The sequence below is a fragment of the Lepidochelys kempii genome, chromosome 19 (assembly GCF_965140265.1).
Source record: "Lepidochelys kempii isolate rLepKem1 chromosome 19, rLepKem1.hap2, whole genome shotgun sequence".
NCBI classification, from domain to species: domain Eukaryota; kingdom Metazoa; phylum Chordata; order Testudines; family Cheloniidae; genus Lepidochelys; species Lepidochelys kempii.
The window spans coordinates 15,486,905-15,762,196 of NC_133274.1; the positions used below are offsets into that span (position 1 = coordinate 15,486,905).

General features: G+C 50.6%; 1 protein-coding gene across 1 annotated transcript; it reads right to left on the reverse strand.

Moving 5' to 3' along the window:
- Window positions 1–21,877: 21,877 nt before the first annotated feature.
- NKAIN1 (sodium/potassium transporting ATPase interacting 1) lies at window positions 21,878–227,631 on the reverse strand. The gene is made up of 7 exons (XM_073317792.1): window positions 227,444–227,631; window positions 85,195–85,332; window positions 81,138–81,218; window positions 72,179–72,376; window positions 68,344–68,404; window positions 56,405–56,486; window positions 21,878–22,987 (listed from the first exon to the last, which is right to left on the reverse strand). Exons 1-7 carry the CDS (start codon window positions 227,507–227,509, stop codon window positions 22,978–22,980), a joined length of 636 nt encoding a protein of 211 aa, XP_073173893.1. The 5' UTR covers window positions 227,510–227,631; the 3' UTR covers window positions 21,878–22,977.
- Window positions 227,632–275,292: the final 47,661 nt, after the last annotated feature.

The window sequence follows — 275,292 nt, forward strand, 5'->3', positions numbered from 1 at the left end:
AAAGGAAATATATTTTACACACGATGCATAATTAGTCTGTGGAACTCACCACCACAGGAAAATGTTCAGGCCAGGAATTTAGCAAGATTCCAAAAGGGACTGGATATTGAAATGGATGCCAAAAATATCCAGAGTATTAATTAATAACAAAAGTGTTGGAAGAGAGATTAAATCTCGTGTTTCAAGGTTTAAGAAGATCTCTCACTGTTAGAGACCAGGATGAAACCGGAGTGTGTGTGTTTGTGTGTCTGTGTGTGTGTAGGGGGCAGATTATTTCACACCTGTTTATTGCAGAGTTCTTACACCTTCCTCTGAAGCAGCTGGTGCTGGCCACTGTCAGAGACAGGACACTGTGTTGGATGGTCAGTGGATCTGATCTAGTTGAGTAATTCCTCTGTCCCTAACACGCAACACTGCCGAAACATCAGCAGGAGGTGGATTCTGCCCAGAGCAGAGTCAGCACAAAATACTCAGCTCTGAGGCTGCTCATTACATGCAAGCCCATCACACCCAGGGTGGAAGATGGTTGGGGGTTAACATGGGTTAGAATCATGCTGTTAGTAGCACTGATTATATAATTCACAACTCCATCAGGCATGGTACCCATGTTCCTGATGACTGAGCCATCAATTACTTCTGCTAATTAGGGGAGATGGCTCCTCCCTTCTAACTGATGGCCCAGATTATGGGAGAGCAGGCTCTGGGCTGGTTATGCATGGAGTTAATGGATAATAATTCTGCGTCTGCTAGATTATTTGTCACTTTCAAAAGCAACTCTGAAATAATTCTGTGTTAGCTCAAAGGAGGGCCAGGATCACTATCTGCCTCGTATAGCTGCAGAAACTGAGGCACAGAGAGAAGCAGTGACTTGACAAGGTCACACAGTAAATCAGTGGCAGAGCTAGATACACAGTTCAGATCTCTAGAGTCCCAGCTTGGTGCTCTTCGCACTGGACCATGTTGCCTTCCTAGGGCATTTATAGTTACAAAATGTAAACACACAAAATGAAGAGTCTGGGCAAGTTCAAAGCCATCAAATGGTCACCAGTAATTTGTGTCTGCCTGGGATCTCTTGCTCACCTCTGTATTACACACCACAACCACTTAGGCCTTCACAATGGCCTTGGGGATGGAACTTGGGACTTTCTGCTCCAACTGAAGGAGAGTCTACCTCCCGCCATCAGAGGGCACTAGTAACCCATACACACTGCCTAGTTCGTTACGATTAGCAAAGGTAAAGCTATAAGGAGTCTCCCGTATTTTTACTTGAACATTTGTAACTGCGCCTATGCAGAAGTATGGAAGAAAACTCTATGGTCAACTTTGCTTGGGTAAATAGTACTGGTTTTGAGGGTTTACTCCCAAAATTACCTTTAAAATATGCTAATATACAATTTTTATGTAACTGTGGGTCTATGAGCATTTCTAGAGCTGGCTAGAAAATCGTTGTATATTTGCCATGAAAAAATTTCAAATTGTTTGCCGTTTCCCGCCTATTAAACAAAAATAAAAAAGTTTACTTTTTATTAGGGCTGTCAAGCGATTAAAATATTAATCATGACTAACTGCACGATTAAAAAAATTAATTGCGATTAATTGTGCAATTAATTGTGCTGTTAAAATAATAGAATATCATTTATTTAAACATGTTTGGATGTTTTCTACATTTTCAAATACACTGATTTCAATTACAACACAGAATACAAAGTGTACAGTGCTCACATTTATTTTTGATTACAAATATTTTCGCTATAAAAAACAAAAGAAATAGTAAAGGAGTTTCAATTCACCACATACAAGTACTGTAGTGCAATCTCTTTATCATGAAAGTGTAACTTACAAAAAGAAAAGGAGGACTTGTGGCACCTTAGAGACGAACCAATTTATTTGAGCATGAGCTTTCGTGAGCTACAGCTCACTTCATCGGATGCATACTGTGGAAAATAGAGTGGGGAGATTTATATACATGGAGAACATGAAACAATGGGTGTTACCATACACACTGTAACGAGAGTGATCACTTAAGGTGACAGAGTAACAGCCGTGTTAGTCTGTATTCGCAAAAAGAAAAGGAGGACTTGTGGCACCTTAGAGACTAACCCATTTATTTGAGCATGAGCTTTCGTGAGCTACAGCTCACTTCATCGGATGCATCCGTAGCTCACGAAAGCTTATGCTCAAATAAATTGGTTAGTCTCTAAGGTGCCACAAGTCCTCCTTTTCTTTTCACTTAAGGTGAGCTATTACCACCAGGAGAGCGGGGGTGGGGGGGCCTTTTGCAGTGATAATCAAGGTGGGCCATTCCCAGCAGTTGACAAGAATTTCTGAGGAACAGTGGGGGGTGGGGAAATAAACAAGGGGAAATAGTTTTACTTTGTGTAATGACCCATCCACTCCCAGTCTCTACCCCAGGAATTTTTTTGTTGAAGAATTGCAACTTTTAGGTCTGTAATCGTGATATCTGCCATCATGTGCCAGCAATGCCAGCAATGATTTAGTTGGGGATTGGTCCTGCTTTGAGCAGGGGGTTGGACTAGATGACCTCCTGAGGTCCCTTCCAACCCTGATATTCTATGATTCTATGATTCTGTGATTCTATGAATGCCCCTCTGCCATGTACATTGGCCAAACTGGACAGTCTCTATGTAAAAGAATAAATGGACACAAATCAGACGTCAAGAATTATAACATTCAAAAACCAGTTAGAGAACACTTCAATCTCTTTGGTCACTCGATTCTTCAACAAAAAGACTTCAAAAACAGACTCCAACGAGAGACTGCTGAATTGGAATTAATTTGCAAACTGGATACAATTAACTTAGGCTTGAATAGAGACTGGGAGTGGATGGGTCATTACACAAAGTAAAACTATTTCCCCATGTTTATTTCCCCACCCCCCACCCCCCACTGTTCCTCAGATGTTCTTGTCAACTGCTGGAAATGGCCCACCTTGATTATCACTACAAAAGGTTCCCCACCCCCCGCTCTCCTGTTTCCCCTATGCATGTGAGCTTCTTGCCCTGAAGACAGGCTGCTCACAGAGAGGAGACTTCACCAGAGTCCTGACTGGCTTTGTAGGGAGCGGAAGGTGGTGGTCAATGGGGAGACATTCCTGGGGTGGTGAGATCCTGGGACAGGGAGAACAGTTGTCAGGCCCCTGGTGGTGCAGCCTCAGATGCTGAGGGGCTGTGTGACCTGGGTGAAGGTCCTAGGGATGGAACCATTCACCCTGCCTATGGCCCAGATCCCTGTGCAGACCCAGGAGGGGTCGGGCTGGCTGGTCGTTGGGGTTTTCCAGAATATCAGCTGTGAGACCCTATTGAGGGCGACGGTGTCTCTTTGAGACAGGATCCAGGCCCTGCTCCTGTAATGGCCAAGGGTTTGAATTTGAATCCAGGGAACCAATCGGCAGAGAGGGAAATGGTCAGTGAAAATGCAGATGACCTGGCTGGCAGAGGGAGGAACTGCTAGCCTCAGAATACCTGCCTGCTTGTAACCAGACCCCTGGGGCTGGGTGGGACAAAGAGACTTTCCCTGCCCCCCTGCACACTGGAGAGGGGGCTCCTGCTGGCTCTGATGCTGTAACGAGAGCAGAGAGCTTGCTGCCTGCCCCCACTGGGACAGCAAGAACAGTGCTGAGCAAGGAGGGAGATAAAACCTCAGCTGAGTGGAGGAACCCACAGGCAGGGCAGGTTGGCTGCCAACCAGGTTTGCCTGCTCCAGAGGCGCTGCTGGGAAGTGATCCCATGGCAGGGAGGGAGAGACCTGGGACAGAGCTCAGGGGGCTGTGACCCCAGGCCCAGCCAGCAAGGGGGAACAGGTCCCCATCCCTGCCCCAGCAGCTGAATTCCAGACCTAGCTGCAGAAGGATCCCTCCTTGGAGGAGCTGAGGGAACTTGCTGGCCACAGCGCTGCAAACCCCCTTAGGGAAGGCTGCAGGGACAGATTCCCGTGGGAAAAGGGATTCCTGTAGTGGGAACGGGTTCCCCCAGGGGAAGTAGAACCGTGGGGGATCAGGAGGCAGTTGGTGGTGACCCAGAAGTGTTGCCGCTGGCTATTGTATCTGGCCCATGATGTCCCTCTCTCGGGACACCAGGGGATCTAGCGCCCGAGGCTGCTGCAGAACCGTGACTGGCCCGGAGTCTGGGACGTGGCCCAGCAGCACTGCAGGTCCTGCGACCCCAGCGAGAGGGGGGGAAGGCCTGGGACAAGGGTGAAGCCCCCTTGAGACCCCACCCATCATAGAGGAACCTTTCCAGAAGGTGGCTATGGATATAGTGGGGCCCCTCAATAAGGCGACCCTTGCAGGGAAGAAATATGTCCTGGTGGTGATGGATTTCACCACCTGCTACCCAGGGGCGGTGGCTCCGTCCTCCACCGAGGCAGACACGAAGGCAGATGTGCTGCTGACCATCTTCAGCAGAGGGGGGTGTCCCCAGCAAGGATCTTACAGACCAGGGGTCCAATGTCATGTTAGCTTGGCTCCGGGGCTGGTGGGAGAAATGTGGGGTCTGGCCCACCTGGGCCTCTGGAGGTCACCCTCCGTCCAACGGGCTGGTGGAGAGAGTTTATGTGACCCTGAGGATGATGCTGAGGAGTTTTATGAATCAGCATCCGCAGGACTGGGACAAGCATCTGCCCTACCTGTGGTACGGGGACGTGCCCCAGGAATCCACAGGGTTCTTCCCTTTCAGGCTGCTATATGGGAGGAGAGTGAGTGGACCCCCGGACCTGGTAAGGGACAGTTGGGAAGACAACTGGGAAGACCCCCTGGTCGATCTCTTCCCTGAGATGGGAGCCAATCCTCCCATCAGGTATCCCCCGTTCAGAATCAATGGGAAAACAGCCCAGAACCTGGAGAGGGAGGTCAAGGACATGCTGGCTTTAGAGGTGATCCTGCCGTTCAACAGCCCATGGGCCTCACCCGTGGGGCTGGTCCCCAAGAAAGACGGGTCGATCTGGTTCTGTGGGGACTATCAGAAGCTTAAAGCCATCACCATGTCTGATGCCTACCCCAGGCCTAGGCCTGGTGAGATTCTAGACAAGCTGAGGGGGGTGGAGAACTTGGCCCTGACGTACATTGAGGATATCTGGGTCTTCAGCCAGACCTGGGAGGAACACGTGTCACAGGTGAAGAGGGTGCTGGGCTGCCTCAAGGAGGCAGGACTGACAGTAAAAGCAGGAAGGTGTAAGGTGGGGATGGCAGAGGTGTCATACCTGGGCCACAAGGTGGGGAGCGGCTGCCCAAGCCCAGAGCTGGCCAAGGTCAAGATGGGGGCTCTTAACAAAGAGAGACCAAATAGCAGCCCTCCAGACTGGAGTGCTGGGAGAAGACCCGATCCCAGTTTGAACCCCAGGGGTTTTGGAGTGGAAATAGGGCACTGGCCGCATAAACCTTCCCAAATGCGGCCTGCGAGTGCCATCGAGCACACCCGACCTAAGGGAGGGCATGAAACAGGAAGGGCATAAAACTGGAAGGGCCTGGTGTAACTCCCACCAAGGAATGGGAGAGATGATGGGGCATCCATGGGAGCGCTGGTGGGTTCGAACTTCTGCAGGTCACCGGCTAAAGTGACCTCGCTCAGTTTGGTCTCGAAGGTGGGAGAGATGTGACAAAGTGGGACTGTTCTTAATGTTTCCTCTGAAGACTGTAGGGGTGCCTCAGTTTCCCCTATGCATTTCTTATGCATTTCTTAAGTCTCTAGGTGGTGGGATAAGGGGATGTAATTGTTGCAGAGCAAAGAGCCAGTGTACATAAATGGCCGACACTCTGTCTCCTGGCAACTGATGGCCTGGGCCCTTCTCCCCTGCAAGGTGATTGCTAAAAGGTTGGAGAACAAAAGAATCCAGGGACCTCCTGGCCCGGGAAAGGGACAAAGCCCAGAGGAGGAGAGGTTGGAGAGTGAGTCAGTTTGGGCTGGCTGGGGACGAGGAGTGAAGTGCAGACAGGGTTGTCTGGCTCACTGCCCCCCAAAATGGACCCGGCTGAGGGGTCCTGTTCTCTGTACCTACAAGCTCTGTTTTGGACCGTGTTCCTGTCATTTAATAAACTTCTGTTTTACTGGCTGGCTAAGAGTCACGTCTGACTGCAAAGTTGGGGTGCAGGAACCTCTGGCTTCCCCAGGACCCCGCCTGGGCGGACTGGCTGTGGGAAGCGCACGGAGGGGCAGAGGATGCTGAATGCTCCGAGGTCAGACGCAGGAAGGTGGAAGCCATGTGAGCTGTGTGTCCTGCAGACAGGCTGCTCACAGAGAGGAGGCTTCCCCAGAGTCCTGCTTGGCTTCATAGGGAGCAGTTCCAGAGCATTGCCCGGGGACTCCATGACAGTACCTTCTTTGCGTTTTGTCACATTTGCAGTGAAAGTGTTCTCAAAATGAACAACATGTGCTGGGTCATCATACGAGACTGCTAGAACATGAAATATATGGCAGAATGTGGTTAAAACAGGGCAGGAGACATACAATTCTCCCCCAAGGAGAACTCACAAATTTAATTAACGCATAATTTTTTTAATGAGCATCATCAGCATGGAGGCATGTCCTCTGGAATGATGGACAAAGCATGAGGAGGCATATGAATGTTTAGCGCATCTGGCATGTAAATATCTTGCGATGCCAGATACAACAGTGCCATGCAAACGCCTGTTCTCACTTTCAGGTGACATTGTAAACAAGAAGTGGGCAGCATTATCTCCCATAAATGTAAACAAACTTGTTTCTTTTAGCAATTGGCTGAACAAGAAGTAGGACTGAGTGGACTTGTAGGCTCTGAAGTTTTACATTGTTTTGTTTTTGCGTGCAGTTACGTAACAAAAAAAATGACATTTGTAAGTTGCACTTTCATGATAAAGAGATTGCACTCCAGTACTTATATGTGGTGAACTGAAAAATACTATTTCTTTTGTTTTTTACAGTGCAAATATTTGTAGTCAAAAATAGATATAAAGTAAGCACTGTACACTTTGTCTTCTGTGTTGTAATTGAAATCAGTGTATTTGAAAATGTAGAAAAACTTCCAAAAATATTTAATACATTTCAGTTGGCATTCTATTGTTTTACAGTGCGATTAATTGCAATTAATTTTTAATGGCAATTCGTCTTTTTAAATTAATTGCGTGAGTTGACTGCGATTAATCGACAGCCCTGCTTTTTATTTTTTCCATTGCTTTTCCTTTTAAACAGTGTCCTTTCAAGTGGGAAAGGAAGATGAAAGGGAGGGAAATAATAACAAGCCCCCCCAAAATATTGCGGGGGAGGGGTTGGCAAAAAAATTGAAAATCTCATCCACAACAAATGAAGCATATTTTTTGTCCAAAAAAAAAGTTTAAATGAAAACCCTGGTAACCAGCTGTGTCGGTGCCTATCATTTGCTTCAAATCTTGTATTTTAAAATATAATAATAGCTACATCAACAATGAAGTTACAAACTCTCAGGCAAAAAAAGACTGATTTTTCTTCTAAATGTGTTGAGGATGGGAGCAAGGTTTATAATGGAACCATTTGATCTCTTCCTCTGCTGTGAGAGCCATAGTATAATTAAGAATATTTTTCCTTTAAATATCATGTTTCAGTTAAGGATCTCAGATCACTTTATGAACATTTATTACAACAATCCAGGGAAGTAGGCACTAAGATCTCCATTTTAAAGATGGGGAAACTGAGGCACAAATTGAGCCTGATTCTGGTATCACACTACTTTTATACTAAATCTGTTGACTTTGGTGGCTCCTGATTGTGTAAATGAGAGGAGAATGATCAAGTTTGAAAAAATTTGCCTGGTATTGTGGTGTGTTGAGAACTGTGTTAAAATTGCAAACTGTCACTTTAAATTACAGGGGTCTTTTCTGCTTCCAGGCTAGGGGGCTCTGTAGGGAAGCGTGCAATCTAGGACTAGCAGCAGTCAGCCTAGAGAAAGGTTGGGGGAGTTGTGCCTGTCTGTTTTAGAGAGCAGCCTGCTTTGTCTCTCTCTGTTTTGGGTTAGTGTGCTATCGTTCTGAATTCTAAGAAATAAAGTCAAGTTACATTGCAACCTTCTGAAAGGAATGTGTGTGTTTTTATCTAACTTCTCTGTGTGTGTGACATGAATATAGCAAGGGGCACACAGCAGGAATAGAATCCAGGGGTCTGGCCCGACAATCCTCTGATGTGACCAGTAGGGCTTCATGTAAATATAAAACCACATCATTAGGCAATACATCCTTGTAAATTTCCATATGTGTTAATTGTGCTTATTTCCTTTGTTATGTCCCCACAGCATGGTCTGGTGCCGTACTTAGCCTCTGGAAATGGAATCCGGAACTTTGGAGGTAAGTGACAAATGAACAAAGAGCAAGACTGCCAGACATCCTCTCTCCTCTCAATCGGTTTTGAGTGTATTGCAGGCAATTTGTGAGCTACTGCTGAGTGACTGATGGCAGCTGGTTTTTCAATAGCAACAGTCAGCATGCCTCTACAGTCTGGCCTTGCAACTGAAGTCCTTTGCAAACAACAATTAATTAAACCGCAGAGTCCCACTGAAGGGTTTTGAACACACCCAGGACCCCGTGCAGTAGGACAGGAAGTGAAGAATACCGTATTCCAAAGCAACTGCAGTGGGAATGCAGGGAGGCAGAATATCATTCCTGAAGCTGGAATTTGCCAGGACAGTTCTGCAACAAGCCCCGGTAAGCAGGACCTTTATTTTGTATCGCATCGGGAAGAGCTGCACCTCTCCTTGCTCTATACAGGGACATTGGTTCATTACTGACTCAGAGGAGGAAAAGTAACCCACACTGAAGTGTCAGCTGCACATAGTGTGCCTGTGTGGTCTTCCACCCAGGGGTTTACAGAGCCCTATGCTGCTCAGGTGATGAGAGCATGCTAACATAGAGCGCAACTAGGTTATAGCTCTTCGGGTGCTAGTTTCATCTCTGCTGTGCATGGCAGGGTTGTTATTACAGTACAGCGAAGACCTTCTGATCAAAGGATCTAGGTCATTTTGTGATAGGCACTGTACAAACACACAGGAAGACACGTCACCATCTCGATTAATTTCATATCCTGCTTTAATTCCATGAATGAGGCTTCCCCTGAAGTTTGAAACTACAGGAGATTTCAAATAATATTCCCCAGTGTGACTAAGCTATTTTGTTAGAGAGAGGGACACTGTCAAAATAAAATTCCTGCACACAACACCTGGTGAAGAGTTAAAATTGAAAACACAGACCAGATACTTTTGAAAACCCCTTTTCATTTTGCCTGTGGAATATTAATTCTGGTTGGTTTTTTTTTTACTTCAAATAATTTCTTAATTAAAACTGAATACTTAACCTGGGACTTAATCGTTTAAACGTAACCCGGAATTTAGAATGTAATAGTTGTCAAGCATTTGGGTTTTCTTTCTATAATGATGATGTTCTAACAAGGATTTAGTCCTAATATATAAGCACATAAGAGTGGCCACACTGGGTCAGACAAAACGTCCATCTAGCCCAGTATCCTGTCTTCCGACAGTGGCAATGCCAGGTGGAAATGAACAGAACAGGTAATCAACAAGTGATCCATTCCCTGTTGCTCATTCCCAGCTTCTGGCAAACAGAGGCTAGGGACACCATCCCTGCCCATCCTGGCTCATAGCCATTGATGGACCTATCTTCCATGAACTTATCTAGTTCTTTTTTGAACCCTGTTATAGTCTTGGCCTTCACAACATTCTCTGGCAAAGAGTTCCACAGGTTGACTGTGCGTTGTGTGAAGAAATATTTCCTTTTGTTTGTTTTAAACCTGTTGCCTATTAATTTCATTTGGTGACCCCTAGTTCTTGAGTTATGAGGAGTAAATAACACTTCCTTATTTACTTTCTCCACACCAGTCATGATTTTCTAGACCTCTATCATATCCCCCCCTTAATTGTCTCTTTTCCAAGCTGAAAAGTCCCAGTCTTATTAATCTCTCCTCATACGGAAGCCGTTCCATACCCCTAATAATTTTTGTCGCCCTCTTCTAAACCTTTTCCAAGTCCAACATATCTTTTTTGAGATGGGGCGACCACATCTGCACACAGCATTCAAGATGTGGGCGTACCATGGATTTATATAGAGGCAATATGATATTATCTGTCTTCTTATCTATCCCTTTCTTAATGATTCCCAACATTCTGTTTGTTTTTTGACGGCTGCTGCACATTGAGGTGGATATAGATATGGCTTTGCAATCTTAACTCTTGTGAGAAAGTTTTTTGTCTGTGAATTTCCTTAGTTCCCCTCCTCCCCATTCCAAAACAGTGTTTGTACAGCACTTACTACAATAGCATCCTAATCCCAGATCCTCAAAGCTATTTAGGTTCCTAATTTCCATTGACATTTATGTAACCCTTCTACCAGTCAGAGCTGGCAGCAACAAGGACCGGGTTCAATATCTAGTGATTCCTTTTCAACAATAAAATGCAAAACCGGCTCGAACTCCCAAAACCGGGCTTGAACCAACCTGGGACAATTACATACCACTCCCGGGTGCCTCTGAGAGGCAATACTTGCCCTCTCGCAAGCACAGAGTCTGAGTGTAGCAAAAGCTTTTAATAAAAGGAGGGGAGTAACTCAGTTCTTAAGTCCAGCAACCCAGAAGTCCCTTTAACGTGTCCATCCCTTCTCTGCACCCCATTCATAGTTGCTGTCCTTGGTCAGTGAAGCCCCAGAGTCCAGAGGTTCATCTGCAGAGTTCACCTCCCACCCTGGTTGGAGGGGGGGAACAAGGAGGCACCTTACATGCTCTGCTGCTCGGGGACTCACTCACTGCCCTGCTGTCCGCTTGCCACACCTTTCTGTGGGGCTGCTCTGGCCCTCTCTGCCAGCCACCCAGCTGGCCACTTGCCATGCCTCTCCACCAGCCACCCACTCACCAAGATGTCTTCAGGGCCCACCACTTAACACAGCTCTCAGTGATTTCAGCTGTTGGGGGGGCACCTCACTGATGGTGCACACTGGGCAGTCTCTTGGACCAGAGGCACTGTCTCAGAGTAGATCTAATACTTAGACCTAAATATCAGTGACTTCAGCTCCGCAGCATATAACAAAACTCTCAGTTGAGTCTAAATTAGCTCTTTTATTATACCATGGAAAGAGGAAGGGTTAAAAATTCTCTAGGACAAGAACTTCCCCCAATACCTATCCCCATCCTCTTTCTACTCACTGGGCTTTGGAACCCATGTCCCCTGCCTAGGGAGTGCCATTCAGTTGAGGGTGAGTCCCTCTATCGGGGTATGCCAGGTACAGTTCTGCTGCCCTCTGTTCACACAACAAGGATAACAACCCTTTATTACTCCTGCCCCAATAACAAGGAGACTGGGGATCCAGCATCAGCCACAAGTGATCATTTGGATAAGCAATCCCATCATGAGATTACTGGTTCTGTGGATGAAGGGAAAGCAGTGGATGTATTGTTTCTTGACTTTAGCAAAGCTTTTGACACGGTCTCCCATAGTATTCTTGTCAGCAAGTTAAAGAAGTATGGGCTGGATGAATGCACTATAAGGTGGGTAGAAAGCTGGCTAGATTGTCGGGCTCAACGGGTAGTGATCAATGGCTCCATGTCTAGTTGGCAGCCGGTGTCAAGTGGAGTGCCCCAGGGGTCGGTCCTGGGGCTGGTTTTGTTCAATATCTTCCTAAATGATCTGGAGGATGGTGTGGATTGCACTCTCAGCAAATTTGCAGATGATACTAAACTGGGAGGAGTGGTAGATACGCTGGAGGGGAGGGATAGGATACAGAAGGACCTAGACCAATTGGAAGATTGGGCCAAAAGGAATCTGATGAGGTTCAATAAGGATAAGTGCAGGGTCCTGCACTTAGGACGGAAGAACCCAATGCACAGCTACAGACTAGGGACCGAATGGCTAGGCAGCAGTTCTGCGGAAAAGGACCTAGGGGTGACAGTGGACGAGAAGCTGGATATGAGTCAGCAGTGTGCCCTTGTTGCCAAGAAGGCCAATGGCATTTTGGGATGTATAAGTTGGGGCATAGCGAGCAGATCGAGGGACGTGATCGTTCCCCTCTATTCGACATTGGTGAGGCCTCATCTGGAGTACTGTGTCCAGTTTTGGGCCCCACACTTCAAGAAGGATGTGGATAAATTGGAGAGAGTCCAGCGAAGGGCAACAAAAATGATTAGGGGACTGGAACACATGAGTTATGAGGAGAGGCTGAGGGAGCTGGGATTGTTTAGCCTGCAGAAGAGAAGAATGAGGGGGGATTTGATAGCTGCTTTCAACTACCTGAAAGGGGGTTCCAAAGAGGATGGCTCTAGACTGTTCTCAATGGTAGCAGATGACAGAACGAGGAGTAATGGTCTCAAGTTGCAGTGGGGGAGGTTTAGATTGGATATTAGGAAAAACTTTTTCACTAAGAGGGTGGTGAAACACTGGAATGCGTTACCTAGGGAGGTGGTAGAATCTCCTTCCTTAGAGGTTTTTAAGGTCAGGCTTGACAAAGCCCTGGCTGGGATGATTTAACTGGGAATTGGTCCTGCTTTGAGCAGGGGGTTGGACTAGATGACCTTCTGGGGTCCCTTCCAACCCTGATATTCTATGATTCTATGATCATGCTGAGTACCTAGGTAGGGTGGGTGTGCACATGCAAATGAGATCAACTCCTGAAGTCCTTTTCCACAGCTCACCACTAGATGTCAGGGGAGAGCTCATTCAGACTCTGCTTACATTTATTATTAATATTATATTATTATTATTATTATTATTAATGAGTCACTACAATTTGTAGAAAAGAGATAGAGAAAAGGCAAGGTCAAACTCCCTGCAATTAGTGTAAACTCTCCAGGAATTTATGTGTTTGTTCATGAAGCTTTCAGATGTAGACATCCTACGTCCTGGTTAGAGCTGGGTGAATAAATGATTTTTTGGATCATTGACGACTCTGAAAAGTTGGGGAAAAAATTGTTTCATAGAATCATAGAATATCAGGGTTGGAAGGGACCTCAGGAGGTCATCTAGTCAATCCCCAACTTCAGATCAGACTGAAAACAATTTTAAAAAAATATTTAGCCAATCAAAAAGTTTTTTAAAAACTGTTTAAATTTTGAGCATTTTAAAATATTTTTGAATTTTTAAAAAAATGACATTTAAGGAAATTTCAAAACAAAGTCATTTTGAACCAAAACACCCAAACATTTTGTTACGAAAATGTTAAAATGAAATGTTTTGACTTTTTTCTCCTGAAATGAACAATTCACAAAATGTTTTGGCATTGCCAAATCTTCATTTTTCACCAAAAAGAAAAAGTTTCTATTGAAAAATATCTCCCAGATCTAATCCTGAGTCAGATAGATACTTGCATAGCCAAGCCTTGATCCAGCAAAGCATTCAAGCATGTGACTTTATGGGGCTAGTTTTAACACTGATTTTCATGGGGCTATTCAATGTGCTGAAAGCTAAGCATGCGTGCACGTGATTTGCAGATCGGGGCCATGTCCTTAGAGCTCTTTAAGTTATCATTTCTCAAATGTGTTGTGAATGCAGCTCTGGGAGTTGCCAGCTCTGATTTCTGGAGAAGCTGCTTTTTGTTTCGCGAGGGGGAATTATTCAAATGTGAATTGTACAGGGAGAAAATTATCTTCGCTGGCACTTGAGGAGGAAAGGCTATAGATTGGCTAGGGCAGCTCAGCATTCCAGGCTGTGATTACCAGCCTCTTTGTGGTCATTTTAAAAAGAAGTACTCAGTTACATGGGACAAAAAGATGGATTAGTCCTTGGTTAAAAGCCCATGTCTATTCTACAGCTACTACAGCTATGGAACGGCAGTTAGGGTTTGTCCATTGTTGTAGCTAATCCACCTTTCTGAGCAGCGGTAGCTAGGTGGATGGACAAATTCTTCCTTTAACCTCGCCGCGTGCCGCTCGGGGTTTGACATTTTTCACAGCCCTCAGCAACATAGTTAAACCAATCTAATTTTTACGTGTTGATCAGATCTTAGACCCAGCAGTGCAAGAATGCAGCATTTTCTTAAAGGAAAAAAAAGGCAAAAAACCCACCACTTTTTAATCAATTCAACTGCACAAAAAATGAAAATACACAAAACCAAAACACCCATTGGATGAAACTTCTCCGACTTTTATAATTACAGAATAGAAAACAAATCCCTGTTTCACATTACAAATATGGTCTTATAAAAACAAACCAACTCAAAAAGATCTCAAAGCACCAGTGCCTATATCCTTCAAGTTTAAAAAGAGGGGGGGAGGGCAGAAAGGGGGGGGGGATTAGGAAGTGGAATTTCTTTCTACCAAATTTTAAATAACAGGTTTTTTCTTTCTTGAATAAATACCCACGCCGGTGACAATCCAGTAGAAAGATGCGTGCTTTTCTTTTACAGGTCTACACTGAAACCTGGAATTATATTTCATCCAGGCTTTAGTTTGTTTCTTAAGCAGGGAATAGAACTGCAGATCTTGTCCATGCAGTTTACCCAAGTCTACAGGGCTTTTTGTGTTAGATCTGGATGCAATCTTTATCTTCTGTCAGCAACTCCACCGTGTGAGATAACTAGTTTGCATCCCCTTCTGCAGTGGATGGTCCAGCCAGTCCTCAAAGGAGCTTCCATCTGGGGGAGAACAGAAGGGGCGCACTCCCTATCTCAGGCCCAGATTGGTAGCAGCAGCTATGCAAAACTTTAAACTAAAGCTGCACTTTAGTTTCCACACTGACATCTCTGGGGCGTAAGAGTAGCATGCACCTAAGACCACAACTCAGCATGTGTTTAACTCTCATGATGTGCTTCAGTGGGATGTGTGGGAAGTGAAGTGTGTATTTAGCACTGTCTGCCCTGATTAGGGATGCTTCCCTCAATGGAACATATGTGCCAGACCATCAAAGGTATTTAGGTGCCTGTCTCCCATTGAAATCAATGGGAGTTAGGCACTTAAAGACTTCTGAGGAGCTTGGCCTAAGTGTTCTTGACAGGTAACTCAGAATAGGGTAGGGAGCAGGTAGAAATTAATAAATCAAAAGCACCACAGAAAGGCCAGTGGGCTGAGATGTGGCCACTGCTGTCCCTGCTGGGTCGGTGGGAGGCTCGTCCAGTGGCGTCCCGCTGCGTTCTGAGCATGGCTGGCTTGGCTGACTTGCCCAGGCTCAGCGGGGAGGTGGGATCTCACCACAGAGCCAGTCACTACTTCTTTTCTTTTCTTTTTTCTTTAGAAAACAGCTATTTTGTCTCAAAATTGTTGCCTGAAAGGTTTCAAACTTCCCTGGGTAGGAGCAGCCGGTTCCCTGCCTTGTCAGGGAAGGGGGAGCGGGAAGCAGTGAAGGCCCATGGAGGGGCCCTGTGGCTTGTGACACAGTCCAGGGGAGACCCTGTGCGGTGACACGTGGCAGCACAGGCTGGGAACCAGAGCAAACCGCAGGGTCTGGCTGTGTCCAGCAGCCGCAGTGTCTGTTACAGCCAAGGCCCCTTTTTCTCCAGCAAGATATTGTCCCAGCCAGGCTTCCTGCTTCCGCTAAGCCCCGGCACTGCCATGCCCACTCCCCATGCCTCTGCATTAAGCACCCTGGCCCAGATCCTCCAAGGTTGATGGATGTTAGGAAGTAGCTCCTCCCTCCCCATCTAGCTTCAGGCACCCACCCCATCCTCTGCAGCGCAATAACCCTGACCCAGTGATCAGCGCCCGCTGGAGGGGACGGACGGGACACTAGGGGAACCATGTCATGCCTTTGCTGAGAGCCTGGAACAAGACGGCTCAGAGGGACATTTCACTCCGCCTGCCCTGGGGGAGGGTCAAGAGATGAGCTGCAGCAGGACCCAGAGTGGTTTGCCAGGCAATTTGGGTCAGCTGCAGTTTTTAATAGGAGCCAGTTTTGCTCCAGAGCAAGGAGCAGATCCAGGCAGACACCTGTGTCTCCCAGCGTCTGGCACGGGTAGGATTCCGACCTGTGTGACTCGTGCGCTGAGCAACCCTTCTGTGCTGGGAGCTGCTGGCCACCTCCCTTGAAGCTCCAGACATTTCACCCCACCTGCGTAGCTCCAACCCCTCTCCTTGCTGCCTGCACCCCATGGCGGGTTAGAGCCCATGTGGCTGAGCGGCAGGCAGAAGGCCCTGGCTGGTGTGCTGTTTGCAAGAGCTGTCACAGTTCCATGACTGCTGGGGCTTTCTAGGAGTGACAATCCTTTGATTTCAAAATGGAAAATATTTCAAACAAGCTGGGTTTTTCCGGACAGATTCCTCCTGAAATGGAAAGGGATCAAAGGGAAGGAGATGGGAGTGCAAGGGGGCTGCCGGGGCCATTTCCGGAGGGATAATGACAGGCAAACGTCCATGTGTCCCTCCTTCCTGTGGCCTCTTTGTTCCCAGGCAGCTTACAAATAGCTAATGTCTCTGCTGGATCCACATCCAGATCTGGGCCTGTGAAAGGCTCCTGGGTCACAGGATGCAAACACCTGCAGGTATTTTCCACACAGCAGCTGTAGATTGCTCTTCACCAGCTCCTCTTTAGAGCAACATTCAGAGCAGCCTAGCGCTGTTTTTAATGGTTTGTTTCCGAAGAGTTTCTTCCTTGTTCTCTGTTGCTGAGAAACATGGCTCCCAGGTTGGGACCTGACCCAGCGGGGGCTCCAGGCCAAGTGGCAGGAAGAGGCCCCTTGCCAGGTGGGAAGCCCTGATTTTCTTTCAGGGTTTTCACTGGCTCTTAAATTAACGTGGAAACTCTTTGTGTCAGCTACTTCCCTGTTAAACTGTGCGTTGGCCTGCTCTGCTGATATGGGGCCCAATCCCGCTGAACAGCACTGATTGCTGACCAGAGCTCTGACTACCACAAGGGCTACTCACGTGTGTGTGGGGGGGCGGGGGGTACCTTGCAAGCTGCCTCCTTACACCGCTGCCTGGGCTTCCTGCATCACCGGCACAGAGACAGCAGTGGGTGTGAGGCCGCTACGCCCCTTCCCATGCAGGTGAGCAGAGACTGGACTGGCAAGGGTGGGGAGTGGACAGAGCTGACCCTGCCCTTTGCAAGGCACTGGCCAAGAGCAGCACAGCTGGCATGGAGGGGGGGAGTCCGCTGTGCCAGCTAAAGGACTGGCACAGATTACTTTACCCCTGCAGTAAGCAGGGAGCAAACAGAGACTATCTGAGTCACAATTCAGCCCCTGCCCTGGGCCTGGGCCAGTGTAACTACACCCTAGCCCTTCCGCAGTGTTTGTGGGAAGTCCCCAATATAGCCCGTAGCAAGCACTATGCTCAGTAGCAGGATCAGACTTTGCCTTTGTTAGCTGCCTTGCACATTGCTGGCTGCACTGCAGCGGCAGAGTAAATATTGTAGGTCCTGTATAAACAATGATGATCATTTTTTGTTGTAACTCCCCAGTGACTTGGTGAACAATTGCATCCCCTCCCCCCCCCGCCCCCGGTTCCCTGCGGCAATTTTGAATGCAGAGCTTTTTCCCTACTGGATTTAAGGCAGGTCGAATTTCAGGCCTAAACTACTTGACGGGGTCCCTTTAAGCTGGTGATGCATGATCCGCTCAAACATTTGCAGCGTTCACAGCAGCCCATATTGTTACAACAGTGCCTCCACGTGGGCCGGAGGACGTAAGGTTCTGTCAGCTTTTCCTTTCTAAACCCTTGGGTCGGATGGTTTGCTGCGGTAGTAGAAAGTCGTGGTCCCAGGGGAACGTAGTGCCAAAGGGTCTCAGTCCCAGAGAAAGAGGATATTAAAACCGAAGCACACGCCACTTTCTGGCCACCCGCCCCGACAGCACCGGCGGTGTGTAGCGGTAGCATGCAAGGGAGCCATGGGAACCCAGGTTGCGGCTGCTGGGTCTAAAGGCTGACAAGGCAGACTTGGTGCTCGCACATGGCACTGAGAGCAAAAGGCTCTTTGCCTGGAAAACAGGGGAGGCAGAGGAGCTGGGCAGGGCATGGGGCAGGGGGTTGTGGGGCGGGAGGAGGCATGTTGGTATGGATTGATGCTGTAGGTCAGGGCCTATGGAAGGGGCAGTTTCATAGATTCCAAGGCTGGAAGAGCCCTTTGTGATCATCTGGTCTGACCTCCTGTAAGGCATAGGCCAGGGACCTGCCCCAGAATAATTCCTAGGGCAGATCTCGTCGAAAAACCTCCCATCTTGATATAACAATGGCCAGCAATGGAGAATTCTAGAAAGGGGCGTGCGAGCCTGTAGTAAAAATGCCTGGAATTCGGGGTGGAATTCCAGCTCCCCAGTTTGCTAGAGCACACACAGCCGTAGTGATGAGGATCTGGCCATGGTTCAAGAGGCACCAGGAGACTCTTCACTCTTTCCTCCCTTAGGCAACAGCGAGATGAAGACAGGGAGGACGTCGTCTTCTGGAGAGAGCAGCCTCAGAAGCTCTCCTGGAAATGTCCCTTTAAATCAGCTCTGATCTCTTCAGAAAGTCCCTGTTGCCGGGGCCCAGCCCCTGTCTATGCTGCAGGGAGAAATTCTGCACTGAGTACGCTGGGCTCGGTGCTGTGGCCTTATGGCCTCTGGCTTTGTGAAGCCACTTAACTCCCCTGACATGAGTCCAGCTGTTCCAAGCACATCATCAGGATTTCATTTCCCAGTACCATTGCTCTGGTGCTTTCCAAAGCCCCTTATTGAGGCAGGTGAGTATTACCTTACCCCTTGTACAGACAGGGCTGCTCAGGCAGCGAGAGAGGAAGCAGCCCCACCAGGAAAACAACCCAGGTCTCCTGTCTCCAACCAATGAGGAATGTGGTTTCTAGGCTTGCACTGCGTCATGCTTTCCAGTTCTCCTTCTTCCCCAGTCTCCTACACCCTTTTGCTTGCCCATTCCACCAGCGATGGGCTAGAATGTCCCCAGGGGGTTCTGAACTTGCTCTGAGTTTGCGGTTCTTGGGATCTAGGATTTCAGTAAGACAGCAATGTGCTTCCTGATGCTGCAGGCACGAGCCAAGGAAGAGGGCTGGCCTGTCCCATGTTGACAGTGGATTTGATGCTCGCTGGCTAAACTCCTGAAGCCCTAAGTAGCAAATGCCTGCAAGGCTCAAAGTGGCAGCAGTGTCCCCTGAAGTCACTGGGAGACCGGGTGTTCAGCACCTCTGCCAATCAGACCCCAGTTCATCAGTGCCTTTTGTACATGGTGCAGGAGTTAGGAGCCAGACAATCAATTAAAGGCCTGGAAACTTAGGCCCAGCTCTTCCAAGGGAGTCAGCTGTCTCCACACCTTTGAGGATCTGGCCCTTAGAGATCAGACTCTGTCTCAGCAATAGCAAAACTGCATCTGCAGCCCACCATGGGGCACAAAGTCACGCGCCCATCCTCATCTCACCCTCACTGGGACTGCAGTGGACGGGCCTAGCGGCAGCTCCATCTGGACAAATGTCACATCAGAGACATCGCCACTGCAGCTCGCACTAAGGGCGTGACTATAGATGGAGTTATTCCTGATTAGCTCCGTGTGTAGCCACTCTATTCCAGATCAAGCATCCTGTCTCCACTGCTGCTACTGCCAGGGGGAATTCCGGCTCCCAGGTTTGCTATTGCAGATGCAGCCTTGGAGATGAGGATGTAGCAAGGCTTCAGAAGGCTTCAGAAGACTGTCCAAGCTCTTTCCTCCCTTGTGCAACAGTGAGTGTGCCTTGATTCTGGCTTACCCCTTTCGTGGAGTGAATCAGGAACACTTCATTAGGAGCAACTCCATGTGTAGACAAGCCCACTTGTTTGCTATCTCAGCGGAGGGCCAGCCATGCCTTTTCCCCACGAGAGGGTGCTCATGCTTATCAGCAGTGGGGATGCATGGGCTGGGGAAGAGGGAAAGAAACACCGTCCATGTTGACCCAGGATATATAGGGCGACTTCATGATTGCCCATCCAGCACCATTCTTAAGCACCAAAAGTCTCTCTCACACACCCCTACCGTAGGAAAGGCCCAGCAGTGTCACCTAAAGACACAACATTGGCCTCGGTTGCCTTGACTTTCTGATATGTAATGTAATATCATAGGCAGGGTTGGGGGTTTTCGCTTTGTTTGGCATTTCCTTGGTCTTTGAAAAACAATGTTGTCCTTGTATGGAGAGACTGAACTGGGTCACTTTAGATTCAGGCACTTATACAATAACATTCATTATCGTATTTAAATCATATCTACATAGCTGGAGAGGAAGCAGGGTCAGTGTTACCAAGCTCAAGGATTTACAAAGCAAGAGGCAGGCCCCCAAGATCATGAGACTGGCTTACAAATCACGAGATTTAAAAATACTCAGTAATACACTTGTGGTTCTGTTTCTTTGTCACCTGGTTTTAGAGCCTTTGGGATAAACTCCCTTCGTGTTTTCAGTAGGGCTGTCAATTAATCGCAGTTAACTCACGCGATTAACTAAAAAAATGTAATCACGGTAAAAAATTAGTCGTGATTAATCGCAGTTTTAATCACACCGTTAAACAATAGAATACCAATTGAAATGTAGTAAATATTTGTGGATGTTTTTCTACATTTTCAAATATATTGATTTTAATTGCAACACAGAATACAAAGTGTACAGTGCACGCTTTATGTTATCATTTTTATTACAAATATTTGCACTGTAAAAATGACAAATAAAAGAAGTAGGATTTTTCAATTCATCTCAGACAAGTACTGTAGGGCAATCTCTGTCATGAAAGTGCAACTTACAAATGTAGATTTTTTTTGTTACATAACTGCACTCAAAAGCAAAAGAATGTAAAACTTCAGAACCTACAAGTGCGCTCAGTCCTACTTCTTGTTCAGCCAATCGCTAAAACAAACAAGTTTGTTTACATTTACAGGAGATAATGCTGCCCGCTTTTTATTTACAGTGTCACCTGACAGTGAGAATAGGCGGTCGCATGGCACTTTTCTACCTGGCATTGCAAGGTATTCACATGCCAGATGTGCTAAAGATTCATATGCCCCTTCATGCTTTGGCCACCATTCCAGAGGACATGCTTCTATGCTGATGATGCTCATTAAAAAAAAAATGCATTAATTAAATTTGTGACTGAACTCCTCAGAGGGAGAATTGTATGTCCTCTGCTCTGTTTTACCACATTCTGCCATATGCTTCATGCTATAGCAGTGTCAGATGATGACCCAGTACATATTGTTCGTTTTAAGAACTCGTTCACTGCAGATTTGACAAAACGCAACAAAGGTACCGATGTGAGATTTCTAAAGATAGCTACAGCACTTGACCCAAGGTTTAAGAATCTGAAGTGCCTTCCAAAATCTGAGAGGGGAGAGGTGTGGAGCATGCTTTCAGAAGTCTTAAAAGAGCAACACTCTGATGCAGAAACTACAGAACCCGAACCATCAAAAAAGAAAATCAACCTGCTGCTGGTGGCATCTGATTCAGATGATGAAAATGAACATGTGTTGGTCCGCTCTGCTTTGGATTGTTATCGAGCAGAACCCATCATCAGCATGGACATAGTCCTCTGAAATGGTGGTCGAAGCATGAAGGTACATATGAATCTTTACTGCATCTGGCACATAAATATCTTGCCATGCGAACACCTGTTCTCACTTTCAGGTGAAACACGAAGCGGGCAGTATTATCCCTGCAAATGTAAACAAACTTATTTGTCTTAGCGATTGGCTGAACAAGAAGTAGGACTGAGTGGACTTGTAGGCTGTAAAGTTTTACATTGTTTTATTTTTGAGTGCAGTTTTTTTGTACATAATTCTACATTTGTAAGTTCAACTTTCATGATAAAGAAATTGCACTACAGTACTTTTATTAGATGAATTAAAAATACGTATTTTGGTTTTTATAGTGCAAATATTAGTAATCAAAAATAAATATAGTGAGCACTGTACACTTTGTATTCTGTGTTGTAATTGAAATCAATATATTTCAAAATGTAGAAAACATCCAAAATATTGAAATAAATGGTATTCTCTTATTGTTAACAGCATGATGAATCATGCGATTAATCATAATTCATTTTTTTAATCACGTGATTAATCACAATCAATTTTTTTAATTGCTTGACAGCCCTAGTTTTTAGGCTTTTCTCTGAAATCAGCAGAGCTAGACACTTCCCTTTTTAGGCATGAAAGCTGAGATTTTCCTGCAGTCTCTTGATTCTAGAAGCTGGAGCTTTAAGGAACTAACCAGCTGTTGTGAGATTTGTGATAAAACCGCAAGAGCTGGCAACACTGCAGCTTCTTGCTGCGCCTCAGGGGTCAGTGGGGTGCTGTGGCTGTTTGCCAGAGGCAAGAAGCACCCAGCTCTCACTGCCAGCCAGCTGACAGAGTGTATTCCTCCCACCACCACGGAATTCATTAAGTGCAGAATATTCCCCCCTCCCCCACCCCATGAAATGTCCTTTCGGATTGGCACTTATCTATGCTGAAAAGGGACACACTAATTCAAATAAAGATGTGGATAAAATTAAAAAAGAAAATAGTCAATTGAGATCCTACCTACCCTCCTCTGGTCAGTTTCACCCTGCCTTAAACACAGATACCTGATGCATTGCTAGCTACTCAATCCACCATCCGTATTGCCAAGTCATGGCACCAGGGGTTCAGAATAGAACAGCTGACATCACTTCATGGATGGACGGCAGGAGTCCAGTCAGGGTGTTGCTGAATAAAGCTGTTCCTTAGAATGAATCTTCTCCCCATCCTCCATGAAAATACTTGTTTTCCACTATGGTCCTTGCTCTTGTTGGGAGTTACACCTACTGGTGAGATTTGAACATTAGCCAGTAGGTGGAGCCATTGCACCTCTTTTGGGCCCTCAGTCTGGGCAGAAAAGTAAGTGTGTGTGTGTGTGTTTTTTCCTCTGGTGTTGCAGCAAGTCTCTGAAAACTGTGAAACTGCCCAGAAGGAAAATAAAATGAAACCAAGATGAACCCAGGGCGTTGGCTCCATGCCATCCTCGCCTTTGGCGTGTTTTGTTGTTGCTTTTGGGACAGTTCGCAATCGTTCGGCGCATCCCGCCACCTCACATTCCCACGAAGATCCAGGAGGGGGCGGATTCCAGGGCGCAAGGGAGTTACCCAGATCTAAGGGAACAAACCAAAGGCACAGAGTTAGGAAGACGTCTGGGACTGGCACTGAGCCACCTAGCACTAGAGACAAAGAGATTCGTTATCTAGGTAGGGCCCCAGATGGGTTCTGTGCTTGCCAGACAGGAGACAATGTTCCTAATCAGAGCAGCTTAAGAGCTCAGTGGGCATGCAGCTTTGCCCTCCTCTCCCTCACTCGGCATGGGATACTTCCCCCCACCAGTTATTTGTACTTGAAGGCCCTGATGGATGTCGGGGTCCCATGGTGCTGGGTGCTACACAGATACAGCGTAAGAGACAGTCCCTGCCCCAGAACACTCCCAGACTGAACAGACCCAGCAGACAAAGGCCGGAGGGGAGGGACGATGATCATCCACGCTTGACAGAGGGGGAATTGAGGCGGAGAGATTCAGGATCACACAGGAGTCCTTGACAGAGGTGGCCATTGAACCCAGCTCACTGCTCTCACCGCAAGGTGTCCCCCGTTCCTGGGGTGCTGGCACCCTCGCAATGTAAGAGAGACTCTCAGTTTTCATCACCAATCCATTTCCAGCCCTTCTCCTTGGAGGCCTGGCGGGGGAATGGGGAGAGCCGGAGTCTGTGACTGGGCACTGCCTCTCCGTGCTGCCTATCCTTGCAGCTGCTGGGACACACATGGCTCCCCATCCCCTGATCACAGTGTGGGGGAGGCCAGCGCTGTTGGGGCCAGGGCTGCTACAAACTCCCTCCCTTCCTGGTGGCTGCCTGCTGCTGAGCCGACCCCTCTGCTAAACAGCCAATGCAGCCCGAGAGCCAAAGCTCTGCAAGGGAGAGGCAGCTCCCTGCAGCAGACTGGGGCCTGCCCTGCACTGAACAGCTGGGCTGGCGTAGCTCTGCCAGTGAGGAGCATGACAAAATCACACTGGCCAAAGCTGCGCCCATGCCGCCAAACCCCCATACAACCGGCCTTGTGCTGGGGGAGTTTCTTTTGTGTGGTATGAGCTCTGGGGCGAATGCACTCTGGTGACTGTATGAGCTGCATCCCCAAAGGGAGGGTTTGCCAGCCTAGCCCTGTGTCGGGATTGCTATACACCAAACCCTTTGCAGCATAGGAGCCGACTTCCCCTCTTTTCCGTGGGTGCTCGACCCCCCCCCCTGCCTCCGGCCCCACTCCCACTCCACCCCTTCCATGAGGCCGCGCCCCGCCTCGCCTCTTCCCAACCCTGCCCCGTCCCCATTCCAACCCCTTCCTCAAAGTCCCTGCCACAACTCTGCCGCCTCCCTGCCCCTATTCCAGCTCCTTCCCCAAATCCCCACCCCGGCCCCGCCTCTTCCCCGTCTCCTCCCCCGAGCACACCATGTTCCCACTCCTCCTCCTACCTCCTGGAGTGTGCTAACGCTGCCAAACAGCTGTTTGGCGGCGGCCACGTTGGAAGCACTGGGAGGTAGGTGGAGGAGTGGGGGCGTGGCATGCGCAGGGGAGGAGGAGGACATGGGGTGGGGGCGAGGGTAACGTGGCTGCAGAGCACCCATTAATTTTTCCCCGTGGGTGCTCCAGCCCCGGAGCACCCACGGAGTCGGCACCTATGCTTTGCTGTGTCAACAAAATCCAAAAAGCTCCTGACTCAGAACCAGGAAACTGACCCTTTCTGGGAGCTTAGGCAAGTCACTTCCCACGCCTGTTTCCGCCACCTGATGGTAAAAGACGGTTACTTAGCTGTATCATAATGGTTGTTCTTTGAGATGTGGGTGCAGCCATGTCCCATGCCTGGGGCACCAAAGATGGAGACTTGCCTAGCAGTACCCACAGGGGCAGCTCTCACTCCCCTCCCTGCAGTCCCTCCCAGGGCTCCATAAGGGTGGTGGTGCCCCGACTCCCTCAGTTCCTTCACACCGAAATCGCCGGCTGAAGACTCCGATGCAGAGGGGCACAGGGTGGGTCGGGAATCACATGTCTGCACCCACATCTCGGAGAACAACCATTATGACACAGACACATAACTGTCTTTTCTCCTTTGAGTGGTTGCAGACGTGTGTTCCACTCAGGCAGTTCCAGCAGGGGTGGGCTCAGAGTCTATCGATGGAGTGAGTTCAGAACTGCCTTCCAAAGTTTGCATCCGATCTCGAGGCCGTGTTGACAGCATCATGTCTAGCAAATATATGCAGAGAAGACCATATTTCAGCCCTGCAGATATCGCTAAGAAATGCAGCCGATGTCACCTGAGTGCTCACTGAATGAACGTCGAGCTACTTCATAAGCGGAGGTAATGAGCAGTTACCCATTGGAAATGCTCTGCATGGAGACTGGCTGTCCCTTCATCTGCAGCGTAGGACAGTGGCTCTCAACTTTTACAGACGACTGCACCCCTTTCAGGGGTCTGATTTGTCTGGCCTGCCCCCAAATGTCACCTCGCCTAAAAGCTACTTGCTAACAAAATCAGACATAAAAATACAGAAGTGTCACAGCACGCTGTTACTGAAAAACTGCGGACTTCCCCATTTTTACCCGGTAATTATAAAATAAATCAACTTCAATATAAACATTGTACTTCCATTGCAGTGTACAGTAGATAGAGCAGTACAAACAAGTCATTGGCTGTATGAAATTTCAGTTTGTACTGACTTCTCTGGTGCTTTTTATGTAGCCTGTTGTAAAGCTAGGCAAATCTCTAGATGAGTTGCTGTACCCCCGGAAGGCGTCTGTGTACCCCCGGGGATACATGTACCCCTGGTTGAGAACCACTGGCACAGGAGCTAGAAAGGTGAGGTGATGAATGAAACTACTTAGTCCTTGCTAAATAAAATGCCAAGCACCGCCTGACGTCTAAGCTATGTAGACACTGCTCCTCTGCACTGGAATGTGGTGCGGGGAAAAACAGAGGTAAGTAAATAACCTGATTACGGTGAAACAAAGATACGATTTTGGATTAAAATTTTGGGTGTGGTCTTAAAGCCACCTTGTCCTTGAAGAATTGAATGTGTGGAGGATCTGCCATTAAGGCCTGCAACTCACTAACTCATCCTGCGGACGTTGTAGCCACAAGGAAGGCCGTCTTCTGAGAGAGGAGCACCCATAAACAAGTTGCTATTAGCTGGACCAGCAGACCCACCAGCGCCGCCAGGACCGTGTTAAGGTCCCGCAATGGCACCGTTTCTTTCATCAGTGGAAAAAGAGTGAGGTCATGTCTTTTACTGGACCAGCTTCTGTTGGTGAGAGAGACAAGCTTTCAAATTTACGCACAGATCTTCTTCAGGTCACTCTGTGTAAACTCAAAAGCTTGTCTCTCTCACCAACAGAAGTTAGTCCAACAAAAGATATTTTTTTACTCACCTTGTCTCTCTAATATCCTGGGACCAACACAGCTACATCAACACTGCATACAGCCAGTGGAAAAAGACAGATAATACCTTTAAAACATGCTTCCCATCATAGGGTTTGAGAATTCCTTCCATGGGAGGATGGAAAGCCGAGAGCACCTCCAAGTGAAACTTCAGGAATCTCAGAGTGAGGCCTGAAGATTTCAAATGCAGCACCTACTCCAAAATGTCCTGAATCTGCAGTAACATAGGCTGGATTTGCTTGGAGAAATGAGACCGCCTGCCCGCAAATAGCTGGGGCATAGATATGACAGTGACAACAGACTGCCTAAACGTAGGCACAGAAGGTTTCCTCCATGATTTGTGCCTGCCTCGCGGTGCAGGATGGCTGACAGAAATATTGCTCAGGATAACATTGCTGCTGCTCGTGCTGTTGGTTCCCAGAATGCCATCTCTTTGCAGCCTGGATATAAATTCCCGATGAACACAGGGTGACCTGGGAGCCTTTGAAAGCGTGTAATGGCTCATCAGTTTTCTCTGAGGGTAAGAGGTGATCATCAAACGACAAGTCCTCTATGCTTTGCTGGGTCTCAGGCACTCCACCAGAGTTTTGTAACCATGACATTTTTCACATCATTACAGCCAAGGCCATGAGCCTGGATGAAGAATAAACCATATCCAGTGCAGATGTCTTGGCCGCTAAATAACATTCCATAATGAATCCCCTCCCTGGAGGATTCTGGTAACTTGCCCACAAATTTGGACATAGTGTCCCTGTTCACAAAATCATATTTTGATAACAGACCCTGCTGGTTTGCAATGCGTATCGGCAAGGAGGAAGTCGAGTAGACCTTTCTCCCCATCGGATCTAGCCTTTTGAACTCTTTTTTTTTAGGCACAGATTTATATCCTCCCTGTCTCACTCACTCATTTGCTGCTTTCACAACCAGGGAATTTGGAGCTGGATGGGTGAAAAAGGATTCGAAGCCTTGCATTGGCACATAATAGCTCTTTTTATGACTGCCATAAAGTGTACAAAGTTCTTTAAACAACTGGGACTCAAAAGCAGCTCCCTAATCTGTCAGCATGTTCATTGGGTACCCATACGGCCTTACAGAATATGTCCAGAAGAACTGAGCCGTAGTCTCCACTGACAAATCCTTCACAGGAATTGCCACCACAAATGTAGTGTAATGATCAGTCATGACAAGCACATAGGTAATTTCAATTTTAAATGATCTAACATCACCAGTGCCAATAGACCATTGTGATCAGTAGCATGCAAGGAGGTTCTATCAAAACTTCCAGCTTTATTTTTCAGGTTATATATTTCACATTTCTGACACCACTGTACAATGTCCTCCTTCATCCCAATCCAATAGAACCTCTTTCTCAAGTTTGGTTCTGTCTCTTTATCTCCAAAATGTCCAAACACACTGTGATAAGCTTCTAATACCATCCTTACACTCTGTCTGGGCAAGACAATCTGTATGATCTTCTCCTTAGATTTATTTCAGAGTAGCAGCCGTGTTAGTCTGTATTCGCAAAAAGAAAAGGAGCCTTCCTTACCAACCTCCCATTTCTTGGAGATATTTTTGGTGTCTCTGCAGTTTCACTACCTTAGCTGGTAACTTTTCCCAGCAATCAACCATCAGCACTTGATCTTTTCTTAGATGCCTTCTTAATTCCTGGGTTACCAGACTCCATAACTGAATTTCCTTCCATAGATCTTACTGAATGTCAAGGTCTATCTCTTCATTCCCAACCACAGGATTAGCAATAAACCCGTACCTTTGATAGGAACATTCAGAAACAGAGGCATTTCCAAATCCTCCTTTTCATCTGAGCCTTCATTTATAATCACCTTTTGTGGCAGCCTAGATAATACATTGGCATTCACATTAATACTGGCAGTCAGTATTTGATGGTGAAGTTATAATTGACCAGACAAGAAGCCCACGGTTGTTCCAATGCCCCTAGTTTGCCAGTTTGCAAATATGTCGATGGTTATTATCTGTAAACACTTCAATTGAGGTTGCTGTAAAATAATGCTGAAACTTTTCCATTACTGCCCAGGCTAATTCAGAGAATTCCAATTTGAATTTATTTCTCATAATTTCTTTGAGATCCCTTTAAGCTCCAGCTTGCATCAGTAATTGCTCGCTCCCTACTATCTTGCTCCTGAGCAAGGGGGGCTCCCTATCCTTCGTTGCTGGCATCTATATACACTCTAGAAGGTAGTTTACAATCTGGATAGGCCAGGATGGGACTAAGGATGGAGAGATTTCAATTCTTCTTGGCACTCTGCACTCCATTTAACCTGGGAAGCTTTAGAAATGTTCTTATCTCCAGTGTTTCTTAACCATTCAGGTAATGGCAGAGCAACTTTAGCTAAGTCCTTAATATATCAACAATATTAATCAACAAATCGTAAGAGCTACCAGACGTCTTGTACCGTGCCAGGTATTGGACACTCCTCTGTCATTTTCAGTTTCTCTGTATCAGGAGCTACCCCTGCCACAGACACTATGTGTCCCAAATAGTTCACATTTTCTTTTAGGAAATCACAGAATCATAGAATAGAATCATAGAATATCAGGGTTGGAAGGGACCTCAGGAGGTCATCTAGTCCAACCCCCTGCTCAAAGCAGGACCAATCCCCAATTAAATCATCCCAGCCAGGGCTTTGTCAAGCCTGACCTTAAAAACTTTTAAGGAAGGAGATTCCACCACCTCCCTAGGAAACGCATTCCAGTGTTTCACCACCCTCCGAGTGAAAAAGTTTTTCCTAATATCCAATCTAAACCTCCCCCACTGCAACTTGAGACCATTACTCCTTGTTCTGTCATCTGCTACCACTGAGAACAGTCTAGATCTATCCTCTTTGGAACCCCCTTTCAGGTAGCTGAAAGCAGCTATCAAATCCCCCCTCATTCTTCTCTTCCGTAGACTAAACATCCCCAGTTCCCTCAGCCTCTCCTCATAACTCATGTGTTCCAGTCCCTAATCATTTTTGTTGCCCTCCGCTGGACGCTTTCCAATTTTTCCACATCCTTCTTGTAGTGTGGGGCCCAAAACTGGACACAGTACTCCAGATGAGGCCTCACCAGTGTCGAATAGAGGGGAACGATCACATCCCTCGATCTGCTGGCAATGCCCCTACTTATACATCCCAAAATGCCATTGGCCTTCTTGGCAACAAGGGCACACTGTTGACTCATATCCAGCTTCTCGTCCACTGTAACCCCTAGGTCCTTTTCTGCAGAATTGCTGCCGAGCCATTCGGTCCCTAGTCTGTAGCGGTGCATGGGATTCTTCCGTCCTAAGTGCAGGACTCTGCACTTGTCCTTGTTGAACCTCATCAGATTTCTTTTGGCCCAATCCTCCAATTTGTCTAGGTCCCTCTGTATCCTATCCCTATCCTCCAGCGTATCTACCTCTCCTCCCATGACGTTTCGAAGGTTTTACTTTTAATCCATACTGTGTGAGTCTATCAAATACCACAGCCAAGTGTTGCAAATGTCCCTCAAAGGATTTTGAATACACAATGATGTCATGTAGACACAATAAAATCGTATCAAAGTTCTCAGAGCCTTTCCAATGCTCCACCCATCTCTGAAAAGTCCCTGGAGCATTACAGGGTCCATCTTGTAAATTCATGAAATCCCATGGGTGTCACAAAGGTGGTTTTATTCTTGATCTTCTGGTGCCTCTGCTACCCACTTGTTAAACTGATAGTAGAGAAGAAACTTGCTGACTTTAATGCCACTAAGGAATCTTCCATTCTAGGTACAGGTGTCCTTATAGGTGACCTGATGCAACTTTCAGTAAGCTACACAAAAGCGCAGTTTCCCATCTTTTGTCTGAACTAGCACAATGGGCACTGCCCATGGACAATGACACTTCCAGCATCTCTTATCATTTCCTTCACCAGCCGATAGAGAGCTAGAGCAACTGGTTGAAATCAGCCCTAATTGGAGGATGTCCCCCGGTGGGCACTGTGTGCTCTATCTGGGTGGCACACCCAAAATCCAAAAGATGTTGCAAGAAAACTATTCCATGTTCCTTAATCATTTGTACTAACCTTTCTACCTGCTCTGCAGATGCTGAAGGCATTCCCAAGTCTACTTCCTTCATCCATACATATGGATCTATCTCATCATCCTGGATCACTATCTGCAAATGACCCCTTTCCCAAACTATTCATCGAGAACTACATTGTCTTCCCCACCTATGCGTACCAGACGCCCGACCACTTGATTTCTATATAGTGTCACAGGCCTGACCACATAATTCAGAATCCTAATTGGTACTAATCCTTTTTCCACCACGACAACACTTTTTGCCACTATTGTGGGATCTCCCTTCTTTACCCAAGCAAGGTTCCAGTAAAGCAATAAGACCAACTTTTGTTTTACAAATCAGAAAGGTTTCAGTATTTGGGTGCAGCTTGATGGGATGCAGATCTGTTATTCTCACTTTCCCAATCTCGCCGTATTGACTGACAAAGTTTTCATTGCTTTCTTATACTGCATGTCGAATCATATTCTGCCGGACCTTCTTAGTTATGACTGGGGAGCTGCTGCTCTGATCCTAATACTTGCAACAACTCCTCATAACTATGTTGCAGTACGCTCATACCTACGACTACTGGGGGTAAATAATCACTGTTGACATTGCCAACAAAAATGCCCTGATCTGGATATTTAGACGTTCCAATCTGAGCTTCAGCTTCCATTCAGCCAGCACATGTGATACGCAAACTACTTCCTGCTACCGATTTTACCCTGTTCTTGGTGTCGACAACCCCTCTTGAGTCCAATGTTTCCTAAAATGTCAGCTCTGCAAGGTGGTGACTTGAGACCTGGTATATAGCAAGGACCACATTTCTATCCAATTAATCTTAACCAACACTGTTGGGCACCTTCCCACAGCAGTAGCCTGCGTTTTAATGTCATTTGGGTCTGCCCTCTGTCTCCCCAAGATCTGACCCCCAATCCAAGAGACTTTGTGGTTAAAGCCTCGGCATTAGTATTCTCAGACATGCATCTCCTTTCCACATGTTCCACCTCACTGCATCTTCTGCAAACAGGATTGCCATTATGACCAAACTTACCAGTTGTCCTATGCCCTGTGTTTCTATTACCTGTGACCCACTGGATCACAAACCCTGGCTTAAACTAACAAAGTAACTATTACTAGGGTGATCAGATGTCTGGTTTTTGACTGGAACCCCTGGTCGAAAAGGGACCCTGGCTGCTCTGATCAGCACCGTTGACCGGGCTTTTTAAAGTCCTGGTTGGCAGTGCTATGGAGCTAAGACAGGCTAGTCCCTACCCGTTCTGGCTCCACGCTGTGCCCTGGAAGCATCCAGTAGGTCTGGCTCCTAGGTGGGGGGGGGCACAGGGCTCCATGCAATGCCTCTGCCCCAAACACTGGCTCTGCAATCCCATTGGCCGGGAACCACGGCCAATGGGAGCTGTGGGGATGGTGCATGCGGGTAAGAACAGTGCACAGAACTGCCTGCCACGCCTCCACCTAGGAGCTGAACCTCCTGGCCCCTTCTGGGGCACAATGTGGAGTCAAGACAGGCAGGAAGCCTGCCTTAGCCCTGCTGTGCCACTGACCGGGAGCTGCCTGAGGTAAGGCCTGCAACCCAACCCTGAGCCCCAACTCCCTGCCCCAGCCCTGAGTACCCCCAACCCATAGCCCCCTCCTGCACCCCAAACCCCTCATTCCTGGCTCCACCCCAGAGCCTTCAGCCCCAGATGGAGCCCTCACCCCCTCTGCACCCCAACCCCCTGCCCCAGCCCAGGGCCCCTTCCCACACCCTGAACCCCTCTGCCCCACCCCCCAGCCTGGAGCCCCCTCCTACACCCCAAAACCCTCATCCCTGGCCCCACCCCAGAGCCCGCACCCCCAGCCAGAGCTCTTACTCCCTCTCGCACCCCAACCCCCTGCCCCAGTCCAGTGAAAGTGAGTGAGGGTGGGGGAGAGTGAGCCACCGAGGGAGGGAGAATGTAGTGAGCGGGGAGCAGGGCCTCTGGGAAGGGGCGGGGCAGGGGGCAGAGCATCGGGGAAGGGGCGGAACTAGGGTGTTTTGTGCCATTAGAAAGTTGGCAACCCTAACTATTAGCTGGTGGTTGAGGTAGGCTGTTAGCCCAATATGGGGACTAGCCATCAGAGGGACATGGCACACACTTTGAAAATATGTTACCTCCCAACTCCTCCCAACAGGGGTCACCCACCTGGAGCAACATCTGGGGCCCATAAGAGTTCAAGTCCCACTTTGCTGAAAGGAGTAACTCCGTTAGGTGATAGCAAAAATAGTAGGTTGTTATCCTCTATGAAGCGCAGACATCAGATGGGACACAATGCACACATTTCAAGGGTATTACACAAGTTACCTGAGTTTGCCACTTATACCTATTTCCTGACCACCCAGCGTGCCACTTACACAACAGCTTCTGTGATGCTGGGTTTGGCCCAGACATGTCTCTGGAGGGGCTGAGCACAAGGGGGGTAGAGGGTCATGTGGGAGCAATGCCCATTGGGTAAATGCAAACAGCTTCAGGAAGGGGTGCATTTTCCACACACAGCGAACAAGCGAAGATGGTCTGTTGGAAGGGTTTATTGCATTAAGGAAAATAACAAGAAAGAACGAAAGTGACATCTCCCCCAGAGAGCGCGATGTGTGCAACCCCATTCTGCAGCTGCATGCTGCAGCTGAACTCAAAATGGCACAGCCAGCCAGCAGTGGGATGGCCAAGGCCACCAACAACCAAGTCATAGCAGCTACAGAGCTGCGTGCCCTGTGGGAAAACAGTCTGGAAGGTACAGAGCTCTCCACGCACACATGGCTCCTAGTCTAGGTACTTATACCACAGCATCAGAGCACCTCCTAACCTTGAGTGCATTTATCCTCACAATCCCCGCGAGGCAGGGAAGTGCTATTAACCCCAGTGTACAGATGGGGAATTGAGGCACAGGGAGACAAAGCAACTTGCCCAAGGACACGCAGGGAGCCTGGGGTAAAGCAGAGACTTGAACTCCCAAGTCCTAAGCTAGAGCCTGAACCACTGGACCATCCTGCTTCACCCAGCCATGTAATAGCTCACTGCAGTTTAGTGGTTAGGGCAGGGCAGTTGGGATGTAAAACTCCTGGGCTCGCTTTCTGGTCCTGCAACTGACTTGAGGCAAGTCATTTATTATTAGGAATGACAGTAATTAAGGCTAAGATTTTGTCATGGGCATTTTCAAAGTCACCGACCTATCCCTGACTTTTACTAAAAATACCGGGCGGACGCACTAACAGTCCCAGCTCCGGCCACTGCTCCAGAGCCGCTTCTCCGGCTGCAGGGGCTGCTCCAGCCCGAGGACTGACCCAGTCCCAGGGGATGATCCAGCCCTGGGGACTGACCCAGCCACCGGGACTGCTCCAGCCCCGGCCGCTGCTCCTGCGGTGGGGGCTGCTCCTGCAGCCAGGGCTGAAGCCGAAGCAGTCACGGAGCTCCAGTAAAGTCATGGAATCTGTGACCTCCATGACCAAACTGTACCCTTAATAATAATCATGGTTATTACAATAGGGCCGCAATGCATTAGGCACTAGGCATGGTACAAATAGAATAGTAGACATTCCCTGCCACAAAGAGCTTACAGGCTAAACAGATCACCAAGCCTCTCTTTCCCACCCCCCCCAGGAGGAGATATCAATACTCATCTCCTAACAGGGTTATCAGGAGGGTTGGTTACTTACCATCTCTACAGAGCTTCAATACCTAGCCGCAGTCTAAGGCAGGGGTCGGCAACCTTTCAGAAGTGGCGTGCTGAGTCTTCCTTTACTCACTGTCATTTAAGGTTTCGCACGCCACTAATACATTTTAATGTTTTTAGAAGGTTTCTTTCTACAAGTCTATAATATATCACTAAACTATTGTTTCGGAGTAACAGCCGTGTCAGTCTGTATTCGCAAAAAGAAAAGGAGTCCTTGTGGCACCTTAGAGACTAACCAATTTATCTGAGCCTGAGCTTTCGTGGTGCATCCGATGAAGTGAGCTGTAGCTCACAAAAGCTCATGCTCAAATAAATTGGTTAGTCTCTAAGGTGCCACAAGTCCTCCTTTTCTGTGAACTATTGTTGTATGTCAAGTAAATAAGGTTTTTAAAATGTTTAAGAAGCTTCATTTAAAATTAAATTAAAATGCAGATCTTATCAGTTTAGTGTGATCCTTGCCCTTGCTTTTCCTTGCTGAGTTTTCCAGTGTCTGGCAGGTATTTGGACACTTTAAGCTGCACACAGGCTTCTGAGTGATCAGTTGTTAACCAGCGGGACAGAGGACACATTTCATGTGTGAAAATACCTGTTCACACAGGTATGTGGATACAAATGCTGAAAGCATTGCAAACTCAATTTTCTTCAAACAGTTAAATTTCACTGGCAGGGACGTCCAGCAGGTCAGAATAGAGGCCCCATGATCTCTCTCGGTAGCTTCAAGTGCTCTCCGCAGCTCTCCAAACTTTGATACCCACAATTCTAAGCTTTTTAACTGAATGAGCAGCATTTCGAAATCTTCAACACCCATCCACCGAAATACAGACAAATCCAAGTCGCTTTCGTTGAACTTTTCAGGTTTAATTAGAAAAGAAAGCTTTGGGCCAAATCGCTGGAAATCTTGAAATCTGTCAGAAAATTGTGATTCCAGTTCTTGAGTGTACATTCTAATCTCAGTGTCCAAGGCAGCGTGCGGGTCCACGTGGCGTGAGAGTGATGGAAGCAGCAAATCAGGACTTAAAAACAACCCAGCACAGTGGCGCTGGAACAATTTTTAAGGTGGGGGTGCTGAGGTGTGCCCCCTCTTGCCCCTGTCTGCACCCCTCACTGCCCCAGGCTGGGGCCAGGGGGCCACAGCTGGGGGTGGCTGCAGAGCCCCAGGCCAGTGGCTGGGACCCCAGGCCGGCAGCAGAACCCCCCCAGAGCTGTGGCCAGGACCCGGGCAGTGTGAGCGCCACTGAAAATCAGCTTGCATGCCGCCTTGGCATGCGTGCCATAGGTTGCCTATCCCTGGTCTAAGGCCATGTCTACACTAACAACTGTGGTCCGTGTTCAGCTGCTGAGGTTTGTATATTGCTCAGGCATGTGCAAACTGCACGTATTCATCAGGAGTGCTTGTGTTGATGCAAAGTGCGGTGCACCACAAGTACTTATCCCAGTGTGCCACATGCCACTTTCTGGTGCAATGCCTTCTGGAAAATTTTTTGCAAAATGTATTGTAGGATAGTAATGACTTACCCAGGGATCAAGAGAGAGGGGTCAAGTTTCCAGCATTCAATTTTCTCCATCCCATAATGCCACCCATAACCCATAATTTTGATATCCTTTTTTTTTTTTAAATCCCACAAATCTGCAAGGCATTTTTAGTATCCACCGTTTCTGATAGAAGCATGGAGCCCACACAGCTCTGCACTATTCTCATGAACATTGGAAATACAGGGTGCACGATTCTCCTGTATTTGCAGACCTGCAGAAAGTACCACAACATCCAGGGACATGAGGATGTTTTCAAGGACAGTTTGTGGAGGGACACAGCAAAAACCAATTCAAGATTTTTGGTGGTGTTCACGGAGCAGTTGCAGATGGTGGAGTGTTGCTTCTGGGCCTGAGAAATGAGCACATATGGTGGGATCACATCATAATGCAAGTTTGGGATGACAAGCCGTGGCTGCAGAACTTTCAGATGCGAAAGGCCACATTCCTGGACCTGTGTTCCAAGCTCGCTCCAGGTCTCCAGTGCATGGACACCGGAATGAGAACAGCATTGGCAGTGCAGAAGCAAGTGGCAATTGCACTCTGGAAGCTTGCAGTACTGGATTGCTACTGGTCAGCAAGAAATCATTTTGAAGTTGGAAAATCCACTGTGGAGACCATTGACATGCAAATGTATAGGGCCATTAATCAGCTTCTACTATGCAAGACTGTAACTCTCTGCAGTGTGCAGGACATAGTGGATGGATTTGCACCCAAATTGTGGTAGGGTGATTGATGGCATGAATATCTCTATTTTGGCACCAGCCCACCTTGCCACAGAGTATATCAACAGAAAGAGCTATTTTTCTCCAGTTATGCAAGTGTTGGTGGATCACTGGGGATTCTTCACCGACATCAGTGTGGCTGGTGAGGGAAGGTGCATGACACTCACATCTTTAAGAACACAGGACTGTTCAGAAAGCTGCAAGAAGGGACATTCTTTCCTGACCAGCGGATTACCATTGGTGATACTGACATGCCAATAGTGATTCTGGAGCCATACACTGGCCACCTTGACAGCACCAAGGAAATATTCAACTACTGGCGCAGCAGATGCAGAATGACAGTTGAATGTGCTCTTGGTAGATTGATGGGACGCTGGCGGTGTTCACTCACTTGTTTGGATCTCCATGAGAAAAACATCCCATGCCTGTTGTGTCCTGAATAATATCTGTGAGGCAAATGGGGAAAAACTACCACCAAGGTTGAGGTGGAGGAGACGTCTCTGACTTTGAACAGCCAGACACAAGGGCCATTAGAAGAGCTCAATGTGGAGCTATCCAGGTGAGGAAACAGTACTTTAATGGTCAGCCACAGACACATTCTCTGCTGGAGTTTCTCTGGGAGCTTTGGGTACTGCTAAGAATTGCGTAGGGCTTGCTGTACATTTATAAATATGACTGGGTGTTCTCCCAAAGCTATGAATTCTGTGGTGCTTGGTGTGGATTTACAAGTGCCATTTGCTTAGACTATCACTATGTATTTGGCAATATTTGTTATGAACTAATGAAGATAATTTGATTCTCCAAAAATAGAACTTTATTGAGTGGGGAAAAACAGTGTGGAAAATCAATGTGCACAAAAAACCCAGAGGCAATGTTATACACATTTTTAAAAAGATTAATGGGGTGAAAATTTAAAACTAGAAAGGCCGCATTCATGTCCATCTGAGTAACAAATGTAGGCCGTTGTGGCTACACATTCTCGAGCTGTGGTTCTTGTAGGTCAGTGTTTGTGAAGCTGTGGTTTTCCTTGCTGTCTCCCAGCATCAAGTGGTAGGAGTAAGGATGTGCCCAACCATGCCATTGTTGGGGAGTGTAGGGAGCAGTGTGTGACCATGGAGTTCTCCCAGGACTGCAAAGGGTGGGGAGACCAGGATTTTTGGATCTGTAGGTCAACCAGGGTCTGCAGCATTGGGGTTTGCTGCCTGAAAAGACCCATTATGTCCTGGTGCATCTCCTTCTCCTTTTCCTGCTGGGAGTCCCGGGCCTTTTTCCTGTCCTTTCTGCCTTTCACCAGGCTGTTGGTCATATTGGCCCTCCAACCTCACAGTGTGATGTAGCACTGGCTTGCAGGATCTCACAGAATATGTCCTCCCGAATCCTCTTCTCTCTCCTCCTCATCAGAGTCAAGAGTTCTGTGGGTATGGAGGGGGCACCAGAAGCAGCTGCTGATTAAAATCGACAGATGTACCTCTGAATTTACACACATAAGGGAAAGGGAAAGATAAGTTTCAAAACTCCCTTCCCTTATTCCCATAAACACTTTGAACAAGAAATGCTTATTGACACTTCAGCTTTGGAGCACCTTGGCACAGCACTGCAGTCCAGCCCCAGCCATGGTGAGTACAGCCCACCAGGGATGATGGGGGAAGAGGGAAAGGATTTTCTATTGCATGAAGCTACAAAATTTCAGTCCCTATTCCATGGGCATGAGCATGGGGCAATGGCACTGAATACTGGCACTATTTGCCACAGACAGTGGTGATTTTAGCTGATGTCTTACTCCTGAGGGTTGTTAGGATATAGATATTCAGGCCTGTCTGCAAAGGCCTGTACTCTAAGAATTTAGGTGTATTCTTATCACTTGGCTAGTGATAGAGGTATAAAAGAAAGAATCAAAATCACTGTCGGCCGGTGTAAGGGCCTTCTCTTACTGTGACAGTCTGAGGCCCTGTTCTTAGGCTAAGGCCTTTGGCTAAGCAGCAGAGGCAGCCATAAGCTGGGAAGCGACCGGTCACATCCTCACATTCCAACCTAGTCACATTGAAATAAGGTGCTATTGGGCTGTTAGGCACTATCAGGACAGGATTGTATTCCTATCACCTCCAGAGAAAGGGAAGTGCCTAGAAAATGTAAAAGGAAACTTAGTTTGATAGCATCCTGTCTGGCAAGAACTCACTTATCAATAGCTGGGATGTGAAATCCTCACTTCTGTATTGTTTTGTCATTATAGTTCCCACTTTGCTGTTGTTTTTCTGTATAATCTCTGTCTGGTTCTGTGATTGTTCCTGTCTGCTGTATAATTAATTTTGCTGGGTGTAAACTAATTGAGGTGGTGGGATATAATTGGTTAAAATGATTGGTTAAGGTATAGCTAAGCAGAACTCAAGTTTTACTATATAATCTGTAGTCAATGAGGAAGTGACGGGGTGTGGGTGGGGGTGGGCATGTGGGTGTGTGAGATGGGAACAGGGAATGGGGGTAAGAAAACTGGAATCATGTTTTGCTAAAGGGGGAGATGGGAACAGGGAATGGGGGTAAGAAAATTGGAATCATGTTTTGCTAAAGGGGGAAATGGGAACAGGGAATGGGAGTAAGGAAGTTGGAATCATGTTTGGCTAAGGGTAGGAATGGGAACAGGGACACAGGTGTAAGGCTCTGAGGTGTCAAAGCTGGGAAGGAGGATACTAAGGAAGGAAACTGGAATCATGCTTGCTGGAAGTTCACCCCAATAAACATCGAATTGTTTGCATCTTTGGACTTCGGGTATTGTTGCTCTCTGTTCATGTGAGAAGGACCAGGGAAGTAAGTGGGTGAAGGAATAAGCCCCCTAACAAGGGTCACAAAGGCATAGAGACCACAGCTGCTGCTGGTGTCCCAAAGCTGCCTGGGCCCATATGCCACTAGCCTGTTTATTGCAATGATGCCAGCCAAACTTATCGCAGTGTGGCGCAAGAAAGTGCCCTACCTCAGAGGAAGAAACAAGGCAGCCATCCCTAGAAACATTTGAGAGAGGATTGCAGAGTGCTTCCAAGGAAGCTTCATCGAGATCTCTTAGGAGGCTCAAAGGGCCATGCCCATGGACATAAATAAATTGCTCTGCCTGCCTCCCATCTCTGCCTATCCCAAGAGGGGAGTGAAAAGCAGATGCTAATAGCTCCAGCCCTTCTCATATGGGTAAAACACTGGTCCGGGCGGCTGCCATCTTTACATTTAAAGATTGTAAGAAAAAATGCATGCACACACTTACCTGAGGCCCCTTCCTCTTCAGCAGGCTCATCTGCGTTTGCCTGGTCAGACTGGCTGGTCTGTGGCAGAGATTCAAACAGGTCCTGGCTCGCGGCATGGCTGGCGTTCCCCACCACATCTCCCCACCCTTGCTCCTCACTGTTCACTGCAGGGGCCTCTGTCTCGGGCTCCTCCAAGGTATGTGCAGTGGTCTGCTGGTGCTGGTGGGGTCTCTGCCAAGTATGGCACGCGGTCCATTGTAAAAGCACCAGGTCTGTGGCTCAGCATCAGATCAATTGTTGGCCTTCTTGGCTTTGGGGTAGGCCTGCTGCAGCTCCTTCGCTTTCATATGGCATGGCTGCTGGTCCCCGTCGTATGCCTTCTCCTGCATCCCCCAGCAATCTGCTCGAAGAGGTCCATGTTTCTATGGCTGGTTCGTAGCTGAGCCTGCTCAGCCTCTTCTTGTCTCTGTGACCCCTGGGCAGAGGAATTTAAAACTGTGGCCAGAGTGGTCATTTTGCAGGGAATGGCGCATTGTGGGACAGCTGCTGGAAAACTGTTAGGATTGACACAGGTTGTGCAGTGTCTAGACTTGCACTGTGCCAACCGCAGTAGGTCAAACGTGCCATTGAGGGGTGGTTTCACTGTGCTGCTAGAATGGGACATTTACATCAGCCAGAGACAAATCTGAACATAGACACGTGCATGAAGAGGTTGACACAAGGTGACTTCCGTCGCCCTAACTCTGGAGTATAGACCAGGCCTAAGTAGAAACGATTCTACTGGTGATGTGCAGTGTGGGGGAATCATGGGGAGGCAGCTTCCTAGTGGAGAGAGAAGTTCATCAAAGCTGAGCTTGCCAGAGCCAGTGGGTTTGTCTTTTTTTTCCACCTTATTTAAAATGCTCCAGATGCTGAACGACTTTCTTTGCTCCTTTTTCGATTACTGTTTCACCTGTCTGGAAACAGGAACTGCAGGTGCTTTGAGGAATGGATCGAAGGGTCAGCTCGTTGTCTCACTCTCGCTCTGTAAGGGCCTCCGGGTCTGACCACAAAATGTTGTTTTGTGACTTCGTACAGCACAACTCCACCATAAATCACAGCCGCTATCCTGATACTGCCTGCAGCAACAGGGCAATGGATGTGTGTGTGTGTGTGTGTGAGAGAGAGAGCTGGAGACTATCTTCTGCTACGTGACACATGCAAAGACACACACACACACACCCTGAGACACACATATCCACAATACACCCAAATGCCCATCGGAGGGAGTCATGGAGAAACAGATGCACCCACACATCCAGGGATACACCTGCAACTTCCTCTTAGTTACATACATACATACAACACACATACAGATGCATATCACAGGGAGTGACATTGGCACACAATACACACACACACAGGCACCCTCCCCCCAGAAGCATAGGCCTAATACAAACAACACACCCATTACATGTAATCATACAGAGAGAGAGAGAGTCAAACACAACCCCCTGCCCCATAGCCCCAGATGCACATTAATATAAATCAGCTCTATGCCCCTCACACAGGACACTGAGGCACACACCAGACTTACAGATACACAGTCAGGCTCACACTCATACACCCTCAGTCCTGCACACACAGACGTACACCAGATTCTTTCCTCCAGTTGTTCTCATATGGTATTGACGGGTGAACTAATCAATCAGAAACATCAGTATAAAGGGTTGTGTGTGTGTGTTTCTGTGGGATGTATCTGAATCACTGTGTGTGTGTGTGTGTGGTATATCTGTGTTACCGTGTGTGTGTGTGTGTGTGGTATCTGAATCACTCTGTGTTATCTTTGTCAGTCTGTGTGTGTGTCTCTGTGTGGTGTATCTGTGTCACTGTGTGTGTGTGTCTGAATCTCAGCATAAGTCAGCCTGTCTCTCAGTCACAGTGTGTGTCCGTGTCTCAGGGTACGTTTATACAGCAAAAGCTGTGCATGGCCGAGCCCATTTGAGCTTGCTTGGTGTGGGTCACACTGGGTACGTCCACACTGCAGTCAAAGATCTGTGGCCCGAGTCTCAGAGCCCAGGTCAATTGACTCGGGCTCGAGCTGTGGGGCTAAACATTGCAGTGTAGACAGTCAGGCTCAAGCTGACATTCATTGCAATCATATCGCCCCAGGCATTGCAATCATATCGCCTTGCAGCCCGAACCCCGAGTCAGCTGACCCAGGCCAGCCGCAGCTGCTCCGTGGGTCTCTTATTGCCGTGTAGACGTACCCAAGAGCAGTGAGGTCAGGGCAGCTTCGGGCTAGCAAGGGGAATATGTAGCAGGCTCTGTGCTGGGCTTGTGCTACCAATGCTGCACTGCCTTCAGTGCTGGCGTCCCCGTGCAGGCTGCATCCAGGCCCGCTCAGCCTGTGCCCGGCGGGTGCTGTGCAGATGTCCCCTCAGCGCAGGGGCCCCCACACTGCGTTGGAGGCAATACCTCGCCCCCTGCTCAGTGATCCCCGTCCCTCCTCTCCACCAGCACAGCGCCCCCCTGTTCTGCCTACGGGGCAGGGCTCGACTGGTAGAGCAGGGATCCTTACAGGCCAAACGTGTCAATGAGTTCAGGGTGTGAAGCTCTTTGAAAGTCAGGCCCTCATGAGTTCCGTGCCCGTTGGCATGGGGGTGCAGATTAGCTGGGGTGCTCCTGTGTGTAGCAGGGTCTGAATGCCCAGTGGGGAAGCACATCGAGTGCTTGTGCAGCATCCCCAGGAGACCCTGCGCTCCTGGCTCACGCCCCGCTGCCTGCTGGAGCTCAGGAACATGTGCAGGGGGGCGGCTGCTGCGTTCCCAGGAGGGACAGGACCAGCAGGGGTGCCCAGCACAGGCCCCTGGAGAGCAGGGATTGCATGGCAGCCTGCAGGCTCGCTGCCCCGGGTAGGCACGGTGGCTCATTTCCCATCAGGTCAGGAGAGTGCCCTGGCGTGAGCTGCCACAGGGAATGGCCTGTGGATGCAGCGGCTGTGCAGAGTTGGGGAGAAAGAAAGACAGAAAGAGGCAACTGGGCAAATGCACTTCTGTACTTCTCTAAGGCTCCATGTGGAAGTGCTCCCACACTCCTGCCTTTAATTCAATTACAGCTAATTGGTAACTACATAAGGAGCTTTAATTTCACAGGCTATTAAGGTAGCCTCTGTTTGCCTGTAGGCTCTCCCCAGATTCATTTTGCCTTAGTAATCCATGGGGACTCCATTTACCAGACCTGCTTGGCGGAAAGTGAATTAAGTGAGGCTCATAACTTTCATGTGTTGCATCTGCCCAGGCAGCTGAGATGCTCTCATTAAAAAGACAGGAGCTTCAAAACCTAGCCCCCGTCCTTCCCTCCATGCTACTGGAAGCACGTCAGAGAGCCAGAGCATAGCAGCTGCCGCAGGGTTTCGAGGTGATCAGGATAGAGCACTTCACTTAGCAGGGCCACAAGCCCCTCTCCAGGGCATATGTTTTGCAAGACCCTATAGCTGTGTACCAATCCACTTGCCCAGTACAGCTGTCTCTGTTTTGAGTATTCTTCACTACGCTTAACAATCCAGCAAGGAGGTGAAATCAAACCTTCGGCAAGCTCACGTAGGTGGATGAGTGGGGACAGCATTCCCTCTAGGAACAGAACCTGCTCCAGAATGTACATGCTGACTCCAGCATTTGGGGTTCTCAAACTTCAAGCTTCTGGGCATCAGCATACCCCCTGGGGAGTCAGGAAGGATTCCCCACCAGCCCTCCAGGTGCAGCATTGCAGAACTGGCTAGGTGCATTTATGGGGGTCGGGGAATAGGGCCAAGGGGGTGTCAGCTCCCTTTGAAGCATCAGGGTTTGACCATAGGTAGAGGCAGAATGTCAGAGAACCTGGACTGCTGGCCTGATCTGCACAGCAGGAAGAGGGATATTGGACTGGATGTGACAGGTGTGATCTCAGCTTGGGTCACTGCTTGGGCCCATCTCCTCCTGTACCCAGAAGCCCCCTGAGGCTGATCAGAACCTTCTGGCCCTGGGGCCTTGGGCTAAGATCCCTGCTCATGTGAGCATTCAGTTCTGTAGTAGGGGGAAGGAGCCTGTGTCCCCGTGAGAGGGGTCCAGTGGGAAAGTCACAACAGGAAGGAAAGTCACCTCTGGGTGGAAAAGGAGAGAACCTCCTCATCGCAGAGAGAGGCTGCTTCTCTGCAGCTCCCTCAGAGCCACTCCTGTGGAGCGGTCATTGTTTTGTGCTGCCCTATGCAATCCCCACACTATTCCTCATCTTGTGCAGGGGTTTGGGGTGCTGCAGAGACCCAGGAGAACAGCCTACCCCCTGGCAAGAGCCACACCCCCTGCCTCAGCTCCTCTGGACAGCCGCACCGCCTCCTCTGTGACTGGCCTTTCCCCAGCTACCGGGGTGCTGTGCATTAGGAAAGATGTGGACAAACTGGAGAGAGTCCAGAGGAGAGCAACAAAACTGATAAAAGGTTTAGAAAGCCTGACCTGTGAGGGAGGGTTAAAAAAAACGGGCATGTTTAGTGTGGAGAAAAGAAGACTGAAGGGGGACCTGATAAGTCTTCAAATAGGTTAAGGGCTGCTATAAAGAGGATGGGGATCAGTTGTTCTCCAAGTCCACTGAAGGTAGAGCAAGAAGTAATGGGCTTTAATCTGCATCCAGGGAGATTTAGGTTAGCTCATAGGGAAACCATTTTAGCTGTAAGGATAGGTAAGCTCTGGAACAGCTGCCCAAGAGAGGTTGTGGAATCCCTGTCATGGGAGGTTTTTAAGAACAAGTTGGACAAACCTGTGTCAGGGAGGATCTAGGTTTACTTGGCCCTGCCTCAGCGCAGGTGGCTGGATTTGGTGACCTCTCGAGGTCCCTTCCAGCCCCACCTTTCTGTGAGTCTACGATTTCCTTGCACAGCGCCACGTGAGACATACAGGTCTTTGTTGCCCTCTAGTGGCTGGGCCATATAAGTGGTTTATGAGTCTGTTGTTGCTTCCAGGTAACACCGCTATCCTTTAGCTCCAGCAATGAGAGTTTCAACCTTTAGATCTATAGGTCACAAGTCCAGTTCCTGCTATTGATCCAGGTAGGGCAGGACTAGCAGCTTGCACTAGCCCAGGAGCTAAGAGCACCCAGGCCAGATTCCACTCAGTGGTAGTTCAGAGACCCACCCAGAGGCAAAAGGTGTTTGTGTACTGATCACTGCCTCCTAGAACTGCAGCTCTGTGCTTTGAGCTCATGCTTTGAAGGTGCCACTTGAAACCCTCCCTGCCTGCTCTCTTGCTTTGATGCTTTGTCACTCCAGGCGCAGCGAGGACGGACAAGGACATCGGCTGGCATGCAGTGAAAGATGAACCCTCCAGCGCTCTGCCCCATGCGATCCGTCTCAGCAAAGGCCCTTCCCAGAGACCAAAGGCAGAATTAAACTGCTCCCTGCACAGGACGCTCAGATTTATGGAGATTCTGGTTACACTGCACTGTCTGCTAACCAGATTATAAATGGGAACTGACAATTTTATTATTGTGTAAGTTTCCTCTCCATTACAGTCCTCACCACCTACCCGCACATCGTTAATGCAAATCCGGAGCCACTCAGACTAAACTGAGAAGGCACCAGCGCTCTTTAGTCTATTCTCTCCTGTATATGTATGTCGCACATTTACAGCATCTATCCGTTTACACACAGCTATATATCTCTTACTAGTACCCTCCAGTGCTGCTGCAGCAGCAAGCCCTGTAACTGGGAGGAAGCACAGTTCAGTGGTTACAGTAGGGGATGGGAAGTCAAGACTCCTGGGTTTCAGACATGGCTCCATCCTTGACTCATTGGGCAAGTCACAGCCCTTCTCTTGTCTCAGTTTCCCCCTCTGTGAAATAAGGGGCATGATAGTTCTTCAGCTCCCAGGATGGCCTGTGGCGCTATGGCCCACAGTCTGCAATAACTCTGTGAGTGTAATGTCCATCTACACCCATGGGAATCCTCCTGGGAACTGAGGGCAGGATCTACTGTAGGGGCTGGAGTAGAAAGACAGCCTGAGACATAAGCCCTTGTATCAGAGGCCTGAGCTAAAGTAGTCAAAACTTTGCTTATATAAAACAAAGTTAAGTTGTGAGCAAGAGGCAGGCCTTGCTCACAGAATTTGGTACGTGTAGGGCTGATACTGTAAAAACACATATTCCTAAGAGGAGCTAGGCACAAAACACTCATGCAAGCACATTCCAAAAGGGTGGTACCAGAACACCGCGATAAACACATTCCCCAAAGGTAACAGGAACATGCTGACCCAGCTTAAGGATAAGGTCAGGATGACAGCATGATGAATAGAGATGTTTTGATCGAACCTATAGATACAAGGCAATGGGTGGTGCCCTAATACATCAGAGGGTGGCACCCCGATATGTTGAGGGTGATACGTCACTTGTTTGTATTGGTTTATAAAGATGTATCTCAGAGGGAGTGTCTTTGTCCAGCCAAGGGGGCAGTGGAAAGTCCTGCCACTGACTGAGCTGCGTCCATTGCCATGGGCATCCGTGCTAGTGTAACTGTAGACATTGATCCAGGGAGCTAGGACCGTGCTTTGCTGACAGTAAACCTGGCCGGGTGCCTTCGCACCTTAATGGATCTTGTGGTCATTGGGCGGTTCCCTAGAGATCTACTGTGCCAGCTGTCTGCACAGAGCTGGGACAACACACAAGGAGAACACACATGCAGCTGAACATCTGCTGACCAGGGTCTGTGACCCGTGGTGGGCACTTGGGAAAGGAGGACTGTGGCCAATTATATCAGCTCTTTGCGGGGTACACTGGACAGAATGCAAATGTCCAGCGTTAGTAACGAGCAGGTTTTGGAAAGAATCTCCTGCTTCATTCGCTGGCTCTTAAGGGTCTGGAAGAAACTCTCCCAGGGGAAAATCACCCCATAGCTGCTTACTGTTGGGAGGGATACAGGTCTGATCCAGCATGGGCCTTCCTACACTCCTGGGAATGGCTTGGCGCTGATGGACATGGTACATTTCAGGAGCCTCACAGATCCTCATCTGCAGTGCCCTTTGGAGACAGCAGTCCACAATCACACACAGAAGGTGGAGACTGGTGTATGTGACGGTCCTGTGCATGCCTGGGGCGAGAAGGGCATAGGAACAGAGTCTGGAAAACACCAGCAGTTGAAGGGTTAAACCTACTCCAGCCAGTTCTTCTCGGGTTGATTTTTATTTTTTAAAGTGCCTGGCCCAGCTTCTGCCCGGAGAGACAGCAGTGGAAATCCAGCGGAACTCTATGCAGTGCAGTGGAGCTGCTCTGCATTCCCAGCGGTGTCGCCGAGAGCAGAAATTGGCTCTGTGTTTCTAATCAGAGCTGATGGAAGGGCCCCTGCAGAGCCCTCACTGTGTCACAGATTGTTTCAGGCCATAGCAGGGAGATGGTTTAATGCAAATTCATATCATGTAGTGGATGCCTTGTAAACTCCATGGATTTTCTCGGCATGGCATTGTTCGCAGGCTGCTCTGATCAATCAAGTTTGCTAACGAAGTGCTCGGCTGGTGTTTAAAAGCATTGGCTTGTGGTTAAAGCACAGACTCAGCCTCAGGACACCAGTTTCTATTGCCAGCCGTGTGCCACTGACTTCATATGTGATCTCAGGCAAGTCATTTGCCTTCTCTGATCGCTTCCCCACCTGTAAAATAATAATCCGTCGCTCTTCAACAGTGCATTGCACTAGATCTCAAAGCTCTTCACAAAGGTTGTCAGAATCACTATCCCTGTTTTACAGATGGGGAAACTGAGGCACAGAGCGGGGCTGTGACTTGCCCAAGCTCACCCAGTAAGCCAGTGGCAGTGACAGGAATAAAACCCAGGTTTCCTGAATACCAAGCCAGTGTTCAACCCACTAGGTCACGCTGCCTCCCCGTAACAGAGGGCTACGGTGACTGACCTTTTTCGCAGACATGCTGGGAGCCTTCATGAGTTTAGAATGGCGGGGGGGGGGGTGCGGGGGGCCGCCCAGAGCAGTGCCCTTCAGCAGGGCTGGCCTCGGTGCAGGGGCGGAGGGAAGAGTCAAGTTGCCGTGGAAGCTTTGAGGCAGAGGCAGTCTGATTCAGCTCTCTTTGTGCTTCTCAAGAAGCTTCTCCCCACACAGTCCTGAGCGCAAAAGGGGGATCATGTCTGGCTGGGCTCCGGAGAAGCTGTCAGAGGCCAGCTCCCCTAGGCTGCAGCGGTGGGTGAGTGGCTCGCTGGGAGTGCGCCTTCCCGGGAAAGAGGGTGAGAAAAGTCTCTCAGCCCGACCATCCAGAGCCGGTCTATTTGGATGAAATGAGCTTGAACCAACATTGCTTTCGAGATGATGGAAGTCCGACATGCCTCGCTGTAAATAATACAAGGAGTAATTATGTCTCAGGGAATTAATGTGCTGGGTGCTCAGAACACGAGGCTGCTGTGAGCGTGAAGCCCAGCTGCTCCGCAGGCGAGCCAGGTCACAGGCCATGGCTAGGGACATGGGCATGGTCAGGCAGTTGTTTGATGATGCACCTGGAGGGAATGTCACAGTATGTCCTGGCTGCTCTGAGATTCTGCCTCAGGCCAGGCTGTGATGGCTTTAAAAAGACAATGTGTCTACCTGGGACTGGCAAGCTTCCCAATGACATGTATTCAGGTTCTTATACTGCCCTCCTCTCCATAGTATCTGAGGGGCTTAGGCTATTTGTAGGTAGTAGGTCATACTTAGATTGTAGGTCATCAATGGAATGAGTTTGGGGTTCTCAATCTGGACTCGGGTGAATGGTTATCAACATCATAAAGCAATCACTGCCTTCATCAGGATGGGTAGCCTGTACTCAAGAGAGGCCCAGGGCTGGAATAGCTGAGAGATTCTGCAGGTCGGTGCATTGGCAGAGCTGTGGGGGGGAGCCTAGAGCTGGAGTGGCAGAGGAGGCTGTGTTTGCGCACTGGGGGTCTACAAAGTCTCCCTGCCCTCCTCCTGTTCTTCCCTCCCTTCCTGATTCACTAACAATATCCCAGAATGTAGCGGTCCATGACCTCACTGACTGCAAAAGCCTCTTGACAGCCTATGCAAGCTGCCTTCTGCAGCGTCCGGCCCTGGCACGGTGCCAGCAAACCAGCCAGGGGCAGGGAGAATTGGAAGTGGCAGATGAATGGACCCTGGCTGGCTGGACAGCCTGGTGCATGGGGAGTCAGCCCAGAAATCTGGGCCTCCCTCGGCTCTCCTCACAGCTCTGACATAAGTCGGTCTAGGAAGGTACATCGCTCAGGGCTGTGAAAAATGTCAGGCCCTGTGTGACGTAGGTAGGTTGACCTAACCCGCACTGGAGATGCTGCAAGGTTGACGGAAGAATTCTTCTGTATGCCTTCCGGAGGGGTGGATTTACTGCAGCGATGGAAACCCCCTTTCATGCTGTGGGATGTGTCTACTGGGCAGCGCCGTAGTTGCTGCTCTGCGGTTTGTCGTGTAGACACAGCCTCACAGACACATAGAAAGGTGGGTGTTTAAATTGAATACACATCGATTGCCTCCATAGTGCCCTCAGCCACCTCTTCCATGCGTGTGGACGGAGCCCAGGCCAGGGGAGACCCTGTGTGGCGGCACTAGGCAGAAAAGGCTGGAAGCCAGAGAGAACCTCAGGGTCTGCTGGTGTCCAGCAGCCTCCAGGAAGAATCCTCTTGAGAATCACTAACACCAAGTCCAGTCTGTGCTAAAACACTAGGGACACTTCAGCTCTCACACACACGTGTGTGCTCTCACAGGCTTTTGCACACACATCTGGGGCTTTGTGGTTACGGGGCGGGCCAGGCAGCCATGTTTAGAAATGGGGTCCTGACCACTTCAGAAAGAGAGGGACAATGGCACCAGAATTCCACTGGCTCTCTGGTATTGGACTGAAGTGAGGCATAACGCAGTAAGTCAGCAGGCAGGCGGAGACGCAGCTGGGGGGCTGGGAGGGACGCTGGTTCCAGATGAGGTATGTCTAGCAGGGGCACTGCGGTCAAATCCCGCAACCCTGCAATAATGACTGTTATTAATACAGGGCTGGTGGCAAAGCTGTGTCTGCCCTGACTGGGCATGGGCACGGTCTGCTCCCGAGTTATGAAACTAACAAAAAAATACTTAGTTTGAAAAAGCAACTTGCCCGATGTCAGAAGCGTCAACAGAGGGTGACTCACTGGCCTAACCCTCAGGTGTAGACTGCCTGCTCCCTCTAGAATCATAGGGCGAGCTCCCGCCGAGGCCAATTCAGCCCCATTGTCCAGAGAGGAGCTGAATTCTCGATACATCCCTGAGTGTTTATCGGCCTGAGGAAACCTCAGGACAGGTGCTGGGTGGCTCTGGGTTAAAAAGCTCTGCAGCAGTTCACAGAGAAGTGGAGGAGGTTGACAATCCCTGGCCAAAATTTGCACTGGCGTGTTTGGTGTTGGCTACCACTCTCCCACTCGCCATGTCACCAGCAGCCCGTTCCATCCCTACGAAGTCTTGGCTGGCATTTAAGCGGGGCCCTACATGGTGAGAGGGAAGACACCGCACTCAGAAAAACCATGGAACACAGAACAGATGAATTCAGAATGTTGCCTATTTTTAAAAGCCCGGCCTTCCCAGCCAGTCCACTCAGCACCAATCAAGCGGGTTTGTAGCTCACTCACATTCGTTTGCTTGAAACTTCGAAACGGGCCTGGTTCTGAAAAAAGAAGTAAGCTGGTAAGGGCGTGTCAGTCTCCAAGGGCAGGTCCTAAAGAGTGGCAATGCTAGTAAGCCAGCTGTCCGGGGATTCGGTTATTATGGCCTGGCATTTTGCTTGCAGAATTGCGAGCTTTTGGTTTTGTGCAACATGGACCCATTAATAAGTGAGGACTAAATCTGCTCCCAGGGCGAATCGTAAGAGGCTGTGTTTCGTTGAGGTGCATTTTGGGAAAACCTTTCATGACGTTGGGGTTTGTTTGTTTGTTTTGGGGGCAGAATCCCAACAAGGCCACCTGGATGAGAGGGGCTAGAAATCTGAGCAATTTGTTAGCACCGATGACGCATGTGTCTTAAAACGAGGGCCGGTCACTGCTGATTGCGATTAACAACCATTCTGGACAGGCAAGAAAGGCAGGCTGGCCTTGTGGGTAAGGCGGTGGAGTGGGTCAGTTCCCAGCTCTGCCACAGGGTTCCTGCGTGACTGGGGCAAGTCACTGAATGTCCACAGGCCTGATTCACCCTCTTTGTGTATCGAGGCTGGTGCCAAAGGCTGTAGGGCAGGCCTGAGATCCCACCCTTGCTCAGACATAGCTTTGAGCAGGGGGTTGGACTAGATCACCTCCTGAGGTTCCTTCCAACCCTGATATTCTATGATTCTATGATAGCCCCAACAGTGCTGCAGCCCTGGGTGCAGGGGGAGCTCTGGGCAGAACAGAAGCAGGGAGTGGTGGCCTGGAAGAGGGAGGTAGCAGGAGCAGCCCTGCAAAGGGCCACAGGGACCTGAGTGCTGCCAGACCCAGGGCTAGGGCCCTCAGCTGCCTCTGAACAGGACAGGCACAGATGCCAGCCCAGGGATGAATCCTGTCTCTGGTGCCTCCATTCTCCATCCATACAATGGACATAATAAGAACATAAGAATGGCCATTCTGGGTCAGACCAATGGTATCCTGTCTTCCAGCAGTGGCCTGTGCCAGATGCTTCAGAGAAAATGAACACAACAGGGCGATTGTTGAGAGATCCATCCCCTGTCATCCAGTCCCAGCTTCTGGCAGTCAGAGGCCCAGGGACACCTGGACCGTGTGTTTCCCCATCTCCCAGGGGCACCAGGAGACTAAAGCCATTCGTGCATGAGAGGTGCTCAGATACATCACTGAGACAGGAAAAGCAGAGAAATCCTGGAACCACCAGATGAGCAGCGAGTCCTTAGCCTAAATCCCCGCAGGCATTTGCTGTCCGGTGGGGATGCCCCACCATGCCATTGTGACTTGGAGTGCACCAAGCCACCAGCGGGACTGGAAAACACCTTGTGCTTGACGCTCTTCCCAAGCGATTCAGTGCAGATGAGGGGAGGCGAGTCATAGACAGCGCAGTGGATCTAATTCTCCATTTAACTCCTATCAGCTTTCCCACACTCTGGGCAGTTCGTTTGTCAACAGTAATGGTCAGCGCCATTCACAGCAATGCGCAATTTGATTTAATTGTGTCTTCAAAAAACGGATTAGAACTGAGGAGCCAAAGCTTTGTATTTACAGGGGGAGATGTGTCTGAAATTAACCAAGGGCCCTGCGGCCTGGAGCTGATGGAAATTTAAAGAAATCAAGTGTGTGGAGCTCATTTTTCTGTAGTGGACACAACACAGCCACATAACCGGTCAGGACATGGTGCTCATGCGACCTCTAACCTTAATGAAAAGGAGGAAGAGACTTAAGTGAGTCCACACAGAGCTGAAGCAGGATCACACACAGCCACTGCTTTTCTAGGCCTGCTGACCTTGTGAAATCTGACCAGCTCCCAGCACCTGGCTTACACATTGTACAGAAATGAAGCCATAGCAAAACATAATTAAGGCCTTTCTGTCTAGCTGAGGTTTTTCTGTAGCACCTATCACCACAGCATCTAAGTGCTATCAGCTTTGGAGTTCCCTGTAACTCTTGTGGCTTCAATAACTCCTATGAAATACTGCTGCAGAAATCGCAGGTAGTGTTCCCAAACATTGTAGCACTGATACGGCCGGCTTTGGGCAATTACTGCAGGACACTGCTGTTCTGGTATCTCGGGGAACCTTATAGCAGGCTGCTTTTTGGTTGGGGTCATCACTGAGTCCCAGCCTGAAGCAATCGATCCAGCATTGACCAAGCGTAGCATAAATGAGTCAGCCTTCAAAACAACCGAAAGGGGATGCTGGATTCTGACTTTTAGCCACTCAGCTGAACTGTCAAGATTCCCCCTGCTCACTGTTTGATGGCAATAAAGCCTAATGGGGAAGGAGAAAGCTCTCTCGGGCTTTAATCTGAGATAAACATAAACATCTTTAAAACCCCCAGCCAGCCTTTTGGTTCATCTTTGCAAGAATGTGTTAGGATCATTCCATGGTGAGAGAGCTGTTTGGACATCGTGTGCTCCCTACTCCTCCCTGCTGTTCTTCCCGGGGACTGGCACAAGACAGGAAGGTCATTAGACAGCTGCAGGTGAATCCCGCCAAATTCAATTCACTACTTCCTGTTGTAAAACACCGTTCCCTTGACTGTGGAATACAGGGGATCCAGGCCTGTTCCGGCCCCTTCACACTAGTGCCAAATCACAATGAATTCAGTGCTTTGGGTCGTCACACAAGGATTTGCCCAATAACAGCACAACACACTATGTAAAAATACAGGTGGGGCATTGCTCACATATTGGCTACTGACCAGCCCAAGAGCTCACTGAAGGATAAAGGAAGCAGAATTCCAGGGTGCTCTGTGCATTTTGGTGCCTAGCATAATGGTTCAGTGCCTAGCATAATGGGGTCCTGATCCCCGGTTAGCCCTACTCTACTGCTGTCATTCTGAGCCAGGCAGCTGTTTTGATTGCTTACAAAGAAATTCAGTCCTCATTACAAACTCCAAGAAACACACACTCGACTCCAAAGTCAGCGGATGCTCATTTGACTAACTGCCCCAAAGCCGACACAGAATCTGTTCTCAGCACTGCCACAATAGTCAGGGGTGAAAGTAACTTAAAGGACTTACCGGTACTTCGGAGACCTGAGCGGGGGCGTGGCCTCTACCAGAAGAGGCGTGGCTCAACCAGAAGAGACGGGGCCTTTAAATACCCGGGTCCTTTAAATCAAGATTTAAAGGCCCAGGGCTCTGGCTGCAGCTGGGAGCCCCGGGGCCTTTAAATCAACCCCAGATCAGGGCTCAGGGGCGATTTAAAGGGCCCTGGGCTCCAGCCGTCGCTACTGCAGCGGAGCTCCGGGCCCTTTAAATCACCGCTGGAGCCCTGCCGCTGCTATCCCGGAGCTCCGGCAGTGGGGCTCGGGCAGCCCTTTAAAGAGCCCGGGGCTCCGGCTGCTGTGGGGAGCCTGGGACTCTTTAAAGTGCCAACCTGGGGAAGCCGGTCCGGTCTGGCATGGCCTACTGGCTCTTGCCGGTACACCTACCGTACCGTACTGACTTACTTTCACCTCTGACAATAGTTCATAGGCCCCCTCTGCCATCAGATGTCGGCTACTGCTCTGGAATACCACACTGAGCTGGGTCAGTAACCCCCGTGATTCATGCTCTGTCCACTTAATGACAACAGCCATGCTGGTGGGGTTGCTTAGCCAGCAAAACCATGGCCAAGTGCCAAGGATCACATTTTCCCTTGAGAAGAGAACGTCTGATATCCCGTTGGGTCTCTCATCTCCACAGGCAGGGCAGCACAGCACCCCCTAGCATCACACTGGGGCAACTGCTTTACAGCGGATGTACTCCATAGCACTGTGGTTCTTGGTCCCTGTAACACGGTGCTCACTGCACCCCACTGAGTTCAGCCTCCAGGCCCGCTCCCTAATGAGTCAGCTGGTGCCACACCAGTGCTCTTTATTCCTGTGTCCAATCCCCACCACCAAGCTCCAATTATTTACAGATTATGTACACATTTGGCCTAGCACAGACCTCACTGGCTGCTGGCTCCTTCTGAGCCTGCCCCCACCGCAGGCTTCCTCCCTCGGAAGCTTTTAGCCCCTGTTAACGAGGCTGGCAGGTGTGGCCAGTTTCCAGGCCAGTCCTAGATAGTGGGTCAGCCCCTACCCATTTCCCCTGGTTGGGGCAGGAGTGGCAGGAGCTGATTAGGGCTTCCCCTGCCACAGCCCCTTCCAGTAGCTGCATCACATAGGGATTTACGAGACAGATGATCAGTAGTTTGCAGGCTTCCAAGTTATTTAACATGATTCAACATTTTTGCTGCAGCCGTGCCTACAGGTCACCCTGGCTGGGTCCCATTGTGCTAGGCGCTGTACAGTTATGAAGTAAATAACAGTCCCTACCCCAAAGCGCTTATAGTCTAAAATAACGTTAGCATTAGGAAGCAAAGCAGAGATGTCGCAGAAGCCTGGTAGAAGCCTTCATGTAGGATTTATGTTGGAAAACGCTTCTCCAATCTCTGCCATCTCACTCCTGGGAGCCAGGAGCTAATCGATCCCTGGCATAGCTCCACTGATTTCACACCCCATCACCCATTCCTTCCCCTCCCATATTTATGCTGCAGCCCCCTTTGCAATAGCCATCCCCCTATTCATCTGCTGTGGTGAGGGGATCTCTGGGGCACTTCTCTTTCTAGCCAAGAGATGGGGTCAGAGGAAAGGGGGAAGTAAATACTGCATGTGAAAATGCCGTCTCTGACAGAGCGCTGAGGAAGGGTACAGCAGCACTCTGGATGCATTTGTCTCATGGCCGTCTCCTCTCTGCATATATAATTGCACTGCATGCCCTTGAATTTACATACAAGACTTAAAACACAATTAATTTTTGGCAGCTAGCAAAGCCCGAATGAGGCTAATCCCTTTAAATTTTGCATCGTTATCTCATTTTAGCATTATCTAGTTAAACTTAAATGGGCAGGGGGGAAAGTCAATTGCACTTATCTGAAGAGATGTTGCTCCCACTGGAAAATATTCAGTGTTTAGAAGGCCTAGTGGCTGCAGAGTGGAAGAGTGGAAAGCCATAGAGAGGAAAGAGGGGGTGCAGCGGGGTTTTCTGCACCATCCTTTCACCTCTAGGGTTCTCAGTGCAGAATCAAATTGGATCGCAAGTGAAAATGAATGTGATGAGTCTGATCTTGTTTCTATTGATCAAACGTTGTCAGTGTTCAATTAATAGAAACAACCCAGGATTAGAGCAGCTGGGGAGGTGGCAGGTTAAAATTGCCTGTGTTGTAAGTGGAGTGCTGTGTGGGGGCTCAGGACAGGAGGCTGTGGGTCAGGATTGAGCTGGGCTGGGACAGCTGCATGGGGGCTCAAGACAGGACAAGCAGGGGGGCTGTGAGTCAGCATAGCACTCAGCCTTTGCTCACTCATAGGAGTGAGGGTCTCCGTATATCTCTTCCCACAGCACAACTCCGTGCTTCTGAGTCAGACACTCCCCGTCCGACTTAGCTCACCGCTAAGCTAGAAGATCCCCATCCACTTCAGGCTCCCCTCCCCTGTGCATCAGCTCCTGTTGAAGGGAAGCCCTGACACCCAATTTGCCATCTCACAGGGGGAACTCACCCCGCCCCCCCGCGACTCTATCCTCCCCTTCCAATCCCCCGGCAGCTTGGCTGCATGTCCAACACATTCTCCCCGAGCCCTTCAGTTCTGGGGTGGCATCTGGCTGTGCGGTTTCAGGCTAGGCCGTGGCCTATGTCCCTTCTGGTGCCTTGGCTTCTGGAGCCACTGCGTTCACCTCCTTCCCAAGGGGCCCGGGGCAGCTCGCCCCGCTGTCGGTGAGCCCAGCAGGGGGGCACGAGACACACTGGCACTTAATTGGGCATGCTGAAGGGAGCTGTCCTCGGGGGGATGACTCCCCAGAGCCGCGCCCCCTTTCGCCTTAGAGACCAGGCCCCGGTTTCCAGAGCGGCCAGGGCAGGGCATGCTGCTCCCCACATTGCCCCACCCAGATGTGCAGAGAGCCCCTCTAGGGACCATAGGGCAGCTGGGTCACCAAGTCCTGTGCAGGACTCTCTGCTAAGGGGGCCATTTGGTGCCAACTGTGCTGGCGGTTTGTGTCCTGCGAGGAGCCAGGCTCCGAGCCATCGCCTGCCCGCTCACAAGCAGCTGCGCCGTGGCCAGGACTCAGTCTGCTCCTGCAGCGCCGCGGTGATGACCCTGGACGGTCCCCGGAGCCATCCCGCCCCTCGCGGAACAGCGGCCCCGGCTCACCGCTCCCGCTCGCGTCCCCGTGGGCAGGCGGGTGAGACTCACGTGTACAAAGGCTGTAGCTGTAAGTGTGACGTCTTCTGTGGGGCCTGGTAGCCGTAGGAATCGAATCCTCCGATGAAGTCAACTGGGGAGAGGAAAGAACAGAAGGTGGGTGTCAGCAGGGGCTCCAGCTGCTCCGCAGGGAGACGCGGCTGGAGCGGGACAGGGCAGTGGATTTTAGGCTCCTTCCTTCTTCTCTGCCCTCCCGCCCCCACTCTAGGTTAACGGCCCAATCCCCCAGCAACGGAACCTCCTGGTGACCATCTCAGAATGGGGTCAGCCAGCAGGGTCCCTCCATGCTCGTGCTGAGTGGCTGAGGGGGAGAAGGTGTGTGTCAGAGACAGAGCGTGTCGGACTGCGTGAATGCATGACAGGCAGAGAGTGCATCGGCATGCGAGCGTGTCCCCTGGTGCCTGGAGGAGGCCCCGGGGCCTGATCCCTCTCTCTCAGCGGTGGAAATCCTCAGTGACCCCACGGAAGTCAGTGCAGCATCCCAGCAGGAGAGCCAGGGTAAGCGAGAGGAGACTCCGGCCCAACATTCATACGCCTAGAGCACGCAGCCTGTGAGCTCAGTACGTGTGTCCCAGCTGCCTTCCCATTGCCCAGATGGAAGATAAATGCAGGAAGAGCCAGACTAACTTAAAAAGATCCCCCCGGCTCTTTTCTACTCAAGACAATAGACCTCGCATTTCACGCTGGACAAAGTGGGTAAAATTACCCTACCATTGTCTCCAAAGTGGGCATTTAAGGAGAATTATGGGTGATTTAAGTCTCATTTAAAGTGTGTAATTTAGAGGAATTACAGACACCAATAGATCAGTTTTCACTTCTGCGATGGTTGTGATTTCCCTCCGACAGATTAATCCCCCTTCAGACAGCATTAATACAAGGAGCCTGGTTATTGTTTTAGAGTCCATTACCTGGTCTATGAGCCCCGGGGGGCACTTGCCAGAATAAACAATGCGTGGGCCTACTCTGGAGCAGAAGAGACATGCAAACATGCCAAGTGAGTGGCCTGCCTCCAGTGCAAACCAGGGGAGCTTTCGGCACACACGGTGTCCAGAGGCGATGGGAAGTGGGCCGTACTGAGGGGAGACACTGGACCTGGATAAGTGGGCAGACTGCTGGCCTCAGCTCCCCAGAGCACATCTTGCCCTGGATTTCTGCTCCCCCTGCAATGTGGGCATCTATTACTAGGTGGGCAAAATCTTTTCAGTCAAGATCTTTTCTGCCCAATGTTTGCAAGCACTATTGCTCTTTTGTGTTGCTAACAGGCTAGCAGTGTTTGCTTGCCGGCTGCCAGACGCCCCCCTCCATCTCTCTCTCACACACACATACATACAGGCACTGTTGGCAAGTGCAAATCCTGCTGGGAAAGGGCCAAGTGAATTCTGCTGACTTACCAAGGCAGGTGGCTCCTTACCCCCCTGGATACAGGGGAGGAACTTTCTGGGGCAAGAGGATCTAGGATGTAGGCCGAGCAGTCATGAAGGAGGAGCCCCGAGGAGCTGCAGCGACTGGGAGGAGGTTTGACCTGAACTTTGTTACCTGATTATTGACTATGTTAATAAAGCCAAATCCCAGGTGGGGGGTGAGTGCAGATGCAGTCTGTAGAGCAGGCTTGGAAAGCGTTATTCTATCAAAAATCTCATTACTCAGTCAAGACCTTTCTCCTGCTACTCACAGTTTGTGCTTATCTAGCCACTTCCAGGATCTGAAAGCGCTCTACAGATGGTCACTAAGCTAATCCCCCACCCTGCAGTGCAGGCTGGTATCAGTATGCCCATGTTAAACATGGCACAGTGAGGGGAAGGATTTTCTTCCAGCTCATAAAGGAAGTTATGAGGACAGCCAGGAATCCCGGCTCCCATCCCTCTCCTGTAGCCATTCTTCCTTACTGAAGACAGGGAAGATGACAGGCTCTTTATTACTATTTATTATTTATATTGCAGGAGCACCGAGGAGAGCCCCAATGGATCAGGCTCCCATTGTGCTAGGCACTGTGCAAACACAGAACAAAGACAGTCCATGCCCCAAAGCACTTACAAATGAAGGCAGGAGACATGACTTTATCTGTGATCTGCAAAGCGCCGTGTACATTTCGGTGGCTCGGTAAATGTTCTCTAGTAATCACAGCACCCCCCCAGTGGTGCCTGCTGGTGCTAGCACTTCCAGGCTGGAGCCGATTCACCCCTGAAGAGGGGCACTTTCATGAGGGACTGTGACTATTTGAAAAATCCAGTGCAGGAGGATTGCCTCTCCCACCCACAATGCTGCCTGCCCTGGGGCAATACTGCCAGCATTATCCCCCGGGTTGTTTCAAATCACAGCTCAGGGTGACCTTTTCTGCTTTTTGTCCTGGATCAGCAGGGTTTCGATCCACCAGCCCTGGGCTCTTGAGGCAAGAGGGGGAAAGGGCTCCATTTTCTTTAAAGTTTGCAAAAGCAGATGCAGTGTCTTATCCCAGGATTGGCTCATCCCCATTCTCTGTCACATACCCTGGCTTCCTAGCCATCCCTTCATCCCTTTATTGACTCGCCATGCATTCCCCTCATCCTCCAGCAACTTCGCCTACTGTCCATCTGCTCACCCCCTGCTCCCCTTCCTGTCACCTTCACTGCTTTCCTCTCCCTCCCTCCAGCCACGGACACTTTCAGTGGTGTTCCCCTCCATCCCCTCACTGCCTCCCCATCCCTCTCTGACTCCAGTACAAAACTGCCTGCCTGGCTTTCAGAACTGCCCAAGAGCTTGCTCCTCCCGACCAATGACCTTACACCCACCCACTCCCTGAGCTGCTCACTCCAGCCCCCTCACCTCCCTCCCAATGATTCTTCACATCTGGGGCAAGGGGCAGGAAGGGTCCCTTTGTCCCTTGAATTTGCTCCATCTCTCTGGAGCTATCTTCCCACTGCTGTTTCTGAATCACTGAGTCGCTTCATCCCTCTAAATCTCCCTTGACAAATTCCCTTTCCCCTCTTGCCTGCGATTGTCTCTCTAGGCTGAGCGCCAGGCGATAACGCCTACTGGTGGTGCTACGGCAAAATAAGCCGCACTGTTATTCCTATAATCACTCTCAGCTTTGCCACTTAATTCTTCCTGCTGAAATGCTGGGGAGGAATTATACTTCAAAGTTTTCTATGCACTTGGCACCTAAACCCTCCTACGGACATCCTTGGGAGGAATTAAGTATGAGATGTCTGTGAATCCCCTGCAAAGTGGGCAGCCACTCCACTACCCAACGTGAACATAAGGCAGTTTTTGGACAGAGAAACTGTATTTAACCAAATTAGGTTCTCTCCCTGCAAAGCGGAGCCTCCGAGACACTCCGAGAGGGCCAGTGTGGCCGATCTCCTGGAAATAAATATATAAATAATTTAAGAACCATTGAATGCCATGGATTATCCTATTAGTGTTCTGGAAATCAGAGTGAAAAGTCAAGGGGGCCATCCTCCAGGCCTATTTGTCTTTCTAACTTAATATTCAACGAGTTCTCAGTTTTGACGGCATCCATCCATTTCCAAATCTAATAAGATATTCCATTAAAAAGATGCATTTGAATCTCAGCTACAGTGGCATTAATATTAAAAGTGTATTGAATGCATGAGTTTATTTGAATGCCATGTGCTGTGTGGAATGCAAACACAGTTCAAAGACAGCGGAGGCAGATAAGCTCCTTGCCAAATCTCAATATACATAAGCAACTTATTACAACAGGCGGTGTCCAATCTCACATGGAGATTTTTATTTTCCACTACATCGGTTTGAAATGCTGGTGGAAGGAAAATGCAGAGCGCGAGCCGGAATGTAGATCTCTTTCCTCCCCTAACGAGGTCTGGGAAGCAATTCACTCTTGTGCTGATACTAAGGCAGAGGTGGCCAAAGCCAGGGTCAAATTGCTCTGGGATGTGGTCAGTGGTTGTCCAGCAGAGGTGGTGCCCACAGTGACTACAGGTCTGAACATCTGCCAATGCAATGCGTTCTGGGACCCGTTGTCTCCTCTGGGCATGGCTTTGTAATTAAAGAGGAGGGCAGCTGCAGTCTGCTTCATTTTTGTAAGCACCACCCAGCAAGGTGCCAATGTGCCTCTGTTTACCCAGGTTTGGATACTTCTCTATTAAGCAAATGTTAGAGGCCAGCTGAGCCAGTTCTTCCTGCACTGCCGAGTTCTAGCTACAGCATTGTAGCACATTCCATGTAGACACTTTATGCAATGGGTAGGGTTGCCAATTTTCTAATCGCACAAAAACCGAACACCCCTTCCTTGAGGCCCTGCTCCTTCTCTGAGACCCCACCCCCACTCATTCCACCCCTCCATCCCCGTCACTTGTCCTCCCCCACCCTCACTCACTCGTTCATTTTCACCAGGCTGGGGTTGGGGTGTGGCAGGGGATGAGGGCCCGGCTGGGGGTGTGGGCTCTGGGATGGGGCCAGGGATGAGGGGTTTGGGGTGCAGGAGGGGGCTCCTGGCTGAGGGGTGGGGCTGAGCGGTTTTGAGTTTGGGAGAGAGCTCCAGGCTGAGGCAGGGCTTTGGGGTGTGGGAGGGGACACGGACTCTGGGCTGGGGGTGTGGGCTCTGGGGTTGGCCAGAAATGAGGGGTTCAGGATGCAGGAAGGGGCTGGTGCCTAGGGGTTTGAAGTGTGGGAGGGGGCTCTGGGCTGGGGCAGGGGGCTGGGATGCGGGAGGGGGGTACGGGATCTGGGCTGGGGGTTCAGGCTCTGGGGTGGGGCAAGAAATCAGGGGTTCAGGGTATGGGAGGGGACTACAGGCTGGGGCAGGGAGTTAGAGTGTGGGAGGGGGATACAGGCTCCGGCTAGGGGTTTGGGCTTTGGGGTGGGGCCGGGGATGAGGAGTTTGGGGTGTAGGAGGGGTCTCTGGGCTGGGGCCGAGGGGTTCGGCGTGCAGGAGGGGTCTCAGGCCTGGGGTAAGGGGTGGGTGGGCTCCGGGTGGCATTCACCTCAGGTGGCTCCCAGAAGTGGCCAGCATGTCCCTCTGGATCCAGGCACCAGGCACGGCCAGGTGGTTCTGCTCAGTGACCCCACCTGCAAGCGCTGCTCCCACAGTTCCCATTGGCCACAGTTCCTAGCCAATGGGAGCTGTGGAGCCGGCACTCAGGGCGGGGGCAGCACACAGAGCCCTCATGGCTGCCCCTGCGCCTAGGAGCCTGAGCGACATGCCAGCCACTTCCCGGTAGCTGCACAGAGCCGGGTAGGGAGCCTGCCAGCCCCACACCAACTGGACTTTTAATGGCCCGGTCAGCAGTGCTGACCAGAGCCACCAGGGTCAATTTTCAACCAGGTGTTCTGGTCGAAAACCAGACATCTGGCAATGCTACCAACCGGAGGGCTTCTCCCGTCAGTGCATATAATCCACCTCCCTGTGGTAGCTAGGTCAATGGAAGCATTCTTCTGTCAACCTAGCACTCTCTACACAGGGACTTAGGCTGGCTTAACTCCATCGCTCAGGGGTGTGGATTTTTCATACTCCTGAGCAACATAGTTAAGCCAACCTAATCTTCTAGTGTACACCAGGCCTTAGACACCACAGTTAGTAACTGCTAACCTAGGTACTATAACTAGCATGTGGAGACAGCCAGAATCGAAGGTTTCATTTGGATCATCATGCAAGAGCTGGAATGCTTCTCAGAATCTCTTTGGAGAGATACATCGCCAAGGTGGGCTGGCAGAACCACAGGGAGAGTCCAAAGTTACCAGAACTTTTTCAAGTGTCTGAAGTTTCAGATCAGCTTTGAATCTGGGGGCAGTTCTTGCTCGTCCCTCCTTCACAATCACAGCGATATGAAATAAGGCCAAAGGGAGATTGGAGGGGAGGCCCAGTCTCCCCAGTGCAGCAGGGTCTAAACCATACATGAGGCTTGTGCACTCATGGCAAAATGTGGGATTTGCACATGCAGTTTGGGCAGCCATTTTGGAAACCTGGGTCTCCTGAGGCGGCCATTATAGAATCATAGAAATGTACGGCTGGAAGGGACCTCCAGGGGTCATCTAGTCCAGCCACCTGAACTGAGTCAGGGCTTAGTAAACCTAGACCGACAGGTATTTGTCCAACCTGGTCTTAGAAACCTCCATTGATGGTGATTCCACAACCTCCCTTGGAATCCTATTTCATAGTTTAACAATCCTTAGAGTTAGAAAGGTTTTCCTACTAACTAGCCTAAATCTCACTTGCTCCTGTCCTCCCAAGTGCTTGCAACCCCTCCCATCTTGGTGTCATCTACACATATTATAAACACACTCTCCACTCCAGTATCCAAGTCATCAATGAAAATATTGAATTGTACTGACCCAGGACTAACCCCTCCCAGTTTGACAACCTTATATGATCTGAGCCTGCCCCTGAACGGGTGCCAAGTACTCCCTTCCCCCCCATTGCTTTCCTGGCCAGCATGCTGCAGAGAGGGTTTCAGGAGCCCCTTGGGGTGCTGCAATGGAGCAGCTAAAGCGCGAGGAGCCCAAACACAAAGTGCCAGCATCCAAACGTCTTGTGGAAACGACCGCACCAAGGTGTGAATGAATGCTTGCCTCAGTGACCTCAGCCTGTCACAGCTGGCTGTGCTTGGGAAAAGAGCTCCCACCAGGATGCTGCGTGGCCCACATACCCTAGGCAGCCCTGCGTCAGGGACATTTAGCAGACAGAGATTCTAAGGGGAAGCGATGGGGACTTAACCCCCAGAAAAAATCTGGTTACAAACTGGGAGAGGTCTAAGGACGTGGTGACTGAGTTTTGCTGCAGTAGCAACCTTGGATGATGACATGAAGGCAGCTAAAGCAAGCAGAAAGATGGCACAGTGGTTTGTGCACCTTGGGAGGTTGGGGTTTAAATCCCTGCTCCACCACTTTCTTCCTCTGTGGCCTTGGGCGAGTCACTTAGCTTTTCTGTGTCTCTATTTCTCATCTGTATAACAGGGTCTCACAGAGCTGGATGAGGCTAAATACATGAAAGATTTGGAGGCACTCACATAATATGGCGATGGGAGCCATGTGAGTACATAAAATAGAAGGAATTCATCAGTGACAGGCCTCCTACACGAGTCACTTATTTGATGTGGTTTGTGGGGACGTTCCTTGCTGGGGCTTTTTGTTTGATTTACTGGCTGGCTGCGGTAAATCACTGTCTCCGTTTCATTATTCGATGCTGTCAACTGGCTGGAATTAATGATTTGCAGATGAGTAGTAAATGCCACTGGATGGTTATCAGTGTGATTGTACCTTTAATTATTGGCTGAGCACTCAGCACTTGTATGTGGCTGTCTGCAATATTGTTCAATGGAAATAAATGAAATAGATTTTTTAAAAAAATTCTCCCATAGCTGTGCTTACATTTCCTTTCCTCTGTTGGGTTACAAATAAATGGAGTAGGTTGGATCGGTAACAATCTGTGATTATGGCTCTGTGGGTATCCGTCTTTCTGCACAGTGTACTGCACAGTGTCCCATACTATTCTTCCCGCTGGTACTGCTGCTACCATTTCAAAAGCTGGCTAGGAGAAGATAATATTCCATATTTACTGTACCTGAGCAGTGCATAGAAGGGCGAAGCAGGTAAAAGAGCCTACTCTGGTGGAAGCCAGGGGAGAGGCAGGATGTTTCAGTGGTTAGAGCACTGACCAGAGTTCAATTCCTGCTCTGCCACAAACGTCCCGGGCATGTGTCTCTGTGCCTCATCTCTAAAATGGGGCCCTGTGTCAAAGCCTGGGAGGCTCTCCAACACTTATGGAATGGGAGCTGTTTAAGAATGACAGGACACGGTGGCCAAGGGCTTGCTACATGGGATGTGAACGTGCAGTGTGCCAGGCAGTGACGCCACGTGCAGACACTGCCAAAGCACAGCGACTGTGCTTTGGCCTGCTGCTGTTGGAAACGGGACTAGGACAAAGCGCACTCCGAAGCTTTTAGTGCGCGGGGGGAGCGTCCGCGAGGACATTACTGTGCAGCAAGTGACTGTGCTAAAGAGTCACACCCTGGCTTGCCGCACACTAATGCCCCCTGGAGGCGAGCCATAAGAGAACTGCAATGTGCAATGAAACTTCTAAAGGACATACTTGCTCCCACAATTATCCCTATTTCATGAACCCAAATCCCCCTTTCCCTGCAACGAAAGAGCAGTATAACAGCCTGTGCTGTTAAGAAATTCCCTCAAAAGGGAACTGTGACGAAGGGCTGATAAGGCCTGTAATACTGGGGCAAATGCTGCCCTACAGCCTATGTCGGCAAAACTTATATTGCTCGGGGCGGGGGGTGAATATTCAACCCCCTGGAGCGACATAAGTTACACTGACATAACTGTTTATGTGCACAGTGCTGTCGGTGGGAGAACATATGCCACCGACCTAGCTTATGCTGCTCGTGGAGGTGGGTTTTTTATGTCAACAAGAGAGACCTCTCCTGTCGGCATAGAGCATCTTAGCCAGACGCGCTGCAGTGGCACAGCCGTATCGCTCTGTATACACATACCCTTTCGGAATGAACGGTTGGCCAAAGTTCTGCTGATGGCTAGAAAGACCTGTGTTCTTTACGTTGGATGAATCCTTTGTATTGGCCTAGCTGGGGGCTCCTCGGTGCTCTTGTAGGTCTTCGTGTTGTAGAAAAAGGTTTGCTAAAAGCACTTGTGTGTGTAAACATCTCTATCTTTTGAAAACCTTTCTCCATCATGCAAAGACCTACAATAACAAAACCAACACCATTTCATATGATTTGTATCAGATTAATAAAAACCTACAGTTATGGCCCCAAGTCGTATAGTAACATGATTGTTAGGCTGAACTATTTGAGACCAGCATGAGTTTTGGCAATCTGTCATCACGTCCATTCTGGGTGTTATTCAGTAGGGCCATTTTGGACATTTGACTGCTTCTGGATGCCCGGGTGACACATTAGCGCAGATGGCTTTGTGTTTTTCCATCTGTGCTTGGCTGGCTTGGCTGGAAGGTTGTGGCTGCTGCTGTGGCATCTCGTTACAGTGCTTCAAGCCCTTGCCTCCTCCAGATGGGACAGTGCCAATGCCTTCCATTTCTTGGAAGAGTCAGCTGGTGTTGAGCATGGTGGCCCACGTAGTAAGTGGCACTTCAGGCCGAGAGAAGAGAACCTACATGAACTCAGAACTGATTAGGCTCCTGGATGAGGTCTTAGGTTTTGGTTCTATTCTCCCCTATTCAGGTTCATATATGGTACCCATCACCACAGGATCTGAGGACTTTCCAGAAGCACATTAAGTGACGTAACTAGCAGCTGTCACATGTTTCTAATCCATGAATCCCCAAAGAGCGTCCAGGTGACCCATAGCTGAGCTGGTTCAGCTTACAGTCCCCGGAACAACTGTGATGCTGGCGGTAGGGTTGTTCAGAGCATGGCATGTGGCCAATCTCTGTTCCCAGGTTCTCCCTGAAGGCTCATCTCCACCACAAAACCCTCTTGTGTTAAGACTCAACTGGGAAGAGCAGAGTTAGTCAATATGATGCTGACCATGACTGCGTGGTGTCATGTCCAGCACCACCCTAGCTCATTGTGGTTAGACCCTGCCCCCAGAAGGCATCGGGTGGGAGACTCCTTTGGTTGATCTGCACTCAGGCTAACATTTCACCCATGCTTTTATCCAGAGCCAAAGGTTCCTGGATGCTATAAAGTTGCTCCTACTAACTCTAAAATCCTGAACTCCAGGCATCCCCACACCTCTGCAAGAATCCAAATCCATCAGCAAACCACTTCCCCTCATAAAAGGAAGTGTTTGAGATTTACAGGAGAAGTCTCCAAAATGAATAGGTGCATAAACATTGATCCTGCTACAGACAAAAATACGCTGGAAGTTCCATGTCTTCAGCTGCTATTTATCGCCCAATATTGATATTTTAGGTGGCACTTTGCTGCGCCAGACACCACAGCACTGGGCTTTAAGAGGCAGTGAACTGAATGTCCAGGTTTTCGCACTGATCAGTTAATTTAGCCGTCTGTCATCTCCAGGCCTGAAAACGTGACACAGAATCTGGAACGTGGTCAGCTGAGGAAAAACAGAAGGGTGCTTATCCTGCACACTGCTCACTGCTTATCCTGCACACTGTGTTGGGCAGTCCCTCTGCAGGGGCCCAATCCAAATCCCCTTGAAATAAGCCTTCTGCTCCCACTGACTTCCATGGGCGTTGGATTCATAGAATCATAGAATATCAGGGTTGGAAGGGACCCCAGAAGGTCATCTAGTCCAACCCCCTGCTCGAAGCAGGACCAATTCCCAGTTAAATCATCCCAGCCAGGGCTTTGTCAAGCCTGACCTTAAAAACCTCTAAGGAAGGAGATTCTACCACCTCCCTAGGTAACGCATTCCAGTGTTTCACCACCCTCTTAGTGAAAAAGTTTTTCCTAATATCCAATCTAAACCTCCCCCACTGCAACTTGAGACCATTACTCCTCGTTCTGTCATCTGCTACCATTGAGAACAGTCTAGAGCCATCCTCTTTGGAACCCCCTTTCAGGTAGTTGAAAGCAGCTATCAAATCCCCCCTCATTCTTCTCTTCTGCAGGCTAAACAATCCCAGCTCCCTCAGCCTCTCCTCATAAGTCATGTGTTCCAGACCCCTAATCATTTTTGTTGCCCTTCGCTGGACTCTCTCCAATTTATCCACATGGATTGGGGTCTAATGCCATGGTGGTGCTTCCTGTGGACATCCTGTGTATCATTAACATGTAGCTTCACTCAGCCTCTTCATCAGAGACAGAGCTGGAGTGGAAGATTGATCAAAGGACAGAGGATTGGCCCAGAAGGCTTATTCTGACAAGCACTTGATTGTTCCATCATTTTCCCATTGTATTTCTCTTTTAAGCTAACAAACACAGCACTGATTGAACCAGCTGTCTTATTAGCCAACCTCCCTGCTTTGGGTTGGGGCACAGTGAATGAAACCCATGCTGTGCAAAGAGCCTGCCTTAGGACTATGCATATAAATCTATATGCGTAGACTGTAATTCCTGCTTAAACCATAGAGCAACATGACCTACACAGGATCACACAGCCAGTCAGTTGCAGAATAGAAACCAGGGGCTCTGACTCCCTGCACTTACCGTTAGACTACACTGCCTTCCTGATAAACCAGTGCTTGGGGAATCCAGATTGTGGAGAATGCTGGGGATGGGGAAGGTTGGTGGGTGGGAAGGTGAGGGAAGGGGCATTTTTGCGAGGGGGAAATGGGGAAGAAATCATGCTGGAGCTCACAAGGCCTGCACTTTTGCTTTTTTGTTGTCTGTCCATATCTGACTGTCTGTCTTGTTATTTGTATTTGTAAGATCTTCGAGGCAGAGACCTCTTCCATTCCATGTGCATGCAGCAGCCAAACCTGGCTGGGGCTTTTAGGTGCTACCGAAAAACAAGGAATCATTTCCTCAATGGGCATGTATGCCAGCGGGCAACACCACATAAGAGCAACAGGAGGTGTTGCAGGAGCAACCCCAGGCCAGAATCTGGGACAGGCCCTGGCCTCCCGCCATCATTTATTAGTTAAACGGCTCTCGATAACCGATGGCCGCTAGTTCTGTCTTTCTGGCCCCTATAGGGAGCAGGTTCTCTTCAGGCTATCAGCTGGCCCTGCAGCGAGGGAGGCAGTCGTACTGTGGGGCTAGGCACATCTCCCCTTAAAGGGATCAGTCACCCTGTGATAGGGCATCATTAAACCTGAGGGGTCTGGGGGGAGGGCTGGAGGGAACGGATCAAAGGTGAGGATCCTGGATTTTGTCATTTGATGGCGTAGGACTCAGCTTTGGAACTGGAGCCTCCTTGGAAGTGGAGCCCAGAGGAAAAGGAGCATGGTCCCTTTCCCCTTCATTAATCCCGACACTTCTGCTGTGCCCAGCACTGGCTGTGCAAACCAATGTACCACATTATCCCCGATTCTTTTGCAATGCTGCCGCTCACTCTCTGTGACTAATAGCAAAAGCACTTACAGCTGTCTTCTTCCTCCATAAACACTTTGCTGACATAGCAGGCATAGACGAATCCAAAGAGCTTAAAAACAAAAACACAGAGAGAAAAGCCAATTATTTGGAGCTCGAGACATGTGAAACCAGACAGATAGCCAGGGTCGGAAGTAGCAGCAGTGGACATGGGCAGACTATCCAGAGCGAATAATCTATCAAGTCAATTTAATCTCCTTATCTTGCTCACCCGTTACCTGCAAACAGATTTAGAAGGTTACAAATTTCTTCGTAAATTTCAATTTCACAATCTGTTCCTGTTGGGTGAAATTCAGAGGGGCCAGCACGGACCTATGCATCCTCAGCCCTGTGGGCTAAAGTGGGATTAACTAATATTAACCATGTTTATTACGGCAGTGGTCTGGGACCAACTGAGAATGGTGCCCCATTGCACTAGGCGCTGCACAGAAGGGTAAATGGTGCATAGGCCTGGTGCAGGTTTTCTGCATGGGACGAATTTTACCCTTTGGCTCTGTTTTCAACTCTGTTCATGGCAGGTGACAGGTCACCTAAATCACATGGCATTAGTCCTGGCCTCTGATGAGATGTCCAGAAACCAATTTAAGACAAATCAGCTCAGCTTGTATGTTTAGACAAGCGCTCAGCAGGTGAGTGGGAGGGATATGTCCTAGCACCTTGGCCAGAAGGGTTCTGTGACATCAGTCCATACTGGTGGTGACAGCATTTGGGGAGAGCTCTTTTGGGACAGGATTATGGGGCTCTGTTGGAGCTGGAAGGGGTCTGCCCTTGCCCTCCACACTTCAAATCCCTCCAGTTTGTTCCATGAAGTTGGAACTGGGGAACAAAGGTGGAGCTCTCTTTGGTTCCAATATTTGCACTTCATGGGCTCTGTCTGCAGGAGGCCCCATTGCCTGAGTCACTTACACCTGGACTGGAGAAAGCACTGGGGTCCTGGACTAAATGGAAGATGGTCCTGTCACTGACCCCAGGGTCCTCAGAGGTGGCCTGCGGCACCAGATGCACTTTGCTCCATGGCATGGCAAAGGCAGGAGAGGATTTCTCGAGCGGTGCTGCTATGGGAGGTGTGTGCTGGAAACTGGGACTGAACTCGCAGGTACTATGCAGAGGGAGATATCTCTGGCCTTGTTCCCCTTGCAGACCCTGCCAGGCCACACACCCTGCCTGCATGAGAGGCCACCTGACCTGACAGGAAGCCTGCCATTAGCTCGGAGACATCAAGCTGCAGAGGCTGGTGGGAAGCAGGCCCTTCTCAAAGCTCACGTGACCCATTCCCACTCACTCTGAGTCCTGGCCCTACCCCCAACCAAAGACTGCTGCTGCCAAGGCTGGTAGGAGCCAGCCCAGGTCATGTCTGGCAGATGTTTGGTGTTCCACTAGGACTGGGTCCACCCTGTTGCCAGCTCCATCCAGCTCCCCCATTGCCAGGCAGTGTCGTGAATCAGCACTTGATGCACTCAACCTTTTATTTTATTTTATTGGGCTTGTCATTCATGAGGCTGCATGAGGGAGCCCTTCAGTTATTAATCGGGACATGGGGGAGGGCTGTGTGTGTGCAATAAAAGTGCACCCCTGTTTTTAAACCCTGCCTTGCAGCTCTCCTTTAAAACCTTCCCCTCCAGCATCCCCTTTCTGTGTCTCTCCGGCAATTATTTCTGCTTCCAGCCCAGCCAAGGACACATTCACAATTGCTTAAACTCCTGGCATCTTTCTGCCTGTTGACAACTCACTAGCAGCCTCTGGTGTAGGAAGCTGCCAGACAGGGAGCTGAGAGCAGTGGCCTCAGTCCACACCGTTCTGGGAATGTGTCGCTCAGCTCTTTTGTTGGCTCTCATTGTGAGCGTGATTTCTGAGTCAACATTTCGCACACACAAAACATCACATTTCCGGGGGGCTTTTCAGGCACAGAGTCGTCAGCTCTGCTCCTCCGCTGTTCACACCTCGAGCACCACCCGCCCAGAGAGGAGCTGCTATGACACATTATATTACCAACATCTCCTCTGTAGCACACGGCGCTAATGTACGCTAACGCACTGGGAGGTCACCAGCTGGAATGGGCCAGATTAGCTCCCCGCGATATATTAGTGCCTCAGCTGCATTCCTTTCTTCCATTCCGTCTACAATTCAAACCAAAGGGAAAGGAGCGAAGTTGGTAGTTTATAACCCAGTTTATAACCCAGGCTCATGGCTCCATTATCTGTTAGGGTGAAATTTACCAGGTGCAGAGGACTGAAGTGTGCTTTGTGATGGCCTTCTGCATAAGGGTGAATTTCACCCTAGATCTTTAAGTGATTCCGCCACACCTCTTGTTATTATTCATTCCATGATTTAACTAGGCACTAGAGACAAATTTACGATAAGAACACCCAGGATTGCTCTTTTAGTATTTCTTAAAGATCAGCACCAGTTCCCACCACACCTCCCAATTTCACTTTGAAAATAGCATGGTCCCAATAGCCTCTAAGTGGTGGCTTTTGGGAGCGGCAAGGGATTGAAATGACTTCATCCAGCGCTGGTGGCCCAGAGATCCTCAAAGCGATTTAGGTGCCTAGCTCCCACTGATTCCAACGGGAGTGAGACGCCTAAATACCTTTGAGGTTGTGGGCTGATGGCTCTACAGCATTTCAGCTCCTTGAGTGGTTTCTGTGGGTGTCACAGGTGTGAGGGCATCATACAATAACATGGGCCCCTGAACGGTACATCGCAGCTGAGTGGAAATAGAGGATTTTTACTTTTTTTTCTAAAAAAAAGATTTTTGAAAAAAATGCATAACACTTTGTCCAGTTTTACTGGACATCCATTAAGAGTGCGACCTCCTCTCGGGGCCATCCTGGTGTGTCGAACTTCACCCTGTTGGTTTATGTTGAATGGAATCACAGCTGCATTATGCACAGTTAAAGGGGATCATTAATAGAGACAGGCCTAGAATCCCAAATCTGGAGGGAAAAGTCTCCTTTGTCTTTTGGGACGTTCTGATCCAGATTCAGTTCTGGGCTTGGCTTTAGCATGGGCCAGAACTAGAACACGCTGAATCCAAATGTTCCAGAACTTTGGGGAAAATTTGGATTCAGACCCAAATCCCATGTCTCAGCCTCCTCCACCTTCATAAATAATGCTAACTTTGTATTTCTGTAGGGGTCCTGCACCCATTGACAGGGAACCCCTGAAATACAGCTGACTCTGGGCTGCAGTGTTACAGCCATTCAGTGTTAGCAAGGGTACACAATAATTTCTAGGAAAGTCAGGAACAGATGACTGATCCGGATATGTTCTCAGTGAGCTGGCTGGCTCTCCATTGCCCTGCGCTGGGTGTAGCCATCTAGGAACACAGGAATCTACCCATGGCAAGGTTTGCAGATCAGCTCTTTGCACCCACTTTGTACAAGTGCAGGGTAATGGAGTGTCAGGCCCACTTAGGGCATGTCTACACTGCAATCACAGGTGTGACTGTGATTTGATCAACTAGGTTGAGTAACAACAGCAGTGAAGCCTTGGGGGCACAGGCTAGTCCCACGCACCCAGGACCATGGGTACCTACTCAAGCAGCGGCCGCCAATGCTGCTGTGATGTCACTGCTGTTGTTATTGGAGGGGGCTAGACCCAAGCTATCGCGGGTATGGCTACACCTGCTGCAGTCACACCAAGACCTTACTCTGGTGCTGTTACATTGGATTTACACCACTGGGCCTGATTCTCTTCTCACCTGAAACCAGGAGTAACTCCAATGGAGTCAAAGCATGTGCATCAGGCCCAGGATCTTTGCTATTGCTCATTCTAGCACCCTCAGGAATCACATGGGAGGGACACGAGATCTGGATCCCCTTACCGCAAGGAATATCTGCATGGCGCTGCTCACTACCTCGATGTACTGGTAATCGAGCAGGCATCCAGTGACAGTGATGACGTGATGGTCCTCGGGGGCCAGGTTTGAGTTCATCACCGGCGTCACCAGGCAGCCGGGCCCATTCTCCATCCACCATGAGCGGTGCAGCGAGGTATTAAAGGTCATGATGAAGTCCCGGTCCTATGGGAGAGGAACATGGGAACACAAGCACAGAGTGAGCCACCCCCTTTCTATAGGAACCGTTCCCCAGGAGAGGGCACTCCCAGTTCCCAGGGTATGATGGTGTTGAACATTTAGAGCCTCTATTCAGGGTGACCACTAGGAAGCGCACAGCAAGGAAGTAAGGATCTTTGTAAGCAGAAAATAAAGACAGTCCTGCATTCACCCTGACCATGGTGTCCTGGGTCTCTGTAATTGCTACATGGTGTCAGCAATGGGATTCGAACCCACGTATCCATATGGAGACAATGACACCCAAAACAAACCATCAAAGGCCTGATTTTCAGAGGTATGGAGCCCTCCCAGCTCTTGGTGAAGTCAGTGGGAGCTGCAGGTCCACTCCCCAAAGCAGCACCAAGAGTAACAAGGCTTCACAGGGGAAGGGACACTCAGTGTAGTGCTCTGTCCCCTCATGCAGTGGCTGGGTCGCGGACGGGCTGATGAGCCTGCGACAGCATCAGCCAGCAGACCTGGGCCTTTTAGTGCAGGCAACAGTGGCTCATGCATTAAGATCCAGAAATCCCACATTCTAACCCCACTGATGCCACACCCTGCCCCACGGGGCGTGGCGTTACATTACAGTCCACACGTACTTCTGCACCGAACGATGAATCATATTTGTATAGCGCATCGTTACTATGTCTCTCCTTGCATCACCAATCTGATTTATTAATAATTAGCAGCGCCCCTGGACCTTCTCTAGCATCTTCTATCTTCTATTCAAGGATCTCAGAGCATTTTAGAGCGGTTCAGGAGTTTAGCCTTATAATTCCTGTCAAATGGGGAAACTGGCTCTCCGTCCCATCAGTGTAAATCTAGAGTTACTTCCCTGGAGTGACTCCACATTCACACACGTTACTTATGCGCAGAGTTGGTCCAGAGAAGTTAGCTGACTTGCCCCAGGCCACATCGGAAATCTAAGGCACAGCAGGGACGAGAATCAGAGGAGCTCCACTGACTTCCATGGGGCTCTGTTGATTTATACCAGCTGAGGAGTAAGCCCCACGTCTCTCCAGCCTGCCAGCCCGGTGCTTCCATGTCCTCCCAAAGGGCTACAGCAGCACAGGAGAGGGCAGCTGCATGCTGTACAATCACATGTGCCTGAAAGCGCTTGAGCTGAGGACGCTGCGGCATCTTCGAGGTTCCTGTGGGATCCCAGCCTGGTTTTGCAAGCCCCAGGACTGGTTCCTTTGCACAAGCAGCACCTGTATCTCCTGACGTGCAATGGGACTGTTGCAGGTTCTCTCAGCACTGGCTACACCATGTGAAACTCACAAGATCGTCAGAGCATGTGTAACCCCGACAGACCCCAGTTGTCGGCGGGATCGAACGTGGGGCCTCTGGAGCTTAGTGCATGAGCCTCTACCAAGGGAGCTAAAAGTCAACTGGCTCTTAGCTCAGGATGTAGAGCAGACTCCTTTAACTCTCTCTAGGTCATCTCGGTGCCACTAGATGGGACAGAGCCCCACCCCAGAAGGTGTGTGGGTTACACATGGACTCAGCACCTGGAGAACCAGCACCATAACACTCCAGCAAAGCCCCTGGCCAGGTCCATTTCTTGGTTCTGAGATGCAGATGGATTCTCCTTCTCCCCAGCATGGTTTGAGTGCATTGGGCAGCACTGCCAGTGAGACAGACAAACAGACCCCCACCACGAAGGCTTTGCTCCTGGATGTCTCTGCCTGGTAAGCCCATTGACATGCTTTGGAGCTCTCCATGGTTGATCTCCCTGAGCTTTTAGATCTCTGCTTCATACACAGCAGGCCTGCCCCTGCAAGACACGGCTTGGAAGGATAAGATGCTGCTCCTCTAATCCTCCCAGCCCAGCGCCTGCACCCGCCTGATAGCAGACTTGCAAGATGCAAAGCTGAAATTTAATTGAGCCAGCAATACGTGGGCCGGGGCTCCCTTCCAGGAGTGACCAGATGAACGCACAGCACGATCAACACAGCTGCCCCTGCTTACAGAGCAGAAGTACAGATCGGACTTAAAGACTTAGCACTCCTGCAGCCATGCTTTCTTTGGGTGAGCCGCAGGGAACGCTCGCATCTGAAAGCGTTACTGTGGGCAGGTTCCCCGAAAAGCAGAGAGGCCTCTCCAGCATCCAGCGCACAGGGGAGAGTGGCTGCACCGCTTCGGGAGCAGAGAGCCACTTCAGTACCCTGCATATCTCCCAGCTCTGCTGGCATCTGATAGCAAACCACAGCAGTCTCTCTCAGCACTACCAGGAGCACTGAACATGCGGCACCAAACCCCGACGGCAGGGTCCGGACCCAAGGGAGTTTGGCAAAGAGCAGCCCCACAGTGCGCTGACAAAACTTTTTAATTTTTTTGTGACAGAAGTCAGGGTTTTTGTCAAAAAGGATTGTTTTGTGAAGAAAATAGTTTTTGACCAAAAAATGGGTATTTATTTTTTAAAAAAAGGTTTCCCCTCCCCCCGCAAGTTTTTGGCAACCAAAAACAGTTGGCAACATTTTTGATTTAAAGCCAAAAGTTTGGGTTTTGGGTTGTCAGAAGCCACACACACACACGCGTACACACACAGTCGGTGTTTTGGTTTTTCAGTAAAAAGCAGATTTTTTTCTTTTCTCATTTTCACTGAAAATTTTCATGGGGGAAACAAAATAATTTCTCAAGAAGCAACAGGTGGAAGACTAATAGACAGGGACACCTGAAGACAGAACATTCAACTGGGCACAGGAGACCCAGGGTCTATTCCTCGCTCTGCTGCTGGGCGACCTTCACCAAGGCACTTCAGCCCTCTGTGCCTCAGTTTCTCCATCTGTACAATGGAGAAATGATACTAACCTCCTTAGTAAAGCACTGTGGGATCTATTGATGACAAGCACTAGATAAGAGCTAGGGGGTTCTTTTTATTATTTAATAATAATAATAACAATGCCGTTTGGGGGACATAAAAGAGGGCCCAAAGGGCCCCTCATGTTTCTGCAGATGCAGCTGACATGCCCACAATAGGCACCCAATGTTTGGGACGTTTGGGAAAGCTTGGTGAGCTTGGTTTCCATGTCTGCTGGGCTTCTGCACAGCCTGCCCCATCCACGACTTGAAACTGGAAGAGCCGAACTACGCACAGAACGAGACAGAGACAAGAGAGCAAGGGAGATTGCCACAGCCCAAGCACAAGTGGAAAGAGCAGAAATCTCAGGGAAGTGACACCTCTTTAGCAAAGAGGATCAATAACCCAGGTTTGTAGACTCAGGAGGCTCAGAGAGTTTCAAACAAGCATCCCGTCTCCACATCCCAGTGCAACCCTACAATAACAAACCGGCCAGTGCACTTCCTGAGGCTCCTTGGCAACTCTAGCCTGCTCCCAAGTCTGCACAGCCCAGTGCTCATAGGCAGCCCTACAATAACAAAACAGTGGGTCAGTCTGTGGGAGAGGAAAAAATCCCACAAAGAGAAATTTCACTTTCCAACATCTACGAGGGATTCATGAAAAACCTGGATTTTAAAAACTTCAAAATATTATCTTGGCAGCATCTTCTGGCGGTTGTCAAAAGAGAGGAATGCCCACTCCAGGCATCCTGCAGCGACACATGGGGGCTGTGTGGAGCAGACCCTGGTCTCTGGGCACGCATTGCCTGTTTCTCTGCATTCCAGCTCTTTGACAGCATAAGATTCCCCGGCTTCTTCTGAACACCAGTTTACAGCTCTCCCTGCTGCCGTTAATTTTAACAACACAAACTTTTATTAATAATTTCATGTTATCAGAACGGTTTTGCTGAGATTTATTGCTCCAACGGCTGAGAGCTTTCGAGCAAACAGCAGCAGTCCCACATCTTTGCACAATCTGCACTTTTGCTTCGCTCCTTTTCCTCTTTGTGAGATCGCAGGGCCTGTTTCTCCGTTGCCTTGTGCCCTGTCCTGTCATTTAAAGCAGAGCAAAATGTTACCATTGGGATCTGGTCGTACGCCCACTTTGCATTGATTGATGTAAATAACGACACTAGGTACAAAGCACAAGAGAATCAGGCCCCTGGAGCCTGAGGTCCAGACCGACCCCCCAGTGTAGAGCAACTAGGTCGATGGATGAATGATTCCGTGGTGTTCCCCCACCCCTTGCATCCCTGCAGGTTGTGTCCACACTAGGAGGTTGTGCCGGCAGAGCTACAGCGCTCTAGTCCCTGGAGTGTCGACAGACCCTACCTGATGTAGCTGTGCCGGCAAAGCAGTTGGGTGTAGCCCAGGCCTCTGGGTGCACAGGGAGTCACTGCGCTGAGTGACACGGAGCTAATTGCACACAGCCCCTTTGCTGGCTGTAACCGCCTGTTAAGCGCCTGTTTCTCACTACAGTGACACACGGATGGATTCTGCAGCAGCTGCAGCAAGAGCCGCAGCCTTGGCTTATGAAATTGTGTTGTCGGATTCATGCAATCCATAAACTCAGGCGGCGCTAAATGATTAACGAGCACCCTGAAATTCCCAATTAATCAGTCTCATTAATTTTGCTCCCCTACGCTCCACATTCCAATCCGCAGCCTCGTTCCCTTCCGAAGCCGCCCACCCCGTCGCCCTCGCCACCCTGCCCTTCCTGGGATGCTGATGGATCTAAGTAACAGAATGGAAAGCCAGCAGCGCTATCCATCTCTGTCGGGTGGGGAAATGGAGCTGGTGTTTCAGAGAGTGATTTCGCCCATTGCCACTAAATGCACACATCCCTTTAGATTTAGTGAAGGTGTCACTCACTGCCTTTCAGGGCAGGCTGGGGAGGGAGCACCTTGGTTGTTTTGAAGAGATAAAGAAGCAACAGTCGCCCTGCATGGTGTTTACATGGGAGATTACTCTGTATGCCTCCCTCCATGCGTGCTGCCAGCCAGATATGCAGGTGCTCTGCTGGCACAGGGAAGGAATGCACGGCTCGGCCCCATTGATGGTGAGCAGGTTGTCTTGGGGGCTCTTCTAGAGCCATTGAGATGCCGCCGTCCTTCCCTGCGACCCAGAAATGAGTCCCTGTAGAACCCCGTGGGAGTGACCCTGTTTGGTGGCTCTCCAGATGCCGTTAGAAGAGGCAACAGTGAGCACCAAAGAACAACATGTCCCAGTTGCTCTTTCTGAGGTGCGAGGTGTGGGGTGGAAACAACCAGCATGGCGTGAAATCATGTAGGTTGAATCCTGGGGAGCAGAAACCATCTCTGGTCTGAAAGAATCACAGTATGGGTCGTGTGAGGAGAAACTGTTGCCGGACAAAAGTACAGCAACCAGAATGCCCCAGAAAGAAAGAGTTGCAAGGAGCAGCCATCGTGAGAAAATAACGCTGCATACAAATCACTGGGAGGAGAAATCACTGGTGCCTGCATGCCATGAGGAGATCAAAATACCATGAGGAGAGACCATCACACCCAGAACCTGTGAGGAGAAAAATAGTGACCAAAACAAGACTCATGAGCAACCCTTGGACCGAGACCACTGCCTGTCATACCGACCATTATCGTCACGTTGTTTCCATGTACTCCCCTGTCTGTCTCCATCTGTTGTCTCTTGTCTTATTCTTAGTCCGGAAACTCTTTGGGGCAGGGACCATCTTTGTTCTATGTTCATAGAGCACCTAGCACCATGAGGTACTGGTCCATAACTAAGGCTCCCAGCCTCTACAGTAGTAATCATCATAATTAATAATAAAATTGGGGGCAGTGCCCAGCCCTTACAGACAGCTTGACAAAAACAAACCGGCGAGTGCTGTACAGGCTACAGGAGCTACCCCAAAAGCCAGCGTGTGCCGCTTTGTGCTCAGGAGAGACCCGACAATAACAAGCCACTATGCGCAGTCCAGGGCTCCTGGGCTTCCCTGCTGCACAGCGTGCTCGTCCACCCGCCAGGGCGTCGTTCACATTCTTACACAGAGTCCGAGGGGCAGAGACCTTCCAGCCCTGTGATGCTGGACTCTAGCCCATCTGCCCACGACCCGTCCCTTGCTCTGAAGTCTGCACTGTGTTTCCAATGCCTGGAATTGGTGCCAATGGACACACAGTGAAGAAGTCTGCAGTTTTCATGGGTTGTAATATGAAGCGAGTGGAGAACTGAAGATGAAAAGACATAGAAGGGCGGAGATGGCGGAGGGGAAACACACCAGCTCTTCAATTCTGGAGACATGGAGTGAAAGAAGTGGTTCGGGACTATTTAGAAAAGCTGGACAAGCACAAGTCCATGGGGCCGGATGCGCTGCATCCGAGAGTGCTAAAGGAGTTGGTGGATGTGATTGCAGAGCCTTGGCCATTATCTTTGAAAACTCATGGTGATCGGGGAAGTCCCAGACAACTGGAAAAAGGCTAATGAAGTGCCCATCTTTAAAAAAGGGAAGAAGGAGGATCCTGGGAACTACAAGCCCGTCAGCCTCACCTCAGTCCCTGGAAAAATCATGGAGCAGGTCCTCAAGGAATCAATTCTGAAGCACTTACATGAGAGGAAAGTGATCAGGAACAGTTGGCATGGATTCATCAAGGGCAAGTCATGCCTGTCTAATCTAATTGCCTTCTATGACAAGATAACTGGCTCTGTGGATGAGGGGAAAGCGGTGGACGTGTTGTTCCTTGACTTTAGCTAAGCTTTTGACACGGTCTCCCACAGTATTCTTGCCAGCAAGTTAAAGAAGTATGGGCTGGATGAATGGACTATAAGGTGGATAGAAAGTTGGCTAGATTGTCAGGCTCAACAGGTAGTGATCAATGGCTCCATGTCTAGTTGGCAGCCGGTACCAAGTGGAGTGCCCCAAGGGTCGGTCCTCGGGCTGGTTTTGTTCAATATCTTCATAAATGATCTGGAGGATGGTGTGGATTGCACCCTCAGCAAGTTTGCAGATGACACTAAACTGGGAGGAGTGGTAGATACGCTGGAGGGTAGGGATAGGATAGAGAGGGCCCTAGACAAATTAGAGGACTGGGCCAAAAGAAATCTGATGAGGTTCAACAAGGACAAGTGCAGAGTCCTGCACTTAGGACGGAAGAATCCAATGCACCGCTACAGACTAGGGACCGAATGGCTAGGCAGCAGTTCTGCAGAAAAGGACCTAGGGGTTACAGTGGACGAGAAGCTGGATATGAGTCAACAGTGTGCCCTTGTTGCCAAGAAGACCAATCACATTTTGGGATGTATAAGTAGGGGCATTGCCAGCAGATTGAGGGACATGATCGCTCCCCTCTATTCAACATTGGTTAGGCTTCATCTGGAGTACTGTGTCCAGTTTTGGGCCCCGCGCTACAAGAAGGATGTGGAAAAATTGGAAAGCATCCAGCGGAGGGCAACAAAAATGATTAGGGGACTGGAACACATGATTTATGAGGAGAGGCTGAGGGAACTGGGATTGTTTAGTCTGTGGAAGAGAAGAATGAGGGGGGATTTGATAGCTGCTTTCAACTACTTGAAAGGGGGTTCCAAAGAGGATGGCTCTAGACTTGTTCTCAGTGGTAGCTGATGCCAGAACAAGGAGTAATGGTCTCAAGTTGCAGTGGGGGAGGTTTAGGTTGGATATTAGGAAAAACTTTTTCACTAGGAGGGTGGTGAAACACTGGAATGTGTTTCCTAGGGAGGTGGTGGAATCTCCTTCCTTAGAGGTTTTTAAGGTCAGGCTTGACAAAGCCCTGGCTGGGATGATTTAGTTGGGGATTGGTCCTGCTTTGAGCAGGGGGTTGGACTAGATGACCTCCTGAGTCCCTTCCAACCCTCATATTCTATGATTCTATGATTCTGTGAAATCTGGACTCGCTACATTCCTGCAAAACATTCCAAATTCATTGACTCTCCACTTTCCAACTGTCTCTGTAGCTTTGTCGGTCCCAGGATCTGAGAGAGACAAGGAGGGGGAGGAAACATCTTTTATTGGACCCACTCAGCTGGTGAAAGAGACACACTTTTGAGCACCACAGAGCTCTTCAGGGTTCCCCAGAGCTCTGTGTAGTTTGAACGCTTGTCTCTCACCAACAGAAGTTGGTCCAATAAAAGATTTTGCCTCACCCACCTTGTCTCTCGTTTTCCAACTGAAAGATGCTCCGCTGGAAATGTTTTGACCAGCTGCAACTCAGGACTGAGATAGCTGGCGGTGCTGCAAGTCAGGGCCGAGGGACACCAACAGAGCTGTGTGTGCGGAGGCCAGGTGATGTTGCAGGTGACAACTGAGGTGCAGCTAAATCCTTATTCCCACAGAGTCTGAGCACGTCCCCACCATCAATAGAACTTTATCCTCCCAACACCGCTGTGCAGTAGGGAAGTATCATCCCACTTTACAGATAGGGAACCAAGGCACAGGGCAGATTAAGTGACTTCCCCAAGGTCACTCAAGGACACCCAGTCTCCAGAGCCTCAGTCCAACGCCCAATTCACTACACCGTCCTTCGAACAGCAGCTGAGCTGCATTTGAGGGAAACATGCAGATCACTTAGCCCCACCGCCTCCCCCAAGCCAGAGCTATCGGCTCATCAGTCTCTGCAGTGCTACGGTGGAAAGAAAGAAAGAAAGAAAGAAAGAAAGAAAGAAAGAAAGAAAGAAAGAAAGAAAGAAAGTTGCAAACCTGTAAGCAGCTGCAATGGCACAAGTGATGATGCCCTGCGCCCTCCCTCCCCAGCGCTGCTCTTCCCCAGCACCATGACCTCCATGTGCATGAGGAATACCAGACGTAAGGGGAAGGATGTAAAACCCAAGAGGCAGGGATGCCAGGCTGATCAATGGCTCCGGAGGAGCCAGCGCTCAGTGCCATTAGAGAGGTAATTACCTGTGACAGGTGTCCAACTTCCAGGTAAAAGCAGATGATGAATGCGTTCCATCCAACCCACAGCACCAGCCACACCGCGTACTGGGGAGAGAAAGAGACAGAGGCTCAGAAATGCAGAAGGGCAAAACGGCCCTTAGCAGCAGGAGAGAAAAGCAGCTGGGTGGCGTGAGACTTTGCCAGGGGGCTCTGCCCTCGGGCAGGGCATTTGAAGGAGACCCAACAGCACTGAGATTTCTCCTGCACCCGCTTTCTGCCCTGAGCCAAATCCCACTGAGGTCAAGGGGAGTCTTTCTGCTGACTTCAAGGGGCTTTGGATCAGGCCTTACGCACATGGGCCTTGCAGAAAGAGACAGCTGCCTGCACCATGTGTTTGGGCATGCAGAACCTGGGCTGGAGCATGGGCTCTTATCGCTGCCTGCAGCTACCCAGCATGCACAAGCAAATGCATTAATGCATTAATGAGTAATGGGCCCAGCTCTGCTTTCATGGACACCACATTTACACCAAACTTCAGTGGGGTCACTCCTGATTTAAACCAGCAGCAACGACAAGGTGATCAGGTTCAGTGTTTGTAATCTGTTGGCCCCAAAAGCATGCAGGGCTCTGGAAGTGAAAATCTGTTATAATTTATCACATACCTGCAGCACCTTACAAATATCAACTAATTAACCATATAATGCCACACACACACTTCCAGGATGGGTGCATAGGTATTATTATCCCCCTGTTACAGATGGAGAAACAGAAGCACACAAAGCAAAGTGACTTGCCCAAGGTCATACAATGAGTCAGTATCAGAGATGAAATCTCCTGGCTCCCAGATCTGTGGTCAGGACTCAGGATACTAGATAAACTCGCTTTTATGCTTTATGCTAATAAATTGCAATTGAATCAACCAGAGAAGGGTTCTAGACCAACCTTCTCCCCCAGCATCGACTCCTCTCCCATCTAAATGCTCCCAGACTTCAGGGAAAGCCTGAATGGGATCTGAACATTGAAGCTCAGGCCCATCTCTAAAAGGACAGAGACCAGACAAAGTCAAACTAAACACACTCGTCCACTCCTCCCGAGCCAGGTGTGGGGTGATCACAGGCAGGGTCCAGGAGGGGTTAAAGCAGAAAACCCCTATGATAAAGAAGTGGTTGCAGTAATTAAAATCAGTGCTGAAGCCCAGCTTTACTAACCTTGCCCCTGTAGAGGCATTTCCACCATCTCACCAGGTGGCCCAGTACAGAATAGGATGGGAGAGGAAATGCTCAAGGCTTCTCCAGAGCTCTTTGGCACAGAACGAGACACTGACTGTGGTGTGTACTGACTGTGAATTCTACCGTACAGGGCAGGATGTCACATGACAGCATTTATGGCGCTGTCATTCAGAGCGCCAGCAGAGAAAGGCAGTGCAACCCATGGGCTGGAACAAGAGACCTCAGCCCTTAGTCCTGGCTGTGCTACAGACTTGTTTTGTGACCTTGGGCAAGTTGTTGATATGCTCTGTGCCTCAGTTTCCCCATCTGTAAAGTAGGGATAATAAATCTTACCCTCCTTTGTAAAGTGCTTTGAGATCTACAGATTCTGAGAGCTAAGTGTGATATTATTACCAGAGGAAATCATCTTGCAGCAATTGCATTTGTGCAGCTGAGAACAGAACTTGTTCTACAAAAATACCATGCAAGTCCATAGCACCTGACATCTAAGGACGTTGGTGCACTTCACAGACATTGGGAAGATCCTCCCATTTCCTCTTGTGCATTACACAAGGACTGTTCTCCCTGTCTCACAGGTGGGGAAACTGAGGCATGGAGAGTTGGTGTGAGTTGTCAAAGACCATGCATCAAATCAGGGGCAGTGCTGTCACTTGAACCAGGAGTCTGGATTCCCAGGGCCTTGCATAGTTATTCACACCATGTAGAACAACAGTCATGGTAACTGAATGGTCCCCTGGGGCAGACAAGTGGGAGAGTTAGATAGGATGAATTAGCTGATGTTTGGCCCTGGCTACAGTCTTTTGACCACATTTCCCAGGTAATTGGCTGGGAATTACAGCATCATTAAGAAAGCTTCGGGGCTTGTCAGCACTGGGATTATTTATATGGGGCCTTGCCTACACGAGAAAGGGTTTGCTGATATAGCTGTACCAGTGACCCCCCTTAGGGGAGATGCAATTTATACTGGCCAAAGAATTGTTGTGCTGGCCTAGTTTAAACAGGTCCCTGCACTGGGGAACTGGTTTAAACTATTCTGGGGGAAGGACATTTACTTGTGTAGACCAGCCTGAGGTAGCTCTGCCAGTACACCCGCACTGAGGCAAATCCCTGGGATCGGTGCGTTGCACCCGTGTAAAAAGTGGCTTGCACAGGAGGGGCTGGTGGAAATTTCCCACGAAACGTCAAAATGAACTTACCAAAGCTCAGCATAGAATCACAGAAGATTAGGGTTGGAAGGGACCTCAGGAGGTCATCTAGTCCAACCCCCTGCTCAAAGCAGGACCAACCCCAACTACATCATCCCAGCCAGGGCTTTGTCAAGCCGGGCCTTAAAAACCTCTAAGGACGGAGATTCCACCGCCTCCCTAGGGAACCCATTCCGGGGCTTCACCACCCTCCCCGTGAAATAGTGTTTCCTAATATCCAACCCAGACCTCCCCCGCTGCAACCTGAGACCATTGCTCCTCGTCCTGCAGTCCAAACACTTCACTTTGACTGTCTAGCTTGGAGTTCAATATCATATGACATGAGAGTCCCAACAATCAGGTGCAATCCGAGCCCTTTGACTTTATCGAAATAAAAGGTGGTGGGTTTTTTTTATCAAACGTTTCAGCAGAATCAGTCTGTGCCCATGAAACGGTTTCATTTCGTTGCATCAGACGTTTCACCAGCAGCTTTTCAACCATCTGCGCCGCTGTGTGGCTGGTTTCCTCCGCTCCTCCGCTCCTGCCGCCCACTCCCAGGAGCGGGCACGGGGGAAGGATTCTGGAAGGAAAACCTCACCCCCATTTCATTCCCACCCTGCTCCACGTTCACTCAGCTTCCCCTTCCTGTCACTTCCTTCCCCCAAACTCCCCCGTCTTTTCTCATTTTCTTTGTGGCCGTTCACAAAGGGGGTCACTCTCCCTGAGCTTCAAGTGAACCTCAGATCTCAGAATAAGACTCTGCTCAAACAGCCAGTTTCACCCAGTTTTCTGTCTAAACCAAATGAAACAGCAGATCCCACATGGAGCCATAACCTGGCCTGGCGGTCACTTGAAACTGCCCCTAACTCAGCCTGGGGTTACCTGAAACTGCACCACAATGTGGCCTGCAGTTACTGGAAACTGCATCATACCTTGACCTACGGTCACTCAGAACTTCACTTTAACTCAGCTGGGGTCCATCAAAATTGCACCTATGGCCACTGTAAGGACTGAAAAGCCTTAATGAACTGGGTTGAATCCTAAATGTTCAATGAAACTCCAATCAGGCTGGCCACCTCCACTGCCCCCTCTTCTCTCTTCCGCATTGATACAGGGCTCTCTCTCCCTGCTGGAGCAGCTCACAGAGCCAGGTGAGGTCACACAGCACTTCATAATAGCAGACAGGGGCAGGCCTGCTGGGAACCCTTATATATACACAGGGACCCTTAGTATTAACGAAGCTGGCGACAAGCTACCTCTGTGACCCAATGGGAGGGATCTTTCTGTTGCTTTTGACCAGTCTTTCTGGGACCACACAGGCTCTCTGGCCTGCATCCCGTCCTGCCCTCTCCTCCATGAGGATCACAACGAGCCCTCAGCAGGGTGCTGAGCAGAGGGGGATGGTGATGCAGATGTGATTGACTTCCCCGTTTCTCGAGGGGCATGCAGGGCCTCTCCAGGCATGGATCTCCTTGGCCAAATCTGGGCCACTACACATTATCATCATTACTGCTGAGTGCTGGCTTGTGCCAGCGGATAGCCCCCGAGCAGTAAAGCAGTAAAGCAGTAAAGTATTTGCAGTGAGCCCCGCGGAGTGCTGGCCAAAGTGCTAGAAGTAAAAGAGATGCACTAGCAGGCAGGGTGCACCAGTCGGCCTCTTGGACCTACCATTATGAGGTATTTGGATCTGTACTGGATGGTCCCAAAGATGCCCAGGATGACAGCCATAATGTGTAAAAAATTAGCCAGGATGGGCACCCACTGATAGCCCAGGAAGTCGAAGATCTGCCTCTCCAGCGCTGCTATCTGGAAAAGAACAAAGGGGGACAGAGCAGAGAATTACTCATTGCACAGAGGCTCGTGGGACATTAAAGGCAAAGAGTATCATGTAATTAATGGGAAATCCCATGGACAATTAGTTACAATAGACTGAAATGTCTGCATGATTCATCATCCAGCGTCTGGCAAATACATCATGGCAGGGAGGTTTTATGAGGAATAATCACCAGCTGGAGTTGGAGAAGGAGGGACTGGGGAGACTTGAGTCAGTGGAATGGGTAGCCAAGAGCTCATAGGGTCAGCAGGTAGGTACCTCTCCCCATGTTGAACTGCAGGCCACAGGCTCCTGATTTGTTAAGAGACTGTGAGCAAGTGCCTCCCTAGCAAAACTGGAATAGCAAAACCAATGGAACAATTTACCAAGGATCGTGGTGGATTCCTCATCACTGGCAATTTTAAAATCAAGACTGGGTGTTTTTTCTCAAACCTCTGCTCTAGGAATGATTTGGGGGAAGTTCTCTGGCCCATGTCAGCCAGGTTATACAGTTATACAGGTCAGACTAGATAATTGTGATGGTCCCTTCTGGGACTGGAATCTATGAATCTATAAAAATGAACTGCAGAGAGTCTGTGACACTTTCCTAGCAATTCATTCTCTCCGGGCACATTTCACACTCAGCTCTCCAGCAGCAAGCCAGGTGCAGAGACACACTGAGCTGATGGCAAAGAAGGATGCTCCAGAATGTCCTTCTTGGTTGCAGGGAAAGGAGCTGGAGCTTGACAGTGGCAGTGAGAGACAGAGGGATGGGCCAGAGCTGTGAAGTTCAGATCAGGGTCCAAACTTCCCCAATGATGGAAGAGGCTCGGAGCCATTTTTCTGATTCTGAGCCATCTGATGGGGTTTGTCCTGCAGTGAATTGCATTGAATAGCAAGAAGGACTCTCCCTGTCAGCAGGACAGGAGGTGTGTAAGGAGGTCTGGAAGCTGTGTTCCATCTCAGAACCACCCCATCTATGGTACTGGTGAAGACAATGGCAAAGCTATCTTGGGAGCAGGTCTGGGCCCACAGGCAGCAGAGCAGTGTACAGAGACTACAGTGGTTTGGGCATTAGCCTGTGACTTAGGTTACAGGCCAAGAGTAGGGCAGGGCTTTGGAGACTCAAACAAGGGGATAATAATGGAAGTGAGACTTGTCATGTTTAGCTCAGTTCATTCTTCTGTTGAAATGTCCTTCAACTCTCTGCAGCACTGGAGGAGTAGTTGCTCTCCCCAGCTTCATCCAGTGCACTGGCACTAGGGTCTCTCGCTGAACTCGCCTCTTTGGCACAGACGAATGGGAAAACCCGGAATGAACTGCCGGGGCCAGATTCATCCCTGAGTTTAATTTGCTTCAGGGAAAATTTCCTAGCCCAGACTGATAGAAACTCTGAGCTGTAGCTCACGAAAGCTTATGCTCATATAAATTGTTGAGTCTCTAAGGTGCCACAAGTCCTCCTTTACTTTCTGTGAAATCAATACAAAAGAATAGCTGGTATTTGTCCAGTGGCTTTCCGGGACAGTAGAAAATTCGAACTGTGCCACCTTTACCTCCAAATCAGTCTGTTACTTCATGATTCATTGCTCTTTGTGTACAGAATTCTCTTTGTTTACCACCATGATTTTTTAATGGCACTTGTCTGTCATAATCATAAATAAGGCTTTGATGCAGTTTTAAATATTGCATAGTGATTTCTGAATGCATGCAAAATTAAAGACCGTCTCAGTATTTGTTTCTCTGCCTACTATTCCATTCTTTATTTAGCTCTGTTTTTGTTATTGGCTTCAGGCCTATTATCCTTAATTACAGAATTCATTTTAGATAAGGTTTGAAAGAGGGGCAGCATTGCCAACTCCCTGATTTCATCACCAGATACTTAGTGTTTTTCTTAAAACCCGAGCACCTGGAGTCACGGCATTAGATGGGAATCACATCTCTCATATATATACATATGATGGCTGTAGAGAAAAGCTTGAAAACATGACTCCTAAAGGTTCAAATACCTGTGTGCAAGGAAAATAAATACTTTACTAATTTTAAGCCAATCTCATGTTTTTTGGCCATGATTCCTGGCATTTGGTGTTGAGTTTGTGTCTCTATCTCTCTATCCAAGTGTCCCCACTGACGCTTATACATATTGGCTGAAAAGCTAGAAACCATGATCCTGCAATTTCTTGCATCCTGGAGGAGTGCTGTGCCTGCATGCAAAAAGTGGCAGGAGTTGGGCCTTAGCCTTCAATTATGTGGGGCAGGAGCATCTGACACCCAGTGATCTCGACCATGACTGTGCTAGAGTGAAAAGGGGCATTTGGAAATGTGTTTCCCTGAGCTGCAGCCTGAGATTTTTAAATGCAAGTGTCTGGATCAACCCCATCACTAGGGGGATGCAGTTGCGGGCAAGTCACTTCCCCTTTCTGTGCCTCAGTTTCTCCATCTGTAAAATGGGGACAACGATACTGCCTCTTTTGTAAAGCCCTTTGAGATCTACTGATGCCAAGGGGTATATAAGAGCTAGGGATTATTATTATTATTCGGCAACTGTCCCAGGAGCAGCTAGCTCTGTGTAAGGGACTGCACACATCTCTCCAGCCAGTTGCAAAATAACTTACCCTTCCCTGTATTGTCTATGGTTTGTAACATGAGGAAATCTTAGAGCCGGTCAACACTGTTTGCACAAAAATGTTTCTCATTCAAAAAAAGGGGTGATGTCAAAAATGAAAATTTTCACAACCACCCCGCCCCCCCCCGCTTTTGAAAAAAAAATTTGGATTTTCATTGAAAAACCAAAAACCTACATTTGGGGCTGGGGGTCATTTTCTGGTCAGCTCTAGAAAATACGCTTAGACTTTACAATTTTGGATCTAATGGAGAACTAGTGGTATATAATACACACGCACACCCACCCACACATCCCAAGTCTATCAGAGCTGCATGGAATTTATTGCAAACCTCCTGCATTGCTTCATAAATGACATACAGCATCAGGTAGCAAGGAAACGCAGAGAACAGACTCTTAAAACACAATTCTTCTGGTTCTGTACAGGTCTTAGCACAGTCAGGCCCTGGTCCGTGGCCCTTAGGCGTTATTGCAATACAAATAATAAATAACAAGACCCTTAACATGGAACCAAAGAGCTTTTCTTGGTGATGAAGTAATAGGGTGCAAAGAGGTTTCCGCTGCAAAAACCTGTCCCAGTGAATATGCTGCATGCAGATCATGCAATGCATTTGCTGAGTCTGCTCAGCAAAGAGAAGCATGAGGGCAGTTCTGCCCAGGGGCTCTATTCAGATGGGTTTTGCTACCGTGTCCAGGAATGAATTGCAGCTCCATATTTACGATCAACTAGATGGATTAAATTAACTACCAGGATCTCTCTCACCCCTTTACTGCTTGACAGAGACCACTCCCAGTTCTAGCCCAACCTCATTGTTACCACAATTTTATCACATGTCTCAAATTTGGGGTAGTTTTTAAAGTCCGGGGGTTGGAGATGAGAGACTCTCCGTTTCATTTAAGAAGAGTAAGGGCCAGCTTTCAAAAGGTATTTAAGCACTTAAAGGTTCAGCCAGGCATCTAGTGAGATTTACAAACATCTAAGCAGGTTGGGGGCTTGCTTCACATTGAAAGTTGATTGGAGGTAGGTACATAACTCCTATAGGCACATCTGTAACTCCCAGTCAGCACCGAGAGGGAAAATGCCATTTCACAGAAACCAAAACGACCAGCAGGAACATGTCAATTTCAATGAAATTTTGTTTTGATTTTTGTTTTTAAAAAAAGCATTTCCATAGGGTTGAAACCTTCCGTTTGGACATTTTTGGCAAGGCCCATTTCAACTTTTCATTTCAAAATCACTTTTTGTTTTAAATTTTATTTTATTTTCTAGTATAAAAACATTTAAAAATTGAAACATGTCACAGTAACAATGAATGGTTTTGATTGACGTAAAATGATTTTTTTTTTCATTTCACTTTGCAGGACATTTCAAAATTCTTTGTATTTTGTTCTGATCTGAAATGAAAGTGAATTTAGAAATGGCAGAACTTCCCATGAAATGGCAATTCCAGTTCCTGCCTATCTCTACTAAATCCCTTTGTAGACCTGGCCCCAAGTTTCTAGCCCCTGTGGCTGCAGAGAAAAGCTGGCAAATATGAACATTAAAGGCTCAGAACCTTAAAAGTACAGAAACATATTCATCTCACGATTTTGAAGACAATTTCATGAATGTTTGGGGCCAGAGATGATTTCTGAACGCTTGGAGCGGGCAGTACATCAAAGGCTCTCCCTTTGCATTTCTCTGCAGCCCATTTTGAAAGAGGAAGTACATTGGGGTCACTAGATGCTGCTCAAGCACTTTCCTTCCAACCAAATCATAGAATCATAGAATCATAGAATATCAGGGTTGGAAGGGACCCCAGAAGGTCATCTAGTCCAACCCCCTGCTCAAAGCAGGACCAATTCCCAGTTAAATCATCCCAGCCAGGGCTTTGTCAAGCCTGACCTTAAAAACCTCTAAGGAAGGAGATTCTACCACCTCCCTAGGTAACGCATTCCAGTGTTTCACCACCCTCTTAGTGAAAAAGTTTTTCCTAATATCCAATCTAAACCTCCCCCACTGCAACTTGAGACCATTACTCCTCGTTCTGTCATCTGCTACCATTGAGAACAGCCTAGAGCCATCCTCTTTGGAACCCCCTTTCAGGTAGTTGAAAGCAGCTATCAAATCCCCCCTCATTCTTCTCTTCTGCAGGCTAAACAATCCCAGCTCCCTCAGCCTCTCCTCATAACTCATGTGTTCCAGACCCCTAATCATTTTTGTTGCCCTTCGCTGGACTCTCTCCAATTTATCCACATCCTTCTTGAAGTGTGGGGCCCAAAACTGGACACAGTACTCCAGATGAGGCCTCACCAATGTTGAATAGAGGGGAATGATCACGTCCCTCGATCTGCTCGCTATGCCCCTACTTATACATCCCAAAATGCCATTGGCCTTCTTGGCAACAAGGGCACACTGCTGACTCGTATCCAGCTTCTCGTCCACTGTAACCCCTAGGTCCTTTTCCACAGAACTGCTGCCTAGCCATTCGGTCCCTAGTCTGTAGCTGTGCATTGGGTTCTTCCGTCCTAAGTGCAGGACCCTGCACTTATCCTTATTGAACCTCATCAAATTTCTTTTGGCCCAATCCTCCAATTTGTCTAGGTCTTTCTGTATCCTATCCCTCCCCTCCAGCGTATCTACCACTTTTCCCAGTTTAGTATCATCCGCAAATTTGCTGAGAGTGCAATCCACACCATCCTCCAGATCATTTATGAAGATATTGAACAAAACCGGCCCCAGGACCGACCCTTGGGGTACTCCACTTGATACCGGCTGCCAACTAGATATGGAGCCATTGATCACTACCCGTTGAGCCCGACAATCTAGCCAGCTTTCTACCCACCTTGTAGTGCATTCATCCAGCCCATACTTCCTTAACTTGCTGACAAGAATACTGTGGGAGACCGTGTCAAAAGCTTTGCTAAAGTCAAGAAACAATACATCCACTGCTTTCCCTTCATCCACAGAACCAGTAATCTCATCTTAAAAGGCGATTAGATTAGTCAGGCATGACCTTCCCTTGGTGAATCCATGCTGGCTGTTCCTGATCACTTTCCTCTCATGCAAGTGCTTCAGGACTGATTCTTTGAGGACCTGCTTCATGATTTTTCCAGGGACTGAGGTGAGGCTGACTGGCCTGTAGTTCCCAGGATCCTCCTTCTTCCCTTTTTTAAAGATTGGCACTACATTAGCCTTTTTCCAGTCATCCGGGACTTCCCCGGTTCGCCACGAGTTTTCAAAGATAATGGCCAATGGCTCTGCAATCACAGCCGCCAACTCCTTCAGCACTCTTGGATGCAACTCGTCCGGCCCCATGGACTTGTGCACGTCCAGCCTTTCTAAATAGTCCCTAACCACCTCTATCTCGACAGAGGGCTGGCCATCTCTTCCCCATTTTGTGATGCCCAGCGCAGCAGTCTGGGAGCTGACCTTGTTAGTGAAAACAGAGGCAAAAAAAGCATTGAGTACATTAGCTTTCTCCACATCCTCTGTCACTCGGTTGCCTCCCTCATTCAGTAAGGGGCCCACACATTCCTTGGCTTTCTTCTTGTTGCCAACATACCTGAAGAAACCCTTCTTGTTACTCTTGACATGTCTGGCTAGCTGCAGCTCCAGGTGCGATTTGGCCCTCCTGATATCATTCCTACATGCCCAAGCAATATTTTTATACTCTTCCCTGGTCATATGTCCAACCTTCCAAATCCATCTGTCGCATGTGCTGGAGTGTTCTCATAACAGCTGAGTCCAGGCCAGGACTAAGGGAGACCCTGTGCAGTTACATTAGGAGCCAGGGAGAACCACAGGGTCTGTCTATGTCCAGCAGCCTCAATAAAGAATCCTCTTTACATTTCTATGCATCAGAGTCCAGTTCTGTCTCTCCGCTTTCTCAGGTATATCTCACTACACCCCAGTTTTACCCTGCTCAGTATCACAGGCTTTGATGTGTTTCTGTATGGAGCTATATTACGTGTCTGGCAAGCTATACACGGAGGCATTATGGCATAGTGGACAGCACACTGTACTAGGACTCTTGGGATCTATTCCCACCTTAGTCCTAGATGGCCTTGGGCAAGCTGCTGCCTCGCTCCGTGACTCAGTTTCCCCAGTAATATCAGGTTTACCTCCTTTGTAAAGTGCTCTGAGCACTTCTGGTGAATAGCACTGAATAGAGGCTAGGGGTTATTGTTACTTTGCACCCCATATAACTTCTCAAACCAACACTTCAAACCTCCCCACCTCTCAGACCTCATTTGGCTGGAGTAAGCATTTTCTATAGCTGAATTATAACTGTACAGTAAACAATGAGTTTATCGTGAAAAGCCCAATGGGACACGAGTCCCCAAATCCCCTCTTGCTTCTCAGTGGCCCTACCAGGCAATTGCTCCAAGCGAAGTGAAGTTCAGCGGGGGAATGATCAGGGACAGTGCTGCTGAGGAGAATTTACTGCAAACCAAAACGACTCAGACAAAAATCAACACACAGCACTGGCCAATTTCATTAGTTGGAGGGACGCAAGCTGTATTGCTTTAGATTGCTGCATTTAATGGGCGGAGTGAACTGCGTGTGTCACTGGCTAACAAGTGTTATTTATGCTTCAGGTTAGGGGTACCTTTATCAGCTGGGCTACCGGGATTTAGTGCCCCTCCTCCCCCACTCAGCAATCCAAGGTGAGAAGTGAACTCCGCTGCCTGGAGAAACGGGTCTGTGAGGAAGCAGCAGCTGATCCTGGTTGTGGTGCCTGGTGAGCAGACCCCAGAGCGGAATGTTAACCAGTGACTGGGGTTCCATGGTGATGGGGGACATTCCCTGGAACGGGTTAATTTGCAGCTTCATTTGAGAGGAAGGAAGATTGGGCTGGTGGGGGTAGGCTTGCCACCTTTCTAATGGCTGGAAATGGGACTCTTGAGTCCACCTCTTCGCTTGAGGCCTCGCCCCCTTCTCCGCCTCCCCCTTCCCTCGACAGATTAAAAAAACTAGACATTGGGGCTTGTCAAATGGCACCCGGACAAACAAGCCAAAACCCAGACTGGAGGGGTGGCAGTCTTAGGTGGGGGAAGGGAACTCACATCCCCTTAACAGTGACTCCCAACTGGAAAGGGAGCAGGGTCTAGTGGGTAGAGTCTGGGGCTCAGAGCAGCTGGGTACTATTCTTGGCTCTTTGCTGACCTGTTACGTGACCTTGGGCAAACCACTTCACCTATCTGTGTCTCCCCTTCAGACGGGGACCTCTTGGGAGCCGGGACTGGCTCCCGCTGTGTGCCCATGCAGCGCCCAGCGTGAGGAGGCCCTGAGCTCAGCTGGAGCCTGTAAGTTCCTCTGTGATACAGAATCGGGACGGTTGGCTCTGCCACAGACTTTGTGTGGCCTTGGGCAAGTCACTGAATCTTGACCAGGACAGTAGTTCTGTCTGTTCTGTGCAGGGCCTGATCCAGAGCCCCTGGAAAGACTCTTCTGAGAGATTCAGTCAATTGTCTTAACTTGGCTTTGGATCAGGGCTTTTGCAAATGCTTCAGGGCAGGATCTGTTGCTTGCGATGTGTCTGGGCAGAGCCTGGGGCCCTCATCTCGCGTGGAGCCTCTGGCACTCATGGAGTAGAAACGAGAATAAGCCTGAGCTGCCTTGCTCAGACAGGAGGGCTTGACCCCTCTCCCCAAACCTGACTCCCCTGCCTGGCTCCAGCCATGGCCCTAACCTTGTTTGTAACATCCTTGATCCTGCTCTCGGCTGCAGCACCGGTCAGCAAACCTGCCAGTGCCCCCTCTACCTTCAGCCACTCTCATCTTGGCTCAGTCCTTTGGCTCCAGACACCACCACCCCCGCCCACTCTGTGGCTCCTCTCCCTTTCCCCAGAGGCTGCTGGCACCCTCACTTCCACTTCTCTAGCTCCCCAGGCAGGTCCCCAAGGGGGTCCAAGCCCCAGCTCCATGATGCTCCTCCTTAGGAGAATCCAATATGCACTTAGAATGGGCACAGCGTAAGAGAAGCAACTCTTAACGAACCTGCATTGCCTGTCCTGCTCTCAGAACCAGGTATTTCAAGCCCAAGTTGACTCTGCTGTGGTGGGTCCCCTGTTTGAGCTGACGGGTTAACATAGCTACTCACCCATCCTGTGTTCTGCAGGGAGGGGCAGGGTGGTAACATCTGCTGGAGGAGCACAGAGCCAGATGTGCACAGCCAAGCAGCTGTCAAAGAGGGTGACAGCGCAGGCCTGTCCCCACCAAAGACCTATTGCAGAGACAAAGGGTTCCTCCAGCCTGGCAAATCAGTCATGTTCCTTGGGCATTCAAACACCCAGTGCTGTTCTCAGCGTCTTGGCCTGTCTCCTCTGGGCGCTGGGCTGCCTGCTCACAATTCTTCCAGGCTGTGGTTAAAGTGCACCAGTCATTGTGGCCCCAATTTGGCAAAGGCTCATGCCCAGGAATGACTTAGTGCATTTGGGTCCTGGAACTCCCTGGGATTATTCACAAGCAGGGCTGGGCCAGACTCATCTTGGTACCGGGGTGCAGTGAGAATGGAGGTTATAATCCACTGGATTTCTCTCTCCACACACTGCTAACTCACCACAACCCAGGCTCTCCCTGTCCCAGACCCATCGCAGTCCCCATCATCACAAACCGGGGAACATTGCTAATGGCTTGACGAGGAAGCTGGGAGTGGGGACTCCTGGGTTCTCTTCCTAGACCTGCTGCTGATTGGCACTGGTCACTCCGCTTCTCCAGGCTCACTTTCCCCATCCATAAAATGTAACTCTCTCCTGTCTCACAAGGAACGAGGTAGATTAACTCTTGTTATTTGAGGCTTAATGAATGCCTCAGTCCATTAGTATCTGCGACTGTCAATGCATGGGGCAGGGACTGCGTGGGGCAATGTTCTGTTTGGCATTCTTCATACAGCTGGCTCTTGACAGAGTGCAGTAGAATGGCACACCGTATTATTCCCATTTACAGCTGGGCAAAAGCAAGGAACAGGGAAGAGAAGTTACTTTCCCAGAGCCAAAAAGCAAGCCAGTAGCAGAGAAGGGAACAGACTCCAGGAGGCCTGGCTGCCTTAACCACTAGCCTGCACTATCCTCCCAGGCGTGGCGTGTGCCTCGTGTATTGCATCTGCACGGCCTGGCAGGCGCGGCTAAGATTTCAGTGAAAACGGATGCTCAGCAACCTTGCAGGCAGTGGAACAAACCAGCATTCTCGCCCCACGCACAGCCAGGGCTGCATGGGCTGTTCGCGTTGTAGCCAAATTCACTTCTGCCTTGTTCACACTCGCCGAGGAAAGGGCTGTCGGAAACACAACCGGGCTGTAAATCTTTTCAGTTGAGGAATGTAAATAATAAATGATACAAGGAGCGTGGCACTCGCTGGTTTATAGCCAGCCATCGATCTGGGGGCTGCTGACAGAGCTGCTTGCAAGCAGCTAGACCAAAAGGCTGCTAGCTTTTGGTGATCACATGAGCCTCTGACACTGGGGCTGGAGCTAGGAAGGGCTTCTGAGGGATTTCACTATGAACAGCTAGACTAGGTGAGCATGCTTACATGCGGTCAGTACAGGCTCCATTTCAGCAGGACTCCTTAATTCCAGGCTGTCAAGCTGGAACAGTTTGAAGGTGGCAAAATGAGATTTCTAGGGAAATTGGAAGCGTCTGATTGAAACACGTAGCAAAAATCCCTCTTCATTACAGGGAGATGCAAAATTAGCAGCTAATGAGACAGTCTCCCTGCGGATGGGTGAAGTCTGTTAATTGCATCTACAAATTTTTCCAGTGCATCTGCCTGGCAGGTAAATGCTGAGTGGTGTGCAGTGCAGTTACAACACCAAGAGCAAAGCATGTGTCTTTCAGCCTGGCTAAAGTCTGTTTAAGATTAAGGAAAATAACAGACAAAGGATGAATATAAAGTCTTCATTAGCGAGTGTGACTGGCTTGCTCTGTAATATGCTGCCTAATAAAAGGAGTAGTCAGCTCCTAGATGACACTTCTCATCCATGAAGCTGCAAGCACTTTTCAAAGGTGAGTGTGCAGTATTGCCTGGATTTTACAGATGGGGAAACTGAGGCATAGAGGCAGAGCGCAAGTTGCCCAAGGGCACCAAACAAGTCATCAGCATGGCTGGGAATACAACACAGGGAGGCCTCCTGAGATGCAGTCCAGTGCCCTGTCCCCATGAATCACCCCTCATGGCATCCTGCACAGGGTGAAGTGAAACAAAACATGGCCACAGCCCCTGCGGCCAAGCTGAGTCCTCAGCAATGGCCAGGGATAGCCCACAGTGGCAGTTCTGTGGCTAGCTCCACCATGCTATAGGGACAGGGAGCTTGTTGGCTGGGGAGCCCCGACCCTGCAGAACCTGCCACGTTCTTGCACCTGGGCAGAGTGGAGCTGTCCAGCCAAATGATGCCTGGGGGACCTGAGACTGGTGTGGGCGTTGCAGCATCCCATGCAGGCAGAGGGAGAAGGGGAGATGAGGCTCTCTACCCAGGAGCTGCTAACCTTATTGCTGTCCCTGGCTAACTGCAGCAGAGGGTGGGATCATGAGCAGCAGCCTTCTCCAGGCTGGCACATCCGACCTGGCACTGCAGTGGGACTCAAACACATTCCCCGCTAGCAGGAGCAGACATTGGTAGGGACCCTCTCAGCTGCTGCCTGAGACCCCCACAGCTCACAATCCCCAGCAGTGCTCAGTCTCCATCCCCTGCCCCCAGGACGGCAAGTGACGCTGACCTTGCTCAGAGTCCGGACGCGGCTTCACCCTCCGCCCCCATGAGCTGGGAGTGAGATTAGAGCCATGTCACTGCTAGCCTGCCAGTACAGAGATGGCAGCTGAACCTGCCGCAGGTTCAAGGGTGGCCATTAGCAATTAGGTGCCGGAGGTGCTGGGAGCCCGGCTGAATCAGCAGCCATACAAAATCAGATTTGGGGTGGGAGAGGGGGCAGCACCTGCAGCGGTATGTCGAGCTGGTAGCCTTCAACCCTATGGGGTGTGGATGGGTGAAGGGTATGGCTGGGGATGTGAGCTCTGGGGTGGAGCCAGGGATGAGGGGTTTGGGGTGCAGCAGGGGGCTCTGGGCTGGGCCCAAGGGGTTTGTAGTGCAGGAGGGGGCTCCGAGCTGGGGCAGGGGGTTGGGGTGCAGGAGAGGGTGCAGGTTCCAGGAGGGAATTTGTGTGCTGGAGGGGGCTCAGGGCTGGGGGTTGGGGCATGGGAGGAGTTTCGGGGTGTGGGCTGCCAGTGGCGCTTACCTCAGGCGGCACCCAGAAGCGGCGACTTGTCCCTTGGCTCCTAGGCAGAGGCGGGGCCAGGCGGATCTGCGCAGTGCACGCTGCCTCTGCCTGTAGGCACCGCCCCCACAGCTTCCATTGGCTACAGTTCCCGGCCAATGGGAGCTGCAGAGCTGGCGCTCGGCATGAGGGCAGCATGCGGAGCCCCCTGGCCACTCTTGCACCTATGATCTGGAGGGACATGATGGCCGCTTCCAGGAGCCATGCGGAGCCGGGAAGGGAGCTTACCAGCCCTGTGCCAACTGGACTTTTAGTGGCCCGGTCAGCAGTGCCGACAGGAGTGGTCAGGGTCCCTTTTCGACCAGACACCTGGCAACCTTAGGTATAAACGCCCCACACTGTGCTGGGCAGGTCTGGGCCTATGGCCCAGAGTTTGGCCATTCTGAATGCAGGATAGGTTGGGTGAAAATTCTTGCCAGACAGATGGGACCAGACACTCCAACCATACAGGTAAGGTAATTAACCCTTGCTAGGTTTGTAATCAAAATCTCCAATTTGACCTATCACTTCAGTGTCACATTATTGTAACACTCTCCGCCCACAGCCAAACAGACCTCAGTCTCATATATTAACGATATCCGCACAGGGTTAAACTCCTGGTATATTTGCTCCTTTAGATGGATAAACGCAGCAGGCCATATTTCTAAGCACTCAGCACCTCCCATTGTGCCAATTATGGCCAGACTTTCTAAAGAGCTCAGCCTCCAATCTGTTCCCACCATGTGGAGCTTCTTTAACATCTGCCCCAGTGGGTCAAATCCAGCGCAAGCAGATGTATTATTCCAACTGACTTCAGATCTCTCCACACCCACTCATGTCCTGGCTTGAATTTCATCCTGTCGGTAGAACACATTCTTTTGCAAAATTGGTCTCATTTATCTCGATCATCCTCGCTCCTTCGACAGAGATTTCCGCTAGTAAGTTACCATCTAGCTCTCCAGGAAATCCTTTCTTCCTAGCGACAGCCCACATCCTCCTGCGTATATTCACTCAGTCCTAAACTCACTGATGCTCTGGGCAGCTTTAAATTCATCCCCCTGTTTATGTCCTGTAAAAACGGAGGTGGCAGATGCTGGGCTGATGTCATAAATTGGGGACAGCGTCCTGTAATTTCTGGAACAGGTGCTAATAATTCCTCCATGCAGCAGGAACCAGAGGCACATAGGCTGGGAGCAAAACACATCCCTATGTCATCTCTGGCTGGATGGGGCGTGTCTGCCTGAGCTGCTACCAAGAGCAATTCATCCAGGGGTTTTCCAGGGTAAATCTCCCACTGCAGCAGACTTGGGGAAAACTTGTGGGGTTTTTCTGTGCTCCCTTTGCTATTCCTGGAGAGATGAGCCTTTGTATAACATGATTGCATGGTATAAAATTTCTGTACTTTGCATGCTTATAGGGCCAGATTCTCCATTGCTCGGCACTGGGTGTCATCATTCGCACATGCAAAGTGAATGTCACTTATTACCACTGACTGAAGAGCACGTTGCACAGGTGTAAATGATAACACAGGCAATGGAGAATCGGGGTCAGAATGTTTTCCAGCTGCAAATCTCGACGTACTCAACAAAGGGAGGTAAAGTATCATTATCCTCATTTTAAAAATGGGGAAACTGAGGCACAGAGCAGGGTCTGGCCTGAGGACACACAGCAAATCAGTTGCAGAGGCACTAAGGTTCTTTCTTTCCCAACCCAGTGGTCACTCTGCTGGATTACAGGTGTTGTTAAAGTGGCCCTCTCCTAGTGGTGTAGGAGCAGTGTGGTTGTGGAGAACAGCAGAGTAATTAAGGTTTGTCTAATACTACAAATTAAGTATTGCGTGTCCATGTTCTGAGCTGCATGTTGGCTATATGACTCAGCAATAAGAAGGATGCTTTGGTTTGATTTGCATTCCATTATTAGCATGGCAGCACATAAAAATCCTTCCTGAGGTCAGGACCTATCAGGCTGGGTGCTGTATAGACACACATAGTGCCCCACAGAGCTTATAACAACACAGTATGGGCAGCGGGACTCACCCAAGGTCGGTGGAAGAGCTGGGAAGAGACGACACAGCTGCAGACGGCTGAGCCAGCACGCTAACCAATGGAGCATGCTACTAAACAGTGTTACCATGCAACGGCTAAGGGGAGGGGACTTGGTAACCAGCTATATCACTGGACCATGGCTAGGGTGGCGGAGTCACATATAAACTTCATTGGTTTGTTCAGGGTGAGTGAGGGTGGAAGCAGGCATAATGGGGTGGAATAAAGCAATGGTAAATTCAGGCCAAAAACCAGGAAAACCTTCCAAGCAGTAAGAGCCTTGGAAAGGGAGGGTTGGGAGCCTGGGACCTGCCAGACCTGGCTGGAGTAAACACTCGCCAACGTCAGTAATTGAAGTACAGTTATTGGCTGGCTGCAGGATGCAGTGGGGGGCATTTGCCAGCCTGTGTTCTGCAGGAAGTCAGACAAGAGGATCGTAATGGTCCCTTCTGTCCTTAGTGTCTGGGCATCCCCTTGGTTTGGTCCTCACAGATCAGAGCATAGGGGTCCTAAACCCTTCCTGCTCTCTGATTTCTATGGTTCTGAGTGAGATCATGGAGCTCAGACTCATCCCTGGAGTCACTCTGCTTAAGCCAATGAAGTGACCCTGGACTGGACTGAAGCTGAGTTACACCCATGCTGAATCTGGAGCATGGAACCCACACCCCGGGCAGGGTGGAGCTCTGCTTCATCCAGTGGTGGCTGGGACACTGCTCAAGCTTCATGGGCCTGGGGCTGCATTGGCTAATAAGCCGGGTCTCTCAGCTCGGGCAGCAGTGGCTTGTACCTGGAGACTCTAGATTTGATTCCTCTGGCTGATGACCCCTGGAGGCGTGTGGCATGACACCCCAGCCTGCTTAGGCAGAAATGAGCATAGTTATAGTTCTAGTATCCTGCCTAGCTAAGGGAAGCCTCTAAAGGCTACACTGGACCAGAGCTCTGCACGTGAGCGGAACATGATCTGGATGTGCTGAGCATATTGGGTCTGGAAAAGGCAGCTGGGGATCTCCCACCAAACCCATTTTCCCTTCATAGGTTATTAATGGTCTGAAAGACAGCCCAACCCTCAAACCCCTTATGAGCCCCGATGTACAACCCACTGTCCATCTTCTGCTTTTACTGCAGCTCTGACAGTGAAGATGATCTCCTGGGTCCGTGCAGGGTTCCAGAGCAGCGGAGTCGAACACCAGCCAGTTGCTAATTAAGATAATCCTGCAGTTGATCAATGCAGCAAGTTTTAGGGCTCCCTCTTAATTAAATGCTCTATAGTTTATTGATCAGCCCAAAAGTTCTCCTTGCAGCAAGTCATATCAATTAGTCAGGACCAGACGTGCACTGGAGTCCCTGCTAATTGAAATGTGTTTGCTGCAATGATTTTATTTTAATCAGAAAATGGAATCGGACAAGAACAAGGTCCAGGTGCCGGGAGTCTCTGCTCTCTATTACAGAGCCCGAGGGAGTTGCAAGAGGCACGTTGAGCAGCCATGGTCATAGATTCTGTCCCTGGCCTAGACTGATAGTGAGTGTTAGAGCTGGGTTTTTAAAAGGACTAGCTATGTTTATGATCTTTAAGCACACAGGGTCAGATCCTGAGAACCTGCCATGTCTGCTGGCTTTTCATGGGAGCTCAGCACAGATCCGGCCCATTTATAGGTTTGCAAGCTAAGTTCAAGCTTAAGATTGGCTGCAGGGGTCAAGAAGGACATACTCACCCAATGTTCCCTCTCCCTGACAAATTAACCTCTTCAGGGATAGAATCTATAGCACTTGTGAGGGACAGAAACTGCCAAGGCCAATGATAAAATCCTCAAGTTTATATCCTAGACAGGTCTGAACCAACCCCGTTGGCTCTAACCACATCTGAACTTCTGGGAAGTTTGGCCTGGGTACAAACTTTCTGCGTAGTTCTTATGTCTACAATGTGGCCAAACCAAACCGCCTGATGCCCAAAGACCATAGAATCATAGAATATCAGGGTTGGAATGGACCTCAGGAGGTCATCTAGTCCAACCCCCTGCTCAAAGCAGGACCAATCCCCAACTAAATCATCCCAGCCAGGGCTTTGTCAAGCTGGGCCTTAAAAACCTCTAAGGATGGAGATTCCACCACCTCCCTAGGTAATGCATTCCAGTGTTTCACCACCCTCCTAGTGAAAAAGTTTTTCCTAATATCGAACCTAAACCTCCCCCACTGCAACTTGAGACCATTACTCCTTGTCCTGTCCTCTTCTACCACTGAGAATAGTCTAGAACCATCCTCTCTGGAACCCCCTTTCAGGTAGTTGAAAGCAGCTATCAAATCCCCCCTCATTCTTCTCTTCCACAGACTAAACAATCCCAGTTCCCTCAGCCTCTCCTCATAACTCATGTGTTCCAGTCCCCTAATCATTTTTGTTGCCCTCCGCTGGACTCTCTCCAATTTATCCACATCCTTCTTGTAGTGTGGGGCCCAAAACTGGACACAGTACTCCAGATGAGGCCTCACCAATGTCGAATAGAGGGGAACGATCACATCCCTCAATCTGCTGGCAATGCCTCTACTTATACAGCCCAAAACGCCGTTAGCTTTCTTGGCAACAAGGGCACACTGCTAACTCATATCCAGCTTCTCGTCCACTGTAACCCCTAGGTCCTTTTCTGCAGAACTGCTGCCGAGCCATTCGGTCCCTAGTCTGTAGTGGTGCATTGGATTCTTCCATCCTAAGTGCAGGACTCTGCACTTGTCCTTGTTGAACCTCATCAGATTTCTTTTGGCCCAATCCTCTAAGTTGTCTAGGGCTCTCTGTATTCTATCCCTACCCTCCAGCGTATCTACCACACCTCCCAGTTTAGTGTCATCTGCAAACTTGCTGAGGGTGCAATCCACGCCACCCTCCAGATCATTAATGAAGATATTGAACAAAACTGGCCCCAGGACCACCCCCAGCTCTGGATCCAAGCTTCATGCGTCACATCCATTTCTAATAATGGAACTAGCACTGCTAGGTTAAAGGGACCCAAGCATTTCACAGGCCAGATAAATAAGGATCACTTCTCATACCCCTGAAATGCAATGACCTTTGGGATGGAACTTGGCAGTTTGTTAAGAATATGTGGCAACGCTGCAGGAGAGATAGATAATGACAGGAAATGAATAACACTTTACCCAGTCCAAACTGGAGAGGGACTTATAGGCAGTTGGAATGAAATTAACTAATCTGAGTTGGAGCAGAGTGTCTGAAATCTAATCAAAAGCCGTTTCAATTATGACACTGGCCTCCAGGCTCCCCTGCCAAGTGTTGTGCTTTTACCTTCATATGTTCCTGTTATTGTGAATGTTTTTCTATTTCCTGTTGCACAGGGAACACTAATTAACTAATGGCACAGGGAACAGAGTGAAACTGACTCCATGCAAAATGTTGTCACCTGTAGAAAGGAAACCGGGGGGAGGAGGGGGAGAATTTTTTCTTCTCTCTCCCCGCTTCCAGTTAAAGTGATTGTAGATGTTACCCACAATGATGGTAGTGCAAAACTTACAGACAAAAGTGATTTTGAAGCAGACACTGTCCCTTTAATGCTCCCGTATCTTGCAGCAGATGTCAGGAGATGTTTAAAGACCACAGGTGTCCAGGCCCTCAGTTTTACAGCTCGTCAGAGGAAACACAGCATCCTCCTAAGCCATAGGTTCAGGACTCGGGGCAGTATTTTTAAAAGGGCTTAAGTCCTATTTTCAAAAGTGATATGGCATTTGGGAGCCCAAGGCCCTACCTACATGCAGCTTTGCTGCTTTAACTGTACCAGTGTATTTAGAGCGATACATCCCCATCTGCAAACACAAATTCAACTCCCGTTTCAATACTGAAGACTCAGAGATCTACCTTTCCACGCCAGACCTGTCTCCTGTCCAAACTAAAATCTCAGCCCGTCTCCCTGACAGCTCCTTGTGGGGGTTTAGCCATCAGCTCAAGCACAACCTGGCTAAAACAAAGCTCGTAATCTTCCCCCCAAGCTGTCCCAGCTAATAACTTTCCTCTATCGGAGAGAATTTCACCCTCCTGCTTGTCACTCAGGCCCGTAACTCTGGGCATTGTCTTCGATTCGTATCTCTTGAGATCCTCGCAGCTAGGCTATGTCTAACTCTTGCAGATTCTGTCTGCGTAAGATCTCTAAGATACAGCTTTCTATCCATCACACAGATTAAACACTCATCCAGGCTTTTGTCATCTTGAGTCTCAGTCACTGCTATATTCTCTCTGGCCTTGATAAAAGCAGTCTGGACATGCTCATCCCCATCCAGCAAGCTGCTGTAAAGATCATTTCCCCAGCCCTGCGCTGTGACTGTGTCACCCCACCCCTCTCTTTCCATTCCCCCCACCCCCTTCTCTAGCACATCAGACATAAGTGGTTTCTCTTCACTTTCAAGGCATCTCCCCAGCCTCACTCTTGTCTCTCATTCACTGCTGAAATGTCAGGTCCTGCCTCCGATCAGCCACAACGCCAGCCTCCATCGCCCACTTGGTGAACTTTCAAACAAGCACGTGGGTGCTTTCTCCCCTGCTGCTCCCCACACGTGGGAGAAGTGCCCTCTAACCAGCTGCAGAGCGGCCACATTGCCCTCCTTCAGATCTCTTCTTAGATCTCTCCTTTGGCACAACGGCAACAAAAAGCTTGAGAATGGTTCGGCTGCTGGTGTGCTGAGACCACTGCCCATCATGCCAACCAACCATGTCTCATTGTTCCTTGTGCTCCCCCATCAGCCTGGCTGTCTCCATCTGTTGTCTCTTGTCTGATACGCAGGTTGCAAATTCCTTGGGGCAGGGACCATCTTTTTGTTCTGTGTCTGTACAGCATCTAACACAATGGGGCTCTGGTGCATGACCAGGGCTCCTATGCCAGAGTTGTACTCTACACCTAGGGGCTGGGCTACACTAGACAAATCATACGGGCATCACTATTTCAGTTAGAGGTTTGATTTTTACCAGTATAGCTGTACAATCTCTAACGTGGACCCGGTTATACCTGTATAAAGGGGCCTCCTTCAACCAGTATAGTTATTTCCCTTCCTGAACGGAATACAACTATAAGCAATACTCGCATGAGGACTTTTATATTGGTATAACCATGTGGACACGAGGGGTTTTTGCATCGTTAACTATATGAATCTAGTAAAAGCAACAAAATTTGCTAGCGTCGGCAAGCTCTAGGTGGGTAAAGAATCCCACTCCTAACCGGCACAGTTATTCCGGTGTAACTTTCTGAGTGGAGCCGAGCTCTAGGTCTCACTGGCTTTCGAGGTCACTTTGGAATACTTGACCCTAATGCTGGGACACTAGAACGTGGTTGGAAATATTCCCTCAAATAAAAGAAATCCCCCTCCCCCAACTCACATCCCTTTAGTCTTTGCTCCCTGTGACTATTCTGCTAAGTGAGTTTACTGGCAGGGGGCCTTATCAAAACGGCAACCTTGAAGCCAATACTGGTGGAAAGTGCATGTTGATCTCATACACGCAAGTGCTATTCTCCTTGGAAACTGGATTCTAAATGAGCTCTGCTCTTCCCATGGGGAGGGGGCAGGAACATGACACGTGACCGCCATATCCAAACCGAACTAAGCAACATGGCTTGGACAGTGCATACTTGCAATGTGCTGCTCATGCTCAATGCCTAAACTGAGCCTTGTTCATAGGAACCATTTGGCTGATACCGTCCCATAACCAACACATTGGAGACAACCCTCCGTTGCTCATGATCAAATCCCAAAGTGTAACAAATCACTCCCATGCAGAGGGTCAGCAGAAGGATTTCAGTGGTGCATAGGCCACATGCCGCCCCTCTACACAAGGTGGGATTTCACTCTTAAGAGAAGAAGGATCTAAATTCCCTGGGCTCTATGCAGATCAGCTCCGTTCATCTCTTCTCAGTGCTGACTGAGGGGGAAGAGCACCACCTATTGATTGCTGCAACATCCCGGCTGTTCCCTGGAGCTTTCCCAGCACAGTTGAGTTTGGAAAGAGATGGGCTCAAACCTAATTACTGCAGGGGAATAGGTTTCTCAGGACCACCCGTCCCTCAGTCCCAATGGAGCCACTTTATTAAACAACAAATCCTTTTGCCCGCCAGCTGCAATTTTTGCTCTTTTATTGAATTCGACCCTGTATTTTTGAGATAAAAGAAAATGCCACCCTGCTAGGTAATAACACACGAGACAGACATCTCACTCTAGGTACTGCAGCTTCTAATATAGAAGGATTGAATCTTTCCCGACTGCTGAGTGCCACAGCTGTGTGCGATGGAAAGGTAGAACCAGAGACTCCAGATCATTACGATGGGGCGGAAAAGTTACAGCACAATGGTGCAGCCAGGCCATTCATAGAATATCAGGGTTGGAAGGGACCTCAGGAGGTCATCTAGTCCAACCCCCTGCTCAAAGCAGGACTGATCCCCAATTAAATCATCCCAGCCAGGGCTTTGTCAAGCCTGACCTTAAACACTTCTAAGGAAGGAGATTCCACCACTTCCCTAGGTAACGCATTCCAGTGCTTCACCACCCTTCTAGTGAAAAAGTTTTTCCTAATATCCAACCTAAACCTCCCCCACTGCAACTTGAGACCATTACTCCTTGTCCTGTCCTCTTCTACCACTGAGAATAGTCTAGAACCATCCTCTCTGGAACCCCCTTTCAGGTAGTTGAAAGCAGCTATCAAATCCCCCCTCATTCTTCTCTTCCACAGACTAAACAATCCCAGTTCCCTCAGCCTCTCCTCATAACTCATGTGTTCCAGACCCCTTATCATTTTTGTTGCCCTTCGCTGGACTCTCTCCAATTTATCCACATCCTTCTTGAAGTGTGGGGCCCAAAACTGGACACAGTACTCCAGATGAGGCCTCACCAATGTCGAATAGAGGGGGACGATCACGTCCCTCGATCTGCTCGCTATGCCCCTACTTATACAGCCCAAAATGCCATTGGCCTTCTTGGCAACAAGGGCACACTGCTGACTCATATCCAGCTTCCATATCCATATTGTACTGTGGACAAGCTGTGATATGGACAAGGTCCTTTGTTTAGCTCCTATGGCCTAGTAGCTGGGGCACTAGCTTCTGAAGTGACGTAGTGTGGGGCAGAAGAGACTAGGGAGGCCAGACTAGATCACAGCCACTGACTTTTGTTTTGGCTGGTGGGTGCTCCTCTCCGCCCCCTCCCCCCAGGCAAGCAGTGGAGAAGAGGTCGAGTGGGGGCGGGGGCGGGGCCTTGGGGGTGGAGCAGTGGGCAGGGCCAGGGGGGAAGAGGCCGAGCGGGGGAAGGGCAGAGCCGAGGGTGGGGCCACAGTCCAGGTGCTGGGCTAATGAACAATTAATCCAGCCTTGCAGGTTCTGAGCACCCCCTATGTTTTTTGATAGATGCTTGAGACCCAGAGCACCCACAGCGTCGGCGCCTCTGGACTAGCTGATCATGCTACCTCCTTCGGGCCCTAAAACTGTTGCCTGTTAGAGTCAAAGCGGTCACAGACTCCCAGCAGGGTGGCTCTCAAGCCTGCCTGCACTGTGCCTTTAAACTGCTCCAGGGAAGGGCCTTGCGAGGAAGGCCCAGCCAGCTTTGAACTCTCTGTGGGCATACGTTGTGGAGATCGGTGTTTAATGGGGCTGCGAGGAGCCTCATTAGGCTAATCTGGGAGGTGAAGCTGTCAGCGCTGGTGATTTACGATTTGTGTCAGTTGTTCTTGCCAGGAAAATTCATTTCCAATGGCAAAAAAATGGACAATCCTCCTGTCCTGCCAGATCCCTTTTCACAGGTTGGTTTATTTGGAAGGAGCTGACATGCAACTGACACACCCCCGCACAAAGCCCCCGCACAAAGCCACATTGCTCGGCCTTGCAATCAGGACTGTGGCCATCACAGTCACGGCTGTTGAACTAACAGGGACCATGCAGGGCGGTACTAGCTGTAGGTCAGTTATCCTACCTGCGGCCTGCCCACTAGCGGGCAGCCTATCACATACATGCACAACACACAGTGCCCTAAGGGCTGTTCGGCTTTTGATTCTCCGTGCATGTGCAATCGGCCCAGAATGACCCTCAAGGCCAGAGCTTTGACACCTTTTCCATTTCATCCCCAATACTTTCAAGATTCCTCTTCCTCCTAGCCACAAAGGGGAGGGGCTAGTCCTACCCCTCTTCCTCAAAACGTTTGCATAACTCACTGGCTAGGGTGACCAGATGTCCCAATTTTTGGGTCTTTTTCTTATATAGGCTCCTATTACACCCCACCCCCATCCCGATTTTTCACATTTGCTGTCTGGTCACCCTACCACTGGCAAGCATGCATGATTCCCCTCCAGGCCTGATCTGCCACCATTTAGGGGACCACTTTCTTGGCCGAGGCACTAGGGATTGAACGGCGGACCCTGGAGCTAAAAGTGTGAATGGCTACAGCTTGACCTACATACAGCTCCCTGGCTGAGCTTGTCGCAGCTCTCAGCCCCTGCCGACCAGGCACAGGCCTGTCCTACACACACTCGCCAGTGAGGTCCGTTTGCCGCAGTGGCTGATGCCCATAATGCAATGAGAGTGAAAGGAAGGTGAGTGTGGCAGGGCTGGATGCGGCAGGCGAAATGCTGGTACCACGCCGGCAGTGGGCGGAGTCATCCAACAGCAAGACAGCCTGTCAATCACACTGCCCCGAGTGTCCCTGAAACCCTGTTTCTCTTTTGCCAGCTCACAGTCACCCAGACTTGATGCGGTCAGACCGAGGCACAAATGCTGGAGGCCAGGAGATCCCCGGGCATCATTTGCCGTTGGAGGGCACCTGTCAGCAGGAGCCGTAGTCCAGCAAACAGCCACTGTCTCAGCAGCAGGGCCTGTAATGTGAATAGCACCCAAGGGTGGGATTGTCGGCACCAGTTTGCAAACAGACGCCTGCCCTAGTGTGCCGCTAGGGATCTCCAGTGGGTCTGACTCCCTGGTGTCCCTCGATGGAGCTCAGAGCTGGGGAGGATCCGATCCTTGCTGCCCCCTGCCCCAAAGCAGGGATGCAACAACATAAGGAAGGGAGGGGGCTGGGTGAGCATGCTCAAATCCTGCAGCGATACTGAGAAGACACCAACAGGAGGCTAAGATGTTTGGGGCTGGCAGGTCCCCCTTATGCCCCTGCCCTTGTGGCTGGTGCTGTGTTCTGAGGCTCTGGAACTGGGACCTGCTCCGCTCCGCCACCAAGCTGCATTGGCTGGGCCAGGAGGTGGATGAGAGGCCTCCGGGGGAACAGCTAGCTGCTCAGGGGGAACAGCTAGCTGCTCAGGGGCTGTTCTCCAGATAGGACCTGCCCCAGTAAGGGGAAGAACAAGACACTTTGCTGCCGAATCTCCACACGGTTAATATTGCTGCAGGCAGGAGCCCAGCAGGGGAAGCTGTCCTGGGGGCCTGCTGTAGGATGCCATGCACACTAGGGCGCCATATGGCACCAGGACTCAGGGCCCCTGCTCCTTGGGGAGCAGCCTGATAGCCAGAGCAGAGACCTGGGGGTCTCTTGGTGAAACCCCCTGGTCTCAGAGTGATGGCACCTCCCTGGAGGTGCTGCAGGAGAGTCAGCAGGGGGTGCTCTCCTCCTAGTACTGAACCAATGTCCCAGCAGGATGCTAAAGGCTGTTGCGCTGTGGACCGTACCTGACCCCCTTTGGTCATTAAAGACCCCGTAAGAAAAGCATTTGAATCACCACCCCCACCCCCGGGGAGGGGAAATGGAACAGCCCAATGCTGTTAGCCCAACAAGGGCTAATTATCCCCACCCCCGCTGTGCTCATGGAACATTTTGTAGGAGATTCAGTGTTATCCCGGGCTGTCCTGGCCACCTTCCACCTCAAGTGGCTACACTTTCTGCATCCCTGCATTTCCCCTGCAGTTTCAGTGTTGCTCTGTAGCTGGCAGACTGCTGCTGTGTCCCAGCCCAGAGATGGCTGCATTTCTGTGCCGGGTGAAGCGATGCTTAGCTCTTACCTACTGACCTCATGGGCTTCCATGGATTACATTCTCCAAGTGCTTTGAAATCCCTGGTGCATTAATGCAGAGCATTATTATCCATTATGTATTAGCACTCTCGTCCTGCTGAATCTCTGGAGGGGGAGGGGTCTCTTTGTTATAGCGTAGCCCACATCTGGGCCTGCTGCACAACAGACCCCCTACATCCAGCATCCACAATGCACTCCTCCCCCCCTGCCCCCGGGAGCTCTGCTCTTAAAAGGGCGGTTGGCCCGCAGCTCCCCTCACCCGGCCCGAGGCAAGACCCTCCCCCGAAGAGGGCTGTCCTCTCGCCTGAGCTGTGATCGGGATGACAGGGGCGCCGACGGAGATGCATAAATATATTATCACAGCCCAGGAGCCTCAATAATTAACCAGCAGCAGAGAAATGGGCACTCTTGCTTCAAGGGGGGGAAAATATTGGATTAACCCCCACCCCCAGGAAGAAGGGAGGGGAAATGGAACAGTCTATTGTGATTTGCATCCCAGAAAGGGCCAATCGTCCCTACCCCATTGTGCTCATTTGCATCAATTTAAAACGATGAGCGTAATTCACCAATTTACCAGGGGCTGTGGTGACAACGTTTAAATCAAGATGGGATGTTTTCCTGCAAGTTCTGCTCTAGGGGGTGTTTTGGGCCAGGTCTGTGCTGTCCAGCAGCTCATGGTCAGACAGGTCCCGTCTCACCTGAGAATCTCGGAGTATCAGGATTCCCAGGAGCATAGGGCGGGCAAAGTGGCATCACCTTCGGTGGGCACCATGCGGGCAGTGCGTGAACACGGCAATGAACCCACCACCGAGTGTGCGTGCACCACTGCCCTCTGACGGGCGCCAGCAGGACTGCTCAGCTGTGCGGTGGCACAACAGAGCCCAGGCTATCCTGGCACACGCTGGCCCTGATACAGCACAGCTATGGTCTGATCTGCGGGACAGAGAGCCATTGCTCTCCCGGGGGCCTGCCTGGGGCAGCAAGGACGCTCAATAACCTGGGACTTTCCGAGACGAATCCGCAGCCCTAGTAACCGTTCTACCTCAGTTCCAGCTGCATGTCTACTTGTGCCAGAAACGTGGCGAGGCAGGCCAGGGGGTTGGCCCTTTCATCTCTAGAGCTGCCCCACATGTGTGTCACCTCCCCTTTCTACTGAGCTTGTGTTAAATTGCACAAGCTGGCTTGGGTCAGAGGCCAGATAAGAGACTTTGGTGAAAAAGCTGGCTGCTGCAGGGAAGGTGGGGATGAGTCCGTGCCATGAGCCAGTGCTGAGCCTCATGCCTGGTGTGACGCCAGGATGTCCTGGACGTGATGCCTCGCAGATGAGATACATATATTCAGCCTTGGGTGCAAAAGATCCACCGTTCTCCCTGATACACAAATGCCATTTCTGAACAATTACTGCCCGCTGATGTAAATCCAGCCAGCATTTTCAACTACCATCCAGATTTTCCTTCACCTCTCATCCTAAACAGCCGAGCAGCTCTATTATCTGCTGTTAAAGGGCTGCTGCATTCCACTCCAGAGGTGGCTGCATTTCCCTGGGGTGTACGATTCCATGTCATTGTCAAAGCTCTTTGTGAACCTTCCAGTCCTAGGGTGATGTAAATCATCATTGCCTAACAGACCGTGCCATTCATGGGACCGCAGCTCTACATTTCACTCAGATAAACAGATAAATAATGTGCTGGTTCCTTCCCCTGCCCCCCCACAACTAATTCCATGTGTTTAAAAGTTGTCCGCCTGTATTTACTCCAATTCCAAGGACGATGGCAGCTATGGAGAAAAGAGCAGCAATTTTTTAAGGTACATGATTATGTATTTATGTACTTTATAAATAAAAGAGCAAACCAACTGCCACAGCGTGACGGCTGTTGAAACCCAGCTCACTCCACTTTGTTCATCTGCCTGAAACTGCCATGCCCCCCTCCGGCTGATGTACTCCCTGCTCACCCAGCTCCTCCCTTCCTGGGAGGAGGCAGAATATACAGGTAATTGATCACAATGGAATTTGTTCAGGACATTGGGTCTAATGGTTCACGTCCCCGTAGGTAATCGCAATCACATGTGGGAGTCTGCATGATCTAATAGGTAGTTCCTAGGACTGGCAGTCAGGACTCCTGTGTTCTACGCCTCTTCTCTGCCCTTCTCTGCAGTGACTGCCCTTCTCTGAAGTGACAGTGAAGTGACTGCCCTTCTCTGTGCCTCAGTTTCCCCACTTGTAAAATTAGGCTAATGACAGTGACCCCTATTTATAAAATGTTTGAGACCTACCAATGGAAAGCACAATATGGGCAGACTTTCTGACCTGCCCAGCTCTGGTCTTGTAACTGCGAGGCACCGTTATCACTGCACAGAGAAGGGAAGAGTCTGGCCCCAACCACACAATGAGGCAGTGTCTGAGCCGGGAACAGAAGCCACTATCCCTCTTTCTCCATCCTTTGCTCTAATCCCCTCCGTCTCCTCTCCCCACCTAGCTCTCTTTCTCCACCCTCCCACCTTTTCTCTTATTCTTTCGCTACTTCTCAGGATCTCCCTGGTGGGAAAGTAGTTGTCTCCCGAAAGAACCACTGGAGTACACCACGCTGCAACAATGCTAACCCTGGAGTACCCCACGCTGCAGAGCAATGCTAACCCTGGAGTACCCCACGCTGCAGCAATGCTAACCCTGGAGTACCCCACGCTGCAGAGCAATGCTAACCCTGGAGTACCCCACGCTGCAGCAATGCTAACCCTGGAGTACCCCACGCTGCAGAGCAATGCTAACCCTGGAGTACCCCACGCTGCAGAGCAATGCTAACCCTGGAGTACCCCACGCTGCAGAGCAATGTTAACCCTGGAGTACCCCGTGCTGCAGAGCAATGCTAACCCTGGAGTACCCCACGCTGCAGAGCAATGCTAACCCTGGAGTACCCCGTGCTGCAGAGCAATGCTAACCCTGGAGTACCCCGTGCTGCAGAGCAATGCTAACCCTGCAGTACCCCACGCTGCAGAGCAATGCTAACCCTGGAGTACCCCACGCTGCAGCAATGCTAACCCTGGAGTACCCCACGCTGCAGTAACGCTGTCAGCTACTCAGCCTTGCCAAGGCTTGTGCCTCTATAACTCGCCCCGCCCCTGGGGAAAGGGCAGCCAATCAGAGTGGCTGCAGGAGGCAGGCAGAGGCCTCCCCTGCCCTCAGGAGTCAGAAAACATTTTGGGGATGGGATGGGATGGGGAAGAGGGAGCAGGAAAACTTCAGCTGCTCAGGATCCTGCAATGTTGTGGGGCAGGGCCATAGGACCCTACAGTGTTGGGGGTGGGGCCATAGGACCTGCAATGTGGGGCCATAGGACCCTCTGTTCACAAGGGCTGGTCCCACCAGCTCCCTGCAATGAAATATTCAGGCTGCCCTGGCTCTGGCAGACTCAAAGGGCTGAGCATTTCTGACATCAGGGAAACGCAAATGAATTTAAATGGAGTGAATAATTTAGGCCTTTCCCTAGTGCGGCCCCTTTGGGACACTTCAGTGAGTAAATTCTAGGCCAGCTGCTTCACAGCTCAGCGGCTTCCCCCGCCTGGTTTACACAGGAAATGCCCTGGGACACACAGGAAATGTCCTGGGACACACAGGAGGTGTGGCTGGCTGGAAGAGCCGCACATGGGCTGGAGGCCGGGCTAGTGATGGCCCATGAGACAGTGAGCTGGAAACCAGACTGAGAGGAAGCCAGCAAAAAAGACACAAACCACGGCAGGGCTTCACTTTGCTAGCCCCTTTCTTCTGAGCATCTCAAAGCAACTCCCAAATGGGGCTCTGATTATCCCCATTCCACAGGTGTGGAAACCGAGGCACAGAGAGGGGAAGTGACCTCCTGAAAGGCACCCAGCAAATCAATGACAAGGTCCCCGGCACAACAAAGCACTTAAGCACGGGCCTAACTTCAGTCCCACCGAAGTCAATCAGACCACTGAGGTGCTTACGTACCTTGCTGAATCAGTGCCCAAGACAGGAAGGGAACCCAGGAGTCCTGGCTCCGAGGCCTCTGTTCTAACCACTAGACAATGCTGCTTCCACCTCCCTTACCAGCTAGAAAGAATAGAAACCAAGAAATCTGGTTCTAAGAGTCCTGACTGACAGTTCCCTGCTCCAATCACTGGACAGCACTCTGGTGGCCTGGTCTATACTTAAAAACGTCATGCCCTGTGCACCTAACCTCCCCCGTCCCCAGTGACCTAACCTCCCCCGTCCCCAGTGACCTAACCTCTCCCGTCCTCAGTGTAGATGGGGCTAGGTCGACCTAGCTACCCCCCTCTCCAAGAGGTGGATTAACCACATCAATGGAAAAACCCTCTCCCTCCAAGTAGGACGCACCAATGCAGTGGCGTTACAGCCGTCCAGCTCCAGCACCAGAGCTCCCAGTCTCTGCTCCAAGCACAAGATGACGCACCCACCCAGGGACAAAGGGAGAACCCAGGAGTCCTGGCCAGAGGTGCCCTGCTCTGATGCAATAGATCACACAAGCCAGGGAGAAGAGGTAAGGACCTAGAGGGGTTCTAGTTTTGCTCAGGGAGGGGACAACGAAAGGAGTGGATTGCACTGTGGCATGGGAGGGGGCATGTTTCCGGGGTCCCTGCTGAGGGGAGCCCGAGTGGTCCCCTCCCTGCCCCCCGGCACCTTCCTGCTTCATTGGTATTCTTCACGCTAGGCTAACCTGCACTCGGGAGCGCACACACTTGTGCTTAATTGGCCAGTTACTAAAGAGCTTTCTGCATGAGCGGCCCATCGGCTCTGTTAACGTTTGAGCGCAGCCAGGAGAGCCCTCAGTGGGGCAGCCTGGGACACTGCGTGCTGAGGGCCGGATGTCTGGCCTCCTTGTAAGCTGGCCCAGCTCAGCGGTGTGAGCAGCTCCCATCTCTGGCCCTGCTCCTGCCACACGCACCTAGATAGCAGCCAGCTTGTACGCACAGTAGCATCTTCCTGTAATTAGAAAAGGAAATGAGCAAACAGGAGGGAAAGGAAATGCAGCCACCAGCATGTGCCACTCATCTCTGGACCTGGAAGTATGCCCCTGGCTGGCTGACTGCAGGGAAATTGCATCACTTTCAACCCCCCATTGCTCATTCTCGAGGGTGGGGGAGGCATGGGCACCCACATCCCCGTGTTTGCAGGGGAGGGGCACCAGAGCGAACAGGGCAGGACAGACCAGTGGTCACATGATCAGACAGGTCACATTTCACACCCAGCGAGTCCACATCTGTGACAAGGGACATTTTCCAGGGGAAAATACCATTTCGGCAGAGCAGGTGTTTTTCGCAGGAAAACATCAACGATTTTTCCCGTCAGAGTGGAAATTCCCCTTGCGGGTTCGATGGTCGCTGCGTCACCTTTGTGACACCAGCCCAACGGGTGCAACAGAAAGACAAGTTTCCTCTCCATTTTGAAATGTCAGTTCAACCCGAAAAGGTGAAACATCCCCCGGGAGACCTGAACCAGGCAGTCGCCTTTCGGAATGTGTCACGGGAAGACGTTCGGGTTGCTGACCAGCCCTTGGTTCCATCCAGCACCTCGCCCTGTGGGGCCTGGTCCGTGACGAGGGCTCCTAGGCCCTGCTGGGATACAAATCATCATAACATTCAGAACTGACCTCATGATCCCCAAATGCCCTGGAGGCCACGGGGTCTGGTGGCTACGCTTTATCTTCTAGCTGATAGAGGGGGATAGAATTACAAAACCAGGAGTAGATCCAATTCCACATTCATTTTCACACCAAGTTATGCTACAGTCCCATAGGGCTGCCCTTCAGTATTTCATCACCCCACCTCTTGTGTTAGGGTCTTATCTGGTCCCTTCACCCTAGTATCTGGGCCTCTCACCAGCTTGAATGTCTTGATCTTCACACACCCCTGGGAGGCAGGGCAGCGCTATTATCCCCATTGTCCGGATGGGGGACAATGGCTAAGGGGCTGGCCCCGTCGCACAGGGCCTTGAATGCAGGTTTCCCAAGTAGCACCCTAAGCCCTGAGCCAGCCTTGCTTTGCTTCTTGTTTGGAGTCAGTGGAACAAGCCTGCTGTTCACACATTGCACCCGCTCCCCTGACCTGCCAGAGATTCCCTCTGTATTAAAAGGTATTTTGCTGCTGCAACACACACACACACGCACAAACACACACGCACAGAGACCTCGTGAACCAGGTAACAGTCCCTTCCAACCCTGATATTCTATGAGTCTCTTTCTATGAGTCTCTATGAGTCTGGCCCACAAATGGAGTGGGAAGGGAGAGCCAGGGGACAGGAGTGATGTGATAGCAAGAGTATAAGGCTCCCGCTCCCCCCGAACCGTTCTGACTGGAGCTTCGCAGAGAGGTTTGGCTGGTCAGAGCCATCACCTCCCTCCATCAATATTGCCAGGCTGGAGGCAGGCGATGGATCCCATGGGAGGGCGGGGTGGGGGGGAGCCTGTTTCCTTGCTGTTAATTGGAGCCATAATTCTTGGATCAAAGGCTGGGTGAGCAAGATCCAGAAACATCAGCAAAACCTGCTGACGAAGGAGAAGCAGCAGCCGCTTGGAGCCAGGAGGCTCATTAAATTTCAGAGGGCAACAAAGGAATCCTCAGGAAGACACAACGCACACAGGCGTCATGTTTGCAGACTCAAAGCTTGGGCCACTGATGAATAAATAGCCATCCTGGATCAGTACGGTGTAACTCCAACCCAGAGCCAGGAGCTAGGGGCTGGTTGCTCCCCCGTCTCGGGAATCATCACTGAGTTCCCCCTCTTAAGAGAGGGCTCTGAGAGTGTATGACGGCTCCAGGGATGGGCTTTCTCTGTGCACAGAACAGGGACAGCGAGAGCAGCAACAGGGCTAGCAGCTACCAATATCCTCCTCTGAGGCATGTGGAGGGGAGCCCTCCAGGGATGGGAGGAGGGGGATCAGTCTCGGAGGCCCGTTCAATCCCTGGCCTCTGCAGAGCTTGCCAACGAGGGAGCCAATTAGTCTCCACTGCAGCGGTATTTGGGCGTCATGGGCATTCCCCCTCAGAACAGGGCTCGTGACAACCCAAAGCATCTCACGGGCCAGACTGTACCAATTTCCATTCGGAGTCAGAGCTGGGTGAGACGGGAGCCAGAGCCCTAGAACTGCAGGGCCCCTTCACCCACTCTCTCCCCAGGAGTCCTCCAGTTGGCCCAGGATGGCGCGGGGAGGGGGGGGAGCTTTTCACAGCCAGGCTGGATCCTCTGTCTGGACGTGGCTAGTAGGACTCTCCGGCACGGTTCCTAGCGAAAGATGGGCTGTCAGTTTCTTCACTAACCTGGAGAGGGCTGCTGCCTTCCTGCTGTTGGCCCATGGGAGAAATCCACATGAGGCCTGATCCAGAGCCCAGAGTCAGCAGCGACAGTAGGGCTGCCAACTTTCTAATCGCACAAAACAGAACACCCTTGCCCCGCCCCTGCCCCGAGGCCCCGCCCCTGCTCACTCCATCCCCCCTTCCTCTGTTTCTCGCTCTCCCCCACCCTCACTCACTCACTCATTTTCACGGGGCTGGGGCAGGAGGTTGGGGTGTGGGAGGGGGCGAGGGCTCTGGCTGGGGGTGCAGGCTCCTGGGTGGGGCCAGAAATGAGGGGTTCAGGGTGTGGGAGGGGCTCCAGCCTGGGGCAGGGGGTTGGGGTGCATGAGGGGATGAGGGCTCTGGCTGGAGCTGCAGGCTCTGGGGTGGGGCCGGGGATGAGGGGTTTGGGGTGCAGGAGGGGGCTCTGGACTGGAGCCAAGGGGTTTGGCATGTGGGAGGGGTCTCTGGGCTGAGGCAAGGGGCTGGGATGTGGGAGGGGGTATGGGTTCTGGGCTGGGGGTGTGGGTTCCAGGGTGGGGCAAGAAATGAGGGGTTCAGGGTGCGAGGGGGATCCAAGCTGGGGAAGGGGGGTTGGAGTGCGGGGGGGTGTGGCATGCAGGCTCCAGGAGGGAGTTTGGGTGCGGGAGGGGGCTCTGGGCTGGGGCAGGGGGTTGGAATGTGAGAGGGGGTGTGGGGAGCAGGTTCCAGGCGGCGTTTACCTCGGGGGGCTCCCCAGAAATGGCGACACGTCCCTCGGCTCCTAGGCATGGGGGCTGCCAGGCGATTCTATGCAGTGTGCGCTGCCTCTGCCCGCATCCACTTGGGGTGGGGGCAGTGCGCAGAGCCCCCCTAGCCGTCCCTCCCCTTAGGAGTCAGAGGGAGATGTCGCTGCTTCCGGGAGCCACGTGGAGCCAGGTAGGGAGCCTTTCAGCCCCGCCAACTGGACTTTTAATGTCAAAAACCGGACACTCAGACCTGGATCTACACTTTGTGCATGTGTGTGTGTGAGTGTGTGTCTGTGCATGTGTACACTTTATCTGGATCCATATTTTGCACACCCCCAAATCCCAGAAATGTTCATGTCCAGGGGATCTGTTTGGTCTATTTTAAGGCCCATTTACAGATGCACATGTGTGTACACACACAGATGCACAAACACGCACAGGCATGTACAGACGCACACACGCATGATGAAAGCTGTCCGGCATGACCACTGAAGGACCTGGAGTCGGATGATCTAATAAAGTCTGGAGCAAATCGCGCTCAGTGCCACCCTGGGCCAGCACTTTCATCTCAAGAGGAGAGGGGTCTGGAGCAGGCCTCATTCTGTCTGATCCCAGAGGTGACAGCCCGGGTAGAGCCGGGGCAGGAGAGAACCCCCCTGGGCAAAGCATCTCCCACATTACAGAGATTGCTGCTCTTGATCTTGGCAGCGCCGTGTGTTTGTCGGGGTGTGCGGGATCATTATCCCTAAATCCGTTGGAACAATGCGGCGGGAACAATGCGGCGGGGCGTTGTGGGAGCCCATCTGTATCCAAGTCGTTCGTTCGCCTCCGCATTGTCACTGCTGCTTGGCACAAGAAGAGCCCACAGATTAATAGCACCCTGATGGGCCATTATCCTTCAGCTGGGCTATTTCATTTCCAGCACCATATGCCTTGGGCTCACCAGGGACTTCCTTTCATTTAGCTGCATTTGAATGTAGTTTTGTCCACAGCAAAGCCCCGTCTGGAGCCACAGAAGAAGCTACATAAGGAGTCATAGCAGACTGCCATGCCTGATTGGGGTTAACCCCCAAACTGCCAGGGGCTTGGAGGAAAGTCCTTGTTGGGCCTGGTTGGCCTTCAAGGAGGAACTCCCCACAAAGAGCTGAGGGTCTCAAAGTGGGCCGCAATCCACCAGCCCATCTAGGCGTCCTGCTGGAGATCCCAGAGCCACAGGCCAGGAGAGGGGGCCGGCTAGCTGCCAAGAACTCTTCTCCACTGCTGAGAGGACTGGGGTGATTTGCGTACACAGAGCAGATGGCAGGGGCCGAGTGTCTTTGGCACTAATGAAGCGAGATCTGCTCCACAGCCATCCTGAGAGGAGCCAGGTCTGGGCCTCTGACAGGAGGTAGCTTCCTCCCACTAGCCCTGCCCATGAGCCTGAGCCCTCCTCAACAGTTCAAGAAGTGGCTGGGAAGAGTCACTTCACCACGGGCCGGGCTGAGACATTGAGGGGGTGAAAGGCTGCTGGAGTGAAGATGGCTCTGGGATGGTAGGCTATTGCCTTGGGAAGCTGAGTCGGGGCCTGCTTCCTGCCCCCAGGAATCCAACCAGCCTCCCTGCTGCCAGGATCTCTAGGACAGAGCTGTCTCCCCGCTGTCCCGTGCTCAGCCAGAGGACAAACAGGTGTTATCCTCATAGTGTCTGTCTTCCCCTGATAGAGACGGGCCCAGGTCTGAACACACCTGAGCCCTGGAGAGCGCAAGGTCCAGACTTGCTGGACCAAACCAGAACCGTGGGTCCAAACACCCCTGAAGCGAAGCGCTGTTCAGATTGGCTTCCAGGTCCAAACGTGGCGGCTCAGCCCTGTGTCTAGTGCTACTGCCTTCTCCACTGCACTGGAGCAGGGAGCAGGTCCATGGGCTTGTTGTCCCCAGTGGTGTCACACTGTGTCAGCTGAGGAGCTGCTGGGTGTCTGGGCGTCTTAGAAACACCCACCAATCTGTGCCGGGTGGTACAGTCCTCTGCCAATGGTGGGTAGTACAGTTGGATCCCCCCTTCACTGACACTGCAGCAGCATAATACTTTGCATTTTCCAAAGGTGAGGGAGTTTTACTGGCCCCATTTTACAGAGGGGGAAACTGAGGCAAGGAGCGGGGACGTGACCTGCCCAAGTCCACTCAGTGAGTCAGTGGCAGAGTCAGAAATAGAACCCAGGAGTCCTGGACCTTATCCCCTGGGCTATGCTGCCCCGTACTGCCGGCCTTGGGATGAGCACCGCCTTTAAGGCCCTGGTAGAAAGCATGTTTTATTCTGAAATTAAAGACGCTGTCACCCCTCCAGTTCTGCCTAGCCCCTTGCCGACCTGCCCTGACCTGATGCAGCCGCACACCTGTGCCTGTGATTTACCACATGCTCTGCGGCGGCATGCCTGTGCCAGCCAAGTCCTAGTTGCTGGCAGTCACCGGCACTGCCGAGATCAAAGGAGGAAGCACAAAGGGACTCATGGGGGCTCCATTTAACTCCGAGACAGAAGGATGAGCAGCCTGTGGGCTCTGGGCACACATGCCTCTCAGCCACTGGTGGCTGGCCATGGAGGGCAGGGATGGAGGGGGAGGAGGAAGGGGCTGCAGGGGAGATGGCAGGGGAGGAACCTTCTCCCCAGGCGCCAATCAATGAGCAGTTCAACAGACGCTGCATGCCCCTCGGGCTGAGACAGCAAGTGGCAGAGGCTGAAGTCCTGGCTCAGTCAGCACCACAGTCTGCTCACCTCGACTCCTGCCCCAGGGGTGGGCGCAGCACCCGGAGCCTGAGGCTGAGATCACGAACTCCCTGTAAAACCTGGCAGGCAGTAGTCGAGCTCAGCCCTGGCTGGGGGGAACGGTGCTGACCTGGCCTCGTTACATCGAGGGGGTGCACCAGGCGTGGGAGACATGCCATCGCATTGAGCATCAGAGCTCGCATCGCTTGGCCAATAAAATCCTTGCGTGCCGGGGACTTCGCAGCTGCCACTTTGCTGCACACCACGGTCCCTCACAACTCCATGGCAACAGCTGGGATGTAACTCGGGGCTTCGTGCGCTGGGAGCCCAGGACTGAGCTACAGCAGAAGTGCCAGGATTGCTTAGCAGCACTGGGCCTATGATGCACAGGTGAGCGGTTCTGCTTGTGAGCGGAGGGGTGTGCACACACACACACGCACATGCACGCACACGCGCGCACACACGCACACACACGCACACGTGCACACACACACATGCACACGCACACACACATGCACACATGCGCGCGTGCACACACACGCACACGCGCGCGCGCGCACACACATGCACATGCGCGCGCACACACGCACACACACGCGCGCGCACACGCACCCCCCCCCCGCGGTGTCTGGTATGCAAAGATCTTTGTGCTACAAAAGCACCCAGCATCATTTATCTCTTATGCAAACTCTGGCACTTCACCTTCCTCCTTTCAAAGCCCAGGAGAGATCACGTTTAAACCGTGATGATGCCAGAGCCTTAGTCCAGGAGCGAGGTCTAATTTCTACAGGGCAATACAGCAAATAGAAGAATTGCTGTCCGCCAAGCAAAAAGCAACCATCTCCTCTCTTTCCCCCAGCCTCTTGATTTGGGGATAGAGCCTTGGAGCTTTGATCTGAGCCAGCAGGGCTGGGGGCAGACAGCTGGGTAACCCGCTCGGACATGGACCCAATGCTCCTTGTTGGCACTGGCGCCAAGGGTTGTTACAATGGCACCTAGAGGTCCCAGCTGACCTCAGGGCTCACTGTGCTAGGCGCTGTACGCGCATATAGTAGGATACAGTCCCTGTTCCAAAGAGCTTGAGTAGATAAGAAGTGGAAAGGGAAACGGGCAATGAGAGGGGGAGTGACTTGACCAAGGTTACCCAGCTGATTAGTGGCAGAGCTGGACCAGAAGCCAGGCCTCTCGTGTGCCCAGGCAAGTGCTCTATCCATTGGACCACACTGCCTTTCAAGCCCTATGAGTCTGCAGCATGACCTGATTGCATCGTGCTAACCTTACTTCCAGGGCTGATTCTTTACCAGCAGCCAGAGGGCCGACAGGCAGGCCCCCAGGATGTGGTCTTGGTCCTCCTGACTGTCCTCCCATCCCCCTGGGCCCACCAAAGTCAGGCGAAGGGGTGGAGCTAAGTGCCGGGGCCGGCCGTGGGGCTCATGCAGGTAGCTCGCCCAGGGTATCAATATTGATTTGTTTTCTCCTCTAACTCCTGGGTGCTGATGTATTGGTGTGGAGGTCAGGCACTCACACGCCAGGGCACGTGGTGAGGCATCACAGCAAGGCCTTTTCAGAGAAATATCCCCAGTGAAATGATCACTGCCTGCCGAGGCAGCGGGGCAGCAGCGTGGCAAGGCTGGGCTGCCAGTGGCTCCCTTCCCTGCAATAGCAGCACTGGCTCAGACCTTGGCATGCTCTAATGAGCACCAGTGGGGCTAGCAGATCCTCCCCCTGCCACAGGGTTAAGCTGGTGGGACCAGACGCCAGGCCCCCATGAAACGGGCAGCTGGGATGCCTGGATCCTGCCCCAGCCCTGCCTTTTCAACCTCACACCATGGATTCGCTGCAGCGCACCGGGGCAATTCCCCTGCTGCTCCGGTGTCTGCAGTGGGCCCTCTGTCCCCCGCAGGCTGCTGCTGCTGCCTGCAGCAAACACCCTTCAACAGGCTGGGATGCTCTGATCACGGGCGCCAGTAGGTGGGTGGGAACCGCGTGGGATGCCAGATCTCCTGAGTAACGCAACCCGCCTGCCCATGGGCCCACATCGACTCCCCGCCGCAATGCGATGTGCTGAGTCGAGCGCTGGGGCAAAAATGTGACTGCGCGGGGCTTGTGTGGTCACTGTCCAGGTTGTACCTGGGCTGTCGCCCCAGCAGCCCCCGCGAGCTGGAGCAGAATCCTGCAGCATCTCGGCAGCGGCTCCCAGCCTCTCCTCTCCCTGCAGCAGCTGTAGCTCGCGAAAGCTCATGCTCAAATAAATGGGTTAGTCTCTAAGGTGCCACAAGTCCTCCTTTTCTTTTTGCGACTACAGACTAACACGGCTGTTACTCTGAAACCCATCATGGGGAAGGAGGGCAAGGACAAGGAGCCGGGGGAAGACGGCGCCTGCTGTACTGGATGAGCAAGTCCCGGCTCTCGTTAGAGGCGAAGGAGCTGGCAGAAGAATTCCCAAGGCTGCCCTTTACAAGACATTTTACAGCTGCTTTGCTGGCTGGTTCAGACCCTGTGTGGTAACCGTTCGTTCAGTGAGATGCCTGTCACAGTGACGGATCTTTCCTGGGCACGGAGCCTGCCACTGCCTGGGGTCGTCACAACAGGCTTCTCCAGAGCCATCTCCCTGCTCTGTCCTTCATCCTAGCTACCTGCGCTGCCAGGAGCCCAGGGGCAGCCAGGGAAGGACAGAAGGATCAGGGGATCCTGTGGGAAGCGAACACGTCACGGGGTAAGGGGATTCTCCCTGAGCTGTAGTTCTCATAGCCACTAGAGAGTGACATGGCCACACACCCAGCAGCAGGTCTCATGCCATCCAGTAAGGGAGGTGGCACAGGCCCACCAGTCATTACATCTCCATGTGGCGCGGGCCGCCTCTTGGAAGAAGCACAAGTGTGGTGGCATTACCCCTGTGGCTTTGTCGTGAAACCCACGGTTGCCATGTCTCCACGAGAGCCAATGGGGCCTGCAACCCACACACTGCCACCTGCCAGGCTGTGGGAGTGGGACACGGGGGGGAGGGGGGGGCAGCCTTTCCACCCAAAGCACAGTCCCTTGGCAAGTCTCTCCCCTTTGAGAGTTGCTATCCCATCCACAGCAGTCTCCTGCAGGGCAGGGCTGTTTTCACTAAGCCATAGGGAACAGCTGCGCCGGGAGCTGCAGGCTGGAGCGGTGCTTTCATCCCTCCCACGCAGAGAGCTCGCACGACATGCAGCATGCTGGGAGTGCACTGTCCTGATGGGCCCAGCTCTGCGCAGGGCTAGATGGGGAAAGCAGCCCTGGGGTGGTGAGCATTGTGCTCCTGCAGCAATAACACCTTGCTCTCATACAGCACTATTCCTCAGTCGCTCTCAAAGCACTTCACTAAGGAGATCAGTGGCATGATTCCCATTTTACAGATGGGGAAACTGAGGCAGATACGCTTGCTCAAGGTCACCCAGAAGGGCAGTGTCAGAGGCAGGAACAGAGTCCAGATCCACTGAGTCCCAGTGTGCTATCTACTCATCACACTGCCTCTCATCCACAATAGGAACTGTTCCTTAAACATCTAGTGCAGGAGCATGGCCCCAGCACCATCCCTTCCTCCTAGCTAGCCCCCTTCCAGCAGCCTCCATCTGCAGTAATTGCAGACTCCTGCCTGCTGATTATCACCCTTGATTGATCAGTTCTGCAGATTGTATGCCCCGGGCATAGCCAGCCTCTGGCCCACAGGCAGGGGCGAGGTGGGAATCTCTGGTATTTGGTGGAGGAGCAGCACTTTCAATGACATTCCCCAGCACTCCCTGGTTCCTGCATTGCCAGGGTCTCTGCCTGTGCTTTGTACATAACACTGAAGGAACAAAACTACCCATAAAACACCCACAAAACACCCGGAAGGAGATCTAAGGCAGCACTGCGGACTCACATCTCATGGAAATGTTGGCAGAGCACAGCATGTCTAACAAAAGAGCAGGGTGCTGGGACTCAGGACTCTTGTCCTCTATTCCCAGCTCTGCCTCCACTTCCTGTGCCTGAGGACAAGCCACTTAATCAATCCATGACTCATTTTCCCCATCTGTAAAACCAGGATAAAAATGCTATGTGGGTGCACGTTATTATTCTATAGCCCTGTCCGTCTATACTTGCACCATGGTCCAGTGCAGTGGTTCTCAGACTTATTAGACCACACCCCCCTTCTTTGTGTCTGTACTAGTTTATGTGCCCCCCGACACCCCCCCGCTGGGGTGCCCGGCCAGCAGCTGCAGAGAGGCAGAGCAGAGAACGGGGGCTGCTGGCTGGGCACCCAGCTCTGGAGGCAGAGCAGAGAACGGGGGCTGCTGGCTGGGCACCCAGCTCTGGAGGCAGAGCAGAGAACGGGGGCTGCTGGCTGGGCACCCAGCTCTGGAGGTAGAGCAGAGAACGGGGGCTGCTGGCTGGGCACCCAGCTCTGGAGGCAGAGCAGAGAACGGGGGCTGCTGGCTGGGCACCCAGCTCTGGAGGCAGAGCAGAGAACGGGGGCTGCTGGCTGGGCACCCAGCTCTGGAGGCAGCACCACAGCCAGCAGCCATGCGGAAGTAAGGTGGCAAGGTATGGCATTGCCGCCCCTCCTTCTCTGCTGCTGCTGGCGGCAGCACTGCCTCCAGGGCTGGGTGCCCGGCCAGCAGCTGCCGCTCTCCAGCCGCCCGGCTCTGAACGTGCGCGGTAAGTTTTTTCCCCTAAAGCTTCTGACGCTCTCTCAGAATACATTCTGCATCTCCCCTAGGCCCCCCAGTTTGAGAACCTCTGGTCTAGTGGTTAGTATTTAGGACTGGAGCTATACAAGGGGGGCTCATAATGAACCTGATACTTCGGCTGCCTACCACTTTTCATTATAAAAGGTTCTTGCAACCTTTTCTGGCAGGGGGAAATCAAGAGCACTGCAATTGGGGGGGTGCGCCCCATTCAATATGAATCAATACCCTCATTCCTGGGGTAAAATGAGAGCTGTTTGGGGGGTGGGCTTAGAGCCCCATTATGCTCTCTGCACAGCAGAGGGTCTGAGTTTGCACTGAATTCAATTTCCTTCACCCCTGGAACATAAGGGGCTTTCCTGCAATCGGGTTTCAGTCAGGGGATGCTACAGGAAGATGGGGAGAGTTTCTTATTCCAGCCTCCCAAAGACTCTTTTAACCAGACCCCTAGCAGCCTTCCTCAGACCAGACACATCCCCACTTAGGGAAATTGACTGCTATTGAATGATGGCGCGTAAGTGGATTGACTATTAACAAGGTGAAAACAGCATTGCCATCTCAGGGGCTTCATTTAATGACTTGGAAACAAATTCTTGACCCACTTCCAATTTGCGAAAGCATTTGCAGACTGTCACCCGTAATTGCACAACCTAATTAAAGGAATGTGCAGTCCAGCTCCCCAGGACCAGAGAGGTGGGGAGGGCATGATAAACAGCCGTGCATACACAATTGCAGGCAGATTGCTTTTCCGGCCCCCTAGCCAAGGAAACCTGCATTTACTGTGCAGCAAGGCATTGAGAAGCAGGATGTGAAAGCTTTGCAGGTCTGTGAGGTCAGGCAAGCTACTTGGGGGGGGCACTTGTGCATCACAGCAGTGGGGAAAGTACCTACTGAAATGAGGGGACACGTACAGTCTTTGGGTGTCTCACTGGAGAAGGACAGGACTCAGCTGTGGTGACTCTAATAAAGGATATTCTCTCTAGCTCATGGACTGTGGGTATGTCTACACTGGCTTGGTTACGGTGGGACAGCATAGCCCCGTAGTGTAGGAACCCCATCTCCCTGAACAACAGGGGCTATATTGATGGAAGCATTCTTCTGTCGGCATAGCTGCGTCTACGCTGGGTGTTGGGCCAGCATCGTTATATCAGTCAGAGGGTGACCTCCTGCACATTGGGGTCCCTGCGATTGCCCCGGGTCACGGGACTGGGGGAACTAATTCCACTGCAGTTCTCATTTCTGGCCACTAGAGGCTGCTGCTCGTGACGTTGGTGAAGACTTGTCTCCCACGGCTGACAAAAAGTTTGGGTGGGGAACGGGAGAGTGGGCTGCCCCCACAAGATGCTAGAGGAGGGGGCTGATCTGTGGGCCTCCCCCAGTGCCGGGCAGTCAGTGTACAAACACAGGCACACTCAAGGAAGGGAGCGGGCCTAGGATCCTGATCCTGCAGCTCCATAGTATAAGGCTCTACCGCTGGAGCGAAAGGATCCCAGGCTCCTGCTCCTGGGTCTCAGGGCTAGGCTGGGCATAGTACAGAAGGCATGTCATGCTTTCACTCCTGCACACAAAGCTGACACATGCTCCCAAGACACAGCCAGAGGGCTGCAGGCTGCCATGGGAGGGTTCGGGGAGTGTCCACAGGGTCAGCTAACAGGTTTCAGAGTAGCAGCCATGTTAATCTGTATCCACAAAAAGAAAAGGAGGACTTGTGGCACCTTAGAGACTAACAAATTTATTTGAGCATAAGCTTTTTTTGTGGGCTACAGCTCACTTCATCGGATGCATTCAGTGGAAAATACAGTGGGGAGATTTTATATACACAGAGAACATGAAACAATGGGTGATTTAGGGAACGAGCCAGACCAAGTCTTTGGGATTCTCCCATCACAGGGCTTAGAGGCCATTTTGTTCTCTAGACAGCGAGACTTTGCCTCGTAGCTGTTGAATCTGTGCTTGCCTGGGCAGCTTTGATACGTCGTGCTCTTTTTCCGGGCGAGTCCACGGACACCCATTTGGGTTGCAAGCAGCTGCCGTTGGGCAGCTTTCGCTGATTTTTAGAAGAGAGACGAAGTGCCGAGAGGGGGCATCGGCCTTTGACGGGCTTGCCTAGTTTCATGATTAACCTTGGCTGCCAGCTTGTGAGCAGTCTGGCCTCTGGATCACTTTTATTAATCTCTCTCATGTGTCTGAGTTTCCTTTCCCCTCCTGGGTTCCTGCTCTCCGGCCGCATGTGGGCACGGAGTGACTGTCTCTTGGGCACAGTGTCCAAGGGTTAGTCCCAGTGTCCTACGCCTTTGCAAAGGACCCTGGAGTTGCTGGACAGGAAGTGCTGTCTGCAGGACTGCTGGGCCATTCGTCCATTACGAGCAACCAGGCCCACGCTGCGGGTGGAGTGGCTGCCTCTGCTCCCATGGAATATTCCTGCTGCAATGGACAGAACGACTTGCAGCGTAAGGTTCTACTCAGCGGCGTGAGGGCAGCAGAATCAGGCCCTTCACGATTGGGGTACCAAGGCTGAGCATGCCCACGCATGTTCTCGCCCTGCTCTCCTCACCCTCCTTCCTCTCCCCCACTGGGCATGTTGACCCCCTCCCATCTGCTGCTCCCCACAAAGGGGACACAAGGGATCAATGGGGATTCTGGGAGTTCGGACTCCTGGGTTCTGTTCCTGGCTCCTGGAGGGAGTGTGGTTTGTTAATTAGAGCAGGAGCCTGGGAGTCTGGACTCCTGCCTGTCACTGATTCACTGCCTGGCATTGTGTGAGTCCCTTTACCTCCCTGTGCCTTAGTTTCCCCATCTGCAAACCAGGGCTAATCTGCTGCCCTCCACCTCCCGGGGATGTTATGAAGCTGAGTTTGTTAGTGTCTCCAATATGCTGAGTGCTGTGGTAACACACGCACCAAGCATGTTGCTTGTGTTTCCTGGGTCCCTTGCAGTTACAGCCTCTGACGGGCTGTGTGTGCAACAGAAAACCTGGCTACTTTGGCAGTGAGATCAGATGGCTCCTCCAGATCACGCATGAAGGGAACAAATGGGAGCCTTACCATGCCCTCCCCACCTGCCTGCTCCCGCCTGAGCTGCTGTCAGACACTGGGCTTCTGGCCTTCGGGCCAGCCCCTTCCCCTGCTTTCTCCCTCTGTGCCATGTGGCCTGACACTCAAAATCAATCTGCCGTGTGGCACGGTGTCAAACCGTCTCCCAAAGATCCAGGCTAATTCCATCCATGCTTCACCCTCCCTGGCAACAATCAATCGGGGAAGGGGGGGGGGGGAATTTGCACTGGGCCCCGCCATCTCACACTGAGCTGCAGATGTCACGTGCAGCCTTAACCCTTTGCAACACTTCCATCCCCTTCCTCCTGGACAAGCTCAGATTTTCCATGGCTCAGTTCCCGGGAGCTGCCTTCCTCAAGTACAGAGGTGGCCACTGGAGAGGAACAGGAACTCACGGGGAAAATAGGAGTGAGCCATGGGTATCCAGGTATCCAGATACTACAGTGAAGCTGGATAGATTGGCTAGATAGAGCGGCGGGAGAATCACAGTGTCAGGAGAACGACTCCTCCATCACCAGGGCTAGGCGGGCAGCTGGGCCGTGGGAAGCACTTTACTGCACCTCTCCCCAGAGAGCAGGCCAGCTGCCCTCCTAACCTATGGGCATCACCATCGTCAGGGTCTGCCCAGCAGAAAGAAAAGGACAGACCCCAGCCACCTAGAGCCAGACCCACTTCTCCTTGCACCCTGGATCTGCAGCCCAAGTGAGATCTATCCATTTGGATCAGTTGCCCAGGCAAGGCCACAGTGAGGGCTCTAGCTGGGGGTGCAGGCTCTGGGGTGGGGTTGGGGATGAGGGGTTTGGGGTGCAGGAGCTGTGGGAGGGAGATCAGGGTTGGGGCAGTGGGTTGGGCGCGCCGGGGGAGGTTCAGGGATGCAGGCTCCAGGTGGCGCTTACCTCAAGTGGCTCCTGGAAGCAGTAACATGTCCCTTCTCCGGCTCCTACATGGAGACGCGTCCAGGCGGTTCTGTACGCTGCCCCATCTGCAGGCACCACCCCTGCAGCTCCCATTGGTCGCGGTTCCCAGGGTGCAGAGCGGAGCCCCCTGGCCGCCCCTACGCGTGGGAGCCAGAGGGGGGCCATGCTGCTGCATCTGGGAGCCACATGGAGCGGCCCCCAACCCGGCTCCCTGGCTGGAGCACCGGAGTGGAGCAAGCCCCAGACCCTGCTCCCCAGCGGGAGCTTGGGGGCTGAATTAAAATGGCTGACGGGCCGGATCCAGTCCACGGGCCATAGTTTGCCCACCCCGATCTATTCCGTACACCCTATCTATCTGTCTAAAAATTAATTGCAATTAATCGCAAGATTAAAATAATTCATTGCAATTGATCGCAGTTTTAATCGCACTATTAAACAATAATAGAATACCAATGTTCATTTATTATAAATATTTTGGAAGTTTTTCTACATTTTCAGAATATATCGACTTCAATTACAATGCAGAATACAAAGTGTAGAATGCTCATTTTATATTATTATTTTTATTGAAAATATTTGTACTGTAAAAAAGATAAACAAGTCAAAGCATGAAGGGGCATACAAATGTTTAGCATATCTGGAAGGTAAATATCTTGTGAGGCCTACAACCATGCCATGCAAATGCCTGTTCTCACTTTCAAGTAACACTGTAAATAAGAAGCAGGCAGCATTATCTCCAGTAAATGAAAAGAAACTAGTTTGTCTGAGTGACTGACTGAATAAGAAGTAGGACTGAGGGTACTCGTAGACGCTAAGGTTTTACGTTGTTTTGTTTTTGAGTGCAGTTGGGTTAAAAAAAATAATTCTACATTTGTAAATTGCACTTTCACGATAAAGAGATTGTCTGAGCTGAACTGAAAACTACTGTTTCTTTTATTTATCTTTTTACAGGGCAAATATTTGCAATCCGAAATTTAAATTTTTTTTAAAAAGATTAAAATTGCAATGAATCGTGATTGATTTTTATAATCGAGTTAATTTTTTTGAGTTAATCACTTGTTAACTGCGATTAATTGGCAGCCCAACTATCGATCTATCTATCACTGGACAGCCCCTTCACTCCCTCTCTCCTGCATATCTCTGGCATTTCTAAGGCCTCCACCACCGCATTATTTACAAGGCGCCAAGCGACTGAGTTGGGGGTTTCTGAACTGTGCAGCGGAGCTCCTTGGGCTGGGGGGATTAGCTGCCCAGTGACCCTGGAGCCTCTCTGGGTAATCCCCATTCCCTCCTGCTCTTAGCCAGCATCCCCCTTCGTGTCCCCCCTGCTCTTTGTCCAACTTTATTATTTTATTTTTTTAATCTCTGGCTGCTTGATCTGCCGGCCGTTGCCATGGGGATGGCTGCAGCCCGGAGCCCCGGCCAGGCGACCCGCTCCTTAGGATGCTCTGTCTGTCTAGACGCTGAGCCCCAGGAGCCAGGGTAGGGCTCAAATTAATAATGCAAATGGGCAGCTCTGTGGGAGGCAGGGAGCTGCCATGGTCCCGGTTCCAGCTCCCCCTCTACGCCTGATGCCCCATCTCAGCCACTCCCACCTTCCCAGTGTCATGAGCTCCGGGCGAGCTGGCATGGGAGCGGCTGGGTTGGGTCACCCAGAGGAGGAAGGCATGAGCCCCTGGCAACCCTTCGCCAACCACTCCTGCATGCCCAGTGCCTCATGCCAGTCACTGCGCCACCCATGCTTGCTGCTCCCAGGTGCCCAGTGCCTTGTGTCAGCTGTACCCGTGTGATCTGTGCCAGCTGCTCTCAGTGCCCCATGCCAGCTACTACCCAGCCCCCACGCCGGCCACTCCGACTACCCAGCCCCCACGCCGGCCATTCCGACTACCCAGCCCCCACGCCGGCCATTCCGACTACCCAGCCCCCACGCCGGCCACTCCGACTACCCAGCCCCCACGCCGGCCATTCCTAGTACCCAGCCCCCACGCCGGCCACTCCGACTACCCAGCCCCCACGCCGGCCATTCCGACTACCCAGCCCCCACGCCGACCATTCCTACTACCCAGCCCCCACGCCGGCCATTCCTAGTACCCAGTCCCCACGCCGGCCATTCTGACTACCCAGCCCCTCACGCCGGCCACTCCGACTACCCAGCCCCCACGCCGGCCATTCCGACTACCCAGCCCCCACGCCGGCCATTCTGACTACCCAGCCCCTCACGCCGGCCACTCCGACTACCCAGCCCCCACGCCGGCCATTCCGACTACCCAGCCCCCACGCCGGCCACTCCGACTACCCAGCCCCTCACGCCGGCCATTCCTAGTACCCAGCCCCCCCACGCCGGCCATTCCGACTACCCAGCCCCTCACGCCGGCCACTCCGACTACCCAGCCCCCACGCCGGCCACTCCGACTACCCAGCCCCCACGCCGGCCATTCCGACTACCCAGCCCCTCACGCCGGCCACTCCGACTACCCAGCCCCCACGCCGGCCATTCCGACTACCCAGCCCCTCACGCCGGCCACTCCGACTACCCAGCCCCCACGCCGGCCATTCCTACTACCCAGCCCCTCATGCCAGCCACTCCGACTACCCAGCCCCTCATGCCAGCCACTCCAACTACCCAACCCCCACGCCGGCCATTCCTACTACCCAGCCCCTCATGCCAGCCACTCCAACTACCCAACCCCCACGCCGGCCATTCCTACTACCCAGCCCCTCATGCCAGCCACTCCGACTACCCAGCCCCCCCACGCCGGCCATTCCGACTACCCAGCCCCCACGCCGGCCATTCCTACTACCCACCCCTCACGCCGGCCACTCCGACTACCCAGCCCCCCCACGCCGGCCATTCCGACTACCCAGCCCCCACGCCGGCCATTCCGACTACCCAGCCCCTCACGCCGGCCACTCGGACTACCCAGCCCCCATGCCACCCATTCCTACTACCCAGCTGCTCACGCCGGCCACTCCGACTACCCAGCCCCCACACCGGCTATTCCTAGTACCCAGCCCCTTACGCCGGCCACTCCGACTACCCAGCCCCTCACGCCGGCCACTCCGACTACCCAGCTGCTCACGCCGGCCATTCCTACTACCCAGCCCCCCACGCCGGCCATTCCCATATGCCCATGCCTAGTGCCGGCCATTCCTTTCATGGAAATCATGACAGGCTCCAGGCACACATGGCTGCCATCTTGGCCAACACGCTGGGGAAGGACCAGGCACCCCCACAGCTAAAACCATAAGCATCTACAGTGTGAGATGAAGAGCCATCGCTCCACAGCTGTGGGCCGTAACAGACTGGGACCCTCTGCAGCTTGGCACAGTGCGAGATCTGTAACACACACTCACCAGGGGTTACACAATAGCATCCAATCCCTGCCTGCCTGGGCAGGACTTGAGCCAGCCTCCTAAGGGGAAGGGATCCAGGCCCCTTAGCCCCTGCCCTGAGCCCCCCAGTTCCACTGAGATCAGGGGTTGGCGCTACAAAATAATAATGCAGGGGCAAAGACTGGTGCCCGCAGCTCCAGGACTGCTGGGGTCAGAGGAAGCGAAGGCCCAGAGCCTGAGTGGGGCAGCTCAGAGGCACAGGCTGGCCCTTCATGTGTGACAGCTGATTCCCAGATTGCATCGAGGTGGTGGTGACACATAAACCTCTTGCAGCCAGGACACTCAGTCCTGCGGCCGGCAGCCTCAGCCGAGAAACCAGGGACCTTCCACCAGTTCTACAGTCACTGAAACAAAAATTGTCTATTATCTGGCTGTGAAGAGCCCCTCTCCCCGCAATTTCCAACTCCCTGTTTGTCCCTCATTCAGCCCTAATGCAGTTAGTGTGTCTGGACACAGGGTGAAACATAACAGGGAAAAGTGGGTCTGTCTCTTTGGTGCCTCTTCCCATGTGTAAAAGAGAGGGAGGAATCTCAGCAACTGACCAGGGGATGTAGAGAGAATGTTCTTCAGAGGGGCTATAAACCATCCATCAAAGGCAGAACTACCGGGATCCCGATTCGCTCTCAAAGCACACACCTCCGTCTCCAGGGGTTATTTCACAGACCAACTCCATTAGCCAAGAGGATCACACCGAAAAAGCCCAGGTGTAGGAGTTTCAAAACCATCATAGTGTGATACGGCATGGCCAGAGGGCAGCAGGAGGGTGATAGAGGGGAGATATATAAGCTCCAGGATGACTAGAGCCTTATTCCCTGTAGAGGGAAGAGAGGTTGCTATAGACTAATTAGAGCACCTGAAGCCAGTCACCTGATAAAACCCCCCTGCTTCAATCAGCCAGTTGGAGGAGTTGAAGCAGAGGGGTTTGGTGCTGGAGCAGAGAGCAGGTTGGAGGAGTTGAAGCAGAGGGGTTTGGTGCTGGAGCAGAGAGCAGGTTGGAGGAGTTGAAGCAGACGGGTTTGGTGCTGGAGCAGAGAGCAGGTTGGAGGAGTTGAAGCAGAGGGGTTTGGTGCTGGAGCAGAGAGCAGGTTGGAGGAGTTGAAGCAGAGGGGTTTGGTGCTGGAGCAGAGAGCAGGTTGGAGGAGTTGAAGCAGAGGGGTTTGGTGCTGGAGCAGAGAGCAGGTTGGAGGAGTTGAAGCAGAGGGGTTTGGTGCTGGAGCAGAGAGCAGGTTGGAGGAGTTGAAGCAGAGGGGTTTGGTGCTGGAGCAGAGAGCAGGTTGGAGGAGTTGAAGCAGAGGGGTTTGGTGCTGGAGCAGAGAGCAGGTTGGAGGAGTTGAAGCAGAGGGGTTTGGTGCTGGAGCAGAGAGCAGGTTGGAGGAGTTGAAGCAGAGGGGTTTGGTGCTGGAGCAGAGAGCAGGTTGGAGGAGTTGAAGCAGAGGGGTTTGGTGCTGGAGCAGAGAGCAGGTTGGAGGAGTTGAAGCAGAGGGGTTTGGTGCTGGAGCAGAGAGCAGGTTGGAGGGAAGCAGAGGAGAGTTTGGAGAAGTGCTGTGGTGGGCCAGAAGACCAAGACCTAGGGAAAGGGAAACCCGGCTTGTGTAGAGCAGAGGGACTCCCCAGACACAAGGGGTTGGGAGAAACCTGGCCCAAGCAGAGAGAGGGCCGGAAGCCCCACAAGCTGAAGGGCTTGAGAGGGAAGTGGCCCAGGGGAAGGAATCGCTAGTTCAAGTGCTTTGCTGCTACCCCTAGGGCCCCTGGGCTGGGACCCGGAGTAGAGGGCGGACCTGGGTCCCTCCCTCTCCTCTCCCCTTCTCTGGGTTACTAATGGGACAGTTGATACCCCAGATCAGGGCTGAGAAATGGTGCCCTGAACCCCCGCTCCATCCCCAAGAAGAGAAAGCGTGGGACCACCATAGTAGTGCCGGCCATTTGCCACAATAGGCTCTTTGGCCCGATTTACAAAGGCACTGAAGATTCAGACAGGTACCCGGGCTCAGGTTTTTAAAGCTTTTTAGGTGTTATTGTGCCCAGCATTGCCACACCTAACTGAGCCAGGAGCCTAAATCTCATTTTCAAAAGTGACTGAGGCACTTATGAATCTAAATTCCATTCATTGTCAATGAGAGTTAGGCTCCTAAATTCTTAAGTCACTTTTGAAATCAGGATGTAGGTGGTTTTAAAAATCTTACCCCAGATCGTCTCCATTTCCAATACAAGGTGAAGCTCTGATTACGCTCTCGCCCTCCCTAGCAAGGAAACTGTCCATAGCGCCAGCTGCTTTCTTGCAATGTCATCAACCACCTCACAGAGCAATGCCAAAGTCAGCGCATTGAGGGGGCTCTGAGAAACCAAGCCTCGGGATAACCTCAACGTAAAGCCTTCAACCTCTATAGCAACACCCCGGAGAGGATCTCAAAGTGCTAGGCAAGCAATGAATCAGAGATTAAGACCCTCTCTGAGGTAGGAAGCTGTCCCCATTTCAGAGCACAGGGAGGTGAAGTGATGTGTCTGAGGTCACACGGCATGTCAGCCTGGGCCTGATTTGCCGAAGGTGAGAGCACTGCACTTTCTGAAAACCAAGGCCTGCTCTGGTGTCTCAGATTGGGTGCCCAAAATCACTAACTAGCTGTTTTTGAAACTCTCGGTCATGTCATTCGGATTACAATCTTGTTTAGTTTCCTTTCCATCAATTGTACCGTGAGGTTAGCAGCCATCTGGGTTAGGTGCACACAGTATTCTGAACTCAGGGGGTATCAAGCTTTGGTTACGAGCTCTCTCAGCACTCAAGGTAGTGCTCACTAACATTAAACTGAAATTAAAGCAATGCATGATGGTAATTGTAAGAACATAATTTTAAAATTGATTCTCAGATCAATATTTCATGACGTGCTAGGCCTAGAAGCAGACGTCATATGGCATCAGAAAGCCGAAATTGCCAGCTTTTCAGCGGCATAAGACATGCATTTAATTCCCTAAGAGTTTATGAAATATCAGACTATAAACTGTTAGTGGTGTCTCAGTCTAGGGCAACTTTCTTGGCACTGCCCTAGGACTAAGTATAGCAAGTCACAGACCCTTGACCAGTAAAATTTCCATTCCTTGGCCTTTCTATGCAAGGGATAATTCGCCTATCACTGAAACTCAGCTGCCTCTGGCTGTTCTGGTCAGCAGCCTAGCAGCTGCTGGAAACCCCATTTCTGCCTTGGGAATCAGCACGGTTGCCGCAGGGAGTGCACATAGAGCTACCTTGCCCCAACGCTGTCAGTGTCCCGGGGCCCAGGCCGCACCCGGATTACTCTGAAGGGTCTCTCTGAAGAGCAATTTGGATCCTACTTCACAAATACTTGAGCAAAAGGACAAACCTGTCCATTAGAGAGACAAGGTGGAAATTACACTGCCCATAAACCCTTCTATTAATAGCCTTCCCCGAGAGCAGCCTCTCTAGACGCTGCAGTTTCCATACAGAGCTCTTAGCTGAACACTGCCAAGAAATGTACGAACGAGCGCAGCCCCCGAGAAAGCAGGCAGCCACTGAGAGGCAATGGTGTTTGCAGGAAGAATTTCGTTTGAAAGAGTAAATCACAGCCATCCATTTCCAATGGGCATCCAGCTATGACTGTGATGCCAAGAGACAATGAGACCAAGGTGTGCTGGAGCTGCCTGTTTCTCCTCTCACCGATGCTAGTTCTACCCCAACGTAACTGCACTGATAGCAATGGGGTACTCCTGATTTACACTGGTGGGCTGGGGAGCAGAATCAGGCCCAGAGAAGATACATAGACAGAAAATTTGCAACAAAAATAATTTTCCAAAACCACAAAACAAACCAAGAAAAGATGGAAATCTGGATTAAGGAGTCAATGGACAGTTTTGCAGAAAATCATCTCAGTTTTCCAAGCAGCTCCACGTATGTATGAAGCCGTTTCACTGTCAGACCCAGACCTTGGAGTTTCACCAAGGCTCTCGCCTCTTGCAAATCTCCTTATGTTCCTGCACTCAGATTGTACTTGGGACAGTTCTCCAAAGGCCACCTAGAAAAGCTGTGTCTAGAGGACCCCCACAGCCCAAACTGCCATCTGTAGAGCCTGCTGTAGGACTTGGTCAATCATCTCTGTTAGGAGAACTAGTGCCAATGTAGGATTCTGGCCTGTATTTTCACCTGAGATAGTATTTTGAGTTTTGCTTGCCTGTTTGATTACATTCTTACATTCCTACTAATACCTGTGAACAAAGAACAGAGACACTGTGTGTGTTGCTTCTGCCTGGCCAGATGGATTTGTTCGTATAATAGGAACAGATAAGAGCAGTTAAAGTATTACTGGGCATGTGGACTGACTGGCTAAGTTGCAGTGCTGCAGAAAAGGACCTAGGGATTACAGTGGACGAGAAGCTGGATAGGAGTCAGCAGTGTGCCCTGAAGGCTAACGGCATATGGAGCTGCATTAGTAGGAGCATTGCCAGCAGATCGAGGGAAGTGATTATTCCCCTCTATTCAGCACTGGTGATGCCACATCTGGAGTATTGCGTCCAGTTTTGGGCCCCCCACTACAGAAAGGATGTGGACAAATTGGAGAGAGTCCAGCGGAGGGCAACGAAAATTATTAGGGGGCTGGAACACATGACTTATGAGGAGAGGCTGAGGGAACTGGACTTATTTAGTCTGCAGAAGAGAAGAGTGAGGGAGGATTTGATAGCTGAATGGGGATTCCAAAGAGAATGGAGCTCAGCTGTTCTCAGTGGTGGCAGATGACAGAAAAGGGAGGAATGGTCTTAAGTTGTAGTGGGGGAGGTTTAGGTTGGATATTAGGAAAATCTTTTTCACTAGGAGGGTGGTGAAGCACTGGAATGGGTTACCTAGGGAGGTGGTGGAATCTCCATCCTTAGAGGTTCTTAAGGCCCATCTTGACAAAGCCCTGGCTGGGATGATTTAGTTGGGGTTGGTCCTGTTTTGAGCAGGGGGTTGGACTAGATGACCTCCTAAGGTCTCTTCCAACCCTAATCTTCTGTGATATGAGCACCTATCTCAAGGCAAGGTCAAGCAACCAGTTGGGAGGGGCAGGGGATTGGGGGGAAAGTAAAATACTAAAAGGTCAGAGAAATGCCTACCCCTGACCGTAGCACAACCTTGCTCCTTACCCCTTCCATGGGATACAAAAGAGGTGGGATGAAGACCCGAGACCCATGACCCCCTAAAACGGAACATAACCAGTTGTAAGGGGTGAGACCGAGGGTGTGCATTTCAGGTATAATTATGCCTGCTGACGAGGGGGAAACACTGGGAAACACGGCTCTGAGGCGACAGGGTTATGGTATCCATGCTTGCTGGAAACCAACCCCAATAAACATCTCATTGCCTGCACTTTGGACTTCTGGTTTTCTGCTTTCTATCTGCGTGAAAAGAACCAGGGGAGAGGGTGAAGGGAAAGCCCTCTAACAGTCTCCTAAGAACTGTGCTGGAGAACAGCCCTGGTTCTTGGGAATACACCACCAAGGTTTGGTTCCTTAAGTAAATGGGAAATGCTGTGCCCTTAAATGTACGCATGATACCTAAGTCCTGCATGAGAATAGTCACAGGCTGGCTGCACTCTCCCATGCTAGCTAGCTCTCCTGGGCTAGCTACCAACCTGCTCTCTGTCTCATTTACAGTATAGGTACATCGACACAGCAAAAAGAGACCCATGGCAGCGAGTCTCAGAGACTAGGTCAACTAACTTGGGCCTGCGGGGCTCACGCTGCAGGGCTTAAAATAGCAGCGTAGACGCTTGGACTGCGGCCTGCGCTCTGTAGCACAGAGGCGGGAGGGTTCTCAGAGCTTGGGCTCCAGCCTGAGCCCGAACGTCTACCCTGCGATTGCTAGCTCCATAACTTGAACCCTGTGAGCCTGAGTCAGTTGATCCAGGCGCTGAGATTCGTAGTCATGGGGTTTCTTTTGGCTGTAGAGACATGCTCTGTTTGTACAGCACCTAGCACGGTTCCTCAGCAGTTCCTGCTCTGCAGCCTGGTGCAGCTAGGGATAAAGCTGTGGCCAGAGGTGGTATCTGTATGCCTGGCACCCTAAGCTCCAAACCACTAGGACTGTAGGGAAACCCCCAGGGGAAATGGCCCCTGCTGTAGGGTGGCTGTAGGACCTGATTCTGCCAGGGTCAGTGCTTCCAGGGAGGGATATGGTTGAGCTCTGCAGGAACTACGGCAATGTCACGTCACGTTAACTCAAAGTAAAGATAGCTAGGTAGCTGTCACTATCTATGCATGTAACTCAGCTGGTTTGCAGCCCCCTTGGGTGCACACTTAGATCTGTGTAAGGGTGTCAGCACTGGAGCAGCTCAGAAAATGGAATTTCCATCCCCTGGGACATTCTGACATTTCAAAACCTGTTTTCATCCTGAATCAGACCAGGAAGACAAAATGTCAAAATTGACCACAGAACAAAAATTCTGAACAAAATTGATTGGGAACCATTGAAATGTTTTGGTTCAAAAATGTCAAATCCTTTTGTTCTGATAATGTCAAAATATGATAATACAGTATCTCTAATACAGTATTGTTCCAGTTAGCCAAATGGCCAGGGAGACATCCAAACCTTTCAGACTCCTGGGCATTCGGATAAATTGAAGAGATTAACTAACATAGGGCTACATGGGGGCCACACTGTGGATCTGGAAGACTAGGATTTTTGGATTCCAGATAACTGGAATTATACGATATTAAATATGCTCTATACATAAAATATCTCAATATTACATTTCACATTATATCATATCAAAGATTAAATGAAATGCTAAAGTCAAAACAAACTGTTTTTATCGAAACAAGAAAGTCAAAGTGATTCATTTTGACACTTTTCCTCCCAAAATTTAGTTGAAATTTTGCAAAATATTTCGATGTCAACAAAACTGCAGTTTTCTGACAAAAAAACTGTTCCACTGAACATCTTTCATGCAGCTCTCATTCTACCTACTGAGCTGAAGTTGGTGAGGAATCAACTTAAGCTAAATCGATCGAAGGCTCTCGCAAACTGATTGAATTGTCCAACAAGGGAGTTGCACTGATTTAGTTTAATGGGAGTAGACAGGGCCTCTGTCTCTCTAGTGGCTCTGTCTTCTCCAGGAGCTAGGTTATTCCCACCTTTTCTGTTGCTGAGCATCTCCCTAAACCTGCCCTGTCTTGGTGCTCCAGGTTAAGCCCAGGGAGCGTGGTGGTACCTTAACAGTCGACAGCAGCAGAGCAGATGTGACGAGGGGCCAGCAGCCAATGGGGTAAGAACAATCTCCCCATCACAAAGTACCCCGAAGCCTATGGCTGGTGGGACGATGCAGTACCAGGCTGATGGTATTGGGGATGGGTGGGAGGCTAGTGGCCAATCAGTAAGTCCTGGCCTCAGGGGCCCATCCCCAGACAGTGCAGCACTTGCCCGCACAGGCATTGCCACCGGTCTGAGGTGTGACGGACTCAGCAGTGGGTTTTGTTTGAGAGACGCGGCCTGAGGCTGAAGGGAAGCTACGGAGGCGTTTGCAGAGACAGAGGCACCATCGCGGGACAATACCCAGCATGCTGGGTGCTTTTATCTCTCTATCAAAGGTCCTTCTCTGGCCCCCAGTACTGTAGGATCTGAACACTTCACAAGATATTTATCAGCACACCCGTGTGGCAGGGCACTGCTCTTATGCCCATTTATTGAAGGAAAACTGAGGCACAGAGGCAATAAGGGACTTACCTGAGGTCACACATGAAACCTGTGGTAGAGCAGGGTCTCAAACCAGTGTGGTCGCAGTCCCAGGCTGGTACCCAAACTACTGCACCATTCCTCCTTTGACAGGTAGCAAAACATCAACTGGTCCGTAAGAAAGGCCCAATAAAATCTCCGCCAATGACAAATGATCCGTTGCCCCTAATGAAGACATGTGGGCGGGGGAGAATCTGGGAGCCCCTGCTCCCTTTTTGTTTCTTTTGAAATTAGTTCGCTGCTGGCAACAGTGCCCACCTGACCCTCAGGCCTCAGCCCCCAGCTCCTGCAGCAGCATAGGGCAAGCTTCCCTGACCCTGTGACTCAGCCCTGCCCTGGAGAACTCATGAGCGAAGAGGTCAGGCCCCTTGGCTCATGGGCTGAGACTGCCAAGGAGGAAGAGACAGGCTGGTGTCAGCTGGGATGACAGCTTGGCAGACAGGTTGGCAACATGAACTCCTGCCTGCCCTGGACTCAGGCCAATGCCTTTCATAGAGGCCACCAAGCAGACAGCATTCAGGCGCTTCCGAGGTGCCCAGCACTGGAGCATCTCTGCACCATCTGATGGCAGGGTGACCTGGTGGCCGGATGGGACTTAAGCCCGGGGCAGGGAGGCGGGCAGGGCGACCCTCGGCGGAGGAGGAGTGATCTCCAGCCACTGCTGTCCTCCGACTGACAAGATACACATGAATAGCTCTATACCCAGGGCCTAGTCTCCAGATATCCCCCCGATACGCTCCCTGCTATAACAATTCCTAGTGTATCTCCCAGGGAAATCAGGCCCTGGGAGGGGATTTCATCGGGCTCAGATTGGTATGCTCCCCGCTGCAGCCAGCTGCGGATGGGGTGAGGCAGTCCAGTGCCCCTGCACGAGACAGTAGCAGACGGTTCAGCAGAGAGCCTCAGCTACGCACGGAGCTGTCCTCTGACCGATCGATCTGGGAGCAGAGCCAGTTTGTGTCCAGGCAGAATCCAGTCCCGTTGGACTGACCTGTCTCCATGCAGAAGAATTGCCCTGATCATTTCATTCTGCTACTACTAGACCTGAGCCCCACGAGCACCTGTCTTCACAGCAGCTGCGCTGTATCCAACTCTCACCTACACAGAGCCAGCCACAGCTGTTGCCTTAACAACATGTCTGAGAGGGTGGCTGTCCTACCCCCCACCCTGCACAGCCCTGGCCCTCGGTCCACATCAGCAGCATCCCCTCTTGGGACAGGTTTGCTCTTTGCTCAGCTGGGCCCCACCTGACCCACACCCTGTGCGGAGCAGAGAGGTTTTCCTCCCACATTGGGAACATCTGTAGCTCCAGCCAACATAACTGAGGGATGGAGAAAAGCCCGGGGCGGCCTGGGCACGAGACTCCCAGGTAAGTCATTGGGCTAAGCCGTGCAGTCCCCACAGAAAACAGCTGGGCAGAACCGGCCCAAATCAGGAACTAGCCCCTCCCCTGCCACTACAGTATACACCTGGGCAGGACCGGCCTGGATCGGGGACTGGCTCCTCACCTCTCCCCTCCCCCAGCACACACCTGGGCAGAGCCTACCCAGGTTGCTACAGACAGTCTGAAAGGCTGATGGCTGTATTACAAATTCCTGATTCCTGGGTCCAAGATGCAATCAGTCCCATACGTCTGATCACATCTGCCAAGGGGCAGCAGAGCCCTGGCAGCCCCTTCCTGATCACTCCAGTGTGGGGCTATTTTTTTAATCCTGCTCCCGTCCCACCCCCTCCCCCCATACCCACTCCCACCCGCTCCTCCAGCATTGTTTCTTGCATTTTTATCTCACTCCCACCTGCAAAAACCTTAGATCCTGCAAATCCCGCAAGAGAGACAGATTTCCCCATGCTATGAAACAAACAAACAAAAAACCTGGTTGGTTAATATATTATCAATATAAATGGAATTCAGACACAATTTTTACCACTAAAAGAATAAAACATGCTTAAACCTTGTAAAAATACTTTAACTCCTGTTATAATAGACATTAAATCTATTTCTATCCCTCGCTTATATTTAAATATTAGAACCTTTCTTTGAAAAATAAAGAAAAACTGCGTTATGTTGCTGAAATGCTATTGATGACAAACTGCTGTCGTGTGTCTATCACACAGAACGTCAAAACAAATTGCACCACCGCTTTGCCTTAAGAGGTGCAGGCTTTTTAAAATTCTTATACAAAGTTGTTAAAAAAATCTGGAATTTTTTAAACTGCTTAAGCACTGTTTTTAGAACTTTGAAACCAGCCATTCAAGTTATTTAAATGTCAGGATAATTATTGCTTTTTGAAAAACATTTAATGGAAAAACTGCTCACAGCACGAGGTTTTTGATAGAAATTAATTTTAAATAGAAGCTCAAACTAAGTGATCAATAATAAGGTCAATGTAAACAGCAGGTGTTGCTAAACTTGCATTGTGTTTCCCCCAAATTCCTGCAGTCTGTTTTTTTTGCCCACCCACAACAAAGTACATGGTGCCCACTCCTGCTGTGAGGGCAGCGGGTCCTGAGGGACCCATGGGATCCCAGTCCCACTGCAGAGCTCTACTCCCAGGCCAGTCGCAGGGAGATATCCTCAAACTACAGCAGCCAGTTTGGGGGTTGCAAAGTGGGGGTTGACTGAATTGTACCAGGCTGTGACAATCAGGGTCCAGACACCTGGCGGGGAGAGCAGAGAATCTGAACCCCCCCCCCCCCCCCAAAACCCACAAATGAATCAACTGGATGTAAAGAATGTTTTTGTGTATACAAAATAAGGCAAGTAAGGTCCTTGACGAAAGCTTGTAATGTCCTGAACTTGGTGGTCATTAGGAGGTCTGTGTCCAGCTTATGGTTATGAATACATGCCTGTATGTATGTGTAGAAAATTGTAATTGTAACTACAGCATCATCTCCCAGCAGTGTGGGGAGGCAGTCAGGCAGAGACAGCACCTCCCAGGCCAGGTGTTCACATGGAACCAGGCTCCAAACTCTGAGCATTGTCCAGCCAGGAAGAGACAATGCTGGGCCATTAAAGTTAATGGGGAAACATTGAAACAATTTGAAACTGAAATGAAAACCCCAGACTGGAAAACCTCCCTGCTCTGTGTAACCATGAATTACAAGAGTCTCAGAAAAGGGGCAGGGGACTGCAAACCTGTTAGAAGGGGGGGGGGGGGGGGGGGGCTTGGGGAGTGAAGACTATCCAGAAGCTAAAGGGCCAGCATCTAAGCAGGGGGCTGGATCCTCTCTGGAAACCGTCCAGAGGCAATAGGTAATGGGATTAGAAAAGGGAATTTAGCTAATGTAGATGTATAAAGCCTGCGATGGCCTCTTTAGGTTCAACCTGTATGTGTTGCTTTTCCTCACTATTTCATCTTTGAATCTAGGATTTTTCTAGTAAATAAACTGTTTCTCTTTCCCTTAAGCTGGTCTCTGTTATGCAAACCGTGGGGCATGGGTGTGCCAAAGGAAGCGGATAGCTGGGGCGCGCGTTCGCACCTTCAGGGGTGGTGACCCACAGAGGAATATGCTGAGTCTCAGGTAGTTCAGAGCTCGGGGAGACGGATTTGGGGGACTCAGGACGAGAAGGGATTGTTGAGGATGCCCTGCAAGAAATAACTAGGTGGTGGAAGACGGTGGGACTGTGTGTTTGTGGGCTGGCTACTGGTCTCGGCGTGCTGAGCCATAGTAGCATCATATTAAGGCACCCAAAGTTCCAAGGCAGGTGGTGACAGAACCCCTTATTGGTCTGGGTGATCCCCAAAATATTACACAGGCATCCTAGGAAATGAATCTAGGCCTGCCACTTTGCTGAGCACACTTCCCTGCTACACAATTACACTGGACCGGCCTGACCTTCACAGCTGCACAGACCACAGGCCACAGGTGAATCACGGGGGAGTCAGCTGCAGATGGGAAGAGCCAGCGAACATTCTTAAGTGGCTTTTAAAGGGAAAGAGAGCGGAGCTGGTTGAGATCTGTGGCTGTACAGCCAAAGACTCTTTTTCGCTCTCAGGAGCAGCCATGAAAGGGGAGTGGAGTTAGACTCCCCTCCAGAGCCAGCATATTTCCCTTCCCGTCAGTCCAGTCCAGTAAGAGGCAGTGTGGTCTAGTGGACAGGGGCCAGGCCCGGCAAGTCAGAACTGCTGGGTCCTGGTCATAGCTTTGCCACTAGCCCATTGCATGAGCTTGGCTAAGATGCTCCCCTTGTCTTCTGTGCAAGGGGGCTAAGGGCACTGACCCCTCTTGGTAAAGCACTCCAAGATACACAAGTGCAAAAGGACCTGCCTCAGAACACAAGTCTGTTTAGAAAGGGTCACTAGAGAATGGCTAGCTGTGACAGGCACGACACGGCCACAGGCGGTGTGTGCTTAGCCGGCTACAAGCACGTCAGCAGAAGGTGCCAGAGGTGTGTAATGGGGTCGGCACCTCCCTCTCATGAGCCCCCCCTCTGGTTGGGTGTGTCTGCGTTATTTCAGTTCTGGTGACCCTTTTCGGTGTTTCTCAGGTGTTTTTTTTCAATGGCAGCCCTCCAGCCAAGTCACACACACTGTCTGCATGTTAACCAGAACAGACCCCTTTTGGGGTATACAGTCCACCAGGGCCTCTCTCAGTACCCCTCTGGTGTGTCTCTCTAACCCTCCCTGGCTTTGGTCTTTAAGTAGTCCAGCCTTGGAATGGGGCCATATCCCCAGGGCTTCCTGCCTAGAGACACTATCTTCTTATGGCCCTCCCCAGGCTCAGACCCTACTCAGTCCCGACTGCCAGCCAGGAGCTCTTTCATTGCTCCCCTGGTCCCTGCTAGTAAACTGTCTTTGGCTCAGTCCTAGCAGCCAGCCAGGAGCCTCTCACTCCCCCAGTCCCTGCCAGCAGAGGCACAGTCCTTTCCTCTCCAGCTCCAAGCAGCAACTAACTGCTGCTCTCCTCTGTTCTGTTCTGCAGCTCCTTTTATATGGCCCTCTTGGGCCCTGATTGGCTGCTTCCCCTGCAGCCACTCTAGCCTGCTTTCACTGCTCCTTTCCTGGGATGGGGGTGGCAGAACCCAGAGGCCTCAAGCAGGGGGCCTTTAGGCCTAGTCACCCCATCACAAGATGGTTATGAGCAATCTACTGCTGGCTGATTGTCCATTTATTGAAACACCTAGTGAGCGTTTATTAACTATATAAACTATTTATAAATGTAACCTTAATATCAAGTGTGACAATGGAAAAACACGAGGCAAGTGTTGCGTATTACCATCGTTCCTGTGTTTTCACTGGCCAGGGGAAAAGGAACAGGGTAGGGAGTATGTCACCGCGCTGAGATGCACTTACCTGCCTGTGCCACTAAACTTAAATCCACTCTCAGTGCCACTGATGCATGTCGAGTGGAAATCCGCTGCCCATGCGGGGCAACCCATGTGGCCTCTCTGTGCCTCTGTTTCCCCAGTTTGAAACAGGGATAATAACTGCCTCATCAGAGGGTTAAAAACCTCCATCCATTAAATTCTGTAAAGTTCTGTGAGCTCATTGGGTGGATGGAACGATTATAAACGGGGTTTGCTGCATAGATCCTGAAGGCTGCAGTTTCTGGGGCTCATTCTGATTATAATAACAGGGGTTGGGATACAGGATGGATAGACAGATGTGTACGAAGGCACAGAGAGAGAGATGTGCAATTCCACTGACCTCAGGGGGTTATCCACATATTATAAGGAGGAGCAGAACGTCTGACTGCCTCTGACTGGTGAGTTTGCAGCCTGCTTACCCTCTGGTCTGGGAGCAAATGGCAATTTAAGTTCTGCTCCAGTTGGTCCCAGTTGCTCCGGGCTGGTAGGGGGGTATCCCTAGTCTTGGGACGCCCCTGGCTGAGGTAGAGAATTGGGCCAACAACACAAGATGGTTTCAAATTCCCATGAACTGGAAAGTGTTGAGGTGTTTGATCGTGCTGTAGAACGCAGACCCCAGACTTTTCCGGGGCTCTTTACCCAGTCAGCCAGAACACGGCCCAGGGGAAGGGATGCCCTCCAGTAGAACTACAGAATGCAACAGCACATGGGTTCTGCAATCAAGCGAGGCACAAAGCCGGAGAAGCTGCAAGCAGGGGCTGTCGCCGCCCCAGAAAGGAAAGGCAAAGTGTAGTTCCGAGGGTACATTTCCACTGCAGTCAGAGGGGGGACTGCAGCTCGCGGGCCTACCTGAGAGGCACTCACACCTCTACCACGCTAGCTGGGATGCGCCTACCTGAGAGGCAATCACACCTCTAGCACGCTAGCTGGGATGCGCCTACCTGAGAGGCAATCACACCTCTGACGACAGTGCAGGGGAGTGCTCTGTCCACTGGTCCACTCTGTCCCCCTCCCAGGGGTCTTGGGGACTCTGTCCCCGTTCTCTGGGGAGGGTTATGCACTCAGCTTGCCCCTGCTGCGCCCCAGACACAGCCAGCGCCCTGGAGGGTCTTTGGTTCGGTTACTGTCCCGTGACTGAGCTGCGGTAATTGGAGTGCTGCTTCCATCGATGTCTAGAAAAGCGGCTTGTTTTAGTGCGAACCACGTGGCTTCCAGGACCAGGGTCTGGGGATGGCTACGCAGACTCCCAGGCATAAATAGCAGCGTTTCCCTCTTACCAACAAAGGTCCCAACCCCACAGGAGGAAGGTCGCTACTCTCATCATCCTCATTTTCCTGCTGGGGAAAGGGAGGTGACACCATTCACCAAATGTCTCACAGCAGAGCTAAGAACAGAACCCAGAAGTGCTCTTTACGCTCCACTTCGGCCATGTGACAGCCTCCCCGTCCAGTGCCGGGACGAGAACCCCAGAATCCTGACACCCACACCCCTGTTCTAACCCTCAGCTCACACTCCCTCCAGCTGGCCAGGAAGCCACTTTGCCAACCCAACAAACCAAGGGTTAAATCTTGTCCAGACCAATTTGGACCTGCATATGCCATTTTAGTTCACTGGCCAGCCTGGCGCCCCTTTTCAGCTAGCCCAGGTCGGGGCCAAGGTGCTGCTGACTGCGGTTGTCTCGCTGTCCAGCTGGAGGCACACTAAGGAGGCCAGAGGATGGGTGCTCAACACTGTCTGGAAAGCAGGCCCTGCGAATGGCTCTCATGTCTGGCTCCTAAGACCGTTAGTCACTCTTGAAAGTGTCAGCCTGCGGAGCCATCACGTTCAGGAAGATAATTAAAGGGACAGAACGTGCACTCAAGAGCTGCTGTTGGCTTTGCTAATCCCACCTGGTACATGGAGCCAGTACTTATGTAACAGCAGTGCTGGCCTGGCAGCATTCAGGGATTCAACCCACAGCTCAAAACAGGAGCTTTTACCACTTGAGCTACAGGACCAGCTCTGTTGCAGGGGAGGCATTAGCAGACTCATCACCCCTATGCATGATCTAGTCACCTGGGGGGACAATGACTTATGCTCAGGAGCAGCCTAAGACCTTGAGATGTGCCTTCCCCCACACATCTGCCCTTCCTTCCTGCCCGCTGTCTGATTCGGAGCAAGGGGGGAAAGAAGCGTTTGCAGGGGGAGGGGAGTTGAACCCACATTAACGACATGAAACAAGCAACCGCTGGTAGAACCAGCTCCACTTCCAAGGCAGGAGAGCCCAGGATGGGGGGGAGGGCTAGCTCAGCGGTTTGAGCCTTGGCCTGCTAAACCCAGGGTTGTGAGTTCAATCCTTGAGGGGGCCATTTAGGGTTCTGGGGCAAAAAATGGGGATTGGTCCTGCTTTGAGCAGGGGGTTGGACTAGGTGACCTCCTGAGGTATCTTCCAACCCTGATAGTTTATGATTCTATGAAACTTCAGCAGAAACTCCACTCTCTAGGGTAAAGCCAGCTCCAGACAAATGAGCTTCCGTGTAAATAAAGCCGTGACTAATCAAACGCTTCAATTAAGTACGATGAACTGCGGCACATGCTTAAGTCAGACACTCGCAGTGGAAAGCAGGTTAGTGGCGCGAGCACTTAGATGCTGAGAATTAATTAAGAAGTAGCAAAAAACTTTAAAAGCTGCTAAAATGGGAAATGTTTAGCAATCCTGCACTTCCTCCTCTTTGCCAGCAGGGGGCAGAAGGTGCATGGGCCTGGTTCTGACTGCTGTTCCCCTGGTGAAGTGATTTGCACCAGGAAAAGTGGGTATGAAATCGTAGCCCCAGCGTGGGAGAAGAGGCCTGGCTTGGCAGCCTTTCACTCCTACATTGCACAGGTGTAAATGCTGACCCAAATGCAAGGCAAGGAGGCATTTGCAATGGATTCAAACCAGCACATTGGAGATCAGAATCAGGCTCTGCCCATGCCACCGCAGGAGTTTGCTGTGTGAGTGGGGAAATTACTTACATTGGCCTACTGCGCTGCTGGGCCCATTCCCTTTCCCAAGGTCTCCCCTACGTACGCATACGACACGAGAGCAATCCAGCAAAGGCCTCGCTTTCATCCAGCTGCTGCTCCTCTTGGGTCTATGTCTGTTGCCCGGACACTTCCCAGCACCAGAGCCCAGATCTCTCCCTGGCTGGAAAGCAGTCACTTCAGCTCAGTGCAAACAACTATACTTGCCAGTGTAAATATCACTCAGCAAGCGCCTTGTCTGTAGGGTATCACCGGGCTGCCACTTATATGAATATGTCCCCCCAGGACAAACCAGCTTCATCAGGGTGTCCTGGCTACAGCTGCTCACATCGTTTTTGCAGAGTCTATTAGTAGTTTTGTTTGGTGCTTTGCAAACTTCTTGTCAAACTCTGTCCAGAGCCACAAACATTGGGATGTGTCCCCAAAGTCCCAGATGTGAACTCCCCCTGCGTCTGGACTTGCTCAGATCTGGGGGACGTTAGGAAGTCGATTCAGGTCCATGCTGAATTTCTGTTTGATTCTGGAAATTATCCAGCACAGTTGGCTGATGGGAAATGTTCCGACACAGAGAACAAGATTTATCCTGTGTAATGGGAGTTTAGGCATTGGTAAGGTTAAGATTCTGTCCCAGGTATTTTTAGTAAAAGTCAGGGACAGGTTGTGGGCTTCTGTAAATTTTTGTAGTCCAGGACCTGTCCCTGACTAAAAATACCAGGGAGGGGGGACAAATAGATTGCTGCCAGGGGGGCTGACCCAAACCCGGCCGCAGCTTCAGCAGCCCCGGGGCTTAGAACTGCTCCAGCCCTACCCCAGAAGAAGTCCTGGAAAGTCACGGAATCTGTGCCCTCTGTGAGAGAATCGTATAATTGGATCCTTAGCCATTGGCTACAGTGGGTGCAGGAGTGAGCTCGTTACCATTGGCTTTCAAAGAGCAGTGATCTCACATGAGAGCACATGGCAAGCCCGATAACCAGTGATAATGCAGGAAATATTACTGTCTAAGCCTGGGAGAGATGCAGCCTTCTCCTTGAGCTGTGCAACCATTACCACAGGCTGCCTAGGAGGTCATTTGTCCTGCGTTTGCATGACAGAGGAAGGCGCTTTCAAATTATTAATAGGAGTTGGATTTTATTTTACAAGGAAGTTATCAATAAAACACAGGTGGTGCCAGATCCTATTCTATTGAAAGTCAATGGGAGAGTCACCACTGGCTTCAGTGGAAGCAGGATCAGGACCGTTTAGAGCCATGGGCCATAAGAACTTCCCACACCGGGTGCCTTTTCAGTAGGTTGCTTTGTAAATGGCCTGGTGCTTCGTGAGCTATTGAAATGGATCAGGGACCAAACAGCCGTTGAAGATGGTGAGGTGCTCAGGTAATGGGGACCAGATAAGATCCATCGAGCCATCTGCACATTTTCCCCGAAAAAGGTCCAGTCAAAACATTTTGCCCAGCTCTTATCACCACCCAGGGTGTCCCTCAGACGTAGTCTGCACTGGGCAGTCGTAGAAGGGACGGCTGACTGCAGCCTCCCCCACTGGGAGGACGGAGTGTGGGTGCTGCCGGGGCGGGGAACGCTGGGCATCCCCAGGATGGTGTCCGAAGGGTGCTCCAGCAGGAGGGACCTGTGAAACCAGTGTCAGTGTCTCTTGCTGGCTCCAGTCCCCTGCTCTGTAAACGGGGCCGAATGAGCTGGACGTCCTTCGCAAAGGTCTTTGTGATCTCCTGATCAAAAGTGCCCTGAGAGCTGGGGATTGTTCTGAGCCGCAGTCTACACCCTGGGCTCCTCATCCTCGGCTTCAGGGCTCCAGATATTGCCCCAGAACAGGAGACTGCAGCTGCATTTTCCCTTCCAAATCATTTGGCCGTGAAAATGGCCTTTTTTCCTGCACAGACGTGTTCACAAGAAAACGTTTGCTTCATGCGAACCATTTGGTGTTTGGGCTTCCCCCCTTTTCCCCTCTCCATTTTCCCTACCAGCACAGGGGTGGATGCGGGGGAAGGGAGAAAAGGTGTAGGGAGGGACCCATCATTTTCAGAGGGATGTAGGGAGGGACCCATCATTTTCAGAGGGATGTAGCAAGGGACCCGTCATTTTCAGAGGGAAGCTTTTTCATTTTAAAAAGAAAAAAAATGCAGCGAATTTCCAAAAAAAATGAAAAATGGTCCGTATTTGCTATGAAAACAATGGCTCAGGGCAGCACCAGGCCAGCTGCATCCCTTCCCCCCGGCCTGGGGTGGGCTTCTCCCCACGACACGAGGGTGTCTCTGCCTTTGAGCAGCTGAAGGTGACTCAGGTACCTGGCACACTGGGGCCCTCAGCCCTGGGCCAGGCCACTGCTCCCAGCACTGGGTAGGGTGATAGCTGCCACCCTGGTGGAGATCAGGAATCAAACCGGAGCCCTCCAGAGCTGAGAACCTGAGTCTCCACAGCATGAGACAGGCAGCACAACTGGGGCTGTTACAGACCCACATCGTCTGGATTGGGTGCTGCGGGGGGGAACCAGATAACCAACCTCCCCGGGGGTTACACAGGCTCAGTGACTCTCACTGCTGGCTGATGAAGAGTCTTCCTGCCCCCCTGAGCTGAACAGAGCAATGGGGTGAGTGCCCCAGAATGCCGTGGCTGCGAGGCCATCTCATCCATGTGCCAATGCCGCATTCAGTCCCAGCCCAGAGGCCCCGATGTGCAGCTCTCACAATGCACCAGCCAGGAGGGCTCGGGTTCTCTGCTTCTTCCGTGCCAGTTTGCCTGGAATAACACTCCCATTTGATAATCCCTGCAAGTGTCTGGGTCCCTGTCCTTACCTGTGAGCTCATGACATCAACCCATCCAGAACAGCAGCTCAGAGCATGGCATGCAGTAATCCAGAGAAGGGGAAAAGTCCTTCTCCTTAGCCAGGCAAGCCCTGCATTCGTTACCAGATTAACATAAAGCTCTCTGAAGTGCATGGAAACAAATAACTCCTGGCTGCCGTTAATTCCCCAGATAATAATGGGCTGCTGCTGCTGTGCCAGGGATGGGGCTACCAGGACTCGCAGAGGCTGGTGACATCCAGGAACAGGCAGAAATGAGATCAACTCGCAGCACGGATAAAATCACCATCAACCGTGTGTGTGGACCCTGCCCCTCCGCCACTGCCTGCGGGGGGGTGGGGGTGGGGGAGGGGCCTGGGTAAAAGCTCATAGGCTTTAAGGGCAGAAGGGACCATCATGATCACCTAGTCTGACCTCCTGCACATCACAGGCCACAGAACCTCACCCACTCCTATAATAGACCCAGAACCTCTGGCTGAGTCACTAAAGTCCTTTAATCATGATTTAAAGACTTCAAGTCACAGAGGATTGACCATTTACAGTAGTTTAAACCTGCAAGTGACCCATGCCCTATGCTGCAGAGGAAGGCAAAAAACCCCAAGGTCTCTGCCAATCTGACTTGCATTGAGATAACCCAGTAAAGACCAGGGGCCAGCTTTCATTTCCAAAGGCTGCGTCCTATCCTACATCCTGGTAGGAAGGACTCCCGTTGGGTTTCCCTTTATTCAGTCATTAATATTTAGGGTATGGCTACAACGACATAAGTGCTAGTGTGCACAGCTCTCGCCCATCAGCAGGAGAGCTTCTCCTGCCATCACAGCTATGGCTGCTCATGGAGGTGGGGGTTTTATGCCGACAGGAGAGCTCTCTCCCACCAGCATAGAGCGTCTTCACCACATGCCCTGCAGCTGTTAGGGATGATTTTGCCAGCCAGCAGGATGCCCAGGCCACTGCCAGTACCGGGAATGGAATATCAATTGTATTGCTTATTAATAAAAAGCACCTAGATATCAGGCTTTGCAGCTCCCTTAGCATAACTAGACAAGCCGGAGAGAGGGGGTTTGAGCAACCACAAGAAGTGAGCATGATCCTGCCTGCCTTCCTGATAAAATCTCTTTTAAAAATTGCGAGGGAGTGCGTCTTTGAAAAGCGGGAAGCCTGGCTACATCTTTAGGGCTGTGGTAACAGGGAAATACAGTGGCAAGACTAGCGGCTCAAAAGTGCTTGCCTAACAGGATTTTTTAGTGGTATGATTTTTTTGTTTGTAACACTTGCTTCTTGCTTGCTGATTGGTTTTGATTGATAAGCTATAGAACACTTCTAAGAATAAAAGGGCAATTGGGGTCTGGGTCGAGCGGACTTTGCTGTGTATCTGTCCGAAGGTCCCCATCAGCAGACGGAAGGCTGGCCACCAGAATTCTGTCGTTGACCACTCGAGACCACTCCAGACGCTTGGGATAACTATTGATGTGGGATGCTCTCTAACCTATTGCATTTGTATGTGCTTGCGACTAAACAAAGTAGAAGCTTTGAGTAAAAGCACTCCGGTGGGGGTGCTTGAGACTAATAAAGTAAAGGCTTGAAGAGAAATCACTTTTGTTTGTGTTGTTTGCGCCATCCATTAGCCAGCTGTGCTGTGTCTCCAGTGATTTATTTCCTGATACCGCCTCACAAAGAGTAAAGTTACTGAGAGTGTTGGATTTAGAAAGCCCTGGGTAACAGCAGCATAGCTGTAGTGGAATAGCTGCACCGCTAGAGCGCTGTAAGTGTAGACATGCCCTGACTCACTTCCTTGGCTGTGTCCCTAAAGCAGGCCTGAAACACCAGTTTCACACAGGGTGTGATTACAGCTTGACTAGACATAGCTTTAATCAGGCTAGCTCGGGTAGCGGGGCAGTGAAGCTGAGGCCACAGGCTGTACAAGCCTGCCTGGAGCCCTGTGTAACTGCTCCCAATGTCGTCCACGCAGAAGTACCTGCTGCAGCAGTTTTGACCGTCCAGTACCCGAGCTGACTGGCTTAGAGCTAGGTGGGGTATGTCTACATGAGCTGCATTCACACCCTGTGATTATAGTATAGATGCACCCTAAGGCCTAAATGGGGCCTTCTGGCTGCTGACAGACTTGGCTGGAAAATGGAATCTCCACTTCATGAAACATTTCAGGATTTCCATCCCAAATCAGGACAAAAGAGACAATTTTTAAAATGTTTTGTAGGGCCAAACTGCCAGGAAGATTTCTTTTTAGAAACTTCAAAACGTTGCATTTCGGTGATTCCAACACATTTGGAACCAAAAGGTTTTGCTACTTTTGAAATGTTTGGGGTCACAAACCTCAAACCGAAATGTTCAGGACCTTTTTTGACCCATCTCAGAAGTCCACTCAAGGTCATTTGGAATTCTAATTTCACTCCATTGCTGCAGGGAAAGGCAGGGGGAGGGAGGGTAGGAGTATCCCAGGAAAAAAACAAAAATATAACACTAAAGATGAAATGAGATGGGAAAGTCGGGATGAAATTTTAAACCAGAATGAAACATCGAAGTTAAAACTCAGTAAACTAGTCGATATTTTTGTCATATAGTTCCAAAACATTTTCATCAAAAATGTGATTCAAATCGATGCCAGTGTGTGAAACTGTTCGACTTGATGAACCAGGATTTTCCAATGCTGGAAGCTTCTGTTGGAAAATTCCTAACTGGCCCCCCTGCTCCCAGCCCTGCTCCCACGGTCAGTGGCCCAGGACACGTCTCAAGCTGTCCCTCGTGCAGACAAAGCCTGTCAGGAGGATGCTGAGTGAGGCTGGTGGGACATGGCAAAAACCCAGGAGGGCACAGCAGATGATGCACCACAAGGACACAGGTGGAGAATTTATCCTGCCAGGGCAGCCTCATATATCAAGAGAGCTGAGTGCTCCGAGAAATGACTATACTGTTATAGGAGAGGTGGGAAGGGAACAAGGCTAATAACATGGCTGAGGTGAAATATGTGGCCAAATGGGGGCTGGTCATGCAGCTGCCCTCACCCCAGGATCATTACCCAGTGTCTGGCTTGGGCAGTTTCTTACATCTCCATTGCTGCACTGTCTGAGAGGCAGAGGCCCTGCCGGTACGGGGCTGGTGTGAGAGATGGAGAGCCCTAGATAAGGACTGAGTGGTTTGAGCATTGGCCTGCTAAACCCAGGGTTGTGAGTTCAATCCTTGAGGGAGCCATTTAGGGATCTAGGGCAAAAATTGGGGATTGGTCCTGCTTTGAGCAGGGGGTTGGACTAGATGACCTCCTGAGGTCCCTTCCAACCCTGAGATTCTATGATCTTGGCTCTGATTGGTCTCCTGGCTTGGGGGGGGCAGGGCAGTGAATTTGAGTGACACATACCCCCACCCCAGCCAAGAAGAACACAGCTTTGAAGCATGTCTGAGGGAAGGGAGAGCAAAACATGCAAGGAGCAGACCAGTTCGGCTGGGCGCCTCTGCTCAGAGCTGGGCTTGGGAGAAGTCTGGAGCGGAGCTACCTGTGTGTAATTTTGCAGCTCCTCCATGTTCCAGGCTAACACGCCCCTGCTGGGGATACAGCAGACTAGGAGAGTCCTGCCTGCCTCAAGGGTTACTCCCCTCAGAATGGGTCCAATAGTGGACAAACCTTGTTCCCGCAGGATGGTGTTTGGAGCCCGATATTCCTATTGGGCTTCCCCTGCCGTTTATCAGATGCAGTGATCTACTTTTGATTAGCCCTGCGGTGTGGTGCCCAGGCATCTTTGCTTCCAGGCTACCGCCCCTGCCCCTTGCAACTGCACTGTGACCCTTGAAAGCACGTTCCCCACCCCCCGCCAGTGCTATACAAGGCTCTGCTGCTGCCAGAGCTGGTATGACAGGGGTCGGGCAGCTGTGCGGGGCAGGGTTCATTCCAATCAGGCCACCCCTGCCCATTCCCTGGAGCAGCACAAGTGGCTACGAATGACCTTTGACTCATGGGAACTGCAATGAGCCCATTCACCCAAATTCCAGTCCACCTGCCAGCCATTCACATTTCAAGGCGCTCCATTGAGCGGGACTCTGTGAGCTGCTCCAGTGCATCTCAGGTGAGATTCAATCTCTTGATCGTAGGCGTCAGGGGGTAACCATTGCTGGCTTTGAACCCACTGACTGTGCACGGGTCCCCCACCCCTTTGGAAAGGGAGCTGATTTCAAAGCCGTTGGAGCTATCTGCCCTGCAGAGCCCGGTGCTGAATAGCAAGGGGGAGATTTCCCCCTCGCTTCTGGCTGGTAATAAAAGGGGGCCTTTGGACAAGGATTAAGCTGCAGGCAATTTCGATGCTAATTCTTCTGGATAAATTCTTTAGTCCGACCTGTGCAAGCAGCATGAGGTAATTTCCCCCAGATTTTGAATAGCGACTCAGAGCCAAAGATGCTGTTAATATGATCCGATGGGGGGTGGGGGAATCCAATTTACGGACTTATTTAGGGACACCTTTCGCAATCAATTCTCCCAGGAAAGAAATACTGATTAAAGCCAACCTTATCGCTATGGAAACTGGCAGTCCCTCCTCCCACGACCTGAAGGCTTAAAGAAAATCGGGCGAGGAATCTGCCTAGTAACAAGGGCACTAATGAGAATGGGAAACGGAGCAAAAAAACCATCCCTTGCAGAGGAGCTGTGATGACAGTGGCACCCAGGGCTATTGGGCTGCAACTGGGAGTGAGAATCCCAGCCCTGGCCTGGGGTGGCTCTGCAAATATTTGTTTTACTGACAGGAATGAATTCCATCTAAATGGAGGAATCGGTGCCATCATCGCAGCCCGTGGCCCAGACATTGGGCGTTTGCATTTGCCAGCCACAGATTCAGAGCAGAGCTAGGATGGGGAGCAAATTCAAACATCACCATGGCAACGGATGCCTGGTCAGAGAGGAGGGAAATGGCACAAGGAGGGCCACAGAGTGAGCTACACAAGAGGAATGCGAAGGGGGAGATGTGGTGCCAGGCAGGACCTGATGGAGCGGAAATGGATCAGATCAGGCCCAGGGGGGTGGGGAAATGGGATCAGAGCAGGTCAGTTGCTGAGCTGGCTGAGAAGGGAGGATGAGCTGTGTTATGCCAAAGGGCTGTCTCACGAGCACACTCCAGACTGCCAGAGACCTGCCTAGTGGAGATACTCTTGGCGTGCCAGTTTACATTGTCATGCATGGCCTAGGAAAATGACACTATTGTGACACAAGGCCCTCAGCTACTGGTGCAAGACTCATGGCGGCTGCAGCCATGGGCGACTGATGTGAGGCCATTGGGTACCATGGTGATGGGTGACTGATGTGAGGCCATTGGGTACCATGGCAATGGGAGACTGATGTGAGGCCACTGGGTACTATGGAAATGGGAGATTGATGTGAGGTCATCGGGTACCATGGTGATGGGTGACTGATGTGAGACCACTGGGTACCATGGCAGTGGGCTACTGGACTAGACAATCATGATGACGTCATAAACAATCAGAGCGAGCAATATGGATGTGCTGTAACCCACTGGTGTGTGCATTGCAAGTGCCTCGTAGAGCATTAGCTCAGGCTAGAGCAATAAGCAATAGATACCAGGCCCTCAGATACAACTGTGATAGGTAACAGATCCAAGGCCCTCAGCTACCACAGCAATGGGCAGGGTAGAAACCTAAACAGAATAGAACATCTCCCCTCAGTATCCCGCTGTTGCACACAAGGAGCCATGTCAAAGGCCAAACCCCCTCTCAGGCCATGTCCATATTACACCCGTCACAGCTCCACCCGTCACAGCTATGGCAGTGCAATTCTGCAGCTGTAGCGCTGTAGTGTAGACGCTCCCTACATCGACAGAAGAGGATTTCCATCACTGTTGTTAATCCACCTCTCCGAGAGGCCGTAGTGAGGTCAACGGAAGAATTCTTCCACTGACCTAGCCAGGTCTACACTGGAAGCCAGGCTGACTTAACGGCTGTGCTCGGGGCACAGAATTGTTCACAGCCCTAAGTGACACAGCTAGGTCAAGCTAATTTTTATGTGTAGACCAGGCCTCGGAATTCACAGTAAGTCAGTTGCTGGACTGGGATGTTCTTAGCACAGGATGTCAAATTAAGATGTAGGAACATACAGAGCCCAGCAGCTGTTCCCAGGTGAACCCCCTCCCAGAATGCGTAAGGTGGGAGGCGGCTCTGCGAACCTGCGAGTGACGGGCACTCAGCCACTGCGCTGGGACAGTGCTTCCAGCCCCAGGGCGTGCTCATGTCCCTGTCAGCATTTATCCAATTTTTAGCATTAAAATACTGGATAGAACTCTTCTGTGACACAGGCTTAAGAGATTAACTTAACAGACAACAGCACAGGTCTAGTCTGTTACAGCCCACAAGAAGGGAGCTGGCTGTCCAAAAGGAATTTATACAATAAACCCTGGCAGGTTTCTTTCTAATCAGGGTGATTTCTTGCAAAGTAGTAGCTTAGATGGGCTGGCAGAGGGCATTTCTACCCAGGCTGGATAACTCAGGAGCTTCGGCTTTGTATTTCAGCTTTAACAGACCACAAGGTCTCAGAGGCTTTCCCCACACGTAATGTGCAAATATTCCCAATGGCACAACACTGTGCAAGGGAATCCTCCATGTCTCCCCGTCCTCCAGGAAACTGGCCCTGCTGGAGTTTGGTTCTGCAGACAGTGTGCTCTAGAGATTACTGCTGGGAGGCAGGACTCCTGGGCCCAAATTCTCCCAATGCAGCTGCTCTGGTGCCAGCACAGGGCCTGTAAAAATCATAGACTCACAGAATATCAGGGCTGGAAGGGGCCTCAGGAGGTCATCTAGTCCAACCCCCTGCTCAAAGCAGGACCAATCCCCAACTAAATCATCCCAGCCAGGGCTTAGTCAAGCTGGGCCTTAAAAACCTCTAAGGAGGAAGATTCCACCACCTCCCTCCTTGTGAAAAAGTTTTTCCTAATATCCAACCTAAATCTCCCCCACTGCAACTTGAGACCATTGCTCCTTGTTTAGGCCTCTGCTATCACTGAGAACATAGAATCATAGAATATCAGGGTTGGAAGGGACCCCAGAAGGTCATCTAGTCCAACCCCCTGCTCGAAGCAGGACCAATTCCCAGTTAAATCATCCCAGCCAGGGCTTTGTCAAGCCTGACCTTAAAAACCTCTAAGGAAGGAGATTCTACCACCTCCCTAGGTAACGCATTCCAGTGTTTCACCACCCTCATAGTGAAAAAGTTTTTCCTAATATCCAATCTAAACCTCCCCCACTGCAACTTGAGACCATTACTCCTCGTTCTGTCATCTGCTATCATTGAGAACAGTCTAGATCCATCCTCTTTGGAACCCCCTTTCAGGTAGCTGAAAGCAGCTATCAAATCCCCCCTCATTCTTCTCTTCCGCAGACTAAACAAGCCCAGTTTTTGTTGCCCTCCACTGGATGCTTTCCAATTTTTCCACATCCTTCTTGTAGTGTGGGGCCCAAAACTGGACACAGTACTCCAGATGAGGCCTCACCAGTATCGAATAGAGGGGAACGATCACGTCCCTTGATCTGCTGGCAATGCTCCTACTTATACAGCCCAAAATGCCGTTAGCCGTCTTGGCAACAAGGGCACACTGCTGACTCATATCCAGCTTCTCGTCCACTGTCACCCCTAGGTCCTTTTCCGCAGAACTGCTGCCGAGCCATTCGGTCCCTAGTCTGTAGCAGTGCATGGGTTCTTCCGTCCTAAGTACAGGACTCTGGTCAGGTCTTCTCTATGCTCTGCTGTTTCCCAGCTGCCTCACCTGCCCCCTGAAAGGTGCTCTGAGTCACTCCAGGCCAGCCCAGGAAACAGCTGGCCTGGGACTGGACGAGCGCAAGGAGGCCCCCACTGCCAAGCTGCCCCATGCACTCTGCAGCCTCAGTATTTGGATACGGGATCTTACTTTCAGTTCCAGCACTAGTTGCCAGCCCCACAGCCGTCTCTTTGTGGGACCATCACCGGGCTGTTGGGTGTGCTGGAGACACTGCCCCGATCCGTGCCTCAGTTTTCCTATCTGTACAATGGGGATAATAACATCCCCCCTCCCCCCGACACAGGCCACACAATACCTAGAGGGAGAGGCCATAGTGCACCTTGTGTCATCGTTTACACCTGGGAGATGTGGGGTAAAGTTTTCTACCTCACGGCTCTCCGTGTACTCAGCCCAGCAGTGGCATTTCACATCCATGTAAATGGCCACCCAAAGCATGCGGTGGGAGGGGGAGAACCAAGCCCTGCATGTTCATGCTGTGTGAACCTGCCACCTGCCCTCTTGGCCAACTGGGGATTAAACTGGGCGTCTCCAGAGCTAAAACCAAGAGCTGCTCTAGCTTGAGCTAATGCTCTCTATTGCAACACCCACACCAGTGGGTTACAATAAACACGGCCATATTGCTCGCTCTGATTGTTTATGACTTCAGCATGACTGTCTAGTCCAGAGTTATTTTTTAATTATTATCTTGACCCTTGGAACCTAGCAGTAGCCGACCACCCTCCACAAAACACTTAGGAGACTTCAGGTCTGTCTGCACTGCAATTAAAAACCCGCGGCTGGCCCATGCCAGCTGACTGGGGCTAAGGGGCTCAGCTAAGGGGGTGTTTAATCGCGGTGTAGCTGTTCGGGCTCGGCCAGGAGCCCAGGCTCAAGGACCGTGCAAGGTGGGAGAGTCCCAGAGCTCGAGCCCGAACATCTACACTGCAACTAACCAGCCCCTTAGCCCAAGCCCTGCCCGTGGTGGGGGTCTAACTGCAGTGTGGACACACTGTTTATTGGTTCTCTCACTACCACTCTGGAGAAAGGAAAACCGATCATATTGCGGCCTGGGGAATGGAGTGCTGTTGCCAGGAAAATGGAGTGCTGTTGCCACATGGCTGTGTGTTTGCGGTCCTTCCAGTGTAACCATTTCCTAGCCGCTCAGCAACAAAATCCCCTTTTAAGTCCTAGAGCCAGAGATGTTCCTGTGCACACTGAGGCTGGTAGACCAGAAACAGACGGGCTGGCCAAGGCATCTACAATGGTCAGCTGTGGAGGGTGCCCAGATGGGCCGGTGGCACGGAGGGCTGTCTGATGGAATTTCCCCTTGACTATCCAGTAGTTGCAAACCCTCCAGGATTGTCCTGGAGTCTCCAGGAATTAAAGATTAATCTTCCATTAAAGATTATGTTGCGTGATGAAACCTCCAGGAATACATCCAACCAAAATGGACAACCCTGTTATCCAGGCTTGTGCATGATGGAATGAGGCAGAGATTTCCAATGCATGGCTGCTTACAGCAGTGTCATTCATCAGCCACATGCCACTGCAGGAGGATGTGGGATCCTTCCAGCAGCATGGTCATAGTGGCCCCTGGCTGCCATCTGACCTTTCACCTCCATGCGATGACACCCACCCCGCCTCCAGCTCCTTTCTCTGGCCGCGTCGTTCCCTGCCTGCTCAATAAATAGCTCCGCTTGAGTGAGAGCTGGAAACAGGAGCTGTCATGCCGGAAGAATTATTAACGGATTATTCTGAAGAGGCACCTTGACCTGGGGAAGGTGTCTGTGAAATCCGCTGAGTCCTCTCACTTAGTCTTAGCCAGAGCTGGGAACACAAATGCTCTGGACAGCTCTTGCGTTCGAAAGCCAGCTGGAATATTACTGCTCTTCTCTCAGCTCCACGGGGCTGTAGGGACCATGAGAAATGCCACTGAGGAACAGGCAGGGATTCATCTAGCCCAGCAGCCTGTGGCCTGAGACAGGCCAGAGCCAGATGCTTCATAGGAAGGCTCTGCCCCTGCCAATGCACCTAGCGGGGCAATATTACTTTGCAATAAACCAATGGCCAGTCAGGACTTCAGGGAGGTGGCTCTGAGATGGCAGACCCCTGCCAGTTACCGCAAAGGGCAGTGCTGTTGCCCGGAAAAGGCCATTGCCACACGGCTGTGTGTTTGTGATTCCATCCAGCAGAGGGCAGTCCTGGGCACACATGAACTATCTGGACAGACTGTTCGAAAAGTTCACAAAACTTTGAAAAAGTCAGCAGAGTTTTTGCAAAAACTATTTACCTCTCTATAATTTCAGCTATCTGCCCGCAGGCCTGATTCAGCCCAGGCAGCTCATTATGACCACGATGGAGAGCTGGTGGTTCTGCCTGACCACAGCTGGTGGCCAGCTTTGCTCCCTGAAGCATGAGGGCCCTGGCAGACAGACAAGCAAAGAAGAGAGTTTGCTGACTGAGTCTTGTGGCCAGAGACCAACCAGAGGCAAGAGGTAAAGCAGAGCTGGCAGAGCTGGCAGGGTTGGAGGGGGGTGACTGCCACCTCTGAGAAGAGGGGGACAAGAGGTACCTCCCAGCCCAGCTGAGCACCCATCATCTTGCCCCAGGGATCCCATCTGCGAACAGCAGAGACTTACAAAACCTAAGCCAGAGAGGCTGGGATTTTCAAAAGAACCTAGGGGAGTCAGGCACCTAGACTGCCCAATTCTCTGACGCTCTTTATGTCATACTCATACTCCTAGAAAATCCCAGGATCAGGCCAGGCTGCAGTTTTCATACAGCTAAGAGTTACCTTGAAGCTTCTGGCCATTGCCTCCTGGTTGGGAGCCTGCAAACTGACCTGGACACACGATGATATTTTTGAAGGCACAGCAGCTGATTGCATCACTTAGGTGGCATGAAGTTTTCTCTATACACTGATCACTTTTCTCTTAGGTGCATTCAGCATCTGACGATTTAGACTCGTCTAGGTGAGGTGTGCTACTGTTGGGGAGAAGACTGCTTGGGTGCCTTGGGGTGCCTTAAATCTGCTTTGCCAACATGCCTGCTATTTCAGGAGCTGGGAGTGGATGACAGGGGATGGATCACTTGCTCATTGTCCTGTTCTGTTCATTCCCTCTGAAGCACCTGGCAACGTCCGCTGTCAGAAGACAGGATATTGGGCTGGATGGACCCTTGGTCTGACCCAGTATGGCTCTTCTCATGTTTACATATAATGTGCTCGAGGTCTCGTTCCCCTGGACGCAGACGGAACACACAACAGGAGGCAGTTTCCTTGCTCACAATATCCAAGCCTGCCTTTCCAGCCAGTCCTGTGCCCCAAGGAGCTCTGTCTCCCAGTTTCCTCTCAGGGCCACACTCATGGCTGCCTTTCTCACTGTCTGCCAGTTTCCTGTCTCTCAGCCCTGGTCTACACTAGGACTTTAGGTCGAATTTAGCAGCGTTAAATTGATGTAAACCTGCACCCGTCCACACAATGAAGCCCTTTATTTCGACTTAAAGCGCTCTTAAAATCGATTCCTTACTCCACCCCTGACAAGTGAATTAGCACTTAAATCGGCCTTGCCGGGTCGAATTTGGGGTACTGTGGACACAATTCGACGGTATTGGCCTCCGGGAGCTATCCCAGAGTGCTCCATTGTGACTGCTCTGGACAGCACTCTCAACTCAGATGCACGATTGTTTGCCATTGCTCTGACGCAGGAGGGGCGACTGACGACACGGCTTACAGGGTTGGCTTACAGGGAGTTAAAATCAACAAAGGGGGTGGCTTTACATCAAGGAGTATTTCAGGCAGGACTTCACGGAGGGTTCCAATAAGAAATGGTGCACCTAAGTTATTGTTCTTATTGGAACAAGGAGGTTAGCCTGGCCTCTGATTGATACATGGCTAGATTTACCTCGCTGCACCTTCTCTGTGAGTGACTGCAGTGTGACCTAGAGGAATGAGTCCCCTAGACGGGGGGCGGGTTTGCAAATGAGTACAAAACAAACCTGATCTATTTCTTGTTTTGATACACTCCATCTATCTTTTACATCTTTGGCTGGCAGCAGACGGTGCAGAAGGACTGCATGCCATCCACATCTCATGGCTGCTCGGCAGAAGATGGTACAATAGGACTGCTAGCCATCCTCATCTCTTGCCTGCCCGGCAGAAGATGATGCAATAGGACTGCTAGCAATCCGTATCACCTGCCTGCTCACCATAAGATGGTTCAATAGGACTGACTGCAGGACTAAAGAGAATGACCTGATCAAGTCACTCCAAATTTAGTCCCTACGCCCATGTCTGCCCAGGCGTTCCTGATCGACCTCACAGTGGCGACCAGGAGCACCTCGGACATGATGATAACGGCTACCAGTCCTATTGCACTGTTTACTACCACAAGGCAATGGGTTGCTGCTGCTGTGTAGCAATGCAGTACCACGTCTGCCAGCACCCAGGAGACATACGGTGACAGTGAGCTGAGCGGGCTCCATGCTTGCCGTGGTATGGCGTCTGCACAGCTAACGCAGGAAAAAAAGCGCGAAACGATTGTCTGCCCTTGCTTTCACGGAGGGAGGGAGGGAACGGGGGCCTGACGATATGTACCCAGAACCACCTGCGACAATGTTTTAGCCCCATCAGGCATTGGGATCTCAACCCAGAATTCCAATGGGCAGCGGAGACTGCGGGAACTGTGGGATAGCCACCCACAGTGCAACACTCCAGAAGTCGACGCTTGCCTCGGTACTGTGGAAGCGCTCCGCCGAGTTAATGCACTTAATGCACTTAGAGCATTTTCTGTGGGGACACACACACTCGAAGATATAAAACTGATTTCTAAAAAACCGACTTCTATAAATTCGACCTAATTTCATAGTGTAGACATACCCTCAGATTACACGTACCTGCAATCAATCAATCCCCTAGCTCCTGCATTTCACAATTAGTCCCAGGGAAACCCCGCCGCCCACACAGCTTCACTTCTGATCAGCTTCGCCATGTGGCCCATTGCCTTGGGCAGTGGCTTATGATTGCATCAGCTGTCACTACACAATGGGACATTTAATTATTCCTTCAATGTAGCCTGAATGAAAGGTGCTTAGTAACCCACCAACTTTAACCAGCACTGTAATTGTTTATAGCTCCAAGACCCACTGGGCAGAAGCTATTCACACCTTCCAGCAGAACACCGAAAATAAATCTGACCCCACTGCTGCTACACTGAGACCACTGCCTATTGTACTGACCAGCATTGTCTCTTTGTGCTCCCCCATCAGCCTGTCTGTCTCCACCGGTTCTCTCCTCTCTCACACTTCAATGGGAAGCTCTTTAGGCTGTTTGTTTTGTGTCTGTACAGCGCCTAGCGCAGTGGGGTCCTGGGCCATGAGCAGGGCAATACGGCAATACAAATTCATACATAACAGTATAGCTGGACTTTATCCATAGGGCAGCAGTGATCATTGCAGTTTGCCCCTTGCGGTTTAGCTGGTAACACTTGAATTTACATTCACATTTTCTGACTCTCCGGGTCCGATTCTCCTCCCCCTTACACTAGTTTTGCACTAAGGCCTGGTCCACATCTAAAAATTAGATGGACCTAGCTACAGTGCTCAGAGCTGTGAAAAATGTCCTGGCCTGTGCGACATAGGTAGGGTGACCTATCCCCCGCTGTCGATGCAGCTAGGTTGATGGAAGAATCTAGCTACTGCCTCGCGGGGACATTCATGTAAAAAGCCCTTCTGTCACGTAGGCAGCGCCTACACCATGACACTGTTGTGTTGACATACTCTGTGTAATCCCACTGATTTCAATGGCCTTACTCCAGCTTTACACCAGGGTAACAGAGAGCTCAATCCAGAGCCGTGTCTTATCCTGCTTGGAGCAGGTTCTGTGGGCCAGATTAGTGTAGCTCCATTGATATCAGGGAGTGATTTACACCCATGGGGGATCAGGCCCATTGACCACCATGTGGGTAGGTAGCCCCTCGCAGAATGCAAACCATAACCTCTAGCCATAATGCCCAGCCCTTTCCCAAGGACACGGGGGCTTTTCACGTAGCCAGGCAGCCGCTGAAAAGCTCCTTTGAGGTTGGCTGGAAGAGGCCTTCACTCCCCACCTATGTCTGCAAACTAGTTCAGCTCCCTTTTGATTTTCCAGCTGGTATCTCGGTGCTCCAGAGAGGCGCTCGGCGATGCCGGACCACATCCTGGTCTGCTCCACTAGGATGAGCCAATTGAACTCAGTGGGGCTGGCAGCGAGAGGAGATGCCTGCAGATGCCATGCAGGGAAGGCACCAGTGCTAGCTGCCCCCCAGCTGGGAACAGGGACTGCTCCATTGAGATGTGGTTATGCAGACCCCACAGCACACAGCGCTAGCAGTAAGCTCCCCCGGTACACACCAGGGGTCCTCTGGGTTCCTGTGCTGGGTTTTCCTTCAGCTAGTAGGAGCGAAGCGTATCCTATTTGTGCTTCCGAGCCCGGCGGGCACCTCAAGCTTTCACCCTATTAACACATCACTCTGCTATCACCCTTCTGTCTGAGGGTCTGGGAGCCTCTCGGAAACATGGGACCAGATCAGTGCTCAGAACTAACCACTCCCCACTGTACAGAACGCTTTCCTAGGGACAGGCTTTGGCCCATTAACTGGGCTCCAAGACAGGTCAGTTTTATCACCCTTATGCCATAGATAGGGAAACTGAGGCACAGAGCAGTGAGGTGACTTGCTCCAGGCACAGAGCAAGTCAATGGCAGAGCCAGGGACAGAACTCAGGAATCCTCTCCCTCTCCACCCTAATAACCACTAGCAAGGCCATCCCAGAGTCAGGAAGAGAACCAGGAGCCCTGGCTCCCAGGTGATACTCCTCCTCCAGCTGCCTGTCTAATGCTGTCATATTTCTGCTGTATCTGCTGACTCAGCTTTCTAGTTCTCAGACTTATCTCACTGCTGCAACAACCAAGTGGACGATTTGCTCTGTCATTAACCTGTCAGCTCCAGCCCTCCCACTGTAGCCTAGCATGCCATCAGCCCCCTTCCCTGCGCCCTGTTCCCAGAGGTCCCAAGCCCAAGCCCCTGGAGCTCTCAGTGACAGCCCTGCCTGTGCAGGCCAGGGACAGGCACGTTCCCTGGTGCTGCTGCGCTCTGCACTATCCGGCAGCGAGGGATCATTTGTTGAACACCAGAAGGTGCTACTTTTTAACCTGGGATTCCTTTCCCCCTCCTTTTGGCCAGTCACCGCACTGCATGGTTCCCTGGCAACGTGATCAGAGATGAAACGAGACATTCATCATAGCACAGCACACAGCACCCGCCGTCCCGGCTTCCCCGCTCCAGGAAAGGACTCCTGCCCTTATGAGATGTGCTGACTCCACAGGCACGCAGTGCAGACACCACAGTCATCAGCTACCCGCACCCATACCTACAACCTGACATACGTAAGAACATCAGAACGGCCAGACTGGGTCAGACCAAAGGTCCATCTAGCCCAGTATACTCTCTTCTGACAGTGGCCAATGCCAGGTGCCCCAGAGAGAATGACAGAACAGGTAATCAGCAAGTGATCCATTTGCCTGTGACCCATTCCCAGCTTCTGGCAAACAGAGGCTAGGGACACCATCCCCGCCCATCCTGGCTAATAGCCATTGATGGACCTGTCCTCCATGAATTTATCTAGTTCTTTTTTGAACCGTGTTATAGAGTTTGCCTTCACAACCTCCTCTGGCAAGGAGTTCCACAGGTTGACTGTGCGTTGTGTGTGTCCAACAGGACGACAGGAGGGACCAAACCCTGAAAAGCACAAGACCCTACCAGCAGGACTACAGATGTAAACTTCTTAGCTGCAGGTAGCAAGCTGTTGTAGTTAATCTGGTGCCACCACTAGAGGGAGACATGCTGGGCCAGTTTATTACCCTTGCAGGATAGAACGGATTCTGCTCCAGAACCACAGAGCCGAACTGTCGTGGGCCGTGTATCAGGGCTCATAGCTTATGTGGGTTTTCAGATTCTAGAAAGCAAATGAAAGCCATGCACTACAGTAAAAAGAAAAGGAGTACTTGTGGCACCTTAGAGACTAACCAATTTATTTGAGCATAAGCTTTCGTGAGCTACAGCTCACTTCATCGGATGCATACTGTGGAAAGTGTAGAAGATCTTTTTATATACACACAAAGCATGAAAAAATACCTCCTCCCACCCCACTCTCCTGCTGGTAATAGCTTATCTAAAGTAGTGATCACTTGAGATAAGCTATTACCAGCAGGAGAGTGGGGTGGGAGGAGGTATTTTTTCATGCTTTGTGTGTATATAATAAGATCTTCTAAACTTTCCACAGTATGCATCCGATGAAGTGAGCTGTAGCTCACGAAAGCTCATGCTCAAATAAATTGGTTAGTCTCTAAGGTGCCACAAGTCCTCCTTTTCTTTTTGCGAATACAGACTAACACGACTGTTACTCTGAAACCATGCACTACAGTATGGCTCTTCCATCTTCCTCTTCTATTCAGTAGAGGGCAGTGCATGCACATGCCCTGAGCCAGGCATTAGTCTGCGTTAACAAGGCATTTCTCTCTCAGTGTTTCCTTTCTCCAGAGCCTCTCTCGGGAGCACAAAGGACTTGCTTTGGGAACTTAGACAGACCTTGCAATTGTTCTCCAGATGCCCAGCTTTCATTTAAAGGAAAAGTCTCTAGCTGTTCTGCTCATGAAGAAACCCTTGAAAACACAAAGTGTATGTACATGATGCAGGAGCGTCTGCCTGAGTCTGCAGAAAGCCTGAACCAATAGCTTGGAGAGGTGTGAGATGCCCCATTGATTGCATCAGTGTTAACTAATTGCCCAAAGCATGTAAGAAGAGAGAGTGAGGGCCAGAACGCAAAAAGCTACATCAGCCTTTCCCACGCTGTGAGGCACGCCTCCTGGGAGGGAGGGTATGGAACGCTAGCCGTCTTTATGACAACTGCTAATAATGGGCACATCTTCTGCAGGGGGCGTGGATGGTGCATACACCCCTGGCCGGTCTGCGGGGGAGGAGGGGAGACAGCTGCATTCAGCTTCTGAAGCGGGGACTCAGCTTGCCGAAGAGCAGCCTTGCACAAACTCCTCTGCTCTGAAGCTGCTGCTAGCCGCGCCTGACATCGTGTTGGAGCCCCGTAGCTCAGAGGGAACTGGCGGAGACATAAGAGGCAGGGCTGCCAGAAACAACCCCTAACCCCCCCAGATACAGTTCCCGACCTTCTCAAGGCAGGTGTTGTCCACCTTAGCCCCACTGGCTCTCTGCTTCTCCAGTTCTATTCCCTGCACAACTCACCATGAGCTGCAGGCTGGCTGGGGATTGCCAGTGATCCCTGTTACAGCTGATCAGATCTGAGGATCAGGGCTGCGCTTTTCAAAGGTGCGTAAGACCCTGAACCCTGTTGGATTTCAGTGGAAACTGGGCCCCTAACTCGCTTTAAAACCCCAGCCTGAGCATCTTGCCTGGAAAGCAATCTAACGTCAGCCCCAGAAAAGAGACAACAAAGGTGCTGGGAGAGCCGCAGCGTGCTGATGAGATCGGCCTCCCCTATGGTCACAGCCGTGATATGACGGCTTCTTTTTCTTTCCATTCGCTTAACTGCCTTGCCAGAGCCAGTGCTGAGCACTTATCTCTGCTTGTCAATTGCACACTCCTCCGAAGGGCACCCATATGGCGCACGAGGACGTGAGCACTCCGGTAGGATGGCGGAGGGCAGGATGCAGGCCGTTGGGGCGCCTACAACGCGGTTTCCTCATTAGCGCTGAAGCTGAAAGCTCTTTGTGTTTGTTTTCCTTCGACTGCCCCCAGGAGGGAGCGGAGCAATGGCATAGCCAGTTATTAGACACACAGAGCCGGGTGGAAGGCGTGCTCCCAATGGGTCCCACGGGGGATATTACCTCGGAGCGTTTGATGCAGACATTCCTGCTCACAGGAGTGGATGCTGCTGGGAGCAGGTTGCTGTGGCATCGTGTTAAAGGTGGCCTGCGGAGAAAAATCAATGGGGGTTGCTTGTGACCTGCTTCTTTGCGACACACAGAGTGTGTGTGTGTGTGTGTGTGTGTGTGTGTGTGTTTAGTGGGGGTGGGGGATGTTTTCTGCTTGTCATCTCCATTAGCAATTCAGGTCTTGCCTACCCTGTTTTCCTGGAAGACTCTAAAAGACGCTAGTTATAACATCATGATGGCCAAGGAGGTGAAACCTGATTGATCAAGAAAGGGAGGGGCTTTTCATGAGATTCAGTACCTCCAACCCCAAGAGTTCACATATCAGGAGTCAGGCCCCCCAAATCAGGAGACTGGCTTTAACATCATGAGCTTTTTAAAAAATGATCCGTTTTGCATTCAGCTTCTGCGCGTTTAAGGTGCACACACATCACATTTTCCAGCTTTTCTGGGCCATCGGGAGGGCTGGAAACTTCCTTTTTTCCCCAGTGGAAATCAGGTTCTCTTGATCCCAGCAGCTGGAGTTTTAAGAAACCTCCCATGATCATGAGACTCAAGATAAAGTCACCAGTGTTGGCAACACTGCAGATTGATTCAGACTCTGGTTTTGTTGACCCACACTAGCTCAAACACCTGCCACACAGCTGGGAGAAAAGCTTTTCTGTTACATAGAATTACAGAAGATTAGGGTTGGAAGAGACCTCAGGAGGTCATCTAGTCCAACCCCCTGCTCAAAGCAGGACCAACCCCAACTAAATCATCCCAGCCAGGGCTTTGTCAAGATGGGCCTTAAAAACCTCTAAGGATGGAAATTCCACCACCTCCCTAGGTAACTCATCATCGCCCCTCCTTGGCTCCCCACCAATTCAATATCCTTTGAGAGATGGGTTGCTCAGGCCTGCAGTACTCAACGGAGCTGCACCATTGACTTATATAAAGGCATGAGAATATTCTCCAGCCTCTCCCTTATGCATCCCAACAACTTGTCAGCTTTTTGGAACACAGCTGACCATAGAGCGGAGGTCTCCATTGAGCCAGCTGCACTGATGCCCTGAGATGATACTATGTATTGAAAACCCTGTAAGGTGCATGAGCAGCATACAATGTTATAAAAAGCTGCCTTCCCATCCCGACTGGGTACCCAAAAACTGTGGGCAAACTGCAACTTAAAACACCCTCTGCAGACAGTTAAAAGGCCAGAATCTCAGTGGTTACCTTCCAGGACCTAAATTCAGGGTTGGCTTGTTCCCACCTGCAAGAGTTGATGCTGCTGTAGCAGTCATGGGCACTGCAGGGGATTGGCCTGCTCTGGTCGCTCGGGGTGCCAATCAGGCATTGCCAAAGTGACAAAGATACTCTGAACTCAGATCTTCAGAGGTAAGGAGCTACTGGTGAAAATGACAGAGCGCCCTCCGTGGCCACTGGAGCCTGCAGGGGTCAAAGGCTCCTAGCAACTCTTGGAAACAAGCCGCAGGATGGAGGCTGAAGGGAAGGAGCCGATTTCCCTTCCTGCCTGGGCTGTCACCCAATTTATCCAACCCGGATGCCAGGAATTAGGGGCCTGGGGCTGCTGATGGATTCCTCCTAACGACCCCATCAATAACCCCCGCACCCCATCTGCTCCCTGTCAGCCGCAATCCGCCGGCATCCCCTCACTCACCGTTTGGGCTCAGCTGCTTTGGTTCATTTTTCACATCTCTAATTCAACCCACTTAATACGCGGCATGACAGTCGTTACGGGTTTCATATGCATGTATTAAGTGCGAGTTACTGTCAGCCGGGGAGATTGATGGCCCCTGTAGGTAGACACTGTGCTGGTGGGTCAATAAATCTTGACATGGGCAGAACACAAAAGGATAATTCAGTAGGAAGTGGTTAAATATGGAGCCTGGCACCGCCAGGCCTGTCCCTGTGCCAGAGATGCTGGGGGCTTAGGAATAGAGGCAAGATGGTAGCACTCACCCACAGCCCTGGGTAAGGGACAGCACATGGGCTCTGTCCTTCCAGAGCTCTGGGATGTTACCATGTGCTCCTTGGGACCATGCCCACACCTCCTCCTGCTCCCGCTGAGACAGTCTGCACCCTGGGTCACACAGAGGAAGCAGCCTCTGTACCCCCTATTTACAAAGACTGCTATTGTCCCTGGCCCTTGCACTGGGCAGGCCAGCTGGGCTTAAGGCTCCCCCTGCCCTCAGCTCACAATCTGGCTCCACTGGGCCTTGGCGCTTGGGAAATGACCTGCCCAGCAGGGCTCTGGATAGGTCCCGTCGGGGCTGGTCATTTGTTCTCTTGGGGCCAGTATGGTTTTGCGCCAGGTCAGCTTCCCCATATGAATGGCCTGGCTGTGTCTTTGCGGGTCTTTGTGTTACCAGCTCTGTGGAAGTCTAGTTGCCTGTGCCAGGCCCTATTTGGTGCCTGGAGCTCAGAGGAGGTGGAGCTGCTATGTGCCTCCCCTTCCTTTGCCAACCCCCTGAGCAGGACAGGACTCCACCCCCGAGCTGGGTGACCCCCACCTGCCACACAGGGTACTGTGAGGGTGATTGGCTGTGAAGCATGGGGAGATCCAGAGCGAATGGACAGCTGTGTACTGGGATGGAACACAGGATGGGGGATCCCTCTTAGGGCCCAATCCTGCAAACCGTGCCTGCAGCCAGCATATTGGGGGTGAAGCAGTGGGGAGCCCCCAGCGGAGATGTTCTGCAGACGCTGCTAGAGGTACAGTCATGGAGCCCTGGCCCCACTCCTCGCCTGCACAGTGGGGCACACAATGTCCCCCCACACCTGGTCACAGTTCTGAAGTGTGAACATCTTCGCTCCTCACCCTAACATCTGAGTGTCTCCATGACACGAATCTCTCTGGAGACCCCAAATTCGCTCCCTCCCGCTTTGTCCACATCAGAGCCACACAGGTTCGCAGGATGGGGCCCTGCTGCAGCTGTGGAGGAGGAGGCAGGAGCTGGAGGTCCTTCTGGATGAAGGCATCTATCAAAGGTACCATTGGTATTAATGATTATTATTTAATAGATTCGTAAAGATTCCATCTGGCATTTCCCCCTAAATCATCCCCAGAATTCTGGCCAAAAGCCAATGCAGGTAATTGCTGTCTGTCTCTATATCCCCCTGGCTTTCCTGCTCTTCGCTAGCCATTCAGAATTGTTGTGGAACATTGCAGCTGCCATATTCCCCTCCAGAGGCAGCTGTATTTCAGTTATGGGGGGTATGGCCTCTAACCAGTATTGCTCTGTGGCTGTTAACCAGCTCCTGCATTCCACTCCAGAGGTGGCTGCATTTCAGTGCTAGGTGAGTGACCCCAGTGCAGCATTACTGTGCACTGTAAAACAGCTACCTTGTTCTACTCCAGAGGAAGCTGCATTTCAGCACTGGGGATATGACTTCTAACCAGCATTGCTGTCTGGCTGTTAACCAGCTGCTGCATTCCACTCCAGAGGGGGCCGCATTTCAGTGCTGGGGAGTATGACCTCTAACCAACATTGCTGTGTGGCTGTTTAGCAGCTGTTCCATTCCACTCCAGAGGGGGCCGCATTTCAGTGCTGGGGAGTATGACCTATAACCAGCATTGCTGTGCGGCTGTTTAGCAGCTGTTCCATTCCACTCCAGAGGGGGCTGAATTTCACTGGCAGAAGTGGTGGTTGGTCTGTAAAGTTTGTGGAAGTAAAAAAGGGGATTTGGACGCAGACATCTTAGTTTTCTTAGGAATAGAGTCAGGAATAGAGTCAGGCTCACTCTAACTCTAATAACGCGAGACTTTAAGGCAGGGCCCGGGTGAGTGGGAAGCGAGTGGAAAAACTGAAAGAGCTGCTGTTTTAACCTTGTGTTGGATAAGAATGGAACGCAGACTGTAGCAGGAACTGCTGAGAAAAGTGAGATATCAGGAAGGAATATGTGTAAACAAGACGCAGCTGTTGATCATTATTGTATGCAACAAATGGTATAAAATGTTTGCCCTAATTGTTTATCAGGCAGAGACCTGCCTAGGAAGGGGGAATCCCTGTCTGTGCACATTCTCCCCCTTGCAATTGCTTGAGAATAAATTGTCTCTGACTTGTTGCAAACAACCTAAGAGTGAAGATTGCATTTTTCTTCCACATGTTCATTGAGATAAGAGGCATTATATAGTACTTAGTGCTGCTTAAAGCATGTGTGGTTTGACCACCTTCCATAGAGATCAGCACAATCTCATCCTCTAGAACCCTGAACCACACAGGTCTGAAAGGCAGGATGCCTTGCCCATGGGCAGGAAGAGGAGCAGAGAGCGATTGTTTCCACTCTGCTCGGGTTATTTCCCTCCAGGTGTCAGGGAGTTACTGCCTCACTTATGGAAACCCTGAGCCGTAAAATCCCCGTCTCCCACTGACCAGGCTCCCCAAGCACATGCCCTCAGCCAAAGGGACCCTGCAGCCCTAACCACAGATACGTTCTTAAACACCAATTCCCTGGCCTGTGCTAGCAATAATACAACGGGCTAGGAACAGGGAAAGGGGTTTTCAGTCTACCTGACCCTTCACCAGTCATGGAGTTTTGGTTGTGGCCTGGGACAGTAACAAGCTCTACAGGGTCCTCATCCCAGCAGGGACTGAGCATCACCCCCAAGCCACATCAGGAGGTAGGGGCGTTTTCTCCCATTTTAGACAAGGGCACCCGAGGCCCGGAGATTAAGGCCCAGATTTGGAAAGGTATTTAGGCATTGCCCTTCACCTTTCAATGGGAATTAGGTGCTTAAACTGCTTAGGTGCTTTTTTCTATCCCACTAGGAGCCTGGGAGATTCACTGGTTGCCTCAGGGCTCGTCTACATGGCATGGAGATGGGCTCTATGCGGACGATTTCTAAAGTGCACTAACATGCTGCGCATTCATTGGTCTGTGTAGACCCTGCTGGTGTGCACTGCAGGCTCTCTAGTGCGCTTTAAAGCACACCAGCATGGTCTACGCAGACCAATGAATGCACAACATGTTCGAGTGCTTTAGAACTCACACCCCTGTAGTGTAGACAAGCCCTAAACACCTTTGAAAGACGGGCTCTTGGGAGCCTAAAGGCCACTTTCACTGAGACTCTGGGGAGTCTACACTAGAGCAGCTACGGCTGTGACTGTGCCTCTGTAGCACTGTGGGCACTTCCTACCTTGCCCACTGCTGTGGTAAATCCACCTCCCCAAGAGGCGGTAGCTAGGTCGAGAGACGAATTCTTCCATTACCCTCATGCTACAGTGGGGCTTAGGCTGACTTAACTGCACCCCTGGGGGACGGGTGTGTGTGAACTTTTCACATTCCTGAGCAACATAGCTGGGTTGATCCAACTTTCTGGAGTAGACCAGCCTTTAGTATTAGCTGCAGACCAGCTATTATTCTAGTGCAGCCTTATTCTAGTGCAGTGGTTCTCAAACTTTTGTACTGGTGACCCCTTTCACATGGCTAGCCTCTGAGTGCAACCCCACTTATAAATTAAAAACACTTTTTTATATATTTAACACCATTATAAATGCTGGATGCATATGTTTGGGTTGGAGGCTGACAGCTCGCAACCCCCACATGTAGTAACCATGTGACCACCTGAGGGGGCCCAACTCCCAGTTTGAGAACCCCGGTTCTAGGGCACACAGCCCAGGGAGTGAAACAGACAACTAGAAAGCAAATTAAAAGAGACCCAATATCTTAGACGTCACAGGCCTGATGCAGGAATCTCTGGGTGGAATACTAGGGCCTGGATTATGCAGGAGCTCAGCTGAAGCTAAGGGTTCTGTCTAGCTATAAACGGTTTGTATAATGGACTGAGCAATAGCTGAGATGTCAGGAAATTTGGGTTCAAATCCCAGCGCTGCCCCAGACTGGGTGTGTATCTTTGGGCAAGTTGCTCTTTGGCCCAGGCTCCTGCCCAGGGTTGTAGAGGAGCATTGCCCCACTCAGCATTGCAGGCGCTCCCACCCACCTCCTGGGAATTAGGCATTAAATACCTGTAGGATCTGGACTGAAGAGCAGCACAGCTCTTCCTGTATTAGTGGAAAAGAAAAAATACAGAATGCTTCCTGTATTAGTGGAAAAGATTTTTCTGGTGCACTGGAGGAAATCCACCTCTCTGGGAGGAGGTAGCTAGGTCAACGGGGAAAGAGTTCTTCCATCAACCTACCAATGTCTACCCTGGGGGTTAGGTCGACCTGTCTGCGTTGCACAGGGCAGGACATTTTTCCCAGCCCTGAGTGATGTAACTAGGTGGACTTAAGTTGTAGGTGTAGACAAGGCCTAAAATGTCTCAGTCCCATTTTTGGAAGTCTCAGACAGACAGACAGTTTGGAAGTCTCAGACAGACACTGGAAATGGATGTCTGTATACAAAGAAAAACCAATTGCATTGGCATATTAAATATGGATATTAATGGAAACTGGTCTAATAAAACTTGAGAGTGTTTTTTACAGTTACTGTGTGCTAGCAAAATAACAATTGGCTATTAAACATGACGCCACCTTCCCCATTAATAAAAGCATAAATTTAATAAGGTGTGTTAAGCAGAATGCCATGTAACTACCAACAGGTTATTAAAAGCACCAATTAACAGCTGCAGTGGATGGGAGCTCGTTAAAGACTTCTCCAGCCTCCATAAAAATTGTTTTCATTAATCAATTATTTCTTTTCTTTACCCCAGCGCATAAAGCCGACACAATAACAGCAGCACGTACCAAGGCTTTACAAAGAGCCAATAACCCCTTACACCCTGCTCTTCACCAAGGGTCTGTTTGACCCTTTGGCTGGTAGCCGATTGCCAGCAAATGGATCAGGATTTTATTATGAATCCCTTTGTTAGTCTTGGCCATTCACAATGCAGACCGCCTTTTAGTTCTGTTTGTACACAGCTCAGCACCAGGGGGTCCTGGTCCTGGTCCTGACTGTGGCTCCCAGGTGCTCTGGTAGTGCAAATAATGAATAGTAATGTTAATCGTAACATTCAGAATCGTACAGATCCTCAGTACAAACCTACTGGAGTGCAGGAGCCCGAGTCTGCATTCAGCTGTGATTCTCTAATGGGTGGAATTCGCCACACTACAGAGACAGCACAACGCCAAGGCCCCATAAATCTTGTGCTGGCTCTCTGCTAGGGACGGTCTGGTTCTAGGCTTCTGTGGCCAGTGGTCAGGTTTTCAACTGGAAAGTCTGGTCGAAAAGGGGACCTGGCAACCCTAAATGGCATCCCCGACCCGAACCAAAAGTCTGGTTAACTTGGGGAGGCATCGGTTCATTAAACCAAGATAGGGTGACCAGACAGCAAGTGTGGAAATCAGGACAGGGGGTGGGGAGTAATGGGAGCTTATATAAGAAAAAGCCCCCAAAATCGGGACTGTTCCTGTAAAATCGAGACATCTATTCACCCTAACCCGAGACAGCCCCTGCCTTCAGCGAGTGATGGGGAGAGGGAAGGGAGGAGAGGAGTGGCAATGGGGGCGGGAACTTGGGGGAAGAGGTGGAGCAGGGCAGGGCCTCGGGGGAAAGGGTGAGGAAGGGGGCGGGGCCTCAGGGGTCCAGTACCAGCAATTAGGAAGGTGACAAACCTATGTCTCTGCACAGGGATGAATTTCACCTGTCTAAGCTTTGTGACTTCTCACCGATGTCACATGACCAGGCCTCTTTGTTTCTTGATTGGAGGGCACTGAGCTTGCCAAACTACATGCTCCCCAAACAAATTTCTTCTGTCATGGCACGAGCCAGATTCTGCAGCTTGATTGCATGAATCTCAGCATCAGGCCCCCAGATTTGCTTCAGATGAGGTCTCCTGCAAGCAAAACACTGATCGCACGAGTCCTCAGGAGACACGGACACAGTGGGCTGTGAGCAGGCCAGCATCCAGACCAGATTATCATGCACATTGTGGGGAGAGTGGTCGCTTTGGATGGGCTGTTACCAGCAGGAGAGTGAGTTTGTGTGTGTGTGGGGGTGGGGGGGTGAGAAAACCTGGATTTGTGCTGGAAATGGCCCACCTTGATTTTCATACACATTGTAAGGAGAGTGGTCACTTTAGATAAGCTATTACCAGCAGGAGAGTGGGGTGGGAGGAGGTATTGTTTCATGGTCTCTGTGTATATAATGTCTTCTACACTTTCCACAGTATGCATCCGATGAAGTGAGCTGTAGCTCACGAAAGCTTATGCTCAAATAAATGGGTTAGTCTCTAAGGTGCCACAAGTCCTCCTTTTCTTTTTACTTCCCATGGTTATTAACTGCACTAACCTGCACTTTTGTAGCACCTTTCACCCAAGCATTTCAACACACTTCACAAGCATCACTCCCTTTAGCCTCACTGCACCCCATGCACGGGAGCCAAAGGCTCTCCTCCCAGGACCCCACTGTGCTAGGTGCGGTACAAACGTAGAACAAAAATACCTGCCCCCACCAGCTCACAATCTGAGGATAAGGCAAAAACCAGCACAGACAGAGAGGGGAGCACGAAGAAAGAATGAGACACTAGAGATTTTCCTCTCCCTTTTACAGAGGTGGGGCTAAAACCGTGTGTCTCCAACTAGCTGTGTATTTGGTTCAGGTGCAGGTCTGAAAAACCAAACAAAACTATTTCAGGTCAGCTCAAAACAAAACCGTTTTAAAATGTTCAGCAAACGGAAAATCAAAAAAGGTTTCGCTTCATGGCAAGCGAAACGTTTCAGTCGGCACAGACCTGAGACGCTCATTTCCACTCCAAAGCTCTTAAAACCATCAGTAACGCCCTTTCCAAAGAAAACGGAGGGAAATTCCAAACCAGCCGTCTTCCCGGCACGAAAAGGGGAAACGCTCCGGTTTGGAAGGGCTCAAACGAACCGTCTCAACCTTGCTGGGTCTTTTTTCTCTTTTTTTCCCCAACTGGAACAACTTGCCAAAATCGAGCTGAATTTGCAAATTGTTTCCGTCAACTTGAATCTTCATTTTCTGGCCAAAAAATAAAAGGGCGGGGGGGGGAGTGTTGTACTTGAAAAATGTCACCCAGCTCTAAATGAAACAGAGAGGTGAAGGGACTTAGAACCATAGAATCTCAGGGTTGGAAGGGACCTCAGGAGGTCATCTAGTCCAACCCCCTGCTCAAAAGACTTCCCCAGAACGACACCGTACATTAGTGGCAGAGCCACACTAAGCTGAGCTGGGCCACTGGTCAGCCTGGACTACATGTCCCCTCTCTAGGCTGGCCACATAAGAGGATAAGAAGCTTCTACAGCTACCAGCTAGAGGGCATCATAAAATGAAGAGTCCCCGGATCAGCCGGTCTGGGGGAGCACTAGCTCTGCAGGGTGGTCCTGTCAATCACAGAGCCTCCAGCCTGTTTCCTTGTCAGAGTTTTTATTGCAGGTGGCAAAATGCAAATGACACCCACTGGTGTCCTAACTTCTCCGAGGAGGCTGCGATTGCAGGGATGTGACTTCAGTACAGCTCCTCCTTTCCCCAAAGCTGGTGACTCAGGTGCTGGGCACCAGCAGGGACTCTGAGAAATCTGGTCTCAGAAAGGGAACAAGGAGCCTTCTATTAAGTGTCTGAACATGCAAGTGATTCAGGGTGCCTGGGCTTCCCAGCCAATCATTAGACTTGCTTGTCTTTTACAGGAACATCACACACTGCTGGGAAAGGCTCTGTTTGCAAGACAGGAGCCTGAGAATTATAGGCATCAGTTATTCTATTGACCAACAGGCAAAGCCTCCTGGTGGCTGCTTCTAATAAATAACCCTGAGTAGGTTGATTTATAGATCCCAAAGCACTTTACAAAGAACGGTCAGTACCATTAGCCCCGAGTAGCGATAGGGAAATTGGGCCAGAGACGTTGCCTTATGGCTGTTAAGCAGCTGCTGCATTCCACCCCAAAAGTGGCTGCATTTCAGTGCTGGGTGAGTGACTCTTGTGCAGCAGCGGAATGTAGCACAGCTCCTATCTATTTTTTAGCTTTAGGAGATAAATTGATCAACCTCTCGTGCTGTGTCATGACCCCGCTGCCAGTGATGTATGTAGCCTTATGAACTGTGATGGACCATCGGCCATCTGGAGACATGCCAGTGATGCTTGGGGATGGATGTCACACTGGGTCAATGTGAGGGGATGCTGGATCATCCCCTTTATCCGGTGCAGGGTGCGAACCTGCCCTCTGTGCTCGGTGACTCTTGGTGAAGGGTCTGGAGGCCTTTTGAAACTGCAGCATGCAAAGGAGGAGGCCCCAGTGCCAGTGCCCTGCACCTACGCACGGATGGGGAACTGCAGAGGAGTCCAATTATATACCAACAATCCCTCCGCAGATCTCCCCACGGCCTGTGTCCCCATGCTCCAGCTGGAGAAACTATGGGGCAGGACGGGGGCGGGGGTGACTTGTCTAGAGTCACAGGAGAGTTAAAGAGAAGATCCCAGCAGTTCTGGGCCTGGCTCCCTGTCCAGGGCACTAAGGCCTTGTCCAAACCACGAAATTAGGTCCAATTTATAGAAGTCGGTTTTGTAGAAAGCGTTTTTATACAGTCGAGTGTCCCCCCACACAAATGCTCTAAGTGCATGTAGTCGGCGGAGTGCGTCCACAGTACTGAGGCAACCGTCGACTTCCCACAGTCTCCGCTGCCCATTTAAATTCTGGGTAGAAATCCCAATGCCTGATGGGGCTAAAACATTGTTGCGGGTGGTTCTGGGTACATATCGTCAGCCCCCCGCCTCTGCCATGAAAGCAACGGCAGACAATCATTTCGCTCCTTTTTTCCTGGGTTACCCGTGCAGACGCCATACCACGGCAAGCATGGACCCCGTTCAGCTCACTGTCACTGTACGTCTCCTGGGTGCTGGCAGACGCGGTACTGCATTGCTACACAGCAGCAGCTCATTGCCTTTTGACAGCAGACAGTGCAGTATGACTGGTAGCCGTCGTCGACGTAGCCCAGGGTGCTCTTTTAACCGACCTCGATGAAGTCAGGGGCGCCTGGGCAAACATGGGAGTGACTCAGCCAGGTCATTTCCCTTTTAAGTTTCATCTCATGGTGATTCAGTCCTACCGGCATCCTACTGCACAGTCTCTAAGGTGCCACAAGTACTCCTCTTCTTTTTGCGTCTTTTAATGAGCACCCAGGAGATGATGATGGCCAGCAGTCATACTGCACTGTCTTCTGCCGAGCACCCAGGAGATGATGATGGCTAACGGTCGTACTGCACAGTCTGCTGCCAGCAAGATGTATAAAGATAGATGAAGTGGATCAAAACAAGAAATAGACCAGATTTGTTTTGTATTCATTTTCTCCTCCCTCCTTCTGTGAAATCAACAGCCTGCTAAACCCAGTTTTGAGTTCTATCCTTGAGAGGGCCATTCTGTTTCTTGCAAAGCCAGATTTTAATTCCCTGTAAGCCAACCCTGTAAGCCATGTTGTTGGTCGCCCCTCCCTCTGTCAGAGCAACAGCAAACAATCGTTTTGTGCCCTTTTCCCTGGATTGCCCAAGCAGCAGCAGACATCATAGCGCAGCAAGCATGGAGCCCGTTCAGCTCACCGCAGCAGTTATGACCATTGTAAACACCTTGCGCATTATCGTGCAGTTTATGCAGAACCAGCACCTGAAAAACAAGGCGAGGAGGCGACGGCAGTGCGGTGATGAGGACATGAACACAGATTTCTCTAAAACCACGGTCCCCTGCAATTTGGAGATCATGGTGTTAATGGGGCAGGCTCATGCCGTGGAACGCCGATTCTGGGCCTGGGAAAGAAGCACAGAGTGGTGGGACCACACAGTGTTGCAGGTCTGGGATGATTCCCAGTGGCTCCGAAACTTTCGCATGCGTAAGGGCACTTTCATGGAACTTTGTGACTTGCTTTCCCCTGCCCTGAAGTGCAAGAATACCAAGATGAGAGCAGCCCTCACAGTTCACGAGCGAGTGGCAATAGCTCTGTGGAAGCTTGCAACGCCAGACAGCTACCGGTCAGTCGATAATCAATTTGGAGTGGGCAAATCTACTGTGATGCAAGTAGCCAACGCGATCATTGAGCTGCTGCTATGCTTTGCTGCAATGGGATTCCCTAACTGTGGTGGGGCTATAGATGGAATGCATATCCCTACCTTGGCACCGGACCACCAGGGCAGCCAGTACATAAACCGCAAGGGGCACTTTTCAATGGTGCTGCAAGCTGTGGTGGATCACAAGGGACGTTTCACTGACATCAACGTGGGATGGCCGGAAAAGGTTCATGACGCTCGCATCTTCAGGAACTCTGGTCTGTTTAAACGGCTGCAGGAAGGGATTTACTTCTCAGACCAGAAAATAACTGTTGGGGATGTTGAAATGCCTATAGTTCTCCTTGGGGACCCAGCCTACCCCTTAATGCCCTGGCTCATGAAGCCGTACACAGGCACCCTGGACAGTAGTCAGGAGCTGTTCAACTATAGGCTGAGCAAGTGCAGAATGGTGGTAGAATGTGCATTTGGACGTTTAAAGGGTCATTGGCGCAGTTTACTGACTCGCTCAGACCTCAGCGAAACCAATATTCCCACTGTTATTGCTGCTTGCTGTGTGCTCCACAATCTCTGTGAGAGTAAGGGGGAGACGTTTATGGCGGGGTGGGAGGTTGATGCAAATCGCCTGGCCGCTGAATACGTGCAGCCAGACACCAGGGCAGTTAGAAGAGCACAGCAGGAAGCGGTGTGCATCAGAGAAGCTTTGAAAACCAGTTTCATGACTGGCCAGGGTACTGTGTGACACTTCTGTTTGTTTCTCCTTGATGAAAACCCACCCCCTTGGTTGCCTCTAAATTCCCTGTAAGCCACCCACCCTCCCCCCTTCGATCACAGCTTGCTTGCAAAGAAAATAAAGTCACTATCATTTAAAAAACATGTATTCTTTATTAATTGATTATAAAAATAGGGAGATAACTCACAAGGTAGCCCGGGTGGGGTGTGGGAGGAGGGGAGGAGGGAAGGAAAAGGTGGAGTGGTTGGGTGCCCGGAGCCTCCCCCACCTTGGGCGTCTTGGGCGTCTGGGTGAGGAGGCTATGGAACTTGGGGAGGAGGGAGGGCGGTTAAGCAGGGGCTGCAGCGGCAGTCTGTGATCCTGCTGCCATTTATGAACCTCCACTGGACGCCGAAGTATGTCCGTTTGATCCCGCAGTAGCCCCAGCCTTGCCTCCTGCCTCCTCTGATCTTCCTGCCACCATCTCTCCTCACTTTCATCGGCCACCATCCTGTACTGTGCTGTTGTGTCCCTCCACACATTCTGCTGAGCTCTGTCAGTGCCGGACGACTGCATGAGCTCAGAGAACATGTCATCGCGTGTGCGTTTTTTTCGCCGCCTTATCTGAGATTAGCTTTTGGGATGGAGGAGGGATGCTTGAAACATTTTCAGCTGCTGGAGGAAAAAAGGGAGTGAAGTATTTAAAAAGATACATTTTACAGAACAATGGCTATACTCTTTCACAGTGAACAACACTATTCACATTACATAGCACATGTGATTTTGGTACAAAGTCGCATTTTGCATCTTATAGTGAGTGCCTGTGGCTTTGATGTTAGAGATCACACATGCAGGGCCGGGCAACAGGCTTGCAGGCGGCCATGGTAAGCCATAGTCTTTCGGCTTCTGCAACCTTCATAACAACAGCCCCCTCCTTTCCCATACCAAGCAAAGCCCGTTGAGTTGGCCATTTAGTGCTGCAGTTTTCCCGTTAACGTGCAGCAGCAGAAACCAAACTAACCCCCTCCCCCATCCAATTCTCTGCGATGATCGCTTTTCCCCTCCCCCCACCGCCTGGCTGGTATCAGGGAAGATCCCTGCTAGCCAAACACAAACAGCTCAGCACCAATCCTCCCCCCCACCCCCACCACGTGGTTAACTGCGGGGAGGATTTCTTTTCAGCCACAGGCAAACAGCCCAGTAGGAACGGGCACCTCTGAATGTTCCCTTAATTAAATTCTGCTATTTCAACCAGGTTACCATGAACTATATCACCCTCCTGAGGATAACACGGAGAGATAAAGAATGGCTGTTGCTTGAATACCAGCAAACACCGGGACCATACGCTGCCAGGCTTTGTCATGCAATGATACCAGATTAGTTGCTACTAGTATGGCGTGGTAAAGTGTCCTACCATGGAGGACGGAATAAGGCTGCTCTCCCCACAAACCTTCTGCAAAGGCTTTTAGAGTACCTCCAGGAGAGCTTCATGGAGATGTCACTGAAGGATTTCCGCTCCATCCCCAGACACGTTAACAGAGTTTTCCAGTAGCTGTACTGGCCACGAATGCATCCCAAGTCCTCAGGGCTACTTAATCATTAAAAAACGCTTGCTTTTATAACATGTATTATATTTTAAAAAAACACTCACCAGAGGTCCCTTCTCCGGCTTCGTTGGGTTGGGAGGGTATTTCAGTCAGGGTGATAAAAAGATCTCGGCTGTCAGGGAGAACGGTGTTCTGTGTGCTCTCCCCAAGCTCCTCCTCCTCCTCCTCATCTTCCCCATCTGCAAAATCCTCAGCCATGGCAGAGGGTACCCCATCATTGGAGTCCACGGACAGGGGTGGGTTAGTGGTGGCGCCCCCCGCCCCAGATCTGCATGCAGCTCAGCGTAGAAGCAGCATGTCTGGGGCTCTGTCCCAGAGTGTCCGTTTGATTCTTTGGTTTTCTGGTACGCTTGTCTGAGCGCCTTAAGTTTCACGCGGCACTGTGTTGCGTCCCTGATGTAGCCTCTGTCCCTCATGGCCTCGGAGATTTTTTGAAATGTTTTGGCATTTCGTCTTTTGGAACGTAGTTCTGATAGCATGGATTCCTCTCCCCATACAGCGATCAGATCCAGTACCTCCTGTTCAGTCCATGCTGGAACTCTTTTTCGATTCTGGGACTGCATGGTCACCTGTGCTGATGAGCTCACCTGGCCAAACAGGAAATGAAATTCAAAAGTTCCCGGGGTTTTCCAGTACACCTGGCCAGTGCATCCGAGTTCAGAGTGCTGTCCAGAGCGGTCACAATGGTGCACTGTGGGATAGCTCCTGGAGGCCAGTACCTTCGAATTGTGTCCACACTAACCCTAATTCGAAACGGTGATGTCGATTTCAGCACTAATCCCCTCGTTGGGGAGGAGTACAGAAATCAGTTTTAAGAGCCCTTTATGTCAAAAAAATGGCTTCATTGTGTGGACGGGTGCAGGGTTAATTCGGACTTAACGCTGCTAAATCCGACATAAACTCATAAAAAGAAAAGGAGGACTTGTGGCACCTTAGAGACTAACCAATTTATTTGACCATAAGCTTTCGTGAGCTACAGCTCACTTCGTCGGATGCATACTGTGGAAATCATGCATCCGATGAAGTGAGCTGTAGCTCACGAAAGCTTATGCTCAAATAAATTGGTTAGTCTCTAAGGTGCCCCAAGTCCTCCTGTTCTTTTTGCGAATACAGACTAACACGGCTGCTACTCTGAAACCTGTCATAAACTCACAGTGTAGACCAGGCCCTAGTGTCTTCCACTGACTCCATAACTAAAGATGGCAACAGAAATCACTAAGAGAACTTGTCACCCCACTAGCTGTTCTTCAGTGACTCGCCATCCAGATGGACTGCTGCTCCTGCAGAAGGCGATGGGCGACTGTCGGGACCCAGCCGTAGGGCTGGCTAGCTCGCCTACCAATATCTGATGTCTTCTCTAGCTCTAGCTGTGGGCTCAAAGAAACACCTGCAGTGCCCTGGAGAGGGAATTAGGACTCCTGGGCTCTCTTCCGAACATTCCTAGCGATTTGCTCCATGCCCCTGGGATCTGACAGAGCTCTGGTTCGGTCACCATTTTCAGTGGGGTGATTGTAAGGAGTGACAAGGTCTTTGGCCCTGGAGTGAGGGGCAGCACACAGGTGGGTCGGGAGGGGGCATTCCTGCTACAGCACACCCTGAGTAAAGTCAAAACCAAAGTGCAAACGGAAGAGAGACAACAGGCCCCGGGTGCCCCCTGTATATTCATGGTGCTGGGTTTGGGGTTTTTTCCCTAGTGTTAGTTTTCATTTGGCTTTGTCTGATAAGTGCTCTCTCCCCAGGAGGCGGCCCCCGACCTCTCCCACGTGCCAGCCTTTTGTGCAGGTAGCCAAATTAAAAATAATTGCTCCCGAGAGCCAATGGAGACCGCTCCAGCAGGAGATATCCCACTGATCCTGCTGCCCCTAAAACAGGCCTTGGTGCAACGAAATCCAGCTGGCTTAACAAGCTGCACTGACGAAACGAAGCATCGGGGCTTTGAGTAAACAGAGCTGACTTAAAGCGCTTCCCCCGCACCGGCCCGCTTTGATCAGGCATCACAATGCGCCCCTGAGCCCCACCGGGGAAAGGAGAGGAACAGGAAGGGGGTTTGGTAACACTTTCAATTAGCTCTGCTGCAGCAGCATGCGCGTGGCCTGGGAGGGCTTGTTTGTCTGAACTAACGGTGTGTTAGTTCACGGTGTGTGCAGAGACTGGTAGCACGCATGCTGCTCTCTGACTGTGGTTCTCAACCTCTGCAGACTATGATACCCCTGTCAGGAGTCTGATTTCTCTTGCCTACCCCTAAGTTTTATCTCACTTAAAAATGAAGGTTTTGCCTTCAGTCCCACACAGTGGGGCTCAGGCTTCAGCTTTCTGTCTTGGGCTCCAGCAAGTCTAACGCTGGCCCTGGCGACTCCACGACTCACTGTGGGATCGCGACGCACGGCGTGAGCACCGCTGAAAATGCAGAGCAGTATAAACAGGTCATTGTCTGAAGGAAGTTTTAGTTTGTACTGATTTTGCTAGTGTTTTCTATGTGTACCCCTGGGTTCAGAACCACTATAGCACTGGGCTGTGCCCATGATGAGTCTGTTATTACATGCAGGGCACGCATGCTGATTTGTCATTGTAGGTTTGCTCATGAGCACAGGTTGTTGTAGGGTCTCTCCAGGTCACTTGGCTACGCAAACTGGTTTGTTCTTGTTCAGTTGGTCACTGGGGGCAGACTCCATCCCTAGATTTTAAATACATTGGATCATTTGTTTTAAAAACACAGATAGGGACAACTACAGACTGTGGAACCAGATCCAAAGTGAGGGGAGAGGGGAGGCAACGCTGTGGGCCCCCCACCCTTACACCAGCCCTTTAAATAAACCCAAGCCAGCAGTCACACTCCGCTTGCAGGGATTTCAGTGGCACTGCACATGGGTAATGGGGGTGGGGGACAGAGAGCAGAGAGAGGGTCTGTTTAGAATATATTCCAATTTCCAGGGCACGATCCTGCACTCCATGTGCATCCACATCCCCCCGGACTCCAGAGGGGTTGATGGGTGGCTAAGGAACAGCAGGAGGGATAGCTCAGTGGTTTGAGCATTGGCCTGCTAAACCCAGAGTTGCGAGTTCAATCCTTGAGGGGGCCATTTAGGGAACTGGGGCACAAACTGGGGATTGGTCCTGCTCTGGGCAGGAGGTTGGACTAGATGACTCCTGAGGTCCCTTCCAACCCTGAGATTCTATGATAGGACAGGCGTGGGTCCATGGGATGGACCTGATTGGCACTCAGGGCAGGACTGTGAATAATGGATTCTTCGTCTCTCTGGCAAATCCAGTATATTTATATTTTAATCATTTTGGCCCAAACTGAAAATTAAAAAAAAAAAAATTCAGTGAATCAAAAGGTTAAAAAAAAAGGTGTCTCAAGTCAACCCAAACATTTTGACTCAATTCTGAACATTTTAAAATGTTTTTTAAAAACTGAAACGAAACATCAAGTTGAATTGAAAAAAACGAAATGTTTCGTTCGGAAAACGTTGAATGGAGACATTTGAAATTTGTCAGGGTTTTTTTTTCTGACTGAAACATTCTGGCAAATTTGACACAAATTCGTGCCATCCCACTGGGTCCTTGAATCTGCATTCTGCCCCGAAAACAAGGTTTGTCTGACGAATGTCGCTCAGCTCCACTCAAGAGAGCTGGTTTCCTTTCCTGCCTCGAACACTGACTCCCGGGAGACCTTACGCATGCTAGAAGGGGACTCTGAGTGGGCACCTGGGCTCAGGGCAGCGAGACAAACGTGAAGCTCTATGGATCAGGACGCTGACCAATTAGTACATACAGCAGCTGCCCAACTAAATCCAAAGAGATACTTCTAGTTACCTTCAGTTTTGTATATCAATGGATCATTACAGAAAATGGTGGCTGTAAGTAGCCTATGGAACTCATTGCCACAAGATATCATTAACGCCAATAGCCCAGGATTCAAAAAAGGATCCCAACATCCAGAGCTACACTAGATAGGAGAAAAAAGAGAGAGAGGATACAAACCCAGCTGCTTCAGGGCATGAACAAACACTAAATGCCTGGGGTCCAAGAGATGGTTCTCATGTGGGCAGGTGATTGCGTGTCTCTTCACAGTGCGCATTTCTGCACCTGCCTCGGAAGCAGCTGGGATAGGACCCTGGACTGGTTGGCCCACCAGTGTGATGCAATCTGGCAATTCCTAGGTGTGACAGTGCCCCCCATAAGGCTTTATGGAAATATACTTATGAATATATATGACATAACTGGAATATGTTTTATGCTACATATGCCATGTAACATATCTATGTAAAGGTTATGATCTACTGAATCTATTAATCCTATCTGTATGCATGTATCATTTTTGTATTCGAAGTTATGAATATTGGCTGTGTAATGGCTTAATTTCTAAATAAGTTTAGTAGAGCATTTGGTCAGTTCCTGGAGAAAGGAATGTGCAAATTAAGTACCTAATCAAGAAACACTTAAAGGACAATGAATCTTGGAATGTTCCAATCCACATAAGAAGTCTACCTGAGGACATTCAAGGAAGCATGTGAACCATGGCTGCTCCCCTGTAAGTTCTGAGTCATGCATGGACATGTGACTTGCCCAGGTGACTCCAAAACTCCATTTTGGAGCTGGACTTTGCATAGGAAAGAGGAGGGGGTCTCCACCCACAAGAGAAAGTCTATTTAAGCCCATGGGAGACCCCTCCATTTGGTCTTCAGCTGGCTAAAGAGATAGCCTCTCCACCTCCAAAGATACCTGAAAGAAACTGGAACAAAGGGCAGTAACTACAGGTGGTGTGAGTGATTGTTGGACCCAGACTAGAAGGAGATTAGTCTGTAAAAGGAAGCTAACTGGAACTGGTGAGGTTTTTATCTGTGTTCAGTTTGATTAGACATAGACTTGCATGTTCTATTTTATTTTGCTTGGTAATTCAATTTGTTCTGTCTGTTACACTTGGAACCACTTGAATCCTACTTTCTGTATTTAATAAATCACTTTTTACTTATTAATTAACCCTGAGTATGTATTAATATCTTGGGGGGGGGGCAGGCAAACAGCTGTTCATGTCTCTCTATCAGTGTTATAGAGGGCGAACAATTTATGAGTTTACCCTGTATGAGCATTATACAGGGTAAAATGGATTTATTTGGGGTTTGGACCCCATTGGGAGTTGGGTATCTGAGTGTTAAGGGCAGGAACACTTCTTAACTTGCTTTCAGTTAAGTCTGCAGTTTTGGAGCAAGTGTTTCAGACCCTGGGTCTGTGCTGGAGCAGACTGGTGTGTCTGGCTCAGCAAGACACGGTGCTGGAGTCTTAAGCTGGCAGGGAAAGCAGGGGCAGAAGTAGTTTTTGCACATCAGGTGGCAGCTCCCAGCGGGTTTCTGTGATCCAACCCGTCACACTAGGCTCTTGCATTTCCCAGCTATACAATCAGCTCGGGACTGAGTTCTGGTTTGGGAATCATAGGCCAGGAAAGACACTGGGAACCGGGAGAGAGTCCAGAGCACGGCAGCTGAGGAGCTGAGAGACCCCTACGGCACTGCGAAGCATGGCAGCTCCAGTGACGTGCACTGCCTGCCTCTGCTCACCCCAGGGCCGATCTGCCCCAGAGTCTGGAGAGAAAAGGGTTAAGGGAGGACAAAAATGGCTTTAAAAGGCTCTTTCACGAAGGAAGGTAGTGGGTGCAGGGGGTGAGAAGGCACCTGCCATGCAGAGGCGCAGTGACCCCATAGGCCAGGCATTGGCCCTTAGCATCTCACCCTCCAACCAGCTTCTCAGCACACTACGCGAGGGCAGCTGGCTACAGCTGCTTTCACATGCCAGCCCCTGGGGCTCCTGAGGGGCAGGCTCTGGCCCAGCTCTGCCAGATGGCCTGGCTTTTAGGCTTCCCCTGCAGGGGCTAATTACCCCCCCTCACTGTCCAGGTTGGTACCCCTCCCGCCCCACAGCCACATCATTAACAGCCTCCCCTTTGTGGGGCTGGCTGATCGCTCGTCCAGCTGGCTGCAGCTGCCTCTGGGGGAGAGGACGCCACCTGGAGACAGGAGATTGTTACTACGACTGCCCCTCGCCACCACCCGGGAGCCACGGCTCACTGTCTAGCAGAGTGGCAGTGACCACAGCAACAGCTAGCACGAGGGTGCTGCAGGATGGCGGGGGCTCCCCTGTGACTGCCCCTCTGGCTCAGCCAGCTGCAGGTGTCTGTCCAGCACTGGTACCATCCTCACCACCGTGCTGGGAACAGACATAAAAGGGGCTGGTGCAATATCCTCTGGGTCGCTGGATAACGTGCAGCTTGGCTTCATGCAGCAAAGCCCAGCCTGTGTCACACGACCCCCGCAAAGGCCAGGGCTCCTAAGAGGGCAGGCTCCAGCTCCCTCCACTGATGGAGGGATGCAGCCCCTGGTACACAGCTCCTCCTCCTCCCATGCCATTCCCCCAGTACCCTTGCCAAGGAATATGGCTGGGAAGTGACTGAGTGTGGTCAGCACTCCCTCCCATGACTATTCGGTCCAGGCCTGGATTTAGGGGAACCCTGTGCAGCACCCAGCCGGGGAGAACCATAGGGTTTGTCTGCGGCTGGCAGCCCCAGTAAAGACTCCCCCAGAGCTTCATTACAGCCAGTCCCAGTCTCCTCTCTACCGCGAGAGGTGCCGCATGGTACAGCAAGAGGGGGGTACATGCCCCAGGGGTAACAGAACTGGGGGGAGGCGCGTCACTTCTGTGAGTTCCCTTTAAGAGCACGGGGGCTCGCAGAAGGGAGCGACTGAGCTAAAGGGCTGGCAAAGGGCACCTGATCCCCAGCCCATTTCCTTGCAGCACAAGCTGCCCTGCCAATGGGCCTCAGCCACCTGCCTGGGGGGTGAGGGGAAGCCACTCAGTAACCCACTGGCCTCTTTGCTGAGGCTGCCAGCAAGGGGCCCTCAAGCAGCCGAGCTGGTAGCTGTGATGCAGACACAGTCATACGCTGACGGAAGGAGAGTCACAGCCAAAGCCAGCAACAAACCCAGGCACCCTACAGCCCTTCTCCAGCGCCCTCTGCCTGCCCCTTCTCCAGTCACTCACCGCCTGCACGTACAGATGCCGCGCTCTCGGAACAGCCGCCCATCACTGAGACCTACCAAACTCATTCCATCCAGGTTGCCAGACCCGGGATACCAGGCACAGCTACTGACCTGGCCGAGATTTCAAGCAATGAGCTAGAGTAGGGAAGCGAGCGGTTTGAGAACCCCCAGCCTGGACCCTGGCCTAACCGTCCGGCCCTCTCTCCTTTCAATTCCATCCAAAAGCCGCAGCTTATGCTAATGGAAAATCCTTCCCCTGTCTAAGTGGCAAGTGCTGCTAATGGAAAATCACCCCGGAGGCAGGGGAAGTGAGCAATGGAGACCGGCTTGTCTGGACGCTGCAGCAATTACCTGGGGCTGCAGAGAAGAGAAGAGAACAGGACAAGAAGCGGAAGCCTGGAGGCAGGATTACAGAGCAGGGGTTCCCGATCAGAGGGCACCAGTGCGTGGGGATCAGCTTTCCAAACACATCCGCCTCTCCGGGAGGGAGCTGGGTTGTCTCAGACAGATGGCACAGGCATAGGAGCAGCCAGGGGCCGGGCTGAGGGTCCAGGATGAAGGGACTCAGGGCTGATGCAGGAATCAGGAGGGGGAGAGGGTTTAATCTCCTTCCTAATCAATCAGCACCTTTGGGAAGGCATGTACCAAATGGCCCTGCTCCGAGGTGCTCCAGGGTGCTCCAAGGCCTTTCCCAGGCTGAGAGCTCGCAGAGCAGGGCTTTGCTATGGGATTCCCCATGTCGAGGACACACAGAGTGAGGCAGGCCACAGGATTCCCTGGGTTGGGAACTGTGGGATTCCCCAGGCTGAGATTTCACCACCACTGATAACGCAAGGCTGTTGGCTGCCAACTGAACCCTCCTGTCGCTGCTTTTCGGGGTGGCTTTGGGACCCGAAAGACCCTCTCACCAGTCATCTGTGCACGCTCAAATCCCTGACAGTTCACCAGCAAACAAATCAACCACTGCATGTACTCCCCCCTTCCTGCTTTCCACTCACTCGCCCGCTCTGCGTCACCCGCAGCCTGGCTCTCCGGCTGTCCACTCAACCCACTCGCAGAGCTTTTCTTCCTGCACGTTCCCCGCGACTAAAGCATTGCACAGAGGCCAAGAGGCAAATCCACCTGCCACCTGGGTGTGGATTTGTGAAAGCGCCAGCAGCATGCCAGGAATATTTCGCGGGGAGCTGACAGGTGCTCAGGCTGCCGTTCCAGCCAAGCCGTCACTCTTCCCACACACCCACGCCCAAGTGCATTTCTCTGGAACGAACGAGGAGCGGAGCAGTGGGAGGAGCTAGTGTCACAGCAAGACAGGAGCTGGGGATTAATGAGGACAGGGGATAAAGCCTCCCGAGTTGACATTTACAGAGAATATCTGAAGAGCACAATTAATCTGGGCCATTATTACACATGAGCAGAGAGGTGACATTTGGTGCCCGGGCTCCTGTCCTCTCTCATTCCTTTCCCCTCCCTTCACTATTCCAAGCACTTTGGTTTGGATCTTGTGAACGCTCCACCACTACGTGGATAAGAAGAGCCCCAGAAATAAGAGGGTGATATCCTGCTGGCAGCTCAAGAACCTCACCTCCCTTACCTGATCTCTAAAAAGCAGCTACTTCTGGGCCGGAACATAAAGTGACCTTTTACCCATGCGCAGCAATGCTACACAATCATTTTCGGCAGGAAGCGAAGAAATAGCCTGTATCTGACTGAAACTAGAGTGGTGGAATGTAACAACAATAATACCTAGCTCCTATGGAGCACTTTCCACAGGAGTTCATCACATTACCCACACCTTACAGATGAGGAAACTGAGGCACAGAGTGAGGCATTAATTTGCTCATAGTCATCCAGCAGCAGGGCCAGGAATAGAAGCCAGGTTTCCAAAGTCTGAAACCAGTGCTGTATCCACTAGGCCCCACAGCCTGGTCCCCTGGACTTCAATACGGTCCAGAAACAAGGCTGCCGTGCCTTCCCCTCTGCACTGGTAGATGCTTCTCCATCCAGGCTCTCTCCCCCTCTCACACAGGCATCTTCTACCTGGCTAACAAGTCCATTAGCCTCAGGGTACAGATCTTAACCTCATTAACCCAGGCTGGCTCTCCGTGCCCTAATCATGATTTATTATCGGTCTCCCCTCTCCTTCCTTTGGCTCTCTGACCCCTGCCTGTCTGCCTGTCATGCCACGTGACAGTGGCCCTGACGCACCCTGGCGTGGAATTACTTCTGGGGCAGTTCCTTGGGAAGGCTCATTGCTTCACATGTTGCCTTGCTTTGTCGTTATTTTTAAAGGGTCCATTTTATTGTCCCTGTTATTACAATGGGCTGCAGTGCCTGGGAACAGCAGCGAGGGCAGAAATGAACCATACTAAAGATAATTATCACCAGAGGGCAGGATGACAACTAGCAGCCAGGGAGCATGACTGGGAATCAGGACCTAATCCTGACCCTCTCTATGGCCAAGGCACTTACTGTCAAATACTGTTCTGCACGTACACAGACCAGATTCCCAAGGGCTCAGCACCCAGCAGCAACGCCGAATAACCACATTCCCACCCGGACCCCCAACACAGACCATTCTTGGCCCAGTCCATTTGTTTATTTTGCTGCCTACATGAGATTCAAGGTCTTTGGGCCAAAGAGACTTTATCTAAAGGAGTCAAAGGGCCTTACGAAGGTGGGGAAGGAGCACTACCTCTGTTTCAGGGATGGGGAAACTGTGGCACAGGAGCGACAACCCTGGCCCTGGTTCACATTGTGAGTCATTGGCCTGGTGTTGACGAGAACCCAGAACTCAAGGCCGTTAGCCCTTGGCTGTCGGTGCTGCACTAGGTTCTCTCCTAGCTCTTAGACAGGAAGAAGCTAGAGGGCTACAAAGTTTATGGTACCTGCCCTCCCACCCCCACTCTGGAGCACTAGATGTGACCCAGTGCAGCGGTGAGCAGCTGCCTTGCAAGCTCACCTGTCTGTCCTTGGCTTGGAGGAACAGGAGGGGCACACTCCCCTAGCCGGCATTTGGAGCCAGCTGCTTACGGGCAGCACGGCCTCACAGAGCGTGGGAATTGCCGGCTCACACCCAGATCTGCCTAGCCCAACAGCCTCTCTCCAGCCATGATCTAGGGGAGCAGCTGGCTCCTGTGAGATTCCAGTACCAATGTGCGGAACTGGGCCGGGCCGGGAACCCCCCCTGCACTGTAGGGAGCACCTGGCAGAGGGAAATGGAGCCCCCAGGGGAACCCAGCTCCTCCAGGCACAGTGCAGTTTTGCCTCTCTGGACCCCTTGGATCTGAAAGCGCTGGCTCAGCCTGGGGCTGTAGGGCGCCTGAGGTCAGTGCATTATGGGCCCAGTACTCAGAGGTATTTTTCTTAAAAGGGGAAGTTTAATCTTGGCTCAGGGGAATTAGGTAGGAGCTCTCCTCTGGGCTTTGTGGGCGGGCGGGTTATCAGAGAGATGGGCCAGGCCGCTGCACCCGTTCGGTCTTGTATAGGCTGAACCCCCTTCTCAGGCTTCTCTTGCATCCTTCAGGCAGATCGTACTCTGGCCAGGTGCCCCTTGCTCCCCCTGCCACTCTCCTAGCCAAGGGGGCTCTTAGGCTTAAACTGCCCCACACACCCCTTCCCCTGCTTATTGGTGACCTCAGAAATCTGATCTTGCACCACTAATAAACCCAGAGGCCTCTGTGTGTGTGTAAGTGTTTGTGTGTGTGATATGTGTGCCATGTCTAGTCTCTAGTGGTGTGCAGGGGTGAGGGTGGGAGGGTCTGGGGATGTGTCTTTTTGCGGCTGGGTGTGTCAGAGTGCTGGCCAGGGCAGTAGCCGGGCATGTGGGTGTCAGTGTGGATGTATACTCACAATGTAACTTACATGAATGTTTTCACACAAAAGATTTGGTCAGACACACGTCATGGTATGCGTGGACTCTGTGTTGTTCTGTGTAAGAGCATGCCAGGTCATATACACCACACGGGAGTCTTCTGTCTATTGTATCAGCGAGTGTGGAGCTCCCATTAAGAAGACAAACGCAGGCTGTAGATACAGGCAAAGCAAGCTCCTTCCCTGGTGTTCTTTCTGATGCGCAGGTTCAAATGGGCTTTCCCTTATTCACTACACTAAAGCCAGCCATCCAGCCCCCGCACAAAGTACTGACTAGCCAGGGGAGTCTGAGTCTCTTCTCACAACCCCCGTAGGCTGGTGTAACTCCCCTGAGTTCCTCCTGCTTTACATCAGTGTGATGGGACAATCAGGCACTAGACACAAGAGGAATGGTGGCAGATGACACCACAGCAAGCAAGGAAGGGAAATCTGACCAAGGACACAGCCTCACTTCTATGAAACGTGTCCCAGGAATCTCTCCAAGCCCCACAGAAGAGACAGGCTCTCAGTGCCATCAAAAGCCCACCCCCTCAGCAAACTGCATCAATCTTTGTTGATACATGTTGGAAGATAATCAGATAAATCAAGCCCAGAGGGATCTGCAGCTGAGATCCCCAGGGACAGCAGCTTGGCCAGGCAGACCCCGGGGCCACCAGCGGCTGTCAGAACTTTTATTAATATTTCATAAGAAAATCATATGCCAAACTTCAGCTTCAGTGCTTGTTATGTGAATCCAATAACAAAGGCTTCTCCGCAAGAGCTGGCAAAACTCCCCTGCGGAGACGCAGCATCGCTCCCAATCAATAGCGACTGGGTTTGGGATGGCAGGTGTAATCAGCCCAAGCCCATGGCCTGGGTCAGGGTGTGACATTCTGTGGGCTGATCACACGCTCCAGCGCATGGGGCTCCCACCCTTTGGATATCTGCAAACTGCTCAGTCTCCCTTAGATCAGCTCTTTTATTCCTTCCCCACACATCTACCCTTCCAGCCCCTGAGCCCCCTTCCATCCGCCAGGTCTGCTCAGGGTCGAGATGCCCTGGCTGGAGTGCAGCATCCCAGGTGCATTCGTCCTGGAGCTTGTGGTTCATCTGTAGGCACCAGCAGCTCCCTGCAGCAGCTGCGGCTCAGTTGTCAAGCGATGACAAGTGCCACGGACAGCTCGATAATCAGAAGCTGCCCTGACAAGACGGGCAGGAGGTCACTTACTCGTTATTTCCAACAGACGAAACCCCAGGCTGCTGCCAGGAAAAGCTCAGCACAGTCGGACCTGATGCCGGCAAGGCCTGGCCCAAACCCACCTCACTAACGTGACCGGGCACGTGAGAACTGGCGCCAGGTGCGCTGCATGGAAAGGACCAGGGGCAGAAAACCCTGCAGTGAGGCTGCTTTTGCCTCCACATGGGACAATTTAGAAAACAAGAGGTGAGCAATATTGTAATGAACTCTGTGTGCGTGCATGTGTGTGTGTGTGTGAGAGAGAGAGAGAGAGAGACCACTCCCTCTGCTCGATGGGATCAGAATGCTCAGCTGTGTATCCTAGCCCCTACACTGCCGGTGGCAGGGGCTGGGCTTTCTGTGCAAGACCTGTGTTCTGTTGTACCTGTTGCCATGGCATTCTGAGTGACTGTGATGTGCAGCCCAGTGACAGCTGTGAAATCGAAGGCGGCCACAGATCTGGTGCAATATTTCTACGGATATTCTGGTGAAATACAGGGATTTAAGGGGAAGGTGCCTCATGCAGTTACAACAGAGGGGTAGGCAAAGCAGGGCAGGGCCAGTCCTGCCTCAGAGACTTCCAGCTGATCTCTCTGCTCTCCTGTTCCTCTGGGAGCAGGGAAGGCAATGATTACTCTCAAGCAATCCAAGGCCAGGATTCAAGGAGACAAGCACCATCCATCTTAAGTTCGCAGGTGAAGGTCTCCAGCTCCGACATGTTAGAGAGCCTGAGATGGCCAAAGCAGTTAGGCCTGCATTAGCTCCGCACTAGTGTCCAGTGGTGAGGTGGCACAGACAACCCTTGTGACGTTCAAATCCTCCTCTGGGCTTTCTACCACCCTCAACGGAGCTGGGCAGGAAAACAACAAACCATTTTTTCACCAACAAACGCTGGTTCATTTGAACCAAATCTTTGTGGCACAGGGTCAATGCCCAGCCCGGGGAAGCTAATGATCCAACCAGCGGACCAAATTCAGTGATGAATCCTGGTCAGGTGCCACCCTCGGCACGTTGCACATACGCTGAGAAGAAGAAGTTTGGCCAAATTTCCCAACGCACAAAATGTTGGAAGACGGGGAATTTGAAATTGTCAAAATGTCCCATTCTGACATTTTCAAAATGAAAAGTTTTGTTTTTTTCCAAGCAAAACAACTAGAAATGTTCAATGTTCAGGGATTTCATCTGAAAGTGGTTAAAAGAAAGAAAAAAAGGGTTGAGCTAGAAATGAAACATTTCAAAATTGTGAACATTGGGATTTTAAAGTGACCAGAACTGAAATTTTTTTTCATTTTGTCCGTTTGCAAAATTTTTGGAGATTTTGATTTTGTCCCAAATGGGGATGGGAAAATGTCAAAATCTTGAAAATTCTCATGAGATAGGAAAACAGTTCCCAGCCAGCCCTTTCCACAAGCCAGATCTCCTCCATCTGAACCAGCAGAGCGGGGTCAAGCCTGGGGTTGGAGTTGCAAGACTTATTGTCCCCGGGGATTCCCATGACCACACGAACTCCACCTCCTGCCCAGGACCTCATGGAGGTTAGAGTAACCTGAGCTTCTCCCAGGCTCACCCACAAAGCCCTGTGACAGCCACACAAAATCTGGTTTCCGGCTTAGGTGTTGATACTGGAGTGTCACAAATACACTCCAGTCATGAACCAACCACCATCCGATGCAAACAGATGAGGCCACTTCTCCCCCTCCAGAGGGCCAGATCTGAGACCAGGATTTTCATGGAGGTGATGGAAGAATTCTCAGGGCATCAATCTTTATGCATTTACACCAATGTGGGTAGCTTCGGTGAAGTCAATGGAGACTTTCTGACTTGCCCCAGCAGAGGGTCTGGCCCATGGACTCTACCAGAGTTAGGCCAGATTGACAGTTAGCAGTTTTGTTGGCATTGCTAGGTCAGTTAGGAGACCAATTTTGGGGACGTAGCTGAGTTAGGGTATGATTTTGGGGATGTATGTGGGTCGCTTTGAGGACAATTCTGGGGACATAGCTGGGTCAGTTTTGGGTACAACTTTGGGGACGCAGCTGGGTTGGTTTGGGTATGATTTTGGGGATGTGGCTGGGTCAGTTTGGGGTACGATTCTGGGACATAGTTGGGTAGGTTTGGGGTATGATTTTGGGGGTGTGGCTGGGTCGGTTTGGGGTACGATTCTGGGACATAGTTGGGTAGGTTTGGGGTATGATTTTGGGGGTGTGGCTGGGTCGGTTTGGGGTACGATTCTGGGACATAGTTGGGTAGGTTTGGGGTATGATTTTGGGGGTGTGGCTGGGTCGGTTTGGGGTACGATTTTGGGACATAGTTGGGTAGGTTTGGGGTATGATTTTGGGAACATGGCTGTGCTGGCAAAAGCACTAATGTGATGCAATTTTACCAACATAATTGTGCTTTTGCTGGCCAGGTTTTTGTTTCACTCACCAAATCGGTATAAACTGTACTGGGAAAAGCCCCTTCTTGCTGGTATCAGCTTCGCCTCCAGGAAGGTTTTCATGGTACTGTATAGCTATACTGGTGTGTCTATATCCATACCGCTCTACCAGTGTGTATATCTATAGCTCTCGTGGCAAACCCTAATCATTACTGTTATTACTAATGGTGGAGACGGTGTATTTCCCCCTGTTTAACTGGGCAGAATCTGACCTCAGGCTCCCAGCTGTGGAGGATCCTGGGATATTCCTGAAGCCACAAATTCCTTCTACAGCTTGAACAAAGGACAGTTGCACAATTAAGGACAATTAAGCAGCCAGTCAATGCTTCACTCTCTCCCACCACCCGTTGCGCTGGAGCATTCAGCCCAGGGATCATCCATTCGCCCCACCTACCCCCAAGGGCTGAGTGCAGACAGGGACCCTGCAGGTGTAATCTCTGCACTTACAGTCTAAAGAGGTTGCAGAAATGGCTGCAAAGGGTCTTCACACCACATAATAATCAAATAACCCAAGAAGCGTTGGTGGGCAGGCTGGCAGGGCATTGCATGCTAGGGAATCACAGCACCTTATAGGGTATGGCTACATAGTAATCATGGGGTGTGATGGGACCTCACGTAGACATATCCAAGCTAACTAGATTAAAGCTAACTCGTGTCCCAGAGCAGTGAAGCCACAGTAGCCATCCACTGTGAAATGTATACCGGATGACTGGAGTGTAGGTAATGGGACACAAATTTTTTAAAAAGGCTCCAGAGCTGATCCCAGCAATTACAGGCCAGTAAGCCTGACTTCAGTACCAGGCAAACTGGTTAAAACTATAGTAAAGAACAGAATTATCAGTCACATAGATGAACACGATTTGTTGCGGAAGAGTCAGCATGGTTTTTGCAAAGGGAAATCATGCCTCAACAATCTACTAGAATTCTTTGAGGGGGGTCAACAAGCATGTGGACAAGGGTGATCCCGAACATTTACCCAGCAATAAAACAACCCCTTAAATCAAGCCCCACGAACCTGCATCAGCTGGCATGGGCCAGCCGCGGGTGTCTAACTGCAACGTAGACAAAGCCAGAGTTTGAGTGACTGGCCCAAGGTCACGTGAATCTTGAACAGAACTCAGAAGTCCTGCCTTCCAGACCACTAGAATTTGTTGCCACCTGTAGTCCCTTGTTGCTGTAGGGAACTATCCTGCACAGGCAGGGAGCTAACTCGAGGGGAGCTAATGGGACTTCTCCACACTGGTTTGCTGGCGTTCTAAGCTACACACACATCACTGGTTGCATCCCCAGCCAGGAAGGGGAAAACAGACCACCCTGAGCTGCAGAACTGGGTCCTGTTGCTAAAGATTTTATTTCCCTGTGCCCCAAGGGATATAGATTCCCCCAGGTCCCTGGTACGTGACTGGAAATGCAATGATTGCTGTCCTGGCCTTCTCTAGGACACGCAGGACCAAGAGCTCTAACAACTTTGAACTGATCCACTCACCGGGGCCACAGTCAGAGCTGGGCTGGGCAGGAGTGACTCCGAAGACACCAGGTGTGAAGACCAATCAGGATCATCAGCCAGGATTTAAACACGCAACTTCCACCCACCCAAATGAGGTTTCCCAGAGTCGCATGCCTGGCCCCTTAGCGGGCGAGGAATGCCTGCTCCTGCCAGAGGCGTGACAGTGACATGCTAATTTTCCCTGCGTGCTTGTCTGTGTCTGGCCCATGGAGCGATTTCCTTGTTACATTTGAGAATCCCCGTGTCAACCCAGTTTCAGAGTAACAGCCGTGTTAGTCTGTATTCGCAAAAAGAAAAGGAGGACTTGTGGCACCTTAGAGACTAACCCATTTATTTGAGCATAAGCTTTTGTGAGCTACAGCTCACTTCATCGGATGCATACTGTGGAAAGTGTAGAAGGTCTTTTTATACACACAAAGCATGAAAAAATACCTCCCCCCACCCCACTCTCCTGCTGGTAATAGCTTATCCAAAGTGACCACTCTCCTTACAATGTGTATGATAATCAAGGTGGGCCATTTCCAGCACAAATCCAGGGTTTAACAAGAACATCGGAGGGTGAATCTCGGAGATGACAGCCCTCGCCAACTCCCAGCCCGTGTACAACGTGGGAAACAAAAAGCTGGCAGGAGCCGGAGAAGCAGAATTCAATTGTTCAAACAGCCTGTGACAGGCCAAACGAGCACTGTGACAAGGGGACAGGCATCAGCTCAACACGCAGAAGTGACAGGCAGGCCCTAAGGGACGCAGTGCATGGGCCCAGGCCGCCTCAGAAAACTTTGGGGTCTGATGCCTTCCCCGGCAGCAACTGAACAAGCCTCGGCAGCGCATAGTGTGGGCTGCTTTGCTCTCTGCTCCATTGTGTTCCCGCCTGCCCGGGAGATGGGAGGGATGTTAGCCCACCAAAGCTGCGGTTAGCAGCAGTGCAGACTGCAGCAGGAGATACCCCATGCCCCCAGAACCAGAGCAGCTCAGGCATGAGTCACGGGGGGGAAATCTGGACATTCCTTTGCACCTTCACTGTGCCGCTGATAACATGCTCCAGCAGTTTTTGCTCCCACCTCCAGCCCCAAGGCAATCCGGTCCCCAGCTTCTGCACCTCACGCAAAAGTTTTAGACCCTCTTGGCTGACAGCAGGAATCAAACCGATGACCTACGGAGCAAGAAGCACAAGCTGTTATAGCTCGCACCCGAAGAACCTGCCTCTCAAAACTAGGTGCTGTCTCAGGCTTCCTCTCTTGCGCTGTCTCATTCACACACCCGCTAAGTGGTGAGTTGCACAAGCAGAGTGCCCGATAACTGACTAAAATGGGAAACACACTGATCTGGGTGATTCACACCCAAGTTTACAGTTTTTCATCATTTTAAAGCACAACCCCCCCGGCAAGGGGTCTGTTCTCTGTTAACCACGCCCCCTCTGTCCCATAGATCAGCAGCTGGGGGAGGCTCCTGGACATTCAACTCCCTAGCTTGGGCCCTGGTTATTTGAGCGAGCGGTGCAAGAGCTAGCCCCTTTCTAAAGCAGCCACGGGAGGAGGGCACGACACCCCCTCTCGCAGTTAGCGACAACCAGTGATCATTGTAGTCCTATATGTTTTGGATCCTTTGACAGGCAGGTTTCCAAAAGCAGCCACTGATCCTGGGTGCCTCCCTCTTTAGGCAACTTCAGAGCTGAGCAGAGCCGAGGAGTGAGCTTTCCTGAGAGAAAACATCAACGGGCCCTTAAATGCAGCCACCAGGCCAGCAGAGAGCCCCTAGCATTAGGGGGCAGGGCAGGGCTTTTCCCTCCACTTCTCTGCCTGCCCAATTGTCCTTGTTCAGATAACAGCAAACAAGCCTCTGTCACTGCAGGCAGGTGATGAAAACGCCACTAGTCTGCACCTCCCCGTCCGATGTACCCTCACCAGGGAGGGAGTAGGGGTGAATTTTGGGTGCCAAGGCTTCAGGGACATGAGGTTCTGTGCCTAGTTCATTGCACCCTCTCACACAGGGATCGTAGGCTCAGTAAATAACCTGGATCATGAGCAAGACAGAGCTGGCCCTCTCAGGGTGCCTGTAGACAGGAAGCTGGGGTGTGAGTCCCACCTCAAGGAGATGCACCTGGGCTAGCTCTGATCACCAAAAAGAGTGCACCCAGAGCCCGGCGGAGCAGCTGCCCCGAGGATGTCCCCATTCGAGATGTTAGGAGCGTACTTGGGGTGGCTCTGCTTTAAGCACACCCATTCAATCAGAGCTAACGCAGGGATGTCCCCTCCAGCTGGGAATTGCACCCTGCCTCCACGTGCAGACAGACCTTACGCTGGGGGCTAGACTCCCTGAAGGACAGGGTGGAAGCCCTGGCACCTGGGATGCTCCAGAGGAGTCTAAAGGAAGGCCTGGGGACTACAGTGCAGGGTGCAGGCCTACATGGGACAGGGAGGGTGGTCTAGATCAAACTATGCCCTTATACAGAGCTTGACAGCAGAGGTGCTCAAAGGGCTATATCCTCAGCTGGTGAAAATCAACCCGCTCCATTGACTTCAGTCCCACCCCACTGATCCCTTGCTCCACTCCTCCCTTGACAGTCTTAAATCTTTGCAGGTAGCCCCCATGGTCCCACCTCACCTGGTGCCCAGGCCTGTGCGCTAACCACTAGACCTTCCATCTCCTCCCCTTTCTCATGGTTCTGCGAAAGTGCCTTCTGCATGTCCTTGTTCTTATAACAGCAGGTGAGAGGAGAATCATTAGCTTAAAATCGACACCCTTTCTAACATTCAGACCTGGTAGGGCTCCAGGGAACACACCTAAGATGCCTGCAAGGAAAGAAACAGAAGGGAAAAAAGAATGTCTCTTTCTTCCCCCCCGCCCGTTTGTGCATCTGACAGCGCTTTGTGCCAGGTGGTTTCACTGACTTCCCTGCGCCACCCCTGAAGCCGGCTTTGGACAGGCACAGGTCCCGCTCCTGCCTGGGGAGATCAGAGATCGTTATGCTAATGCGGGCACAGGCCCACACCTAAAGGGCGCATGGAACCTCGGGATGCTTAGGAGAAGCAGCACAGCTGGGCACGGCCTCTGCACATGACTCCAGTTTGACCATGACAACAGCCACGGATGGTCCTGGGGAGCAGTTGATGGCTTTCTGCGCGATAATGGCACCCCAAACCCTTTGCCTCTTCTGCATTGTGTGTGGTGCCTGTGCCTTTTATCTGTTCCCCTCCTACCCACCCCCACCCCCCTTTTAAAGACATCCTGTCAAGTAGGCCAGGTCTACACTGCTAACTTACTTCAGTACAACTACGTCGTTCCGGGGTATGAAAATTCAGCACCTAGTGAGCTGAGCTCTGGTTTCCCTCATTGTCTTTCTCAGGCCCCTCCCTTTTTAACTCTTTGTCTCCCCTCCCCCACCAAGCCAACCTGTCGGTCTCCACTGATGGAGGACAGGACACCAAATTCCAAACTCTGCCAACGTTCTTTCTGGGCAGGGGTGACAAACATGGAGAGCCCCTCTTTCCACGCCCCACCCAGAATGTCCTAGGCTTACCTTACCATCAGGCAGTTTAGGTGCAAACTAGGAGGCTGGTACAAAGGATTTTTAAATATATTAATACAAACAGTTTCCTGACCTTTAAAAAACATATCCACAAAAGATGAGGAGTCAGTGGATTTGTATGTTGCCTTATAACATGAGAAGATCAGTGAGCACCACACTGAGCTGAGACAAGAGAACAAGAGAGGGAAACTGACTATAAACACAAAGGGAAACTAACCACAATGGCTTCACCATCCCAGCTGGGTGAAGTGGAAAACAGAAACAGACCACATCAAGGGTGACATTCAGCCCAGCACAAGGACTAAGCATCACTTAAACCCTGGTGAAATGGACTGTTAGCGGCTCCTCAGCCTTGAGCAGCCCCATGCACAGGGGTGAATTTCACCGTTGTGACATTGCAGTCTACATGATTTTATGAAAATATGCTAATGAGTGTGACTATAATGTAACTGGAATATGCCTCATGCAACAGGTCTCTTGTAAGGTATCATTACAAAGCTTATAATCTACTGAGTGTGGTCATCCTAGTTGTATAAATGCATTACTCTTGTATCTGAAACTAGAAATATGAAATATAACTCTGAGGGCCTATAGTAATTATGCAAAGTGTGGGCCATTAATGGTGGTTTGGAATCTTGATGGCTCCCATCAACCAGGACAATTGACTGTGGATGGCTCTGTTTGCAGGCAGGCCTTCCTGTCAGTCAGGCTGGAAGGAATGAAGGCTTGGGGGGGTCTCACAGGCTATGTGATCATGTCACCTGAACTGGAATCCATCTTTAACCTGGTGCCTTCCATTGAGAAGGAGGGGTGGAGACCCAGAGAGACAAAGGATTCCCACCTTGTGCCAAAGCCATATAAGGGGGTGGAACAGAACAAAGGAGGCAGCCATCATGAGAAAACCCCTAGCTACCACCTGAGCTGGAACCAGGGCTGTATCAGGGGAAAGGACTGTGCCCAGACTAGGAAGGTGTCTGGTCTGAGATAGAAGCTTATTGAAACATCTGAGGGTGAGATTTTACCTGTATTCAGTTTTTATTACTGTACTAGACTTAGACTTGCATGTTTTATTTTATTTTGCTTGGTAATTCACTTTGTTCTGTCTGTTATTACTTGGAACCACTTAAATCCTACTTTTTATATTTAATAAAATCACTTTTTACTTATTAATTAACCCAGAGCATGTATTAATACCGGGGAGCGGGGGGGCAAACAGCTGTGCATATCTCTCTATCAGTGTTATAGAGGGCGAACAATTTATGAGTTTATCCTGTATACGCTTTATACAGGGTAAAACGGATTTATTTGAGGTTTGGACCCCATTGAGAGCTGGGCATCTGAGTGTTGGAGACAGGAACACTTCTTAAGCTGTTTTCAGTTAAGCCTGCAGTTTGTGGGACGTGGTTCAGACCTGGGGCTGTGTTTGCAGCAGGCAAGCATGTCTGGCTCAAACCAGGCAGGGTACTGAAGTCCTAAGATGGCCGAGAAAACAGACTCAGAAATAGTTTAGGCACATTAGGTGGCATTTCCCAAGGGGTTTTTCTGCGATCCAACCTGTCACAACCGTGTCTGACAAAAAATCCCTTCAGTTTTCTGATTGTTTTCCGTTGTGGTGAAGCTGAGGGCTGTTAGGAAAACAGAGGAGGAAATGTTCCTGCATGTCTGCTTTTACTCCCAACAGCATCCTTGCCTCGCGATGTGATTATGAAACCAGGAGAGAACATACCGTAGCCCTGGCATCTCTCAGAACACATTCCCCAAAGGCCCTGCTCCTGCAACCAGGACTGCTTGGGTCACTCAACTGGGACAGGGAGACCAGCCTTGTTAGCATCTCTTTCTGTCTATAATTCCACTGGGGCTTCACCCTGGCAATCCCCAATCAAGGGACAGTGGAGCTGAATGCCAGATTGGGGCCCAAGCTAATTATTTATTGCAATGCAACAGAAATGCTTGCCCCAGGCTTATAATGCTAAAAAGCCTCATGCTTCCAGCTCTACCCCAGAGCTTGCACCCCTGCACCCATTGACTCCTGAGGTGTTGTGGCACTATCCATCCCCGGGGAGAACCCGATTAGCATGCATGGAGGGGCTCCATCATCCCCCATCCCACAGCCCTGCAGTTTAATGATGGCAACTGGAAATGTGTACTGCAGCCCTCTGCTGCGACCTGTGGCTCCTCTAATTAACGGTAGCACAACAAGTCCCGTTTATCACCACCTTGCAACGTCTCCTGAATCCCCTGCGCCGGCCCCCGCTGAGAGTTTAATTGGTGCCTGGCTCATCAGCAGGTGGGAATGGCAGGCGCACTGATTCAAGGGATATCTGCCAACCGAGGCCGGGAGGGCGACAGCAGCCAGCAGAGACGGATGAGCTTGTCAGGCGCGGTGCACCAGAGAACAGATTTCTGAGCTGTTTCCTGGCAGGTTTTGGCGCTCGCCCTCCACCATTGTGCCTGAACTCGGGCAATGACGGAGCTTTTGCTGCAGTGGGACTTGCTCTCTCCTGAAACCCATCTCCCTGCATGTCTCCTCCCTTTTAAAAAACACCGAAATCTTCTGGTTATTTTGTCAAGAGATGTTTTTAAATTACTGCCACAATTGCTTGACTGCTCTGCTCTGATTGGATTAATTTAACCATCTTGTCTATAATACTGCTGCGGCCAGACGTTCTTTCATTGAGGAGTGAGAGATTGTCTTATTTACTGTTGTTCAGAATCCTCAGGGGGCGTGGGGGGAGGGGGGATTTATAGACAAAATTATTATCATGGGACATTTTTCACACCAGCCTCCCTTCCCCATGAATGTGCCTCCTGCCTGCCCATTTCAAGGGGGATCATGCCAACGTCAGTGGGTCAGTCAGGGCACCGAAACAAGTTGCAAATTCAGGTCAAAATCAGTTGACAGTTTGGGCTGAAAAAATGCTTGAAGCAGGTCAAAGCAATTCCTTTCTGCCACTTCTACATGGAAAGCATTTAGGCTTTATCGTGAAATTTAGCGAATTAAAAAAACCAAAGAAATGACCCAAAACTAAACAATCCCCTTCCCCCTCCAAGAAATTGTTTCAGGGCAAACAAAATCTTTTGTTCAACGCACAAAGAGGGGCTTTTCTAGATGTTTATCGTTTTGGCGAGAAAAATAAAAAATGCTCCGTTTCAGTCTGGATTGCTGACCCCTCCCACCCTCCACCGACACACCCGAGCCCTCGGCTGGCCACGTCCTTCCCCAGACATGGAGCTCCAAGGTGCTAACCTTCCTCCAGCTCCTCCACTCTCTAACCCCCTCGAACTCCCCACCAGGCCAGAAGTCAAATGACCCCCAAGTGCTTGCAAGCACCCCTCCATGCCTCTCCTCGCACAGCTGGGGGAGCGGCAAGTGCTAGTCGGCCGGTGCTGCCGTCTCGACAGGGGTGCAGCTCTTTGCTGCCAGAAGCTGAGGGGCATTGGCAGGCATGCGTGGTGGGGCTGTGCCTCTCGCGTGGGCCCCAGGGTCCCCTGCCCAGCCCTCCCCCTGCCACCTGCTCCTGCTCTTGTCAGGGAAATGGAAAACATGCTGGAGCCATGTGCCAGCCCTACTGACAGGGGAGAGCAAGGGGAGGGGACAACAGCCAGCTCCAGCACCAGGCTGCCCTCGCTGTACAGAGCTACCCCTGAGGGAGCTCTGGAGACCAGTTACACCAGTGGGGACACGAGCGCTGCCCTCCTGGGGCTGGCTGCACAGGGCCACACACCAACTCCCAATTCTGAAAGGAAATAATTAGACCTGGGCAGGGAGGCCTGGGTCGATTATTGCAATGAGCCCATCTGGTGCCTGTCTGTGTGTGTGTGTCCGTCTGTCCATCCACACATGCATTTGCCCAGGCCAATCCATGCGCTCCCTCCCTGCCCTGCCCATGGTGAACTGGAAGCTTCCCCTGGCCAAGGAGACGGGGCTGGCCTGACATTTTAGCGGAATTCAAGCTTCCACTGGAGAGTCCTTATGGCTATGGAGAAAAGGGTCCAAACATGGCCTGGACCAGCACAGTGCAGCTCCATGGGCACAGGTGGCATGCAAGCCAGGGGACACGGAAGGGGGGATAATCAGGAGAAAACACCCCCTACACACAAAGCCAGACTCAGGCCCCCTGGTGTTAGTCCAGGGGCTCCATCGCCCAGATACACCCCGGTACATCTCACAAGCTTCGCAGTGTAACCGGCCCCAGCCCACGGGCTGCTGGGAGTCCCAGGGCCCCAATCTCCCTCAGCTATTTGCTAGTGCCAGGTACACCATGACTCGGGTCCAATAAGTGCCAGGGCACATGGGTCAGTGTGACGATTGTTGACCAGAGCTGCAGAACACAAGGAGCAAATACCCTCAGACCAAGGGCTCAATCACTTACTGCTAATGATAAAACCCAGCAGTTCCCAACTCAGCCTCTAGGGGCAGCCCAGTGGAGGGGTAAGCATGTTCCCCGAGCTCCTCGAGGCTGGTACCCCAGCTGCCCAACCTCATCCGTCTCTCTGTCAGGGGGCAATAAGGGATCAGCTTGTTGTTCCCTTGGGCTGGATTCCCTGGTGTCTCTTCGTGCTGCTCTCCCTTGATGTGACAGATTCCATCGGCTGCGAGCTGTGCCCAGGGGGGTACACAAGCCCTGCAACTCTACCATCCCTATCACACATGCCCTGCTCCTGCCTGGGACTGTCACATGGTTAGATCAGACCGACCCGTCCCCAGGCTGCAACATATACAGTCACTTCTGAGAGCCGCCTGCCGGGGGGCCCCCACCACTGCCCCCTGCTAGAGCTTCCAATTTCCTGCTGCTGCTGCTGCTGCTGCCCTGCCAGCGAGCTTTCCAGCCAGGGCCAGCCCATAGCCTGCCAGCCACCTGGCCTTCCCTATGCAGCCAGCACCCAGCATGCTGAGCTCACACCCAGGCTCTGTTCTCTCCCAAAGCCTCGGGTGGTGGAGGGAGCCCAGCAGCGAGCCAGCAGGCTAGGCTGAGGCGGTCCAGCTGGGCAGGATGTGTTTTCATTACGCAGGGAAATCTGCGGTTTTGACATTTGTTTCTCTTTCTAATCAGGACGAAAAAAGAACAGCATCCAGGAAAGGCTGGAGAACAATGCATTTAGGGCAATGGAAGTGCTGCATTTCGACAGAAACAAAATGTTCCCTTCCCATTTTAGCTTACGTGATGGGGTATAACATCTTTTTTAAAAAGGAAAGCTGATTTGAAAGGGAAAATCGAAATGTTACGTTCCCAAGAAAAGGTCAAGGCGAGACATTTTCACCTTATCAAAGTGCTTGAGTCCAATTTTTTTTCATAACGAAATTTCAGCAAGATCGACCTGTTTCCGGGAAACGTTTTGCATCTCCAAAGCTGCAGTTTCCAATGCAAAAATGTCCAACCGGCTCAGGTGGTCAGTCTTTGGCTGGGAGGCCTCTAAGGGTGTGTCTGCACTGCATTGTAAATGCAGATCTGCGGGCCCCGGGCTTGTGGACACGGTGTTTCCAACCCCACGCGTCAGCATCCACACTGCATTGTAAACCCGGGCTTACAATTGCTGGGCCTGGGTCTCCCAGCCGTGCTAACATGTCCATACCTGACTCAGGTCTGTGGCTTGAACTGCGGATGCAAAGCAGCAGGGCTTGGGCCCTTATTTCAGCATGGCTCGGGCTCTGACCCTCCTCCCCTAGCAGGCTCCTAGGACCTAGGTGCTTGCTGACCTGAGTCAGACTGATTTGTGTGTGGATGGAAGGGGGGCTTGGGCTTAAACCAGAGTCAGAACCTGTGCTCAGTGTGCTGTGTAGACATATTCTAAGGGAAACGCAGCATGCAGGTGATGCAATAAGATGCGCTCTTCCTCTTGAACCCATTCTGAGCCAGGGTAAGATGCATTGTGCTTTCAGAGGACCTATCAAAGCAAGGTCCTCAGCACTTATGAAGTGGCCTGTGGTAAATGGGAGAGAATATTTTGCCTTCGCTTCCTGTCCTAAACTCGCTGTGCCAAGTCACTGATGGGGTAATGACAGGTTCCTGCCCTGCTCCCCATCCCCCAGAGGCAGCTGCGTCTCCCTGCTGGGCAAAGCAATCATTACATACGGCACTCTGGAAAATCACCTGCCTGCTTGCAAGAGGCGCTGCAGCAATCAATACATAATAACTGTCCCTGCTCTGGCTGGTGCCAGAGCCACCTTTCAAAGCGCAATAACAGCCCGTGCCACTGGGTTCAGTATGGAGTCCGAAGGAACAGCACCTCCCACACGAACACCCACAACCGTGCAATTGGTATTTGCCAGAACACTGAACACCACTTCCAAAACAGGGCAGGCAGGCAAGCCTCAAAAAACCCAGTGGGAATAGGTAAGAGCCCCTCTTCTCCACCAAGATCTCAAAGCACTCTACAGAAGGGCTGGTATTATTATCCCCAATTTACAGCTGGGGAAACTGAGGCACGCAGGTACCAACATGCCCAAGACTTGCACAGCAAGTCAATGTGAGAGCTGAGAGTAAGATTCAAGAGTGTAAATTCCCAGTCCCCTACTCTCCAGTCTATGCTCCCTCCCAGAGTCAGAACCCAGGCATCCTGGCTCCTTCCCTCCTGCTCTAACTTGTAAACCACACTTTGCCCTGAGAGCTAGGCATCGATCCCCAGATACACAATTCCCAGTGCCTTATTCTAACCACTAGTCCTCACTTCCTCCCAGAGTCAGGCACAGAACCCAGCAATCCTGATCCCGCCACCCCCTTCTAACCACTGAACAGTGTTTCTGCATGCACTAGCTGCGCAAAGGGAAAAAATTCCTCTTCTAGCATTTCAGAGCTCATTGACAACGAGCTTTCTCTGCTTAAATTGCCTCAATCAGGCCTCGCCTTGGGGGTTGCTTCTTATCTAGTTTTATTAAGCAGTAATTATCTCCTTCCCAGGAGTTTGTCAGGAGGCAGAGTTCAGAGTTGGTGAATAAATAAAATGCAGAGGATACAGGCCAAGATGTTTATTGATCCACAAACCTTTTAGTTCCCGCTTTACTCCACGGCAAAACAAACAAACATGACTGCTGTTCTTCCATGCCAATAACTAATAAAATACATTTTTAATTTCTAAAACCCTTACACTTAACTTTCACAGCAATGTAATGGTGTGTGATAACTAGCCAGGCCCCAAGCTCTGCCACGTAAGGACCAAGAAATCAGAGCTGAAAAAACTACCAGGTGGAATGTAGATTCATAGATTTAAAAGTCAGAAGGAAGCATTTATGTTCATCTTGTTTTGACCACCTGCAGAGCACAGGTCAGAGAATTTCACTCAGTAATTTCTGATCAAGCCCCATAACTTCTGTCTGAGTGGTAGCATGTCTTTAAGAAAGATGCTGTCTTGATTTAAAGAATTCAAGTGATGGAGAATCCATCCCATCTCTAGATAAACTGTGCTGGTGGTTAATTACCCTTGCTGTTACAGGCGGGCACCTTATTTCTAATCTGAATTTGTCTCACTTCAGCTTCCAGCCATTGGATCTTGTTCCGTCTTTTTCTGCCGTTTACTATCAGAAATTTTTTCCCACATAGGAATTTGTAGATCGTGATCAAGTCACCTTTTAGCCTTCTGTTGGATAAACTTATGTGAGCTTCTCTAGTCTCTCATTATAAGGCACGTTTGTCGAACCTCAAATCATTCTTTTGGCTCTTTTCTGGACCCTCTCCAATTTTCAACATCCTTTTTGAAGTGAGGACTTTAGAACTGAACACAGTATCCAGTGATGGTCTCCCCATGCCATGTACAGAGGTCATATCATCTCCCTTCTCCTACGTGACATTCCCCTGCTTTTACATCCAAGGATCACATTCACTCACTTAGCTACATTGGGAGCTCATGTTCACTTCGTTATCCACTATGACCCCGTCCTGTTCAGAGTCACCGTTCTCCAGCATACAGTCCCGCACCATGCACGGGTTCCAGATGTGTGGTCTTGCATTTGGCTGTGTTAATTTCTAAACACCCATCCTACCAACTGATCCAGATCAGCCCCGTATAACTGACCTGTCCCCATCAATTACCACTCCACCAGTTTCTGTGTCATCTGCAAATTTTACCAGCACAGGTTTTATAATTTCTTCCAGCTCACTCATAAAAATTTTGACTAGCACTTGACTGGGATCAGATCCCTGAGAACCCCTCTAGAAACACCCCCGTTGGATGATGATTCCCCATTTCCTTCCCTCCTACAATTCTCACTACCTTCTCCCCTCTCACAGACATAGAAGTTTCTTGTCTGCTTTCCTCCGCTAACCTCTCCGCTTGCTCCAGTGACCCCATCCCATCTCCTGATTTCCCTCCTTTACTCTTCTTCTTAACCTTGCCCTCTCCTCTGGCTCTTCCCCTCACAATAGAAAACCCACCATTGGCCTCTGCAACTACGGCCCCATTTCCCTCTCCTCTCTGAACTCATTGAACGTGCTGTCTACAATCACTGTCTGGAGCTCCTCCCGCCCAGTTCCCTCCTAGACCTTCTCCAGTCCAGCTCCCACCCCTGGCCTACACTGAAACCCTCAGCCGGTCGCCAGTTACCTCTTTCTCGCTAAAGCCCAGAACCAGTGCTCCCAATCCTCACCTCCTTGACCTTCAGTTGCCTTTGAGACAGTCGGCCATATCCTCCCTTGGCTTTCATGACTCCGTGGTTCTCCCCCTCCCTCTCTAACTGCCCCTTCATTCTCCCTGGGAGAATCCTCCTCACCCCCACCAGCTTTCTTGGGTGGGGTTTCACAGGGCTCTGGCCTTGGTCCCCTCTCTTCTCTCTCCACCTTATCTCTGCATAATCTCATCCACAAACACAAGTTCAACTCCTGGCTCACAAATCTACCTCTCGCCTCCAGACCTGTCTCCTGTTGTTCAAACTAAAATCTCAGTCCATCTTTGTCAGATCCCCTTAGGGGGCTCCAGACATCAGCTCAAGCTCAAGGTGGCTAAACCAGAGCTCCTAATCTCCCCCGCAAGTCCCTCCTGTTACCTCCTTTCTCAGGCATTGTGGACAATAACATCATGCTGTCTGGCATTCAGCCCTGCAACCTGGGCATTACCTTCGACTCAGGCCCTTCTCTAGGTTCTCAGGGGCTGGCTGCATTTAAAACTTGCTGATTCCTTCTGCATAACGTCTCTGAGATACGGCCTCTCCTCCATCCACACAGTTACAAGTCCCATCCCGCTCTCATCATCTCGCAGCTCAATTACAGCAACAATCGTCTCCCTGGCCGGGACAAAGGCTGTCTTGCCCCGCTCACGTCCATTCAGAGAGCTGCTGCAAAGCCCAGTGTCGTGGCCCGTCACTTTGACCACGTCACCCCTCTGTTTGCATTCTTCTCCGGGCAGTACCAGGTTTACAATGGCACCAATGGTGCCGGGCCCACACTCAGAAGGGGCCTCAGCACCCCCCTTGGTCCTGCCTGCCCCACTCTGCCTGCACTCTGCCCTGAGGCCCAACTCCACCTCTTCCCTTCGAGGCCCTGCTCCCTGCTCACGTCTCTCCACGCCCTTCCGCCTTGCGAGCAGCAGGCGGGGCCTCGGGGGTAAGAGGCTGAGCAGGGGTGAGGCCTGGGGGCGTAGCGTGGGCAGAGCAGGGGGGAGGCGGGGTCTGCAGGGCAGAGTAGGGGGGAGCAGGGCCTTCGGGGCAGAGTGTGGGGGAGCAGGGTGAGTGGGGCCTCGTAGGGTAGTGGGGGGTGCGGGGCCTCGGGGCAAAGCGAGGCCTCGGGGGTGGAGCAGGGACTCGGGGGTGGAGCCTTGGGTGGAGCGTCAGGGCAGAACTGGGTGGAGCAGGGCCTCAGGGCAGAGCGGGGGGGGGGGGGGGGGGCCCAGGGCCCACAAAAGTTTAATCCAGTCCTGTCTCTGGCCACCTCCTTCCCTCTCACATCAAAAACAAGCAGCTTGTTTTCCCTTTCAAGGTCCTTCCAGGTGTATCCCTGCCCCACCTACCTGCTCTCATTCGCTACTGAGCTGTCAACTCCCGCCTCCAGCGCCCACATAAGTTTTCAGACAAGCACTTTTCTGCTTTCTCCCAGGCCACCTGCACCAGGGCGCGCTCTCATACCACTCTGCTGCCTCCGAGTGGCCCATCGGGGGATTAGCTTGCCACATAGTCCCACGCCCTGTCCTGCGGTTGCTCAGCCCATCATCCCGCTCACATGCCTCTCTCACGCTCCTGGAGCCACAGCACTTTCCTCTCCATGGCCTAGCCCATGGTGTTCCCCCCTTTCCGGGGTATTACCAAAGTCTCCTTCGCAGATGTCTCCAGCAGTCCCCAGATAGGCTCCTCTAGCATGCCCCTTGTGGCTTGGAGGGGAACCTGGGCCCATCCTCTACACCAATCCAGGGATCCTCGTCCCAGCAGCTCAGGGCTTTACTCTCCCAGCACTTGCTGCTCCTTCCCTGGACTGCTTCCTACACTGCCTGTTACAGGCTGCTACTTCCACATCACAGCCACACACACCCTGTTGCGGGGCCCTGGCTTCATAGCAGCCCCACCTGTTTCTGCCAAGGTGAGCTTCTTCCCCAGTTAAGCCTCATGGCATCCTAGCCTCCAGGTGCAGACAATGGCTAACTGACCTCTCTTGCCTATATTAACCCCTCCAGGGCTAGTGTGGGGTGAGCACCCCATCATCACTGCCCCACACAGCAAGTCAGTGGCAGTGCTGGGAATAGAACCCAGGAGTCTAACATTCTCTTTCTTGCTCTATCCAGCACACAGCACGGGCTCCCTAAGGCAAAGTGAACACATTTTTCTTGCAAAGTCACTTGTTTAAAAATCTGTCCCTGTCACCAGGGAATGGTGCGAGAACCGTTTGTCTAGTGAGGCTGGAAAGTCTTTGGGTCCAGGACTGTCTCTGACTACGCATCTTGCAGCACTCAGCACAGTGGGCACCTGATCTTGGCTAAAGCCTGTAGGTCTGACTGTAATACAAATAACAACAGCTGCTTCCTTATTCCCTTGAAGAGTGAAATTTCCCCCAAACGTCACCAGCCTCCTACTTCATCCTGCACTGGCAGCAGATTTAAACCCTGAGATCTCACAGCCCCCAGAGCTACATACAGGAGCCTTCTACCAATCACAGTGGAGAGGGGAGATTCCTGGCTCTGAGACCCTCAAGCCATGGCAGCAGTAGGTAGAGAAATGCTATTTTTGGCCATTTTTAAAGGTTCCTTAATAATACATTAGTCTAAAGACTTCACAGGGGGAGGAGACAAAAACGGTGTCAATAAAGCTTCTAAAACAGAGATTTTCTGGAGCATGCAGCATACAGGCAGGGGTGGGGTCTACATATTCATTCATACTGTCACCATTCAAGGGTAATGAGCCCTTCCCAAACACATGCCAATAAAGCCTTTTTAGCAGACCATCAAGTCATCTGTATATAAATAATACATACATAAATGTGTATATATCTATCTATCCCCATACATCGCTATCTATCTATTATCTATCCCCATACACTCCTATCTACATACACCCTATCTATCTATCTGTGTATCTGTCTAACCCCATATACCCCTATCTATCTATCTATACACACACATTGTAGTCCTGTCTATATGGCCGGCCATGTGTCTTTTGTATGTTCTCTTGGGCACCGTAACCCCAACTGTGGCTAATACCAATGACACTGATAGCACCTGCTGAAGTTAAGGGTCTTTCCACATAACCCCTGTGTCCTCCTGCCCAGAATTTCCTGGGAAACCCACTTTCTGAGCTGACGGTGCCATCAATCTCTCCAGTCTAAGTGTGTGAGCTCTGCTTCCTGCCACCCCAGTGACCATGGCACAGAGACCTCTTGGCCCTTTGCAACGTCTGGTCTCTGAATAGCCCTGAACCTGCCTCATGCCCCAGCCCGGCTAAGAATGTGGTGTGGAGAAATCTCAGGGCCATCCATCCATAATGCCATTTGTCAGCTCCCAACACAATTTCCATGGCAACAATGCAAATGTGAAAGCATTCCATAATCATTAGGGAGCGGAGCTGAGCAGTATAAACAGTGACTGCAGTAGATTACATGCCTATTATGAACAGTCGCGGCTTCTGAGCACTGGTAATTATACCTAATTGTGCATTTAATTGTGTAATTGAAAACCCACATATAGAGTTCAGCCTGGGCTTCTTCCCTGCCCCCCTCCAATGTATGGGGAAAAGCAACCGGGGCAGAGCCTGAAGCCGCAGGGCAGTGCTGGGCCTGGGCCTCTTTGCAACCATTCATGCCCCACAGTCATGCACTGGCTGCCACAGAAACTGCGCACGGACAAAAGCTTCCTGGGGACACGAGAAGCAGGTGGTCTCCTCCCTCCTGGTGCGTCAGCCATACCGACACGGCAGGCGCTCGCTGTTTGCCCAGCTGTCCAGAGCGGGGGGCAGCCTGACATTCCTCCGACCGGCTAGGTGTGAGGCGGGAGCATTGTCCAGCCCAGAGCTAGGCCCAGCTGGGGAGAGGCAGAGCCGTGTGGCGCCTGAATCAGGAGTGAACCCGGGGCAGTCAGGGGGATGTGATAGCAAGCTGGGGGAGTGGAAGCAGGATCAGGCCCATGGAGAGAAAGAGGGAGCCCCAAGAGGACACAGACTGAGATGTATAGAGGTGTGGAGCGGATGCTGACATTGCTGCGATGGCCATATTCTGAGCAGCGCCGGGGAGCGCTAGGGCAGGCTCTCAGGAGGGCGGCTGGCCAGAGTGGGGCTAGGCATGCCGGGGAGCTGGGAGGAGTGAGGTGCTTGGCTGCAGTTCGGTGGTGAGAGCAGCTGCCCCAGCGATGGTGTCACAGCTGGGCACCAGACGAGCAGAGGGGCAGCGGTTGGCAGGAGCCACGCGGCAGCCATGGAGCTCGGCGGGCACTGAAGGGCAGCACAGAGGGGGCCCCCAAAGAGACTGAGCCCTGGCCAGGGGGCCTGCTGGGGCACCCAACTGCCTGTGACAGAAGAATGAACGACATGGGTCTCAGGTCCCAGGCCGGAGAAGCCCCAGCCCTCTTTTGGGGGCCCTCTAGGTGTTCAACAGGGGCTATTACATGGTGTGAACAGTCGCTGTCTAACCATGGAGTGCAGGGGATTTGCCAGCTTCTCTGGTCATTGGAGCTGTGGGCCTGGGTGCTTCTCAGGCCCCAATGGGTGCTAGGTCCAGGGAGGCACCACAGGGCCAGCAGCACTTTCCTCTGTCAGCACCCGATGCCTCAGTTACCATGGCACTCAGCATCCCCACGTGGATCCTAGGTGCCAGGGGTCGGAGGAGGGGGGGTTACCTTGCCCCCCAGAAGAGCAGGTACCGGAGGAAAGGGAAATGGGCTCAGGAAGCCCAGAGGGAGAGCAGGTCTGGGGCAAAGGGCAGGCTCATTACACTCCCCAGGGGAGACTCCGGCTCTAGCTGGACCCATGTGACCCAACAGGTCTCTCCCATCCTCCTGCAACTGCTTAGAATCATAGAATACCAGGGTTGGAAGGGACCTCAGGAGGTCATAGAATCATAAAATATCAGGGTTGGAAGGGACCCCAGAAGGTCATCTAGTCCATCCCCCTGCTCAAAGCAGGACCAATTCCCAGTTAAATCATCCCAGCCAGGGCTTTGTCAAGCCTGACCTTAAAAACCTCTAAGGAAGGAGGTTTTTCTAGTCCAACCCAGACCAATCCCCAATTTTTGCCCCAGATCCCCAATGGCCCCCTCAAGGATTGAACTCACAACCCTGGGTTTAGCAGGCCAATGCTCAAACCACTCAGCTAGCCCTCCCCACACTTCCCGCTGGTCTATCTCTAAGCACCTCCCAGAAGGGGAAAGGGGAGATTGGATTCAGTGTGCCCGGCCTGCTCAGGCCCCAGCCACTTTGCCAACAGGGCCAGATGCAGCGGTGGTTTCTGAGACCACGGACCCTTGCCCATGGAGCAAGGGAGACCAAATAGCTCACATCACAGAGCCAGCCACAGAGCGAGAGTAATGTGCAGGGGTGTTGTGGGGGTGAGGACGGGCAAGGGGGCATAAGTCCACGCAGGTTGGGACGGCTCCGTGAAAGGGTGACGCAGTGCCGTTAGCTGACACGGGCAGTGTGCTTCGGTTTAGAAGGGGTCTGCATGAGAACACGATTGGTGACGATGGATGGGAGAAGCAGTCAGTGCCCAGCGAAGGCCACAGGAGTGGGGAAGGAAATGCACATGGCGAAAGGCTGGAATTGCTGGCAGAGTGGAGAGGGCTGGGGAGCCCAACAGGAGACACGGGCTGTGGTGTAGGCCAGGGCAGAGCTGGGCAAGGCCTCAAAGGAAAGTCTGAACTTGACAAAGGGGGAGGCCCAGAGGGGAGTGGCAGGGTCTGAGTGCTGGGCCTGGGAGATCATTTTGGACAGCAGGGCAGGGGAGAGATGTGGGTAACAGGGAGGGCAGAGAAGGTTCACAGATTATAAGGCCAGAAGAGCCATGCAACCATCCAGCCTGCCCTCCATATAGCCCAGGCCAGAGGGCTTTCCGGAGTTAACTGCTGTCTGACTGGAGCAAAGCTTTAGAGAAACATCCACTTGTCAGTGATGGAGAATCCACCATGACCCTTGACAAGTTGTTCCAATGGTTAATTGCCCTCACTAGAAAAATGTAACCTTTAGCTCTAGCCTGAATTTGTCTAGCTTCTACTTGCCCTGGCTCAGGCTACTCCGTCCTCTGCTGGACTGAAGAGCCAATCACCAAATATTTGTTCCCCATGAAGGTACTTACAGACCATGGTCAAGTCACCCCAAACCTTCTCTGCGTTAAGCTAAATAGCTGGAGCTCCTGGAGGCAGGTTTTCTAACCCTTTCATCATTCTGTGGCTCTTCTCTGACCCCTCTCCCATTTATCACCACCCTTCTGGAGTCGTGGGTCCCAGAATGGACACAGGATTTGAGCAGTGGTCACGCCAGAGCCAAATGCAGAGGTAAAGTAACCTCCCTAGCCCTGTGCGAGATTCCCCTGATTATACACCCACTGGTCATATTAGTCCTTAGGAGGAGGTGACAGCAATGGAAGCAGGAGGCACTTACAGACCGGGCAGGGTCAGGCGTCAGGAGAGAGGGGAAGGGCTGGGTTATTATACGTGAGGGAGGAAGAAGTGATGAGGCTTCTCCCACCCAGTGACATAGAGCAAGCCGTCCCATGATCCCCCCCGGAGTCCCCGCTCTGAGTGGGCCGCATTATCCTCCGAGCAGCCCAGTGACAGCTCTGCAGGCCTCCTCACAGTGCATTGTGTGCTGGCCACGCTGCCTTTGCTACCCGCTGTCTGGGGAGCTGTGCCCAGAAAAGCAGCAGCCCTCCCACGCCAGTCAGGAGGCGCGGCCCATCTAATCCTTGCTCCTGCCCCCAGCCTCCCAAGGGTAGGAGCCTACGGAATGAAGGAGGGAAGGCCGAGCCCACAGACTGCTCACCATGCAGATCATGTGCTGGAACGGGGCCAAAGAGGCCTTCCCAACGGAGCTAGGTTATGAGCCGCAAGAGCTCACTGAGCCCTGTCCCAGCCCGGGATTGACATGTGACACACTGGCCTCAAGATGGGCTCAAGGGGCTGTCTGGAGGGGAGGGGCAGGGGCCTGGCTGGTGTGATTTCTTTCTGTCAAGCTGAAAAAGAAACTAAGACAAAGGAAACACTGGATCCAAGTCACCCCGAGGGGCTGCCACAAACTGGCAAGGAAAGAGCATGTCCCGCCTGCCTCCGCTCAGCCAGCTGCACCCACGGCACTCGCAGCAGCTGTGCTGCAGGCCCTTATCAGGGACAAGCCCTTGCATCTCGTGGGGCCATTTACCGCTGGGCGTGGCAGGTGCCAAGCATAGCCGTGCTGAGCTGCCCAGGAAGAACACTGTGCTTCGTTGCCCCCGGAAATCCTCTCACCCTACAGCAGGGGCGGGCAAACTTTTTGGCCTGAGGGCCACATTGGGTTTCGGAAATTGTATGGAGGGCTGGTTAGGGGAGGCTGTGCCCCACCCCCACCCCGTTTCTCACCCCCTGATGCCCCTGGAACCTCCTCCCCTGTTTGTCCCCCGCCGCCCCATCCAACTCCTCCTCTCATTCCTGACTGCCCCTGGGAACCCTGCCCCATCCAACCACCCCTTCTCCCTGTCCCCTGACTGCCCCCCGCTGCCCCATCCAACCCCTCCCCTCCTTCCTGACTGCCCCTCCCAGGACTCCTGCCTCCATTCAACCCCCCTGTTCCCCGCCCTCTGACCACCCCGACCCCCCACCCCGGACCACCACCCTGAACTCCCCTGCCCTCTATCCAACCCCCCTGCTCCCTGCCCCCAGCCCCCTTACTACGCTGCCTGGAGCACCGGTGGCCGGCAGCGCTATAGCCGTGCCACCTGGCTGGAGCCAGTCCCGCCACCGCGCAGCCCAGAGCACCGGGTCAGGCCTGGCCCCAGGAGCTCGCAGCCGTGCTGCCCAGAGCATCGCGCCGGCAGCACAGTGAGCTGAGGCTGCGCGGGATGGGGAACAGCAGGGGAGGGGCCGGGGGCGAGCCTCCCAGGCCAGGAGCACAGGGGCCGGGCAGGAGGGCCCTGCAGGCCGATGTGGCCCGTAGTTTGCCCCCCTCTGCCCTCCAGCCTGCGCTCTATCTGTGCTTTGTGCAGCTCCATGAATGGCGCATCTCACTGCAGCCAGAATCTCACCAGCTGGACGCAGCAGATCCTACCGTGCACTGGGCACTGGCCAAGGAGCCAGGGGACCCGGGTTCTATGTCCAGTTCCTGCCATCTGACTGTGGGCAAGTTACGTCTCACCTCTGTCTTCCCTCCCTATTTAAAGTGTAAGCTCTTTGGGGCAGGGAATGTCTCTCACTCTGTGTGTGTGTACAGCACCCTGCATAAAGGGTCCCGGATCACAGTTGCAACCACTTGTTGCTACTGTAATACAATTAATAATAACTTATTTTACAGATTGGACTGATGCCCATCGCCACAGGATTTGAGCACCTGCTAGATTAATAGAGTGCCGTTGGGGAGTCATTAGAGGGCTGCTTGTGTAGTTTTTTTCTCCTCTGGTGGGAGGGGCAGGATGGAAGCAGTGGCTATAGTGAGTATCACTGAGAGGCAGCAGGGCTTGCTGGTACCTGGAGTTTTCTTAGGCTGCATCCCTTGGACCCAGACAATGCACTTCCTCATTAGCAACGAAGGTCGGATTAGCTCTGTTCCATTGGCCCAAATCATGGTCTCCATCTGCTCTCACACTAGTTTTACACCGATGGATCTCCATTGACTCTGGTGGAGTTATTACTGATTTGCACTAGCGTGTGTGAGATCAGACTCAGGCCCTAAGGACAACCCTTATGGGGGCCCTCAGTTGTGGGTGGGTTAAAAAAAGTACCAACTGATTGTGGCTGCCAACAGTCTGCAGACCTTGCTGGTATCAATCTGAACAGGAAGTAACTTAGCCCAGGGACCCTCCAGGGAATGAAGTGGGAATGTCCTACAGGAAATGGAATTGCTGCTCTGGACACACTGCGGTGTCTGGGCCTAGGACTCGGGTGGGCCTGCCCAGTCTATCTGGTACTACAGCTAACAATCTGGTCCTTGAATGCTCCTCGGACGGCAAAGGAACTGATACTTCTAAAGCAAAAAACGCTGCATACCCCACTCACCAGAGGCTGGGGACTGGACTGAGTGACCCAGCCAGAATGGGGCAACACCTTTCAAAATACTGCCTGATTTTAGACTTTTTTCAGGAGCAACAGATAGAATTTCCTTGAGGTATTAGATCTACTAGCCAGACTGGGCAGACCACTGATCTATGCAGGAGCCCTGATCCTAGAATTTAGAGAAAGAAAAGACCTCTTCCTGATGTCCTCAGAGCTTCAGTGACTTCACTGGGAGTTTGGGGTACACAAGGACTGTATCCTGTCTCCAGCAATGGTGACACTTCAGGAGATGATGAAAGCCCTCATCTCACATACCTGGACAAGGACAAAGAGCAGCCAAAGGGCAAGTGGAAAAGCACTTGGGACCACTGTCACCAGGACAGACCTGGAAGCATGAAATTCGATTCCTTTGCCTGAGCTGGCAGATCTGCCAATGCTTGTAAAAGTTCATCATGTTGATAACATTTCCCAGCCATAGCCCTGGACTCAACAATAGTCAATTCGGATATGAGAGGGAAAGCGATGGAACTCTTTCTCAGCTCCGCCCACAATTCCGGTTGGCCTGGAGGCTGATCAATGGTGTTGGCATTCAGTCATCGCCAGGAGGCTTTAGTCAGCAAGCTCCATTGCAATGGCTAAGAAGCATCCACGCCCAGCGGAGCCATTGTCTCTGTGAGCAGGTGCACGCAGAGCGCGCAGCATCAGGGCAGGGTGGACAGGGCTTCTTTTCATTCACGAGGGCGAGCAACTTCTTCTTTTTTTAAGTCAGTTTAAATTCTAAGTGCCAATCCAATGAGCAACCAAGAACCAGCCAACCCCACCCCCTTGAGTGAATTCAGCTCTGCAGCTGCACCAAGAAGTGCTCCTGCTTATCACTCATTTCATAGACCCTGTGTGCTTGAATAATTCTGGGACAGCATCAACACAAGTTTCGATTTCATTACACTCATCATGATCTTAACTCTCTCGAGCCAGTCCCCTCCAGTCACATCTCCTCTCCTGCCCAAACAATGTATTATGTATTTTACTCTTAACTGTCTGCTTTCTCGCCCTCTGCCTTTTATTTAAAATTTTTCCCCACATGATAAAGCCTGGTACTTTTCACCTCTTAATCTCACAGCAGTTTACAAAGGTGGGGGAGTGTCATTAATTGCTTCTCAATGATGGGGAGAAAGGGAGTGGAACGTTACCCAGGGTTACATGGCAAGTGAGCGACAGAGCTAGGCACAGACCCAAGTCCTAACTCCAGCTGTTGTGCCACCTCCCCTGAGTCACAGTGCCTCTCTGCCCTGGGTAACTGTTCATATTCAGTAAATAGCTTCATAACCGTTTTCAAAAGTGACCTCTCATTTGGGGTGCCTGTTTTTTCTGCATCCATCATGAGACCCTGCAGCCTGCTTTTCAGAGGTGCTAAGCATCCACAGCTCCTGGTAACTTCAACTGTGCAAGTCACTTCACCTCTCTGGGCCTCAGTTTCCCCAACTGCAAAATAGGCCTAATGAACTTTGTAAAGTGCTTTGAGATGCCTGGGTGGAAGGTGCTATGTAGCAGATGTCGGGACTTCCCATCATAGGCGCTGGAGCACCCACTGGGAAAAATTAGTGGGTGCTCTGCACCCACCGGCAGCCAAGCTCCCCTCCCCCCCGCCCCACCTCCTCCCCCACAAGTGCACTGCGTCCCCGCTCCTCCACCTACCTCCCAGCGCTTCCTGCCACCAAACAGCTGTTTGGCAGCACTTAGGACTTTCCAGGAGGGAGTGGGGAGGAGGGGGAGATGCGGCGCACTCAGGGGAGGAGGCAGACAAGAGGCGGGGCAAGGGCGGGGACTTGGGGGCAGGCAGTGGAATGGGGGTAGGAAGGGGGTGGGGGCTTTGGGGAAGGGGTGGAATGGGGGCAGGGCAAGGGCGGTGCAGGGGCAGGGGTGGGGTTGAGCACCCACCGGAAACAGTGGAAGTCGGCACCTATGCTTCCCATACGAGGAGAGCTGGCTACACTGCAGCTGGGAGGTGTGATTCCCAGCCCAGGTAGACAGACTTGTGCTGCATCGTAGGCAATTCTTTCTGTCGGGCTCTCAGCTCAAATGTCTTTGCCTAGTTCCCAGGGAGCAGCTATACCCCAAAAACTGGCTCTGAATAGAAGGAGAAAGGCAGAGAACAAGCCCTGTTGCTGCTTGCAACAGCTCCCCATGAAAAAACTTCACGTCACAAAACTGATAACAATACAGCATTTCTTCCAAGACTGTCCCCTGCTGGCATGCTGAAGGGAAAGAACTTGTAAGACTAGTTGTGACAGCACCACCTGGTGACCTCTGCCGTCACAGGCATACGGGGACAAAGCCAGGCAATCACTTTCACAGCCTGGGTGAATGCTTCCAGGGCACGGCCTCTCCCCCAGCACACAGTATCTCCTCATGCAACCCAATAGACCATGCTTTGCATCTCACCTGCCTCACCCCCGATGCCTCCACTGACAAAACGCTGCGCTTTAGACCTCTGGTGAGTAGTTAGATGGCTTAATCAAATGGAAAGTCCAATTCTCCCATGTCATTTGGGAAGCGGAAAGTGAGCAAAACACTGTCAGGTAAAAACTCCCATCTAATTACAATAACAACAACATGTATGTTACCATAGCGAAAACAAAATCAGTTAGGGAGTAAGATTTAAATAATAGCAACAATGAGTTATAGAGTTTAAGACCTGCGGGAACCACCAGAACATCTCTCTGACCTCCTGTAGATCACAGGCCACCAGCACCAAACCTGACTCAATGAAACAAGGCAGAGGTTAAAACACCATAGGGGAGGATTAATATCACACACAATAAAACCCAGGCTGGGGCAGCTAAGAGGGAATTCAGATGGGCTACATATTTCATTACTTAAAAAATGAAATGAACAAGCCACTCATCGTCCTCCAGTCACTCTTGAGTGTATTTTCAATCCCAGTTCCCCTCCTTTCACCTGTTTATGGCAAGCACCAATCACCACTGTGTCTATCCAGGTGCTCACAGAACCACCGCCTCTGAGCATCTCCTAAACATTAGTGAACTGAGCCCCGCCACAGCCCCCGGGAGCTGACCTCTCAAATGTCCCTTGTTTCGCAGGAAGTCACTTGTTCCCTGCCCCACTCTGCACAAATCTAGTACCCCCTGGAAATTAGTGACATCAAACATAAAGACTCGAGGAGCTGGAGTTATAGAGAGAGCTATTTGCGATGCAGGAAGGCATCCTGCAGCATTGTGAGCTTCCTGCCTTTGTAACCACCCCGGTGAGGTAGGGGTGGAATTGTTAGCCCCATTTTATACATGGAGAACAGCGGCCCAGAGCCGGGGTGTGGAATAGGATTTCCAGTCTGATGTTAGCATGCGCTAGCTAACACATGCTTTCAAAGTCGATATCAAACACACTGCCCTAAACCCAAGCTAAATGGGCAGAGATATAGCACCCAAGGCAACCACACCTTTAAATCTTAGCCAAGACAAGACCAGAATGGGTAAATGATTTGACCTCGCTGACTCAGGAAGTCTGTGGCAGAGTCAAGAATTGAACCTGGCTCTCTGTTCAGAGCCTTATCCACAAGGCCAGCCATCCTCCTTCCTCTCCGGCTTCTGTCTCTTCCCCTCTGCCAGCTCGCTCTGTCTTTGTGAGCTCATATTTGGTGCTGGGGCACCCTCTGTATGGACGGTCCCTTCCCGAGGGGCTCACACCCAAATCCTCAGCACATAGATCATTTCTGTCACTCCCGCAATCTGACACTTGCCACTGGTTTTGCTCCACCCTCTTCGGCAGTGAGGGGGACAGCTGTCCAATCCATGATTAGTATTTATTAGATGTATTACAGTAGTACCTAGGAGCCCGAGTCCTGGACTAGGACCCCATGGTGCTAGGCACCGGACAAACAGTCCATCTTTTACTCTGGGCCAATCAGAGCAGCAGTATGATCGTAACACAATGAGGCGGTTTACTTTCCCATGCCCCCTCGTGAACTGGGCGAATGGAAACCTCAGCATGGTGAGGAGCCTCTCAGCAATGGGGGGCGAGGAGAGGGGACCTCATTATTCTCCCTCCAACTCCACAGTCCTGCTTGGTTTCCTCCATCTCCCCCTCTTGCTCAGGCTCTCCGTTGCCTCCACATTCCCATCACCCTTAGCCACAGGAGGGCCGAGCTGCTGCATCAGTGGGCCATCTTGCTTTTTGCTTTCATCTCCAATTCCCCCTTCTCTCGGGACCCTTTGATAACGAACAAACATGATCAGATAATTAGCAACGAGGCTGGGCACCCGCCAGCACCATGCGTGCACTTGCCCCTCCCCCCTGCATTCTCAGGTCTGGACTGAGTAAAGCCCCAGTCTGAACCGCCAGAGCCAAAACCCAATGGACTGCCTTTTGCAAAACCAAACCCAGCTGTGCTTTACCAACCACGTCACCAGTCCAGCTTCCGGGCGGCAAAGCTCCCAGCACCTCCCATGACATTAATTAGTCTGTTTGCTCTGGAAACTACAGCTGCCATTCACGTGGCTTGTAGCCTCCTGAACAGCACCCTGATTCCTGATCTGTGTGCTGAGGATCTGGGGCTCATCCCTTACAGGGGCCTTCCCGCAGCAAGCAGCTCCTCATTGGGGCTGAGAAGACATTTCCCCCACAGGACATAGGAGTATTTCACCTTCCTCCAGAGCACTGCGAAGGGCCAGCTGAGTGTATCCAAACAATTCTATCTTAGGTGGAGGCTGGGCTCACAACAGGAGCTGGGCCAGAGGCTTCCAGCAATGGACCTTGGTGATGGCCATTGGTAGAGTTCAGCCCTTCCTAACTTCTTCTCTGAGATCTTAAATCAACCACATTAAGGTCTCAACAGAGATCGTACAGTCAGTAAGTGTTACCCGCTGTCCTTAGCTCACCCCACTGTTCCTGAACGCTGCATCTCAGAAAGATCACTCCCTGTTTGGGGCCTTCCTCTGGGATCAGTTTTAAAACCATGTATCACCAAGGTACGTGACAATGCCTTTCCAAACCATCTTGGTCCTGGTTAAAATATATACGATGGGTCTCTTAAATTACCCAATAAACAACAGAGGTTGGTTGAGACAGAGCCTGTGTGGTCAGTGGGGTAAATCTCTACTGAAGATCTCCTTCTAAGGGATGGGTGGATTTTCACCTCAAACCACTGGGAGATTCTTGGTTTCACTGCCGCAGCATTGGGACACACTCAAAATACATCTGCTGGAAACCTTGGCCCAAATTTGGCCAGCATAAAGTTTTACTGTTCAGACATAGCAGCATCTTTTCCAACCCTCGGAGCGCAGATGGATTTCTTTTCCCCCTCTACAATGTATAACCTTTTCATAGAATCATAGAATATCAGGGTTGGAAGGGACCTCAGGAGGTCATCTAGTCCAACCCCCTGCTCAAAGCAGGACCAACCCCCAACTAAATCATCCCAGCCAGGGCTCTGTCAAGCATAACCTTAAAAACCTCTAAGGAAGGAGATTCCACCACCTCCCTAGGTAACCCATTCCAGTGTTTCACCACCCTCCTAGTGAAAAAGTTTTTCCTAATATCCAACCTAAACCTCCCCCACTGCAACTTGAGACCATTACTCCTTGTCCTGTCCTCTTCTACCACTGAGAATAGTCTAGAACCATCTTCTCTGGAACCACCTCTCAGGTAGTTGAAAGCAGCTATCAAATCCCCCCTCATTCTTCTCTTCTGCAGACTAAACAATCCCAGTTCCCTCAGCCTCTCCTCATAACTCATGTGTTCCAAACCCCTAATCATTTTTGTTGCCCTTCGCTGGACTCGCTCCAATTTATCCACATCCTTCTTGTAGTGCGGGGCCCAAAACTGGACACAGTACTCCAGATGAGGCCTCACCAGTGTCGAATAGAGGGGAACGGTCACGTCCCTTGATCTGCTGGCAGTGCCCCTACTTATACATCCCAAAATGCCATTGGCCTTCTTGGCAACAAGGGCACACTGTTGACTCCTATCCAGCTTCTCGTCCACTGTTACCCCTAGGTCCTTTTCCGCAGAACTGCTGCCTAGCCATTCGGTCCCTAGTCTGTAGCGGTGCATGGGATTCTTCCGTCCTAAGTGCAGGACTCTGCACTTGTCCTTGTTGAACGTCATCAGATTTCTTTTGGCCCAATCCTCCAATTTGTCTAGGTCCCTTTTCTCCCTTTAACAACCTGTAAAATTTGACCCTAAAACAAACACCAGCAATGCTCTTTTGGAGCCCTGGATGGGTGAAAAGGGAACTGACCCCAGCAAAGAAAAAAATATCCAGGTGGGTTTTTTGTACTCTTGTCATAACCGCACACAGACATTCAGGCACAATTTTTATAATGAACATGCCAAATCTAAGATCAAGACTTTGCAGAGCAAAATGCCATGAGGGAGGAAGTTTTATGGCCCGGGAAAGAAAAGGTGGTTTCTAATAGAAATGACAGAACTTTAATTGGAGCATCACTGGTAAGTTCCATTCTAATGAGAAACCTTTTTCTGTCTTACATTGTGTCACAGAGCATTGCACACAATACCCAGGTAAGCCTCCCAGACAATCACCAGCTATTAGACATCACTGTTACATGATTCACTTTCATGTTTCCCATAACCCAGCATGAAGACATTGGCTTCCCCTTATATTTTAAAATTCATTCACTACTTCAGTCTCTATTGCACAACCCCTTGGGATGAAAAACTAATAATGCAGCAAGAATGCTAACGTAACCTCACAACATTGCTGTCATAGATATATACTGGCTACATTGCCTTTGTAAACAATGCTTTTTATTGACCATACCTACTGCAAGCAGGATATTAGGCATCTTGTAATATTCCTGCTGTGATCAATAGCAATGTTGCAGGCAGACTGGCCAAAATCTCTGGAATTTCCCCATTTTCCTAGCCCTGGGCAAGTCTCTGTTAATCCCAGGATTGCCACAGAGGTGATCCAAATTCTAAGGTGTTTTTCTCCATCTGAGTTTCCCATCTGTCCAGGAAACTGCCTGGATAATTAATTATTACCTTCCTGAGTTTCCTTTCATCAGAAACCCTCCTGATATCGCACATGCTTGCATCAGCTGGCCCCTGATACTGTACCACTGTCACCAGGCTGATTAAGATTGATCTGAGCAGGGTGAAAAGCACGACATATAATTATTGCAAATATCAACAATCCTATTAAAAGGAGATCTGTTTATTTGCTCTCTGGCTCTCTCCAGAACATGTGTGCCTCCCAAAACTACCCGCCCCTCTGTGCAGTCAGATTGATCCCGTCAGCAGGCAAGAGAGTTCACCAAGTATTCGCTTAAGTTTTGCGCCTGCCATTTTCCTGGCAGGTAAAAATAAGAGGTTCTGAGCATGGAGGCCTGGGACCCAAAGCCCCGGTGACAGTTATGCAAAGGGGCCAGATTTCAGTTGCAAACAAAGATCCCACCTGCTCCGAACTGACTCCAGGGCACCGAGCACACAAGACAGAAAACTGCTTCCGAGGGGTTTCCATCTGCAACTCCGGAGCGCCTTTGAGCCAGCGTGGGGGGAGAGGGTCACACTTTGCGGGGTTGTATTTAACCGCCCCCGGCCTGGCCTGGCAGCAAGGTCACATCCCAGACAGAGTGGTGAATATGATCGTGCACAGCAAGCCACAAAGCACAATAAAGCATGATGAGCAGGCACAAACCCTGGTCTTACCAGCTGAAGGCAGCAGACTCCAACCAGCGTGCATCGTCCATTGCATTTCCCCATGGTTTCCTGGCTGGAGCCTTGGATTTTCCCCACACTGGATGAGCGCTGTCTTCCTCCAGCTTCAGCAATCCTCCCTTTGCCAATAAAAATACCCCTCAGAGAGCATCAGGAGGAAACCCGCAGCACGCCTTGGTCTCCAGCCCTTTGCCAGACCCAGTACTTGCTTCACAGCAGCACTCCTGGCTTTTGCATGCTGCCAGGATAGCATAGAAGCAGGAGCGGCTCAGAAAGGGGCATTTTTCTCCCCCCACCCCTTCCTTCTACAGCTCTGTCTGGACTTGCCACATTTCCAAGACGCAGGGACAACAGCGGATGATCAGATGTTGCCATCCATCTCCCAGGAGCTGCTCTGCGATGGCTGAGAGAGAGAGAGGAGCGAGGTGGGGAGGGGGGACGGGAGAAGCAGCTCCCCTTGCTTCGCACAATTTTGCATGGAAGATTGGCTTGGAGCTCTCAAGCCCCTTCTATTGTTCCCCCCACCCCCCGACACAACCAGGATTTGTGCCCCTAGGGAGAGGGGAAAAAGGGAAGGGCAAAAAATGAAGAGCTCTTGGAAAAGGCAGGAGAGGCAGAGGAGGAAGCCAGGCTCAGAGCTGTATTAACAATCAAAGCTGGGGAAATAATACATTCAAGCAGCTTTCCCTCTAGGACCACGTGGCTCTGGCTCTTCTCAGGGCGTGGAGAGACCAGACCAGAGTTCTGCACTCTGCACCTGAATGGATTTCTTCTTCCTCTTCATTCTGTGTAACAAAGGCTCCGCATGCCTTGAACTTCAGCCCTGTCTGCATCTGAGGGGCTGGGCTACTAAAGAAACGCATGGTGCGGATATGAGGTTTTGTTTGTTTGCTTATCTCGCTTTGTATTTTTAAGTGCAGATCCTCGTTCACAGGATGAATCCTGGATCCAGCTGGCACAGTTGGAAAGAAGGAGATTTTTAAGACCAAACATTTCCCAAAGCAGCCACTTGTTTTTGTGTGAGAGGCTTTCTGGGTGTTGCAAATCAGGCACTCAAAATCAGCAACCGGTTTTTGAAAATGGTGCTGTGACTGTCTCATTGAGAAAGGGGCATAGTGAGATCAAAAGCCTTCATTACTAAGAGAAGGCCTCACTCTGATCTCAAACTGGGGTAATGCTGCAGCAGCTCTCCTGAGGGCAATGGATTTACATTGGTGTAAACGTGAGGAGGAGCTTGCCCAGAGACTTTTAAAACTGCCTCAAACATCATCCAAAATGAAGGATTCTGCCCCCATATACTCAGAGCCCTGGGGCAGGACTGTCTGGTCAGTTTCAGGAGCTGGATTTATTTGATAAGGAGGTGCAGACCAAATAGATTGTTAGTGCTACGAGCAAATAATCACCATTGATATTGGCCAGTATTGGTAGATAAGAGAAATCCGGTTAGCCCTTTAAAAAGAAATCTATGGAAATCCCCCTGAAAAATCCTGTCGACTTTACTCCCTTTCCCAGTCATCAGCCCTGCATTTGTAAATTTCCTGCAGAGGAGACAGAGCTCACAAAGGTCACTGAGCAAGGGTTTGCAAAAAAATGCTCTTGATTTATGCTCTTGATTCTCCCCTCCCAGCCCTACAAATTGCAGCACCATGGTTGGGGGGAAAAACCAAGCCCACCAGTTCTGAGTTATGGGAGCCATGCAGTCAGGATGAATAAAACTCATTTGTCTGACACCCAATTCTGCTGTCATTTGTCCTGTTTAAAAGGAAAGGATTTAGGGGGAGCCGGGAAGGTTTTCAAAGCCAACTGTAGGGTTTAGGGGTATGGGTCTTGCTAGGAGTCCATAGGATGGTGCTTCTACATCCTTTTAGAAAACTCTCACTTAAACTTCATATGGGACAAAGACACCAGAATAGTTGGTTTGGGTTTAAGTCAGCTTTCTGCCCACCTCACACCATTAGCTCTAGATTTTCAGAGATTCCCCAACCAAGGCAAGGCCTCAATGCTACATGACTTGTGCTCTTGAGTAGCTTTACTCACCTGAGTTCACTGGGACTAATAAGCATAAACTGATCCATGTGCCTCAGTGTTTGCAAGATGGGGGCCTAACATGTTACCTGCAGGCTGGCAGGTGTAATACAAAGGCAGAGTGTGTGCCATGCCATACTCTCGAGTCTCGTGGCTGGTGTGTTAGAGGATAACAGCCCACTAATGCTACTGGCTAATGGAGTTACTCTGCTAGTTCAAGTGGTGCTTGGTAAGGGCTGAGGTTCCCTGCCGATAACCCATGCAGGGAGCCATTACACACACACACACAGAGGTTTTTGCCTGTGTACGGGAGTGGTTTAGCAGCCCGCTCTGCATGCCCAAATGCACTTCGCATGTAAAAGGCTCAGCTTCTACATGTGAAAAAACTTGACTACAAAAATATCATGTAGGCATCAACCTGAGAGCACTAAACTGCAGATGGCACATGAGAGTGCCAGGCCAAGGGGGCAGGTTTAGTGGGCGAAAACACTGCCTTTCCTCTCCATTTCCTGTGGAATGAGAAGTGGAGAGGAAATCATTAGTTGTGAACATATACACTTTTCAAAAAAACCCCAGCAATAGCTTCTTTACACCAAGATTGAGTTCATCCATGTCACAGTTGTTTTTTAACAGAATTTCTACCACTTGTCCTACGTCCAGGATTAATAAATCAGAAAAACAATGGGCCAGATCCTCAGCTGGAGCCAGGGAAATTTTTCCACTGACTTCCAGGGGATTTGAATCAGACCCCTGTTGTAAACCCATGGAACACTACTGAGGTCCACCAAAGGGTTAACCCTGCACACCCTTACTCATGTGAGGAACCTCACTGGCTTCAGGGAAACTATTTGCATCAGCAAGGACTACTCAGAGGACGAAGCGCTTGTGGGGTCAGGCCCCTAATGGACCGCTGATACATATACCAGAAAGACTATCCCTCTTCTTAGCAATCACCCAGCCACAGAGCCACTTTATCTGCATCCCATCAACCTGCCTCCTCATTAAATGCCTGAAAGCGAGTAAATATTATAGGTTTGTTTCTGCAACTCTTACTCAGGGGGAATAGCTGGAACTCACATCCAGCTAGGCACAGTGCTGCCTCATGGATAGAGCACTAGATTAGGATGCAAGAGACCTGGCACAGCCGCTGGGCAAGTCGCTTCACCCCTCCGTGCCTCAGTTTTCCCTTCTGTAAAATGGGGCCAGTGATACCTCCTTTGTAAAGAGCTTTGAGATCTACTGATGAAAAGCACTAGGTATTATTATTATTACTCCCATGGATTTCAGTGGGATGGGAGTAAGTACTATTTCATAGGTGGAAATTCACCCCCAGGCCGAGGACCATGAGATGTAAATGGTACATAGGCCTTGCACCAGTCCTCTGCTTGTGGGTGAAAAAGGACTGAAGAGTCCATCCTCTTGAGCAATTCCCAACTAGCCCTTCCCAACTCGCCCTGTAAGGCACTGTAAGATTATGAAAGCTTCTAATCATCATCATGTAAAAGGCACCTGATATAAAATAATAAAAGTGATAAATCCAACACAATGGCACTGGGGTTTCTGGCCAGCTCTCAACCAGGTGGAGGGAGAGGGAAGTGTTGTGAGGAATCAATTTTAGATTAAAAAGGTCAATATACCATGTCAAGCCACTTAACTGGAAGGCAAGGAGATAACTTCATTTGTAAATGAGGGGAAAAGGGATCCAGGTTTTGTTGCTCGTTTGGTTTCCAACCCCCAACCTCCTTCCAGAACACACACATGTATATATGTTGAGAAGAAGAAAATGGATGACATGCAAATTATGGGGGAAATAATAGGAGGAAATTAAATCAGGGTCACATTATTCATTCATGGAGATGGGAAGAAGCTGTGATGATAAGTGCTTTGATGTACACAAGACACATTGTTTGTGGAAAGCCATTCTTTTTTAATATCGCTGGCTTTTTCAAATGGTAATGTGTCGCACGGGAGATGACAGTGTTGCTTTCAGCTGTCTGCTCATTAGGGGAACAGTCACACACTGGCACCAAAGGAACCCTAGAATTTCAAGGCCATCTCCTTTTGGGGAGGGGCAGGGGTTTTAAAGCAGGTAACAACAGCGAACAAGAATGCTTCATTTGCAGAAGGCCTTGAGAATGTCTAATTCAGAAGAAAATAAACCTATAACCTTTGGACTGACTTCTTCACTCCGGTTTCTAACAGGATGCTTTACTTAGTTTCATTGATTCATTTCAGATTAAGGTAATGGGCATCTTGAATTTCAGACTCAAGATGCGGAGATGCTTCCCAAATCAGTCCACTGCAGAAGGGCAGCCGCCTCTGAGGTGAAGCACAGAAGCTGTTTATCAGCTCACAGCAACGCTATATAAGAGTTTAGACATACACAAATACCCATAACTATGGGGAAATGTTTATGCTGGCTGAAGGTAACAACCCATATTGGACTTTGGCCAAGATCCCCAGGCTAACTGTGCACAAACTGTCTCTCTCCCTCTTTCTCTGCATTGTGACCACACTGCATGGCCGTACAACCAAACCAGCTGAGTAAAGGGCAAGAAAGGGCCTTTTTTGTGGGGTGGGCGGGGGGTCCTGATCTGGCCAGGTGCTGAGCACACTCAGCTCCTGTAGAAGTTAATGGGAATTGGACGTGTTCAGCAGTTTGTAGGCTCAGGCCCTTGATGCACAATCAGGCCATGGTTCAGCAATAATAGAGGCCAAGGATATAGGGGGGAAAGGTGACTGTTCCCTTAGGTCCTGGTCAAAACTTGTATCTCTAGAACCCATTGCCTGAGCACCTGGCAGAACCAACAGTGCTGTAGGAACGGTAAACGTGAGAGCTTCGTTCCGCGAGAGTCAGAACCCTGGGGTCCGAGTCCTAGTGCAACCAGCTCAATGTGGGGTTTCAGGCAAGTCATTTAATCCAAGATTTAAAGTGGCCTGTGTCATACGGGATTGCGGACCTGGTCCAAAAGAATAGAGAGCTCTGAAGTGGGTCCGAGGCTGGGGAGGAGGCCTTTTAAGCTCACACTTTATTACAAACAAATGACATTCCATCCCCATGGCAATGACAAACCCACTACTTTGAGAGCACACAAACCCAGCTGCCCCCACTCTGTGCCTCAGTTTCCCCATCTCTAAAATGGGGATACCAGTACCAGTGCCCTGTCTCACAGGAAGGGCAGTGAAGTTGCTACATCTTCATCATTGTTATCATCATTTATTATATGTATTACTGGAGTATCTAGGCATCCCAGTCTTAGACCAGAAACCCATTGTGTTAGGCTGTACAAACACAGACCAAGAGATGGTCCCTGTCCAAAGAGCCAAAAATCTAAGTATAGGAGAGCTAGGGTTGTTATTGCAAAGGACAAAATAACAGGGCAGCAATCTTAATGATGGCAGCTTCTAAATACCCCAAACTCAGTGCAAATGCACCTAAGGACTGAGAAATGGAGACTGCCAGAGAAGGAACGGCCTGTTAGTCCACACAACATGTGTCTTGCCACCTGCTATTCCTGGCATCTATTTATATTCCCCTTGTTTATTTCTCTTAACTGCTTACAGGATAACTAGTTACGCTTGTGTATGGAGGAGAAAGGCAGTGGCTCTGTGGCCTTATTTCAAAGCCCCTTCTCCATGAAACAGGCTTATCGCTTTGCTCCATTGCTTTCCATTTTGAAGGCAAATACGGTCCCTGGATTCAATCTCTTTCGCTGGTTAAACAGTATGTGTAGCTGAGCCTGTCTCACAGATGAAAGAAACGGAGATGAAATCTTCCCTGAACGAACCTGGGGGTGGATCTGAAGCAGTGAAGCCCAAGAATAGAATCCCAATCTCATATCCTCCCAACACACACACACACACACACATTTACACACAAAAGTGGAGGACACTTTCCTGTCTTTCTCGGGCAACTTCTGCCCTGCGGCCAGGTGCCCCTTAGTTCTGATCCCTGCCAGTGTGTAGGAAGGGTAAAGCTGCTTTGATGGGGGAGGTTGGCTGTTAGTTTGTTTTCCTTTCTCAGGCACTGGAGACAGGACCGATGAAACGCTCCACATTTGTGCAGTTTCTCAGTAAGGGCATTGCTCAGCGTACAGTTTGGCTTGCATCCTGAGCGCTGCGAGCTGCGCTGTACAGTAGCATTACTGACCTCTGGTGATTGAAAAGGAGAAGTTTACCCACAGGGTGAGCCTCAGTTTTGCTGATGCTCTCATCCAGTACCTGGCCACGTCTCTACGCAGACCTGGAGATGAGTCCTAATGCACCCAGGGAGGAGGAGCAGTGATGAATGTGCAGCCTCTGGCGGGGAATGGATTTTAAAGGTGAATTTCAAAGCTTTAATTTTAAAAAAATTGCTTTCAGATCCCACATCAGGGAGAGAATTAAAGAACCATAGAAATTGGAGATGAAAGCAGCCTCTGGTCACATCCAGCCCAGCACCTGTTCCTTACAGCAGGGGGATGCAGACTTTTTCACTGTGTAGCTCGCTTCTGAGGAACTAGAAGACTCTGAGCACTTCCTCTCCCATTCCCAGCTACACAATGTCCCTTGCCACAAATGCAGCGATTGCCTCCATGGAGAAGTAAGGTGGGGGATGCATGGAATTGTGTTTTTAGCAGCTGGGAACCAGGAGGAGGAGCCAGCCCCATGTGAGCAGCCAGCTGTCTGCAACCCACCACAAGTACTAGCTGAGTACAGCTACCCATCCTGTCACTACAGCGTGATCCACCCAAGTTTTAAAGATCTGAACCTCTTCCCAGCAGCCTCCTCATGGATCTCACGCTGTACCATTAAATATAAACCTTCCTTCTCACGTCCCATTGCTCCTCAGTGCAGCCCTTGGCACTGGCCTTGACAATCTCTCTCCTGCCTTGGATCCTGCAGATCTCTGCAAATGGCTTAGTCACCTCTTTGCCAAACCATCCGTATTTTGCTCTTTTAAAGCCTGATCTGTTCAAGTCATAGAATCATAGAATCTCAGGGTTGGAAGGGACCTCAGGAGGTCATCTAGTCCAACCCCCTGCTCAAAGCAGGACCGATCCCCAATTAAATCATCCCAGCCAGGGCTTTGTCAAGCCTGACCTTAAAAGCTTTTAAGGAAGGCGATTCCACCACCTCCCTAGGTAACGCATTCCAGTGTTTCACCACCCTCCCAGGGGAAAAAGTTTTTCCCTAATATCCAACCTAAATCTCCCCCACTGCAACTTGAGACCATTACTCCTCGTTCTGTCATCTGCTACCACTGAGAACAGTCTAGAGCCATCCTCTTTGGAACCCCCTTTCAGGTAGTTGAAAGCAGCTATCAAATCCCCCCTCATTCTTCTCTTCTGAAGACTAAACATCCCCAGTTCCCTCAGCCTCTCCTCAGAACTCATGTGTTCCAGTCCCCTAATCATTTTTGTTACCCTCCGCTGGACTCTTTCCAATTTTTCCACATCCTTCTTGTAGTGTGGGGCCCAAAACTGGACACAGTACTCCAGATGAGGCCTCACCAATGTCGAATAGAGGGGAACGGTCACGTCCCTCGATCTGCTGGCAATGCCCCTACCTATACATCCCAAAGTGCCATTGGCCTTCTTGGCAACAAGGGCACACTGTTGACTCCTATCCAGCTTCTCGTCCACTGTAATCCCTAGGTCCTTTTCTGCAGAACTGCTGCCAAACCATTCGGTACCTAGTCTGTAGCGGTGCATGGGATTCTTCCATCCCAAGTGCAGGACTCTGCACTTGTCCTTGTTGAACCTCATCAGATTTCTTTTGGCCCAGTCCTCTAATTTGTCTAGGTCCCTCTGTATCCTATCCCTACCCTCCAGCATATCTACCACTCCTCCTAGTTTAGTGTCATCTGCAAACTTGCTGAGGGTGCAATCCTCACCATCCTCCAGATCATTTATGAAGATATTGAACAAAACCGGCCCCAGGACCGACTGTTGGGGCACTCCACTTGATACCGGCTGCCAACTAGACATGGAGCCTATGATCACTACCCGTTGAGCCTGACAAACTAGCCAGCTTTCTATCCACTTTACAGTCCATTCATCCAGCCCATACTTCTTTAACTTGCTGGCAAGAATACTGTAGGAGACCGTGTCAAAAGCTTTGCTAAAGTCAAGGAACAACACATTCACTGCTTTCCCCTCATCCACAGAGCCAGTTATCTCGTCATAGAAGGCAATTAGATTAGTCCGGCATGACTTGCCCTTGGTGAATCCATGCCGACTGTTCCTGATCACTTTCCTCTCATGTAAGTGCTTCAGAATTGATTCCTTGAGGACCTGCTCCATGATTTTTCCAGGGACTGAGGTGAGGCTGACTGGCCTGTAGTTCCCAGGATCCTCCTTCTTCCCTTTTTTAAAGATGGGCACTACATTAGCCTTTTTCCAGTCGTCCGGGACCTCCCCCAATCGCCATGAGTTTTCAAAGATAATGGCCAATGGCTCTGCAATCACATCCGCCAACTCCTTTAGCACTCTCGGATGCAACGCATCCGGCCCCATGGACTTGTGCACGTCCAGCTTTTCTAAATAGTCTTGAACCACTTCTTTCTCCACAGAGGGCTGGTCACCTTCTCCCCATGCTGTGCTGCCCAGTGCAGCAGTCTGGGAGCTGACCTTGTTCGTGAAGACAGAGGCAAAAAAAGCATTGAGTACATTAGAGACAAATTAAAGGACTGGGCCAAAAGAAATCTGATGAGGTTCAACAAGGACAAGTGCAGAGTCCTGCACCATTCCATACCTCTAATAATTTTTGTTGGCTTTTTCCTCAGGAAGTCAGTGGTGCCTTTTCTGAACCTTTTCCAAGTCCAATATATCTTTTTTGAGATGGGGTGACCACATCTGCACACAGTATTCAAGATGTGGGAGTACCATGGATTTATACAGAGGCAATATGATATTTTCTGTCTGATTATCTGTCCTTTTCTTAATGATTCCCACCATTCTGTTTGCTTTTTTGACTGCCGGTGCACCTTGCGTGGATGTTTTCAGAGAACTATCCACAATGACTCCAAGATCTTTCTTGAGTGGTAACAGCTAATTTAGACCCCATCATTTTGTATGTATAGTTGGGATTATGTTTTCCAATGTGCATTACTTTGCATTGAATTTCATCTGTCATTTTGTTGCCCAGTCACCCAGTTTTGAGAGATCCTTCTGTAGCTCTTTGCAGTCTGCCTGGGACTTAACTATCTTGAACAGTTTTGTATCATCTGCAGATTTTGCACCTCACTGTTTACCCCTTTTTCCAGATTATTTATGAATATGTTGAATAGAACTCTTTCCAGTACAGACCCCTGGGGGGGATACCACTATTTGCCTTTCTCCATTCTGAAAACTGACCATTTATTCCTACCCTTTGTTTCCTATCTTTTAACCAGTTACCAATCCATGAGAGGACCTTCCCTCTTATCCCAAGACAACTTACTTTGCTTAGGAGCCTTTGGTGAGGGATCTTGTCAAAGGCTTTCTGAAAATCTAAGTGCACTATGTCCGCTGGATCCCCCTTGTCCACATGCTTGTTGGCCCCCTCTAAGAATTCTAGTAGATCGGTGAGGCATGATTTCCCTTTACAAAAACCATGTTGACTCTTCCTCAACAAATTATGGTCATCTGTGTATCTGACAATTTTGTTCTTTACTATAGTTTCAATCAGTTTGCCCGGTACTGAAGTCAGGCTGAGATCACCTCTGGAGCCCTTTTAAAAAGGGCTGAATATGACCAGAGGCTGCTTTCATCTCCAATTTCTATGGTTCTTTAATTTTTAAAAATTGGCATCACATTTGCTGTCCTCCAGTCATTTACCTCAGAGGCGGCAACCTGAGTGTGTGCTGTGAACAGAACAGCCGTCGTTTTCCTGCTTCTGAGTGCCCTGAATCCGGGTGTCCCCCGAGACACCTGAGCCTCATTTTCAGAGGTGCTGAGTGTCCACAGTCTCCCTGGATTTCAGCTGTAGTGGAGGGTGCTCAGCATCTCTTAAAATCACATCCCCTGGACCCCTGGGGATCCCCATTAGGCCACCCAAAATCAGCTGCGGCTTTTGAAAACGTTGGCCTTGGTGTACGACTGAGGTCACACAGCGAGTCAGTGACAGGAAAAGAACCCAGGAGTCCTGACATCCAGTTTGCTGCTCTGACCACTCAGAAGCAATGCCGGAGTCTAAAATGCTAGCCCGTGAAAAAGGAGACAGAGAGACTGGGTGTGGGAGTGTCCGTATGGGCAGCCAAGAGTATGTGGCGTGGGAATTGAATGTGTGCTCCCACGGTCACATGTAAATCTCTCTCTGGGGCTCCGAGCTGGGATCCCATGTCCTGGCATTAGGACGAGGCACTGCCCTAAGCACAAGCCATGCCAAATGGAGGGTGTGATGAAGTCTATACGATTTTATAAAAATATGCTAGTGAGTGTGACTATAATGTAACTGGAATATGCTTCATGCAAATGGTCTCTTGTAAGGTATCATTACAAAGCTTATAATCTACTGAGTGTGGTCATCCTAGTTGTATAAATGCATCACTCTTGTATCTGAAACTAGAAATATGAAATATAACTCTGAGGGCCTATAGTAATTATGCAAAGTGTGGGCCATTAATGGTGGTTTGGAATATTGATGGCTCCCATCAACAGGACAATTGACTGTGGATGGCTCTGTTTGCAGGCAGGCCTTCCTGTCAGTCAGGCTGGAAGGAATGAAGGCTTGGGGGGGTCTCACAGGCTATGTGATCATGTCACCTGAACTGGAATCCATCTTTAACCTGGTGCTTTTCCACTGAGAAGGAGGGGTGGGAACCCAGAGGGACAAAGGATTCCCACCTCATGAAAAAGATATATAAGTGGGTGGAACAGAACAAAGGAGGCAGCCATCATGAGAAATCCCCTAGCTACCACCTGAGCTGGAACCAGGGCTGTACCAGGGGAAAGGATTGTGCCCAAACTAGAAAGGTGTCCGGTCTGTGAAAGAAACTTATTGAAACATATCTAAGGGTGAGATTTTACCTGTATTCAGTTTTTATTACTGTATAGACTTAGACTTGCATGTTTTATTTCATTTTGCTTGGTAATTCACTTTGTTCTGTCTGTTATTACTTGGAACCACTTAAATCCTAATTTTTGTATTTAATAAAATCACTTTTTTACTTATTAATTAACCCAGAGTATGTATTAATACTTGGCGGGGGGGGGACAGTTGTGCATATCTCTCTATCAGTGTTATAGAGGGCGAACAATTTATGAGTTTACCCTGTATAAGCTTTATACAGGGTAAAATGGATTTATTTGAGGTTTGGACCCCATTGGGAGTTGGGCATCTGAGTGTTAAAGACAGGCACACTTCTGTAAGCTGCTTTCAGTTAAGCCTACAGCTGTCAGGGGACATTGTTCAGACCTGGGTCTGGGTTTGCAGCAAGCTAGTGGGTCTGAATCATAGAATCATAGAATATCAGGGTTGGAAGGGACCTCAGGAGGTCATCTAGTCCAACCTCTGCTCAAAGCAGGAGCGATCCCCAATTAAATCATCCCAGCCAGGGCTTTGTCAAGCCTGACCTTAAAAACTTCTAAGGAAGGAGATTCCACCACCTCCCTAGGTAACGCATTCCAGTGTTTCACCACCCTCCCAGGGGAAAGTGTTTTTCCTAATATCCAACCTAAATCTCCCCCACTGCAACTTGAGACCATTACTCCTTGTTCTGTCATCTGCTACCACTGAGAACAGTCTAGAGCCATCCTCTTTGGAACCCCCTTTCAGGTAGCTGAAAGCAGCTATCAAATCCCCCCTCATTCTTCTCTTCTGAAGACTAAACATCCCCAGTTCCCTCAGCCTCTCCTCAGAACTCATGTGTTCCAGTCCCCTAATCATTTTTGTTACCCTCCGCTGGACTCTTTCCAATTTTTCCACATCCTTCTTGTAGTGTGGGGCCCAAAACTGGACACAATACTCCAGATGAGGCCTCACCAATGTCGAATAGAGGGGAACGGTCACGTCCCTCGATCTGCTGGCAATGCCCCTACCTATACATCCCAAAGTGCCATTGGCCTTCTTGGCAACAAGGGCACACTGTTGACTCATATCCAGCTTCTCATCCACTGTAATCCCGAGGTCCTTTTCTGCAGAACTGCTGCCGAGCCATTCGGTACCTAGTCTGTAGCAGTGCATGGGATTCTTCCATCCCAAGTGCAGGACTCTGCACTTCAGAAAAGTGAGAAAACTACAATCCATCGGTGATCTTCCTGATAACACCATCCTGGCCACTATGGATGTAGAAGCCCTCTACACCAACATTCCACACAAAGATGGACTACAAGCCGTCAAGAACACTATCCCCAATAATGTCACGGCTAACCTGGTGGCTGAACTTTGTGACTTTGTCCTCACCCATAACTATTTTACATTTGGGGACAATGTATACCTTCAAATCAACGGCACTGCTATGGGTACCCGCATGGCCCCACAGTATGCCAACATTTTTATGGCTGACTTAGAACAATGCTTCCTCAGCTCTCGTCCCCTAACGCCCCTACTCTACTTGCGCTATATTGATGACATCTTCATCATCTGGACCCATGGAAAAGAAGCCCTTGAGGAATTCCACCATGATTTCAACAATTTCCATCCCAACATCAAACTCAGCCTGGTCCAGTCCACACAAGAGATCCACTTCCTGGACACTCCAGTGCTAATAAACGATGGTCACATAAACACCACCCTATACCAGAAACCTACTGACCGCTATTCCTACCTACATGCCTCCAGCTTTCACCCTGACCACACCACACGATTCATTGTCTACAGCCAAGCTCTGAGATGCAACCGCATTTGCTCCAACCCCTCAGACAGAGACAAACACCTACAAGATCTCTATCAAGCATTCTTACAACTACAATACCTACCTGCAGAAGTGAAGAAACAGATTGATAGAGCCAGAAGAGTTCCCAGAAGTCACCTACTACAGGACAGGCCTAACAAAGAAAATAACAGAACGCCACTAGCTGTCACCTTCAGCCCCCAACGAAAACCCCTCCAACGCATTATCAAGGATCTACAACCTATCCTGAAGGATGACCCAACACTCTCACAAATCTTGGGAGACAGGCCAGTCCTTGCCTACAGACAGCCCCCCAACCTGAAGCAAATACTCACCAACAACCACATACCACACAACAGAACCACTAACCCAGGAACCTATCCTTGCAACAAAGCCCGTTGCCAACTGTGCCTACATATCTATTCAGTGGACACCATCACAGGGCCTAATAACATCAGCCACACTATCAGAGGCTTGTTCACCTGCACATCTACCAATGTGATATATGCCATCATTTGCCAGCAATGCCCCTCTGCCATGTACATTGGTCAAACTGGACAGTCTCTACGTAAAAGAATAAATGGACACAAATCAAATGTCAAGAATTATAACATTCATAAACCAGTCGGAGAACACTTCAATCTCTCTGGTCACGCGATTACAGACATGAAAGTTGCGATATTACAACAGAAAAACTTCAAATCCAGACTCCAGCGAGAGACTGCTGAATTGGAATTCATTTGCAAATTGGATACAATTAACTTAGGCTTGAATAGAGACTGGGAGTGACTAAATCATTATGCAAGGTAACCTATTTCCCCTTGTTTTTTCCTATTCTCCCTCCTCCCCCGCTAAATCCGGAATTTGTGCTGGAAATGGCCCACCTTGATTATCATACACATTGTAAGGAGAGTCATCACTTTAGATAAGCTATTACCAATAGGAGAGTGGGTTTGTGCGTGTGGTTTGGGGGTGGGGGTGGGGAGAAAACCTGGATTTGTGCTGGAAATGGCCCACCTTGATTATCATACACATTGTAAGGAGAGTGATCACTTTACATAAGCTATTACCAGCAGGAGAGTGGGGTGGGAGGAGAGAAAACCTTTTGTAGTGATAATCACCCATTTTTTCATGGTTTGTGTGTATAAAAACGTCTTCTGTACTTTCCACAGTATGTATCCTATGAAGTGAGCTGTAGCTCACGAAAGCTTATGCTCAGATAAATTGGTTAGTCTCTAAGGTGCCACAAGTACTCCTTTTCTTTTTGCAAATACAGACTAACACGGCTGTTACTCTGAAACCTGTCATTAATCTGGCTGATTGTGGCAAAGGACTGGGGTCTAAGGCCTGTTACAAGAAAGCAGGCTCTTTGGCTGAGTCACCATAGGTTGGTGTGCCCCCAACAATAGAGGGGGGAGATCTCACCTCTACACCCCACCTCCCTATGTTTCTCCCTGGTCAAAAATTTTCCAAACATCAAACTTTTTTTTTAACAGAAAAAGGCTTTTTTGACTAAATGGAAATTGACAGAAAAATGTCCATTTTTGGTTGCAGAAAATGGGTGGGAAGAATGTTTTGGGGATGTTTTGTTAAATGAAAAGCTGAAAAACATCAAAGAAAAATGTTGACAAAAACAAACAAAGGTTGATCTTGATCAGAATTTTTTGCAGGAGAAACCCTTTCCCAACCTACTCTGCCCACGAGCGTCACTGCCATCTCTAGCCAGCATGCTCTCATCCATGCTCCTAGTTTGGACAGGGCTCAGGAAAGCAGAGCAGGAAAAGCCCGGAGAAGACCGAGAGAGACAGGTTTGAGCTTGCGTCCCAAAGTCCTGAATCTCCCTGAGGAGACAGAGCGCTGCTGAGGCCAGTGTGAGAGAGTCCATGTGGCAGAGCGACCCCCCACCACCACTCTGTGAGCTCCTCCGGCAAGGAAAGAATGGGACCAGCAGCACACAACTCCACCCACTCCTGCCAGACCTCATGGGCAAGTCATCAGGCTTGCCTGGTCAATCGTATTGACGGATCTGAATAGAACAGCCTGGACCCCGACCTTTTTCCATTGATAATGGTGAGAGATTGTTGATCAAGGAGGCTGGTGCAGTCTCTGCATCACACCCAGGCCCAGCAGCAGATCGAGGTCTCCAGATGGCATCAGAGCTGTCTCATCTCAACCTTCTTAACTGTGTTCTCCATGGAGAATCAACTGGGGACCGGGCAGTAACTGGCTTGTGACAGAAGATGGTTTTCCTTCATTGCGGAGGCTTGAGTTCTCCCACAGAGAGATACCAACAATTTCTACCATTAATAGCTCCCAAGCCACCCCACTGGCTTCCCCAGCCTTGTTGCGGGATGACAAGACATAGCAACCACTGGGCAGAATCAGGGAGAAGATCACAGGGTCAGACTACAAGGGCCCAACTCTGTAAAACCTTCCTCACTCTGCTAAAGGGAGGCCAGACTGGCCATTGACAGGAAACTTCTCCACCCGGTGCCCAGCCTGGGCTGGGTGCTGGGAAGATGGAAGGGTGACATGCGGGAAGAAGAATCCCTCTCAGGCCTTTCAGTGGCTGTGGATCTGTCTCTGCTTGGCTCCAGTTCAGTGCTTTTCCAGTATTGCTCACACCTGCCAGCTGCCTGCGTGCTGAGCTCTGCACTGTGCATGGGTTGCTCTGCAGGGACCCCCAGATCCTGCCCCTTGAGCACTGGTCCCCCAGCCTGCTTACAGAAGCAAGGTCCCTGAAATGACACAAACCAAATGCTCATCTATAACCCACTGCAGCAGTATCTCTCCATGGTATACTTAGTATACCATCTCTCCTTTCTGCTTTCAGGTCTTAGTATACCATCTCTCCATCACCCCTAGTAACATTCACAGCTGGGTCCCGAAACCCTCCTCCGGCCCCTCAAATCCAGCATCCCGTGGTCCCTGGTGGCTACCCCTTCCCCCAGGCTGCTAGGTGGCCTATAATGCTGCCAGCAGCCAGCCACAGGGAAATCCTGTACTCAGCAGGGTGGAGGCCTGTTCTTAGAGGGAGGAACTTGACTGGAGAGACAATAGCCAAAGGGTGGTTAGTAGCTGGGACAGGGCATTTGAGTAACACGGACTGGAATACATGGCATTAAATGGCCTATCGGAACAAGATGGGGGAAATTTATTGGCAAACCAATCTGTGACGGGAAACCATCCTTCTGGGTTACGGTGATGGCAAAAAGATATTTATTCCGATCCATTATGCCTGCACTGCCTGCGGGATCCTGCACTGCCTGCAATTCTTCGGGCAGCTCCTGAGAGGGCATTTCTCTGCTGCGCTGCCACAGCCCATGGCAGGAGCAACACGCAGCAGCATCTTAATGTAGAGAGGACTCTCGTAGCACAGGGGAGGCTGGTTTATTTACAGCCAGTTTCCACCATCCTGCCTCTTGCTGAGTAGTGCCTTGCTGCACAAACCGACTCGGTGGCTCAGATTGATGGCCTGTGTCCTGCAGGAGTGTTTAACCCACGTGGCGCCGGGCTGACTCTGTCTCCCTTGAGCACCGAGGCTGCTGCAGAGGTGTATGAGTCCATCAGCACAAGCAGGAGAGGCTGGTGCCGTAAGAGTCCCAGGTTTCAAGTCCACACTGCTATTGTTTCCATGAATGGAGCAGGTCAGAGAATTCGCTGGCTGTGTTGCTGAATCAGGCAGTACACGCCAATGGGCCTCTGGCCGTAGCGATGATAGAGCGATACAGCGGGACCTCATTACCCATTCTGTGCTCGGGCCTGCTTTACCTGGCCAGTACAAATCCAGCTTTTAGGCAAGAGGAAACATCGAAGGAGCCAGCATCAAGGGAGGGGTTCTGGCCCCTCTCCTCGCTCCTGTTTGCTGCTCTGGAAGCTTAGAGGGGCTGGAACTGAGCGGCCAGGAGCTGGGGGCAGGGAGAGGCATGTCAGGGGTGGGAGGTGTCATCTCCAGAGCACACTGTTCTTCGAAGGCTGCTATAATGGGGCAAATTTAATTTACACCAGAGGTTGGCCTGGCCCCTGGAGCAGCTCAGGATCCCATGGCATCTTAAAGCCATCTTTGCCCTGGGCTGCACTTCTGTTCTGCATCTCCTGGAGGCGCGGCATGGAATCCCAGCCCAGGAGGGCTGGGGGCAGGAAGAGCAGGAACGGGAAAGATGCTTATGAACAGGAAGTTATAAATTCCTACCAGCACTACTGCTAACGTTTCAAAATCTGGCTAGATATTTGTGCAGAAAGGCCCAGTTTCATCATCAATGAATAAACAAACATATATTCCAAATAATATTTCACTGATTTTATATAATTCGCTCCCCGTCTCCCAATAAATGTGGATTTCTGTGGACCATCATGAACGGACCATTATTCAGCATGTTGTTATTGAATCAATACAAAAATTAAAATGCATTCACTCCTTCATTCTTGCTCAGTTGTCGTCGTATCGCAGCCTGTAGCTAAAAACCCTGCAGATTATAAAACCTATCATCATTTAGCCTTTGTAGCTTGCAAACTTCATAATTAACAAAAAAAAATCTATTCATTTTCTCATGTAATTTAATTAGTTTTCAATTAAATTGCGACTAAACATAATCTAATCCTGGAATAGAGCAAACCATTGTTTTCCATTATTTTAGAAATTATCAGTTACCCAAATTCATTATGCACCTTCTGAGCAATATCCAAAGGGAGAGGACCAAATGCACGCATTGTGGCAATTAATGATGAATGGGGCAGGGGGGAAGGGTAAAAATGGGAGGAAGTGAGACCTGATGGATAAGGGATTCTATTGGTGCTCAGACCCCTGAGTTCTGGTACTGGCTCTAGTCAGGGCTGTCCCTAGCCATTTTGGTGCCCTACGCAGCCCCCCCCCCGTGGGGCTGGGGGTGGCCCCAGGCCTCCATGAGGGGGTGGGGGAGGAGCAGGCTTGGGGGTCAGGGGGGAAACTGCCCTCCAGCACTCACCAGTGGCACGGAGTGGTTTGGGGCCGAGTCGCTCCACTTCCTGCCGCCTGGTGAGTGCAGGGCAGGCCTGACCCCACGCTCATGGGGCGGCGGGAAGTGGAGTCACCCAGCCCCAGCCCGCTCCGCTCTGCTTCCCTGGCTCCCAGCCTTGGGGCTTGGGGGTCGGGGGGAACCGCCCCCCAGCACTCACCAGTGGCGTGGCTGGGAGTCGGAGGAGCGGAGTGGGCTGGGGCCAGGTTGCTCCACTTACTGCTGCCCGGTGATTGCAGGGCGGGCCGGATCCCTGCTGCAGTCCTCAGGGGAAGGGGTGGAGTGGGGGGTGGGGGAGGGGCGGGGCTGGGGTGGGTCCATGGGGAAGAGGCGGAGCAGCACACAGCTGTGTAGGGCACCAGGAAATATGGTGCCCCAAATTTCCTGGTGCCCTACGCAGCTGCATACTTTGTGTATGGGTAGAGACGGCCCTGGCTGCAGTACAGGAAGGTGACTTTTGGCTGGTCAGTTGATCTCTCTGGCCCAAACCCTCAGAGGTATTTGAAACCAGTGGAAGTTAAGAATCTAAATACCTTTGAGGATTTGGGCCTTAATTTTCCATCTACAAAATGGGGATGATAATCACACAGCCATAGAAATGGATGGGACCCAAAGAAGTCATCTAGCCCAGTGGTTCTCAACCTTTCCGGACTGCTGTACCCCTTTCAGGAGTCTGATTTGTCTGGCCAACCTCCAAGTTTTGCATTTTGTCTGTATGAAATTTTAGTTTGTACTGACTTCTCTAGTGCTTTTTATGTAGCCTGCTGTAAAACTAGGCAACTCTCTAGATGAATTGATGTCCCCCCGGAAGACCTCTGCATACTCACAGGGGTACACGTATCCCCGGTTGAGAACCACTGATCTAGTCCATGCCCCAGCACTGAGGCAGGATTAAGTATATCTCTAATGCTTCCCGTTTGTCTTCCCAGCATTCTTCATGATATAGGCAAGTGTAATTGCCCTTGTCTCATAGCTGAAGCTTTGTGATTGTGGGCAGAGCGGTATCTTCCGAGGAGCAGGTAACAGCTGGCGGGGTGTGATGCTCTCTATCAGGTGGTGTCAGGGTTTCCTCCCTTCTCTGAACTCTAGGGTACAGATGTGGGGACCCGCATGAAAGAACCCCTAAGCTTATTTCTACTGCTATGGGCACCCGCATGGCCCCACAATATGCCAACATTTTTATGGCTGACCTGGAACAACACTTCCTCAGCTCTCATCCACTCACACCCCTTCTCTACCTACGCTACATTGATGACATCTTCATCATCTGGACCCATGGGAAGGAAACCATGGAAGAATTCCACCACGATTTCAACAGCTTCCACCCCACCATTAACCTCAGCCTGGACCAATCTACACAGGAGGTCCACTTCCTAGACACCTCGGTGCAAATAAATGATGGTCACGTTAACACCACCCTATACTGAAAACCCACCAACCGCTATGCCTACCTTCATGCCTCCAGCTTCCATCCCGGACACACCACACGATCCTTTGTCTACAGCCAAGCGCTGAGGTATAACTGCATTTGCTCCAACCCCTCAGACAGAGACCAACACCTACAAGGTCTTCACCAAGCAATCTCAAAACTACGATAGCTGCACGAGGAAATAAGGAAACAGATCGACAGAGTCAGACATGTACCCAGATATTTTTAAGGTCAGGCTTGACAAAGCCCTGGCTGGGATGATTTAGTTGGGGATTGGTCCTGCTTTGAGCAGGGGGTTGAACTAGATGACCTCCTGAGGTCCCTTCCAACCCTGATATTCTATGATTCTATGTAAAAGGATCAATGGACACAAATCAGATGTTAGGAATGGCAATACACAAAAACCTGTAGGAGAACACTTCAACCTTCCTGGACACACACTAGCAGATGTAAAGGCAGCCATCCTGCAGCAAAAAAATGTCAGGACCAGACTTCAAAGAGAAACTGCTGAGCTTCATTTGCAAATTTGATACCATCAGCTCAGGATTAAACAGACTGTGAATGGCTCGCCAACAACAAAAGCAGTTTCTCTCCCTTGGTGTTCACACCTCAACTGCTAGAAGAGGGCCTCATCCTCCCTGATTGAACTAACCTCATTATCCCGAGCCTGATTCTTGCTTGCATATTTATACCTGCCTCTGGAAATTTCCACTGCATGCATCTGACAAAGTGGGTATTCACCCACGAAAGCTTATGCTCCAATACGTCTGTTAGTCTATAAGGTGCCACAGGACTCTTTGCCGCTTCTATCAGGTGTGTTGCCTGCCTTTCTTATGCATGTTACACTGTAGGAAGCTGCCTTGCTCTGGGTGGTATTCAGTGGTTTCCTTAGTGCCTGGTGTTCCTCACCAGTTAAGAGCTCACGGTGCCCACCTGGCCTTTGTAAGGGAAGAGGGCCAGTCATCTGATGTGCAGCATCCCCAGGCTGACTGGGGAGTCTTTGTTAGCTTCCAAACACAGCGGAAAAGATCAGAGACAAAATTTTCTATGGTGTTCGCATGAGACCCATTTGGGAACAGCGTTACATCTTTCATAAGCTGCCAACCCGATTTCATGGGGTCTTGGAAACTTGTCCTCCAGGGAGCGTCCACAGGCAGCTTGAGGTTGGGGGTTGCTGATGTTTTCTTTGCAACCTTTACATTAGCAGATCTCTGTGCAGGGATGTTCGCGTTATCCATCCATCTGCCAAACGTCTCCACATCTTCCATATGTAAGGTGGCTGCTAGATGCTCTGCATCACTGCCCCCTCCCCCAGGCTGGGAGAGCTTTCCTGCCTAACACGGACTTCATTTAAGGAACAGCAAGACAAGAGAAGCTGGATCTGCAGTATAGCAGGATTCAAAACACCCACTTTGTCTAGCTCATGCCCCCATAGGGCCAGTACGGATGTGCTGCTCAGCTCTTTGGGGCATGGGTGGGCATTGCAAAGCCATTACACCACAGAGAACATGCACATCAGTTCTGTGCTCCAGCGTGTGTCCACTCCCCAGGGTTAACTCGTGGACAACAATGAACTGCAGGCTCTTGTCTTAATAATAACGGAGGGCTGCATGCGAAGGCTACCTCTCCTACCCCACACTGCATCCCCGGTGTGGACTGGCTTGGGTATCAGGAGATCTAGATTCTATTCCTGGCTGTCATTGACTTCCAGTGTGACCTTGTGTGCCTCTCTGTGCCTCAGTTTCCCCTAAGGATAATAAGACTGACCCGCCTTTGTGCAGCGCCCTGAGATCTCTGGATGAAAAGTGCTACATGAGGGGGAAGCATCATCAACATCAGGACATTCCCAGACTGTTTGATTCCCCTGGTGGTGGGGAGGAACTGGAGCACACATCCAATGACAACCCGTCCAAACAGCCAAGTCGTTGGGTGGAGAGAGACTGAATGTTCTCCTGTCCACATGCTTGCAATAAGAAGGGGTGAGGAGGGCCTATGATCAGAACTCCCCAAGGAAAAGAAACTGCCCCTTTAACAAATTCAGAGCGGAACAGAGGGAGCGGCTGTAGAGATCTGTACAAAGGCTAGAGAAATTAGCCCCCATTCATCCCCAAAGCGTTGCCATTGAAGTCAATGGCCCGTCGGCAGCGATGAATTTGGTCCATTATATTGATATGATTCACCAGCTGCTCACTTGTTATCATGGACCTTGACAACACAATTAGCCCAGAGCATCACTGCTAAGTGCTCTGAGACGAGACTTGAGGCAGGGGAATGGTAGCATGTGAAAACTCAAAGCCGTGGGAGAGGGGATGGCTGGAGGGGCCGAGGGGCTGTGGGTCTTCATTGGCAGATGCCAAGCCTGGCCTTCCTTTGTCTGGTGGCCACACCACATTCCAGTAACACACGTCTAGCATTTCAGACTGTCCCTAGGTGAGTGAGGAATGCGTCAGAAATACCTTGTCCTGCTGCCCAAGGACCCGACGGAGCGAAGAGGACTGTAAGGACCATAAGGAGCGGGATAATGTGTTTGAAAGTAATGAACATGCTTTGGCAAGACAATGTGCCTTAAACATCTACTGAAAGAAACTGGCTTTCATAAGAACCAGGATTAAAATGAAACCCCTCAGGGGGTGGAGGAGGAACATGCTCTTTTCTTGTACTGTGTACGAAGATCACCTGTCTTCCCCGGTTTGTGAATCGCCCTGGGACCTAGATAGGAGATAGGCAGGTGGATGCCTAGAGGGAGGCGGCAGAGCACATACCCAGAGGTGGAAACATAGGGAATTTTTGGCACTGAGTGAGTTTAGGTAACTACACAGTTAAGCGGGAGTTTTGTGCATCGCAGGGGAGCCTAATACTGGGACTTAGGCACCTATCTCCTGTTTTGCATCCAGGGCCCACATCTTAGTCAGTGCTCTTCATCAGCAGGCCACTATCATTATGACCATTTTACCAATGGGGAAACTGAGGCATGGAAAAGGGAAGTGACTTGCCCAAGGTCACCCAGTAAGCCAGTGGCAGAGCCAGGGGGAGAATCCCCATCTCCTGAGTCTCAGAGCATGGCTCTGCTTCAAGCGTTGGGCACGACTCTGTTATGCTTATAAGAAGCACATGGAATCTTTTAAAGGGGATAAGGCAATACACTGTGTCTATTGAGAGTACAGTGTAAGCATTAAAATCAGCATATGCTTCCATTCTCACACACACACACACACACACACACACACACACACACACACCCCAAAATGTTCTGCAGCTGGATTTTATAGTTACCAGTCCTTAGAGTTGCTCGGTCAGTTTCAGTGGCCAGCTGAAGCTGCACAGGAGGGAGAGAAGCTGGGCCACTATCGAATGCGTTCGAAGCTCTGATGTTGATACAGAATGAACCCAAAGTCCCATGGCAATACACCTTTCTTTTATAGTGATAAATTCCCACACAAGTCTATGGACCTTGCTGTGTCACACCGGAGCTGTCAATCATGAGGTATTCAAGGTTGCTCAGTTTGGCATTATTTTGAGTTGTTTCCAGGAGAATCCACAGCTGTTTCTTGTCTGTCCCTTTGGCTCAACTCCTTAGCTCGTCCTTGGGGTGTAGGCCTTTGCTTTAGGGTCGTCAATCAGCAAAAAATAGACGCAGAACAATTTCTTCTTACTAATTCAAAGCTGGCAAAATGGAGTATAAGGCAAAATAAGCAAAATGGAGTACAATTTTACTTGAGACAATTTCTTTCCATTAGGCTTTTGGCCTACAACTCCCACCTCAAGGAGACATACCACAGCTGCTCTGAAAAATGGAGTATGCCCAGGGCAGTACCAGCGGCAGGAGGGACTGGCCCCCCTCAGTACCTACCTAGCATTTCAGATGGGTATGTGGACAGGGTGGCACATCACTGGAGCTATGTTCTACTTTTAGTATGCTAACTGGATCAGAGCTAGCCCAGGTCTGTCTCCTGAAGCTGAGAATTACACCCACAGCTCCAAGTGTAGACATACCCTCAGTCTGGCTCATGCCGTCCCTTTGTGCCACCTGGGTTAGCAGAATCGGGGCTTGCTGTTCAGCTGGCTTTCAAGCTGGAAGTGGTTTGGACCAGAATCCTTGTGAAAACAGCTTGGCTGGCGACAAGCTAATATAATCACAATGCACCTGTAATCGGCTTCTCACACCGCGATGGGAACAAGCGAATGGCAGCAGTTTACAGGGAAGCCTGCTTAATCCAAAGCAGTTTGTAAATGTATCTGTCCTGGGGCACCTTACTAGCTGAGAGCTCACTCATCACACACTTAGCTCAGAATAGCCAGAAGATTATTCCGGGAAGGGTTCCTGGGATTTTCACGTGCCAGACAGAGGAAAGCAGGGAGTCTTCTCAGATACACTTGAGAACCAGCATTTAAATCCCATGTGGTTTCACTTTGTTGGGGCTTTTAAGGCTAATATTTTGTGCTTCTTTTGCATCTTTCCTCCAGTAATCTCAAAGCACCGTACAAACACTGACGAATCCTGAGGGGTAAGTAATTATTCTGATATCTACTTTCCATATCATTAAACTGCAGCCCAGGAAGATTCAGTGACCAAAGTCACATACTAATGCTCTGTCTTCACTGCATGTTAGCCACTGGGTAAGCAATCGTGGGGTTAGCCAACATGCAATAGCCTGACCCATGAGAGCGTGCCCACATCACTGCATTGTCACTCCCTGCAGCTGCACTGGTGCTGGATCTGGCTGTGGCCAGCAGTACAGCTCGCTGGACACATACCCCATGATTCATAGTGCCACCACTCCCTGCATTGCTCAGTGCCTGGTAGGGAGCATTGTTCTGTTGCATCAAACCCTGCAAGTGGGTGAACGGGGAGAAACTGCAAGTGGGAGACTGAGCAGAGGCAGACTGATAGTGTGTAGGGATGGGTGTCCAGGGAGCTTGTGGGGAGGGATCAGAGGACCATCACTTCTCGAGTAATGTGATTCCCCATGGCTGAATGTTGTCACTGCAGATACCTTAGGATAGCAAGACACATTAACATCTACCTTGGGGGATGCTGCTCCCTTGTCCACTGCCCATCAAGCTAAAGTGGGCTGCTTTCTGTTCAGCTCCATGCTTCCTTGTGCAAATGCCAGGAGGATGAGAACCCACAGTGCCATGATTTACTAATCCAGCTGGCCCAGCACACATTTCTCCTCTTTGGCCAGTTGTGTCTGGGGGGAGAGCCAACAGCTGGCTCATATATCAGCTTCCAACTGGCCCCCTCACGAGGGGGGGGCCTGCATTATTCATTGAATTACACATTTGATGCCTCCTCTCTCAGAGCTGTTCACTGAAGCAGGTAGGTAAAAAGCCTAGAAAAACAGAGAACAGAATGATCCCCCAGAACAGTTCAAGTGCGCTCGTTCCAGGGGCTCTGGAGAAACAACGGCAATCGGCAATTGATGGGCAGAACTCCCTCCTCAGGCTAGGTGAGCATAGGAAGTTGCACAGGAGAAGGAAGGTGGGGGAGGGAGATCCCGGAGCAGCCTGACAGCCAGAGCTTCTGCTACCGTCCTTTCATTCAGGACAATTAGCTGCTCCAAACAAACATTGTAGAGGGGTTGGGGACCACCTCAGTCCCCATCAAAGTGACAGATTTACATGCCACCTCCCCACTCTTTCATCACCCAGTGAACCATTTATTGGGGCGGCCGTATGGCCAAATTTTATTTTACAAAAGAAAATAGAAAGATCATAAAATACTGCTCCTACCAGCAAGGGGCAGGCTGCTGCCCCCGTCAGTCACTGACTGTGTTGCCTTGCTCTTAGGAGCCTGTCAGCTCTCCTAACCTCACCAGCGCCAGGGTAGGATACTGCTTGGGTGGCACCTGTAGGGGACACCTCGTTATTGCTGGAGGCAGTGACTCAGCAGATGGTACTTCAGGTTCAGTGACAATACTGAATCAGACCACCAGCCTGGGCTGCCACCATGGCAGGTGCTGTCTTTGCATGGGATCTAAAACCAATGCCCTGACCATGTGTAGTCATTAATGATGCTGTGGTACATTGGCAATAGGGTAGATTTAGCCCTGGCTAAATTCCAGCTTGAATAATTACATTCTGTCTCTCTCTAATTCCCCCTGCATTCTAAGACTGTATCCAGTCTAACTTCTTGCCCTAAGCTGTTGTGCAGTGTTGCTGTGCACTGTTAAACTACCATGTTCCACCCCAGAGTTGACTGCATTTTGGTGGCAGCTATTGTGGGGATCCCTGTGTGTGGCTGGTTTCAAAGGAGTTTGGCGATGAAAAGTGTGGTATCGTTTAATAATAATAACGGCTATTTGTGTAGAACAGTAAAACGTTCATAGCACATTGTCAAATGCAGGACAAGGCACAGGCCCTATGGTCTAAGACAGATAGGATAGAAGAGGCAAAGCTCAGTCAGGGAAGGGTGTGGATCGATTACTGGTGGAAAGACCAGACTAGTAAGGATTTGTGGCAGACGTGTGCTGAAAGGAGGAGAGAGGTTGTTTGGTGGACAAGAGGCAGGATGAATCTTTGAGGAGGCAAAGACCAAGCTACCTTGGGTCTAAGCCAGGATTCCTTGGGCATGTTCAGATCTTCTGAGAGCCACAGTGGCAGTTTCGGGTGAGCAAAAAAACACAAGGCCTGGCCCATTGGGATCTATGGTACTTACAGGCCCCCGTTACCATGGTACCTGCATGGCTTACCATCCTTAGTGCATTTACCCTCACACACCCCTGTGAAGTGGGGCAATGCTAATGTCCCCATTTGTACAGGTGGGAGCTGAGACACAGTGACTTATCTGAGGTCACACAGGAAGGCTGTGGCAGAGAAATGCAATGACCTCAAGTCCTAGGTGAGTGGCTTAACGCCTGGACCATCCTTCCTCCCTTTGCTGGGCCTGTTTACCACATACCTCGATCTCTCACTCATACCCAGGGTGAAGAGTGTACCTGACAAACTGTCGCTGTGGGCAACAGGTGGCAAACCCCCTCCCTACATGGCTGCAGAGCCCATCATCCGAGGAAGGGGAGGATGGCGTGGGGGAGCCTGGAAACCGCTCTCTCCTGTACACTGCCCAGCCGTACCCCATATCAGCAGCTGGAGAGACGGGAAAGGAGAGGGTGTGTGGAAAGCTGCAGTACAGGCCTCTTGCCCGTTCCCCTTCCACCACTGGAGGCTGGGTACCTTTCCGTGTGGCTCCCCGCAGCCGGAGTCCAGTGGCCAGGCCCTGGGGTCAATCCTGTCTGAAAGGGCGCCCAGGAGAGATGAGCAGCTGCTTTGACAAGGGATTTGCTGTGAGACACAAGCCTGCGGCTGGTTCCTCTTGTCGCCAAGCAGGAGCCCAGCACCCCTGCAGCGCTCTGGGGTGCAGCTGGGAGCCCTTGCATCCCAGCTAGTGAGCTGCAATGTCTGGTTATCAGCAAGTGACAACACCTCTTGGCCAGAGAGAAAATGCTGCTTATTGAGCTTAAAGACCAAACAAACGGTGCTATTGATCTGGCTGAGTCTCCTGACAGCAGGAGCTGCCGGCCTGGGAGCCGTGGGGCTCGGCTGTAGCTCGGCAATGATGAAAGCCACCCAGAGCGAGGCTCCTGGCTGGTCCCCGCACAGAGACGAGCCAGACACCAGGGCCTCGGCCCGTGGCTCCGGCCTGCTTGCTGTGAACCACGTCACTCATGGACACGGCCTTGGGCCTGTGAACGGTGCCTGGCCGACCGGAGACTGCAGGCCTCTGGGGACAGAGCAGGGACAGCACAAGCAAGAGCCAGGCAAGCTCCCCCCTACACATGCCCATTTCCCGCAAACAGGGATGGCACAGGGCAACTTCCCCTCTCCCCACACCAATATACATTACCCTGCCCCCCAATATACACACACTGGCCCCCTCCAGCAGGATGCCTGAGCAGCAACCAGTTAAGATTCTCCTCTGCAGACGGGCCTGATCCAAACCCCAGATCCAGACTTGGGGGTGCCTGGAATCCAGAGTCACATGCTGTGGCTCAAGACAGCTCCTGCCTCCCCCCCACACTCGCTGCCAAAGGGCCCTGGAGCCTGCTGGGGGCTAGGGAAGCTCAGCACCTGTTGAGGGTGCCAGTGGTGGGCTGGCACGTGGGCTCTGGATTCCTTTTCCTCTGGAAGCTGCACTGAGGCTGACAGGGCGCAACTGGCCTGAGATGGACTCATCTAGCAACCCCAGCAGAAGGGCCTGGGGCCCGTCCCTAGTCGCCCCTCCTTCCCTTGCCCTGTCCTCAGGCCTCTGCTGCAGCACACGAGGCTGAGGGCTAATATGTCCAACCGTGCTGGGCCCTCTGCTCCCCCTAAGCCATCGGCAAATGGTCCCCGGCTGCAGGCAGGAACATGCCCGCACAATCGGGTGTCACTCAGGAGTGACTGCTGACTGAAAGGGAGAAGGCCACACCTGGCAGGCTTCCAAGTGGGGGCGCTCCATAGGGCTGGGGCCAGGGGCCTGTAGAGATATGTTTATGAAAGATTGTGATTTGGAGACGCTCCCTCAGAAGGGACAGTGTTGTGAGTGTGGGAATTTGGAGATGTGCCCTGGGGGCGGGGTAGGAATACAGCATGGGTGTGTGCACTGCAGCCCCTGACTACAGAACCTCTCTGGTTTGTTTGATTCTTTTCTCCTTCACGGGTTTGTTATTTAAGGAACCCCAAGATCATTACAGGACCTTTCACTCCCTTCCCACCCACGGGGGAGTTATTGTCCTTGTTTAGAAACAGGCCCCGCTCCACATTACATCAGTTTCCATAAGTTGTGTTCAGCAAAATATTGGACCAGGGCTGACAACCCCCATGGGCACCATTCCACACGTGCATGGAACCCAGGGGCTCCCCACACTACAGCTGCCCCCTGAACATCCCCCAGAGCAGAAGGGGCAGTGGATAGGTAAACGTCAAACTGCCCCATTCATCTCATGCCTTATGTGTCCCTCTCGTGGCTGATCCACATCCGAGAATAAGTGGTGGAGAATAATAACTCCTCCAGCTCAAGTGGTAAAGGTCTATGCTTTCAGAGTTGAAAGCTCAGACTGCTCTGACGACCCGCATGGGTGTCATTACACAAACTCCATAAGAAACAGAAGGAAGTTTGGTGTTGGCTAAACCAACAAAGACGTTTCTATTTCCAAACTACAAAGCCAACATTAAACACAACTGAGCAAAGCATTTATTATTCCATAATGAACAGCGTCCCTCCCAATTCTCCCTTTTATCTCCAGACTCTTTCTTTACCTCCCAGTCTTCCTCTGTTTATGAACATTGCACTATTGCCAGCCCCCAACATTCAGAAATCATGAGTCAGGCCCCCCCAAAATCATGAGATTGGCTTAAAAATCTCGAGGTTTAAAACCAGTTGGAACACTTGGTATTTGGTTCCTGGTGCCTCAGCCTTTATGGAGCACTCTGTTCACACTGCCATGCCTTTCTCCACCACCATGAGTGCTAGATACTCATGCAATCACCTGAATCCAGGAGCTGAGGCTTTAGGAATGTCACCAAATATTGTGTTATTTGGGATAAAATCATCAGAGTTGGCAACATGATGAAGCAATTCACAGTGAGTCAGGCTATCAAGGGGTTGTGTAGCTAATCACAACGGAAAAAAACGTTCCTACCTTTGTGTTCCTGAAATGTCTGACTGTTAGCAATGCTCTTATTAGCACTCACAAGTAAACAGAGTTGGGGTTGGGTTAGTACTTAGGTGGGAAATCACCATCTTCTCTTTGGGTTAATAATAAACCCAAAGCTGCTGGGTCCTGCTGGGGACTGTCTTTTCACATAGCTGTAGAACCAAAATCCCTGAGCTTTTGTGCTCATTAAAGATCTACTGGCACTCTGAGCAGAGAGTGAAATACCATGGATTCCCGCAGAACACCTTCCCCTGCTTTCTCACCAAGGGCTCCCCGCAGAGCCAGCCACAAACCAAAGGGGAAAGGAAGCTCTTCAAGGGGAGATTTGAAATGGGAGAGTGACATGGGGGAGAGGGCTTCTGACAGACAGGATCGCACAAATGGAGGAGCTTTCCCCTCCCCCCGAAGTGCCACACTGGGCCAGAGGGAGAGGAGGCAGTGAGGGTACCCACAGTTGTGAGGCACCTCACCACCCCTTGCTCTTAGCATGAAGCAGTCTTCTCTGTGCCTGGTGTAGTTCAGCTCCCTGCAACCAACAGCCTCCGGCAACACATGCCTTGTCTTCCAGGCCTCCACAGAGCTCACTCTCTCTGTGCAGGCTCATGAAAGGCCCACCTCAACCGCCGAGTCCTCAGAGTGCTCCTGCCCTGTCCCACCCTGTCCCTGGATGCTCACAGAAATTGCCCGGTTTGCTATCCCCTAGGGGACACTGCATAAGAACGGCCATACTGGGTCAGACCAATGGTCCATCTAGCCCAATATCCTGTCTTCTGACCATGGCTGGTACCAGAAGTTTCAGAGGGAATGAACAGAACAAGGCAATTTATCAGGTGATCTACCCCCGTCATCCAGTCCCAGCTTCTCTGCAGCATCCCTGACCATCTTGGCTATTAGCCATTGATGAACCTATCCTCCATGAACTTATCTAATTATTTTTTTAATACAGTTATACTTTTGGCCTTCACAACATCCTCTGGCAATGAGTTTCACAAGTTGACTGTGTGTGTGTTTGTTTTAAACTTGCCGCCTATTAATTTCATTGGGTGACCCCTAGTTCTTGTATTTTGTGAAGGGGTAAGTAACACTTCTTCATTCACTTTCTCCACACCAGTCATGATTTTATAAACTTCTATCACATCCCCCTTTAGTCATCTCTTTTCCAAGCTGAACAGTCTGTGTCTTTTTAATCTCTTCTCATGTGGAAGCTGTTCTATGCCCCTAATCATTTTTGTTGTCTTTATCTGTACTTTTTCCAATTCTAATGTATCTTTTTTGAGATGGGACGACCAGAACTGCATGCAATATTCAAGGGGTGGGTGTACCTTGAATTTACATAGTAGTATTATGAAATTTACTGTCGTACCATCTATCCCTTTCCTAATGGTTCTGTGACGTTAGATGATCAAAATATGACCATGTAAATCATTGTTGCTACCACTGTTATATAATTGCAACAAATCTTGTACAGAGTATGTCATGTAAGGTATCTATAAAAAGGTTCTGATTTTTTAATATGATTATCCTATTTGTATGCATGCATCATTTTTATATCTAAACTTATGAATATTTGCCCTATACCTGTATTTCAAATGTGTTGCTTCTGGGTAACAAGGTATTGAGTCAGCACATTGTGAAGGGACTATTCAAGTTGAATGGCCCATCAAAGAACACTTAACTCACAGAGGACCATGGAAGAAGCCTATCTATACCTGATGGACCTTCCTGTGGACCTTCTAGTTGGGTAATGGCCTCTGCTTTGACTCATCAACGCATGCAAGGGCATATTTTCCACAAATTGAGACAATGGGTTTCCCTCCACAGGGAAGAAGCTATAAAAGGCTCTGGAAACAGCTCCATTTTGCTTCTTTCTTGCTATAATCTCTGGACTATGGACTTACACTAATGGGAGCATTCTAACCAAGGGACAGAGGACCTTCCAATTACTGGAAGCACCCAGAAACTTAACAAGCCATCAGTTTATTCCATCACTGCTTCAAGCCTGATCCAAGAACTTTGCAATTATTGTATGTATTTAATTTCTTTAACCAATTTTAACTCTCACCTTTCTTTTTTTCTTTTTTAAATAAACTAGGGCTATCAAGCGATTACAAAAATTAATCGCGATTAATTTAATTGCGCTGTTAAACAACAATAGAATACCATCTATTTTAAATATTTTTGGAAGTTTACTACATTTTCAAATATATTAATTTCAATTACAACACAGAATACAAAGTGTACAGTGTTCACTTTGTATTTATTTTTGATTACAAATATTTGCACTGTAAAAAACAAAAAATGTATTTTTCAATTCACCTCATACAAGTACTGTAGTGCAATTTCTTTATCATCTACAAATGTAGAATTATGTACAAAAAGAACTGCACTCAAAAATAAAACAGTGTAAAACTTAGAGCCTACAAGTCCACTCAGTCCTACTTCTTGGTCAGCCAATCGCTCAGACAAACAAGGTTGGTTACAAATTGTAGGAGATAATGCTGCCTGCTTCTTGTTTACAATGTCACCTGAAAGTGAGAACAGGTGTTTGCATGGCACTGTTGTAGCTGGCATTGCAAGATATTTACATGTCACATGGTGGTGCCCAAGTTCCCCCCCCCACATCTACCTAAGGCTCTGGGAGGGAGTTTGGGGGGGGGTGTGGGCTCTGGGCTGGGGCAGGGGGTTGGGTTGCAAGAGGAGGGGCAGGGGGTGGGCTCTGGGAGGAAGTTTGGGTGCTGCCCTGTGGGGTCTGGGCTGGGGTAGGGGGTTGGGGTGAGACAGGGGATGCGGGGCCGAGTCACCTGGTGCTGGATATCCCTCCTCCCCTTTTGGAATGTCTGTGGTTTTCCATTAGAAGACAAAGAGTTCCCGCCTTACACAAGAGCTATGTAAGGCAGGGGAGTGACATCATCATGCTTCTCCTCTCCCTTTCCACCCAAAGAAACACTGAAAAAGACATGGAAGCAAAAACTGAACTGAGGGGAGAAGGGTTGGAAGGGCATCTAGCTTGTGAGTAATAATACCTCAGGTCTCAAGAGGGAGACCAGTGCACCAGCCTTTCAAGACTTTCTGTAATCTGCCTGCAAGGATATCTAGGGTGAGAAATACTATCTGTAACCAATTTCTTCAGTGAAACTAGCTTAGTTTGCTTGTTGGTTTAATTTGCTTAATAATCTGATTTGTTCTGTCTGGTATCACTTGTATTCACTTAAAAGCCATCTTTTGTAGTTAATAAACTTCTTTATAATAAAACCCAGTTTATGCAATTTCTAACAGGGCAGGGGTCAAGAGGTGTGCATATCTCTCTTCATGTTGAGGAAGAGGGAGGATTTTTATGAGCTTGCGCTGTGCAGATTTTTCTATACAGCGCAAGACAGTATTATTTTGGGTTTATCTCCCAAAAAGGAGTGTGCATGTGAGTGCTGGGGGAGTCCTCTCACACAGAGCTGACTTCAGTCTGTGTCTGCAGCTGGGTGTGGCCCTATCTCTGTGTGTGTGTGTGTGTGCGTGCGTGCGTGCGTGTGCATGTGCGCTGCAAGAAGCCGGAGAGCCTAATTTGGCAAATCAGGGAGAGGGAACCCAGGCTGGTTGAGCAGGGGAGGCTCAGTGAAATCCCAGTACATCAGGTGGCATCCCAGAAAGGGGGTCCTACATTGCGGCCCCCTTCACCTGCTTGGGCCTGAAGCAATTGCTTAGCCTGTTTACGCTTAGCACAGGGGTAGGCAAACTATGGCCTGCAGGCTGGATCAGGCTCATCAGGGCTTTAGATCTAGCCCGTAGGATGGGCCCCGCACTGCTCGCGGAACCAGCCGGCACAATGTCCCTGCTGCCCTTGAGAGGGGCAGAGGGCTCAGCATTGCCCTCACCGGCGGGTACCTCGCCCGAAGCTCCCATTGTCCATAGTTCCCCATTCTCGGCCAATGGGAGCTGCGGGGGCTGGTGCCTGCAGGCGAGGGCAGTGCACAGAGCCCTCTGCCCTCCTCTCCCCTCCCCCTCGGGCCAAAACGTTTGCCCACCCCTGGAGTATCCCTGAATGGGTGCTCAGTGGGATCACCTGCCTGGCTCTGAATCAGCTTCCACAGCCCATTGCAGGCACGGGGCATTATGCTGTGCAATGCTTAGGCCTCGAAGCGGAGTGGCTGAGATTTGTTTGCAGCAGGTGAGTGGCACTCCCATGCTGTTCCTGACAGCCACTGCTGCCCCCTGGGGCCAGGGGAGAGCCCCAGGAAAAACAGAGTTGAGGCTGAGAGGGCAGAATTGATCTGGGAACTGAGTGGGGCCTGGGGGGCAAAAATGTGGGGGCCATAGAGGACTGGGCAGATGTACGGGTGGGGGGATGGGGCAGAACTAATGTGGGGACTGGGAAAACAAGATAGATTTGGAGATTGGGGAACAGGATTAATTGCTGAGTATGGGATGGGCGGATGTGGGGTGAGAGCTCCTGCAGCAGTGGCCAAAATCCCTTTACCCGATACATTTGGGAGAGGGCAACACTAATTGTCACCCACACATGGGTGTTGGGCCGGGGGAGTTCATAAATCAAAAAAGTCCAAAAAAGTGTGATAGTCTTTTCTGACCCAAAAATCATGGCATTAAAAACAATCTCGTGATTTTTGAAACTTTGAGGTTGGCTGCACTGCAGGGCTCCTGGGACTTGGCTTCTTCTGGACTGGGGATAAATATACAAATGCTGGTATCTCTCCCAAGCACCACTCAATCGGCTTGCTAAAATGAGCTGTCACTCAGAATAGACTGTGCATGTCTTCATAACAGCCCTGTCCCTCCCCTCCTTCCATGCTGTGATCAGTAGTGAGATCGTTAATAATGTTGACATTAAAATTATCATTGCCGGGCACCTGAGATGAACAGGGCAGGTCACCCCTCTGACTGCTCTTGCTTCAGGCTCTCTGCAGACTCAGGCAGATGTCACTGCATTGATCACACCCACTTCACTTCTCCTTAAGGCTATTTGCAACTCTAACAGCTAGAGACTTCCTTTGTTATTTTTAATGGGCAGCGAAGATCCTGGAGCTCAAGATGGCATCTTGAAAGACAGCTCTACTCTATGCCGCCATGGGCGCCATGAGATGATCCCTGCTTTGGAGCCCCCATTGCTTTTTCTGGCCAGTTTTCAATCCCACCGAGTACCTCAGCTGTGCCCTTTGTGGCTTTCACTTGTCCCTTCTCCAAGGAACATTTTAGAGCCAACTTTATCTCCTTTCCTCCCAGAGCTCCATGGCCAGGCAGTGTGGTCTAGTGAGTACAGTAGGAGACTAGTAGGCTGGGCACCTGGGTTTTAGTCCTCACTCTGCGGCTGAAGTCACCTCAGAGTCTGGGGCACATGGCCTACCCGCTCTGCCTCAGTGCCCATATTTGTAAACTGGAGCTAACAACACTCTCTTGCTTGCCTGGGAGAGCTGCTGGGAGGGTCACTGCACAAGTGCTATGTGTCACTGGCATCTCCCCTGTAGGATTGTGCGGTGAGTTATTTACAGCAGAAAATGCCTCTCCCTTGGCAAAGCAGCATTATCGGCGTGGGCCCTTCGCAGCCTGGGAAATACCCACCTGCTGGCAGGGCTGCCACTCTGTCGCCCTAGGCAACAACCCCGTCTCCCCCACACACCTGATGTGTCTCCAAAGGGAGCAGCCAGCCCCTCTGGTGCAGAAGCAAGTGGGCGCCCAGAAAGGGGCAGACACCTCCCTAAAGCCACGCTGAGACAGGCCGACTATCACAGAGCCATAGGAATGGCGGGCTGGCTATGACGATTCCTGTCCCCTGCTGCAGTTGCTGGTCCACTTCCCTTAAAATGATAGAGCCCTTCCCCCCACCTTAGGGAAATTCTGTGCAGGGCACTGGCCCAGGCCTGAGCTACGTGCTGCAGCAGTTCCCAGCTGTCCCTGCTGCTCCTACCTAGAGTGGTTGAGGGGGGAGGCTGGATGGGGGGTCCCCATAAATATCCAGGTGTCCTAGGCAGCTATCTGGCTGGCCGACCCCTCACACCAGCTTTGAATCTGATTGGACATTTCCCCAAACCTCTTGGGTCACAAGCTGGGCTTGGGCAGCACATGGGAACGGGCTGCCAACATGGCACTAAATTTTTCTGCAGCTGGTCATGGCCATAGCCCAGAGACCACACAGAAAGGAGGAGGTGCGAGGGAGGGGAAAAGGGACCCAACACTTCCGAATCCCCAGCAAGAGGTCATAAATTTTTATTATGTTTTTTAAAGTTTAACATTCCACCGAGTTTTACAATTCTACCAGTCACGTGGGGCTGAGTTGTCACCAAACCCCTGTGGAGAGATGAAGAAATGATTGGCACTGCCAAAGGCGAGCCTTGTCAGCGCCTCTTGTGATATGTGACCAGGGGATGTTCACTGAAACTGAACAGCAACAAACTTTAAACTGAGTAAAAACATGTTTTTTGACACAATACACATAGAGAACCTGTGGAACTCTCTGCCACTGCACAGCAATGAAGCAAAGCGCTTAGCAGGATTCTGAAGAGAATGAGACAAGTATATGAACAATAATACCCACTGTGAGCATAGGGCAATAGTTATGAGGGCTATAAATACACCTGCTTCAGGGCATAAGCCAGCCACAACTGCCTGGGGTCACAAAGGAATTTCCTCTATGAGCAGGTTATTCCACAACTGTCCACCAGAGAAGTTCTTGCACCTTCCTCTGAAGCATCTCATACCGGACACTAATGGGGAGAGATTCTGGCCTAGCTGAACGGTTGGTCTGCTCTGGTCAAGCAGTTCCAATGACACAAGCGGCTCCTGGCCCTGCAGATGGGAATGTCACAGCTCTCGAAATGGGCACAGACTTGAGGTGCTCGGTTCTGTTCCAAACCCGGGTTACCCATCGCAGTTTAGATTTTGGTCCCGCAAAGGCAGCACTTTTCCTTTAACCAGGAGCAGCTGCACAAGCTCCATATCAGCTCCCTCCTTCCCTGTCTCTGAGGCAGGGGTGGCAGCTGGGCTGCTGCACTGGGTCTGAAGGTCGGGGCTGTGGCTCCAATGGGCCGGGTCGAGTGACTGCAGCAAGAACCATAGACATTGCACAGCGGTTCCAGTGGGAAGAACGGACAGTGCATGGGAACTGCGACAGGCCACCTGCAGCGACTCAGAGCACACCTCACAGGACTGAGCACTCTTCAGTAATTCCCTTGGGAGCCATGGGCACTGCCGGGTGACTGCAATGAAACCAACAGATACCTTTCAGTCACTGCCCCACTGAGCTGGGAGGAGGGGGCAAACTGTTTATACCGCCCACCCCATGAGAAGCAGAACAGCCAGGAGGCCAGAAGCCAGCTACCCTTCCAACTGTGACCCATATGCAATGCATGCATCAGACCCAGCCCTAGCAGGGACCGTACTCAGCCCCTCTACAGAGGGGGAAGAATACCAAGGGAGAGGGGGTGTTCGGTTTGAAATGCCAGCTCATCCTGGCCAAAGAGCCAGGTCCCTTGAAGCAGCAGGGAGATAGCGGCAGCCAGTCTCTGCAGGGACTAGCTCTGTTTCACAAAGGCAGTTTATCTGGATCCCAAGACAGATTTAATTTATAGTGGAAAATCTCTTAAGCAAATACCTCCCTTCAAGGAATAAACCTGTTTAAGAAAACAATTTTCTCTGCACCAGGATTATGCATTTAACAGTTTTCTGCTGTAATGCCCTGGAGATTTCTCTGCTGCTGGTTGGGATGACAGCCAAGACATATCTGTGCTCGCAGACAGCCGTGCGAGGTGGACTGGTGTATAGCGCTCTGCTCCAATGAGGAATGTAGGGAACCAGCGCAACAGGAATCTGAATTTAAAAGGAACAGAGAGACCAGGAAGAGAGGAGGAGAGGCTGATATTTAGGGGTTCTGGATGCTTTCCAGTCGGGTCTGCTATTGATAACATGCATTTTTTCATGTTCTGTGTGTATATAAATCTCCTCACTGTATTTTCCACTGAATGCATCCGATGAAGTGAGCTGTAGCTCACGAAAGCTTATGCTCAAATAAATTGGTTAGTCTCTAAGGTGCCACTAGTACTCCTTTTCTTTTTGAAATACTAACAGTGTCTAATCATTCCCCTGCCTGCACCCAAGTCCTGGCACTGGAAGAGGTTTCCATAGGAGTAATTCAGTGCAGGATTTGATCCATTGTCTTTCCCTGTGTTACGATGCCTCTTAGACTGCAAACTGGAAAGGGGTTTTAATACCTAGGACCAGAACCTGAACTGTGTAAACTGATCTAATTGACTTCATTGGAGCTATGCTGCTTTGCACCAGACGTGGCTCTAGTCCCTAATATATTCGACCCAAACCAGAACCTTTTCTCTGAACTGCCTGAATTTATTTATTTATGTATCTGGGGGGAGGGAATATCAGATAAGATATCAGATGCAGCCCACAAGAGAAGCTGCAGCCTTCCCCTCTCCCACCCATTACCCCTCCCTCTTTGGCTTTGCAAAGCTAACCCCCAACTAACAAGATTTTGCAAAATCAAAATGACCCTGAGTTTTGCCCAAGTCTGCTGCTCACTCTTTGTTTCATTTTATTTCCATCCATCTCACACATGGAAGTGTCCAGTTTCACTTTAGTTACTAGACAATATCACTTGCTGGGGCCCCTGTCCTATCACAGTGCTCTTGCCTTTGCGGTTCCAGTAGCAGCATTGTGCTCCAAATGTTCAAAATCATGAGCCAGCCCCCTTAGAAATCATGAGATTGCCTGAATAATCATGAGATTTTAAAAATAATACGGGGTGTGTGTGTGTCCTTTTTATTGGCCTTCTGCATTTTGAGTCTTTAGGGAGTCACGTTTTCAAGTTCACATCAGGGCGAGAAACTTTCTTTTAAAAAAATGAAAATTGAGATTCTCACATAATCACCTGATTCCAGGGGCTGGAGCTTTTAGAATAACAGCAAATATCACAAATTTCATGACAAAATCACAAGAGTTAGCAACACTGTGAATAGTATGAGGGAAATTACATTAAAAACTATTAAAAACCAAGTTTCCACTGAAATCGCATTCTTGAAAATGTTTCTAAATCCAGTCCTACAAAACCTAACTTTTAGATGTGAACTAACCTGGTCATGCCCCACATGGACTTTTTGATCAGTACTGCAGAATGTACTGGTCTGAGCTAGCCTATCATTTACATTGGGCAAAAGTCTGTGTCAATAAAATTTGGCCTTGCAAGCTTGGTGAAGTGCAGCGCTCTCAAAGCCATGAGGAAGAAAAGTTTCAGAGCTCTTCTCTGAAACCGCTAATCAGAGAGGTGCAACATAAGCAATTTCTCTACAGAAACGTGTGTCTTTAGCTAGCAGAGCTGGCTGGAGAACGGCAGTTCCATTTTGTGACAACTTTTGAGATGTCAACATCTGTTTTCGTTCCGCATTGGACTGAAAACAAAACCTTCAAATGTTTTCGCAAAATGGAATTGTGTCGAAACATCCATTTTTTGGACCGAAAAGGTCAGGCTGTCAATCTCCCTCTCTCTCTCTGGAAATGACCAGAAACCTTCCTGTCAAAAACTTAATTGAAATCAATACATTTCAACAAAACAGCATATTGGTGAAAAACTTCAGTTGACAATGTTCCAACCAGCTCTATTAGTTAGTGTATATCAGGGTTTCTCAACCAGTGGGTCATGACCCCCAGGGTGGGTCACAAAAGGCAATCAGGAGGTTACTAGGTATTGAACATCTTATTGCAATCTAAAGCAAAGAAAATCTGCATTTTATTACAATCTAAAGCACAGAGCCTGACCTGTCAAAGTCCAGTACTCCCTGTCAACCCTTGAAACACACACAAACATAAATGAAGTGGGCTAAGCATTATTATGACTGACATTTTTTTTATGGGTTTCAGAGTAACAGCTTTTATGCTTTTATAGCAAACGTACAAGCTGTACCCACTCAGTCGCGAACATTTTTGACTTCCATCAAGGGGCCGCTAGCCTGGTAAGGTTGAGAAGCACCGGTCTATACAAAGCTCACCATCCGGTGGCCCATCAGAATAATAGTAACTGGTATATTGGTCACAAGTCCATTAACCTGTCCTTGCCACGCCCTGCCTACAAGGGGCTTGTTTCCTGTGGGCAAACGCTTCAGTCTGGGAGCAGATTGCGGGAGCCCCTCAACCCAGCGATTCTTAACCAAAGACACTCAGGACAAGTTTGGGGAGAAACATCCCAGATCGTGGGCACCGACCCCACCCGCTCTGCTCTCTCCTGAACACTCTACGTAGGGACCAGTCTTGGCGCCTGGCAAGAGAGCAGGGGGCAGGGGATTGCCATGGTAACTGCATGGATTCTATGTCCTGTCCTCACCTGGTGTGTAGTGATGCTGTGTGCTGCTGCATAGCTGATGTGCTCCACACTAGGGGTGGCTGCATTTCAGTAGTGGGTGAATGATCCCTGCACATCCTTCACTTTCTCATGGGGCTGCTGAGGTTTAATGAGTTGATTTAATGAGTCAGCTTTTCAATCATAAGACTCATGTTACAGTGTTTTTAACATTTATGCCATCTTAGATCCAGATTAGTGTATTTAGGTTATTACACTTGGATGTGAATGTTAGTGCAGGTTCGACAGCTCTGGAGAGCACAGGCAGCAGGCAGGTCAATGCAAGCTCCCATTCCTCAGCCCCAAAGCAGTGTCCCTCACCCTTCCCATGAAGAAACCCCCTCCAGGGACAAAGGGAATTCAGTCACTAGGGCTCATTCAGTCCTTGGCTTCTCAGCTGAGACTGTCAACAAAGGTGTGGGGGATGGGGGAAGCGTGAGAGAGATAATTAGTGCCAATTCTGATGATGGATTTTGTGATGTAACCATTGTACAGAGGAAGGATGGTCCAGTGGTTTGGGTACTTGCTTACAACTTGGGAGACTCTGCTAATGGAGACTGCTGTATAACTGCCTTAGCTAGATGCTTAACCCCTAGGAAATGGGCTGAGAACCCTCCAACTCAGTTCACACTGGGCACCCATCTCCTGGTCATACATTTCAGACTCTCTCAGCCTAGGCTATGTTTGAAGTGGGGACCTTAAAAGGCTCACTCACTGCCAGTCAATCCCTCAAGAGTCACTTTCTTTTCTGGAATCCCAGCAGGGGAACTGGGCCCCAGCTGTTCACAATAAGCAGAGGATATTCTCATTCTTAACATTATTCAATGAGGAAATAGAACGCTCAACTGTAGCTGTTGTGACTAGGAATAACAGGGATGAGTTCCTACTTCTTTCACCCCAGGAAACATAGCACAAAGGTTGGGTCAAATCACTAGGGATGATAAAGAAGAAGTTGAAGTCAAATCTTCATTTGTTCGTCATATGATAAGTTCCAGGCAGACTGCGAAGAGCTACAAAATGATCTCTCAAAACCGGGTGATTGGGCAAAAAAATGGCAGATGAAATTCAATGTTGATAAATGCAAAGTAATGCAAATTGGAAAATATAATCCCAACTATACATATAAAATGATGGTGTCTAAAGTAGCTGTTACTACTCAAGAAAGAGATCTTGGAGTCATTGTAGATAGTTCTCTGAAAACATCCACTCAATATGCAGCGGGAAGCAAAAAAGTGAACAGAATTTTGGGAATCATTAAGAAACGGATAGATAATAAGACAGAAAATATCATATTGCCTCTGTATAAATCCATGGTATGCCCACATCTTGAATACTGTGTGCAGATCTGGTCGCCCCATCTCATAAAAGATATATTGGACTTGGAAAAGGTTCAGAAAAGGTCAACAAAATTATTAGGGGTATGGAACGGTTTCCGTATGAGGAGAGATTCATAAGGCTGGAACTTTTCAGCTTGGAAAAGAGACGACGAAGGGCAGATATGATAGAGGTCTAGAAAATCATGACTGGTGTGGAAAAAGTAAATAAGGAAGTGTTATTTACTGCTCCTCATAACATGAGAACTAGGGGCCACCAAATGAAATTAATAGGCATCAGGTTTAAAACAAACAAAAGGAAGTATTTTTTCACTAACGCACAGTCAACCTCTGGAACTCCTTGCCAGAGGATGTTGTGAAGGCCAAGACTATAACATGGTTCAAAAAAGAACTAGATAAATTCATGGACGATAGGTCCATCAATAGCTATTAGCCAGTATGGGCAGAGATGGTGTCCCTAGTCTCTGTTTGCCAGAAGCTGGGAATGGATCACTCAATGATTACCTGTTCTGTTCATTCCCTCTGGGACACCTGGCATTGGCCACTGTCACAAAACAGGATACTGAGCTAGCTGGACCTTTGGTCTGACCCAGTATGGCTGTTCTTATGTTGTTCTTATGATATTCCACTCTGTGTTCAAATTCTCTATTCTGTCCTGATCACATAGCAGCCCCATTGCAGGTAGTGCCCCACTCCACTCCACTCCACTCCACTCCACTCCACTCCATTCAACTGCTGGTGTTTTATAAGACAGGCATCTGTAAAACCTACATAGAGGCTGAGTAGAATCCAGAAGTTGCTGTTCTAGATTTGTAAGAATCAAGACTGTGTACTTTACTTTTTCAGCTGGTTTAACAAACACTTCTTATCCTCTTCACTTAAAGAGTCAATATAAGTGCCTTAGTTGGTCAACTTCTGAACTAAAGTCTTTGCTTCTTCCAGTACGTTTTCAGTGGATCTCTTTCTGATTGATCCAAGTGATAATCAGGTCTATGTTCTTAGACGTGTGATGGGACAGCATTTCTGTGGAAGACACTGCTGGCCCAGCCTGCACTCACTGTGAGGTTTCCCCCTGTGACGTTGCACCTCATAATGTTTTATGGGAATATGCTTATGAATGTATATATGACATAACTGGAATATGTTTTATGCTACATATGCCGTGTAACATATCTCTGTAAAGGTTATGATCTACTGCATATATTCCTCCTATTTGTGTGCATATATCATTTTTGTATTTAAAGTTATGAATATTGGCTGTGTACTTGTTTGATTTTAAGTCGCCTTAGTAAGGTATTTGGGCAGCTTCTTTATGTAACCCTTCTGCCAGGCCAAGTTGATAGCAGCAAGGGCCGGGTTCAGTACACAGGGGTTCCCTCTCATCAAAGCAAATGCAAAACTGGCTTGAGCCCCCACCCAGTGACCTGGGAAAATCTTACACACCCCCTGGGAGCCTCAAAGAGGCAATACTTCCCCTCTCGCAAGCACAGAGTCTTGGTGTAGCAGAGAATCTTTAATAACATGAGGTAAATGACAACTAGGGTTCATTAACCAAACCATGAGCAAAGACCCACCCCAGCAAATTGGGCCACATCCTTTCCCTCGGGTTCTTGAGTCCCAGAACCCAAACATCTCTTGAGTGCAGCAATCCACAAATCACCCAAAGTCCAAAAAGTCCAGCCCCAGAGTTCAAAAGTTCATCTGCAGAGTGCTACTCCCCAGTCTGGTTAAATATGTGCCTGTGTGTGGAGGGGGTGGGGGGGAAGGGGGAGAAGAGGTAAGGGGCACCTTACGTGACCTGAAGCTGACTGCCCCACAGGGCTCCGCTCCGCCATGAACAGCTCCGCTCTGCTCTGCTCAGCTCGCCGTCTCACAATCGCTCCGCCAGCCTAGCCACAAACAGCACCACTGCACTCTAGATCTTCCGGCTCCCCACTACTTGACACAGCACTCAGTGATTTCAGCTCATAGTAGTGGGAGCCTTAATGCTGGTGCACCATAAGGCCAAAGTGAATTCAGCACAGTAGCTGTAGCAAGACTTTTAATAGACCCAAATTTAGCTCTGACATTCCACAGTGGAGAGAGACAGAGATGCAATTGATGTTTCAGGCCCTCACAAAGGGGCCCATACCACCAGGCACAAATGAATGAATGTCACCAGCCCTCTCCATTCACAGAGTTTTAGAACCCATGTCCCTTGCCTAGTGAGTGCTACTTAGTTGATGGTGAGTCCCTCCATCATAACAAAAGGCCAAGTACAGTTCCAAGCTCAGTTCCCATAATCAGGGTAATAACAATTTATTCTTCCTGCCCCAATAACAGAGACACTGGGGATCCCACAACAGCCAAAGTGACCATTTGGGCAGCTATGGCCTCATTCTAGGCGGGGTGGGTGTGCCTATGCAAATGATATCAGCCCCTGAAGTTCTTTTCCACAACTTGCCACACCTCACCACCAGATGTCAGGGTGGAGCTCATCCTGACTCTGCTTACATTTAGAAAGGAATTTGCAAGTTAAGTGCCCAATCAAGAAACACTTAATGGACAATGGATCTTGGAAGGCTCCAATCCACATAAGAAGTCTACCTGAGGACGTTCGAAGTAGCATGTGAACAATGGCTGCTACCTATACGTTCTGAGTCATGCATCGACATGTGACTTGCCCATGTGATTCCAAAACTCCATCTTGTAGCTGGCATTCTACACAGGGGGAGGGAGGGGTGTTCACCCACAAGAGAAAGTCTATTTAAACCCCTGGGAGACCCCTCCATTTTGTCTTCAGCTGGCTCAAGAAATAGCCTCTCCACCCCCAAAGGATACCTAAAAGAAACTGCAACAAAGGACAGTAACCATGGGGGTGGGAGTGTTTGCTGGACCCAGACTAGAAGGAGCCTAGTCTGTAAAAGAAGCTTACTGGAACACTCTGAGGGCGAGGTTTCATCTGTAATCACTTTTTTACTGTGTTAGGCATAGACTTGTGTGTTTTATTTTATTTTGTTTGGAAATTTACTTTGTTCTGTCTGTTACTACTTGGAACCACTTAAATCCTACTTTTTGTATTTAATAAAATCATTTTTAACTTATTAATTAACTCCGAGTATGTATTAATACCGGGGGAGGGGGGGAGGAAACAGCTGTGCATGTCTCTCTATCAGTGTTATGGAGGGCGAACAATTTATGAGTTTATCCTGTATACGCTTTATACAGAGTAAAACCGATTTATTTGGGGTTTGGACCCCATTGGGAGCTGGGCATCTTAGTGTTAGAGACAGGAACACTTCTTAAGCTGTTTTCAGTTAAGCCTGTAGCTGTTGGAGGACGTGGTTCAGTCCTGGGGCTGTGTTTGCAGCAGGCAAGTGTGTCTGGCTTAAACCAGGCAGGGCACTGAAGTCCTAAGCTGGCCAGGAAAACACTCAGAGGCTGTCAAAACCGAACAGATGGCATTTCCCAAAGGGGTTTCTGTGATCCAACCCACCACACCCCCACTGAGAGCTGGTGAAACCTCAAGAGACCGACTCAGAGGCCACAGGGGCTGGTGGCAGCAGAAGGTGATGGCACAAGGCCATCGGCGGTGGAGTGGTGGAGAGAATGGTGGCGCGACAAACAACTGCGGCCAGAGCGAGCGGCGAGCAGCTGGAGGAATGAGCCAGGTACCTTCTCCCCCACAGGGTAGGAGGTGATTTCAGCTCTAGGGGTCACTGAACAAAACCAAAAGACTCTCTATGGAGTCTAATAAGCTCTATCTTTAAACAGGAGAAAGGGGCAGGTCAAATAGTGCCTGTGACTTTTAGGCAGAGCCCACATCACCAAGCAAAACCCCTGTCTCCACCTGCTCTCTCTCTCTCCAACGGGATCTGCCATTCAAGCCTCTTGCTTAGGGAGCGCAGTTCAGCTGAGGGTGACCAGTGCTTAATTTGTAATGAAAGAGGTGCCGGGGCTCAAGCAAGTTTTTTACTTTCATAACTAATGGGGAAAGCCCAAAGGTCCTGAGGCTATGAACTGCCAAGCCTAGATGTGCCAGGGCTCAGGCCTGGCAAAAAATTAAGCACTGAGCGGTGACCCTCTCAATCAGGACAAGCTCAGTCCAGTTCTTCTGCCCTTTTCTCATACAAGAAATTACCCCTCATTCAAACCTCTCATTACCCCTCATTCAAACCTCTGGGCATCTCCGCCCTTGGCTTTGCACCTCCTTTCACGCCACTTCCCATGGGCTAAGCCTTCCCTCTCCTCCAAAGCCAGGCCAGGTTTACCCAGCTGTACAGATACAGGGTTATACGGCAACAGCTCTGCCTGCGATGCCTCCTAATGGAGATGCAGCTTGTAGTGGCAAGAGAGCGCTTTGGCCAGTGTAACTGTGTCTACACTAGGCTTTTGCCGGAATAAAAGTGTCATGAGAACTCAGACCCCTAGGCAACATTATCATACTGACCAGAGGTTTTAGTGGTGGCCAGGCCCAGCTGTTTCTGCACCTCCACCCATCTGCTCACACTGCCTCGCCCCACAGGTTGGAGCTCCCTGGCAACGCTGCGGGGCAGGACTCTTGCCTCATCGCAAGCCTGGGAAAGTGCCACTCTGTAGTTAAACGCAGACTCAGCAGAGAGGCCCATGTATGGTTGCCAACTTTCTAACACGCTTGGCCTGCCTCTTTCCCTGCTCACTCCATCCCCCCTCCCTCAGTTGCTCACTCTCCCCCATCCTCACTCACTTGCTCATTTTCACCAGGCTGGGGGACAGAGTTGGGGTGCAAGAGGGGGTGAGGGCTCCAGCTGGGGGTGCAGGCTCTGGCATGGGGCCAAAAATGCGGGGTTCACGGCGCAGGAGGGGGCTGCAGGCTGGGGCAGTGGCTTGGAGTGCGGGGAGGGGTGAGGGCTCTGGGCTGGGGGTGCGGGCTCTGGTGTGGGGTTGGGGATGAGGAGTTTGGGGTCCAGGAGGGGGCTTTGGGCTGGAGCCAAGGGGTTCAGACTGTGGGAGGGGGTTCTGAACTGGGGCAGGATGTTGGGGCGTGGGAGCGGGTTTGGGGTATGGGCTCCAGGAGGGAGTCTGATTGTGGGAGGGGGCTCAATGATGGGGCAGGGGGTTGAGGCACGGGAGGAGGTGAGGGGTGCAGGCTCCAGGCAGCACTTACCTCAGGTGGCTCCATGGAAGCAGCAGCATGTCCCTTGGCTCCTAGGCACAGAAGTGGCCAGGCAGCCCTGCATGGTGCCTCCACCTGCAGGCACCGCCCCCACAGCTCCTATTGGCTGAGGTTCCCAGCCAATGGAAGCTGTGGAGCTGGCGCTTGGGGTGGGACAGCACGCAGGAGCCCCTGGTGGTGCCTCCGCCTAGGAGCCAAGAGACATGTCGCCACTTCCAGGAGCTGCACAGAGCCAGAGCAGGCACGGAGCCTGGCTTAATCCTGCTGTGCTGTCAGCCGGAATTTTAACAGCCCAGTCAGTGGTGCTGACCGGAGCCACCAGGGTCCCTTTTCGACCGGGTGTTCCCTAGCCTGTCACCCTAGCAGGGATCCCTCTGGCTCTGGTGTGGGGCACATTGGCAGGGCAGGGGGAGCCTGCATGGACAGAGTTTGTGCTGTACCTGCTTCGTGTGCCCTCAGGGCTGTTGATCCTTCGGTACCTTTTGCCAGTACTGAATTCACTGAGATTAAAAACTAGCCCAGAGGTGCAGTCCCCAGGTCCCCAGAAAGCAGCTTGGTCCAGGATGGGGTCTCACACACCAGGAGCTCCGGTGTCCACTGAGCTGGGTCTGCTCCATTGGTTGCCCCTCTGGCTCGTGACGTGTTGTGAATGCTGCTTTCACCTGGGCAATGTTTGGCTAGCCCTGACTCCGCCAGCTCTGTTCCAGCACCCCCCTGATCGCCAGCCTTTCAGAGACTAGCACAGGGCTCCTGCAGCTGAGTTACGCTGCAGTCCCCAGCTGTGTGATTTCATTAGGAAGAGGCACATTGTTCATGTTTATTGGGTAGCTGAGGTGGGTTTACAGTGGTAATTATTGTGGAGGTGGCTGGCTCGCAAGGGCACCCCGACAAATGATGGCTTCGGACTCAAGGACTTCTCCCCTTCCCCAGGCTAATAAAACTCAATGGTGCTGCAACCCATACTTACATCTCACCAGGATTAAATTCCCACCCAGGAGTGTGTAAATGGGGCGTGCAGCGTGACCATTCCTAGGGCTCCATTTGGTTTAGAAAATGGCCTCTCTCACCCCACCGCCACCCCCAAACGATCACAGAGCAACTCTGGAAACAAAACCTGCCCTGATAGCAGCATAGGGCTGAGCCTGGGCTAGTGCGGGGGTGGGAAGCACCTGTTCAGCCCCTCGGAGCCAGGAGCAAATGCGATCAGTAGCAGGAAGCAGCAAATAGCCTTCTTGTCTAGAGGTGGATGGTGCCCTTCCTCCGCTGGGCTGGTGAAGCTGGAGAGGGAGTGGGCACTTGGGAGACTAGTCCTGGTAGACACTGTCAGCTCCAGGCTTGACCAGCCTGCTACTGGGCTGGGACTCAGGGGACTGGAGGTCAAGTCTCAACTCTGACAGACTCCTGGGTGACCTAGGATACGTCACCTCCCTCTCTGTGTTTCAGCGGCCCTATGGCGATAATACAGCTGCCTTTGGCCGGCCTGTCTGTCCGGGCTTGGGGGCAGGGACTGTCTCTCACTGTACAGCACCTAGCACAATGGGGCCTAAGTGTTCCCATAATGATCAATACATCGGAGTGAAACTAGCACAGGAGCCTGTCTCCTCCTCCACCTCCTGAGGTTACTTATACCCTGCAAGGGACAGAATAAGGAGGCTTGAGAAGGGTGATAGCTACAACTTGTGTCCATCATTCCCAAGTGGAGGCCTGGCTCTATCCACTCATGAATGATTCACTGATGCAAGAAACAATCGCTGCTGCTAGCCGGCAGATAGTGGGGAGCTGGCTGTGTGGACCCTCCTTGCACTCACAGCTTGGAGGTGGGCATCTGACCACTAGGGACTAGCATGAGACTCACCACCTCTGTCAGTGATGGACCAGGACAGGGTTTGAACCTGGCT

What these genes read in the sequence shown, in the direction of transcription:
- NKAIN1 (XM_073317792.1), bottom strand. Translation starts at nt 227,509, where the DNA reads ATGGAAACCCCTCGGAAGCAGTTTTCTGTCTTGTGTGCTCGGTGCCCT. An exon ending in AAGTTGGACACCTGTCACAG is followed by an intron (nt 72,377 to 81,137) that starts GTAATTACCTCT and finishes CCTCTCCCATAG; the next exon opens with GACCGGGACTTCATCATGAC. An exon ending in TATGGAGGAAGAAGACAGCT is followed by an intron (nt 56,487 to 68,343) that starts GTAAGTGCTTTT and finishes TCCTCTCCCCAG; the next exon opens with TTGACTTCATCGGAGGATTC.